Source organism: Lutra lutra, chromosome 8 (assembly GCF_902655055.1).
Source record: "Lutra lutra chromosome 8, mLutLut1.2, whole genome shotgun sequence".
NCBI lineage: Eukaryota > Metazoa > Chordata > Mammalia > Carnivora > Mustelidae > Lutra > Lutra lutra.
Genome location: NC_062285.1, coordinates 29234193 through 29522550, shown reverse-complemented (window position 1 = coordinate 29522550; position 288358 = coordinate 29234193). Strand labels below are relative to the sequence as shown.

At 37.7% G+C, this 288358-nt stretch overlaps 2 protein-coding genes, 1 non-coding gene and 2 pseudogenes across 6 annotated transcripts; 3 read left to right on the top strand and 2 right to left on the bottom strand.

The window, feature by feature from the left end:
* The first annotated feature begins 45996 nt into the window (after positions 1–45996).
* On the top strand, positions 45997–92691 carry KIF5B (kinesin family member 5B). Its single transcript, XM_047741028.1, has 26 exons — positions 45997–46130; positions 54515–54602; positions 63770–63843; positions 64748–64852; positions 65523–65571; positions 66137–66192; positions 66285–66372; positions 66534–66658; positions 67721–67825; positions 68116–68261; positions 69009–69157; positions 69598–69791; positions 71006–71074; positions 72778–72984; positions 75228–75371; positions 79538–79726; positions 80720–80837; positions 81370–81431; positions 81533–81642; positions 82529–82630; positions 83856–83916; positions 84029–84100; positions 84273–84377; positions 85288–85504; positions 86030–86179; positions 90163–92691. Exons 1-25 carry the CDS (start codon positions 46005–46007, stop codon positions 86158–86160), a joined length of 2892 nt encoding a protein of 963 aa, XP_047596984.1. The 5' UTR covers positions 45997–46004; the 3' UTR covers positions 86161–86179; positions 90163–92691.
* A 15230-nt stretch (positions 92692–107921) lies between these two features.
* Positions 107922–108030, top strand: LOC125108090 (U6 spliceosomal RNA). The gene has a single exon (XR_007129777.1). It is a non-coding gene; the product is annotated as a U6 spliceosomal RNA (small nuclear RNA).
* A 13455-nt stretch (positions 108031–121485) lies between these two features.
* LOC125106838 (60S ribosomal protein L34-like) lies at positions 121486–122892 on the bottom strand (annotated as a pseudogene).
* Positions 122893–151945: 29053 nt separating this feature from the next.
* LOC125106837 (tubulin beta chain-like) lies at positions 151946–152214 on the bottom strand (annotated as a pseudogene).
* Positions 152215–174310: 22096 nt separating this feature from the next.
* Positions 174311–283981, top strand: ARHGAP12 (Rho GTPase activating protein 12). 4 transcript variants are annotated; one of them, XM_047740867.1, is made up of 19 exons: positions 174311–174490; positions 191550–191585; positions 193345–194099; positions 222547–222810; positions 230791–230931; positions 232079–232159; positions 243756–243881; positions 247394–247468; positions 255635–255696; positions 261368–261449; positions 268052–268153; positions 271099–271197; positions 274415–274514; positions 276186–276302; positions 278696–278794; positions 280069–280146; positions 280250–280384; positions 280646–280748; positions 281598–283981. In XM_047740867.1, the coding sequence occupies exons 3-19, from the start codon at positions 193422–193424 to the stop codon at positions 281770–281772; spliced, it is 2517 nt and encodes an 838-aa protein (XP_047596823.1). In that variant the 5' UTR covers positions 174311–174490; positions 191550–191585; positions 193345–193421; the 3' UTR covers positions 281773–283981. The 4 variants fall into 4 exon arrangements, with proteins under 4 accessions (XP_047596823.1, XP_047596826.1, XP_047596824.1 ...); XM_047740870.1 differs by lacking the exon at positions 230791–230931; XM_047740868.1 differs by lacking the exon at positions 247394–247468.
* The last annotated feature ends 4377 nt before the right edge of the window (positions 283982–288358 follow it).

Below are 288358 nucleotides of genomic sequence, written 5' to 3'. Positions count from 1 at the left end.
TGTCACACATCCTGGATAAATAGTGATGGGCCTTACACCCATATCAGTGACAAATACCTGACCCTGATCCAGAATCCCGAGCTGGATTCTGGACAGAGGCCAGGGCCTGGTGTTTTCACACTGATATGAAGAGGAAGCCAGCCCCATTTTTCACTACATCATCGTGAGAAATGTGTCAATGTTCTTGCCTGTTTTTTTTTCTTTTTTAAGATTTCTTTATTTTAGAGAGCACGAGCGTGAGCGTGAGCCAGGGAAGGGGCAGAGGGAGAGAGAGAGAGAGAGAAAATCTGTGAGCAGACTCCCAGCTGAGTGCAGAGTCCCATGCAGGGCTCGACCCAACGACCCTAAGATCCTGAGCCCAGCTGAAACCAAGAGTCGGTTACTTAGCTGACTGAGCCCCCCACCCCTTGTGCCCTTTATCTGCTTTCGATATTACATGTAAGAGATCAATTGCAATCACCTCCAAATTGCCTTACTGATTTGAGCAATGACAGTTGGCATTTTTTCTGACACTTGGCATTTTTAGCGTGTGAATATTTGGAATCATAGGCAACATGTAGGTGCAAAGTAAAGAGTGGTGATGTTAGCTCTAGCTGTATATTGTATATAATTATATAATGTATATAGATATATTTATAAGAAACGCTTGTTGCAACAAATATCAAATTGAATTTAATAACAATTAAGGATGTAATGCTTACCTTTTATACAAGAGTAAAACCTCCAATATCCACATTGTACTTTTAAAAAATACGACGGGGGAAAAAAATTATGACAAGGATGAGATCTATTGAGAGACTATCTAATATATGCCTTCATACTTGGCTACCAAAATGTGTGTATTGAGAAGAACATATGCTGAATAGAACCACTCAGTTCTTGTTCAAGGGCAAAACGGAGTTGCCTGCCATAATGAATAGCGGAGGGGGGCCCTTTGTAATCAATGTTCGCATAGAAATTAAAGTGGGTTTCATTAAGTGCCTTCAACAATGGACTAGAAAACATACAAACCTTAGACATTTTGTTTAGTATGACACAGCACTTAATAGATTCAAGATTAACTCTCACATGAGAAAGGATTCCAGTGGGTCAAAGTACAAAGGAGTATTTTTCCTCTTTTCTCTTACTGTCATTGTCTACCCCCCCCCATCTTCCCTTTCTAGCTATCTCTGTTTTTTTGTTTTGTTTTGTTTTGTTTTTACAATTAGAAAGTTTTTCTGTATTCCTTTGTCTATCCCACAACTTCCTCCACTGCAAAGTCGTGTTCTCTTAATTGGTCCTCAACTGTACCCAGCCCTGTGCAAGACGTCATAGAAAGTACAAAGAACACACAGAGGTTTCCTTCGCACAGGCAATTCAGAATGTTATCTGGGGAGATGACCTTCATATATGAATCAACGAGCATAGAAGGAACATAAGTGACTGAAAACCACTCACCAAACACATAGGAAAGCTAGGGGTGGTTGACCACAAGAAGGAGAAGGAAAAAAGAAATCTCCATGGGGATTAAACATGTAAGGCTGACGACTGCAAAGCAACCACGGAAAACCAGGCCAATATCTTGAGTGTCGCAGGAGAATCGGAGGCTAAGAATCCGGTTTGCAAGGAGAGTTCATTTAGGCAAAAGCAGTCTGGACCCATGAGACCACCAAGGTGAGAGCTCCTGAAACAGCCCTCAACGAAGCTTATACTAATGTGCGCCTACTCAGTGTGGACAGGCTGGTGTGAACTTTTCGCGGGTACCTGGACCCACAGCAGAACATCTGCTTAGGAGAGAGAGACATATCTGTATGGATCATACACTCAGGAGTAATGTGGGGGTCTAGGAGCTGGTGACTGGATATGAAGCAGGCAGAGTTGGGTCACCAGGATCTCAACCAAGCACTTCTGGGTAAGGTTTGAAGCTGCATGTTCCTTTTATTTTATTAATTGCCTTTCAAAGAAAGTGCTGGATAATGTTTTGGCCATGTATAGGTAATAATCCTGCTTTGCCCATCAGCCTGGGAAAAAGATTGGGCGGAACCTCTGGTGGTTTTCTACAGCATGTTGGGAGTCGTGTCTTCCCATTGTGAGGTGCATTCTTAACAAAGCATATTTACAAAAGCATGTAATAATTAAACTGACACAAGACAGATTAGCAGGAGAAAAACAAATGTAATGTCACATGTATGGGAACCCCACAAAAATACGAGACTCAAAGAAGTGACCAAAGCAGGCAGCTCTCACCATCTAGACAAAGAAACAATGCATTTGTGAGGAATCCACAAGACAAAGGCATTTGTGCTTGGAAAAAGTAACAAGATTTGTTTACACAGCCTTCTTGGACCTGAATTCTCATTCTCTGATGACAAGGATTCCTTCTCTCCTCCTGGATCAGGGAGGTACCTTTCACATGAAAGATTTATTTCCTGCTTCTTGGGGGACAAAAGAGGGTTAGAGTGTCCTTCTTACCCCCGTTGTTTCTTAAGCAACTTTTTTTTTAAAGATTTTATTTATTTATTTGACAGACAGAGATCACAAGTAGGCAGAGAGGTAGGCAGAGAAAGAGGGGGAGGCAGGCAGAGAAAGAGGGGGAAGCAGGCTTCCCGCTGCGCAGAGGGATCAGGCTGACTGGGGCTTGATCCCAGGACCCTGAGATCATGACCTGAGCCGAAGGCAGAGGCTTAACCCACTGAGCCACCCAGGCGCCCCTCTTAAGCAACTTTAATTCAAAACAATCCGTATGCCCAAATGGCATATTTTGGTGTAGCATATTCTGCTTCTCTTCAGCAGCAAATAAAAACAAATAGTTGGGCACCTGGGTAACTCAGTGGGTTAAGTCTCTGCCTTCAGCTCAGATCGTGATCTCAGGGTCCTGGGATCAAGCCCCACATCGGGCCCTCTGTTCAGCAGGGAGCCTGCTTCCCTTCCCATCTCTGCCTTCCTTTCTGCCTACTTGTGATTTCTGTCAAATAAATAAATAAAATCTTAAAAAAAAAAAAAGCAAATAGTCAAGGCCTTGGGAGATATAAGAATTGAGGAATAAGAAACCAGAGTGTGGCCTTGATAAATAATAAAACCATAATAAAACCATAAAACCAGGGGCGCCTGGGTGGCTCAGTGGGTTAAAGCCTCTGCCTTCGGCTCAGGTCATGATCTCAGGGTCCTGGGATCGAGCCCCACATCAGGCTCTCTGCTCAGCAGGAAGCCTGCTTCCCTCTCTCTCTCTCTGCCTGCCTCTCTGCCTACTTGTGATCTCTCTCTCTCTCTCTGTCAAATAAATAAAATCTAAAAAAAAAAAAAAAACCCATAAAACCATAAAGAATAAAAGAGAAAAAACTAAGATCACTTAAAACTTTTAAAAACTCACTGCTACAGTGGGAACAGGTTGAAAATGACAGATGTTGAAATATACAATAGCTGAGAGGTGAGGATATCGAGGTGTGTTCTTAAATTCTTCAAGTTAGAGAACTAAGAGACACCACCAAGATTGTGCTACTAGCAATACAGACAGATTTGAAATGTTAAAAATTCATATAATTATTTTCTTTACTCATGCAAATGCCTCAGTAGCTGCCTTTTCCACTAAACTGATGAATAGACCTTTGTCTCAAGTGTCCTGGAGACACAGCCTTTGTGGAGAATCCCTGAGGGGTGGGGAGGAGAAGATGGAGGAGGGGAGTAACAAAGTAGTTCAGAAGATAGGATGGTTCTTTTTTTTTTTTTTTTTTTCATGCTTTATCATGTGTTTCTGTATTTCGAATGTATATGCCTTATGCAAAGTACAAACTGAATGTACACAGGTTTGATAATCATGGGGGAAAATAAAAGGTTGTAAATGCTCCTGTATACTTTTTTTTTTTAATTTTTTTTTATTTTTTCAGCATAACAGTATTCATTATTTTTGCACCACACCCAGTGCTCCATGCAATCCGTGCCCTCTACAATACCCACCACCTGGTGCCCCCAACCTCCCACCCCCCACCCCTTCAAAATTCTCAGATTGTTTTTCAGAGTCCATAGTCTCTCATGGTTCACCTCCCCTTCCAATTTCCCTCAACTCCCTTCTCCTCTCCATCTCCCCTTGTCCTCCATGCTATTTGTTATGCTCCACAAATAAGTGAAACCATATGATAATTGACTCTCTCTGCTTGACTTATTTCACTCAGCATAATCTCTTCCAGTCCCGTCCATGTTGCTACAAAACTTGGGTATTCATCCTTTCTTTCTTTCTTTTTTTTTTTTTTTTTTTTTTTTACAGCTTTATAAACATATATTTTTATCCCCAGGGGTACAGGTCTGCGAATCGCCAGGTTTACACACTTCACAACACTCACCATAGCACATACCCTCCCCAATATCCATAACCCCACCCCCTCTCCCAACCCCCTCCCCCCATCAACCCTCAGTTTGTTTTGAGATTAAGAGTCACTTATGGTTTGTCTCCCTCCCAATCCCATCTTGTTTCATTTACTCTTCTCCTACCCCCTCAACCCCCCATGTTGCATCTCCTCTCCCTCATATCAGGGAGATCATATGATAGTTGTCTTTCTCCGATTGACTTATTTCGCTAAGCATGATACCCTCTAGTTCCATCCACGTCGTCGCAATTGTTTTGTTTTTAAAGATTCATTTACTTATTTATTTATTTATTTATTTGAGAGAGAGAGGGAGCAGAGTGAACCAGAGAAAACACGAGTGGGGTGGAGAGGCAGAGGGAGATGCAGAATCCCTCCTGAGCAGGGAGCACGAAGCAGGGCTCAATCCCAGGACTCCGAGATCATGACCTGAGCCCAACACAGACGTTTAACCGACTGAGGCACCCAGGTGCCCCGAAGAGATTGTTAATGAGAAAAAACAATGGTATTGGTTTAGTCAGGATTTTTTTGGTTGGAATGGAACTATCCATAGGTCCCTGACTTAGTCTAGCTAAAGCAAAAAGAGGAGGTTATTCAAGGACACTAGAGTATCTTACAGAGCCCAAAGAGAGAAAATGATTGTGGGTCTCAGCAAGGAGCCATCCAGCCTCTGAAAGGCTGGCAGCACCGTCTTGTCCCTGCTGGGTGCAGATCTGGGTCCTTCCTTCCCTTCCCCAGGCCCTGAATCCCACCTTAATCACAACCTATTTTATTTTATTTTATTTTATTATTTTTTCAGTGTTCCAAGATTCATTGTTTATGCACCACACCCAGTGCTCCATGCAATCCGTGCCCTCCTTAATACCCAACCACCAGGCTCACCCATCCTCCCCAGGCCCCTCCCCTCTAAAACCCTCAGTTTCCAACCTGACTTTTAGATTTCTCTCCACAGCCAGCCTCATCACCTACTAGGGGTTTATTAAGTATGTACAAGCCTGAACCAAACTAGAATATCTGACCCAGAAGGTCAGTTCCTCACCAAGTGCCAAACCTTGCGGGGCACCTCATACAAATTATCGGGACATTGACAGGGCAAGGGGTTGCCACAAGAGTTTGTGCCCACATCCTTGTTTTAAATTAAAGGAAGCAGCTATGATTGTTTCGGGATCCTTGAGTGCGATGGTCAAAAAAGAGTTCTTGAATCCTGGCTGGTTCAATGGGTCGAACATGTGACTCTTGATCTTGGGATTGTAAATGGGAACCCCACATTGGGTGTAGGCATTACTCAAACAAAAATAACATAGGAAGGAAGGGAGGGAGGGAGGGAGGAAGAATTTTTGAGATGTTTCACAGGTACAACTTTTAAGTTTACTAAAGTAACACGGGACAGGACCCGTGGGCAGAAAGAGCTGCACTTTGCTGTCTGAAGCTAGTGGTCATATGCTTCGTGCCCAAGGGGAAGGGGACGTGTGGGGAATATTAGATCATAAACGTCTTCTTCAAATTTCTACTTATAAAACTACTTTCGCAAGACTTCTCTGGTGCTTATCATTCAGTTCAATAATTGGTGAGATTTACAGGCCGTCATGAGACCCTCTAAGAAGGTAGCAACCAGTTCCTCTTTGATAACGTATGAAAAGTATGTAGGCTACAGGTTAGCCTGCTGGACTAACAGGTGAACATTTTTCTACTTCTATCCCCCATTATAATGACATGTAAGTCCATATTCCTAGGTAGAAAAAGAGATGAAATAATGACTTCATGTGACACTGCATAGACGCGGTAGTGTTTTGTCTTCTTTTCAATGTTCTCCATCATGTTAACTATCTAAGCACCGAGTTGTGCCCTTCAAAGTCCTCTTCTGGCCCCCAGCTTGATGACTTCAAGGCACAGTTTGATCCCAGCTTGATCAAGAGCCACCTCCCTCTTTGTCAGACTTCAAAGAATTTTTTTTTTTCTGTCTGTGGGTTTCTAGTAAGAAAAGATAAGACAATGGAGCTCCAACCTTTGCCTTCCAAATCCCCTCATCATCTGTGCTTTTGCATCACTACAAACTTCGGTATTCTGTCCTCTTTTTATTGTGCAACTTTCCACACACTCCTACCCAGAGACCAGCCTTCCAAGAGGGGCAGACCTGTCTCCCGTAAGCTTAAAGGATTAATGAACAAGGACAGCCCTATATAGTCCATGTCTCTCGGTCCCGTGCAAGGACTCCCTGGGTGTGCTACCTTCTGCTTTGAGCTGTAGTCACCATTGTTTCCTGTACTGAAGGCAGAGACCAGTAGTTCCCCACCCAAAGCCATTGTGCTGCAAGGGCTCCCTTTGCCCCAGTGGCGCACACCATAGCCTTGGGCTCAGTACTGTTGGTTCCCAGGGGTCCAGAACACTGAATGTCTCACCTTGAAAGGGGGGTGTGGAGCTGCTGTGGTGAGAACAAAATTTACCTCTTTGCTCCTGACAACGAATGCCCGGAACATTCTGTGTTGTTCCATGTCAAACAACTCAAGTAAGTTAAACCACATTTTATCCCTAAGACAGAATTTTCAATGTTATGGCATGTTGAAGGGAGTACGTAAGCACAATATAAACAAACTGGTTGTGAAGGAAACTTTATGTTTTAATTTGGTGGAGTGTTGTGTTTTATTATTTTTTTTTTCAGTTTGGTTGACTCACAATCCTCAGCTATTTAGAAAAAGAACAAAAAGGAGCAGTTTCCTGATCCACTTGATAACAAATTCTGGGCCTCCACTCTCTTTCATGGTCCATGGGACTGAATTTAAATGCCAAAACACTAGGTTTAAAAATAAAAGAATGCTTTAAAAAAAAAAGGCAGGGCAAGATTCTATTTTTTTAAAAAATGAAAACTTGAAAACTTGACTTGAAAGAGATTCCATGTGTAAAGTTGCCTGAGGAAGTTTCTCAAATTTTTATCCTTTGTTTTATTTTTGCTTTGGGCAAGAAGTAGTCCAGAATATGAATTTGATACCATCATTAGTTGGGACTTTGTATTCTCTTTCATTAACAAGCAATTTTGTTTTCTATGGAGTTGTAAGTTATTTATAAAGAGAAGTTTTATAGAGACCTTTGCTTACCAAGCATAGCTCGAGAGTACTTCACACTGTATTTCTGGAAACCTCTTGTTTTATTATTAAGATCTGCCCAAGAAAGCTACATTGATGGATGTGAAAGACATTGAACTTCATTATGGGTCGTCACCTTAGTGGGGAAAAAGGAACAAGAAAAAGAACTTTCTGTTGGAGTGATCATTTTACATAAAAATCATCTTAACTATTGCCTTTATTTTAAAAAGATTTTATTTGTTTATTTTACAGAGAGAGATACAGCGAGAGAGGGAACATAAGCAGGGGGAGTGGAAGAGGGAGAAGCAGGCTTCCTCCCAAGCAGGAAGCCTGATGCAGGGTTTGATCCCAGGACCCCGGGATCATGACCTGAGCCGAAGGTGGACGCTTAACAACTGAGCCATCCAGGTGCCCCTTATCTTAACTATTTCTAAGGAATTATAGCGTAAAAGAGAGCAAACGTCACATGAGTTGTCTTTATTAATATGGGGTTTCCTTTGTAAACATCTTACCACGTGATCTATAAATAGTAGTGAAGTCATTTGTCCGTACCTGGCCCAGCAATATCACATAGATGACATTTGTCTTCATTGGCTTCCTAACGTATTTCATAAACATTTTTCTCTGGTTGTCCGATTCTGCCAGGGAACCCCACCTTGGCGTCTCATTGCACCTGCTCAAGGCCATCAAACCCTGTGACTTTTATGTGTATTTATTTGCTTCAGATTTGCTTAACCCTGACTTTTTATCTCCTGATAAATATATGCTCATTAAAGAAAATATTAGAAAGTACAGACAAGTGAGATAAAAGCCACCTGGAAACCCATTCTTCGGCTGGGATGATGTGGTAGGCAAGCCTTCAGCTGTGACGTGCTGAGGCTGGAAGAGTGGTTTGGCCGACAGCAGGGTGGCAAGAGGGACTGTAGAGTCTCCCATCCCTCTCTGGTGAGCATGGAAGCAGCTGTGTATGTGTGTGTGCGTGCACGCGTGCGTGCGTGCATGTGTGTGTGTGTGTGTGTGTGTGTGTGTGTGTGTATGTGTAGGGGGGGGATGCTTGGCTCCTAACAAGTTGGGGAAGCTCAACACTCAGAGGTAGAAAGAATCCCAAGGAAGGGGTGTTCGCCTGCCCAGAAGTGGAGCAATCAACTATACCCCTGTGCCAGGATTATATTTGGGCCCCAAAGGGAAGAAGCCACATTATGCCGTGTGTGATGGTGCCTGTATAGGTGTGTGTGATTTTTTTTTTTTTAAGATTTTTATTTATTTATTTATTTGAGAGAGAGAGCTTGTGAAAAGAGAGGTCAGCAGAAGAAGCTGATTCCCTGCCTAGGAGGGAGCCCAATGTGGGACTCGATCCCAGGACTCCAGGGTCATGACCTGAGCCGAAGGCAGTCACTTAGCCAACTGAGCCACCCAGGTGCCCGGTGTGTGTGATTTTTACTGAGGGCAGCCCATTAATTGGTGTCCAGGGCTGTAGTTCGGGAACTTCATGCATGAATGACAGAGCAGAGCAAAGTTTTGTTTTTGGTTTTGTTTGTTTGTTTGTTTGTGAAATGGTTTTTCGACCGATTTCTCAAGTATGGAGGCCGGTTCCATTCTGTCTCATAATTGGTTGGCAGGATAGAATGAGGAGAAAGGCCTATACACAGATACGCTGGAGAATTACTGAGAAAAGGAGCTCCTAGAGTCAGGGAAGTAATCAAGTTCCCGAAGCCACAAAGGCCCCAGGTCTTTCCAGCCCAACTCCCCGCCCTCCGCCATATGCCGCAGGCCTGGCCACCACTGCAGCCTCTCCTCGGCCACAAGCTGTTGTGTTTAGTTTTTCATTTGTGCTAAAATTTAAAAGCATTTCAAATGAAAACTTCCAAAGATAAACATAAGTAGAAAGAACAGTGTAATTAACTGCCAAGCCCTCAGGTCCAAGAGTGGTCAGCGTTTCATCTAGACCACCATCTGCTCCAAAAATTATTCTGAAGCAAATTCTAGACATCACATCACTAGATAGATGGCAGGTTGATCAATTGATTGATAGATGGATATAGATCTTAAAAACAAGTCTGCTCAAGCTGTCATACAGTGTGCTTACAGGACTGGGTGGCTTAAACGACAGAAATTATTTTCTCCTTGTCCTGGAGGCTAAAAGTCCAAGATTAGGATGCTGGCTGGCTGGTTTCCAGTGAGACCTTTTCCTGACTGGCAGACAGCTGGCTTCTCACTGTGTCCTCGCATGACTTTCTCCTGTGGTGCACTCCTGTGTCTCTTCTTCTTATAGTGACACCAGTCCTATTGGATTAGGACCCCATCCTATGGCCTCACTGAATCCTAATTACCTCCTTAGAGGCTCCACCTCCAAATGCAGTCTCACAGAAGTTAGGGTCTCAACATATGGATTTGGGGGGACATAATTCAATCCAAACACAGAGATTTTTTTAAAGACTTCTAAATTTATTTATTTGAGAGAGAGAGCATGAGTGAGAGGCAGAGAGAGAATCAGGCTTTCTGATGAGCAGGGAGCCCAATTTGGGACTCGATCCCAGGACCCTGAGATCATGACCTGAGCAGAAGGCAGACGTTTAACTGACTGAGCCATCCAGGTGCCCCCAGAGATTTCTTTTAACATAAATATAATACGGGGCCAGTCAGTTGAGACTCCCAACTCTTGGTTTCAGCTCATGCTGTAATCTCATGGTCGGGAGATCGAGCCCTGCATCTCCTTGAGATTTTCTCCCTCACCCTCTGCCTCTGCCCCTCCGCTCTTGCTCTCTCAGATAAATAAATAAATATTTATAAAAAATAATGTAAATACAATACCACTGGGTCACGTGGGTGGTTCTGTCAGTTAAGCATCTGCCTTTGGCTCAGGTCATGATCTCAGGGTCCTGGGATAGAGCCCTGAGTTGGGCTCTCTGCTCAGCAGGGAGCCTGCTTCTCTCTCTCCCTCTCTCCTCCCCCTACTCATGCTCTCTCTCTCTCAAATAAATAAAATCTTTAAAATAAATAAATAAAATAGATACTATACAGTACCATTATCACACCTAAAAATAGTAACAATAATCTCTTAAAATCAAATATTTAGTCAAAGTTAAATTTTTGCAATTATTCTTACAAGCATATTTTATAATGGCCTCAAGGTTTCATGTTAATGATGTTAGTCTGTGGGAACATCTTGTTCTTATCTTTAAAAAATCCATCAGTGAGCGTGCATTTATTAAACACTTATTATGTACTCAGCATTCGTTCTACACATCATGAGGAGCTAAATGCCCATGTCAGGAAATGGTAAGTAATTGGGTCAAATAGTTAGATGGGGCCAGACAACAAACGATATTGAAAAGCATTAAAAAAAAAAAAGCATTGCAAAATTTAAACTTGATTTGGTTAAAAATTGATAACCTCTGAAGATGTTTGAGCTTTGAGGTGACAGGAAGAACTTCATCCTGAACTTCAGTATCTCCAGTGAACGACCACATGACAGTGACAATTTCCTTTATCTCTCTGACCCCTAGGCTGGTTGAAAGATCAAGTAAAATAACAAATGTTTTATACAAACTTCAGTTGTGATGATAAATGTATAAAGGTCATCTTTAGTTTACAGAAATTTGTCATTATAGTCAACTGATTAGAAAACAGATTATCTGCAAATCAAGACTATAACTATGTATATAACTATATTTTAATATTCAATAAAAGATTTTAGTTAGCAGTTTTTAAATGGTAAATAACCATATGAATAATATAAACAAAATCATCCTCAATGGCCAGGAGAGAGAGAATGAAAGAAATTATCTTTAAGATATAGAAAATAAAATTTTTTGACATTTTCTAAATATGCATTTAAATTTTTTTCATTGTATGAGTCTTAACCAATACTGTAAGAGCTAAGTACGTATACAGGCAAATGCTACGTAAAGGAAATTTAACTCTAGTTATTTTTAGCTAAATGCATAATAAAATAAACCTGAGACCTCATTACAGGCTAAGTTTTTGCAAAGATATAAAAATGGAGCTATGGTTGGCAGGGATGCATGTGATAGAGTTTTGAAACACTTGTAATCTATGAGTTAGTACCTCTGGAATGTTGGAGAAGAAAGAATGGCAGTAATCAATCCAAGAGGACACAAAGGCATGTGCTCTGTGAGCTGTTCCAAGTCTATTTTAGCAAGTGCACTTGTCTCCAAAATGAAAGATCCTCTCCAAATGGTGAAAGGCATCTGGATCATACAAGGGGATTTTTGTTGTTGTTGTTGTTATTGTTTTGTTGTTTTTCTTTTCTGTTCTTTTCTTTTTTTTAGTCATTTCAAATCCAAAGAGATTCTCCAAATTTCAGTAAAAGGAACAATTTTCAGCCTTTATTGGGACTAGAGTTTATCATTAAAATACTGTCATTATTTGTTTTTAGTATTATTAAATGAGAATATTCCACAAAAACACATAATTCTGATTACTAAAAAAGCAGAAAATAGCACATTTGGGGCTTATGTTTGAGGTTTGTGTAAGACTATTTTGTCTGGTGATTTGCCAAAAGAACTCACAAGACTCAATGGCAGGTTATACTTAGGGCCAAAATTTATTACAGCAAAGTACCCTGAGCAAAAGCAGAAGGAAATAGATGTGCATCGGGCAAGTCCCAAGAGGTTCAGCACAGGCTTCTGATGTCTTTCTCCATTTGAGAACATACAGGAGCACATTCTCTCTGGCAGATCTATTTGGGGCATAGGTGGAATGTCTGCCTAGGGGAGTCCATCCGAGTGTCAGAATCCAAGGCCTTTACCGGGGGCAGTCACATAGGTAAAATCTACTACACAACCAGCCATGGCAACCAAAAGCAAGACTCATCATCATTCTTGAGATTTTCGAGACACAACTTGACAAACCAGCACAGCATGGTCCATGGCTCCAAATGTATACAACAAAATTATTAATCATTAACATAAAAAAGATCCCAGGGACCACATTGGCCAGTTGGCCAAGGCTCAATTACGGCTCCTTTGGAGACGTGGAAAGAATAAGCATACAGACCTGCTGGTAATTGGTACGAGCCAAAGGGAGTAAGCTTGCAAGATAGTGTTACTCCTGAGAGCGTGCCGTATATTCTCCAGAACTCTTCCTTTCCTGAAGTTTTCCCCTCAGCAAGACTGTCTTCCACATCCTCTCCTGTCTTCATTTCCAAATTCCATACGCCCTTTAAACTCCCAAGGCATTGGGACACCCGCAGACACCCTTGCAGGGCTGGTAGCCATCATCTGTGCCATCGGTAGCAGTTACAGAATTTGCAAAGCCTAGTGAAAAATGAAAATACTGGACTGGGGCACCTGGGTGGCTCAGTCTGCCTTCTGCTCAGGTCATGATTCTGGAGTCCCAGGATGAATCCCGCATCAGGCTCCTTGCTCAGCAGGAAGTCTGCTTCTCCATCACCCTACTTGTACTCTCTCTCACTCTCTCTGTCTCGCTCTTAAATAAATAAATAAATAAATAAATAAAATCTTGGAAGAAAGAGAGAAAATACTGGGCCACTTGTTCAAAAATTATTTAAAAATTTGAGACAGTGACAGGAAAGCTTTAAACCAAGAGAGAGAGCTGGCACAGAGCGCCCAGTAGAGCTCCACAGGTCGCACATCCACGAAGCTCGTCCTGAGTGCAACAATTATCTTCCGGAGATGTGCCTCTTCCCAGAGGTCAAATTACTGATCAAAAGATGACTTGATGATACCCTCTAGGTCCATCCATTTGTCACAAATGGCAAGATCTCATTCATTTTTAAGGCAGAGAAAGGTAAGTACTATATGATTTCACTTAAACGTGGAATCCAAAAAACTAAGCAAATGCAAACAGAAAAGCAGAAACAGTTCTTAAATACAGAGAACTGGTGGTTGCCAGAGGGAAGGGGGAATGGGGGATGGGCAAAATAGGTGCAGGAGATTAAGAGGTACAAACCTCCAGTTATGAAATAAGTAAGTCACAGAGTTGAAACATACAGTGGAGGGAGAACAATCGATAATATTGTAATAATGTTGTACGGTGCCGGATAAAGACTACTTTTATGATGGTGAGTACTGAGTAATGCGTAGAATTGTCAGATCAACGTGTTGTACACCTGAAACTAATATAACATTGTATGTCAATTACATTTTGTAATTAAAAGAAAAAAAGACAGATAAAGGAAAGTGACTGTTGCCGAGAAGCTCTTTGGGCCCCCTAAACTCAGCGTGGTGGGTTTTCTACTGGTATTAGACAGCTAAGGAAAGTACGCTCACTTTCAAATCAGATCACTCAGTCCTCCCTGGCAGTGGGACATGGAAGTCACTTAGCCTCCCAGAATTCTATTTCCTCTGGAATGACAATGACCCTGAGTTTATGCAGCAGCCCAGAACGTTGAAGAGCTAATGTCCAGGGAGGGACTTTGTAAACCAAAGTGCTATGCAAATGTTATTAGCCTTCTCTCAGGAGGTATCTCCTTCTAGATGATGAGTATTGGTTATTTCCTATTCCCTGGACAATACTCGAGACACACTGGGCAGTACTTTTTTTTTTTCCAATCTTTTTTTCCCAGACACTAATGTTTCTCTTGTAACAGCATTACAACATAACCTCATAAGGTGTTTCCCCAAGTCATAAAATACAGTGATAGCTGATCTGTCAGTAGGCACAGATACATTTGTATCGTCCAAGTTGAGTATCTTCTGTGGATACATAATCTTCTGTACTTTATGTTCTGTTTCAATGAACTTCAAATTCAGAGAGTGTCGTTTTCAAAACTCGTCCTAAAATGTGGGTCCGTCACACTATACAATACCTGCGGTGCCTATGAACAGAGTACATGTGGCTCTTGTAATCTCTGAGCTTCTTAATGACTGCTCTGTATGCATGAAGATCTTGACAAATATTGTGCTAAATGAAAGAATTAACAAAGGAATGAATAAAGGGAAGAGAAGCTCAAAGTGTAGAGATACCAAAGGAATTAAATGCCAAAATCTGTTCAGGATCTCCAAACATGATTTCTTTGATATCAGAAATAATTGTTTTCCTAGTTGCTACCTAAAGACTTCCAACACTCAGACATTTGTCGCGGATAGTCACAGTCCTTGATCAGGAAAGATGCAGTCCTGCTGGGAGCAGCTGCCTGGGCTGATACGGAATGGAATGAAGTGAGATGAGTCACAGATCAGTCAGTTACACACCGGCCTATCCTGGATGGGAGCAGAGCTCCTGCTTTGGGGTTCTGAGTCTGTTTCAAAGTTGTCAAAGGGATCATCCTAGAGGCAGATCTGGAAGTCTATGGTGCTATTACTCCCTGATTTTCCTCCTTCCTCCACATTTCCCCACACTTCTTCCCCCACCATAGAACAAATGCAGAATCACAGCCACTGTTGAACTCTCTTAGGCCAGATTCAAACCATGAATCATCTCTAGGGCTGTCCCCATTCCCACGGAATGCAGGAGTTGAACAGGTCGTCTTAGAAGAAATATAGCGTGGGACTGAATCCTTGGCTCTGAAAAGACTAGACTAGCTTTTGGAAGCAGCTTAAAGGAAAGAAACAAATGGTTTTCATTCCAAAGTCCTATTTTTTGTATGTCTTTGGGTGGAGTGTCTTGATAAAAACTCAATTAATGTGGGTGGTCATACTGAGTAGGACCCCCGCTCTGGTCAGCTCACAGAAATAGAGCACACAAGTCCAGAATGTGACTGGAATCTCTCAGATAAGTCGCTTTGTTTGAGGATTTGGAGACTACCCAAAAAATTCCAATAAAAATAAACTGCTTGCTCTGAAAATGGAGGTGTTCAATTTTTAATGTTATGAAAGAAATAATTGAATGACTCAGAGCATTCAGTTTTAGGATGATTCAGAAACCCAAAATTGGGGTGCCTGGGTGGCTCAGCCAGTTGGGCGTCTGTCTTCAGCTCAGGTCATGGTCTCAGGGTCCTGGGGCCAGCCCCATATTGGGGAGTCTGCTTCTTCCTCTCCCTCTGCTTGTGTGCTTCCTCTGTCTCTGTCAAATAAATGGATGGAGTCTTAAAAAAACAAAAACCAAAACCAAAAAACCCAAAACCCAATATGGTTACAACACTAGCCCCTAAATGAAGCAGAATCCTCTGTGAGCCAGTTAAAAAATCTTTGTTGCTTATGCTCCCAGGGTCCCAAGAAAACATAGTGAAAATGATCAAAACATGGTTTTTGCAACGTGGACAGCACTCATGATTTGGGAGGTGATCCTCAGCCTCAGAGAGCTCCAAAGCTTCAGCTATGTACCAGTTTCCTTAAATAGAATAATAAGTCAAAACGGGTCACTTTGGAGGAGTTAATGTTTCCTAGGGGCGGATTTAGAGAATAGAATTTTTAGCAGTTAGGATGAGATTTTCCTTCTGGCTATAAGGAGTGGGTTTTCTCAGCTAGACGATGATGAAAGTCCCTGCTATAGGAAAAGGAGGGTAGAGTAGTCACATCCTATATTAAAATGGAAGAATCAGAATGAACTCCGAGTTTAAAAAAAAGACATATTTTCTAGCTCTAGCACTCTTAAACCTTTGCTCTCACCACTACGACAAGAGCAGTAGACTTACTCATCACAACTTTTGGTCCCTGATACTATTCTCCACCGAAAGGAGAAAGGACTCATGCAGGGTATCTCATTCCACGTCTTGGGGCAAGAAAAATCAGGATGGTTTTGGAACATCACATCTTGCCAAAAAGCAAGAATGCCTCTAAGGATTCCAGAAGCAGGCGTAAAGGGCAACGAAACTTGAATAGTCTCCTGCCATGAAATAGAGCCTCAGTGAACAATAACTGTTATTGTTAATATAATTAGGACAAATTGAATCTATGACAGGTCATGAATTTATAATACCTTAAAAGAAATATTAACATGTATTATACAAAAGGTAATTGTAGTACAGAAACAAGGAAGCAGAGAGGATATGATTTATTTGTATCAATTTTAATAAATGAAAGTATGTGAGTTTTCTTTCTTTCATTAAATTTGTGCATATTTATAAAGAATGGATATACACTTGCTTCTATCTGTGTGGGTAAAAACAGTGAATACAAGCAACTGTGAAAAGTCCCAGAAACTGTGGAGGCTATACAAGGACAGGAAGGGTTACTCATTTCTAGTGGTCACACATAAAAATGGGGAAGAAAGGGGCTTAACATCAAACCACTACAGAAAAAAAGTTCAACAGTGATAAATGGGCCAAGTGTCCTAAAGGAAAGGTACCTATGCCTCTTGCTGGTCCTACTAGTTAAAATGAAATACCAGAAGGGAATGAATATAGTTTTAATAATGGTAACAGACAGGGTGCCTGGGTGGCTCAGTGGGTTAAAACCTCTGCCTTCGGCTCAGGTCATGATCCTGGGGTCCTGGGATCAAGTCCCACATCAGGCTCTCTGCTCAGCAGAGAGCCTACTTCCCGCCCCCCCAACCCGTCTCTGCCTGCCTCTCTGCCTACTTGTGATCTCTGTCTGTCAAATAAATAAATAAAATCTTTAAAAAAATAATGGTAACAGACAAGGGAGGTATATCATCATGGAAAAACATGTTATTTAACATTAGCCAAGCAGGGCTTTAAAAGTAAACCATTTTGAAGAAAGATACCAAGTTGTAAAAAAAACTAAAACATACACTAAAAATGATCTTGAAAAGTTTTACTAGTAAGTGGAGCTGATCAGTGGAGCTTGACTGGACCTCTGTCAAGAGGTCCTTGACTGGACCTTAAGCAAGGACCTCTGTCCTGTTGCCCAGGGGCTCAGAAGGAATTCCCATGCTCTGACCAAGAATGAAGTGATAAGCCCCATCTTATAAATGGTCTGGTTTGGGGAATATGCTTTTGGGTCTGCTAAGATCAGTGCAATCCTGGGAAAGTGTCCAAATGACAAAATGAAAACCCTAGAAAGATATTGAAGTAAAAATAGCTATAGCCCGGAAACAGTATAAAAACAAGTAGGGGGAAGAAATGAAGAACTAGGAGAGGGCCATTTTGTCAATGTCTCAGAAATAATTTCAGTGTGATAATACATTTTATAATCATTTGTGTATGCTTTGTCAACTGTTTGAAGGATTCAAAATGTTTTTTTAAAAATCAGCAATGCTAATACACAGGTCTGTAATTGTTTGAGAGAATTAATTAAATTGATTTTTTAAAAGATTTATTTATTTATCTTAGGGGGGAACAGAGAGGAGAGAGAGAGAACATGAGCAGGGGGAGGGGCAGAGGAGAGGAAGAGAGAACCTCAAGTCAACTCTGTGCGGAGCGGGAAGCCTGATGGAGGGATCGATCTCATTACCCTGAGATCCTGACCTGAGCCAAAACCAAGAAAAGCTAGATGCTTAACTGACTGTGCCTCCCAGGCACCCTTAAATTGATTTTTAGATGCTCAAAAAATTTAGTTTTCAGTCATAGTTAAGTAGATATAGGCATTTAACAATCTGAGCATTAAACAAAATTTAAATAGTTGTGAGTATTCCTTTTCATGTCCCAAAGCTCCTGGGCATTAAAGAATATAAGGATTGGGAGGGGTGATGTGTGGCAGGAATCACTTAGACCGACGGCAATGCTCAGTGGGGAGGGGGCACTGGGATGGGGAGGGGGACAGGAGGCCTTCCTTGTACCACATTTATTACTTCAACTGGGCTTGTGGGCAAAGAGGAGTTTACAACATTATATTCCATACATTCTTTTGTGCTGAAATATTTCATAAAAAACAAATTTATAGTTGTACTTGAAAGAAGAGAAACTCTCATAGGAAAGATGGTCTTAATCCAAAATGAATGGCTAGATTGGTTCAAATTACACTGAAAAATGTTCACACCTTGTAATCTTAACTCCGGAGGCAGAATTTTACAAGTCCAAAGCTATTTTAAGATATTGTAATAGCTGGGGTGCCTGGGTGGCTCAGTGGGTTAAGCCGCTGCCTTCGGCTCAGGTCATGATCTCGGAGTCCTGGGATCGAGCCCCGCATGGGGCTCTCTGCTCAGCAGGGAGCCTGCTTCCTCCTCTCTCTCTGCCTGCCTCTCTGCCTGCTTGTGATCTCTCTGTCAAATAAATAAATAAAATCTTAAAAAAAAAAGATATTGTAATAGCTATGGATGGTGACAGATGGTAGTTCCACTTGTGGTGAGCCCCGCAAGGTATAAACTTTTCAAATAACTATGTTGTGCACCTGAAACTAATGTAATACTATGTGTCAACTAAAGCCCCCCTCCCCCCAAAAAAGGCTGTTTTAACAACTGGTCAATTTAGATGACTGCATTGCTTGGATCATTTGATTCTAATGGCATTAACCATTATATTTTTGTTAACCCATTACATGTCTTAGATTTTCATGAGTTTGTTAATATATTTCCCAGGAATTAAGTCACAGTGCCTCTGCAGACTCTCAGCTCAAAAACTACATCTATTCTGTGGGAAAACATTTGCTGCACAATGTTTCATTTGTTGGGTTAAGCAAGCAAGTTGCCAATGAATTATTTTTAACTTCTAAAATTCCAGTATAGTTAATGTCCAGCGTTATATTAGTTTCAGGTGTACAATATAGTGATTCAACGATTCTGCATGTTACTCAGTGCTCACATCATGCTAAGTGTCCTCTTAATCCCCTCTGTCTATTTCACCCATCCCTCCCCGCCACTCCCCTCCCCTCTGGCCAATACCAGTTTGTTCTCTATAGTTAAGAGTCTGGTTTCTTGTTCCACTCTTTTTTTCCCTTGCTCATTTGTTTTGTTTCTTAAATTCCACTATGGTATTTGTCTTTCTCTGACTGACTTATTTCACTTAGCATTATACTGTCTAGATCCAACCACGTTGTTGCAAATGGCAAGATTTCATTCTTTTTTATGGCTGAGTAATATCCCATTGTATATATATAAAACATCTTCTTTCTCCCTACATCCATCAAGGGAGACCGGGTTGCTTTCATGTCTTAGCTATTGTTAATAATGCTGCAATAAACATATGGGTGCATATATCTTTTCAAATGAAACATATAGGTCTAGAGATGATCTGTACCTTTATACAGAACTTTGCAGTGGGCCAAAGCTATCATATTCACAAGCTCAAAATTGTGGTCCATCTAGCTCACAGAGTGAGCTAATGTCAGCACTGGGAGTTTTGTTACTAAAAGCTACTTAAAATGGGTTCTTCCATACTGGCCTTCAGAGGGAAACTCTGCCTAGAAGACATTGGCAGGGCTCATGCCTGAACCAAGAACTCAAAATCTCTGGGATTTTCTCATGTCTGGAATCAAGAACCCCAAATCTCTAACTTTAGGAAAGATTACGTTGTTTCCTTAGCTGCCCCTGAAGTTTAGTGGCAAGGTGGAACCTGAGAGAATTCTTCACTCTTTCCAATTGGATTGATTCCAAGTGACTATCCTTAATGCATGTGTATTGAAACTTTTGGATCATCATTTCAGTTAATCAATTCTGTGTTTGCTGATTCCACACTTTCAGAAACTTCAAGATTTGATGTTTGTTATTTGTTCCACAATGGCTCTTAAATATTTTCTTTTTTCTTGGTAGCTTGTAGTATTACCTCTCTGTTTCATCTGTAATAATCCTCCGCCCCTTTTTTATTGCTAAACTCAACTCTAAGATGATGGGGCTTGGGGACATTTCTCCTTATGGACATAGTCACTATTTGCTAAAAGTGAAAGCAAATAAAGGAAAACAGCACAGGTGTTTACAGCATCCCCCCAGGATGTCTCAGCTCTGCAAGGGTCCTGTGGTAGACAAGTGGCACCACCATGCAATCCAACACAAGCTGGGTTGGGCCTCTGGCTTCTGGCACTTGCTGGCTTTGTGACCTTCAGTTAAGTATTTGCCTCCTCTGGGTTGCAGTTTTCTCAGTGAAAATGCTTAACAATACCTTTGTTAGTAGGGGTGTTGTATTCAGGGCCAGGATTAGGGGGAGGTGAGTAAGATAGTTAATAAAGTACAGAGTCAGAGTCTTTCTTTACCTAAAAATGTTGATATTTGGGGGGTGCCTGGGTGGTTCAGTTGGTTAAGTGGCCGACTCAGTTTTGGCTCAGGTCATGGTGTCAGGGCTGTAGGATCAAGCCCGGCATCAGGTTCTGCACTCAGCAGGGAGTGGAGTCTGTTTGAGATTATCTCTCTTCCTCTCTAACTGCCCTTCCCCTACCCCTCCCACCCTGCTCACACCCTCACTCTTTCCCTCTCTTTTTAAAAATACATAAATCTGGGACGCCTGGGTGGCTCAGTTGGTTAGGCAGCTGCCTTCGGCTTAGGTCATGATCCCAGGGTTCTGGGATCGAGTCCCACATCGGGCTCCTTGCTTGGCAGGGAGCCTGCTTCTCCCTCTGCCTCTGCCTGACACTCTGTCTGCCTCTGCTCCCACGTGCTCTCTCTCTCTCTCTAACAAATAAATAAAATCTAAAAAGAAAAATAGATAAATCTTTTTTTTTAATGTTGATATTTGGTTCATCATGGACTTCTTTGCATTAATTTTGATTTTTAAAATAGTGCATTAAAATGTATTATTATTTATTTGATTACTGAGTTTTTGTGAATCCCCCTTCATTTATGCCTGAGACAAGTGCCTCACTTCCTCACTCTGGTCTCGGCACTGGTTGCATTTGCTCTCTCTATAGTTTGCACTGTCATCCAAGGCAGAATCCTGGGAATAGTCCTAGATCCCTCATTCTGAACCCCCTCACGCATCTAAAAATTTCCAAACTCCATAGATTCTACTCTTCCTCTCTCTCATTGCTCCTATGTTTTGTGTGTCATCACTTCCTTCCAAGACAATTGCAAGGGATTCTTAACGAGTCTATCCCAACTAGCCTGCCTTCCCTCCACGGCATCCCCCCAGTCACTGCCAGTAATATCTTTACAGAAGGCAAATCTGATCACAGCACTCTCCTGCTTTAAAACTTTCAAAAATTTCCTCCAGCTTTTAGAATAGCTTGAGCTCATTCCCAGGCTTTTCATAGCCTGGACCCTCCCTAGTTCCGCAGCTCCCTTCCTGCCATCGCCTACATGTGCGGCCCGTGCATTGTGCTGTCATTTGTTGCCGTGCATACTGTTTATACCTACTGTTTTCCCTCTCTAGAATGCCCTTACCGTGTCTTTATCCAGCTGACTTCAGATGTTTCAAATATCACCTCAAGAATATTTCCTCTGGAAAGACTTGGCTGCCAACATCATTGAATTTATCTACCTAGTTTCTGTGTTTCCAAAGCACTTAATGTGTCCATCTACTATCCCCTCCATCATGCTATGCTGAATTCATTGATGTACTTGCCGTAACTAGACTGTTAGGTCCTTACGAACAAGAAGAGTGGCTTTTTATCTGTTCCCCATCTCCTAGCAGAGTACTGATGGTACCCAGTAAATATCTGTTGAAAGAATGAATGGATGAATGAATGGATGAATGAATGAATGAATGAATTAGATAAAAGACATAATAATGCATGGTATACAGTAGGTACTCAAAAGTGATGTTCTCCCTTTTTTTGTTTTTGCACCCAAATACCCTGATAATAAATTTATAGTTGTCATTCTCAATAATCAGATACTTTTTAAGAACAGGTACTTTTCTTAAATAAAGAGTTCCAATGCATTTGTTGATTCCATCACCACTGGTTGGAGGCTCCGTTTGAAGTTATTCAACCTAACTGAAGAAGCTGGTAATGAGGGGTGCTGGTCCCTGCACCCTAAAGTTTGGATAAGAAATGATTCCTGATCAGAAAGTGTTCAATCTAATATAACCGAGTATGACAAATCCTCACATTATGCTACTAGAAGGCCTATTGCGGTAAAGTGTCACGGAGAGCCATGCAGATACTATAGCAGTCACTTAACTCGTATTTGTAGAATCCCCCATCCCACAGTGAAATGCTAGGAGAGGGCATTCCGCAGACATGCAGAGGTGGGAGGCCACAACACATGTGGAAACAGAAAGCAGGCCCATTGGACCACACGTAGGAGAGCTGAGGGAGCAAAACGTACAAAGGTGGTTGGAATAAATTGCAGAGGGTCTGAAATACCACGGTGAGAGATTTGTGCTTGACCTAAGGCAACAAGAAACCACAGAAGGTGGTTGAGCAGAATGTCATAACCAGAGACTTGCTTAAGGCAGATTGCTCGGGTAGTAATACTATCATGGATGTTTGCTATCTAAAAGGGATCAAGCCACTGTGACTTACTTAAAAAAAAAAAAAAAAAAAAAAACCAACTTACAGGGGCACTTGGGTGGCTCAGTGGGTTAAGCCTCTGCCTTTGGCTCAGGTCATGATCTCAGGGTCCTGGGATTGAGCCCCTCATTAGGTTCTCTGCTTGGTGGGGAGTCTGCCCCCTCTCTCTGCCTGCCTCTCTGCCTGCTTGTGATCTCTATCCGTAAAATAAATAAATAAAATCTTAAAAAAAAAAAAACACTTAAAAATACACTGAAAATAGTACCCCCAATGAAAAACTAAATTAATGTGAGAGCTCACACTTTAAAAAAAGGAACTATACAACACTATATTTGAGTAATCCAAAAGCTTTAAATTTAGGAATATTTGTTGTGCAAAATACTAGTTTTCTCAAGTTAGAAGGAAAGGTTGGTGGAAAACTGTTGCTCCTTGTTTACTGAGTTGGTGAATCTCCATTCTTTCTCCTCAGAAAGTGTGTGGTCTGGAGTCCTTATCAGTTATCCACCAAGATGGACCAGTCAACACAGAAACTGGCTAGAACTTGTCTCTTCTTTTCCACCGCTATTAAGACACTAAATGTGGCAATCTCTGTGAAAAGATAAGAAAACCGAGTCAATTTCTAGAACCCAGAGTAACTGTTTCTTTAGAACGTGATGTGTCCAAAGTACAGCACCAGTGTTGTGTATGAACTATTTGAAAATACATTCGTGTGGGTGTCACCTTAGGAAAATCTGACATTAGAAATCTGAAGACAGAGTTAAATAAAGACAGGTTACCTTTGCATTTAAGATGGTTAGATGTATCTATAGCTTTTTGAGAACAAAGGAGTCATGAAAAACCAAGTTTTTCCATACTTCAGCTGTCTTAAAAATCTCAGGTTACAGGGGTGCCTGGGTGGCTCAGTGAGTTAAGCCACTGCTTTTGGCTCAGGTCATGATCTCAGGATCCTGGGTTTGAGCCCTGCATCTGGCTCTCTGCTCAGCGGGGAGTCTGCTTCACCCCCCACCCTCAGCCTGCCTCTCTGCCTACTTGTGATCTCTCTCTCTCTGTCAAATAATAAATAAAATCTTAAAAAAAAAAAATCTCAGGTTACAAAGGATCAGGTGACACAGGGATAAGGAGGCACAACACTATGAGGAAGGGAGAAAACTGGTCACAAGCTCTTGAATGATTATTACTTCGAGGAAAAGAACTTCTGGAGCAACAACAGGGCAGTGGTGTTCAATGATTCTCAAACTTTGGGGTAAATTAGAATCATAAGGAAGTTCTGTCAGGGGTACCGGGTTGGCTCAGTCAGTGGAGGGTGCAGCTCTTGATCTCTCAAATTTATGGGTTTGAGCTCCACACTGGATATAAAGATTGCTTAAAAATAAAATCTTAAAAAAAAAAGTTCTGTAAAAAGTGCATATTCCTGGGCCCCATCTCTGGAGATTGTCAACCATAGGTCTTGGGGAGTGGAGGAGAGAAGCCAGTTACTTGAATTAAACACACACACACGTCATTTTGATACCAATATAATATGGGAACCACTAAAAATAGGACGACTCATATCCACGTTTCCCAAATCTCTAAGCACCCAGCTGTCTTTTTATATTTGTCTTTTTAAAAATATTTGTCTTTTTATATTTGTATAGTGTTTTCTAATGAGAATGCTTGCTTCAATCCTTTATGATTAGAGTAAAATTCTTCCAGATGGTTGAAATTCCAATATCTTCACATTCTTTCCATATTTTCTAATGGGCTGCCATAAGCTCATGGAAAACTAAGAGAATAGAAGTGAGAATAGAAATAGAACTGCCTTTAGGAAGATGTGTCAGTCCAGATGCACTGAGCAGCAGATACCAAGACGGGATGAAATATGTGAGGTTTTTATTAAGGAAAATGATGCTGTGCAGGAAAGTGGGGAGGGGTTCAAGGAAATCTGGGGAGCATTCACCAGACATGCAACTCTGACCCCAAGTGAAGGAGGGAGAGTAAATTTTGCACAGAGGAATCTACCCCACTGTATAGTGCAAGGAAGATTCAGCAGAGCTGTCAAGGAGTTCTCAAGGCAAAACAGATCCAAGTTTTTATTTATCATTTTTTTAAAAGATTTTATTTATTTGACACACAGAGAGAGCACAAGCAAGGGGAGTAGCAGTCAGTGGGCGAGGGAAAAACAAATGGATTCCCTGCTGAGCAGGGAGACTGATGAGAGGCTCAATCCCAGGACCCTGAGATCACGACCTAAGCTGAAAGCAGACGCTTAACTGACTGAGCCACCCAGGTGCCCCAGACCCAAGTTTTTGAAAAAGGATTTAGATTTTATTTATAGATTCTTCCTGTGTGATACTCAGAATCTTCCCCCCCAAAAAAGGACCTTGAGAAATTAGTGGCTTTTGGGGCACCTGGTTGGCTCAGTAGGTTAAAGCCTCTGCCTTTGGCTTGGGTCATGGTCCCAGGGTCCTGAGATCGAGCCCCATATCGGGCTCTCTGCTCGGCGGAGAGCCTGCTTCTCCCCTCTCTCTCTCTGCCTGCCTCTCTGCCTACTTGTGATCTCTGTCTGTCAGATAAATGGGTAAAGTCTTAAACAAAAAATTAGTGGCTTTTAACTTAATTGTATCTCCTAAAGAATATTTCCAATTAACACTGAGATCTTGCAGTATTTTTTTTTGTAATTAATAATTAAAACCTCATCGCTGGAGAAGGGAGAATTATCATCATTCCATTAGAGATGCATACTCATTAAATTAACAGAGCAAACAAGGTTCTAGAAATGGCTCCTTAAATGCAGAGTGTTTTGATGTTAAGCGCTTTCTACTCTTCTGGCTATTACTGCTCTCTTAGATATTTCTGAGTACATCATAGCCTTTGATTCTCAGGCAAATCTGAAAAGGACAGGCAATGTCAATAACAGTGACTACTGGTCACAATTCCACAGAGTTGATCCGTCTTCTTGTTTCGATTGTTTACTGAGCACCCAGCAACATACCAGGATCTGCCTAATTCCTACCGTTTTTTTACAGCTCCCTTTCCCTATATGGCATCTAATTGTCCTCCACTGACATGGTGCTTAGCATTTCAGTCCGATGTTTCCAAAGCACTCTAGAAAGTGGCTAAATATAACTTGCATGTAAGTGGAAGGCTTTCCCCTCGCCGTCTAGACAAGCAGCCCCCACTTTGTACAGTTTCTGCATGCGTGAATTTCGGTTACCATGGTTTAGGTAAGCAACACCAGTTCTCCAACAATATAATTCAAATTTCAGTCACCATACTTCACGGTGTAGAGTAACCACATACACTGATGGCTACGAGGTCTTCAGTCCACAAATCTCTGTGCACATAAGAGATGTGGATACAATCGGTGGCCACAACATCAATTCTCTCCTAATCTATCAGTTTTCAGTCCTTGCACATCTGCTGTTCAGTTTTTGCATAAACAGCAAAGTGTGGAGCTGTGTAGCCTTTTTGTATCCCAACAATTAAACTCACATGACATTCTACAAAAATGGGTAATAAAGGGGTACCTGGTGGCTCAGTCAGTTAAGCACTCGACTCTTGATTTTGGCTCAGGTCATGATCTCAGGGTCATGAGATCGAGCTCTGTGTCGGGCTCTGTCCTCGGTGGGGTGTCTGCTTGAGCTTCTCTCCCTCTTCCCCTGCCCCTCCCCTCCCCAAGCACATGCATGCTGTCCCTTTTCTCTCAATAAATTAATAAACACTTTGAAAAAGTGAGTAATAGAAGGAATCAGCCGAACAAGAGGAAAGTGCAGCGAAGAAGCAAAAAGAGATAAAGTAAAAGTGAAACTTGAATAGAGCACCTAAGTTATAGAAGAAGAGCTAATAGTGGGAACAGCGACCCTCCTCTCGGGGTCGCCTCCAGAGGTGCAGCCAGAGGAATGCAGTGAAGACAGTGTATCAACATAAATGGGGAAAGTGGTCGGGACGAAAAGAATGAAGAGGTACCAGAGGAAGTGAGGCTGGCAAAAAATTCACACTGAAGGAATTCATGGAGACACCACACCACACTGAAAGCACAAAGGATGCAGGGCTGGAAACTGATTAGAACTTAGAAATGTGGCAATTTATGCAGGCATAGAAGAGTTGCTTGCTCCATATTGCAAGTTACATGACAAGAAGAAGGCAAGCATTTCCAAATTATTATTTAAAAAAAAAAAAAGAGAGAGATTTTATTGGGCGCCTGGGTGGCTCAGTTGGTTAAGCGACTGCCTTCAGCTAAATCATGATTCCAGAGTCCTAGGATCAAGTACCAAGTCAGGTTCCCAGCTCTCCGGGGGAGTCTCCTTCTCCCTCTGACCTTCTCCCCTCTCATGCTCTCTCTCATTCTCTCGCTCTCTGTCAAATAAATAAATAAAAATATTTTATTTAAGAAGAGAGCGAGAGAGAGCACAAGCAGGGGAGTGGCAGACAAAGGGAGAGGGAGAACCTGGCTCCCCACTGAACAAGGACCCTGATGTGGAACTCAATCCCAGGACCCTGGGATCATGACCTGAGCAGAAGGCAGACACTTAACCAACTGAGCCACTCAGGTGCTCCTATCTAAATTATTCTTGATAAATTTTTTACAAAGAAATAAAACACTTTAATCTTAATGTTTCTAATGTGCTAAATTACAATGTACTAAATGTTAGTTTCACTAATTTTTTAAAATTTTTATATATTTACTTTTAAGTAGGCTCTATGCCCAGTGTGGGGCATGAACTCACAACCCTGAGATGGAGAGTCATATGTTCTACCAACTGAGCCAGCCAGGCACCCCAGTTTTATTATTTGTTTTGTTTTCCTATACCTTTATAACTGATGGAAGGTTTTTTTTTTTTTTAAGATTTTATTTATTTATTTATTTTTCAGAAAGAGAGAGAGAGCACAAGCAGGCAGAGAGGCAGGCAGAGAGAGAGGAAGGGAAGCAGGCTCCCCGCTGAGCAAGGAACCCATGTGGGACTCGATCCTAGAACCCTGGGATCATGACCTGAGCCAAAGGCAGTGGCTTAATCAACAGAGCCATCCAGGCATCCCAACTGATGGAGTTTTTAATGTTTTGATAAAGTTGCCTGGAGGTCGGGGTAGGGAGAGGGAATCACCTGCAAAGGAACAGTTGGTGGGAGGCAGAGGGACTATAGTGGTCATGGTTACAGGACTGTACACAATCACCAAAATTCATCAAACACTTTAAAACGTGTGAACATCATTGTATGTAAATAATACCTCATAAAAGAGAAAAAGGTAATGGGAAGATGTTGAAAGTCTCTTAAGTTGTTGTGTAAGTGGTTGTGGAAAATCGTTTTAGCAGCAGGATAGAGAATGGTTTGGGGATGAGATCAGCACAGAGATGATTGCAGAAGTCCAGGCAAGAACAGGCCAGAGTCTGAACAAAGAGCTAGTGGGTTGACAGGAGTGATTTCAAACTACACTGGAGAAAGACAATGACAACTTAAATAGCTGGTGCTCACACCCATCGTCTCTTTTAATTCTCCCAGTCCCTGAGAAGGAGAGGATATTGTCCTTGCTTTACAGAGAACAACTGACTTGGAGAAGTTAAGAAAACCCTAGGAGGGGCACTTGGGTAGCTCAGGTAGTTAAGCATCTGCCTTGGGTTCAGGTCACAATCCCAGGATCCTGGGATCCAGCCTGGAATCTGGTTCCTTGCTCAGAGAGGAGTCTGCTTCTCCCCCTCCCTTGCCCTGCCCCCTGCTCATGTGCTCTCTCTTAAATAAAATCTTTAAAAAACAGGGGACGCCTGGGTGGCTCAGTTGGTTAAGCAGCTGCCTTCGGCTCAGGTCATGATCCCAGTGTCCTGGGATCGAGTCCCGCATCGGGCTCCTTGCTCATCAGGGAGCCTGCTTCTCCCTCTGCCTCTGCCTGCCATTCTGTCTGCCTGTGCTTGCTCTCTTTCCCTCTCTCTCTCTGACAAATAAATAAATAAAATCTTTAAAATCTTTAAAAAACAGAAAGGAAGGAAGGAAAAAAGAAAGAAAACCCTAGAAGCCTGGAGAGATGCCACAGATGGGCTGCTGGTGGGTATCAGGACACTTCTCTTCCTGTCTTCCACTGTAAAATGTATAGACTACAAATCTCCATAGCACCGTGCACATCAACCTCCAGATCTATAACACACCTCATACCCACATCCAGGGAAAAGAAAACCAAAACAAGCCAAGTCAGATATTAATAACAGCTTATTTTTTAAAAAACACCTGATAACTGAAGATCTTAGATCTCATGCTTCTCTGTATCCCCCATAGCATGCAGCACTGTGCATTATTCTTACCTGAAGTACAATAATTATTTCTTGATCAGTTTGCCTTGACTAGAGTCTTATTTATTTGATTTGGGGGGAAATGAAGGCATTTTCCACACTGGAGCCCACTTTGATAATAACCACAGAAGTTATTTTGTTTTTAAAGATTTATTTATTTGAGAGACAGAGGGAGAGAGAGAGAACACCTGAATTGGGGGAGGGCAGAGGGAGAGAATCTTCAAGCAGACCCCCTTCCACTGCTGCTGAGCACGAAACCCAACTTGGGGGTTCGATCTCATGGCCCATGAGATCATGACCTCAACCAAAACCAAAGGGCAGAAGCCCAACTGACTGAGACACTCAGGTGCCCCAAAGTTATTTTTTTTTTTAAATAGACAGTTATTTTTTTTTCAGTAGATGCCATTGTAAGAATGAAACATCTCAAGGGAAATGGAACTTATTTATTCACGTGAGTCAACAAATAAAATGTATCTGTGCACACACATGATTGAGTGGACCGTTTATTATATGAATCCAGAATAGCTCTAATATTTATGGGATGTCTATTTATCTAAGTATTTGTTTTAAAGCCTGTATTCCTCACTGGAAGGGGAAATGTCTGTGTTATTTACCATGGTTACAGACAGGTTTAGGAATCAATAAACAGCCACTGATTACATGTGCTTGGCACTACCTAACGAGGCAGGCATTTTCTGTGTTCTCTCACTGAATCCTCTCAACAAAAGGCTAAAGAATCGTTCTCATTGGACAGATGAGTAAACTGCTGAGCTTCAGTGACTTGCTCAAGACTCTACAGCAAGTAAGCGGCTACACCCAATAGGGATTTGAAACCAGAGCTACATGGTCTTGCAAACGTGGGCTTTTTCCATTGATTAAAAGTAGGGAACCACCTAGGAACTGTATGTGTACCTGGAAAAACTATTAAACCCTTTGCTTCTTCTACCCTTTCCCTGCTTCCCTCTTAAAAAAGCCCCACATGCATACTATTTTCAGCCTCCCACTGAGTAATAATTATAATTTCACATTTAGATTTTAACTCATGAGCTATAAACCAGCAGGTTGCAGACTGAATCTGATCCTTCAACAGGCTTTGTTTGGCAAATGATTTTTTAAAAACCTGAATTTTTACACAGCCCCCACCAGACCCTGTGGCCCAGGACCAGGCCGTTTGGCTCATTTATGTTACCTGCCTAGCCCCCTGTAAGCAGCCTAGAGGGGTTAAATGAAAACTGAGCCCAGTTAAAATGCTAATAACCCTGGCAGAGGTAATCCTTCCAACTGTCTAAGATTATAGTTTGTGCCTTACCGTGTGACTAAGTTCAAAACATCTACGGAGGAGAGATTTTTGAGGTGGAAAGCTAGAGCATCTAAGTGACGAAAGCAGAGGAGATACATGGGAGGTAGAAGAGAGGGAAATCAGAGGTTTTCCATATTTTTCCCATAATCCTCTGTCCACCTCTCAAAGCTTTCCTTTGTCCATCTGTTTAGCCTCAAGTAGGGACCCCTAACCAATAATTTCCTGCTAGTTAGTGTTCATTTCTCTGGAAAATTAAATAACCACAATAATTACCAAAGCAACAATGTTCTGTGGTAATCTGTAACTCAGATATGCCTAATGTCTCAGCCTTGCAGGAGCTCACTCCCTTTTATGTCAAAATATGAATAGTCTGAGCCTCTATCCTGTTCGACTGATGGATGGCCAGTATTTTTATTAATAATAATTAACTTTTATTGAATACTTATTATATGCCAGGTACTTTGATCTTAGCTTAAGCAAGAACGCATGCACGTTGTTTACATATATCTGCATGAATAATCAATAATTTTCAAGGACAGAAGAAGCAAATCCATATTTAAGAAGGAAACATTATCCTAAAGAAATAATAATTTGCAGGGACACAACTCCTGCAGTGTAGACAAATGTTGGAAATATTTGTGAGAACAGTATTGCTTCTCATTTTCTTGGATCTTTTTTACTACAAAATAAAATCTTTACCAAAAAGTCCATCAACATATTTTCTCTAAAAACAGGGAACAAGGGAATCATCTACTCTCAGAGATGTTTAAACTTTCTCCTCACAACATGAAGCTAAATCTTTGAAGTTATAAGTATCTCACTGTTTTAAAGATCCCAGAACCCAGATAATTAGGGTGAAGTTATCCAAGCTCCCCTCCTTCACTTGGTCTAGAATTGAGAGCCCAGCCTTGAGAGGGTCATAAGCTCTTTATCCCTGGCTAAGCAAGTCTTCAAGGTTCTTTTTCATCATTTTAATAGGAAATTATTTTAAAATATCAAAATTCTTGAGATACACAGTTGAAAAATTCAGTTGTGATAACAGTGAAACTAAATATTTACTGTATAATTACGATTTTTTAAAAAAATTATTTGACAGAGAGAGAGACAGAGAGAGAGGAAACACAAGCAGGGGGAGTGGGAGAGGGAGAAGCAGGCTTCCCAGTGAGCAGGAAGCCTAATGTGGGGCTTGATCCCAGGATCCTGGGATCATGACCTGAGCCAAAGGCAGATGTTTAACGACTGAGCCACCCAGCCACCTCTAGTTAAAAATAATTTTGAAGGATAGTGTTGTACTTAGGTAAAAGTGTACTGATATCTGAATTTAATTGGAAATGCACCAAAAAGATGGATTAATGGATAGAGTAATGGATACTGAATGGATACATGATAAAGTATAGTGAAATGTTAATGGATATGGAATCTAGGTGATAGGTAAACAGAGGTTTGCTACGAAATTCTTTTGACTTTGTTGTAAGTTTAAAATTTTATTTTTATTTCTTATTTTTTCTATAAATTTAAAAACTGAAGGTGAAGGAATACACAAATAGATCAATAGAATCCTTAATCACAGAGAGCCCAGAAACATACCTGTGGAGGTATGGGATCTCTAAATGAAAGTAGTAATATAAAGTAGTGGGGGAATGATTAACCATTTAATAAATAGTGCTGGGAAAAGAAGTTGTCCGTAAAAAAACTGATTCTTACCTCAGTTAATTCTATAGCCTTTTCTAGTGAACAAATCTAGCTCTGTTTTTTCTTTCTATTGTAACTGCCAGGCCTGATGTTTACTAGGTGGTCAATAAATATTTGTCACATGAAGAATAAAGGAATGAGGGCCTCAGACCTGGAAGATAATTCTGTGGGTTGTGGGATTCCTGTAAGCTGTGCCGTGGCCAAGGGTTGGCAGTAGAAACCAGAGAGCTGAGTCTTGAGGCCTGTTTCTCACCAGCTGAGCTAAAACAACTGTCATACCAACTCCTGACTACAAAAAGCAAGCTCAAGGATGAGTTCTGAGGTTGCCCTAGACTTCATTCAGTGACTGGTAGAGCTCCCTTCAAGACCTGCAGGAACAGAATTTGTTTCTATTTATCGTTCCTAAGGCTATAACAAGTGGGACAGGGGAGTAGGATTTGGCTTGAGGGGAGTGAGGAGGAAATAATAATGTAGACATCAATGACTTAATATAAAAATAAATAAATAAATAAATGACTTAATATCAAAGTTACAGATTATATATACATAAAATACATATCACAGATAATGTGTATTATAGATGTATGTACCTATGTTGCATGTATGTGTGTGAATGCGTGTGTGTATAAAGAGATAGCAAAGAATTCTATTATGAGCTTAGCCAGATCTTCCCTTTTCCTTAAAGTCCTGAAAAAGGACAGGACAGTGAGTTATTTTACAGTGAGTCAAATTTGGCAAAAGATACTTTAAACTACTTTCCTATATTGACTTGAAGATTTTGTAGTCAGGACACACATTGTACTCTGATGCTGGTAAGTCATGTGCTTATTGTCAGCACACCAACGACAAAATGGAAAAGCTGCATGTGAATTATAGATACCCTACTTAGAGTTTCCATTTGACTTGCTAAATCAATCAAAGTGTATTTTATTCCATTTTATCAAAAACATTAGTATTTATATTTTAGTATAGTTTAACATTTTTGTAAGTTGACTAGATCTTGAAAGTCAAAGAAATAACCCAAATAAAAGTGCTCTATAGATCTGCAGCTTTTCTCAATTTTAACAACACATTTTCTTTCTAGTGGTTTCCTCACTCATCAATAGTAAAGACAACTCTTTATTTTCATGAGCATTAGAACCACCAACCGCAAATGTGCTGAGTACAAACCACTTTTAGAAACAACGAACAAACACATCCATTCTAGTGTGAATAAGAGGTTTGGTGCCTAATAGGTTCATCTAGCAGATAAGCTATTATAACAGTATTTCACTGCCAGCATGACTTAATTACTCCCCATAAATGATATATTTACAGTTCCAGGGTCTTGAAAAAAGACCACAACCCTTATTAAGATTGTGTTTACACAGCTTTGCCATAGTAAGTAATTGATTATGTTGCATATTTGTACAGCTGAAACCCAAAGGTGAGGGTGCCATGGTCCGGATTAAAGCAGAAGGCTTACCTGGAACGGACATGTTAGGACATGATTAGGATGAGGATGACAGAAAGTTCACCTTCTTGACTGGAAGAGTCTTCCACTTTCATCCTGTCTATAACTGAGGCGTATGATAAATCATCAGACTATAATTACTAACAATTATATTATCGATAATACCTCAGGTCCTCCAAAATAAGAGAACTTTTCATTACCTTTCTAAATAAGCTTTGTCCTGCCTTTAAATCTTATGGAGTGATAGTAATGAACAGAGCTCAGAGGTGGGTGGGCAGTGGTGACACACATCAAGGTTCAAGCTTTCAAAAGTTCAACATTAAGAAACACATTTAGAAGGAGTTTATTATGCCTACAAGTTAGAAAAGCTGGAAGTGCCTGAACTCTGGGAAGATGTTCACTGAAAATGAATTTTAAGTTGTTTACCTTTCAATTCAGGTCTTAAGACTTTTGATTTTTGTTTTGTTTTTGGTAAAGAAAACAGCAATGGATGAAAGGGCATAGACTGACAGTTCTTAGTCTATTAAAAATCAAGGGGTGCCTGTGTGACTCAGTCTGTTATGCGTCTGCCTTCGGCTTGGGTCATGATCTCAGAGTCCTGGGATCGAGTCCCTCATTGGGCTCTCTCCTCAGCTGGGAGTCTGCTTCTCCTTCTCCCTCTGTACTCTCTCTCTCTCAAATAAATAAATAAAATCTTTTTTTAAAAAAAATCAAGTTTGTGGCACCTGGGTGGTTCAGTCATTAAGCATCTACCTTTGGTTCAGGTCATGATCCCAGGGTCCTAGGATGGAGCCCTGCATCGGGCTCCCTGTTAGATGGGAGGTCTGCTTCTTCCTCTCCTCCTCCTCCTCCTTGTCTTCCCTCTCTTCCTGTGTCTCTCTCTGTCAAATAGAAAAATAAAATCTTTTTTTAAAAAATCAAGTCTTTGCAGAGATACACAATATAAAGACTTCTTAAGTGACCTGCAATATTGGTCTAATAGATTTTGTGACGTGCCACTCAACTCCCGAATCCCCCATTTATGATGAAGGCTGGTGGTGACCCCCAGCCTCCCTGGGAATTGTCCTCCATGGAAAAGAGCTGTCTTCCTGAAGATCATGTCCCTTCACCAGTGGTAGCCAACATCCAATGACTAGTCTTTTGTCTCAATTAGAACAACTCTAACGGGTCATCCTGTTCTGGAGCTTTCCCATAAAATCATTTGAGGTTTCTGTTGCAACTTCATCACGGTTCAACTTCTCTGCTTAATGCTGCTTTGCACATTTTCCTGCAGGCGGTGTTGCCAAGAGCACACCCCAATTAACCTTCTGCAAGCAAATTTCAGCCTTAGAGACTTTTTCCCATCAAACCCAACCCAAGACATATGGCAAAAATTTTTGGCAGACTTAGAAAGAACTATTTTTATGTCATTGTAGATTATTGCTCTATTAATTTGGTTTGAGCAAATGGACTGGCTGCGTAAAATTCTTGCTGCTCTTCTTGTGGATCACCCTACTTATTCCTAGGGATAGAGAACTGGTTGCATATATGTTTTTTGTTTGTTTGCTTTTTTAAATATTTTATTTATTTATTTGACAGACAGAGATCACAAGTAGGCAGATAGGCAGGCAGAGAGAGAGGAAGGGAAGCAGGCTCCCCACTGAGCAGAGAGTTCCATGCGGGGCTCCATCCCAGGACCCTGGGATCATGACCTGAGCCGAAGGCAGAGGCTTAACCTGCTGAGCCACCCAGGTGCCCCATGGTTGCATATATGTTTATTTAAAAGGAGTCTGGGGGCTCTCTGCTCAGAGGGGGCCTGCTTCCTCCCCTCTTTCTGCCTGCCTCTCTGCCTACTTGTGATCTCTATCTGTCAAATAAATAAATAAACTCTTTTAAAAAAATGAAAAAATAAAAGGAGTCTGAAAAAATTTAAAAATTGTAGAAAATACACGTCTGGTTTAAAAAAAAATAACTAACAACCTTGCCAAATCACAGTAAATACATGAGTAAATAAGAAACTCTTTGAGTTTCTACTTTCTCAATTTTGTGCAGTCTCCTTATAATTGTGATGGTTATATATAATATATATTATTTTATGTATTAAATATATATTATTATATATAATAGTGGATCTTAGCTGAATAAGAATGAAACCTTAGGCATTGGAGACATGACCAGGGTAGACCTGGTCAAACCACAGTACATCCAACCCAGTGTTTTGTATATGAGCGACAGATTTTGGATAAGATCTTGACTGTCATCCCTGATTTCACCTTTAAAATGTCAGGGAGTTTCTCTGAAACATCCATTTTTTGTGCTCTCATGGAACTGCTTTTATAGAATCTATCTCTGTGATTTATACTTATTTTAACTCTTCCCCTAGACTAGGACTTCCTCAATGAGAAATGACCCATATTTGTATCCCCTTACCTCTTGAGCAGAGCACCATACTTAATAGTCACTCATTGAATTCCAATTTCAAACAGTACAGAATTTATTAGCACTTATGAGATCTTGGACACTGAGCTAAACACTGTTAGAGAAAATGAGTTACACTTTACTGCTTTGGAGGAATTTATTATATTCTTGGGGTTAAACATACTTAAACAGCTAGAGTAGCCAATTAAGTTAGGCAGGTTGAATATTCACATTTACCTTTGATCCCCCTAATGCTCCATTAAAATAATAGTAAAGAAATACAAAAGTCCTAAAGCCACAACTGAAAAGAAAACTTGAAAGAAAATCCTCGGCAAACAGGATTTCAGCGAAGTGTTAAAAATGTGTAACTGCCTAGGGGTGCCTGGGTGGCTCAGCTGGTTAAGCATTTGCCTTCTGCTTAGGTCATGATCCCAGGGTTCTGGGATTGAGCCTCGCATCCCTGTATAGATCTCCTGGTTTAGCGTGGAGTCTGCTTCTCCCTCTATCCCCTTCCTCCTACCCCCTCCCCCCTCTCACGGTCTCTCTCTTTCTCAAATAAATAAATAAAATCTAAAAAAAAAAAATGTGTAACTGCTTAAATAGGCTGGAGAATGCTAAAACCTAAGCTTGCAGGGCAGAAAGCCAAAAAATAAAGACAGTTCTTCATACAGAATATAGAAAGCCTCAGGAATTGTAGACACCAGGAGGCAGGGGTAGAGCTGAAAAATAGGAAGATTTAGTTGAAAGATTATACAGGCAGTGTTAAAATGCAATTGACCCCCTACTAAAGTGCTAGAAGATTGCCTCCCTCCCCAGTACAACAGAAGGAAGAAAACTTATTCCCCGAAGAAGCTGAACGGGAGAGGCTGTGGATTCACGGACACCAGACACAGCTGATGTTTCAGGTGAGTTGCCTTACTGAAAACAGGGAAATGAAAGTGTACAAACTGAAGGCTGAGATCAGCCAATCCTATTCACTTCAAAGAAAACTGGCCACCAGACTAACGTTCATCTTGCAAGAAATTGGAGAATTCCTCTGTGGGGAAACTGACCAGTCCAAAAGAGATGTCTGTGCAAAATGACATTTATAATTTCCCTAAGGAGGTTGCTAGATCCTGCCTGATCACAGGGCAGTGAGGCCATTAACCTACAAATACAACCTACATGCACAGAGCTTCCAATAAGTGTTTTAGTTTCCTACTCAAAGATGTTAGAACACCCCGGGTCACCACACATTTGAGGAAATGCTCTAACATGAGTGAGAGAGATGAAAACAAACCACAGAGAAAACTTACAAAACAGAAAAAAACTAAAACATAAACAAAATAGTTCCTCAGAATGATGAGAAGATATTGTTCTACGAAGCAAGAACAAATTTAAAACATTCATTTAGAGAATACAAATTCAGAAAAACATACACACACGCTAACACATATACACATATGTATACACACACACATAAATTTCAGTCTGGGATCAACATACCCAAAACATTAGCATTTCCAAGAAATTTTATCATATATATGCGTACATGCACACATAAAATAACCAAGATAAGACTTAAAAATAAACATGAGAGGTGCCTGGGTGGCTCAGTGGGTTAAGCCTCTGCCTTGGCTCAGGTCATGGTCTCAGGATCCTGGGATCGAGCCCCGCATTGGGCTCTCTGCTCAGCGGCGAGCCTGCTTCCCCCTCTCTCTGCCTGCCTCTCTGCCTAATTGTGATCTCTCTGTCAAATAAATAAATAAAATCTTTAAAAAAATAAATAAAAAATACACATGAAAGAATCTTCCAAAGAGAAGAACAAATCTCAGAGATGTCAAATCAGAAAGACAAGAGAAGTATAGATAAAAGAAACTAAAAGCTGCCTGGAAGAAAAATGCAGATCACATACAGATGATCAGGACCAGAGGGAATCAGACTTTTCAACAACAGCAAGAGAAGCGAGAAGACAGTTTTAAAAAAAAAAGTTGCAAAAGAAAGGCAATGTAATTATAATGCACAATTTAGCTAAGCTGTGAATAATAATTACTTAGAATGTAAACACTGGGGGTGCCTGGCTGGCTCAGTCAAGGGAACAACCGAACAACCAACTCTTGATTTCAGCTCATGATCTCAGGGTCATGGGATGCAGCCCTGCATAGGGCTCTGTACTCAGAGGGGAGTCTGCTTGAGATTTTTCTCCCTCTCCCTGCTCCAGCTCTCCCTCAAAATAAAATTTAATAAAATTAAATTAAAAAAGAAGAATGTAATTGCATGCTAATTAACTAACACTGGTGATGGAAATATGTTGGAAAGATTAGGAGAAGAAAAAGTGTGTTTAGTCATATGAGGGGCAGTATAAAAGAGTTATAATTTCATTGAAGAATAATAATAAATCAAAAAGTAGTAGTAAAAAAATGTCATTTAGGACATGGAGATAAATATCAGGAAAAACTGCTACAAGAGTTAAAGTGATTGCTCTGAAGAATAGAAATGAGGATTAGAGTGGGAGGAGCAAGAATTCTGTTTTTCATTGTTGTAATTTTATTTTTAAACCATGGATGTGCGTTATTTTGATAAAAACATTTTACAAATATGTTCTAAAGAATTAAAATATGGTAACAAATAGAATGCAGGGGTTTTCTGTCTGATTTGTGGAAGAATTCTAGTCTGGGAAACCAACCGCACAGGTGGGATTTGGGGAAAGATAAATAGAATTTGGATGGACATAAGGTAAAGAAGTTCAGGGTGGAATCACAGGACCTTGAAATTAGCAAAATAAAAGGGGCACCGAAAGGGCCAGTTGCCAGGTGTTAAGAAAGTAAGATATTCAACAGTGTGGAAATCCTACTTAAGTAAGGGAAATTCAGATGATAAAAGGCATCAAATTCTTCTAAGCAGAAGGTTCTTCTGTAGGTTCTTGAGCAATGAAATGATGTAATAAAAGCAAGGTTTTAGGAAATTTAATGTGAAAATTATTGTACATGAAACAGTGGACATGGGTGGGAATTGTCAGGTTTCTTTCACTACTGTATCCCCAGCACATATCTCAGGTGTGTGGCTCGAAGTAGGAGCTTAACCCATACATACTGAATGATCAAATGGGAAAGAGGCTAGGCACCGTTATAGTTATCCAGGAATGTAGTAGTAAAGGCAGGGACTAGGAAGGAGTAACAGCCAGGGGCATAAAGGGTGAGAGGGAGAGAGAATCTTAAGCAGGCTCTACGGCCAGCATGAGCTCATGGTGGGGCTCGATCTCATGACCCTGAGATCATGACCTGAGCGGAAAGCAAGTTGGTCACTTAACTGCCCCTCTTGTGCACTTTTCAAAAAATGAGACTAGAATTTCCCGTTTAAATGCCCATTTAAAAAGTCATTTCACATTAAATTAAAAACAAATTTTCTTATAATAATAATGTTGTAAGCAAGGGTTATATTCTTAGGCCCCCTCCAACTATAATTAATCTAAAATATAGTCTCATCTAAGTATATATACTATGTATAAGTAACATTCTATAGAGTCATTTCCAGGAGACAAATTTTAAGCTCTAAGTTGTGGGTTATTATGCCAGTTGTCTATTGCCATGTAGCAAATGTAGCAAATGTAGCAAATTGCCATGTAGCAAAAAAAACTCTTCAAAACTGAGTTTCTTTAAACAATAACCATTTTATGACATCTCTTGATTTTATGGGTGAGGAATTTGGGCAGGCCTCAGCTGGGTGATTCTTCAGTTCCAAGGTTGTCAGTTGAGATTACTCACTGATATTCATCTGTTGGGTGTGCTGGTTTGGATAGTTCAAGGTGGCCTCCCTTACAAGTCTGGTACCTGGGTAGAGATGGTTGAAAGGCTTCGATAAGCCAGGACTATGGGTTAGAGGACCTACTTAAGTATGGCCTCTCTAGCATGGCATTCTCAGGGGAGCTGGTCTTTTTATGTTGTGGCTTAGACCTCCCTGAAAGAGTGTTTCAAGAGACCTAAGTGGAAGTTATAAGACTTCGTCTAAGATAGTATGCAGTGTGTCACACTTCTGCCACATTATATGGTTATAAGCAAGTGAAAAGGCCAGCCTTCAAGGAGAGAGGTCTGAACCCAGACATGCATGGTTTACTGGAGGACCATTTTTGGTGGCTATCTTCCACAATGGAGATTCAGTGTTTGAAATCTGTGTAGGAACTTAATTCCTATTCTTCTCAAACTATTCCAAGAAAATACAAGAGGAAGGAAAACTTCCAAATTCACTCTATGAGGCCAATATCACACTGGTACCCAAACCAGGTAAAGACACCACAAAAAAAGAACTACAGGCCAATATTTCTCATGAATATAGATGGAAAAATCCTCAACAAGATAGTAGCAAACCAAATCCAACAATACATTAAAAAAATCATGCATCATGATCAAGTGGGATTGACTCCTGGGATGCAAGGTGGTTCAATATTCCCAAAACAATCAATTTGATACATCACATCAATAAAAGGAAGGCTAAAAACCATATGATCACTTCAAAAGATGTAGAAAAAATCATTTAATAAAGTTCAACATCCATCATGATAAAAATCCTCTGCAGGGGGCACCTGGGTGGCTCAGTGGGTTAAGCCACTGCCTTCGGCTCAGGTCATGATCTCAGGGTCCAGGGATCGAGTCCCGCATCGGGCTCTCTGCTCAGCAGGGAGCCTGCTTCCCTCTCTCTCTCTCTCTCTCTGCCTGCCTCTCTGTCTACTTGTGATCTCTCTCTGTCAAAAAAAAAAAAAAAACTTAAAAAAAAATCCTCTGCAAAGTAGGTTAAGAAGGAATATACCTCAGTATAATAAAGGCCTTATATAAAAAACCCATAGCAAACATACTCAAACCTCAAACTGAGTTTTTTCCCCTAAGGTCAGGAATAAGACAAGGATAACCATGCTAACCACATTTTTTTTTTTTTAAGATTTATTTATTTTAGAGAGAGAGTGCATGTGCCAGCTCATGTGTGCGGGGGCGGGGGGAGGAGCAGAGGGAGAGGGAGAGAATCTAAAGCAGACTCTCTAATGATCCCAAAGTCAGGCTCAATACCATAACCCTGGAATCATAACCTGAGCTGAAATCAAGAGTTGGACACTCAGCCAATTGCGCCATCCAGGCGCCCTTCTTACCACTTTCATTTAACACAGCACTCGAAGTCTTAGCCATAGCAATCAGACAACAACAACAAGAAAAAAAATAATTAAAAGGCATCCTTGTCAATTGCATCCAATTGACAAGGAAGAAGTAAAACTCTATTTGCAGGTGACCTGAAAGAAAACTAGAGAAAACCTGAAAGACTACTAGAATGGAAAAACTACTAGAAAAACTACCAGAACTGATACTTGAATTCAGTAAAGTCATAAGATACAAAATCAATGTACAGAAGAAATCTGTTGCAGGACACCTGGGAGGTTCAGTCAGTTAAGCATCTGCCTTTGATTCAGGTCATGATCCCAGGGTCCTGGGATGGAGTCTTGGGTTGGGCTCCTTGCTCAGTGGGGAGCCTGCTTCTCCCTCTGCCTGCCATTCCCCCTGCTTGTGTGCACGCGCGCGCTCTCTCTTTCTCTCTCTGACAAATAAATGAAATCTTAGGAGGAGAAGGAGGGGGGGAGGGGGGAAGAGGAGGAAAAGAAAGAATCTGTTACATTCCTGGGCATCTGGTTGGCTTAGTTGGAAGAGCATATGACTCTTGGCCTCAGGGTTATGAGTTAGAGCCCCACATCGGGTACAGAGATTATTTGAAAATAAAATCTTAAGTAAAAAGAAAAGAAAAAAAGATCTGTTGTGTTCCTATACCAACAATGAAGCAGCAGAAAATGAAATTAAAAAAACAATCCCATTTACAATTGCATCAAAAACAACAAAAACAATTTGTTATTTGTTATTAACAAATAACAAGTTAATCTAGAAATAAGCTTAACCAAAGAGGATGACTTTCTTTCTTCAGTGTTTTATAGAAGAAATTCACCATGATGTAAAGAAATGAAAAGACATTCCATGCTTATGTGTTGGAAGAGCAAATATTGTTAAAATGTCTATACTGCCCACAGCAATCTAGATTTAATGCAATCCCTATCAAAATACAAATGTACATTTTCAGAACTAGAAGAAACAGTCCCAAAGTTTACATGGAACCATAAAGAACTTGACCAAAGCAATCTTAAAAAAGAAAAACAAAACTGGAGGTATCACAACTCCAGACTTTAAGTTATATTACAAAGCAGTAGTAATTAAAACTGGTACTGGCATAAAAATAAACACATAGATCAATGTAATACAACAGAGAACCCAGAAATAAACTTACCAATATATGGCCAATTAATCTTCAACAAAGGAGGAATGAATATACAATGGGAAAATGACAGTCTCTTCAACAAAAAGTGTTGGTAAGATTAGACTGGATACTTACTTTCACCATATAAAAATAAACTCAAAATGGACTAAGGACCTAAATGTGACACATGTAACCATAAAAATCAGAGAGATTGGCCATACCAAAATTTTTCTAGATATGTCTCCTGAGGCAAAGGAAATAAAAGCAAAAATAAACTATTATCACTACATCAAAATAAAGTCTCTGCACAGTGGAGGAACCAATCAACAAAACTAAAAGGCAACCTACTGAATGGGAGAAGATATTTGCAAATGACATGACAAATGCAAATGATAAAGGGTTAGTATCCAAAATATTTAGAGAACTTATACAACTCAACACCCAAAATACAAACAAGCCAATTTAAAAATGGGCCAAAGACAAGAACAGACATTTCTTCAAAGAAGACATACAGATGGCCAACAGACACATAAAAAGATGTTCAATATCACTTATCATCAGGGAAATGCAAATCAAAACTACAATGAGATATCATCTCATAACTGTCAGAATGGCTAAAATCAAATATTCAAGAAATAACAAGTATTGGTGAGGATGTGGAGAAAAAGGAACCCTTGTGCTCTGTTGGTGGAAATGCAAACTGGTACAGCCACTGTGGAAAACAGCATGGAGTTTCCTCAAAAAGCTGGGATCATACAAATGTAGTCATCCGAAGGGGCACGTGCACCAGAATGTTTATAGCAGCAATGTCCACAATAGCCAAACTCTGTAAAGAACCTAGATGTCCATCAACAGATGAATGGATAAAGAAGACGTTGTGTGTATACACACACACACACACACACACACACACACACACACAATGGAATACTATGCAGCCATCAAAAGAAATGAAATCTTGCCATTTGCAACTACATGGATGAAACTAGAGGGTATTATGCTGAGCAAAATAAGTCAATCAGAGAAAGATAATTATATAATCTCCCTGATATGAGGAATTTGAGAGGTAGAGTGTTGGGGTAGAGTGTTGGTAGGGGTTGGGAGATAGGGAAGGAAAAAATGAAATAAGATGGGATTGGGAGGGAGACAAACCATAAGAGACTCTTAATCTCACGAAACAAACTGAGGGTTGCTGGGGGAGGAGGTTGTGGAGAGGGTGGTTGGGTTATGGACATTGGGGATAGTATGGGATATGGTGAGTGCTGTGAAGTGTGTAAGCCTGACAATTCACAGACCTGTACCCCTGGGGCAAATAATACATTATATGCTGATAAAAATATTTTTTTAAAAAAGAAAAAAAAAACTGGGGTAATGGCCTGAGCTGATGGCAGCCACTTAACTGACTAAGCCACCAAGGGGACCCTATGAAAATAATTCTTAAAGCCCATTGCTTAAAACCACTATTCTTCACTAATGTGACAGGACAACTTTTAGAAATATTTTGTTTTTCACATAGTATTTCTTTCCTTCTTGGTCCTGTGCAGGGTCGGGCTCTTTATGCTTCCTTGCCCGGAAGAAGTTATGTATGTCATATCTGAAAGCAGAAGGCTCTTGCAAGACACTTCCCTTTCTGGATTTTGTTTTCATAAAGTCTGAGCTTCCATATCTGCTGTGCAGAAGGAAGGAAGAGGCAAGAGTTGCAACTGAAGTGCCTTGAACAGCAGATGTTTCCAGAGCCTAATTCCTTGGCCCTTCCATCAATCTCCTTTCCTTCCCAATATCATGAAATCTCGAGTCACTTTTTTGGAACCCCTACACCATGGAGAATTTGAAAATCACTGCTCTGGACCAATAATTCCCCAGATCTTCTGAGCTGAAGACACATGGACATGCTGGAATAGAAGCTGAAGGACTTTAGAGACAGACTACCATATTTCTATTCTTCATGTATAGAAGATGAAGTAATAGTGGAGTGATAGGTGACTGGAACTGCTTTAACCTGGAAGTGCAGAAGAATGCTGAGGGTGGTAATCAAACTGGAAAGTTGAACTGAGTATTGGCAAGAAGAAGAGGATAATTAATTTGGTCTCTGGAATGTCAAATTTGACATTAAGGTAATGCATCCTAAACAAGGTAGCCTGTAAGCAGCTAGAGAGATGGGAATGTCAGGTCTGTAAATAAGAAGATAAGAGAGTCAAGCAATTGTTGAAGAAATGGGCTCAGAGAAAAGAGCAGAGGGAAGAGGAGAGGGTGTTCAAAAGATCCTGCAGCAAAGGTAGAAAACTAGTGGCCCACGTGCCACGACCTCCTTCTTTGAGTGACTGCTATTCTCTTGTTCACTGAAAACTTTGTTCTCTAAAATTATAGACGATCAGAATCACTGTTTGAAATTTTATCAGTATAAACAAAACATCCTTGCTTGGAGGATCTAAGACCTAGAGAAGCAGCCTCGATTGACTCTCAAGCCAGGTGCAGAGCTTTGGGACAGGGGTTTCTGAAGACAACATTCCACATCTGCCTTCATTTTGTATAGTTCCCAGGGAAACAGGACCTAAGGTCCACTTGTAGTCTAGACGTGATGTCAACGCTCTGCTTTATTTAGAACCTACTGAAACACAACTTCATCAAAATTTTGCCCTAACTCCACACTTCCTCCAGAGCTGTGTAACTCCATCTTTTCCTTTGGTGAGCTGCCCCCCAGTTCCTCAGTTGTGAGCTCTCTATTGCTGTGGATCAACAAACCTCTATCTGTTGAGCTATGGGTTAACTTCTGGAGGTATGTCTTGGGCGAAGACTGAAAACCCTGGAGGTTTTTATAATGCAATCATTCTTTTTACAAACTATAATTGAGACCCAGACGAAGGGTTCCTGATTGTCTTTGCAGTTCTCCTTTCACAGTACCTCAGAGCGACTTCCAGTTGAGAGCCATTATGGTATCCACCTTTCTAAAAAACCACTTCAGCGGCTGAGTGGTTTCCCTTAGACATGTAATCCACAAATTTATCCAAGCCTTTTATCCAGGAATGACTCAGGTCAGTCATTCCTCCGGGGTTGAGTTCCATGTATTTATTACCAGAGAAGTGGGACCTCTGACTGAGGGCCTTTCCCCGCTCACCCTACTTTTCACCTTTGTTAAGTGCTCTTCTTCATTCCTTAGGATAAATTTCCTTTTTCTTTCTTGACTCGCCAGCCCACTCTCTCAGGAAATAGTAACCGCTTCAACTAGAGAGCCATGCGTCACCCTTCATTCATATCTTTTCTCTGGCAAGGCGCTCTAATAAGATGGACTAGGAACCAATTTTATCTCCAGACCAAATAGAAAGCAAACACTTCCTTATTAGGAATATAGTACTGTATTTAAATAAACTACAACGTAAGTTTTAACAAGTCCCTTGACCCCTGAAAAAAAGAAAGCTAAGCGCGTCTGCCTTCGCTCAGGGAAATTCTGCGCTCAGATCAGGCAGCGCGGTAACGGAAGGCACCTCCCGCAGCGAGCGTCGGGTAAAACTTGAATCCGCGACCCCTGGGCGAAGAGTGGCGGCAGGGCGGCGGCGCGGTCGGGCGCGGACGCGGATTGGTTGTCAGGGAGCCGGGACCCGCCGCGCTTGCGCCGTGCTCCTCGCGCGCCGCCCATCCCGACGCCCAGTCGCCGGTCTGCGGCCTCAGGAGTGATCGGGCGGCTGCCGGCGAGCCGGCGAGCGGACAGCCGGGCGGGCAAAAGGTGTGCCCGGCCTGCTGTCTCCGAAGAAGTAGGGGGCGACTTTCCCGGGGTCTGGAATCCTCTCGAGCCCCTGTAGTTTGCCCAGGCCGAGGAGAGAAGAGCTGAGGAGCCGCGGACTCTTCAACCCGTGCCGCCGCCGCCATGGCTGCCATGATGGATCGGAAGTGAGCTTCAGGGCGACGGCTACCGGCGCCGGTGCTTCGAGTCCGGGTTTCCCGGCCACTCCCGCCGGGGGAAGCGCGGCGCTGCAGACTGCTGACTCTCTCGGCCTTCGCGACCCTTACTTTCAGCTCGGGCCCGCTTCCTTCCAGACTGAGCGGCGGGGAGTGGCTCCCGGCCTCCGGCCCCGGCAGCGAGGAAGATGGCGGACCCGGCCGAGTGCAACATCAAAGTGATGTGTCGCTTCAGACCTCTCAACGAGTCTGAGGTGAACCGCGGCGATAAGTACATCGCCAAGTTTCAGGGAGAAGACACGGTCATGATTGCGGTGAGTGACCCCGGTCCCCACCCTCTGTCCCGCTTCTTTGCGCCTGGCTGGCCCGGAGTTTTGGGAAGTGGCGGGGTGCAGAATTGAGAACGAGAGTGGTGTCCCCAACCCCGCCCCCCGGTAGAGTTTGCCGGTTCAAATAACCCTGGGGAGGGAGACTGCGCAGCTCCACGGGTGTTCCTGGATCGCCCTCACCCGGTCTTAAGTGCCGAGAGAAGGGAGGCGCCTGGTACTCCGTCTGGGACACTCCCCCACCTGGGGCGCTGGAGGAACTGTCCCGGGAGAGTTTAGTGCATATTTGCGTACGTTTCTGCTTGTATGTGCGCACTTGCTGTTGGTGTTTTGGACTACCCCCGAGTTTACCATTTGTAACACGTGCAGGATTAAAGTTCAGCTAGAAATGTTGAGGTTCAAGACCAGCCCTACGGTACCTTAAGTAGTAAACATACCTAGTTGTATAGAAACAGAAGACACAGCTACGTGATGAACCATATTTCTCTCTCGGGAGGAGGAAAAATTATCGAACGACTACAAATATACCTGTATCTCTTACGTTCACCCACCCGTCCTTTGAGTGATGAATGAATGCTCATGTTAACTATTAAAAATTGCGAATCGACGACTGTAAAAAGACTGAGTTCTCTTTTGAAATAGGAGTGATCAATTTTCTTCAGTTTTCTAGCTGATCTGGCCAACCCAGACTGGGTCAAATAGGTGCCCAGAATGACCTATATACTCTTACTGGGTTTTATGGGGTAGCAGTATAGCAATGAGTGTTAACTTTGTATCAGGGTATTACAGACGCAAGCTTTAAAAAGAAAATAAAGTTGATCAGTAAATTGGATTTCTTGTTAGTACTGGATCCCTACTTCTACCTTGAAGAAAAATGGATTTTGATAAATCTCAAGGATGGAGAAATAGTGTCCTTTGTGGTATAAAACATGACCAGAGTTGGTCGATTATTGTCAGGGAAACCAGAATGTAAGGTTGTTTTGTTTTTGTTTTTTTTTTAACTTATTTTATTTTAGGTCTGATCTCTGGTATTGAAAGGTGTCTGCAAATGTTTTACAACCCCAGTTCAGGAAGGTTAAAATGGGTAGTACGACACTGCTTACAGAACAGTGAATTGTGATTAAAATAATTAAATCTATCTTTTTTGGTAATGCCATTGTGGCAGAATTTTTTCTATGTTGCTATCATGGTACAAAATCTAAATGTTAATTTTTTTTTTCTCTGATGGCATTCCATATTTAGCATATTGTTTGCACAGTTTAGTTTGGAAAAACGACAAAGGGGGTCATAGGAGATGGGACATTGATGGTGAAGAGCATTGACATACAAGACAGGATTGAAGTCCTTTTAAGAATTTTTATGTGAAAGTTTGCAAAGTTCAGCTTTAGAAATTGAATGTCATAGCTCTTTGTTGCTCTGTAGGCCTTTGGCAAAGAAGTCATTAGATTACCAACAACTGCCAGCTACTACTGTGTGAAGACTGTGGGCTGGCTTTTTTGTTAACAAGTTCATGAGAAAAACGATAAATGACATTGGTAACACTACGAAGTTAAGCACAGTAGTCATCCTTTTCCTTTAGGATATCTCTGACATGGAATCAGAGGAAGCTTGCAAGGCCTGGGTTAGTTGGCAAACTGGCTACTAGTTTCTCATAGTTTTTGTGATTATTTAGCTGCTCAACAGTGATTGATACATCAAAACGATTTTCCTTTTAGACTTGTATAAAGAATATCTTATTTTTGCAGATTTTTGTGTGTGTTTAAGCAAATCTATAAGTATTACCAAGATTCATTTGTTGGAATGATAAGATTCCCAAAATACATTGAGAAGGCAGCTTTCTGCCCAAATAAGACATAGGAGGAAAGAGTTAAAAGAAAACAGTTACCACAGTAAGCACACTTGTATTTTAGGTTGTTTCCTTTGAATAAAGTTCTTATAAGTTCTTATTTAAGTTTCCTGAACAATGTAAATAAATGTAAATGGTAATAGAAATAATGGATAAGTGATTGAGTTGTGAATCTGTAATAAACAGTTGGCCTTTAGGTAAACTGGTAAGCATTTTTAGTCTTTTTTTTTTTTTTTTAAGTTTAAGCAGAAATAAGGCAGTCACCTAGCCTTAAGAAATGTAAGGCAGCATGTTTACTTCATTATTTTCAAAAGCTAATCTTTTGCACATACTAAGTTATTGGTTACAAGACGTCTCAATTTTTTTAATGAATTTTTTCAAAGGCTGTTGAAAATTTATGAGGGATAGCTGGGAGAGTGAAATTTTAAAATTTTAAAAATCTCTAGATTTGTTTTGTTCATTTTACTGGATCCTGATTCCAAATGAACAGTTTTAAGAAAGAATTGCTGCAATGTGGCATTTAAAACTAAATTATTTTAAACGTGATCTTAAAACATTTTGTGTACAATCTTCTGATTAAATCAAAATGTAAAAGGGTAAGTAGTTTATAATGTGATCGAATTATAGATATAGTCTGTGCTCCTGTAGAAAATAATTTCTAAGGATTCTCATTTTCATCTAAGTTCACTTTTGTCCAAACTTTTTATTCCTGTTACATTAGTGGCTTTAATATAATATGATCCTGTGGCAGGCAAATCTTGTAATCCGGTAGTGTTTCTCTATGTTTTACAGTCTTTATACACCTTTTTTGGGTAATTAAGTGCTTGTTGAAGAGGTATAAATACCACATCACAAAAATGAAATAAGTGAATTATTTAAGGAAAACCTTTAATTGATAAAAATAGAATTTGCTTTAGATAAGAGAACTTGTTATCCACAAAAGAGGACAAGAGTAACACCTTATGTAGTTGAAATAAGCCTGCTGAAAACTCCAGGAAAAAAAAAAATCAATAAAAAAGTTACTCTTTTATGCATTGTAAAAGTGGAGTGTGCATATTTGTATTGTTAAGTACCTTGACCAATCATGGTTCCTTATATGGTATACCGAAGAGACTGTCAGAACCAACCACAGGCTGTTGCAGTTCATTGAAATTAAAGGAAAGTAAAACCTAATTAGATCATCTTGTCTAGTTCCTTGTCTATAGCTCAACAGGATTTCTCTTTTCAGATGAACGATGTTATGGTGTTTGATCCTCATTACCATAGAGTGAAAATTAAAAGAGAAGAAGCCAGCCTAGCTGGCTCTTGTTTTCAGCTCAGGTCATGATCTCCTGGGTCCCAAGATTGAGCTCTGCCTCAGGCTCCACAAGGTTCTCTGCCCCAGCTCCTCCCCCAGGTAGCATGAGCATTCGCACATGTGCATGCATGCACAGGCGGGCTCTCTGTCTCTCAAATAAATCTTAGAGAGAGAAGCCCTCATCGCATACCTGTACAATTGTGGTATGTTAACTACCAATCATTGTCAGACTAAGCAAAGTCTGGTAAGATACAATCCCATGTGATCCAAGGGTCACTATTCAGAATTCCAGAGAAAGGTATATTCCTGCTAGGAGGGTGACCTTTATAAACAGATTTGGTGTTCAGCCTGGTCTCTCCAGATATAGACAGGAACCACTTCACTTAAGAAATCTAAGATATAGGGGCGCCTGGGTGGCTCAGTGGGTTAAGCCTCTGCCTTCGGCTCAGGTCATGATCTCAGGGTCCTGGGATCGAGCCCCGCATCCAGCTCTCTGCTCATCGGGGAGCCTGCTTCCCCTGTCTCTCTCTGCCTATTTGTGATCTCTCTCTGTCAAATAAAAATCTCTAAAAAAAAAAAAAGAAGAAGAAGAAGAAGAAATCTAAGATATAGGGTCCCTGGCCGGCTCAGTCAGTGGATCTTGTGACTCTTAACTTCAAGGTTGTGAGTTCAAGCCCTATGTTGGGCATAGAGACTACTTTAAAATAAAATCTTAAAAAGAAAAAAAAAAAAATCTAAGTTATGGTTGCAGTTCAAATAAGCTTATTCCTATTTGGTTTTGTCCCTTTGAAGCCTGTCAGATGTGAATGTATTTTATGAGTTGAAGTATCTTTGAAGGTTCATAGAAATAAGACTACATAATATACATTTCAAGGCCGAGAACCAGGTTTTTAAGATACGGATGTCCAGATCATGAGTTTTCCTTTCTTTAATTTATTTGAAAAGTTTTGGTTAAGAGATGTCCCTTAATTGTAGACTATTAGAAGTAATTTTTATATTTCATAAGTCTTGTTTTTCATTCCAGGAAGCTATTATCAGTTAGTAATTTCATGACTAGATCTCTAATTAAACATTTACCTTACATACCAAAATTATAGTTTAGTTTTGGAATTAAAAGATTTTTGTCAACTTAATTTTTGATTCAACAGTGATATAAAAACAGTTAATCCCAGCTTAGTTATTTTTTAGTTTGCATATTTGCCATAAGGAATGCCATAGTAAACACCTGCATAAAGTACTTTTTAGGCAAGTTTTACTGTTACCTTCTTTTTTTTTTTTTTTTTTTAATTATTTGTCAGAGAATGTGCACAAGCAGGGAGTGCCTCAGGCTGAGGGAGAAGCAGGCTCCCCGCTGAGCAAGGAGCCAGATGTGGGACTCACTCGATCCCAGGATCCTGGGATCATGACCTCAACTGAAGGCAGATGCTTAATTGACTGAGCTACCTGGGTGTGTCTCTGTTACCCATTATTTTTGGTATATTTCTTTCTAAATGGTTTATGACCACTCTTTTTACTGATGTAATAATGGGATAACTTCAAGCTCAGTAGTGTTTGTTTTTTATATTTATTAAATGTTTATTTAAGTATGTTATTATTTCTTTTGGAAGGATGCAGTTGTCTTCATGCTATTGCCTAAATTGCCTATTTTCTAGTGATTAATTTGTTTCTTGCAAGCACAGTTTGAGTTAATCATTTTTTAAATTTTCATAATATATTATAGTATATTTTCATAGTATATTTTTATGCATTTTTATTAAATGTGTATTTTGGCTAGTTGCAGTCTGTTCTTGACTCTGCCAGTTCGTGAGTTCTTTAATGCTAGAGGTTGTTTCCATTTCAGTTCTGTTAACATTACTGAACCACTTGTAGTTGATTCTATATTACACAGTTTCTTAGCTTTATATTCAAGATTTTTTTCTTTTTTAAGATTTTATTTATTTATTTGAGAGAGAGAAAGCACAAGCAGGGGGAAGGGTAGAGGAAGAAGCAGACTCCCTGTCGAGCAGGGAGCCTGATGCAGGGCTTGATTCCAGGGACATAGGACTTGATCTCAGGACCCTGGGATCATGACCTGAGCCAAAGGCAGATGCTTAACTGACTGAGCCACCCAGGAGCCGTATATTCCAAGATTCTACCCAGTCTTATTTTCTGTTCTTTGAACCCTATAGTCTGTACTAATTAAATAACATTTCTAAAATTCTTTTACTCATTTACAATGTCTGATACCTTACAGGTGCTAAATAAATGTTTGCTGGATACATGAAGAGGAAAATTTATTTTCTTTTCACATAGAAAAAATTAGTGTGGTTTATCTCTGGCTGCTGATTGTTATTTTGAATGTACTTGTGTTTTAAAAATTGTTTATCACAAATACGTCTTGTATAATCACTAAAAGAATAGATTATCTCTTTTTTAGTTGCACCTATAAAATTGAAGGTTAATGTCTTTGTAGATTTTTAGAAAAAGGACACTTTTAGGGGTGCCTGAGTGGTTCAGTCATTAAGTGGCTGCCTTTGGCTCGGGTCATGTCATGATCCCAGGGTTCTGGGATCGAGTCTCACATCTGGCTCCCCGCTCAGTGGGAAGTCTGCTTCTCCTCTCTGGCTCCTCCTGCTTGTGTTCTCTGTGTGTGTCTGTCTGTCTGCCTGTCTCTCTCTCTCTGCCACATAAATCAATCAGTCTATTTTTTTTTTTAAAGGACACTTTTATGTTTGTCTTATAGGCAAAGAATAGTCAGACATTAAGATGCCAACTTTTAGTTGATGCCAAAGTGAAGTCATCATAGTATATCCTTTAACAATGCTTTCTGCTGCAGAGGGCAAACAAACAACAAATAGTGGTTTAAATAAGAGATTATTATTCTCACATGTTAAAAGTCTGGAGATAGGCCCCTAGTGCTGCTGCTTACTGACTCTGTTATCTATCGTCATCCTTAAGCTATTGATTTTTCTTCATGTTTTTAAGATGGATGCTACAGCTCCATCATTCCAGAAAGGAGAAAGGGCAGCTACAGCTGAGATGGTCCTTTTTATCAAAAAAACAAAACCCTTTCCCAGGAACCCTCAGCAGACCATCACTTTGTAGTATCCAAAAATGGGTCATGTGGCCACTGGTTGCAAGGAGACTAGGCTGTTAGGTAGTTAGCTTCCCAGCCTATGTAATGGGAAGCTGCAAAGGGAAGGAGAATTATTAATGATTTTGGATAGCCATTTAGGACTATCTGTTTCATTGTACTTTTCATTTTAACTGTTATTCCAAGTTTTGGAGAAGGAGATTGTGAAGCATAATTCCTAAAAAGTAAGGTCTTTTTTATCAGAGGCCTAGGAAGTATTCTATAAAGTTAAGGATTTTTTGGATGGTCATGATTGTTTTGTATTTAAGGTCTAGCTTCCTTCCTTTCCTTTAAGAAAGGGTAGAGAGCAAGCATATACTTTTAAATACTAGACCTCCTTGCTCTCCTCTTACATGTATATATGTTATTTTTTCTTTTAGTTTACTAGATTGTTCCCGCCAACATTTAAACTTGCTCAGATCTTGTCCTTTAAAAAAAAAAAAAAAAAAAAAAAGTCTTTAGACCCACAGCCAGATTTCTCTACTTAGTTACTTCCCATTCTTTTTTTTTTATTTATTTATTTATTTATTTATTTATTTGTCAGAGAGAGACACAGCAAGAGAGGAAACACAAGCGGGGGGGGGGGGCTGGGAGAGGGAGAAGGAGGCTTCCCTCTGAGCAGGGAGCCCAATGGGGCTTGATCCCAGGACTCTGAGATCATGACCTGAAGTGAAGGCAGATGCTTAAGAACTGAGCCACCCAGGTGCCCCTACTTCCCATTCTTTTTTAATCTCTTTCCACTCTAACCTTTTTAAATGGATATTTTTCAGTTTTCCCTTGACCTCACAGCTATATTTGACACAATCACTCCCTCAGTAATTTTTCCTTGACTTGCATGGATGCTATACTCTAATTTTTTTCATTCCATCCCTCTGGCTCGACTTCAGACTGTGTCAGTTCTTTAAATGAGTCCTCAGGATCCTTTCAGGGGACGCACAAGGTCAGAACTTTTCAAAATAATATTAAGATATTATTTGCCTTTTCGCTGTGTTGTCACATTGGAGCTTTGCTCCATAACTTCCAACTTAACTTTTGGTTTGTTGCATTTTGCATTTTGCAGCCTAATTTCTGCCTTAGGATCTTTTTTTTTTTTTTTAAAGGTTTTATTTATTTATTTGACAGAGAGCGTGCACAAGTAGGGGGAGCAGCAGGGAGAGGGAGAAGCCGGCTCCCCGCTGAGCAGGGAGCCCGATCCTGGGCTCCATCCCTGGACCCTGGGATCATGACCTGAGCAGAAGCAGCTGCTTAACCCACTGAGCCACCCAGGCGCCCTCTGCCTTAGGATTTATGCGTCCAATACCTAGGGTACTTCCTGCACTCACCCTCCCATGACTAGTATTGAAGAGGCAAGCAATGAGCTAGGTGCTACTTTTTTTTTCAGTTCTTAAATATCCCTTCTCCAGAGTGGTTCCCTGGCATTCTTCTGCCTTCTCCCAGATTCAGGTTCTTCTCTTATATGCTCTCATAGCATTCTGTTGCATGAGTCAGAATTCTAGTCACTTAATTATTTGTCTTAATGTCTGTCCCACTGTTACTTAACCTCCACTAAAGCATGTCTCTGTCTTGGTCATCATTCCAGCGAGATGTATGTCTAGTATATTGGGCATCCCATAAAAATTTTTAAATGAATGAAATGATTGAAAAGCTATTGCAGTAAAATGAAAAGCCTAATGGGAGTAGTGGAGGGAGCTCTGAATTGGTGGGAGATTTGAATTTAAATTTTAATTTTGTCATTAACACCTTTTTTACATTTCAGGATTCTAGTTTATCAGCAAAATGATAATATTATTGAAGGTATAGTCTTAGTACTTGCCAGAGTAGACAGTCATTAAATAAAATTCACTCAGCAATATATGAGTGCCTGTTATAGTAGTGGTAAGCCCTGGAAATAGAACAAAGACAAAAATAGACCTTTTTGGTTTTGTGGAGTTCATTCTAGTGGATTTGTACTTTGTGATCCTTAAGGTCCTTTCCACAAGATTCTGTGACACGAAGTAATTTATATAGTAGGTACCCTATTTAGAAGGTTAAAATATATGATGACATCTTTAAAGGAATTTAGAAGTGTCCGTTCACCTTTACTTTGTGTAGTTGAAATCTTTGTTTCTGTTTTTCAGTCCAAGCCATATGCATTTGACCGAGTGTTCCAGTCAAACACCTCTCAAGAGCAAGTGTATAATGACTGTGCAAAGAAGATTGTTAAAGGTAAATATATTTAACATGCTGTTGTCTCAACAATAAGTAAAATTTTGTGATCTTGCCCATTACCCAATTTTTTCATTTTTCCTTTTTTTAGTTAATTGTAGAAGACAGTTGTTTAAATAATGAAAAGATCAGATACAATTAGTAAACACATTATTGCTCAAATTCCATGATCTAATTTTTTTTTTTTTTTAAGATTTTATTTATTTGACAGAGAGAGCACAAAGTAGGCAGAGCTGCAGACAGAGGGAGAGGGAGAAGCAGGCTCTCCACTGGGCAGGGAGCCCGATGTGGGGCTTCATCCAGGACCCTGGGATCATGACCTGAGCTGAAGGCAGCTCATTAACTGACTGAGCCACCCAGGCACCCCTCCACGATATAATTTATATACAATACTTAGTGAAAGGAAGTATAAGAATATTAGCATTACACACTTGCTCTTGGAAGATGCAGTTCTATTAGATATTCCCAAGAGAGTTTTTAAGGTAGCAGTTCTGGAAATGCAGCAGTTTGAGAATGATTACAAAATGGTTAAATGGGTTTCTAAAAAGTAGTAGAAAATGGTAGCAATTGGTCATTCTTCCATTCCATTGTTCTTTCTTCCCCAAAGACTCCTCTTGTGTTCAACAGAAAAAACACTTGAAGAATTTAACAGAGGTTACCAAGGGTGAGAAAAGTGCGTACGTTCCAGTTAATACTATTAATTTATACTAAGCTTTTTCAAGTTAATACTTTCTTAAACCATAGAACCCTGGAGCCGAGAGGGTGTGAGTGATTATCTGGACTTCCAATTACTACATAAATCCCTTTTGTCAAAGGGATCTTAGAGTTAAATACCATTACTTTGTGATAAAATTTATTCTACTTTTTGTCGGCTCTAATTGTTAGAAGGTACTTCTTAGATTGTGGCAAAAACCTGTCTTGTAACATTCCCTAGAGTGGAGGGGATGGAATTCAGTATAAGGGTGAATAGGTTAGGGTTAAGTAGGAGCACAAACAGTTCATCCAGTAAGAGGAGAAAAGGTAGAGTTTTTGGGTAGAACTAAGTCTATAGGTGTGATGGAAGAAAATACAGATATTCTCTTCATATTCCATTTTGTCTATGATCACGGGTACAAAGTTAGCCAGAATGAAGATGGGGTAGGCAGTTCTAGGAGAAGGAGTGAAGTTGTCTAGCAGTAGGAGGGAATGGATTAAAGAAATGTGGCAGTATTGCCAAGGGCCCACTTGAGGTTAGCTGCCAGAAGAGCTGAATTTACTTAGTTGGGGTTTTGCCAGGCGATTATAAAAAAGGGGGAGAAGGGCAAGAAAATTGAAGATGAATCAAGAGAATGATAATAGTGAACCATGGAATCTAAGGTGAATGAGAGGAAGGAGAATACAGGTGGAGGGAATGGGTTTGAGGGACAGTGAGAGGAAGTGGTAAGATTACTTTGTTACAGTCTTTGTGGGCTCGAATGTTAGTTTGTTTGTTTTTTAAAGATTTTTATTTATTTATTTGACAGAGATCACAAGTAGGCAGAGAGGCAGGCAGAGAGAGAGAGGAGGAAGCAGGCTCTCTGCTGAGCAGAGAGCCCGATGTGGGGCTCGATCCCAGGACTCTGGGATCATGACCCGAGCCAAAGGCAGAGGCTTTAGCCCACTGAGCCACCCAGGCGCCCCTCGAATGTTTTTTGAAATCAGGGTACTAGAAGGAATAATAGGAGGTAGGTACTTAATTAACATTAGGAAGGCAGTGTAGGTAGTAATGAAAAGGTCTAGAGGTTAGTTGGCATCTGGAGAAAACTAGGTATTTTAGTAGAATCTGCTACATGGACACCGGAACCATCAAGAATTAGAACAAGAGGGGCGCCTGGGTGGCTCAGTGGGTTAAGCCGCTGCCTTCGGCTCAGGTCATGATCCCAGTTCCTGGGTTCGAGCCCCACATCGGGCTTTCTGCTCAGCAGGGAGCCTGCTTCCTCCTCTCTCTCTGCCTGCCTCTCTGCCTACTTGTGATTTCTCTCTGTCAAATAAATAAATAAAAAAATCTTTTAAAAAAAAATAAAATAAAAAAAAAAGAATTAGAACAAGAATGGTATTAGTGAGAGACAGTGGACTGGATGCTGAAAAACTCATAGAAGCTGTTGGAGAATTAACTTGATTCTATAAATGATTGCAACAAAAAGAACAGGCAGTGTCATCTTTTGTTTGTAGACATCAAAATGTTTTCCAAGTAGATCTGTTACAGAACATAATTATATTACATTCTTCGTATTTCGATGTACTTTTTTCATCAGTACAAGCTAAGATTTTACATTACTTTTTAAAAAATACTAAGGTAGGGCGCCTGGGTGGCTCAGTTGGTTAAGCGACTGCCTTTGGCTCAGGTCATGATCCTGGAGTCCCGGGATCGAGTCCCGCATCGGGCTCCCAGCTCCACGGGGAGTCTGCTTCTCCCTCTGACCTTCTCCTCGCTCATGCTCTCTCTCACTGTCTCTCTCTCTCTCTCTCTCTCTCTCTCAAATAAATAAATAAAAATATTTAAAAAAAAAATACTAAGGTATTGATTCATGAGCTCAGGAGCAATTTAAGTGTTTAAGGTCTTTTTTACATCTGTTGGAGCCAACATTAAACCCTGTTCTATACTTGAATATTGGAGTTTTTAAAATTTGACTGTAAGCTTTTTTTTTTTTTTTTTTTTTTAATTTTATTTATTTATTTGACAGACAGCGAGAGAGGGAAACAGGCAGGGGGAGTGGGAATGGGAGAAGCAGGCTTCCCACAGAGCAGGGAGCCCAATGTGGGGGTCAGTCCCAGGAACCGGGGATCATGACCTGAGCTGAAAGCAGGCGCTTAACAGCTGAGCCACCCAGGGGCCCTTGACTTTAAGCTTTTAAAGTGTGGATTCCCTGTTGTTCATTTTAGCTCTTGATTATATTTTGAGTTTTGTTTTTATGGTTATCTTATTAGGGATATGTGTTGGCTCTCAGCATATTTGGATTATTGAAATTAATCCAAATCCAGTAGGATTTTGAAATTCTGCTAAACTTATTTATAGACATTGTTGTTTGAAAAATATTACTCTAAATCATTTATAAGATGCTTGATGGGCTGTGGTCTTTAACCTAGTCTTCTAAAAGTTGTACTGGGTAGACAGCCAACTTCAGATTCTCTTGTACAGTTCACTGGTTTTTAGTTTTGTCAACATGTCAACAAGAATATGATGAAAAACTTGGGTCCTTTTATGAAGTCATGGTACAGGAAATGAGGTTCAACTGTAGGTTTTCCTCAGTGAAATTTTGGTGTACCAAAAATAATCTATCATTTTTCCTTTTTGAAAATGAATATAACATTTACAAGTTAGTCATCTTCTGTTGCTTTTGTTCTCCGTGGCTTTTAAAAATCAGCTATGGTAGCTGGGAAATTTTTACCTATGAAATATTCTCTTATAACTAGAAACTTGAGATCACTTAAAACCGTTCTTTTCATTATCTTACTCACCTCAGCCTTGAAGTCTCTCTTGACAGTGTTTATTCTGTTGTTTCATTTTCAGTATAATATTGAAGAAGGTGTTAATAAAATGGGAATACCCTCTGTCTTATATTGTCTGTTAACATTTTATTTTCTGGGCAGTATAGGTCTACTCAGACATTAGTCTTTTTCTGAATATTTTAAAAAGCTCATGCCCCATAGTCTCTTAATAATGGTCTCATATCGGGGCGCCTGGGTGGCTCAGTTGGTTAAGTGGCTGCCTTCGGCTCGGGTCATGATTCCAGGGTCCTGGGATCGAGCCCCGCATCGGGCTCTCTGCTCAGCAGAGAGCCTGCTTCTCTCTCTCCCCCCTCTCCCTGCCGCTCTGCTTACTTGTACTCTCTAGCTCTCTGTCAAATAAACAAATAAAATATTTAAAAAAATAATAATAATAATGGTCTCATATCTTACCTTTCTTAGAACTCTTTGAAATCTGTTGTCCTAAAGTCCTAAGGTACATGTTTCTATTACCTTCTGTTCTATTTCTTTACTGTTTACAATTTTTAAGATGACGTCATTCATTTAGTGAAATTTCCCTCCTCAAAATTCAGGTCCTTTTACTTCACAGCAAATTCCTGCTTTACTGTTTGGAACTGAATTCTGAAGAGCAGTTCCCTTTTTAAAAAAAATTTTAACTTATTTATTTGACAGACAGAGATCACAAGTAGGCAGAGAGGCAGGCTGAGAGAGAGGAGGAGGCAGGCTCCCTCCTGAGCAGAGAGCCTGATGCAGGGATCCATCCCAGGACCCTGAGATCATGACCTGAGCCGAAGGCAGAGGCTTAACCCACTGAGCCACCCAGGCGCCCCAATGAATAGCAGTTCCTTTATTTGCTGGTGGATAAGAACACAGGCTTTGAAATCAGATAAACCTAGATTGGAATTTAGGTTCTGCCACTTCTTAGCTCTGTGACTTTTGGGAAGTTACTTAACCTTTCTATGTCTGTGTTTCTTGTTTTGCAAAATAAGGGTCTGTGAAGACTTAAGAGGATTCATGAAAAAGAACTTTCCCCGGGGCCTGGTATGAAGAAGCAAGCACAACAGATACCAATTGCTGCTTGTTTCTTCTCTTCCGGGAGAAGAAATTACTTTCGTGATTTAATCAACAATAATCGTACTTGGGATAATTCATAGCCTACAGTGTTTTCACTCTACAAAATTAGAGTTCAAGTAACTATTGTAGTAGAAAGCTCTGTCACTGTCTGCAGCTTCTGTGGCAGCTTTGCAATTTATATTAGAAAAGTATCACCTGACTTCTCCTTTTGTCTCCATCCAAATGCTCTCTACCACTTTGGAGGAGACTGGATGTAGTAGGTAGTGGGACTTGTCCAGGGCAAGATTATGAATGTGGAGGAGTTACCAGTAAATAAACATAGATTTAAGGAAATAAATGAGGTAAGTGGTGGGTTCCTGGTGAGGTCTGAGGATGGGAAACCAATTAAAAACATGGCAGGGTGGAGTTGGGACAGTCATTGGCAAACAAACTTGTTGGAAGACCGAGGTTAGAAACTTCTGGTAGGCAGCGATCAGCAAAATGATGGGTGAGTAGGTATTTCTTCTGAGGATGTAGATTTGATGAGCAAGCTGCCAAGGCTGACCTAAAGCAACTGGTACTGGCAGGGCTCCTCTGTCAGTTGGCCGAAGCACTGTTTCATAAATTTCTGTAAAAGTTTGTGTGTATGTGAATATATATGTATATGTTCACACACATATAACTTTATTATGTACAAAGCTATTCCTTTTTCCTTTCTGTAGCTTCATTAGATAAGTTTTCTTTATTTTGAATGAGGCTAACCCACTGGTATTCTCTAGTGAATTCCAAATCTGAGTGATATCTTTTTACTTCCATGTATGAAGTAGTTGTCACTTATTCAATACTTGCTGTATGCTACCCATCATACCAGGCCTTCATAGATTCCTCATCATACCAGGTCTTCATAGATTTCCTACCATAGCTTCCTGACCTGAACTGGCTGCCACAGCATTTACTTTTAATTTTTACAGATGTGGCCTGCCATATATTTATTTTAGTTCCTGTGTTCCTTGATAGTACAGTGCAGTGGTTACAAGTATGTCCTTAAAACCAAGATTGTCTAGGTCTGCATCCCACCTCCATCTTGCTAGCTGTGGAAGTAGAGCAAATTAATACCTCTTTTCTCAGTTTCATCATCTATAAAATGGGACTACAAATAGTACCTTTCATAGAGTCTGGTGAGGATTTAATACATTAATATATGAAAAATTATAAGAGCCTGGCACATTGTATGCTCTCAAATGTTAGCAGTAATAATTTTATATGAGGACTTCTAATTTTCGTAGCCTTCTCCTAATTAAGCCTTCCCCTTTGCTGATGAGGACTTTTCCTCATGAGGAAGTTCAGAGAGAGAGGTGACTTTTCTAAGGTGTTATGCTTTTGTCTTGCTTACTAAATGTTTTTTCTTTTTTACAAAGTATGAGAGAAGTAATACATACCCATAGTTGTCCATCTCTGTTTCTCACAAGAACAGCAAAAGTATATTTTAAAGAGGGAGGGAGGCTTTAGAAAGATGCTCTGTGTTAGTAATGGCAATAATCATTCAGCAAGCATTTGAGTTCCTGCTAAGTGCCAGGCACTGTACTAGGAGTTAAGCACAGTCCTGGCCTCAAGGAGTTTAAAAGCTGGTGAAGAAGGCAGATAAGTAAATTGAAAGTTGCAATATGCAACTATAAGTATAATGTTTAAATGTAGATGCTGTAAGAACACATAGAATGAGATGACTGGTTTATATAGTTGGGTTGGAGGAAAAAGCCAGGTCTAAGCTAGTCTTAAAGGATGCACAGAGTAGGAAGGAAAGGAGGTTGCCTTCCAGGTAGAGATGATACATGGACCAAGGCATACCCACATGAGAAGAGTATCAAAATGTGGGTAACAGCATACATTATGGTGTACCTGAAGTTGAATGTGAAATTGTCAGATTTGATCATTTTGACCAACACAAAACAGCAGTGTAAGAGGAAGGATGGTGGAGGTGGCAAACAAGAGGCAGGACAAACAGTGTCTAATTTTACCTGATTATAGATGTATGCTCTCTAGGATTTTCAAATAGATGAATATAATTTTTTCTAAAGATCCATGGTTAAGATAGGTACATTTCATTGTATATAAATTTTACCTCAGGAATAAAACTGGAAAATGAATCCTAAAGATACTTGCATGGTGAAGTATTTAGGTGAAAGTGTACTGAAGTCTAGTTTACTTTGAAATACATTAAAACATGAGATGAATGAATAGATACATGATTAAACAGTAAAATTATAAAATGTTAATGGTAGAGTCTTGGTGGAGGTTATAGGAATGTACACTGTAAAATGTATTCCCTTTATCTGTATGTTTAGATTTGTTGGGGATAAGTCAGTGTAGAAAGTAAAGTCAGGGATGGATTTGAAGGTAGGCAAAAATTATTTTCCTAATTGATAAAAGTGTTTGTCAAACTACTTAGTGATAATGTGGCATTAGGAAATCGCCTAATATGTTGTTGTTAATATCTCTTGCACCAAGAGCGGAGTGTAGATCATGGCAGGTGCTCAGTAAGTATTTGAATGTTGAATATTCCATAATCTCTGTAATCATGTGAAATTTTTAAGGTTATGCTTGAAGTCCCCAAAACAAATGTATGCATTTGCTGTCCTTGGTGCCCTCATATAATATAGTTTCACATAACCACAGGTATACTGTAATATCCTAACTGTAATATACTGTAGTTTACTGTAATGCCCTCATATAGTTTCACATAACCACAGGTATACTGTAATATCCTATACTATAATATAGGTATATGCTACTAAATGTTGATCTTGAGAGAGTCACTTGTTAATTCACCCACCAGTATTTTATGGATATAACAAAAATTTGGATTTTTTTCCTTAGGTTTTATTTGATTGATAAAAACATCCTTAAGCAGAAGGTATGACATTGATATACTGAGAACAATTATGTGTAAAGGGAGTGAATTGGAAAGGGTCTATACTTCGTTCTCCAGATAATTTCTTGTTCAGAAATACTGCAGTGCCATCTTTTTTTTTTTTTTAAGATTTTATTTATTTATTTGGGGGAGAGAGAGAGCATGAGAGAGAGAGAGCACGAGTGGAGAAAGGTCAGTGGGAGAAGGAGACTCCCTGCCGAGCAGGGAGCCCTATGTGGGACTTGATCCCAGGACTCAAAGATTGCGACCTGAGCTGAAGGCAGTTGCCCAACCAACTGAGCCACCCAGGAGCCCTATTTTTTTTTTTTTTTTTTTTTAAGGTGGGTTGGGGGAGGGGTTAGAGGTGGAGAGAAGAGTCTTAAGCTGACGCGGGGCTCAATCTCAAAACCCTGAGATCATGATCTGAGCCCAGTCGAGTCGGATGCTTAACCTATTGAGCCACCCATGTACCCCCAATGCCTCCTATTTTAAATGTGATTTGAGTTCTCTTAAAATTTTCCCAAAGAAATAAGTACCTTCTTTTTCTCATTAATAAATGTGCCTATAGGAAATTTGTTAATATCTAGTTAGTTGTGCCCAGTGTTGAGATCCTTCTTTTTCTTTTTTAAATAATAAGTTTTAAAAAAGAATTGGCCTGCTTACTAATTTACTTAGCATGTGCTATTTCCAGCAGAGGCTTCTCTTTTTACTTTGGCTTCCTCTGGAATACAATGTAATTTCATAGTACCTTTTTGTCAACAAAACCAAAACAGAACAAACCAAATCCCTGAAAACTGAAAATCAAAAGGTCACCTTGTTATGTATTTTTTTTTTCCCCTTCAGCCTAGTAAAGGAAGATACTTAGATATTATAGACAGATCTTGGAGTACATACAGGGCTAGAACAGTTTCATTTTTAATTTCATAGGTATTTTGAAAATTTATTTTTGAGGTACACCTGGGCTTGATGCTCGTATAAGGAGGACTATTGTATGGGTTTGTGAGCTTTAACTACCAGTTAACCACTAATCAGCAATCCTATTTGTAAAGATGAATTCATATCTGTATGTAAATTTGCAGAAAATTTTTCCTTTGAGATCACATAAAGCTTTGGAATACAACGTAAAGACATTTGAGATGTGCACTTATGTAAGAGATGATCATAAACAATGGAATTTAAAATTTGTGTTTCATTGACCACAGAAAGTAATCTGGGCTCGAGAGAAAGTAATTGCTTAGGTAGATCATCACTAAGAAAATTACTATTAATATATTCTTATTTCTCTTCAGTCTTTATAAATCGTTCATGAACTAAACTTCAACTTTTATGGTGTCTTTCATATTCATGTAAAGAAAATCTGAATCTTCTTCATCATTCTTCTCACAGCTATTTTCTTTCTTTTTTTTTTTTTAAAGATTTTATTTATTTATTTGACAGAGATCACAAGTAGGCAGAGAGGCAGGCAGAGAGCCCGATGTGGGGCTCAATCCCAGGACCCTGGGATCATGACCTGAGCCAAAGGCAGAGGCTTTATTTAACCCACTGAGCCACCCAGGTGCCCCCCCCACAGATATTTTCTTGTGCAGATTTTATTATGCATGGATGATAATATCTATGTGAATTTTTTCAGTGTTTTCTAAGACTCTTAAGTAATTTCTTATGAGTCTTTTTTAGAGGACAAAAATCCCCCCGAGGTATAAAATCTCTTATTTTCTCATAGATGTACTTGAAGGATACAATGGAACAATATTTGCATATGGACAGACATCCTCTGGGAAGACACACACAATGGAGGTAACGTTTTATAATCTGTACTTGCCATGTAGTTTGCGGAATAGAGTGTGTATTTGTGAAATTATTTTATCATGCTTAAACATATTTACTCTTTATTGGATTCTCTGGTACATATAATATACAGATAACCTCATTGTTATAATCTAATCAGTCCTAGAGTTCAAATAATGACATTATATACTTGAAATCCTATCTTAACTTTGTTTTGTTAGCATAACCACAAAAGATGAGCACTTTAGAATTAATGGAAATTTCCTGTTAGTTTATAATGGAAATTTGAAATTTTAAATGTTTCATATGTTTTCATTTCTATTCAGAGCAATTAATTCTCTCCAAATATCTGCAACTCTTTAATAAGAATGTCTCCACAGTTTTTGGTGCTGTTATTAGTAAGATGTGGTCCTGCCTAAACTTTCATCTAGAAAACAGCCTATTTGTTATCTTATGCTGCTGCTACAAAGCATCTGCTTTTATCATTTATCTGAGCATTCTGTCTAAAGTGACTGCTTATTTTAGTGTAATTCATATTACTTATTACATAAAGTTACAGAGAACAAAGACATTTCTAGCATTTATGTTGATTTGACTTGAAGGAACAATAAAGACATGGGAAGAAACAGACTAAAACCTCTTTCGAAAATAAGTTTATTGCACAAGCATGGATAATCTAAATCCAAAATAAAAGGCTTAGAACCATTGGTAACCCTTATTGTTGACATGCAGTATTTAAATTACCAATGTGTAATACTTGAATTGGATTTTTTTGGGGGGGTATTTGTAGAGCTGTTTTCACCAAAAAATGGCCACAATTAAAATTACTGTCCCTTGTTTACTGCAAATTGTAGATTGAAAATTTTTACTTTTAATTCATATTTCTTTGAGTCTCATTTCATTTTCTGTTTAGGGTAAACTTCATGATCCAGAAGGCATGGGGATTATTCCAAGAATAGTGCAAGATATTTTTAATTACATTTACTCCATGGACGAAAATTTGGAATTTCATATTAAGGTATAAGACTTGGGGAAAGATTGTGTTCTTTTTTACACTTAGAATAATTTTACTCCAAGAAATAATAAATGTTCTTCCTTTTTAAAAAATATTTTAAAAGTCCTTTGGACAGTTACAGTGGAAAGATCATTAGGGTTAGTAAACTGGGGTTCTTCATACCATTAGATGACCTTAAACAGGGTCACAAAATCTCTTTTTTGTCTTCACCTCCTTCTCTATAAAAGTGAAGGAGTTTGTTACTAAACTCAAAGGTTTTTGTTGTTGTTGTTGTTCTAGTAAAGGTTTTATTTTTAAGATAGAGAGAGAGACTGCAAGCGAAGGTGGGGGCAGGGAGGCAGAGGTAGAAGCAGACACCCTGCTGAGGCCCTGGGATCATGCATGACCTGAGCCAAAGGCAGCTGCTTAACTGACTGAGCCACCCAGGTGCCCTGAACTCAAAGGTTCTTACTGTTCTCATGAGTCTAATTCATTTTAGATGAAGATACATAATGGAAATTGCTATTTAGTTACATGAGCAGTTTAGAGAGTTCCTATCTTCCCGGTAGAACATGAGCTATGGCTGAGTTGTTGATAACTCTGTCCCCTAGTCTGGACCCCATTAACTTTAATGAACAAGTGAATAAATTATTTTAAAATTTTAATCTTTTTTCCTTCATTTCTTTACCTTCAGGTTTCATATTTTGAAATTTATTTGGATAAGATAAGGGACCTGTTAGATGGTAAGTTACAATTTTGCTCTTAGCATTTTAAAATAGCATGTTACCTTTTTTTAATAGTCGATATGAAATCATTTCTAAGAGACCTATATGAAATTGACTTAAATTGTAGGAAACAGGTATATTTTAAAGTTCTTTTAAAGTTAGTTGAATGCTTTTGACTTGTTGAATAACTTACTTAAAGCACATATTTATGCATGTTTGTGTTTCTTAGGTAGTAATTAGAGAATTGAATTACAGTTAGAGGTCGTGAGTCCTTGTCTTCTGTCAGCTGTCAATTAGATTCACTGCCCTCAGACAGACTATTAAACCACTCTGGGTTATTGTTATTTTCAAATGTGTGTGGTAGAGGTTGCATTGGACCTAAAATTCTGTATTGCTCAATTAGTTTCTATTTAAATCTCCTACTGTTTCTGCACTCTTTTTTTAATAGCGATATGTTGTATTTTTAAAATTTATCTATTATTAGGTCACTTGGGAAAGGAAACAATCAATTGAATAAGCTATTTCATAGCTAGTTTTTGAGTTGAGGAGAATGTTGCTGATATTCTTCATTTTTCTTTTTCAGTTTCAAAGACCAACCTTTCAGTTCATGAAGATAAAAATCGAGTTCCCTATGTAAAGGTACTTATAAAATAATACAGAATGCTTGTTTAGAAAAGCCCTGTGATAAACAATTTTAAGGCTATTGACATACTTCAAAAAATATTTTATAGGGGTGCACAGAGCGTTTTGTATGTAGTCCAGATGAAGTTATGGATACCATTGACGAAGGAAAGTCCAACAGACATGTAGCAGTTACAAGTAAGTAGGATGTTTATTAACACTAGTTAAGGTACAAAGCTGCCTTAAAATGTCTTTATGAAGTTGATTAACTGTATTAGATTTCTATGTAAAGTAATGCTTTAGAAATTATTAGTAAGGGAAAGCCATGTTTGTTTATAGTTTGTGTTATTTCATTGCAGATATGAATGAACATAGCTCTAGGAGTCACAGTATATTTCTTATTAATGTAAAACAAGAGAACACGCAAACAGAACAAAAGCTGAGTGGAAAACTTTATCTGGTTGATTTAGCTGGTAGTGAAAAGGTAAAATCTTTATATTCTGGTAGATACGTAAGCATTTTTAAAAACTTTTGCTTGAATTTGGACATTATTCATTGTTAACATGTTAAAAACTATAAAATTGGATTTGCTAATATTTCTGAGAGTTAAAAGCTTTGATGACAATGCTTAACCAGTTCCAAATTACTGTCATTTGTGCCATAGTCCAGTTCAGTCAATAGGTGTTACCTTTGACTTAAGGTGTATGATTTTATTGAGAATTTTGTTTAGCATATATTGTTATAAATTTTATTAGGTATCCTTTTCCTTAATTTTGATACCTGTTACCATACTGGCTGTGGGCTCCCTGTGAAAACTGGTAACTCTCCATTAGTCTTCTCTGGTTTGGTTGTACCCCTTTCTTTCCCTTGGTTGATTATTTAATAATTACAGACTATACCATAAACCAATCTGATTCTAGTTTATGCAAAAATTAAAATAAGTTCAAATATTTTAATAATTGATCTCTGTAATGATTTTGGCCATTTTGCTAATTTTTCTTCTGATTAAAATAATATGCCTGTTCCCTTTTACTTAGGTCTTAAACACATCCTTCAAAGCCTGTCTTTGATTTTTATGAATTCTGAGAGGTGTTTCTTTGGCCAATATTGTTAACATACTATTCTATCTTTAACATATATATTTCACATCTTTTTAAAAGAAGTTTGCTTTTATATTTAAATTCAGTCTGTAATAGTTACAATATCAACATTATACTTTAGCAAATGTTAAAAGCGTCCCCTTTTTTAATGAAGCAGAGGGGGTTAATAAATAGTAAATGGCAAATGTACATGTAAATTTGTTATTTTCAAGAGCACAAACTTGAAATAAAATTTGTTATCTCTTTATTGACATTCTTGTCATGCACCTAGTTATTTGACCAAGTTCTCAGAAGTCTAATGCTCAAGAAATAGTGATAGCTTAGAATAAATACTTGGCAAATAAAATCATGAAGGTTTTCGTGTTGTTGTTTGTTGGCTATTGATGACCTCAACTTTTTGAAGAAGCTTAAAATTTTGTTTGATTCTTTTGAAATCGTATGTGTAGGTTAGTAAAACTGGAGCTGAAGGCGCTGTGCTGGATGAAGCAAAGAACATTAACAAGTCCCTTTCTGCTCTTGGCAATGTCATTTCTGCTCTGGCTGAGGGGAGTGTGAGTGCACATCTTCTCTTTCCTTGTTGTCTTCTGGGGATCCATATGTGTAGATGCACGGATGTTTGAGTGAAAGATTCAGTGTGTTTGAATCAGTGTGTGTGAATTAGTTGTCTTACAGGAATTTATAGTATTAGTATGTAGATCTTAGTTCACCTCTTAATATTAATCGTTAAAATAACCAAAATCCCTTTGTAACTTACTTAAAGTGTAACATATTTCTGCACAAATATTCCACAAATTTTATTTCTTAGAAACCCATTGGTCTTCTATGTTTTTTATGTTCATAGACCTATGTTCCATATCGAGATAGTAAAATGACAAGAATCCTTCAAGACTCATTAGGTGGCAACTGTAGAACCACTATTGTAATTTGCTGCTCTCCGTCATCGTACAATGAATCTGAAACAAAATCTACACTCCTGTTTGGTCAAAGGTTAGTTGTTAAAATACAAAGTGTAAATGACAGGTCTTTTGTTTATTAAGTCTAGGAAAATGCAGGTAGGTATTATTCAAATCAGTGCATTTTGTAATATGCTAGGCAACTTTTTAATTGAGAGATAATGTAACAAGCTCCATTTTTAAAGCTCCTTGGATTTGAATTAAGTTTTAGTACATATCAAAGTCAAATGTTAACTTTAGTCAAATTTATATGAGAACTTTAAGCATTAAAGAAAATAAGCATTTAAATCAGATAATAAAGAAAAGCTTGACAAATATAATCCTGTATTAGCCTGTTGACATATGTGATAGGTTCACATAATGGGAGAGCCAAATATGAATTGCTTAACCTGGGAAAGTCAGTAGTGGGGATTTATCTTTGACCTTCAACAGTAATTTTTTTTTTTTTAATTTATCCTTGCAAATGAATTGGGAAAATAGGGGCCCTTGTTTTTTTATCCTCATCAGGTTTTTTTGTTTTTGTTTGTTTTTTTTAAGCTATTCACAAATTTGAGAACTGACACAAATTTATTTAGCTTGTGAATAAGCACTATAGTAATTACGGTTCTTTGTAAATTTTAGTTATAAAGATAATTAACAAGAATAGTCAAATTGCATAACCAAAAATACATATATATATACACACACACACACCCCTTCATATATATGTAACACCTGTGGATATCAATTGAAAATATTTAATTCTAGTTACATTTTTTTTCTCTGCAATTACTTCTCTTAGGGCCAAAACAATTAAGAACACAGTTTGTGTAAATGTAGAATTAACTGCAGAACAGTGGAAAAAGAAATATGAAAGAGAAAAGGAAAAAAATAAGACCCTGCGGAATACCATTCAATGGCTTGAAAATGAACTCAACCGATGGCGTAATGGTAATAATTTATGAATATGTCATTTGGAGTTTGTTGAATATGAATGTAAAGCTATTTTATAAATTTGAGACTAATAACAAATTTAAGTAAAAATAACAAACATATCCATTTTTACTTTTTAAGAATTAGGGATCATCAATTACAAATTAATAAAATCTTTTAAATCCCAATTTTATCTGTAATGATAAATAGAGGCACAGAGGCCATCTTGGAAGCTATAGTAGTCACAGATGGCAAGATTCCTACAGTAGGGTGGAAGCAATAAAATTTGTAAGATTTGGTGACTGGATTTAGAAGATGGAGGTGAGTCAAAAGTAATTGCAACTTCTCAAATCTCAGACTGAGCTGATAAAGTTGGTGAGAGCTGTTGAAATTGAATAAAATTTAATTCATTTTAAACAGGTGGATAGTTTATTAAACTATGCTTTCTCTTATTTTAGGAGAGACAGTGCCTATTGATGAGCAGTTTGACAAAGAGAAAGCCAACTTGGAAGCTTTTGCAATAGATAAGGATATTACTATTACCAATGATAAACCAGCAGCTACAATTGGAGTTACTGGAAACTTTACTGATGCTGAAAGAAGGAAGTGTGAAGAAGAAATTGCTAAATTGTACAAACAACTTGATGACAAGGTAGGTATTGTTCATGTTCTAGTTTGTTTTAGAATGTTTGGCATAGGTATTTTTATTTTTAATTTTAATTTTAATGTATATAGGTCCCTTGGACCTATATACATCTTCTTTGGTTTCTGTTAACCTTATGAAAATCATTGTAAAGTTGACCCTCAGATAACACTGGTTTGAAATGCATGGATCCACTTAGATATGGATTTTTACAATAAATACAGTAATATAAATATATTTTTCTTATGATTTTAATAACATTTCTCTAGCTTGCTATATTAAAAATATGAATTACATTTAAATATAAAATAAAAATTTTATATAAAATATATAATTATAAATATAAAATATAAATGTAAAATTAAAAATAATTTTAAAATATAAATATATGTAATACATTAACAAAAAATATGTATTAGTTGTTCATTGGTAAGCTTTCCATTCAACAGCAGGCTAGCAAGAGTTAAGTTTTTGGTAAGTCAGAAGCTATATGTGGATCTTTAACCCTGTTGTGGTGGGGGATGGTCAGCGTCACTAACCCTCACATTGTTCAGGGGTCATCTGTATTAATAAAAATACAAAATCACAGTTTCTGTTTTAGTGCAGAAACTGAGACATAATTATTTTTTTCCCTTTAAAAGAATTTTCAAAAGGAAATTTGGCATTGGGTCATTGGAGAGCCTTAATGAAACAATTTCTTAGAATCAGGGATCTAAGGACTCAAAGGTGATGCAGGAGATTAGAGAGGGAACAAAATAAAGTGGAAATAGTGTTTTCCTGTTTTGATTATGTCCGTTAGTAGTGTGAAAAATAAATTATGAACCAGAAAAAGAAGGGGAAAGCAAGAGCAGTGGAGAGACTAGAAGTAAATAGTTCTGGTTTTGGTTTTAGGTGATATTTTATATGTATTTTAAACAGGGCAGTTTTGGAATAACTGCCTGGCCATAATTTTCAGTAATAGATTAAAATGTTTATTGTTTTTGCGTTTAAACTATTTTTTTTTTAATAAACAAGCCTTTTTAAATTGGGTGATGTTACAATTATTAATTGAAAGAAATTCCATCTATTTCATCTTTTTTCTAGGAGATTGAAATAAGCTATGCTGAATTTAGAGAAACAGTTTTGAAATATTTTGGTCGGGGGAATAGTAATCTTACTATTTGTATTAGAAAATAGAATTTGGTTGTGAGCTACTTCGTTAACTTACTACTTTAAAATTCTAGGATGAAGAAATTAATCAACAGAGCCAATTGGTAGAGAAACTGAAGACACAAATGTTGGATCAAGAAGAAGTAAGTTGAATACCTTACATACTGCTTTCAGAAAAGCTTTATAGTTTGTCACTATTATTTAAACATAAAAGAACCTACAGAGCTTAGAATATACTGGAGTACATCAACAAGTTTTTTTAATATTCCCGTGCTTCACTGTGCATATGATACATCATTGGATTAAAGCAAAGATTCACTTCCTCTTAAGGTTTTTCTGTTTTTTTCAGTTTGAGTTCTAACTGGAGGGGAGAGGAAACTTTTTTCAGAATTCTTCTCATATAGTTCTACTGGAGTTTTTAACTCAGTCTTCTACTTTCCTTGCTTGACATACAGTGCTATTTTACGTCCTTACTCTCCCCCAAAACATGTCTTATTAATTCTTGAGAAAGACTTACTACACTGGGCTGGGATAACTTTAGACTGTTCCTCCCTTTATGGAGAGTATTTCCACATGTAAATGAAGGAAGAAATATTAAAAACACAATGTTGTATTGTCGTTCCTCACTTTAAACACACATATAGGTTTAAAGGGATAATTAAAAAAAAAGAAAATAACTTATCTCTGAATTGCTTTGGACCTGTCTTTAATAATTGTATAATATAAGGTATGACTGTGGGATTGAGAATGTCATTGAATGAAACATTTTTTACTCCTCTCTCACCATGTCTTCCTTCATCAAACCTCTTCATTTTTGCCTTCTTTACTTTGATAATAGTTCTTTCAAGTTCCTCTTCTCTAGTTTGTCACCTAGTTTAGACCCTCAGTTTATCTTATCTGGCAGAGCAGGGGGATAATTAAAAAATGGTATTTCACTCAAGGTTTGTTTTGGAGATAGAGGCAAAGATTATATAGCTTCAATAAAGAAGAGATAGCCACCATCAGTCACTTAGTCCTGGTCACATCATCTTTGTACTTCAGTTATGGCATGTTTTCTCAGAAAGGTCACTAGTAAACATCTACACAATTCTTCATTATAATATTCTGTGCAGTGTGTTATAAGACATTTAACATGCATGACCCCACTTCTAAGTGCCATTAGCATTCTGCAGCATTAGAGATACTCCTACAAATTTCCAGATGCCTCTCCCACTTAAAAGCCATTGACCATAGACATTTGCAGTATTCTGCTAACTAGCCTCTTGGCTTCTCTGCAGTTCAAATTTTGTATGTTGATGCTAAGTTTTCCTGAGGCATAGCTCAGGTGCCACCCCTTTTTGACCAAAGAAAATCTAAACTTTAAAGCATGTCTTCTAAACATCTACTAATTTCTTTTTCTGTGCTCATTATTCATGAACCTAGTATGCCTTTTCCTTTACATTAAATTAATTTGCACATGACTAAAGTTGGCCAATTCTTGCCACCTTCTTCATGAATAACCTACAGAAATACTCTCTGTTTTAAATACTACTAAGCATACATAAATACATACATATGTACTGCCAAGCACTTTGTCACGTCCTCTCCCTCCTTTATGGCTCTTAGTTAACATTCCGTCATGTATTGCATCTATTTATGTACCTTTTTTTCTTCTACTAGATTCTTCAAAGACAGTCTTTTTAATTTTCTTGCTGTGTCCCACAGTGTCTCTCACAGTGCCTGAATATAGTAGTCAGTAAATCTGTTGAATGAATAAGTGCTCACACAGTTAATAGCATCCGCATTTTATTCTTTGTTAAACTCGTATACCTTTTTAAAACCTGTATACTTTTACTCTTTCATGTAGCTTTTGGCATCTACGAGAAGGGATCAAGATAACATGCAAGCTGAACTGAATCGCCTGCAAGCAGAAAATGATGCCTCTAAAGAAGAAGTAAAAGAAGTTTTGCAAGCCTTAGAGGAGCTTGCTGTCAATTATGATCAGAAATCTCAGGAAGTTGAAGATAAAACTAAGGAATATGAATTGCTTAGTGATGAACTAAATCAGAAATCGGTAGGTTATAATTCTGTTTTCTTAATATTTTAGTAAAAGTATTCTTAATTGAAATTAACTAGCTTCTTTCTAGTAAGCTTAATACTGATAGTATCTGTTCTTAAGGCATTCTAAGCATCAACTTCAGTTCCTCCTTTATATAAAACCTTAGAGGTGAAGGAAGAGAGTTATCTTTGAGTTCCTGAAGATCTGTTAAAAAGTAATTAAAATGCATTTGAAGACTTGTTGGCTATTCCCAATAGTCTAATGTTAAAGGAAAAATAAGTTTAACTTCTAATTGTTCAATAATGTTATTAGATGACTGTTAAGAAATGTGCACATAAAAATAAGAGAAGGAGATACAACTTTCTATAACCTGGGTTTTGTTTACTGTTACATTCCCAGCCCCCGACGCAGAGCCTACCTAGCACAGTGAAGGCTCTTCCTAGCGATTCTGCAATAAATTAGGATCTTTATTTGTTATTATTGCTATAAGACAGGATTTGCCACCCTCCTAGAGTGATGCCAATGGTAGTATATAACTGTGATTGTGACTACTATACTTGAAGTAGCATCATGGAAGAACTCTCTTACTAACATTTTATTACTGTCAATACCAACTTCTTATCCAGAAACCACATCTAGAGTTGAACTCAGTGTCAGTGTTCACTACTTATTTCTCTGTCCGTGTTCACCTATTTAAAGAAAAGCAGTCAATACTATTTTTAAAGGTTTCATACCCCCGATGAGAAATTCATTTTTCCCTGTTAATCTCCAAAGTTACAATTTAATAGCATGGAGGTCAAGGTGCCCTTATAACTCTTACTGAGTTTGCATTATTAGCACATCTAATTACTGTTTGGAAGAACAACAGGAATTTCTTACAACTCTAAGCTGTAAGTTGGTCTTCGGTCACCAGTTTCAGTCTTTATGACAGTTCTTTCTGTGTCTCAGTTACAAAGCTGAATCTGTCAGCACTACATTGGTAGTAGAAGTTAGAAACCTTACAGTGTTCTGTATCTTTTTATATGTGTACAGCATTGGTACTCAGTTGTTAGAGAAAATACCTGGTGATTGAGTTATTAATGCACACTGCCTTATGAGACTTGAAAGGTATGCCTGGTATTTTAGATTAAACTGGGTGGACACACTACTGGTACTCAGAAACTTAGGGAAATGTCCAGAAAAAACAACAAACTGAAATAATGGCATCTTTATTAAAAGCAACTGCATTTTTTTTTCCAAGATTTTATTTATTTTTTTCACAGATAGAGATCACAAGTAGGCAGAGAGGCAGGCGGCGGGGAAGCAGGCTCCCCACTGAGTAGAGAACCCAATGCAGGCTCCATCCCAGGACCCTGGGATCATGATCTGAGCCAAAGGCAGAGGTTTTAACCCACTGAGCCACCCAGGTGCCCCAAGCAACTGCAATTTTTAATGCAACTTACTGATTTTTAATATCTGACCTGTGGTATAATGATTAGTTTTAATATGGCCAAATTGGGTTGGACTTTTCAAAATTATGGTGACTTTGTTGCTGGTAAAGCAGCTATTATTTTAAACTTAATTAAACTCAGTAATACTACTTCATTACTATCTCCTAGATAATTGCTTATGTCATAATATCAAAGAAGCAGTAATTATCAAGTGGACTTTTCCAGTGACTGTATATATAGAAAATAGATGAAACACACAAACCATCTAGAAAGTTCAGTTCTATTCTAACATTATTTTGCTCAGACTCTGTTTCCAAAGATAAGACATATACTATGGTAATAAAAGAAAATTCAATCTAATTATTTTGGAAGTTCCTCACTTCTAGGTAGAAAACATAACCCAGTCTCAAAAATTAGTGAAATGGGGTGATGCTTGGGTGGCTCGGTTGGTTGGGCAACTGCCTTCAGCTCTGGGATGGAGCCCCATGTTGGGTTCCTCCCTCTGCTTCTGCCGCTCCCCCTGCCTGTGTTCTCTTGCTCTTTCATTCTCGACTAAATAAATCTTTTTAAAAATATATAGTGAAATGGTACAGACTCTCTGTTTTCAAAGGGCATAATCTGGCTACTTTACAGAGTCTGCTAGGTCTAAAATATTTTCTAAGTTTAAACTGGAAGCTATCCCAGAACTCAGTAGGTCAGTTAGTTCAAAAAACTGAAAGTAGAAAATAATGCTTTTGTGAGTCCTGGGTGAACTGAAATACCTGTCAATATTTGAAGTAATCTTTCACTTACTAGGTTTAACTGTGCCTTTGTTTTGGGTTCTGTTAGGCAACCTTAGCAAGTATAGATGCTGAACTTCAGAAACTTAAGGAAATGACCAACCACCAGAAGAAACGAGCTGCTGAGATGATGGCATCTTTACTAAAAGACCTTGCAGAAATCGGAATTGCTGTAGGAAATAATGACGTAAAGGTAAGTATACTAACCAAATACTAAGTATGATTATCAGTAGAGAACTCATACTTCTGTTTACTACTTAGCTTTTACAAAGTTCTTTTCATACCCATTATCTCATTCAAAACAACAATGTGTAGTAGATGTAGGTATTAATTTCATTTTAAATAGGTGAGGAAAGAGGAAGAGAATATGAGATGCTCAAAAGCAGTATCATTTATTTGGATCCCTGTTTGGTTTTTTCTCTTCCATGTAAAGATTTTTCATTTAGAGCTCATGTTAATAAATTACTGGACACGAAAGTATGTAACTGGGGCAACAGTGAAGATTAGCTCAGGGAGTTAACTCATAAATGAATTGGCCTGTGGTTGCTCTTAAATGTTTGAAAAGATAAAAAAGGTGAGCACTACTAATTTTAAAGTTCTACTATGAAAAATTTCAGACATGTAACAGTAGAGAATAATACCTTGAACTTCAGAGTTACTAGTAATCAAAATGTTGCAGTACCTATATGCCTTTTATTCTTTCTTATCTTTTTTTAGGATACTAACATTAGTTATGTTAGCACTGGGCATGTGATAAGAAGAAAAGATTAGTGACCTGGTAAATTTTAAAACTTAGACCAAAAAAAGCAAACTAAAACTCTTAACTGCAAACACATGTATATAATATGAAAGATTTGTATGTTGCAGTAGGTATTTGTTTGGGCTTTTTCTTCTTGATTAAAGCTTAATTATGTAACAAAGAACCAACTTACACTAAGGTTTATTGCGACAGCCTACTAAGAATAAGATGCCCAGTTTAACAACATTTGAAAATGAAATAAAAGTTTCCAATATGGAGTACACATTCCTTCTGTTAATTGTTATTCAAAGCTGCTGTGTTTTGATGGAGACAAGGATTCATCTCCTAATACATCATTTTTTAATGTTGGCTCATGCCATTGAGACAAAAAGAAAAATGTTAAATACTGGGTGACTTACTCTTTCTTCTCTCCAAAATGTTCCCTCTGAACATTGAGGGTGAACTAATGTATAGAGCTATGTGGGACTCTTCAGGGATGGAAAAGTAAATTTACTTCATATCATTAAACACAAGACAGGTGTTCAAAAGTTGTTCTATAGATTTGTGTCTTTATTTATTTATTTTTAAGATTTTATTTCATTTGAGGGACAGAGAGAATGAGCAGAGTTCAAGGGAGAAGCAGGCTCCCCACTGAGCCAGGAGCCTGACATGGGGTTCGGTCCCAGAACCCAGAGATATGACCTCAACCAAATGCAGATGTTTAGCTTTCTGAACCACTGATGCGCCCCACAGCTTCTTTTTAGAAAAGTATTTCCATTTTATGTTCAACTAAGTCTTAATTTAAGTGAAAAAATGGTAAATAGAAAAAGAGAAGGAATTGTTTCTTTTCGGTGGCAGCGCCATTGATAAAATACAGGTTCCTTGACTCCCTGGACTGTTTTTTTCACTATACCATTATAGCATTTTGATCCAAGTCAGCCTTGCAAATAGATTCTTTAAAAAAAAAAAAAAAAGGATTCTCAGTATTTTTGTCATTTGTATATAATTCTTTTCCTCTTAACATCATCATTAAGCATTGCTTTTGCTTTATTAACTTTGTGGTTTTTACATTATGATTCACTCTTTGTGTCATATGGTTAATGGATTTTGACAGATGCAGGATACAAAACCACCATTACAGTATAGTTATACACAGAGAACAGTTTCACCTCCTTTACAAATTCCTTGTGCTTTTTGCCCTATTAACCCCTCTCCCCTGAACAACAGCCAGTGTGATCTTTTCTGGTATAGTTTTGCCTTTTTCAAAATACCATATAGTTGGAATCATACAGTATTTTTCATTTTCAACTGGCTTTTCTTAGCAACCTGCAGTTAAGTTATTTCATGGCTTGATAGCTCATTTCTTTTATCACCAGATACTCCACTGTGTGGATATACCAGTTTATCCATTCCTCTATCAAGGGCCATCTTGGTTACTTGAGGTCTTTGGCAATTACACATAAAGCTGCTATAAACATTCGTATGCAAATTTTCCTGTGGACATAACTTTTCAATTCAGTTGGGTAAAAATACCTAGGAGCATAATTGCTAGAACATATGTTAAGAGTTGGCTTTATAAGAAACCCCCAAAGTGGCTGTAGCATTTTGTATTCCTGTCAGCAGCGAATGAGCGCTCTTGTTACTTCACATGCTGACAGGTATTTGAGGTCATCAGTTTTTTGGTTTGACATGTATATGTATAGTATTATCTTATTGTTTTAATTTGCAGTGGGATTGTTTGTTTTCTTATCTTGAGTTTTAAAGAGATCTCTGTATGTTTTGGGTAGCAGTCCTTTGCAGGTAAGTGTTTTGCACATATTCCTCCCAGTCTATGGCTTATCTTTTCATTCTCTTAACAGCATCTTTTACAGAGCAGTTTTTAATTTTAATAAAGTTTAGCGTACAAATTTTTTCTTTCAGGATTGAGTTTTTGGCATTGTATCTAAAACTCACGTCCAAACCCAAGGTCACCTAGATTTTCTCCTGTTCTGGAGATTTTTGGTTTTATATCATTTACATTTAGGTCTATGATCCATTTGGAGTTTTCTTTTTTCTGTAAGGTATAAGGTCTGTCAGGCTTTGTTATTTTACGTCTGGATTGATATTTTCTCTGTGACAGCTCATTGAAAAAACTGTCCTTTGTCCACTGAATTGCCTTTGCCCCTTTGACAGATATCAAATGACTGTATTTGTGTGTGTCTGTTCCTGGGGTCTGTTCTGTTCCAATTACTATCTGTTCTTTTGCCCGTCCCACACCATCTTGATTACTCTAGCTTTATAATAAGTCTTGAAGTTGAGTAGTATCAATCCTCTCACTTTGTTCTTTAGTAGTGTTTGGCTATTCAGGTTTTTTGCCTTTCCGTTTAAACTTTAGTGTCTGTTGATAAACTTGCAGGGATTGTTATTAAGATTATGTTAAATCCGTAGATCAAGTTGGGAAGAACTGACATCTATGGACTATTTCCCATTTTGTTTAGTTCTTTATTGATTTGTCATAATGATTTTATACTTGCTATATTACATTTATGCCTAAGTATTACTTTTTTTCATTCTAATGTCTGTGCCACTGTTTTTTTAATTTCACATTCCCTTCTTCATTGCTGGTATAAGAATGACTTTCATAAGTTAATCTTGTATTCTGCAATATTAACTATAATGGCTTACTGTTTCTAGATGTTGTTTTTTTGTTTTTTTTAAAGATTTTATTTATTTATTTGACAGAGAGAGATCACAAGTAGAGAGAGAGGCAGGCGGAGAGAGAGGAGGGAGCAGGCTCCCTGCTGAGCAGAGAGCCCGATGAGGGACTCGATCCCAGGACCCTGAGATCATGACCTGAGCCGAAGGCAGCGGCTTAACCCACTGAGCCATCCAGGCGCCCCTAGATGTTGTTTTTTAAACAATCCTATCCTCTACAAACAAAGGCAGTCTTATTTCTTCTCAAGCTCCACTTAATTTTGACATTGAATACTGTACTGGAATTTTTAATGAAACCCATGAAACTTAGGGAATATACAGTCACCACGGTTCTTTTTTTTTTTTTTTTAAAGATTTTTATTTATTTATTTGATAGACAGAGATTACAAGTAGTCAGAGAGGCAGGCAGAGAGAGCGGGGGAAGCAGGCTCCCCGCTGAGCAGAGAGCCCGATGTGGGGCTCGATCCCGGGACCCTGAGACCATGACCTGAGCCGAAGGCAGAGGCTTTAATCCACTGAGCCACCGAGGCGCCCCACCACGGTTCTTCTTTATTGAACTTAAAAGTCATCCTGTCTCTGCCCCTAAACATCATTACTAAGTTTTATACTGGGCTTACATATGATTATCAGTGAAGAGGAAATCTAAAAATTGAAAGAGGCAGTGTCTTCAGTTTGTTTTTAGGTTGCATTTGTTGTTTTCCCTTGTAAGCATGTATTAACATTAAGTTTTAGAAAACAGGGAAGGTAAAAATTAAAGCTAAGTTTACTTGCCCTTTATTAAGAACACTGTTTAATGAAAGAAAAACTCCATACTTTTTATGAATATTGGGTAATACTTATTTTGTTAAAAGATTTTAGAGTCTAATTAGGTAACCACAAACTGGACATTTTTGGTTTTAATTTTTTATTTTATTTTTTTCTTACAGCAGCCTGAAGGAACTGGCATGATAGATGAAGAGTTCACTGTTGCAAGGCTCTACATTAGCAAAATGAAGTCAGAAGTAAAAACAATGGTAAAACGCTGCAAACAGTTAGAAAGCACACAAACTGAGAGCAACAAAAAAATGGAAGAAAATGAAAAGGAATTAGCAGCATGCCAGCTTCGTATCTCTCAAGTATGTATAACAGAACAAAGTTTCTTCACTTTGAACAGCCATGTATACATTTTATTGATTATAAAAATTTTAATGGGTGTCTGGGTGGCTCAGTGGGTTAAGCCTCTGCCTTCAGCTCAGGTCATGGTCTCAGGGTTCTGGGATTAAGTCCTGCATCGGGCTCTCTGCTCGGCAGGGAGCCTGCTTCCTCCTCTCTCTCTTTCTGCCTGCCTCTTCTGCCTACTTGTGATCTCTCTCTGTCAAATAAATAAAATCTTAAAAAAAAAAAATTTTAAGGAAAATGACCTTCTGTGGGTTATTTTGGGTAACAGTATAAAGGTCAATTAGTTCTTCCTACGTTCACTGCAGTTTATGAGTGAATTTAACTAGGTTATATTTAGTGACATGTATATGGTATATATAGAAATTTGCTAGAAAATGTGACTGATTTGGCTTTTGAAAAATCTAGAATTCTGGGGTAGACAACTGTAGAACCAGTTTTCTGGCTTTGGCAACTGAATGGTTGAGGCCATTCACCAAGATAGGAGTTGTAGAAGTAGGGAAAAAGAGTAATGTTAGGGGCACCTGGGTGGCTCAGTAAGTAAAGCCTCTGCCTTCGGCTCAGGTCATGATCCCAGGTTCCTGGGATCAAGCCCCGCATCAGGCTCTCTGCTCAGCGGGGAGCCTGCTTCCTGCTCTCTCTCTCTGCCTGCCTCTCCGCCTACTGTGATCTCTGTCTGTCAAATAAATAAATAAAATCTTAAAAAAAAAAAAAAAGAGTAATGTTAGACAGAGATACTAGTAAGGATATCACGTATTTCTGCCTTCAGTACCATAGTTTGCAAGTGTTGTAAGCTATACAGGGGACCATTTCCTTAATTAAATTATCATTGTAATATTACATGTTTAGATATGCAGAGAAAACCTGCTAACTTTCAGATTGTCCCTAAGAACAAAATGTGTGCATGAGATTTTATTTTTTGGCACTTCATATCAGTATATTTTTCCCAAAAGCATGAAGCCAAAATCAAATCATTGACTGAATACCTTCAAAATGTGGAGCAAAAGAAAAGGCAGCTAGAAGAATCAGTTGATTCCCTCAGTGAAGAACTAGTCCAGCTTCGAGCACAAGGTATTAACTTTTGATTTTTTTTATGAGTTCTACATATATTAATTCTTTCTTTAGTATAATTGTAGTAAATTACATTTACACTGAAAATAGTGGGCATATGGATAACTTAGAACAGAAATAATATATTTTAAAATGGTTTTGAGACCTATTTTTAAAATTGTTTTTGAATATGCAAGTGGCCAATCTAGGAATTTCCAACAAAGTTATGTGGGGTGTGTGTGGCGGGGGGTGGGGGCAGTGTATAAATCTTAACATAGGGGGATAGAGAAAGCTTCTTAGCCCCTACCATGCCCTAACCCATCTGTTCCAGGATTAGGCAAAGAAAATAAACTATAATATCAATATAAAGGATATAACTATATTATTAGTAAATATGTTCTGAGGCTGGAGAGCAAGATTTACTATGTAGCATTTAGATAATTTAAAGTCAAGTACTGCCAAGCAACAGATCCTTCATAAAACCTTTGGCTCCTTGGTTTATAGGAAGAACTTTAAGGCTTATATCTTCCCTATTTTCTCTCTATCCAAACAGAGAAAGTACATGAGATGGAAAAGGAGCACTTAAATAAGGTTCAGACTGCAAATGAAGTTAAGGCAAGTTTGCTGTAATGTTGGATTCTAATGACTTTAATCCATTGTTCTTATTCTTAATCTTGATTAATCTGATTTAAATCCCTTTCTCCCAATAACTTCAGCAAGCAGTTGAACAGCAGATCCAAAGCCACAGAGAAACTCATCAAAAACAGATTAGTAGTTTGAGAGATGAAGTTGAGGCAAAAGAAAAACTCATCACTGATCTTCAAGAGTAAGTATACTTTTCTTCCCTCTGAGATACTAGAAGCTAACTCAGAAAGATTGACTGTTTAGCAAGAGGAAATAATATCTTTTCAGAAGTCTCCATTTTTCATTGAAAATTTTTATTTTGCCTTGCGCATAGAGAATCTTTTTAGTTAAGAGCATAACTAAGTTCCAGGTGAAATTTTTAAAAATTGGGTACCTGGGTGGCTCAGTTTGACTCAGGTCATGATCTCAGGGTTGTGGGATTGAGCCCCATGTTAAGGCTCCCTGCTCAGTGGGGAGTCTGTTTCTCCCTCTCATTCTCCCTCTCTCAAATAAATAAAATCCTTAGAAAAAAGGATTTTAAAGATTAACTTCCTTTTTAAAAATTCCCTAACAGAGAAAAACTTTTGGAAATGTGGGTTTTAGAAGGTTGGGTTTTTTTTTTTTTTAAGTTTTTACTTTATTTTAATTCAAGAACTTAAAAAGAATAATAATTGTATTCTTGGTTTTTCATTTTCTCTGTTTCCATAGCTGTATGTATACATAGCTTAGAATTTATAAAAATTGGAGGTCTGCAACTAAATCATGAGTTGAGTAGGAACCAGAAGAGAGTAAGAAAAAATGATGACAAATTTTGATATGTGGGTCTTAATGTTAATGCCTTAATGATAAATACAGAATGAGATTCATGGCTTCAGACCAAAATATGAGAAATATTTCATGACTGAAAATAGCCAGGTCCTCTTCCTTTCCCTGTGGGGAAGGTGGTCTTGAGTATAACAGGTGGTCTTGAGTATTTCAGTAGCGAAATGATGGAATTTAAGAATTTGAAAGAATTTCAATGATGCCATTCAGAAAATTGATACTGTTTTTTTGATACGATACTGTGTTACGTTTTTTTCTTTTGTCAGCCAAAACCAGAAAATGATGTTAGAGCAGGAACGTCTAAGAGTAGAGCATGAGAAGTTGAAAGCTACAGATCAGGAAAAGAGCAGAAAACTACATGAACTTACGTGAGTAAATGTTTTCATTCAAATTTAAAAACTAACAAGTGGGAGCATGTGATTGGTTCAGTTAGTTAAGTGTCTGCCTTCATCTTAGGTCGTGACTGTGCTTGAGCCCTCTGTCAGGCTCCCTCTGCTCAGCCAGGAGTCCGCTACTTGCTCTCACATGTTTTCTCTCTCTCCTCTCACTGTCTCTCTCAAATAAGTAAATAAATCTTAAAAAAAAAAAAATCAAAAGTAAAAGGCATTGCTCTTGGATGTACCCAGTGGACGCATTTTTAAGTTTTTATCGGCTAAAGGATATTTTTCTTAAACCTTCTGAGTTTTAATATATACCTTAAAATTTGCAAGGTCCTATATTCTTCACTGAAGGCAGGTTCAGACTTCTGTCAGGATTTCATTATAAAAATATACCTTAAATATCATTAAGTCATTTAGAAGATTTCAGGATCTGCCACAAAAGCCTTCTGTGAAATTTAAAAAGAAGTGTTCCTCCTTTACTTTACCTGGTGTACTGAGAGTATACTCAGTACTCAGTTTTCTAGAATCTCAGCATGTAGAAAACTCATGACTATAACTCCTCACTTCTTGAATTTATGACAGATGATTTACAAATGGAACTGTTCTTATTAGTACGGTCACATTTCAGGACCAACTTTCAGAGTTGGTGTTACACAAACTGCCGAATCGCAACCATAGTTCTGTTTAGAATAACTTTAATATGAAATACATAAAATGTTTTAGTCTTCAATAGTTTATAATTCCCAGTTTAAGCAGAATTACTTTGGATAAATAGTAGTGTGTTCTATGTGGTATATTCTAAAGATTTTTTATTTTTTATTTTTTTATTTATTCATCTGACAGACAGAGATCACAAGTAGGCAGAGAGGTAGGCAGAGAGAGAGGAGGAAGCAGGCTCCCCACCGAGCAGAGAGCCCAATGCGGGGCTCGATCCCAGGACCCCGGGATCATGACCTGAGCCGAAGGCAGCGGCCTTAACCCACTGAGCCACTCAGGCGTCCCCTATGTGGTATATTCTAAAATATAAGAACCATTCCTTCCTAATTCTTTGAATTCTGCTACATTTTATTTGATCTCTACACGCTATAGTAGTAGTTTTTTTTTCTAATAAACTATAGATTTAGAAGGAGATTGTAAGGCATGTAAAATTTATTTGAAAATAAAACTAACTTCATGGAATCAGAGTTGAAAATATGTATATTCTGCTGTTTAGAGTCATGCAAGATAGACGAGAACAAGCAAGACAAGATTTGAAGGGTTTGGAAGAGACAGTGGTAAGAAAAGCTTGAAAATAAATAAGATGGTGGGATGTTTAATGGGTTTCCCCTTGGTTATACTAAATATTTAAAGACCAAATTCCAAAAACATTGCTGTTCTTAATTCAAGGCAAAAGAACTTCAGACTTTACACAACCTGCGAAAACTCTTTGTTCAGGACCTCGCCACCAGAGTTAAAAAGGTAATAAGATAATACTGAGGTGGGTATTTATATAAATGGTGCTTACTATGTCTAATTATTTATATCTGTAAGTGAGGTAATTTTACGTTGTCATAACAATTTTTGTATAGTTAAGGTTAGAACTTTTTAACTTCTAATGTTTTCATAGTATTCATTGACCTTCTTTTCTTAGAGTGCCGAGATCGATTCTGATGACACTGGAGGCAGTGCTGCTCAAAAGCAAAAGATCTCCTTTCTTGAAAATAACCTTGAACAACTCACTAAAGTGCACAAACAGGTAACAAAGAATCTATTTTATAGGTAACTGCAAAATTATAAGAAAAAAATTGAGGAATGGCAAGTGTTTGAGTATTTCTGAGGTCTAAGGAATTTTCATGCCCTGAGCTGCTCTTGCTTTATTTAGCAATTATATAAATAAATCACTAGCAATTTTTAGGGATGTTAATGTTTTTAACAACCCTATTATCAAGAGGCCAATGAAAATGGGTATTTATTTTCTAGTATTTCAGGCATGTCAGTTTTTCGCACTTATTCATGATAATTTTTTTTTATTCATGATAATTTTTAAATCTTTAGTAGATAGGACTTTGCAGTTAAAATATAGTATTTTTTTGTCTGTCATTTAATGCCCCAGAGTGTGAACTATATGAAATAATGAGAAAGTTCATTTTTTTAAAAAGTTGTACTTATTGTGTGGGTCTTTGTTTTTGTTGTTTTGCTTTTTTGTGGCTTTATATGTGATTTAATTATTTTTAAGGTTTCTTAGCATATGGAATTGCACATCTTTGTTCATATAGGTGTGATGTTTGTACCTAGAGTAAAGGGAATTTTAGCCGTTTTGCTTTCCACACTTATTTTAACACTTAAAATGGTATTTACTAGATTAGTACCTTATTGAAGAGACCTAACACTGTTACACCTTATTGTTATTGCTTAGTGAGGAGACAGAATAATTTCCCCTTGCCCCCCCCAAAGTTGAGTGAAATTGTATCTGTGAGAAATACATATATAGATGATATGCATGGATGTATGTATTCTTTGTGTGTTGCTGCCCAAGTTAACTAAATGGAAAATGTTAATATAAAATGTAGTTTTACTTTTTTTCTAAAGATAAATTATGAAATGTTTGTATTTTTTCAAATCATCTTGTTAAAGCTAAACTGCTTATTTTCTTTATGTACTTGTAGTTGGTACGTGATAATGCAGATCTTCGCTGTGAACTTCCTAAGTTGGAAAAGCGACTTAGAGCTACAGCCGAAAGAGTGAAAGCTTTGGAGTCAGCACTGAAAGAAGCCAAAGAAAATGCATCTCGTGATCGCAAACGCTATCAGCAAGAAGTAGATCGTATAAAGGAAGCAGTCAGGTCAAAGAATATGGCCAGAAGAGGACATTCTGCACAAATTGGTTAGTAAAACACATTAAAACCTTTTAAACTTTGCGTGGTTTGAATGTTTTTATTTACTTGAAAACATAATCTGATTGATTGATTATATGTTGTCATGGAGGTATTTGTATTTCTAATTTACCAAAGAGTGGCATTGTTGGGCATGAAGAGCAGATTGAGGGATAGCTACATTCACAGGACAAGAAAATAAATAAGAATTAGATAGGCATGCAAGAGTGGTCAGAAGAAGTGAAACTATATAGAGAGCATTCCTAAAGCAAAGAGAGACTTGCAAGAAAATAAGTTGTCAGTAATAATATTACATACTTTAGAGTAATCATTCATACAAGAATAAGGTTTTTAAGAGGCTGGGGATTATATAGGTCCTGGTGTAAAGGTTATAACCAAAAAGAAAATTTTCTGAGAAACAGAATGGCAAAGAAAAACCACATTTGGGAATTGTGAATGAAAAGAAGAGACCTAAACTGTCACTACAGTCATGTGTTAAGATTTATTCTAAAGTCAGTTCTTCTTTTTCATATTAGCTAAGCCTATTCGTCCCGGGCAACATCCAGCAGCTTCTCCAACTCATCCAAGTGCAATTCGTGGAGGAGGTGCATTTGTTCAGAACAGCCAGCCAGTAGCAGTTCGAGGTGGAGGAGGCAAACAAGTGTAATCTTTACACATTACTACAGGTGTGTGGTTTAAATATGGCTTTTAAAGTATAGCTCTAAATGGAAATATTCAGCCATTCATTATTAAATACTACTTTTTTTGGATTTTCATATTAGTTGTTTTTTTTTTCTAATGTGTAAGATACTAAGATACTGGATTGTTTTTAAAAGCTCTTATATTCTGTCTAATGGATATACCATGGTTTATAACTATTCCTTTTTTTTTTTTTTTTTTTTAAAGATTTTACTTATTTATTTGACAGAGAGAGATCATAAGTAGGCAGAGAGGCAGGCAGAGAGAGAGAGGAGGAAGCAGGCTCCTTGCCAAGCAGAGAGCCCGATGTGGGGGCTCGATCCCAGGACCCTGAGATCATGACCTGAGCCGAATGCAGAGGCTTAACCCACTGAGCCACCCAGGTGCCCCTAACTATTCCCTTTTATTGGACATTTAATTAAGTTGATTTTTTCTATATTATCAAATGTCTCACATTTCAAATTTCATATATGGAAATTTCTATTTGGAAAATTTCAAGTGTGAAATACCTTTTTGTGTCCCCTCACCTTTTAAATTATTTTCAGAAGATTCCCAGAAGTGGAATTACAAGAAAGTGTGAACATTTTTTTTTTAAAGATTTTATTTATTTGACAGCAAGAGAGATCCCAAGTAGACAGACAGGCAGGCAGAGAGAGAGGGAGAAGCAGGCTCCCTGCTGAGCAGAGAGCCCAATGGAGGGCTTGATCCCAGGACCCTGAGATATCAAGACCTGAGCTGAAGGCAGAGGCTTAACCCACTGAGCCACCCAGGCATCCCAAGAAAGTGTGAACCTTTTTAGGCTCTCGATACATTTTAATACATGGCTCGCCAGAAAGATTAGGTCAAATTGCATCTTAGCCAAGGATACTGTCCATTTTGTTGCATCTTCGCCAGCGTGGAATATTAATAGTTTTTTTTAAGATTTTATTTATTTATTTAAGAGAGAAACGGGAGAGGGAGAGAGAGCGGCACACACATGAGTGGTGGGAAGGGGCAGAAGGAGAGGGAGAAGCAGACTCCCGCTGAGCAAGGAGCCCGATGTGGGGCTCAGTCCCAAACCATGGGATCATGACTGGAACCGAAGGAGGCAGATGCTTAACCAACAGAGCCACCTAGGTGCCCCAGAATATTAATAGTTTTTAAGCTTCTGTTTTAATAGTCCAAAATAAACATCTTATTGATGTATTAAGAACTTGGATTGTTTCGGGGGTGCCTGGGTGGTTCAGTGCGTTAAGCCTCTGCCTTTGGCTCAGGTCACCATCTCAGGGTCCTCTGCTCAGCAGGGAGCCTGCTTCCCCGCTCTTTCTGCCTGCCTCTCTGCCTATTTGTGATCTCTGTCTGTCAAATAAAATCTTAAAAAAAAAAAAAAGAATTTGGATTTTTTTAATATATTTATTGGTTCGTTTATATTTTCTTTTTTTTTTTTTAAAGTTACTTCTTTGTCCTTTCCATTTATCTGTTGCAAATGATTTTCCTAACAGATTTGTCTTAATCTGTTTCTGATCACATGAGTGATTGTTCCTTGTAGGAGGATAAAGACTTACCGCAAAGTAGGATATATATATATATATATATCATCCAGAGATACTGTCCAATACATTGTATCTTTCTGGTGCTTTCTTTGCATATTAGAATATTTAAATTAATTTTAAGGGACACCTGGGTGCCTTGGGTGGGGAGTCTGCTTCTCCCTCTCCCTCTGCCTGCTGCTCCCCCTGCTTGTGCTCTCTCTTTCACAAATAAATAAGATCTTTTAAAAATTAATTTTAAACTGTTGATGAATGTTTCTTTGTAGCCTGCTCTTTTAATTTTTATTTATTTTTTTAAGGATTTTATTTATTTGACAGAGAGATACACAATGAGAAAGGGAACACAAGCAGAGGGAGTGGGAGAGGGAAAAGCAGGCTCCTCACTGAGCAGGGAGCCTGATGTGGGGCTCGATCCAGGACCCTGGGATCATGACCTGAGCTGAAGGCAGACGCTTAACGACTGAGCCACCCAGACGCCCTTGTAACCTGCTTTTTTAACTTAGTAATATGTTCTGAACATTTTCTTGTACAACACAACTAGGTAGTAAGCTGCTAGGATTCCATCATATAGCAGAAACTCCAATTTTTTGTTGTTTAGAAAAGTCACAGTTTGAATCCCAACTTTCCTATTTTTATGAACTTCAGCATATTACTTTTTATAGTATTTAATTTCTTTCTTATTTTTTTTTACTCCTTTAAATTTCTTAAGCATGAAAATAAATTATGTATTTATGGTCTAAAACTAATGTACCTATAAAACAACATTTTTTCCATAACCACAATAACATTTCATGCAACAAAATATTTTTAATATTATCTAATGCCAGTCCATATTCAGATTTCTCTAATTATTTTTCCCCCCTAAGTCCTTTATAGCTGGTTTATCTAAACCATGGTATAATCCATGACCACTGTTTACATTCAGTTAGACCTCTGAAGTCTCTTTTAATCTAGAAAAATCCCCCCTTTTTAATGACATTGGTTTACTGAGGAGACTAGGCCAGTTATCTTGAGCATATGCCTCCTCTGGGTGTGTTTCTATGTGTGATAGCCTTATTTCTCTATTCCCTATATAATGAAAGCATTTACGAGGTAGGACAGAAGCATCTTTAACAAGACTACCAAATAAAGTAGTATGTGTTTAATATTATGTCACATCCGTAGACATACAGTAGATTGCTTTCCTGCCAATTAGAGACAGCCTCTGTTTTTCCGTTTGGAGTAATGACTTGCTGAGCCCCTTTGTTAGTGAAATGTAAGTCATTTTTGAGAATTATGCAAGTTAAAATGTTGTTACCTAGTACAGAGCAGCTGTTCAGTAATAGGCAGGCTGCCTTTTCTGAAGTGTAGGTGGGCAAAGGGATTTTCACAGCATAAATAGAGATACAGATAAAAGTTTATTCCTTTTGGATATTGTCCTCACATTAGAATTCACAGGTAAACTTTGAACTCCTATCTTACTTGCAGAGAGGATAGACCAGGGCCTTTGTTACATATAACTTAAGTTTTAGCTAGAAAGTAGAATGCTGATCCCAGTGTAATGACAGCAGTTTAGCACATGAGGGAGATAGCTAACCTAGCCAGACTAGGTTTTGAAGACTTGAAGTAGTAATGATAGAAGTATAGTTGATTACAGGATTGTTTCATTGCTGGTCCAAAAGGATAGTGGTTTTTATTTTTTAAAGCCTTGGATCATTCAGTCTTAAACCATGATTGTGGAGTATATGAGCTTCATAAGTGATAAATTGTTGAAAAGTTGAATAATATGTAGAGAAATTTTAAAATTATTTTTACTTATTAAGGAAAACATTTCAAAATAATGGGTTTATTTCTGGGGAAGACAACAGTGTGTTAATAATACCGATTCTGTTGGAACCCAGTTTTACATGTCTGGTTGTCTTTCTTGCATAATACTGTCAACAAGTTGAGTTTTCCTAAACACACAGGTAAATAGGTGGCTTAATAACAGAATGCCTCCAGGTGACAACAGCTGGAATTGTTTATTTCACTTGCTTCTTTTCCTACTCTATCTTGTTTTTACCTATCCCTCTCTCCGACCCACACTTCTTGTTGGTTTTTTTTTTTACAGCTACCATGAATATAACATCATGGTCTTTGGCTTAAGAATGTCACTGACACTGTCCACTGACTTCCATTTTATTAACCATCTTTTTTTTTTTTTTTTAATGTAATTCCTACATATGCTCACTCATAACTCTCTTGGGGAGATAAAAACAAAGAGCTTCTTCGAAGCAGAAGCTAAATAAAAAGAAAAGCGATCAAATCATTTAATTATTGCCATCTTTTTAATTGGGGGCAAGTGGTCTAAGCTATTGGCTAAATGTTTTTAAATATATTGGTATGTTTTATTTACTTGTTTCATTCTTTTCATGATTATTTTAAACTAATTTATATAAATAATTTTTTGCATCTATTTTCAGGTGTTGAAAATAATTGAAGAATGAAGAGGACATAATATCAAGCAGAGTCATTCAGTGACTATAACCTCTACCCCCTGGGAATTGTAGAATTATAACCCTTTTTTAATGTATAAATTATACCTGGCCTGTACAGCCATTTCCTACCCACTCTTCTTGTAAACTCTGCTGCTTCCCAACACAACTAGAGTGCAATTTTGGCGTCTTAGGAGGGGAAAAGATGACAGTTTACAACTGTGGTTCTATTTATTACACAGTTTGTCTTTTGTGTCTTAAATTTAGTCTTCACTGTGCCAAGCTAATTGTACCATATAGGATTGTGCTTTTTGTACTTGTTTATTGTTTGTTTGTTTGTTTGTTTGTGTTTGTTTTTTAATCTCAGTTTAAGTTACCTAGCTGCTACTGCTTCTTACTTTTCTTAATAAAATGTCTTCCTTACTTTAGGGAAAATGGAACATTTAGATTAAATGTCTTTAATTTCACCACCTAAAACACTACATGCCCACAAAATATATCATAAGGTCAGTACTGTACTTTAAAATCCCTTGAAATGATTTCAGAGTTAAAATTATTTGTACTGTGTCTGAAGTTTGCTTCTGAAAACTACTGTTTGAGCACTGAAACCTTAAAACTGCCTAACAAGGCATTTGAGACTGAGCACGGCTAATTGTCTTCATGAAATGCCTGTTGCTGAATTATCTTGAACAGAAATATTTTATAATATCAAAAGCAAATCTCCATTTAAGAAAGAGGATTTGGAGAAGGAATTCTATTTCTCTTCCCAGTTCTATAATCAACATGGCGTGATGGAATGAAAACACTGTTTCATTCTGGTGAGCCTGTTAATTAATATAAGAATTAGACAGATACTGATTTGTCATCTTCATATAGTGAAATTAAGTAAGATACTACAGGATTAAACAGCATTTATATTCTTAACTACTGTATTGGTTGATCTAAATTTATAGCCAATGGAAATTGAGAAAAATTGTGGAGAACTTAATGGTGAGCTTATAAATCTATAGGTGAATTTTGGTCTGAAATCCCTGAGGTATTTTTAACCTGCTACATTAAGTCATATACTATAATTTATTTCTTATTTAGTTAGTCTAGACATAGCAAAGTGCAAGTCACTAATAATCCTCAAAGAAATTTTGTTGGCTATAGCCCATAGTTTGGTAATTTGTACTAAGTGTATCCGTTTTTGCCACTTCTTCCTCAGCTTATCAAACGACGTGAAAAATTTATTTTCAGATGTTCAAAATGTAGTAGGGAGGGAGATTTAAATATTTGCCTCATCTGTGTGTGGGGTGACTATACCTATATTAGCAGAAATTTGCAGATAATGATGATTTTAAGGTGATTCAGTCAATAGAGAAAGTTGGAAAATTCTGTGTTAGGATCTGGCTGGCAGAATTAACTTTTTGAAAAAGTTTTATACACAGATATTTGTATTAAATTTGGAGCCATAGTCAGAAGACTCAGATCATAATTGGCTTATTTTTCTATTTAACTATTGTAATTTCCACTTTTATAATAGTTTTGATTTAAAAGATAAATTTATTTATTTATTTTTTTAACAGTCAAAAGTCCTTGCTGTTGTAGTCTGCAACCTTCAAAATGATGGTGTTGCTTTTCAGATTGGTCAAAAGAAACACTCCAGAAATTGAGATGAAAACTTGGTGTGCAGCAAGATTGAAGTAATACAGTTAACTTAAAAAAAAAAAAAAAAAAAAGAAGTGGTATAGCCTATTTATGGTGATAGTTTTCTAAATGGAGAACTGTTGGGCTGCATTTACATAGACATTTGTATTTTGTTTCAAAAGAAAGCTTGCTTCTTTGGCAGTATTCTTAAATGAAGCAGAATTTTTTTTCTCTTTTATCTGAACATTATGGCAGTTTCATTCTTGTAAGATGTATCACGGGTATTGGTGCTGTGTAACAAACAATTGTAATTAGCATGTGGTTCAGAATTCACAATGTTAGGGTTTTTTAAAATATTGAAATGGTTCTTTTCTATTTATAATTTCAGACTTTCACAAAGTGTACAAAGAATTTCATAAATTAGTTTTCAGTGAACTGCTCTTTTTGCTATGGTAGGTCATTAAACACAACATTTACTCTTATAAAATTTCTGATCATCTAGAACATTGACACTTGTTTCAATTTGCGGTGTCTTTTTTTTTTTTTTTTTTTTTTTTGACTGACTATTAACGTTCCTCTGAATGGTATTGATAAATGGTTCAGAAGAGAAACTCAATGAAATAAAAGTAGTATTTATTCATGGTGATCAATTAAATTATTTGTCTAATTTAAGCATGTTACTGTTCATAACTTTCAATTTGATATAAGGTGACAGAAAAGAATCTGAATATACCTGTGGAATATGTTGGTTTATTTTCAGTGCTTGAAGATACACTCAAAAGATAATTGGTTTGGGAAGACGCCATATAATCTTTAAGTTTTAAGTTAACCTGCATGCTGTAAATGTGTTTTATGTTTAAATAAAGAGGAAAAATTTTTTGAAATGTAGTAACTTTCTTAAAACTTACTTAGTGAAGTGTTAGGTTGATTTCATATGACTGAGTGGCCTTTGTCTTGCAGGTGGTGACTAAAATGTTATATTCGTTTATATTTTGTTTCCTAATGTATTGCATACTCTTTGGACACTGGGTATTAAGTATGTAGGCTAAAAAATTAAGAACCAGAAATGAATCCACAATCTCACCTGTTACTTTAGTGTAGCCTTCCTGCATGGTTCTGTTCATCTGAGCCCGATTGTTTTATTAACCTGTATAAGAAGTGTTTGTTTTTCAATACTTACTCAGTGGTCCTTAATGGTCATTCAGGCCTAGCTGGAGAAAACTAAAGAAAGACTATTCAGGAATTCTAGTGGTGATTTGGCTTTTTGTTGGGGGTGGGGGTGAGGGATAATAATCTTATTCTTTGTTATAGAAATGTTTAATCACATATAAAAGCATGTAGTAAATGATGAAGATCCAAGTACCTATCACTCCATTTCAATAGTTAATTGGCTCGTGGGTAATCTTGTTCCATCCATAACCACACTTGTGTGTCCCCTCCCCCCTATTATTTGACGCAATCCCAGATGTCATATGCATTTATTCGTAAGTATTTCAGCATATATATTAAAATACATACTCTTTATTTTTTTTTAAAGATTTTATTTATTTATTTGACAGAGAGAAATCACAAGTAAGCAGAGAGGCAGGCAGAGAGAGAGGAGGAAGCAGGCTCCCTGCTGAGCAGAAAGCCCGATGTGGGGCTCGAACCCAGGACCTGGGATCATGACCTGAGCCGAAGGCAGCGGCTTAACCCACTGAGCCACCCAGGCGCCCCTTAAAATACATACTCTTTAAAACACAAAAAAATTTCCTAAACAAAATTTCAATGTTTATAAACTCTTTGAATCAAGACCCAATTATAATCCATATACTAGTGTCCCCTCCATTTCTCTTTCTCATTTTTTCCCCCTTGTAATTAGTTTATGAGGAAAACGGGTTATTTGTCCTGTAGAAATTCCCATATTTTGCTGATTGCATTCCTTTGATACTAACGCTTCCGTCCTTTGTATTTCCTTGGAAAGTAAATTTATCCTGGATCTAGAGACTTCATATTCAGGTTGTTGTTTTTGTTGGTGTAGGGAGCAGCATTATTTCATAGGTGGTAGTATTCCATCAGGTGGCACATAATGTCTAGTCTCTTGCTGGATTATTAACTGCCATTGATGATCAATCCCTTTATCAATTTATTAGGGGTTACAGAATGGCAGTATTCTAATTTGATAATTTGTTAGCTGTCATAGAGAACTTTGCCTTCATCTACTATTTGGTTAACCAGTGGTATAGTTTGTATAGGAAAAACGAGGTAAATGATTGATTCTTTTCCTTTACTTGAAAGTTTCAGGATTATCATTTCATTATCATCTGATAGTGGTGACCAGTTGTGCCTTTTTTCCTTGTTTTTTGTATGTTCTTTGGTTATTATCTTTTAAGAGTGCTCTATGAGCCTCAAGTCATTTTTCCCTTTCATGGAGAGATTTAAATGGAAACAGATTCTTAATAAGGTTTATCTCCCACACTGGGTGCTAATGCAGTCTATCTTATCAGGGCCTCAGTGTGCTAGCCACTTCTGTCTCATCCAGTTCAATAAGCTTAACAGTGTCGATGTGATGTTCTGTGGAATGACCGATACTCATATTGCTTCAAACTTAGAATAGAGGGTAGGAGAGTTAACACGGGCCTGGAGCAAAATTGTACATGTATGTTGTCTGCTACATGTGAATGTAAACTGCTTTTGGTCCTCTTGTAATCTGAAAGGAGCACATTGTGTACTGATTTGGCTGGTAGGTGTGGGAAGGGAGGGCACAGCAGATTCAGAGGCTTCTGTTTGGTTTCTGGCATAGCCAGTGTCCTGCAGGCCAAAGTTGCATGTGGGGAATCCTGCCGCTTATGGAGTATGTCAGTTCTAGTTACACTTGCAGAAACAGGGAAATGACTGAAGGGTCAAGTCTGCAGAGCGTATGCATTTTTTTTTAAGCTATTCTATACATTACTCTTCCTCTTGGTAAGTGTACTCTTTAATTCCCATCACCCCTCATTAACCTCCCCTCTGGTAACCATCAATTTGTTCTCTGTAGTTAAGTCTGTTACTTGGTTTGTCCACTCTAATATTTCCTTGTTTCATTAGTTTTCTTAAGTTCCACATATGAGTGAAATTGTATTTGTCTTTCTCTGACTGACTGATTTTGTTTAGCATTATACTCTCTAGGTCCATCCATGTTGCAAATGGCATTTCATTCCTTTTTTATGGATTGGTAATACTCTTACATACGTACACACACAAACAGTATCTTCTTTATCCATTCATCTGTCATTGGACACAGGCTGTTTCCATTCTTTGGCCATTGTAAATAGTGCTGCAATACATAATAGGGGAGCATGTAGCCCTTTGATTTTTTTTTTTTTTTTTTTTTTTGTAATTTGGGGATAAAAACCAATAGTACAGTTACTGGATGATAGCACAGTACTATTTTTAACATTTTGAGGAACCTCCATACTGTGTTCTACCATGGCTGCACCAATCTGCATTCCTACCTACAGTGCAAGAGCATTCCCTTTTCTCCACATCCTTACCAATACCTGTTTTCTTCTGTCTTTGAATTTAGCCATTCTGATCGTTGTGAGGTGATCCCTCATTGTGCTTTTGATTTGTATTTCCCTGATGATGAGGGATTTGAGCATCTTTTCATGGGTCTGTTGGCCATTTGGATGTCGTTTTTAGAGAAATGTCTTCTGTGTGTTTTTAAGTTGGATTATTTAAGTGTTATGTAGGGTTGTTTTTTGTTTTGTTTTTTTTCAAGATTTATTTTTAGAGAGAACAAGCAAGTGGGAGGAAAGGGGCAGAGGGAAAGAATCTCAAGCAGACTCTCCACTGAGCACGGAGCCCAGTGCAGTGTGCGATCTCAAGATCCTGATCTGACATGAGCCAAAATCAAGAGTCAGACACTTAACTAACTGAGCCAGCCAGGTGCCCTGTATCGATTCTTTATATATTATGGATGCTAACCCTTTATCAGATATATAATTAGCAAATACCTTCTCCCATTCAGTGAACTTTTAGTTTTGTTGACTGTTTGTTTTCCTGTGCAGAAGCTTATTTTGATGTAGTGCTAAAAAGGTTTTTATTTCCCTTGCTTAGGAAGGGAGACTTAACTCCCTTGGGAGGCTTGACTAGAAAGATGTTGTTATGGCCAATGTCAAATTATTGACTGTGCTCTCTTCTAGGATTTTTATGGTTTCATGTCTCACATTGAGGCCCTTAATCCATTTTTTTATTAACATATAATGTATTATTTGTTTCAGGGGTACAGGTCTGTGAATCATCAGTCCTCCACAATTCACAGCACTCACCATAGCACATACCCTCTCCATTGTCCATCACCCAGCTGCCTTATCCTTCCCACCTGCCTCCTCTCCAGCAACCCTCAGTTTGTTTCCTGAGATTAAGAGTCTCTAATGGTTTGTCTCCCTCCCTGGTCCCATCTTGTTTCATTTTTCCCTCCCTTCCCCCACCCAGGTCCCCCTGCCCTGCTTTTTAAATTCCTCATATCAGAGAGAGCATATAATCGTTCTCTTTCTCTGACTGACTAAATTCACTTCACGTAATACCCTCTAGTCCTAGCCATGTCATTGCAAATAGCAAGATTTCGGGGTTTTGATGACTGCATAGTATTCCATTGTGTGCGTGTGTACACACCACATCTTTTTCCATTCATCTGTTGATGACAATCTAGGCTCTTTCCATAGTTTGGCTATTGTGGACATTGCTGCTATAAACATTGGGGTGCATGTGCCTCTTCTGATCACCACATTTGTATCTTTTTTCAAATATTTTTTTTAAAGATTTTTATTTATTTGACAGAGAGAGATCACAAGTAGACAGAGAGGCAGGCAGAGAGAGAGAGGGAAGCAGGCTCCCTGCTGAGCAGAGAGCCCGATGCGGGACTCGATCCCAGGACCCTGAGATCATGACCTGAGCCGAAGGCAGCGGCTTAACCCACTGAGCCACCCAGGCGCCCCACCACATTTGTATCTTTAGGGTAAATACCCAGTAGTACAATTGCTCAGTCATAGGGTAGGTCTATTTTCAACTTTTAGAGGAACCTCTATTCTGTTTTCCAAAGTGGCTGCACCTGCTTGCATTTCCACCGACAGTGTATGAGGGTTCCCCTTTTTCTGCACCCTTTCCAACACCTATCATTTTCTGAATGGTTAATTTTAGCCATTCTGACTAGTGTGAAGTGGTACCTCACTGTGGTCTTGATTTGTATTTCTGTGATGGCAAATGATGTTGAGCACTTTTTCATGTGTCTATTGGCTATTTGGATGTTTTTGCAGAAATACCTGTTCATGTCTTCTGCCTATTTCTTGGATAATTTGTTCTTTGGGTGTTGAGTTTGGTAAGTTATTTCTGGATTTGGATACTATCCCTTTATCTGATGTCATTTGCAAAAATCTTCTCCCATTCTGTCAGTTGTCTTGGTTTTGCTGACTGTTTCCTTTGCTGTGCAGAAGCTTTTTATTTTGATGAAGTCCCAAGAGTTCATTTTTGCCCTTGCTTCTCTTGTGTTGGCGATGTTTCTAGGAGGAAGTTGCGGTAGCTGAGGTCGAAGAGGTTGCTGCCTATGTTCTCCTCAAGGATTTTGATGGATTCCTGTCTCAAATTGAGATCTTTCATCCATTTTGAGTCTATTTTTGGGTGTGGTGTAAGGAAATGGTCTAGTTTCATTCTGCCTGTGGCTGTCCGATTTTCCCAAAACCATTTGTTGAGGATGCTTTTTTCCTTTCAACATTCTTTCCTGCTCTGTCGAAGATTAGTTGACCATAGAGTTGAGGTTCTATTTCTGGGCTCTCTATTCTGTTCCATTGATCTATGTGTCTGTTTTTGTGCCAGTACCATGCTGTCTTGATGATTACAGCTTTGCCCTAGAGCTTTAAGTCTGAAATGGTGATGCCACCAACCTTGGTTTTCTTTTTCAACATTCCTCTAGCTATTCGGGGTCTTTTCTTATTCCATATAAGTTTAAGCATTATTTGTTCCGTTTTTTAAAAGTTGATGGTATTTTGATAGGTACTGCTTTAAATGTGTAGATTGCTCTAGGTAGCATAGTTTCACAATATTTGTCCTTCTAATCCATGAGCATGGAAAGTTTTTCCATTTCTTTGTGTCTTCCTCAATTTCTTTCATGAGCACTTTATAGTTTTCTGAGTACAGATTCTTTGCCTCTTTGGTTAGATTGATTCCTAGATATCTTACGGTTTGGGGTACAATTGTAAATGGGATTGACTCCTTAATTTCTCTTTCTTCTCTCTTATTGGTGGTGTATAGAAAAGCAACTGGTTTCTGTGCATTGATTTTATATCCTGACACTTTACTGAATTTCTGTATGAGTTCCAGCAGTTTTGGAGTGGAGTCTTTTGGGTTTTCCACATAAAGTATCCTATCATCTGCAAAGACTGAGAGTTTGACTTCTTCATTGCCAATTTGGATGCCTTTTATTTCTTTTTGTTGTCTAATTGCTGAGGCTAGGACTTCTACTACTATGTTGAATAGCACTGGGGATAGTGGACAGCCCTGCCATGTTCCTGACCTTAGGGGAAAAGCTCTCAGTTTTTCCCCATTGAGCATGATATTGGCTGTTGGTTTTTCATAGATGGCTTTTATGATATTGAGGTATGTACCCTCTATCCCTACGCTGTGAAGAGTTTTGATCAAGAAGGGATGTTGTACTTTGTCAAACCCTTTTTCAGCATCTTCTGGGAGTATCATATGGTTCTTGTTCTTTTATTAATGTATTGATTCACACTAATTTGTGGGTGTTGAACCAACCTTGCAGCCCAGGAATAAATCCCACTTGGTCCTGGTGAATAATCCTTTTGCCAATAGGATACTGTTGTATCCTATTGGCTAGTATTTTGGTGAGAATTTTTGCATCCATGTTCTTCAGGGATATTGGTCTGTAATTCTCCTTTTTGATGGGGTCTGGTTTTGGGATCAAGGTGATGCTGGCCTCATAAAATGAGTTGGGAAGTGTTCCTTCCATTTCTATTTTTTGAAACAGTTTCAGGAGCATAGGTATAAATTCTTTAAATGTTTGGTAGAATTCCCCTGTGAAGCCATCTGACCCTTGGGCTCTTTTTTGCTGGGAAATTTTTAAGGACTGGTTCAATCTCCTTACTGGTTATGGGTCAGTTCAGTTTTTCTATTTCTTCCTGGTTCAGTTCTGATAGCTTATACGTCTCTAGGAATGCATCCATTTCTTCCAGATTGTCAAGTTTGCTGGTCTATTGTTGTTCATAATATGTTCTTATATTTGTATTTCTTTGGTGTTGATGTTGAGCTCTCTCTCCTCTTTAATTCATGATTTTATTAATTTGGGTCTTTTTTCTTTTTGATAATCTGGTCGTGGGTTTATCAGTCTTAGTAATTTCTTTCAAAGAACCAACTCCTAGTTTCGTTGATCTGTTCTAGTGTTCTTTTGGTTCCTATTTCATTGATTTCTGATCTTTATTTTTTTTTTCTTTTAAGAGTTTACTCATTCATTTGATAGAGCCACAGATAGAGAGGGGGGAGTGGGAGAGAGAAGCAGGCTTCCCACAGAACAGGGAGCCCGATGTGGGGCTCAATCCTAGGACCCCGAGATCATGACCCAAGCTGAAGGCATACACCTAATGACTGAGCCACCCAGGCACCCCTGCTCTGATCTTTTTATTTCTCTTCTGTTGGGTTTAGGCCTTATTTGCTGTTTGTTCTCCAGCTCCTTTAGATTGTGTGTTTGAGACCTTTCTTGTTTCTTGAGAAAGGCTTGTATTGCTATATACTTTCATCTCAGGACTGCCTTTGCTGTATCCCAACGATTTTGAACAGTTGTGTTTTCATTTTCATTTGTTTCCATGAATTGATTTTTAATTCTTTAATTTCCTGGTTGAACCACTGATTCTTTAGTAGTAGGATGGTCTTTAGTCTCCATGTATTTGAGTTCTTTCCAACCTTCCTCTTGTGGTTGAGTTCTAGTTCCAAAGCATTATAGTCTGAAAATATTCAGGGAATGATTCCAGTCTTTTGCTACTGGTTAAGACTTGATTTGTGACCCAGGATGTGATCTGTTCTGGAAAACGTTCTATGTACACTAAGAAGAATGTATATTCTGTTGTGTTAGATGGAATGTTCTGAATATATCTGTAATGTCCATCTGGTCCAGTGTGTCATTTAAAGCCTTTATTTCCTTATGGATCTTTTGCTCAGATGATCTGTCCATTTCAATGAGGAGGGTGTTAAAGTCCCCTGCTATTATTGTCGATGTGTTTCTTTGATTTTGTTATTAATTGGTTTATATAATTGGCTGCTCCCATGTTAGGGGCAGAGATATTTAAAATTGTTAGATCTTCTTACTGGACAGGACCTTTAAGTATAATATGGTGTCCTTCCTCATCTCTTATAGTCTTTGGCTTAAAATCTAATTTATCTGATACAAGGATTGCTACCCCAGCTTTCGTTCAATGTCCATTAGCATGGTAAATTGTTTTCCACCCCCTCACTTTAAATCTGAAGGTGTCTTTGGGTCTAAAATTAGTTTCTTGTAGACAGCATATTGATGGGTCTTGTTTTTTATCCATTCTGATATCCTGTGTCTTTTGATTGGGGCATTTAGCACATTTACATTCAGAGTACTATTGAAAGGTATGAATTTAGTGCCATTGTATTGCCCGCCAGGTGCCTGTTACTGTCTATTGTCTCTCTTCCTTTCTGGTCCGTTACTTTTAGTCTCTCTCTTTGCTTAGAGGACCCCTTTCAATATTTCCTGTAGGGATGGTTTGGTGTTTGCAAATTCCTTTAGTTTTTGTTTGTCCTGGAAGCTTTATATCTCTCCTTCTATTTTCAATGACAGCCTAGCTGGGTATAGTATTCTTGGCTGCATATTTTTCTCATTTAGTGCTCTGAATATTTCATACCAGTCTAATATTTCTACTGTTGTGCGTTCCAGACTCTTGTCCCGAGCTGCTTTCAGGATTTTCTGTTTGTCACTGAGACTTTTAAGTTTTACTACTAGATGATGGGGTGTGGACCTATTTTTACTGATTTTGAGGGGGGGTTCTCTGTGCCTCCTGGATTTTGATGCTTGTTTCCTTTGCCAGCTTAAGGAAATTCTCTGCTATAATTTGCTCCAATATGCCTTCTGCCCGCCCCCTCTCTTTTCTTCTTCTGGGATCCCAATTTCTAGTATTGTTTTGTCTTATGGTATCTCTTATCTCTTGAATTCTCCCCTCATGGTCCAGTAGTTGTTTGTCTCTTTTTTTTTTTTCAGCTGCTTTGTTCTCCATCATTTGGTCTTCTATATTACTAATTATCTCTTCTGCCTCATTTATCCTAGCAGTAAGAGCCTCGCATTTTTAGTTGCACCTCATTAATAGCTTTTTTTATTTCAATTTGGTTATATTGTAGTTCTTTCATTTCTTCAGAAAGGGATTTTATTCTTCCAGAAACAGATTCTCTAGTATCTTCTATGGTTTTTTCAAGCCCAGCTAGCATCTTTATAATTACTATTCTGAACTCTAGTTCTGACATCTTACTAATGTCCGTATTGATTAGGTCCCTAGTCATTGGTACTGCTCTTGTTTTTTTTTTTTTTTTTTTGAGGTGAGTTTTTCTACCTTATAATTTTAGCCAGAGAAGAACAGATGATGAGAGAACAAAATACTAAAAAGGTAGTAACAACCCCTGAAAAATATACCTTAACCAAATCAGAAGAGACCTGAAACCAGGTGAAGAAAGGGGGAAGGGAATATATATATACACACATATATACATATATGTGTGTATATTTATATACCCCACATATATATATGTGTGTGTATATATATACATATATATGTGTGTGTGTGTGTGTGTGTGTGTGTGTATATATATATATATATTAGACTGTTGAATAGAACAGAGCCACACACTTGGTTTTGGGTGTATTTTGGTCTGTTAAAAGAAACTGCCTCCTGGGGCACCTGGGTGGCTCAGTGGGTTGAGCCTCTGCCTTTGGCTCAGGTCATGATCCCAGGGTCCTGGGATCAAGCCCCGCATCGGGCTCTCTGCTCAGCAGGGACACTGCTTCCTTCTCTCTCTTTCTGCCTGCCTCTCTGCCTACTTGTGGTCTCTGTCTGTCAAATAAATAAATAAAATCTTAAAAAAAAAAAAAAAAAAAAACAGCCTCCCAAAATTTTAAAGAAAAAAAAACATATATATATATATATATATGGTTATATACACACACACACACACACACACAAGGGTAAACATGATGGAGGGATGTAATATAACTGTAAAAAGGAAAATTAAAAAGACTTTTAAAAAGGAATTGATAAGTTGTTTGGAAAAAAAAAAGATCAGGCTAGAGACTGGAACAAAGCCATACACTAGATTTAGGGTATATTTTGATCTGTTAGAAGAAACTATATCCCAAAATTTTAAAGAAAGAAAAACTTAAATGTATATAAAAAATAAGATTAAATACAATGAAGGGATAGAATATGATTACAACAATGAAAATTTTAAAAGATTTTTTTAAAAGGTATTCATAAGATAAAATAGTTTAAAAAGGTTAAAATAGGAAAGAGGAAAAATTAAAAAATAGAATAATTTTTTTTTTAATTTAACTTTGAAAAACTGAAAAATCATGGGGAAAAAAGCCATGAATTCTATGTGCTGTATTCTCCTTGCTCTGAAGTTTTGCAATTCTCATTGATCAGTGAACTTGGTCTTGGCTGGATGTTCTTGTTGACTTCTGAGCGATGGGCCTGTTACAGTGATTCTCACACGTCCTTGCCCAAGGCTGAATTGCACTGCTCTTGCCAGGGGCCAGGCTAATTAATCTGCTCAGTTTTGCTCTTGGTAGCTTTTGTTCCCTGATCACTTTCCGTATACCTTTGGAGGATGAGAATGAAGATGGTAGCCTCCCATCTCTGGCCATAGAGGACCTGAGAGCTCAGGGGCCCAACACTTCAGTGAGTCCTCAGAGAAAGCAGTCAGTCCTTCCCATCTTCCTGGTCTCTGGCTGCACTCTGCTCATCTGGCCTGTGATGGAGCATTTCTATCTCTGGTGCACAGCCTTGTTTGGAGTCTTCAAACCCATCCCATTTCTGCAGTGTGCTCCTGGGCAGCTACTCCCGGGGAAGGAAGGTGAGCTTCCCTATATCTGCCAGTTGTGGGGTCCCTGCTTGAAGAGTAGTGGCATGACAGTGCCGGGGATCACAGTTTATGGCAACCCCGAGCTAAGAGCTCACTCCTCAGCTCCATCTCTGCAGCCGGCTTCCCCTCTCTGATACCTGGGAGCTCTGTCACACTCAGGCATCCCCAGTCTTCCTGTGACCCTTAGAGTCCTGAGCCACAACTGTCCCTGTGAGGGCTTCCCTCCCCCCACCCCACTTCTGCTTAGCCTCTGGAGTGAAGTCCCTTAGTGGAGCAGATTTCTAAAAGTTCCGAATTTGTGACTCTGCTGCTCTGCCACTTGCTGGGAGCCAGCCCCTATCCCCGCAGTCTCTCTTCCTGTATATCGCCTTGGATTCACTTCTCTGCCTGTCCTACCTTCCAGAAACTGGTCGATTTTCTGTTCCTAGACTTGCTGCTCTCCTCTTTGATCTCCTGTTGAGTTTGTAGGTGTTCAGAATGGTTTGATAACTATCAAGCTGAATTCCTGGGACCCCATGAAATTTAGGTCTCCTACTCCTCTGCCATTGCTCCTCCCTTAATCCATTTTTCGGTTTATTTTTGTGTGTGGTGAAAAAAAGTGTCCAGTTTTTGTAACACTGTTAAAGAGACAGTCTTTTTCCAATTGCATATTCTTTCCTCCTTTTTGAAGATTAACTGACCACATAATTATGGATTTATTTCTGGGTTTTCTGTTCTGTTCCATTGATCTGTAGGTCTATGCTAGTGCCATACTGTTTTGATCATTACAGCTTTGTAATATAATTTGAGGTCTGGAATTGTGATATCTCCAGTTTTGTTTTTCTTTTTCAAGATTGCTTTGGCTATTCTAGGTCTTTTGTGGATCCATACAAATTATAGAATTGTTTCTAACTCTGAAAAATGCTGTTAGTATTTTGATAGGGATCACATTACATTTGTAGATTGCTTTTGGTAGCTAGACATTTTAACAATATTCTTCCAATCCATGAGCTTATGCTGTTATAATATGAGCACTTATATATACATTTATAACTTGGCCAATACTTACTATTTTTAAGTTATTATTACTGTGCCTATTATTACTTATTATTATTGAGTTATTACTGTTCCTATATATGAACCCCTCCCTCCCACCACGATGATGCTTCAGATTTCTGGGTCAATATCAACTCCTACCTGTGTCTGATAGCCCTCCCTCAAAATATGTGGGTATTCCCCTTTCTCCATTGTACAGTTCTGAATAAATGGCCTTAATTCCTTTTGGCACCAGATAGGCAAGTGTTTTAGTCTGTGCATGCTGTGTTGTTGCCAGGTCCTTCTGGCTGGGTTCTCAACCTTTTATTTGTGTGTTCTGAGTTAGAAAACTAGCTTGGCTAACTGGGGAAGGGATTGTGACTTTATGAGGGCAACTACCCTCAGCTTCCCTGTCATCTTCCATCATTAATATTCTGATGGTAAAAACTGACCATATATGTTGCCCTACACATACTGTATTCTATTAGTCATATCTATAATTCTCTGTGAGGCCATCTCTTTGGCTGCCAGGCCAGCCCCCCTGTTGCACAGTATGATAATTATATCTGTCTTATGGTAGGCACCACCACCTGGCATTTATACTGGAGAAGGTGGGGAGAATTTCATCCCCTCCATTGCTACCAGTGAATCTAGTTCTATGACAGGTATCAGTCCTACCCTATAGAAGAGAGCCACTGTTGAACTTTTTACCTTAACCAAGTGATTGCCAATGATACATGTGGGTATCTTGTACTCCTCATATGTGAGGAGGGCACTTCACCAGTGTTATTGTCCCCCAAAACTCCTAACCCCAGTCTAATTGTGAAAAGAACACCACACAAACCAGTTAGAAGATCATTCTACAAAATGCTAACCAGTACTCTTCCAAAGCGCCATGGTCATGAAAAGCAAGGAAAGACAAACTGTCACAAATTACAGGAGACTAAGGAGACTTGACAATTAAAAGCAGTGTGGTATCCTAAGACAAGATCCTGGAACAAAAAGACATCAGTGGGAAACCTGGTGAATAAGTAACATACCAGTTAATTTCTTAGTTCTGATGCACTGCTGATGTAAGATGTTAACATTAGGAGAAACTGGGTAAAGGGTATAAGGGAATCCCTTCTATTACCCTTATAACTTCATAAATCTAAAATTATTCTGATATAAAAGCCTTATTTAATAATTTATAAAGCCACAAGGTATGGAGATGACAGCAATAACATTCTAGAAGCTGGAAAGCAAAACTTAGCAGACCCCAAAAACCTGACTCCTAAGCCAACAGTGGAGAATGCCAAGAAGCAACCCAATATCCCCCCATGGAACTCCCAGATGTTCATGAATATGATACCAGGTACCAGCGGAAGGAGCCTGAATATAGCATTAGTTGAAAGTATTTAGGACTTTCAGTTTGATCCCCAGATGGGGCCTTCAGTACTACACAGTTTGGCAACTGCCTCTCCAACCTCCCTACACAAGCCTGTGTGTTCATTTAGAAGGGGTGAAATGGAGGGTCTCTATACTAGGAAACACCAGGAAGAGTTGAGGGTAAAGTGACCTGCTGAGAAGGAGTAAGGAGCATGCCAGGTATTAAATTATTGCCTCTAATCCCCATATTCACCCTTAATTCACCCAATTTCTATGTTAAAGGCCCAACCCCGTAGTACCTTAGAATGTGACCTTACTTGGATGATGGGGTCTTTTCAGAGGTAATCAAGTTAAAGGTCACCAAAGTGTCTCTAATCCGATATGTCTGGGGTCCGTGTAAAAGACTAATCTGACACAGAGGGAAGATGGTGTGAAGAGACACAGGAAGAACACAGTCATTTACAACCCAAGGAAAGGCCTGGCACAGATCCTTCCCTCGGCCCTCAGATGGAATCGACTCTGTCAACACCCTGATTTTGAACTTCCAGACTCCTCAGTTGTGAGACCATAAATTTCTATGAAGTCAGGCTGTGGGACCTTAACTATGGCAGCCGTAGCAAACTAATACAACTGGCTACACTACAATATTGAGCTGTACCCTGCCCCCGTTTCTCCTTTTCTCCATTCTTAGCTGGCATGCCTTAGCTTGCTTTTCCTTGTTAATACCACCCAGTTGTTAGTGGTGTGTTTGTTGTGGTTTTGGGTGGAGACATCCAGTGGCTCGTAGCCGCAGGGTGCACAGTCTCTAAGAGAGCTTGCAGCCCTGACCACATGACTGCCTCTGGCTGCTGGATGGGCTTCCAAAGCCCTGACACCCTCTGTGAACCTACCCTTCAGCCTCATAGAGAGGCATTTCCTACTCACCTAGCCTACTGAGTAGGATTGTTCTAGGCTCACCCCTCTTATATCCCAGTGATACATGGTTCTTCTCAATCCCAGTCATGGTTCCCTGCTTGCCAGCCCTGTCCTGACTGCAGTCCAGAGGGATGGTTCCTGCTCGCCTGGGAAGCCTAGCAAACTTCACCATCCAGTGGGCTGCAATCACACCACCAATGAGATCTGAATCCCAGACATAGGGGTGCAGGGAGGCCTTCTAAGTGTGTTTCTTTTTTGGGTACTCTCCCTTAGCCCTAGAGTGTTCTTTAAAGTTGTCTGTACCCATTTATACTTAATCCCTTTGGACCATGACTGATACAGAAAGTAATATGAAAGTTTATAATCAGAATATTTAGAACTGGGCAACTGAGTGGCTCAGTCCTTAAGCGTCTGCCACCGGCTCAGGTCATGATCCCAGGGTCCCGGGATCGAGCCCCGCATTGGGCTCCTTGCTCAGAGATGCTTCTCCCTCTCCCTCTACCTGCTGCTCCCACCCCCCTGCTGTGCTCTCTCTCCTCTCTGTCAGATAAATAAATAAAATCTTAAAAAAAAAAAAAATAGAACTTCAGCCCTTTTCCCCTCACTTGGCTACCTGAATGCCAGCTGCCAGGCTTATGGTCCCCATCCAGAAGATAAGATTCTTCTGTGAAAAATTTGACAGCTGATACTGGGGATACGCAAGGAAGCAGTTTTAGAAATGTCAGTCAACAAATCCTACTTATATGAACCAATTGCTTCCATTCAGCTTCTTTGTGTCCCCATCTTAAATATGTGCAGATGACCATGGATCATCAGCATTCGAGGAAAGCCTTTAAAGTGAAAGAATTTTAAAAAAAATTTAAAAATAATAGGGAGAAAGTGGGTCTATGAAGGGAGAAGAGAACATTTTAAAGAGCTACCACTAATATTCTCAGGTTTTGAAATAGTAAAAAAAGTTTATCTCCACTAAAAAATGAACAAAAAGGGGCACCTGAGTGGCTCAGTGGGTTAAGCCTCTGCCTTCGGTTTAGGTCATCTCAGGATCCTGGGATTGAGCCCCACATCAGGCTTTCTGCTCGGCAGGGAGCCTGCTTCCCGCCCCCCTCTGCCTGCCTCTCTGCCTACTTGTGATTCTCTCTCTCTCTCTGTCAAATAAATAAATAAAATCTTAACAAAACAAAACAAAACAAAACCAAGGGACCATAAGAAAGAAATAGAAAACAAAAAGTCTTACCTTACTGAGAGGAAGAGGGTTAGGGTGTGTGTGTGTGTGTGTGTGTGGTGATGAAGAGGGTTCATGCCTCATCTTCCATAGTAACAATTGATAATGCTTAACCATGAATTGAATTATCAAGAAGCAGGGATTTGGAGATGAAAAAAATGAAAGTGGCTGCTTCTGGAGAGTGGAAAACAAGAAAGGTGGGGCAGGGACTGCTTTTTAGTTTTATTTTGATTTGGGGGTGGGGGAACTACTGCTTTTTGAAACAAGTTTTCTAGAGCATGTTTGACTTTTCAGGGCTCAGCTTGGTATTCTGAGTGGCTTAACCACTCAGAACCAGAATTCTGACCTAAAAGAATTTAACTTGCTCATTTGTAGAACAATGAGTTGTCATTTGAAAACCTCAAAGGTGACTCTTCTATCTCTTATTGCTCTAACATTCTTTGATCCCAAGTAACTTTTTCTAGACTTATGAATATAACATCGGGTGCCTGCTTCAGCAGCACATATACTAAAAATTGGAACAATACACAGAAGATTAACATGACCCCCTGCACAGAGATTACATGCAAATTCATGAAGCATTCCATATTTTTAAGATGTTTCTCTGAGTTCAAATAAATATATTATATATACAAGTATAAATAGATATATACATATCTCACATGTGAAGGGTTTATTTCAAATTAAGCCTTCATAATCATGGACTATATCTACAAAAACAAATCCACAAGTTCTCTCAAATGGAAGTAAACATTTATTGAAAGTACTTCCTTATTAAATAAATGCTTCCAAATTTTAAAAATTTAGGAGTTTTTTTTAATTGTAAAACGTACATAAAATTTACCATTTAAATCATTTTTAGGTGTACGATTCAGTGGTGTTAGAAGAGAAGTGCTTTTTAAAGAAAATGTATGTAAAAATTAGCTCAGGATTGGAATTGTGTCGTGTTCTATACCAAAATATCTATTTAGTATTGCTCATTTTATATTAGCTTCATAAAATAAAGTTAACATTATAAACTTTCAAATGTTTCCACTGTAGGTAAGATTAGATGACAACTATTTAAAATATTCAAGAAATTAATTCATTTTTTTCACCCACTTAACAGTTGGGAGCCATTTGAAAAAAAAAAAAAGTAATGTAACTAAATCTAAGCAATCCCAAATAAATGCCCATTGTTTCTTGAGAGAGAGAGACAAGACATCACCAGTATGAGCTACAGAAAACACCCACATTAACATCTTGGATATATTATTTTCTCACTGAATAAAAAGTTAGGCACACAGCTTTTCTATACAATAACTGGAATTGTGCATAGTCCCTCTCCACACTGCTCTGAAAATGAACTTTTGTTTTATGCAGATGTAGGCGAATTAGAATGAACAAAAGGCACACATTTGAAGGCTGAGAACATTCAACTGAAAAGGAAAAACGGAATTTTCTTCCAAAAGACATAACTGGTTTACAGACTGATGTGCGGCGGGCAGGTTAGAAGGTTCCAGCTGTCCTGTCTTTGAAAGTGGCACCCCATCAGCAAGTATTTTCTAACTGCTCCTGCCAAGGTTGATGACAAGATCTATCTGAAAGAAAAAACAGGAAGAAATGGGACCTCCTTCTGGTCTCTCTGGCCCAGTATTAGTGTCAAGGACCAACATCTTCCCACGGCCACTATCGCAATAGCTCGCTCATGTTAAGGTCTGAGCCATAGAGAATGGGGCCCACAGGGAGCTAATGGGGCTGGGAAAGTGCTGCAGACCCTTTCACAGAACATTTATGGGAGAGGAAGCCTGTGTAACCCTTCTTAAGAAGACTGATGATGGAACGATACTGGGTTGTTAGGAAAGTTGAGGCCAGATCGCTGAGCCTGGACACAGAGGCAACCACGAGCCCTTCCTGCCCCATCCCCCCCCCACCCCACAGTCTCCAAAAGGCTAAGTTCACTCTGACACCCAACAATAACTCCACTGAGACTACGAAGTGAGGAAAGAAACTGCACTGTCTTACATGGTCACCGTTGTTGGTCACATTCCAGAATGATCGCACCTCTGCTCTGTCCAATTCCTGCTTGCTTCTTCATTCAACCCTTAAACACAGATGCCCCCATTGCTTTTCTGGCAAAGCATGGTTTCTGACATGTGCTCTCATGATTCTAATGCAATCATCATCCATATGCTGATAAATCCAAAATCTCCTTCTCTAACCCTGATCTTTGTCTTGAATTTTAACTCCTATATCCAACAGCATGCAGACCTTATCCAGTGGAAGACCTCCCAGGCACTAAAAAACCCTCAAATGTTATGTGTGTAAATAAACTGCCTAATCTTTTAACTTGAAATCTCTGGGGACAACTGTTTCATGGAATTTTGAGTTTTACCAAACTTAGAAAAGGTAATACATAGTACAAAAATGTCACCACCAGTGAGGTCTAGGCCTGTGCCTTAGAATCAGTTTTTTTCTTCAGCAAAATGTACCACTGTTTCAATTAAGTGGAATATATAAAAGCTAAAATAGTCTTATGTCAGCTGAGGTCACATTTTGTTATCAAGTGAGTTTGCACCAAATTGACAAGAAACTTAAGAGCTTCGTAGATGCTGGAATTGTGAATGAGTGATTATTGAATTTTATATGTCACACATATGACATTGAAGGGCAATTATCCCTAATATACAGAGAGCTCTTAGAAATTAATAAGAAAAAGAGAGATGAAACCCAGAAGGAAATTGGACCAAGGACATGAATAGATCATTTAAAGATAACATTTTTAAAAATGTTCAACCATACTAATTGCAAGTTGCAAAGATATGCAACTTGAAATTGTGAGATATTTCCTGCTTCTCAGATAAGGAGGAATAAATAATAATTTAGCAGAAGTATGGAGAAATATGCATTCGCATATACTATTAGTGAGTTAATATTTGTAAAGACCTTAGAACAGTTGCCTAGCACATAGTAAACTTCATATAAGTTCTTGTTAAATAAATATTGGTAGACATTTTTATTGGTAAAAACTCAGGGGAAGACCACTTACCAACAATCGATATTAAAATTTCAAATGTGTATATTTTAATGATATCCAGCACCTCCAATTCTAAGAATTCCACCATAATACTCAAACAAAGATATATTATGTAGAAAGATGTTTGTTGAATTACTGTAATCATGAAATTTGGAAACATCACTGCCATCTTTGGTGGTGTGTTTCTCCTCAAGCTGGTAGGAAGGTGGCCACGGCAGACCCAGGCATCACATCCAGACACATCAACATCCAGGGGAAGAAGAGAATGGCTTTCTGGGGCTCACTTCTAGGACTAGAAAAACTTTTCCTGGAAGCTTCCCAGTAGACTTCTCTGTTCTCACTGGACATTTCTGGGGTCCAGGAAACCTTCCCACACCAATCCCCAGCAAAGGGAATGACATTACTCCCCAGGTCAGTGGTTCTCAAACATTTTTTATCTTGGGACCAACTCAGGTACTTAAAAATTAAGGATTTCAAAGGGCTTTTATTATTATGGGTTGTATCTATTACTAAAATTTCTAAATAATTATTAATTTAAAAACAACAATAAACCCACTGAATGTTAACATAAGTTAACATAGCTATATTTTCCAAAGCAAAAGCATTTTTAAAATAAAAAGTGTGTGTATTTAAGGTGTACAGCATGATGATTTGATATACATGTAAGTGCTTACTACAATCACACTCATTACTAGTCCTCACATAGTTACCGTGTGTGCGATGAGAGCACCTGAAACCTGTTTTCTCAACAAATTTCCAGTATTCAATACAGTATTTTCAACTGTAGTCATGTTGTACGTTAGATCTAGACTTACTCATCCTACATAACTGCAACTTTGTACCCTTTGGCCAACATCTCCCATTTCCGCCACTCTAGCCCCTGGAAACCACCTTTCGACTCTCTGCTTCTATGTATTTGACTTTTTTTAAGAGTCAACATAGAAGTGAGATCATGCAGTTTTTTGTCTGACTTATTTCACTTGGCATAATGTGCTCCAGGTTCATCCATGTTGTCACAAATGGCAAAGTTTCCTTTTTTTTTTTTTTTTTTTTTTAAGGCTGGAGAATCTTCCATTGAATGTACATACCACAATTTCTTTATCAGTTCATTCGTTGACAAAAACTTAGGTTGATTCCATGTCTTGGCTCTTGTGAATAATGCTGCAGTGAACAGGGGATGGCACATATCTCTTCAAGATACTGATTTTGTTTTTGGGGGTGTTATATCCAGAAGAGGAATTGCTGGATCATATGGAAGTTCTGTTGTTAGCCGTAGCAAAAGCACTGAATGAGAACAGTGGCCTTGCTTTCCATTTTTGCAAATACCTTACTATTTGGCTTAGTGTTAAGACAGCTGGATTCTCATACATGCTTTTGCATTCATTCAATCTGTTGGAATCTGTTGGTAGAAGTAAGTATTTAAAAAAAAAAAATCTAGCCTCATTCAGATATGTAGCCAGAAAAGAGAGAAACTCACAGACCCCTGAAAAGGGTCTCAGAAACCCCAGGTCTCTGGCTGCATATTAGGAACCTCTCTGCCTTATCACCAAAGGAGGGGCTGGGTCATTTTCTCCTAGAGCTTCCAGCTGTTAAGAGAGGGAGTGGAAACGTACACTAAGTGGTAATCTGCTAGGAAGGAGAGAGGAGAAAGCAGATACCGTCAGGAAGAAGGAGGGGTACTGATGGGACAACCAGTCATGCCCCTCTACAAACTTTTATTGAAAACACATCTAGAATTGGGGTAAATTATACCTAACATAAAATTTTCCATTTTAACCATTTTTAAGCGTATGACCCTCTTCTCCAACCTCATCTCTGACACTCTCCCCTTGCTCACAACCCTCCAGCACATGAACCTTTCTGTTTTTCAAATATGCCAAGAGGTTTCCATATCTCAGCCTTTGCACAGCCTCTTCCCTCTGCCTGAAAACTCCTGGAAACCCCTATCCTTCCCAAGTCTGGCTCTCTCTCCTCACTCAGGTCCCTGCTTAAATGCAGGTGTTTCCTGAGTGCTGCTTCCAATCATTATCTTATCTTGTTCTGAACTTTTCACAAATACTTCTTGAGCACCTACTATATGACAGGCCCTATTCTAACTGCTGGGGATAGAATGGTGAAAAAAACACGCTAAAATCCTTACTCCTGGAGTGCCTGGGTGGCTCAGTCAGTTAAGTGTCCAACTCTTCATTTCAGCTCAGGTCATGATCTCAGGATCATGGGATCAAGCCCCATATAAGGCTCACACTCAGCTCAGGCTCTGCTTGAGACTCTCTCTCCCTCTCCTGCCCCCTACTCCTCCCCCCACCCATGCTCTCTCTCTCTCTCTCACACACACACACACACATACACACACACTCAAATAAATAAAATCTTTAAAAAAATCCTTACATATATGAGGCTTATATTCTGGTGACTGTTTACAAAGCACTAATCACTACAGCAATTATCTTGTTCATTTTTTTCAATGTTTATTTCATCAGCTGCTCATTTCAGCATCATTTATAAATCAAAAGTTGGAAACAACCAAAATGCCTGACGATGGGAACTGGTTTAAAAAGTTATATCCTTATAATATAAAGCTGTATGTCTGTTTCGAAGAATGAGTAGGCCTATATGTACTGCCATGAAAAGATGACCAAGATATACTTGTATCAGACACACCAATATATGCCTTCCCAGCTCCCCTGGCTCCAGCCGCCTGTCACACCCTCAGCTTCCTGTTCTACCCCAGTGTGTAGTTCCACCATCAGGGCCCAACATAGTCCTGCACCTAGAACAGTAAGGCTCTCTCTTGCTGCCACTACGTGAACAGGCAAACCACATGCCCAGAGTTTCCACCTGCTCCTGCTCCTTCTGGACTCAGATGAGGCCACATGGCAGAGTATTGGGTTCTGACATCCCAAATGGCCACACAAGAGGACAGGCAATGCAACTTGGAAGTGTGAAGGTTAACACCCCATGGGGAATGTTTGCCCTACTGAGTATTTCTAAAAGCTTTTCTTGACATGGTTTACAACTATCCATATTGATCATGTTCAAAATTAAAAATGAGAAAACTTCAAAGTATTTGTCAATTGTTTTTAGACATCAATAAAAACTCATTCATTATATGCAAACACAAATAGCACATTTTATACAAAAACAAATATCTTTTCCAGACAAAAAAAGTAAGCAAGAAGAGTGGTATTGCTTTACACATTGGCAGGTCTCTTTAAAACCTGGCTTAACAGAAAGCTCAATTCTCCTAACTGCTTCTGCATTCAATTTATTGCAGCATCTTGTTTTGGTTTAACTTTAGGAAGCTAATCTGGCTTCATACAGAGTGTGGTTGGAAAAGGTAGACACAGCATTTTCAGATAACTGGATGTTCTTCTTTGATACTACACCAAAACTTGACAAGTATTAGTTTCTGAAAGGTTAGCTGCAGTGTGGAATCTGAAACCATATCAATGAGCTCTTTGTCCTCTGTTATGTTAAAATCCATTGTTCAGGGGCGCCTGGGTGGCTCAGTTGTTAAGCATCTGCCTTTGGCTCAGGTCATGATCCCAGGGTCCTGGGATCAAGCCCCTCATCAGGCTCCCTGCTCGGTGGGAAACCTGCTTCTCCCTCTCCCGCTTCCTCCTGCTTGTGTTCCCTCTCTCACTGTGTCTCTCTCTGTCAAATAAATAAACAAAATCTTTAAAAAAATGCACTGTTCATTTGTACTTTGGATGGATATTTCACCCATGTGTAATATTGATCTTGCAGACGCCTGAAAAAGTCTTAGTGATTCTCAAAAGTCCATGGACCACAATTTTGGAAGTGATGACTTATTTATTTACATGTTTATAGTTTGCTCCTCCCAACCGTCCCCTCCAGAAACTAAGCTTCATAGGAGCAGGAACATTGTTCCTCTTGTATCTCTGGTACCTGGAACAGGGTCTAGCTCATTGAAGGTTCTCAATAATCACTGGCTCAATGAATGCACTTCAGTGATTCTGTAAGAGAGGCATCCCATAAAGTTATCTTCTCATTTCATGGGAGTGGTTCATGGATCTATATGACCTTGAGACTACATTGAATTATTTTCCCAGGATTTAAAAAATTGATGTCCTAAAGATAAATTAATTTAAAATTAACTAGTGTTGTTTTCAAGTTTTTACTTAAATTCTAGTTAGTTAACATATAGTGTAATATTGGCTTCAGGAATAGAATTTTGTGATTTATCACTTATATAGAACACCCAGTACTCACCACAACAAGAGCCCTCCTTAATACCCATCACCCATTCAGCCCATCACCTACCCGCCTCCTGCCATCAACCCTCAGTTTGTTCTCTATCATTAAGAATCTCTTATGGTTTACTTCTCTCTTTTTTTCTCTTCCCATATAGTCATCAGTTTGTTTGTTTGTTTGTTTTCAAAAATTTCACATATTTTACTTTAAGAAAATCATTTGGTATTTTTCTTTCTCTGACTGACTTATTTCACTTAGTGTAATACATTCTAGTTCCATCCACATCATTGCAAATGGCAAGATTTCATTCTTTTTGATGGCTGAGTAATACCCCTTTGTGTGTGTGTGTGTGTGTGTGTGTGTGTGTGTGTGTGTGTGTGTGTGTGTTTACTGCACGTTCTTTATCCATTCATCAGTCAATGGACATTTGGACTTTTCCCATAATTTGGCTATAGTTGGTAATGTTGCTATAAATATCGGGGTGCATGTGCCCCTTCAAATCAGTATTTTTGTATCCTTTGGATAAATACCTATGGTGCAATTGCTATATCATGGGGTGGTTCTACTTTTAAACTTTTTTTTTTTAAATATTTTATTTATTCATTTGTCAGACAGAGATCACAAGCAGGCAGAGAGGCAGGCAGAGAGAGAGAGGAGGAAGCAGGCTCCCCACCAGGCAGAGAGCCCAATGCGGGGCTCGATCCCAGGACTCTGGGATCATGACCTGAACTGAAGGCAGAGGCTTAACCCACTGAGCCACCCAGGTGCCCCTACTTTTAAACTTTTGAGGAACCATACTGCTTTCCACAGTGGCCTCACTAGTTTGCATTCCCACCAACATTGTAAGAGAGTTCCCCTTTCTCCTCATGCTTGCCAACATCTGTTGCTTCTTGTATAAAACTAATTAGCTTTAAAACTCACAAATTTTGCCCTTAAGAAACAGATTGTGACTTTCAATAATAAATATTTATTTCTAGGGCGCCTGGGTGGCTCAGTGGGTTGGGCCGCTGCCTTCGGCTCGGGTCATGATCTCGGAGTCCTGGGATCGAGCCCCGCGTCGGGCTCTCTGCTCGGCGGGGAGCCTGCTTCCTCCTCTCTCTCTGCCTGCCTCTCTGCCTGCTTGTGATCTCTCTGTCAAATAAAAAAAATAAAATCTTAAAAAAAAATATTTATTTCTATAAACATTAAATAAAATACACTATATTACAATGCCAACCACCCTTTATGAAATATGTGTACAAAATTCTACATGTGAGGGATAGGTCTACCTAACCAAAGCTTTATGAAGCAATTCTTCTTTCTTTAAGGGTATTATGGAGAAAGAAGAGTAAATGAGATTAGGCTAAAAGAATGTTGTAAGAAAAAAAGATGAAACCAAAATAATAATAAGGAAAAATTGTATGTCATCTCTCAAGAATATCCAAAATATTCATGTATGCTTGTATGTGTTTTCTGTCTACTTCTAAAACAACCCAAAGAATCTACATAATAAAATTTGGCTTCATGAAGTAGTCTAGACACTTGCTACTTGAAGCACAGGCTTGTATCAGCAGCTCTGATATTTCCTGGAAGTTAGAAATGAAAAGTCTCAGGCCCCACCAGACCCACCACACAGATATTTTCCAAATATAGCCTCTACAATATGTTCCATTCCACATTTTGTGAAGTTGACCCTTCTCCCATCAAATGGTGGGGACAATGTCTCTTCCCTAAAATTTGGGAAGACCTTTACAACTGCCTCTACCAGTAGATTATGGTAGAAGTGACACTATGTGACTTCTGAGGTGATGTCATAAAAATGCCATGCACTTTCACCTTGCTTTGTTGGGACACTTGGTGAAACCCAGCTACCATGCTGTAAGGAAGCCAAGCTCTATTTGGAAGGGATACATATAAGCTTTCTGGTCAAGAGACCCATCTAGGATCTCAGTCAACAGCCAGCATCAACCATCAGACTCTGATGGTTTCAGCTCCCAGCCATTAAGTTACCCTCAGAATCCAACCATCTAAGCAGGTATGGAGACAAGCTATCCTTACCAGGCCCTGCTCAAATTGCAGCTTTGTGGGCAAAATAAATGAGTAATCATCCAATGGCTGTTTTAAACCACTAAATTTGGGATGATCTGCCGTGCAACAGATAAGCAGAATACCCACTGAATCATTCTAACAACACCCCTCAATAATTCATATGCATACTGAGGTGCCTGGATGGCTCAGTCAGCTAAGCTTATGTGACTCTTATTTATTGGTTTCAGCTCAGGTCATGATCTCATGGGTCAAGATTGAGCCCTGCATCAGGCTCTGCACTCAGCATGGAATTTGCTTGAGGATGCTCTTCCTTTGCCCCTCCCCCACTTGCACATGCATACATTCTCTCTTCTAGATAAATAAATCTCAAAAAGAATAATTCATATGCATATTAAAATGTGAAAAGTATTGATTTAAAGCAAAATTGTGTAACATGTAATTTTTCCTACTGCTTTTAACAACACTGATTACAAATTATGAAAAACTGCATATTGAGCTAAAATTGTGTTTAGAGTAATTGTTCCCAGAAAGCTAGGTAATTGTTCTCTGTTAATGGGCCATATTGTCTAGGTGTTAGAACTTGTCCAAATCTTGGGTCTGACTCACAGCTGCAGGGTATTTTCTCCACAAGAGATACGGACTAAATAATTGAGGCAAGTCAAAGGATTTTGGAAACCAACACTCCCGAAATGTAAAGATGAGGACTGAGGATGTGTGACTAATACCTAGCAAACTTACTCATGCCAAGGGCAGCAATCATTTTAATAGCAGATGACATAAGGAAAACTTTTGAAAACAGATGGTGTCATGCTACCAAAATTAAATGTAGATGAACATATGTAGATGTTTGCTATTGTTAAAGTATAACAACAAAGCTGTAATTCATAGCATTCTCCTGGGGTCAGCTTTTAAAAGTGTATTAGCTAAAAGGTCTACGGTTTCATAATGCAATCAACATATAGGGTATAGGTTTTGTTTCTGTTCATCTATGTGGTTAATTATCAGTATGTCTAAGGTGTTTGTTTAGCGAAGTTAAACATTTCATTCATTCATAGTGTTCTAAATTTTAAGTCTATGCAAATCACAAAGATCAGTGAATAATAATCATCTGTTGTCACATGTTAAATAATTGGATATTTGGGAACATCTAAATTTTTAAATTAGTTTTTCCAGTTTCCAACCAGATATTTGGCATCCTGTGACCAGAGCCAGGTCATTTAGCATTTCCTCTTAACCCGGTCAAACTCATCTGTGTTTAGACTATTCCTATAAAGAACAGCCCTTTGCATTAAGTGAGGCTTGCCTGGTTCACTTTCCAGTTATGAAAAACAACGTATAGCCAAAATAAATTTTTGGGACTTCATCAAAATCAAAAGCTTCTGCACAGCAAAGTTAATAGTCAAGAAAACAAAGAGGCAACCCACGGAATGGGAGAAGATATTTGCAAATGACAGTACAGACAAAATATTGATATCCAGGATCTATAAAGAACTCCTCAAACTCAACACACACAAAACAGATAATCATATCAAAAAATGGGCAGAAGATATGAACAGACACTTCTCCAATGAAGGCATACCAATGGCTATCAGACACATGAAAAAATGTTCATCATCACTAGCCATCAGGGAGATTCAAATTAAAACCACATTGAGATATCACCTTACACCAGTTAGAATGGCCAAAATTAGCAAGACAGGAAACAACATGTGTTGGAGGGGATGTGGAGAAAGGGGAACCCTCTTACACTGTTGGTGGGAATGCAAGTTGGTGCAGCCTCTCTGGAGAACAGTGTGGAGATTCCTCAAGAAATTAAAAATAGAACTTCCCTATGACCCTGTAATTGCACTACTGGGTATTTACCCCAAAGATACAGATGTAGTGAAAAGAAGGGCCATCTGGGGGCACCTGGGTGGCTCAGTGGGTTAAGCCTCTGCCTTCGGCTCAGGTCATGATCTCAGGGTCCTGGGATCGAGTCCCGCATCGGGCTCTCCGCTCAGCGGAGAACCTGCTTCCTCCTCTATCTCTCTCTCTGCCTGCCTCTCTGCCTACTTGTGATCTCTCTCTGTGAAATAAATAAATAAAATCTTTAAAAAAAAAAAAAAAAAAAAAAAGAAGGGCCATCTGTACCCCAATGTTTATAGCAGCAATGGCCACGGTTGCCAAACTGTGGAAAGAACCAAGATGCCCTTCAACAGACGAATGGATAAGGAAGATGTGGTCCATATACACTATGGAGTATTATGCCTCCATCAGAAAGGATGAATACCCAACTTTTGTAGCAACATGGACGGGACTGGAAGAGATTATGCTGAGTGAAATAAGTCAAGCAGAAAGAGTCAATTATCATATGGTTTCACTTATTTGTGGAGCATAACAAATAGCATGGAGGACATGGGGAGTTAGGAGAAGGGAGTTGGGGGAAATTGGAAGGGGAGGTGAACAATGAGAGACTATGGACTCTGAAAAACAATCTGAAGGGTTTGAAGAGGTGGGGGGGTGGGAGGTTGGGGGAACCAGGTGGTGGGTATTAGAGAGGCCACAGATTGCATGGAGCACTGGGTGTGGTACAAAAACAATGAATACTGTTATGCTGAAAATAAATTTTAAAAAATGTTTAAAAATAAATAAAAAATTAAAAAAAAATCAACAACGTATAAGTAAGAGTTCTGGGTTGCAAGCAACAGAAACATATTCTGGCTAATGTAAGCAAAAAAGGGATTTATTGAAAGACTAATAGGGGCTCATGAACACACTAAGAGGAGGAATTCCTGGCTTGGGAAAGGGGCAGGGGTCAAAGAAGTCCCAGACCAGCCCCTTCCACACTGGCAGTGTGGACTATCCTCCAAAAGATCTCCCATTCTTGTCACACGGTATCCTAGGTCAAAGTCCTACTGGCTTCCATAAGTGCCAGGTGTGTGTGAGGTGGGTGAGCTAAAACTTGCCCTCCTGTCAGGATTCCTCATGGAGAGAAACTCTTTCCCACAAGAAAACTGGGATATTATAAGAAGTGGGATGATGCTGGGCATCCAAAATCTTATATATGTCTGCTATAAATATGTAGGGCTTGTTTAAATTATAAAATGATGCATGTTCATCATGGAAAATACATAGTATTGTCTTTCTACTTTTTTTCCGAAATTGGAATTGTTATTGAATGTACTATTTATAATCAACTTTTTTTCTCCCAACATATTGTGATCATTTTCCAATGTCATACAATTACTCATCTGTTTTTTAATTTTGGTTTTCTTTTTTTTTCTTTTTTTAATCTGCATTTTTAAAATTTAAATTCATTTAATTAACATATAATGTATTATTTGTTTCAGAGTTACAGGTCTGTGATTCATCCGTCTTATATAATACTCAGTCCTCATTACAACATATACCCTCCCTAATATCCATCACCCAGTTACCCCAACCCTCCACCCCGTCCCCTCTAGCAACCCTCAGTTTGTTTCCTAGGATTAAGAATCTTTTACAGTTTGTCTCCCTCTCAATTTTGTTTTTCAATATTTGTATAGTATGTCTTCTCTGCTTATATTTTAATCACTTAGGTAAATTTTTTTTGAGATTTTATTAACTTATTTGTCAGAGATGGTGCATAAGCAAGGGGAGCAGCAGAGGCAGAAGGAGAAGCAGGCTCCCCGCTGAACAAGGTACCCAATGCAGGCCTTGATCCCAGACCCCAGGATCATGACCTGAGTCAAAGACAGACGCTTAACCAATTGAGCCACCCAGGCGTCCCTCAGAGGTGGTTTCTATTACCTTTTACCATTGTAAATAATGCTGCACTGAGCATATACTTCTTCTTTTTCTCTCTCTCTCTTTTGCTGAAATAGATTGAAGGCTTACCATGTATCAGGGGCTATGCTAAGTGTTTCATGTGCGTTTTCTCATTGACTCCCCACAGTGCCCTGTGTGGTGTTGGGGCTGATTCCACGTTAAAACCTGTTAAACCCCTAGGGCCTGCCTGGGCCTACTTAGCCATAGTGACTCCACATTGCGTAGGTAGCCATTTTGTTGTTTAATAAATGCCTCAGCAGTTACTGATACCAGTTCCGGGTAACCGTTACTAAAACACATACCTAAAACAAGGCCATTTTGTTGTTTAATAAACACCTCAGCAGTTACTAGTATCGGTTCCAGGTAACTGTTACTAAAACATACAGGTAAGAGACATCCAATCAGCCAAAGCCACATACGTAGAGGTCTGCGGTTGTGTCCTATAAAACTAGCCTGTAAGACCAAAGGGGTGTCACTGTCTTCGGAGGCAGCCCTGGCCAGTCAGTCTGACTTCTAATGGTTGCCATAGAATAAAGCTTTACATAACTTTTACTTTGTCTGAGCCTCGTTTCCCTGGCCGGTCTAACTTCTAATGCTTGGCGTAGAATAAGGCTTTGCGTAACTTTCACTTTGTCTCAGTCTCGTTCCTTTGATAACGGACCCAACAGTGGTAAATCCTATCATTATCACCATTTTACAGAGGAGGAACATGTTGCTTGAAAGTTATAAAAAACTTGCCCAAGACGGCACAGCGACGGATAGTCACTAATTAACCTGAAGGTCACAGCTAGCAGATGACGGAATCAGCCTGTAAACCTACCACTCAGCCTCTGAACCTCTTAACTTTCCTCTTATGTAGAAATTGTTGGGTAATCCATAAATATTTCCTTACAATAATAAATCAAGAGAAGTGTAATTGAAGGAGTAAAGGCTTTTGATACTACTGTCAGCTGCTCTCCTGAGGGCACCAATTCATACAGCCCCCAGAGAGAGATTAAAGGGCCTATTTTCCCACACCCTTGGGCCACACCTCTAGGTTTACCTTTATCAGAAGACCTTTGTCAATCTACCGGGTGAAAAAAGATATCTTGGTTTTTAAATTTTGTGTGTGTTGTATTATATTATAATGTTAGCTTTGTTTTATGATTTTTTACTATGTGTCAGTCAAATGCACCCTCCAAGAGGGTAAAGACAGCTGTCGTCTTGTTTATTGCCTTATCCCTAGCACCACACAGGGTGCCTGGTACACAGCAGTCACTCAAAGATTTTTGGAGTAAAAAAATAAATGAGTGTGCCAGGCATTGAGTTCAGCCCTTTACGTGGCTTGCCTCATTTAGATCTCACGACACTCGATGTCTTAGCTAGTATTTATACTAGTAATACTTTCGCTAGTATGTCTGACCCAATAGGCACTCCTAAGGCCTTGCTTTAAACCAGTTCAGGTGCTCTAAAGTAGGACTGCCCAACTCCCTTGGTTTCTCCAAATGGATTCCTTGTATGATGCATGAGTTGTATTCTAAGTCAAATCACTCCAAATCTCTCCAAACTTGTTGAAAATATGCCCATTCATTTTCCATGATGTAGTAAAGGAAGAAACTTAATTTTTGTAGGAGTTTTCTGATTTTTTTTTTTATTATTTAGGAAAGGTCCATTTTTGGGGTGCCTGGGTGGCTCGGTTGGTTAAGCGTCTGCCTTTGGCTCAGGTCATGATCCCAGGGTCTTGGGACCAAGCCCCATATCAAGCTCCCTGCTTAGTGGGAAGTCTGCTTCTCCCTCTCCCTCTGCTTGTTCTCAAATAAATAAAATATTTTTTAAAATATATAGAAAAGATCCATTTTTAAATCTAGCTTTCTGATTCCGTACTTGTGCCTTCAACACTTTCACAATTATTTTCTGCCCCTCAATAAGAAAAGTACTCTTGATCCTGCCATGGATACGTTTTGCAACCATGGAAGCACCACAGGCTTGGATGACCTGTTTTTTGGTTTTAGACAATCTCATAAGAACTTTGGCTCTCAAGGTACAAACCCCTTGAAGTTGACCTGGGCACATGCCACAGGTGGATTTAGTACTGTCCCACTTTCTTGCTATAAAGGTAAACAATTCTTTTTTTTTTTTTTTTAAGATTTTATTTATTTGTCAGAGAGAGAGGGAGAGCGAGCACAGGCAGACAGAATGGCAGGCAGAGGCAGAGGGAGAAGCAGGCTCCCCGCCGAGCAAGGAGCCGGATGTGGGACCCGATCCCAGGACGCTGGGATCATGAACTGAGCCGAAGGCAGCTGCCTAACCAACTGAGCCACCCAGGTGTCCCAAAGGTAAACAATTCTAATGCCAGGGGTTCGGGGCAGCCTAGTTTTGTTGGACACTGTATTGTAAAATAGCTTATGGGGTATGTCAAATGCTGGACCATTTAAATGCCTCTAGATTATCTCCAAAAGGGAAAAATTTTTATTTATAGAGGTTGGAAAGAACTCTCCATGTAATAAAAACATTAGCTCTAATCCTTTGTCATATAGTTTGCAAATACCTTCCATTTTTTTTTTGCCTTTTAGTTTTATTTATGTTTTTTTTTAACTTGTAAATATGTTCCCTTTTTTGTAGCAAAATCTATCAGTTTTCCCCTTTATGTTCTTTCTTTGCTATTATATATAGAAGTCTTTTCTTCTTTGAGTAGGCTAATACTCATACATAATAACCATTTCTTGATGGAATGATGTGGATGTAGAATAAAAACCCTGGCTTTTCAACATGAAGTCAAGATGGTGGTGCACAGAATCCCTCTAGTTCCCTGTAACAGGATTAATTACTGGAATTAACTGGATTAACTTTGTGACTGCCCCAGGGCAATCTAAACAAAACACCCAAGGGCCTACAGATGTCAAAGTTCTTTACTCTGGGAGAGAAGATGGGAGCATCAGTTCTGTTTCTTCTCCAGATCCTACAGACAGGTAGTATGCTCTCTGAAAAGCATCTATCATCACAAACACTACCTGTACTCAATAACTTTGTGTGTGTTAAAAAAGAAACATTAGGGGACGCCTGGGTGGCTCAGTTGGTTAAGCGGCTGCCTTCGGCTCAGGTCATGATCCCAGCGTCCTGGGATCGAGTCCCACATCGGGCTCCTTGCTCATCAGGGAGCCTGCTTCTCCCTCTGCCTCTGCCTGCCATTCTGTCTGCCTGTGCTCGCTCTCTCTCCCTCTCTCTCTCTGACAAATGAATAAATAAAATCTTAAAAAAAAAAAAAAAAGAAACATTAGGATTCCAAAATGGAACCACTTGTGCTAAACCCCACATCAGCAAGCCAAAAAGAGTTAATACCTTACCTAAAAGCAGTTTCAGCCCCTCCCAGGATGTAGTTTCTTTGTTTGTTTTTAGATTTTTTTTTTTTGTTTATTTTAGAAAGAGAGAGCAAACCTGTTCTACTGGAAGGAAGGGCAGAGGGAGAGGGGGAGAGAGAATCTCAAGCAGACTCCCCATGGAGTGCAGAGCCCAATGTGGGGCTTGATCTCACAACCTGGAGATCATGGCGTGAGCTGAAACTAAGAGTCAGACACTTAACTGACTGAGCTACTCAGGTGCCCCCCCCACCACAAAGATGTAATCTTAACCAGTCAGTCTAGAATGTCCTGATTAGTACTAGTGAGGTAATTTACCTGGTGGATCCATTTTGTCTCCTAAAGGAAATTAACTGTGCCTGAAACAATACACTCTTTTCCCTCTTCTGACTATAAAAGCCTTCCATTTTGTATAGCTCCTTGGAGGTCCTTTCTATTTGCTAAATAGAATTCATGAATCATTGAATAAAGCAAGTTAGATCATCAAACTTACTCAGTCAAATATTGTTTTTAACAGTATAAGCAATAAGAAGGTATGTCTGTATGAACATGTGTATATTCATACAGTTTTCCTCATAAAGCTTCAAAGGACTGAAAACAACAGTAAGACTTAAATAACTTTAAAACAGTTCTCTACAGCAATGGAAAGTTATATAAGAAAGAAAAAAAACCTCAACCAAATGTAATATATGTTAAAACAGAATTTTCTACGCAGGTGATTGAGAATTGCTTAGGATGAATGAATTTGTACCATCCAATGAGTTAACTGGTAGCAAGTAGTGAATTCCAAGTATTCACTGAATTCCAATGAATTCCAAGTAAAGTGTTCTGTTTTCAGTCCCTTGGGAGAAAACCTGGAGCCTGAAGATGGCAGCCAAGGAAGACTCTGAACTCGCCTCTTTCCACAGACAGCAAATATACAGCTGTGTATGGGATAATTCCAAGAGAATGGAAACCTGGCTGGACAGCTTTCTCCACAAGGGATAAAAGGCCCACACTGAGATAGATAGAAGGGGCAGAAACAATCTCACCAAAAACCACATCCCCGTGCAGCAACCCACAATAGGGAGGGATCTCACAGGTCTGGAGCCTCTTCCTGAAGAGTGAGAGGTTCATGCCCCATATCAAGCACCCCAACCCTTGGGATCTGTACCAGAGATGAGACCCCCAAAATATCTGACTTTGGAAATCCAAGGGGTTTACAACTGGGGAAACAACTGGGGAGTCTGGGGATATCTGAGAAATTCCTTATAAGGGGCTTGCATGCAGACTCCCTCATCCCAGGAACCAGGAACCCAGGAACCAAAGACAGCATCTTGAGAGGCAACTGGATTTCATGTGAAGGACATTCATTTGCTAACTATAAAGTATCTGCCAGAGGGGCAAGGATGAGTGGGGACATTCTTTGGGGATGGAGGCACTGGCTAGTGCCATTTTTGCACTCTCCCTCTACCTTGCCAGCACTGGCAGATGTGTATGGACACAGCCTCACTAAAGCCACAGGACAAGCTCCACGCCCAGTGCTCCCACATCTCCTTAAAGCTGTGGACATGCCTGGCCCTCAGCACACTCATGCAGCCCTCTCAAAGCCAGTGTGTGAGTGTAGTCCAAATAGGGGATGCCCCTTGATCGCTTGGCCCTGGTGGCCTGAGGAACTCTTGTTTCTGGGTCCCACGAGACTATGCCAGTTAGAAAGATGGTTCTGGACAGGCAATAATACCTAGGGCACTGCACAGATAGCAAGCTGAAATGTACTCACAGTGTACCTGAGAAAAAGGCCCATCTACTTGGAGTAAAAAGGCCCATCTACCCTGGAGTTTCATTTGGAGGGACAACCTTCAAGTCTGCCCCACATTAGAGGCTACAGAGGCATGCTCAGGGAACATAGGCAGGAAAACACCATCGTTGATCCCTCCCTTGTTCCAAATGAAAGAATAAGACAAAACGGAAGAAGACCTTAATGAAATAAAAATAAAAAATATACCTGATAAAGTGTTCAAAGTAATGGTCATAGATATAGTCACTGAACTCAGGAGAAAAAAGGATGAACACAGCGAGACCTTCCCAAAGAAACAGAAAGTATAAGAAAGTAGTCACAGAGCTGAAGAATACAATAACTGAACTGAGAAATACACTAGAGCAGTTCAGGAGCAGACTAGATGAAGCAGAAGAACAAATTGGTGACCTGGAAGACAAGGTAGCCACACTCACCCGAAGAGAAGACTAAAAAGAAAAAGAATAAAAACATGAGGATAGCTTAAGGGACCTCTATGGCAACATCAGGCAGAATATGGTTTGCATTATAGGGGTACCAGAAAGAGAAGGGAGAAAGGGGCAGAATCTTATTTGAAGAAATAATGACTGAAATTTTTCCTAACCAAGGGAAGGAAACAGACATCCAGGTCTGGAAGCAAAGACAGTTCTAAGTAAGATGAACCCAAAGAGATACACACAGAGGCATGTTATAATTAAAATGTGAAAAATTAAAGAGATAAAAAGAATTTTACAAGCAGCAAGAAAATGCACCCCTGGGTGTCTCAGTTAAGCATCTCTCTTCAGCTCAAGTTGTGATCCCAGGGTTCTGGAATCATGTCCCCCATTGGGCTCCTTGCTCAGTGGGGACCCTGCCTGCCACTCCCCATGCTTATGTCACTCTCTCTCTCTCTCTGACACATACATAAATAAAAAAAAATGTTTAAAGCAGCAAGAAAGAAAAACAACTTGTTATTTACAAGGGAATCCCAAAAGACTATCAGCTGATTTTTTAGCAGAAACAGCCAGCCAGAAGAGAGTGGCATATACTCAAAGTGCTGAAAGGAGACTATTTCCAAGCAAAAATACTCTACCTGGCAATATTATCATTCAGAATTAAAGGAGAGATAGAGTTTTCCAGACAAGCAAAAGCTAAAGGTGTTCATCACCATGAAACTGTCCCTACAAAAAATGTTAAAGAGACTTTTTAAAAAGATTTATTTATTTATTTTAGAGAGACAGCGAAAGAGAGAGAGAGAGAGAGCACACATAAGTGGAGAGGGACAAAGGGAGAGGGAGAGAGAGAATCCTCAAGCATATTTCCTGCTGACTGTGGAGCCCAACACAGGGCTTAATCCCAGGACCTTTATATCTGAGTCAAAATCAAGAGTCAGCTGCTTACCTGACTGAGCCAACCAGGCACTTAAATGGATTTCTTTAAGCACTAACAGGAAAATACATGAAAATAAAAATCTCATGGGTAAAGGAGAATATACAATAAAGGTTTTGGATTAACCCCTTTTAAATCTAGTATGATGGTTAAAAGTCAAAATAGAAAATTAACTACAACAACAATTATTAGTTAAGGGATACACAAAATAAAAAGATGTAAAATATGACATAAAATATACAAAATGTGGGTTGGGGAGTAAAAATGTAGAGTTTTCAGAATGCATTCAAATTTAAGATACTATCAATTTAAAATAGAGTGTTATATGCATAGGCTGTTATTTATGAACTTCATGGTAACCATAAAGCAAAAGCCTACAGAAAGTACACAGAAGACAAAGAGAAAAGAATCTCAATATAACACTAAAGAAGATAATCAAACCACAAGAGAAGAGAGCAAGAGAAGAAGAAAGGAACAGAGAGGAACTACAAAAACAGCCAGAATGAACAAAATGACAGTAAGTACATACCTATCAATAATTATACTTTAAATGTAAATGGGCTAAAATTTTCAATCAAAAGACAAAGTGTCAAAATAGATAAAAATCAAGACCCATCTATATGTTGCATACAAGAGACTCATTTTAGATCTAAGGACAGTCAAACTGAAAATGATGATGTAGAAAGATATTTCATGCAAGAAACCTGGTGTAGACAAAATATACCTTTAAACAATACAAAGAAGGTCATTACATAATGATAAAGGAATCAATCTAGCAAGAGGATATAGCATTTGTAAATAGGTATGTACCCAATATAGGAACACCTAAATTATATAGAACAAGTATTAACATACCTAAAGGGAGAAGATGACACCAATATAGTGGATGATTTTCATACCTCACCTTCATTAATGGGATAGACTATCCAGACATAAAATCAATAAGGAAACATTAGCCTTAAAAGACACAGTAGATCAGATCCACTTAATACATGTATACAGAACATTTCATCCAAAAGCAGCAAAACACACCTTCTCAACTGTATATGAAATATTCTCCAAAATAGATCACATGTTAGGCCATAAAATCAATATGCAAAAATCTGTTGCATTTCTATACACTAATAACAAACCAGCAGATATCAAACATTTTTCCTGACCACAATAGTGTAAAACTAAGGATCGATTACAAGAAGAAAACTGAAAAAAAAAAAAAAAAAAAAAAAAAAGACAAATATGTGCAGAATAAGCAATATGCTACTGGACAATGAGTCAATGAAGAAATCGAAGAGGAAATTAAAAAATAGCTTGAGACAAATGGAAATGGAAATACAACAATCCCAAATCTGTGAGATCAGGAAAAGCGGTTCATAGAGGAAAGTTCATAGTGATACAGGACTACCTCAGGAAACAAGAAAAATCTCAAATAAACAACCTACCTTTACACTCAAAGGAACTATAAAAGAAGAACAAATAAAATCCAACATCAGGAGAAGGAAGGAAATAACAAAGATATGAGCAAAAAAAAAAAATGAAATAGAGACTAAAAAAAATAGAAAAGATCAAGGAAACTCAGAGCTGGTTCTTTGAAAAGATAAACAAAATTGACAAACTTTTAGCTAGATTCACTAAGAAAAAAGTGAGAAAGCTCAAATAAGTAAAATTAGAAATTAAGGAGAAGTAGCAACTGATACCACCGAAATACAAAGGATCACAGGACTATTATACACAATTATATGCCCACAAACTCAACAGCATAGAAGAAATGGATAAATTCCTAAAAACAGATAATATTCCAAGACAAGGTCATGATGCAGAAAATATGAATAAACTGGTTACTAGTATGGAGATTGAATCTGTAATCAAAAACCTCCCAATATCCAGAAGTCCAGGATCAGATGGTTCACTGAGTGAAATTTATCAAACATTCAAAGGAGATTTAATACCTATCCTTCTCAAACTCCACCAAAAATTGAAGAAGAAGGAAGGCTTCCAAACTCATTATAAGGCCAGCATTACTTTGATACCAAATCTAGACAAGGATACCACAATAAATAAATAAATAAATAAATAAATAAATAAATAAATAATTACAGGCCAATATCTCTGATGAGCACAGTTGAAAAATTCTTCAACAAAGTATTAGAAACTTAATTCAACAATATATTCTTAAAAGGATTATACACAATGATCAAGTGAGATTTATTCCAGGGATGCAAGGCTTGATCAATACCCACAAATTGTTCAACATGATACACCATATTAACAAAATGAAGGATAAAAATCATATGATCATGTCAATGAATAATAAAGGGGAAAAGACAAGCCCACAACTAACATCATACTCAGTGATAAAACACTGAAAGCTTTTCTCTAAAACCAAGAATAAGATAAGGATGCTCACTCTTGCCACTTTTATTTATCACAGTATTAGAAGCCCTAGCTGTAGCAATTAGGCAAGGAAAAGGAAAAAAAGCATCCAAATTGGGAAAGAAGAAGTAAAACTATCACTTTATGCATATGAAATGATACTATATATATAGAAAACCTTAAAGACTCCACCAAAAAATTGTTAGAATAAATGAATTCAATAAAGTTGCAGGATACAAGATCAGTATGCAAAAATCTGTTGCATTTCTCTACACTAATAATGAGCCAGCAGAAAGAGAAATTAAGAAAACAATCCCATCTATAATTGCATCAAAAACAATACCAAGATACCTGGCTGGCTCAGTTGGTGAAGCATGAGACTCTCTTGGTCTTGGGGTCATGAGTTTTATTTTATTTTATTTTAAAATTTTATTTATTTTTTAAATTTCTTTTCAGTGTTACAGTTCATTGTTTACACACCACACCCAGCGCTCCATGCAATACGTGCCCTCCTTAATACCCACCACCAGGCTCACCCAACCTCCCACCACCCCCCAAAACCCTCAAATACTTTTTCAGAGTCTGCAGTCTCTCATGGGTCATGAGTTTTAGCTCCTCATTGGGTGTAGAGATTACTTAATAAGAAAAAAAAGAGTTAATACCTAGGAATAAATTTAACCAAAGAAGTGAAAGACTCATATAAGTGAAAAACACTGATGAAAGAAATAGAAGAACACAGGGGCACCTGGGTGGCTCTGTGGGTTAAAGCCTCTGCCTTTGGCTCAGGTCATGATCTCAGGGTCTTGGGATCAAGACCCACATCAGGCTCTCCACTCAGCGGGGAGCCTGCTTTCTCCTCTCTCTCTCTCTCTCTTCCTGCCTCTCTGCCTACTTGTGATCTCTGTCTGTCAAATAAATAAATAAAATCTTAAAAAAAAAAAGAAATAGAAGAGCACAAATAGTGTAAAGATATTCCATGCTCATGGATTGGAAGAAATAATATTGTTAAAATGTCCATACTGCCCAAAGCAATTTACAAATTCTATGAAATCCCAACTAAAATTCCAATAGCATTCTGCACGGAACTAAAATAATTCTAAAATTTGTATGGAACCACAAGTAATCCTGATAGCTAACACAATCTTGGGAAAGAAGAACAAAGCTGGAAGTATCATGCTCCCTGATTTCAAACTATAATACAAAGTTATAGTAATCAAAACAGTATTGTATTGGTATAAAAACAGACACATGGATTAACAGACCAGAGAGCCAGAAATAAACCCACACATGTATGGTAAATTAGTTTGTCACTAAGGATCCTAGAATATACAATGGGGATAAAATAGTCAATAAATCATATTAGGGAAATTGGACAGTCCCATGCAAAAAAATGCTATGCCACATACAAAAATTAACTCAAAACGAATCAAAAACTTAAGTGCAAGACCTGAAACCATAAAACTCCTAAAAGAAAAAATAGGCAGTAAACTCTTTGACATAGTGGTATTGGCATTAACGTTTGGATCTGACTCCAAAAGCAAAGACAATGAAAGCAAAAATAAACAACAGGGTCTACACTAAACTAAAAACTTCTTCACAGCAAAGGAAACCATCAACAAAATGAGAAGGAAACCTACTGGATGGGAGAAAATATTGGCATATCATAAATCCAATAAGGGGTTAATATACAAAATATATAAAGAACTCAAACGACTCAATAGCAAAAAACCTGAACAATCCAATTAAAAAATGGGCAGAGGATTTAACTAGACATTTTTCCAAAGAAGATATAAAGATGGTCAACAAGAACATAAACAGATATTCAATATCACTAATCATCAGGGAAATGCAAACCCAAATTACAATGAAATATCACCTCGCAACTGTTAGAATGACTATTATCAAAAAGACAATAAATAAGTGTTGATAAGGATGTGGAGAAAAGGGAACACTTGTACATTCTTAGCGGGAATGTAAATTGGCACAGCCATTGTGGAAAACAGCACGGGAAAAAATTAATAATAGAACTACCACATGATCTACCTATTTCACTTCTGAGTATCTGAAGTGAATGAAAACACTAATTTGAAGAGATCTAGGCACCCCTAAGTTCATCGCGGCATTATTTGCAACAGCCAGTGGAAATAACGTAAACGTACGTCCCGCATTGGGTTCCTCACTCATCAGGGAGCCTGCTTCTCCCTCTGCCTGCAGCTCTCTCTGCTTGTGTTCTCCCTCTCTCTGGCAAATAAATAAATAAAATATTTTTAAAAAATAACTTCAATGTACATTAATGGGTGAATGGGTAAAGATTATATATATACATATATATATGATTTGTTGTATATGCAGTAAGTACTAATCCATTGTGTGTGTGTGTGTGTGTGTGTGTGTGTGTGTGTGTGTACACAATGGACTACTACCCAATCATAAAAATGAAGGAAATCTTGCCATTTGCAACAACATGGATGGACCTTGAGGGCATTATGTTAAGTGAAATAAGTAAGACAAAGAAAGACATTTCACTTATATGTGGAACCTGGTGGTTATCCGAGAAGAGAGGGGCGGGGGTGGGTGGGTGAAATGGGTATAGGGGGTCAATCGTATAGTGATGGATGGTAACTAGATTTATCGTGGCATTCATTTTTGTCATGCATACAAATATTAAATCATTATGTTGTTCACCCCAACTAACATAATGTTATATAGCAATTATACCTCAATTAAAAAGAAAAAAAGGTAGGGACACCTGCGTGGCTTAGCGGGTTAAGCATCTGCCTTCGGCTCAGGTCATGATCTCAGGGTCCTGGGATGGAGCCCCATGTTGGGCTGTCTGCTCAGCAGAGAGCCTGCTTCCCCATCTCTCTCTGCCTGCCTCTCTGCCTACTTGCGATCTGTCTCTCTCTGTCAAGTAAGTAAACAAAATCTTAAAAAAAAAAAGAAAAAAAGATAACGCAAAGCCTATAAGAAGATGGGAGGCATATTTTAGGCTCACTTTTGAGACAATGATATTGCAAAATATATAATCAAATCAACCTTGTTTTGGGTTCTACATTGAGCATCCTATTATCTGGATACAGGTGTATCTTACAGAAATAATAGCAAAGGTTGTGTTGTTACCTGCGTTATATAATTACCAGAACTTGTTGGAGCCTCTGTCTGTCATATTTGAAGAAATGAAGTTACAGCAGCAGTGTGGGGGGCTGTGTGATGACAGGGTAGCATGGTAATTAGTTACTAATTAGAATTTCTGAAACATTAGGGCAATCATCATAGGAAAATTCCACTCAACATTACATGTAAGTTAAAAATGCCCCAGGGTAGCTAGTAACATCTGAAAATAGCAGCAGGTGTAAGTACTTCAGCTGGGGGGAATCAACATTTCCATTATCCACTCAGTTTTCAGAGGTTACAACTTGATATTTTTTATTTGGCTACATCAGTCTGGTGTTCATACCCAGGTTTATAGACACATATACTTTAAAATACCTTTTATTTTATTGTAAAACTGCTGCTAATGAAAATTGGCTTTAATAAACATCTTTTTTAAATTTAAATTTTACTTAGTTAACATACAGTGTGATATTGGTTTCTGGAGTGGAATTCAGTGATTCATCACTTACATACACTTACACAATACCCAGTACTCATCACAAGTGCCATCTTTAATACCCATCACCCATCTAGCCCATCCCCCACCCATCACCTTCCATCAACCCTCAGTTTGTTTTCTATCATTAGGAGTCTCTTATGGTTTATTGCCCTCTCTTTTTTTCTTTACCCCCTTCCCTAATGTCCATCTGTTTTCTGCCATAACTTCCACATATGAGTGAGATCATATGGTATTTGACTTTCTCTGGCTGACTTATTTCACTCAGCATAATACACTCGAGCTCTGTCCACATTGTTATAAATGGCAAGATTTCTTTTTTGATGGCTGAGTAATATTCCAATCCATATGTATATTTATACCATATCTTCTTTATCTATTCATCAGTCGATGGACATTTGGGCTCTCTCCATAGTTTGGCTACTGCTGATATCCTGTTATAAACATTGGGGTGCATGTACCCCTTTGAACCTGTATTTTTTATCCTTTGGGTAAATACCTAGTAGTGCAATCACTAGATTGTACGGTCATTCTATTTTCAACTTTTTTTTTTAGATTTTATTTATTTGACAGGCAGAGATCACAAGTAGGCAGGGAGGCAGGCAGAGAAAGGTGGAAGCAGACTCCCTGGACCCTGGGATCATGACCTGAACCGAAGGCAGAGGCTTAACCCACTGCACCACTCAGGTGCCCCTATTTTCAACTTTTTGAGGAAACTTCAAACTGAATAAACATCCTTTTGATATTGGACTTAGTCTTCTTTTTCACTTGAAGGGTTTTTTTTGTTTGTTTGTTTGGTTGGTTTTTTTTTAGACTTTTCATCAGGGCGAGAGGTACTTAGGTAACCTACAAACATGAAGACATAAACAGAGCTCAAAGACAAAGTCACTTTGACCTTACATGGTTCTTAACTTCGTGATGATTTATTTCAAATCTTTTACAAACAATGAGTCAAAGGAGACTTGGCAAAATGGATTTTTTTAAATCTCAGATTGTAATTGAAAGCTTCATTTGAATGACTAAAAATTAGAAAAACAGCAAAGAACATAGACAAATAATGAAATCTAGACTTTACCTACTTACAGAATGCTATAATTGCTGTATCTCCATTTAAGACTTAAATTTAGGGGTCTCTGACTGGCCTGTGAGAGCATGCAACTCTTGATCTCAGAGTCATGAATTTGAGCCTCCCATTGGGTGTAGAAATTACTTAAAAAATAAATTTTATAAATAAGCTGTAATGCAGCTACTATGTATTCAGTCTGTTCATGGATACAAATAATCCCTGATAGTTTCTTCTAGGGGCAGAAAGTTAGTTTTCTTCACATTTAACATAGAAAATATTCAAACATGACAGAAATAACATTTGACATTTTAACAGGTTTTCTTTGACCTTGTCCTGTATGTATTTATCTATTTTTGGTCATTTGTACCTAAGACCATAAATATTACCTTCTTATACCAACCCCAGTGTATTTCTTAACTATTTCTGTTTAACAATTGCATCCAAACTTTGTGGTTTCTAAGAACAGAAATTTATGATCTCTCCATTTCCGTGGGTCAGGCATCTGGGCACCACTTAGCTGGGTGCCTCTGGCTCTAGGTCTCATGAGGTTGCAGTTGAGCTGTCAGCCAGATCTGTTGTCTCAGGTAGAGGCTAGACTGGAGAAGGATCCACTTCCAAGCTCGCACACCTGGTTATTATCAAGAAAACCCACTTCCAAGCTCACTTACATGAGTTTCTCCACGGGACTGCCTCACAACATGGTGACTGGTTTCCCCACAAGGTGAGCAATCCAAGAAAAAGCTAGAAAGAGTCAGAACATCCAAGATGAAACCTGCAGTCTTTTATAACCTAACTCAGAAGTGACATACCATCACTTCGATCATACTCTTATTTAGAAGTGAGTCACTAAATCTAGCCTACATTTGAAAGAGAGGGGATTACAAGTGTGCATGCACACCAGAAGGTGAGGATCATGGCAGAGGGAGTAGCTTTAAGGCTCCTATTATAACTGTAATCTGTCTACAATGATCTTTTAGAGAAGTGGGTAGATGTTCTCACTTGTTTTTTGTCTGCCTACCATCTTTTTGGGAAATGACTTCTTCCTTATTCTCAGTCTGTGTGGCTCTGAAAGTCTGACTACTCCCCTTCACCCTAAGTTTTGTGGGAGGCATCGTGGTGCCCTGGCCTGGCCAGTAAGAATACTTCAAATTCTTGGCCGCAGTGAGTGGTTCAAGGATGGGCCATTTGGTATGTCTTTTCAGGAACTGACATGGGGGCTGGGAGAAAAAGGGTTTCTTAACATCATAGGTGCAGAACATTGAAAACTGGAATTTCTTCCATCTCCCATACTCATACACAGGCTACATTTGCTCCAAGAGAAAATATTCTTAGAATGAAATCAGACAGGAAAAACAGAGCTGAGAGGCAAAAAATGAATGAGCTACACCAAGTTCTCCTGACATCTCCTGCCTCTCTATACCCAGCTACCCCTAAAGCCCAGTTTACCTTTTTTTTTTAAGTTAGTTTTGATTTGAATTTTGTCACTTCCAACAAAAATGGTCCCACTAATATATCCAGATGTTGCTGTTGGAGCTCCAAATATCCCAAGTTATCTTAACAATACCAACAGAGCAGTGCCTTTTATGAAATTATCTAAATATTGAGACTTTAAATTTTTCAATCTTGTCAGCTTAACTGTTAGAAACCTAAGCTCCATGTGTTTTCTGTTATGTGAACTACTTCCTTTATTCACCTTAAATTTACTTTTCTCAAGATTCAGGAAAAATCTTTTTACTGTATTTGGGTTTTCTAAAAGCAGGGAGAGGTGACTTCACTTTTTTTTTTTTAAGATTTTATTCACTTATTTGACAGGCAGAGATCACAGGTAGGCAGAGAGGCAGGCAGAGAGAGAGAGAGGAGGAAGCAGGCTCCCTGCTGAGCAGAGAGCCCGATGCGGGGCTTGATCCCAGGACCCTGGGATCATGACCTAAGCCGAAGGCAGAGGCTTCAACCCACTGTACCACCCAGGTGTCCCGAGAGGTGCCTTCTTAATTATTAATTTCCTCCCCAAATTGTGGCATAATATCCGGCCACATAATCGACCCTCAATTAACTATTTAATGAGTGAATGAGTACATGAATCTTCTCAGCACAATTTAGAGTATTTTGACCTAAGTTCAATTCTTTATTTTTGTCCATTCAATTCAACATTTTCAGCCTACTCACATAGCCTCATACTAACTTCAGGTTATCCCCACATACTTAAACTTTTCATACTGTGAAGAACTTAGTGTCATTATGCCTTCCCGCCTCCAAATAATGAATAGAAATATTAAACAAAGCAAGTTAGAGAAGAATGCAATGTTTACACTTCTTCCTCCAAGAAGCACCCTTTTATCCTAAACCTTTGTTTCTTGTCTCCAAGCAACTTCCCTGTGCATTACACCAGTCTCCATCATACCACGATGACTCAATTTTTAAAATAGCCTTTTGTGTGGAACTTTGTGAAAGGCTTTTTGAAAATCTAAATAGACGTCATTCATGAGCTTTGTCCATATGCCTTTGTGCCCTCCTCCAAGAACTTTAATAAACTGATGAGGCCTCATTTCCACTTATGAAAACCATACATTTTTCTCCAGCTCCTTCCTTGCCTCCCCCAGTTATTGCCATACAATTGTCTTTTGGAAGGAAAAGCTTTTCTGTTGGTCTGTTCTGATTGAGTTTTTAATCCTTATTAGGTGTTGTGGAATAATGTAGTGTTAAGATAGCCCAAATCAAACTATCCTAAAGAGATTCATAACTATGGTTAAGTTAGCATGTTGAGGTCAGAAACAGGGAAATATGGACTCATATGTGGTAAATATAGGCAGAAAAAAGGAAGTAAGCTTAGAAATGTAGGAAGCCAACCAAGGGTCAGGAATGTTATAGGTCCTTTGGGAAATTGACAGTGTTACTTATTTCTCCCTTCTTTAGATTCTCTCAACATCAAGGTCTTACCTTAACTTGGTAAACATTCTTTCTCAGAGTCTTTCCCTGGAAACTCTTTTTGTCTTTTTAATATGCTTGTTTTCCAGGTTCCATCATTGGTTTTGCGTTCTCCTCTATATATTCTCCATTCCTGATTTCATATAATCCCTAGGATTTAGGTAAACTCTTATAGATTTAGGTGCTCTATTTATTCTATAGAATCAAAAATGTAAATTCGAGGCACATGCTTCTTCTCGGAGCTTCAGAAAAGTCTATTCACCTGCCTTGTTGATATTTCACATCAATATTCCATAGATACTCCAAACATGCACCCACAAATCAAATAACATTTCAACATGTCCAAAATCAAATGCATCATCTCTCTATATTTTAAGAACTTTTTTCATTATATGTGACAAAAACATATCTCATGGAATCTAAGAAGCAGCTGAACAGATAGGGATACAACTAGACTCAGAAACTACTGGACCTAGGACCTGGAAAACCTGATGATTTCTCTCTCCAGGCTATACCTTTACTTTCCTTTGTAAGTCTCTTTTTACCCTTGTTACAGACTAACTTCTGCTTCTCAGTCTACCTGGTGAGAAACTTTCTATTTCAGTCCCACAGAATGAGACTGGCTTGATTCTCTTTGGGTTCTAAATCCAAAATTCCAAGGCAGGAAGTCCTTGGTTAAGGTGTCCACCCATAAATCAATCAACGTTGGCCTCAGGTACAGAGTTATAATGTATGCAGCTTGAAGTTGTCCTATAACTCACTGATGCTCTGGTTATTTTCCTTTTAACACTTTTTCTCTATTTGCTTCATTTTCGATAGTTTCTATCGCTATGTATTCAACTTAACTACTCTTTTCTTCTGTTGTCTAATCTGTCATCAATCTGATTCAGTATATTTTTCACCATAGATGTATTTTTCAAGTTCCATTTTTTTTCTGAATACTTTCCATATCTCTACTCAACATGCTCAATCTTTCCTTTAGATTCTTGTACTTACGGAATAAAGTTATAATAACAGCTTTAATGTCTTTGTCTACTAATTTTATCTTTGTATATTTTGATATCTGCCTCATTTCTGGGTTTGTTTCTATTGATTGATTTCTTTTCCTCCTTATTCATTGTATTTTCCTGCTTGTTTGCATGCCTGGTCCTTTTTCACTGGATGCCAGAATTGCGAATTTTACCTTCTTAGGTGGTTTTTTTTTTTTAATCTCTATAAATATTTCCTTGAGCTTTATTCTAGGCAGCGGTTAAATCACTTGGAAATCATTTGATGTTTTCAAGGCTTCTTTTAGGCTTTGTTAGGCAGGAGGAGCAGCCTTTATTTCAGCTAATTTTGCCACATTACTTGAGGTAATGCTCTTTTGGATACTCTCCCTAATGCCCTGTAAATTACAAGGCTTTTCATTCAAGGATTATTCCCTCCGCTCCTATCCTTAAGTAGTTTCTCCATACACACGTGCTGATCAGTACTCAGCTGAGGACTCTTGGGGACCTTCAGGAGGTCTTTGGAACTTTCTTCCTGTGCAACACTCTTCTCCCTGCTACTCCGCCTGAGAACTCAAGGTGCCAGAGCCTCCCTGGACACCCATGGCCCACATAGACTCCCACTCTCTTAACTGTACCCTGACAACTCTCTCCAGGCAGTAAGCTAGGACAATCACAGGGCTCTCCTCATTTATTTTCCCAATCTCAGGGATCACTGTCCTCTGTTGCTTGATATGCAGGGACTGAGAACAGTTCTTTTTTTATATTCTTCCTGTTTTTAAAGTTGTTTCTGATGCAAGGAAGGTATATTCACCCCCCTTTTCAATCCATCTTGGTCAGAAGCCAAAGTCCAATTCGATCTTTTAGAACTATTAGCAGCTTTTTTTTTTTAAGATTTTATTTATTTATTTGAGAGAGAGATAGTGAGAGAGAGCACGAGTGAGAAGGTCAGAGGGAGAAGCAGACTCCCCAGGGAGCTGGGAGCCCGATGCGGGACTCGATCCCGGAACTCCGGGATCATGACCTGAGCTGAAGGCAGTCGTCCAACCAACTGAGCCACCCAGGCGTCCCCTATTAGCAGTTTTTTAGAAGCCTGGGCTCTTTTGTGTCCAGCATACCTCTTCTGGGCTCCACAGCATCACCAGCACTCCATACAGGTTGGTTCCCCTCATGAAACTCTACGTCCTGTGTCCACAGATCATCACTTATTCATCTTATATCTTAGCATAGCTGAAACATAGCAGGTGCTCCACATATGCCTGGCAAAATACATAAAACATCATATACAATGACCCCAAAACAGAGAATGATCCTCACGATTTATTTCAGAGAAGTTATAAGCTGTTACCCGAAAAATGGGCTATCATTTAAACATAGCTATATTCTGAAGTTCTGATGTTACATTTCTTTGAATCAAGTATGCCATTAGCAAAATTGTGAGCCATTAGACAGATGCTTCTCAACAAAAGCGGTCTAGTGAGAAGGGTGTCTATTTGTAGCCTTTCTTTGAGGAGGGTTACGTTTGGCACATGTCTGTGCATTTGGTTTGGTTGCATATATGGAGCATGAAATCTTTTCAGTGTGTTTTGAAAAAGGGTTTGTGTATTTACAGCTCATGCTGAGCAGAATGCCACCAAAGGCTGCTCAACATACAATCTCGTTATTTGCTTCTCATGTAGCAAAACCTCTGACTCCAAACTCCAAACAGTCACATCACAATCTCTAACAGTGTGCTATATCCTTTATAAGTTCCATGGCCTGCTCCATGCAAATAGATGTAAAACTTTACATTAGATTTGTCAAGAGTTAGATCTCTGAGATTCTGTGATAGGCCCTTCCTGGGCCACACGTGCTCTCTTTTGCTAAAATGTGACACCTCTCCCCATTCCACTCTCCCCAGATCTCCAGAGCATTCTGAGCCTAAACTATGTGAGGCCTTGGTGCTTTCTTTTTTTGACCTGAAATGTTAACTTTATAAAAAAAAAACTGACAAATATAGCCAAGTAATATCTGTAAAGGAAACAAATTTATTTGTGTATGAGCAAATAATAAATATCACCTATAATCATGCCAGTCAGGATGTACTACATACCATATATTATACATACTGTATACATATATAGACATTATATGCATTATATATTTTATATTGTACCCACTGCTTCGTAAATGGTAATCTGCTTTTCATCCCCCCCATATCTTTTCAAGACAATGAATATCTTTTTTAATTCCCCAAAGCAGTAAAACTTAAAATAAAATCTTTTACAAACATTACTCTTGGGATGCCTGGATGGCTCAGTTGGTTAAGCGGCTGCCTTCAGCTCAGGTCATGATCCCGGCGTCCTGGGATCGAGTCCCACATCAGGCTCCTTGCTCGGCAGGGAGCCTGCTTCTCCCTCTGCCTCTGCCTACCACTCTGTCTACCTGTGCTTGCTTACTCCCTCTCTCTCTCTGACAAAACAAAACAAAACAAAACAAAACAAAACAAAAAAAATTACTCTTTGTTACCTTCTCTCTTCTGCCCTCTTTTTTTCTGGAGCACCTGCATTTTAATAAAAGAAAAACTGTTAAAGGCATAATGTCTAACATAAAGGTATTACTCTCAAGTGCTGGAATTTCAGGCATGATGGGAATAGATACTTTGAGTGTTTTTAAGTTCCTGTACTCAATTCATTCATGCATAAGGCTAACTCTGCCATATTATTAGTCACAATAACACTGTCACTAAATTAAAATGGCAGAGACCGTTTTTAAAATTCCAAATGTAAATGTCCCACTATGTCCTAAGAGACAGCTGCTTTTAGTAACAGCAATGATATCTGTGAAACTTTACTATCTAAAGGAAAAAACAAAAATCAATGGCTTGACATTTCCAATTTTTTCCAACAACCTACTGAAGCCAACAATGAACAGATTAAGTGATTTCATTCCATTTTACATTTGTATCTTGAGGCAGTCTACAGCCAATTTTCTTCCCCCCTTTTGGGGAAAAATATCAATCTTAGAAATAGTGTGTTCTAGGCAGATAAAAGCATCAACATTCAGATCTTGGGAAAGATATACTAAGTTCCATGATGGCAGGAATGATGTCCACCTCTAGTGTCTACCATGGTTCTTGACAAAGAACACTCTCCACCAAGTTGTGACACTCAAAAATGTCTTCAGACATTGACAAATATCCCCTGGATGGGGGGTTGCCTTCAGGTGAGAATGACTTTCTCTCTCACTCTCTCGGTCACACACACACACACACACACAAACATTGCACATGTACACACATTCCCATACCTACACGAAGTCAGGATTGTTCTGAAACAACTACAAGGACTCCTTAAAAAAGGGCAGATGATTCAAATGACATATTACTAGCAACACATCCATTCAAAGGAAAGATTATTGGGGCTTCTGACTAGCTCTGCTGGTATGGCGCGCTACTCTTGATCTCAGCGTCATAAGTTTCAGCCACATGTTGAGCGTAGGGCTTACTTTAAAATAAATACATAAACAGCTTAAAAAATAAATGAGCACATAAAATTAGAAGAAAAGGAAAGATTACTTTAAGGAGTATTTACCTCAGTTTGCAGAAAAATGTCAAGTTATCTTGACAATATTAACTGCGTCCTGAAAACTAGAAAGACCCATACCGTGTAAAAAAAAATAGCCCTTTTGAAATAAGGCATTAATTTTATGCATCCAGTTATTTATGTACTTGAACTTTAAGAAAAAATATCTATAATCATGGGACGCCTGGGTGGCTCAGTGGGTTAAGCCTCTGCCTTCAGCCCAGGTCATGATCCCAGGGTCATGGTATCGAGTCCTGCATCGGGCTCTCTGCTTGGCAGGGAGCCTGATTCCTCCTCTCTCTCTGCCTGCCTCTCTGCCTACTTCTGCCTACTTGTGATTTCTATTTGTCAAATAAATAAAAAACCTTAAAAAAAGAGAAAAATATCTATAATCAAAAAGACACCAATATCTTAGTGATTTGGCTAGATTACATTTAAATTTCTTCAAATTCAGATTTTTTTTTCCTAATTAATGACATTCTTGTTTTCTTCACCACGTAGAAGTTAATTCTCAATGATCCATACTTTGATTTTTCTGGTTCTGCCAGTGACTTGTTGTATGATCTTGGGCAGAGACCTCTTTCATCTGCAAAATAGAGATAATACTACTATATACTCCTAAATGTGTTGTCACACTGAAAGACTAACCACAAGTACCTAGAAGAATGATTGACACTCAAAGAATGCCTAGTGAATTTAACAATATTATTAACATCTACCAATTGTAACCACATTTTCATACCATATGACCCATTCTTTTCCTTCCTTGCTGCATATTATTCTTGGTGAATCCATTCCACTAACTTATACTAAGCAAAGTAAACTGATTTCAAGATTAGCTTACATAAAATAAAACTGGATAGGGCGCCTGGGTGGCTCAGTGGATTAAGCCTCTGCCTTCAGCTCAGGTCATGATCTCGGGGTCCTGGGATCAAGTCCCGCATCGGGCTCTCTGCTCAGCAGGGAGCCTGCCTCCTCTTCCTCTCTCTCTCTCTGCCTGCCTCTCTACCTACTTGTGATCTGTCTGTCAAATAAATGAAAAAAAAAAATCTTAAAAAAAAATAATACTGGATATATACAGTTGTCTCACATTTTGATTTATACTTACATTCTTTTCTTTAATGTAAATAAAAAATTAAGAATTCATGAGCAAAGGGGCACCTGGCTGGCTCAGTGCATAGAGCATGTGACTCTTGATCTTTGGGTCATGAGTTCAAGTCCCATGTTGGGTGTAGAGATTACTTTAAAATTAAAAGCACTCTTGAGAAAAGAACACAATGGATGTCACAGATTTTCAGTTTCCTTCTCCCCAAGTTAAAAAGCAATTTTTAAATTCACTTTTTCAGGTACTATTTTTTTTTCTGTGTGAATCAGAACAGTAATAAGAACAATAGAAAGTATAATTGACCCTTGAATAACATGAGTTTGAACTGCCAAAGTCCAATTATATGTGGATTTTTAAAAATATAGTACAGTACTGTAAATGTATTTCCTCTTATGCTTTTCTTAATAACATTCTTTTTTATTTTTATTATTATTATTATTTTTTAATATTTTATTTATTTATTTGACAGAGATCACAAGTAGGCAGAGAGGCAGGCAGAGAGAGAGAGGAGGAAGCAGGCTCCCTGCAGAGCAGAGAGCCTGATGCGGGGCTCGATCCCAGAACCCTGGGATCATGACCTGAGCCGAAGGCAGAGGCTTTAACCCACTGAGCCACGCAGGCGCCCCATAACATTCTTTTTTTAAAAGATTTTATTTGACAGCAAGAGATAATGAGTGAGGGAACACAAGAAGGGGTTGTGGGAGAGGGAGAATCAGGCTTCCTGCAGAGCAAGGAGCCTGATGTAGGGCTTGATCCCAGGACTCTGGTATGGTGACCCGGGTCGAAGGCAGATGCCCAATGGCTGAGCCACCCAGATGCCCCTCTTGATAACATTCTTTAGACTACTTTATTGTAAGAATATAACATATGACATATATAATATACAAAATATGTGTTAATTGATTTTCTATGTTATCAATAAGGCTTCTGGTCAATGGTAGGTAATTAGTAGTTAAGTTTTGGGGGAGTCAGGAGTTTTGACTGTGTAGGGGGTTGGCACCCCTAACCCTCACGTTGTTCAGAGGTCAACTAACTGTACTTACATGGCATTTATCCTCTGCCAGGTACTTTCCAAAGCATAAAATTTAATCCTCAACCTTATAAAACAGGTATCTTATTATTACATTTTATAGATGAGGAGGCCATAGCAAGAAAGATTACATGATCTGCTCAGGAATATTCAACTAGTAAGTGGTAGAGCTTGGGAAAGAGTCTAGAAGTCTGGCGTGCCTGGGTAGCTTAAGTGGTTAAATGTCCAACTCTTGATTTTGGCTCAGGTCATTATCTTGGGGTTGTGGGATTGAGTCCCATATCAGGCTCAGTGCTCCGTGTAGTGTCTGCTTGGGATTCTCTCTCTCCCTGTCTATCTACCCTCCTCCTGCTCATGTTTGTTCTCTTTCTCTCAAATAGATAAATAAATCCTTTTAAAAAAAAAAGAGAGAGAGAGAGAGAATCCAGATAGTCTGTGCTCACAAGTTTATATGACTGTAAAGCAACAGCAGCAACAAACATAGACATAAAATAAATACTCTGTTCTCTGGGAATTTTCTTTATGTATCTTCTCAAAATAATGATTTCTCATTGTATTTGTGAAGCTGAATGACAACACCCCAATTCGATCACTTATTTGCAACTGAAATGGTTGAGTAAATTTTTGGTTGCATCAAAGTGAACAAAATTAGTCTCAGTTCAGAAAAAAAGCATATTGTATTATATTTCAAAATAAAGCTCTAGAGGGTGGGACAAAAGTAAGATGGCAAAATAGGAAGCCCCAGGCCTTTGTTCCCACAGAGACAGCAACTTAACAACAATATACAGATCAAATTGCTTTTGTCAGATCTCCAGAAAGCTAAGTTAAGAGGCTGCAGCACCTGGGCTAATACAAAGCCCAGAGAGCCGCACTGAAGTGTGTAGGAAAGTTTGTTGCATTTTGCCTGCCCTAGCTTCCTCCCTACCCACTGCATTCATCCCACAGCATGGTGCAATTGGGAGAAAATTCCCAATGTCTAGTTTTTCCTTCAGGAAGGAAAGAGAATATTGGAACATATGTCTGAAGATTTTATAGGACTCCTTGAGGGAATATACTGTTTCACTTGACTAAGTGCTGATGCGAACTAGTGGCATATTTGCTTGACAGATTGGAAGCCACTGAGAAGAAAGGCAAGCATCAAGATGTTGCAGCACTAGGGAGACTGCACTACCTCAGGAAAATAGCAGCAAGAGAAAGAGATTATAGACTCATGAAAAGAAATAGAAATAATATTTCTTTCTTTTCTTTTTTTTAAGATTTTATTTATTTGAGAGAGAGCATTAGAGAGAGAGAGTAAAGTGAGGGGAGGAGCAGAGGCAGGGGGAGGTGCAGATCCTCTGCTGAGCAGGAAGCCCAATGTTGGGCTTGATCCCAGGACCCTGAGATCATGACCTGAGCCAAAGGCAGATAGATGACCAACCGACTGAGCCACCCAGGTGCCCTGGAACAAGACTTCTTAACTGGACAATCACATGCACAAACTCAAAGAAGACATATCTCCAGAGAAATTTTGAGAGGTCCCAGAATCTCCAGCTGGGCTGGTTGGTCATGGTCTTCCCCTACGTGAAGGCAGTCTATAAAGACTCGAAGAGGTGACTGTTTTTTTCAAATGCCAAAATCTCAACAAAAGATCACAAGGTACACAAAAAAATAGGGAAACATGGTCGAATCAAAAGACCAAAATAAATCTCCAGAAATTGATCCCAAATAATCAGAGATTAATACAATACCTGACAAAGAATTCAAAATAACCATTTTAAAGATGCTTAATAATGTAAAAGAGAACACAGATAACCAACAAAATCAGGAAAAGGATTCATAAACAAAAATGAGAATATCAATAAAGAGATAGAAAGTATAAGAAAGAACCTGAATATAAATTCTTAAACTGAAAAATACAATAACCAAATTGAAAAATTCACTAGAGAGGTTTAACAGAAGACTTCATAAAAGCAGAAGGAAGAATCTGTGAACTTGAAGATGTTGAAATCATTGAGTGAAAAGAGCAAAAAGAAAAAAAAAGGAAGAAAAGTAAAGATAGCCTAGGGGACTTATAGGGCACCAATAAGCAGACTAATATATGCATATTTGGAGACCTGGAAGGAGAAGAGAGAGAGAGAAAGGTCAGAAAAAGAATTTTTTTCTTTGAGAAAAAGATTTTTTTCTCAAGAAGAAGAAGAAGAAAAAAAGATTTTTTTCTCAAGAAAAAAATAGCCAGAAATTTCTCAAAATGAGGAAAAAATGAACTGCAAATTAAAGAAGCTCAAACAATTTCAACTAAGAAAAACCCAAGGATACCTATGAGGCACATTATAATAAAACTGTCCAAAGTCCATAGTAAGAGGACCCTAGGTTTATCTCATCCCTTGAACACAACCTGATAACTATCAGATCATTTGGAATACTCAAGAAATCAACCTGAGGACTGACAGAACAAACTGCATAACTAGAAGAAGAGAGGAGGTCACATCAAGGAGGATGGGAAGTGCAGAGATGTGATTTAGGGAAGAAACAGATTGCAGGTGTTGTGGAGGGTTGGGAGCCATAGTTGAGGAGAAAAGCAAGAGAGAGTGGAGCATATTGGGATACATACAAGGAGACTACATCCCTAAAGTTATTGACTGGGAAAACAAGGGGATGATTTTTGTGAGTTTCTGCAACTTGCAGGGCTCAAAAACTTGAGTTTTAAAAGTTAGCGGGCTTGGCTGGGATAGAGCACTGAGTTCACTGCCCTATTCCTGGAGAGAAGGTAAGCAGACAACCCAGGGGACAGACAGCACGATCTGAGGAATGCCTGTGGCACATGAGTGGGATATTGTTCTTTCTTCTTGGAACATATCTGTGAGATGTGGCATTCACAGAGATACCTCTCTGGAGACAAAAGAGCTGGTGGTGCCATTAATTTCCCTCCTGCACATCTCAGCATAGATGCAGAGCAGTAAACATAGAGACCCCTCTCCAGGGACAAAGGAGTTGGCTGGCACCATTTCCCTCCCCTGCCTCTCTCAACATAAATGTGGAAACACCTTCAGTAAACAGCACAGCACTGACACACGCTGCCTAATCTGCTTACACTGGGTCCCACTCCCTTGTGCTCTACTGGCACTGCTGGTCAAGTGTTCCTCAGTCTCAGTGCAGCAAGCCCCTTTCCCAGAAGACTAGTAGAAATCCACTGACCACACCATGTCTCCTGACTGGAAAGTTTGGCAAGGATTTGGTTCAAGTGGAAGTAGCATCAGGTCTCATTTAACAAGCAGACCAGAGGAAACCTAGTTAAAACTTACCACATTGTGGCTAAGAACCAAATACTGCTCACTGCAGGCAAAGAGCGTCTCTGCAGCTGACTGACCTGAGGGATAGAGCAGTAAAAACACAATAGCACAGTGCACACAGTACACACCAGAGAAACTCCTGGAAGTGCCAGGCCCTGGACACTATATGACCTCTTCTTCATAAAGTCATTACTTTCAGGAGGAGGAAATGTAATGGACTCTTGTAACACAAAGGTGAAGACAGAGACTTTAGACAAAATGCCAAGACAAAGAAATTCTTCCCAAAGGAAAGAACAAGAGAAGGTCATGTCCAGAGATCTAATCAAAACAGATATAAGGAATATGCCTGATGGAGAATTTAAAGCAACAATCATAAGGATACTTGCTGGGCTTGAGAAAAGAATGGAAGACTTCAGGAGGCCCTTACCACAGAGATAAAAGAGATAAAAACAATTAGTCCAAAATGAAAAATACAATAACTGAGATTCAAAAAAGACTGGATGTGTGCTCACTTTGGCAGCACATATACAAAAAAGACTGGATGCAATGAGCACCAGGATGGAAAAAGCAGAGGAACAAATACATGATATAGAAGATAGAAGAATGGAAAATAATGAAGCTCAACAAAAGAAAGAAGAATTATGGAACACAAAAATAGACTTAGGGAACTCAGTAACCCCATCAAACACAGTAATATTCATATGATAAGAGACCCAGAAGAAGAAGAAGAGAGAAAAAAGGGCAGTAAATTTATTTGAGGAAATCATAGCTGAAAACTTCCCTAATCTGGGGAAAGAAACAGGCATCTAGATCAAGGAGGCACAGAGAACTCCCACCAAAATCAACAAAAGCAGGTCAAGACATATTGTAATTAAATTTGCAAAATACAGTAATAAAGAAAAATCCTAAAAGAAGCAGGACAAAGGAAGTCCGTAACTTACAAGGGAAGACCCATAAGGCTACCTGTAGATCTCTCCACAGAAACTTGGGCAAGCCAGAAGAGAGTGTCATGATATACTCAAAGTGCTATATGGGAAAATCTATAGCCCACAATTCTCTATCCAGCAAGGCTATCATTCAGAATAGGAGAGATAAAGAGTTTCTCAGACAAACAAAAACTAAAGTAGTTCATGATCACTAAACCAGACCTGCAAGAAATATTAAAGGGGACACTTTCAGTGGAAAAGAAAGACCAAAAGTGACAAAGACGAGAAAGGAACAGAGAAAATCTCCAGGAACAACAATAAAACAGGTAAGAAAATGGCACTAAATACATATATATCAATAATTACTCTGAATGTAAATGGACTAAACACTCTAATCAAAAGATATAGGTGTCAGAATGGATAAAAAAAAACCCAAGACCCATCTTGTTTTTTAAAATGAAACTCATTTTAGACCCAGAAAGTGTGGGGATGGAGAAACATTTATCATGAAAATGGAAGTCAAAAGAAGGCCAGAGTTGTAATCCTTATATCCAACAAACTAGATTTTAAAGCAAAGACTGTAACAAGAGACAAGAAGGGCACTGTATATAACAAATGGGACTATCCAATAAGAAGCTCTAACAATTGTAAATATTTATGCCCCCAAGATGGGAGCACCCAAATATAAACAATTCATAACAAACATAAAGGAACTACTTGATAATAATACAATAATAGTAAGGGATTTTAACACGCAACTTATTTTAATGGACAGATCATCTAAGCAGAAAATCAACAAGGAAACAATGACTTTGCATGACACACTGGACCAGATGAACTTAACAGATATATTCAGAACATTCCATCCTAAAGCAGTTCATACACATTCTTTTTAAGTCCACATGGGCTATTCTCCAGAACAGATTACATACTAGGTCACAAATCAGGCCTCAACTAGTACAAAAAGACTAAGATCATACCATGGGTATTTTCTGACCACAATGCTATGGAACTTGAAGTCAACCACAAGAAAAAATTTGGAAAGACCACAAATACATAGAGATTAAATAATGTACTACTAAACAATGAATGGGTCAACCAGGAAATCAAAGAATAAATTTTTTTAAATATATGGAAACAAATGAAAATGAAATCAAAATGGTATAAAACCTTCGGGATGCAACAAAAGTGGTCCTAAAAGGGAGTATATAGCAATCCAAGCCTACTTCAAGTAGCAAGAAAAATCTCAAATAAACAACCTAACCTTATACCTAAAGGAGTTAGAAAAAGAACAACAAAGCCTAAAGCCAGCAGAAGAAGAGAAATAATAAAGATTAAAGCAGAAATAAATGCTATAGAAACAACAACAACAACAGCAGCAACAAACCCAGTAGAACAGATCAATAAAACCAGAAGCTAGTTCTTTGAAAAAAATAATGATATTGGTAAGCCCATGACCAGATTTATCAAAAAGAAAAGAGAAAAGACCCAAATAAATAAAACCACAAATGAGAGAGGAGAAAGAACAACCAACACCACAGAAATACAAATGATTGTAAGAGAATATTATGAAAAAGGATATACCCATAAATTGGACAACCTAGAAGAAATGGATAAATCCTTAGAAACATATAAACTAACAAAATTGAAACAGGAAGAAATAGAAAACTTAAACAGATTGATCATCAGCAAAGAAATTGAATTAGTAATCAAAAATCTCCCAATAAAACAAGAATTCAAGGCCAGATGGCTTCACAGGGGAATTCTGCCACACATTTCAAGAAGAGTTAATACCTATTCTTCTCAAACTATTCCAAAAAATAGAAGAGGAAGGAAAACCCCCATATTCATTTTATGAGCCAGCCTTACCTTGATACCAAAACCAGATAAAAACTCCACTAAAGGGGCGCCTGGGTGGCTCAGTGGGTTAAGCCGCTGCCTTCAGCTCAGGTCATGATCCCAGGTCCTGGGTTCAGGCCCCGCATCGGGCTTTCTGCTCAGCAGGGAGCCTGCTTCCTCCTCTCTCTCTGCCTGCCTCTCTGCCTACTTGTGATTTCTCTCTGTCAAATAAATTAAAAAAAAAAAAAAACTCCACTAAAAAAGAGAACTGCAGGCCAATATCCCTGATGAACATGGAAGCAAAAATTCTCAATAAAATACTAGAAGATTGAATTCAACAGTACATTAAAAGAATCATTCATCACAATCAAGTGGGATTCATCCTGGACTGCAAGGGTGGTTCAATATTCTCAAGTCAATCCACCTATAACACCACATTAATAAAAGAAGGACAAGAAACACATGATCCTTTCAATAGTGGCAGAAAAAGCATTTGACAAATTTGACATTATCATATTCATGATAAAATCCCTCAACAAAGTAGGGCTAGAGGGAACATACCTCAACATAATAAAGGCTATATATGAAAAACGCACACCTAACATCATCCTTAATGGGGAAAAACTGAGAGCTTTTCCTCTACAGTCAGGAACAGGACCCAAAGACTCCACCAAAAAATTATTAGAACAGACACATGAATACAGTAAAGTCACAGGATAAAAAAATTAATGTATAGATATCTGTTGCAGCCCTGTACACCAAAAATGAAGGAGCAGAGAGAAATCAAGGAATTGATCCCATTTATGAATGCACCAAAAACTGTAAGATACTTAGGAATAAACCCAACCAAAGAGGTAAAAGATCTGTACTCTGAGAACTATAAAACTTTGATGAAAGAAATTGAAGATGACACAAAGAAATGGAAAAACATTCCATGCTCATGGATTGGAATAATAAATATTTTTAACATGTCTATACTACCCAAAACAATCTACACATTTAATGCAATCCCTATCAAAAGGCCAACAGTATTTTTCACAGAGCTAGAACAAAAAATCCTAGAATTTGTATTTAACCACAAAAGACCCCAATAACAAAAGCAATCTTGAAAAAGAAAAACAAAGCTGGAGACATCACAATTCTGGGCTTCAAGTTATATTACAAAGCTGTAGTGATCATGAAAGTGTGGCACTGGCACATAAATAGACACATAAATCAATAGAACAGAATAGAAAACCCAGAAATGGAACCAAAACTTTATGGTCAACTACTCAACGAAATAGGAAAGAATATCCCATGGGAAAAAGACAGTCTCTTCAATAAGAGGTATGGATAAAACTGGATAGCAACATGCAAAAGAATGAAACTGGACCACTTTCTTACAACATACACAAAAATAAAATAAAAATGGATGAAACACCTAAATGTGAGACTTGAAACCATTGAAATCTGAGAGAAGAAAACATCAGTAACCTCTTTGTCATCAACCAGAGCAACTTCTTATTAGATATGTCTCCTGAGGCAAGGGAGACAAAAGCAAAGCAAAACAAAAAAAAATAAAAAAATAAAAAACTATTGGGACTTCATCAAAATAAAAAGCTTCTCTACAGAAAGGAAACAATCAACAAAACTAAAAGGTATCCTACAGAATGGGAGAAGATATTTGCAAATGACTTATTTGATAAAGGGTTAGTTTCCAAAATATATAAAGAACTTATGAAGCTCAACACCCAAAAATCAAATAATGCAATTAAAAAATGGGCAGAAGACATGAACAGACATACAGATGGCCAACGGACACATGAAAAGATGCTCAATATCAGTCATCCTCAGGGAAACACAAATCAAAACTACAATGAGATATCACTCACATCTGTCAGAATGGCTGAAATTAACAACTCAGGAAACAACAGATGTTGGTGAGGATGCAGAGAAAGGGAAGAACTCTTACACTGTTGGTGGGAACGCAAACAGGAGCAGCCACTGTGGGAAACAGTATGGAGGTTCTTCAAAAAGTTAAAAATAGAACTATTCTACAACTCAACAATTGCACTATTGGGTATTTACCTAAAGGATAAAGAAAAATACTGCCTTAAAGGGATACAAGCAGCCCAATGTTTATAGTAGCATAATCAATTATAACCAAATTATGTAAAGAGCCCCAAAGTCTATCAACTGATGAATTTTTTTTCACTATGAAAATGCTTTAATGGTGGCATCTGTACCTTATGTGACATTAAGACAGGAAGGAGTACAAGTGCACACAGAGAACAAGTTGCAATTGAATAAAGAGTTCACACAGCTTTCTCCTCAAACTTGCCCTCATCCTTGGTTGCGGTGTCCTGGTACTGTTGGTACTTGGACACCAGGATGTTCATGTTGCTCTCTGCCTTGGTGAACTCCATCTCATCCTTGCCCTCACCCGTGTACCATGTACAAGGAAGGCCTTGCGCTGGAACATGGCAGTGAACTGTTCCGAGATGCACTTGAACAGCTCCTGGACAGCCATGCTGTTGTCTTTGAAGATGGCAGACATTTTTAGTTGCCGGGGTGGGATGTCACATAAAGAGAATTAAGCCATTAAAAAGAATGAAATCTTGTCATTTGCAACAACATGGATGGAGCTAGAAAGTATTAAGCTAAGCCACATAAGTCAGTCAGAGAAACACAAATACCATACAATTTCATTCATATGTGGAATTTAAGAAGCAAAACAAAGGAACAAAGAAGGGGGGAAAAGAAAGGAAACCAAGAAACAGACTATTAAGTATAGAGAACAAAATGATGGTTGCAAGAGGGCAGGGAGGCAGGGGGATGAGTTAAATAGGTGATGGGGATTAAGGAGTGCACTCGTGATGAGCACCGGGTGATGTAAGGAAGTGCTGAGTCACTATATTATATAACTGACACAATATTACTCTGTGTGTTAACTAACTGGAATTTAATAAAAACTTGTAAGAAAAAAAAAGTAAGAATCACTGATTTTCTTCTGTTAGTTTCCTCCATGGTGTTAGCAGTATTATTATTAAAATAAAAAAAAGAAACTGCCAAAGATCACAAAAAGAAAATCCCAAAATTACCAAGAGAAAAATGATTTGTCACAGGTAAGGGAGCTTCTTTAAGATTACCAACGGAGTCACCTGGGGGGCTCAGTCGGTTAGGCATCTGACTCTTGACTTCAGCTCAGGTCATTATGTCAAGGTCATGAGATTCAGCCCTGCGTTGGGCTCTGCACTCAGCAGGGAGTCTGATTGAGATTCTCTCCCTCTCTCCCTCCCTATGATCCCCCCCCCCGCCCCGGCTCTCTTTCTCTGTCTTTCTCAAATAAATAAATAAATCTTAAAAAAAAAAAGGCTGAGATTGTTGAAGTGGGTCAAAAAGCAACACCCAGCTATATGTTGTCTACAAGAAACCCACTTTAAATATAAAGACACATATAGATTAAAAGGAAAGGGATAACCATATGATTGAAATCATAGGTGGAATTTAAGAAACAACACAGATGACCACAGGAGGAAAAAAAAAAAGAGAGGCAAACCATAAAACAGACTCTTAACCGAACAAACTGAGGGCTGCTGGAGAGGAGGTAGGCAGGTGGATGGGCTAAATCGGGGATGATTATTAAGGAGAGCATTTGTTGTGATGAGCACTGGGTATTATATGTAAGTGAGAATCACTAAATTCTACTCCTGAAACTAATATTACACTATATGTTAACTAACTAGGATCTAAATAAAAACTTGAAACAAAAAAAAAACAAAAGAGGAAAAGTATGGAGAAAAATATACTATGCTAACACTAATCAAAAGATAGTAGAAGTAACAACATTGATTTCAGACAGTAGACTTCAGAGCAAGGTAAGTTATCAGGCATAAAGAAGACCACTACATAATGATAAAGAGATCCGTACTTAAAGAAGACATACATAAATATCCTTAACCTGTACATGCCTACCAACAAAGTATCAAAATAAGCGAGGCAAAAACTGATAGAAGCACAAAGAGAAACAGATAAATCCACTATTATTGTTGGAGAGTCTAGCACGCCTCTATCAGAAGTGAACAGATTTATTTCTCACAGTTCTGGAAGATGTGAAGTCCAACATCAAGGTGCCAACAGATTTGATTCTTGGTAAGAGCCCTTTTCTTGGCTTGCAGATGGCAGCTTTCCCAGCTGCCTTCTGGCTATATCCTCATAGGCAAAAAAGAGAAAGGTCTGATTTTCTGTTTCTTCTTATAGGGCACCAATCTCTTCATGAGGCTCCAAACTCATGATGTCATCTAAACCTAATTACCTCCCAAAGACCCCACCTCCTAATGTCTCTACATTGGCAATTAGAACTTTAACATATGAATTTCGGTGGGATAATTCAATCCATAACAGATACCAAAAGGAGAACTAAATAAATGGGAAGATATTCCACATCCTTGGATAGGAAACCTCAACATTGTCAAGCTGTTCTTCCCAACTTGATCCAAAGATTCAGTGCAACCAAAGTCCCAGAAAATTATTCTGTGACTATTGACAAAGTAATTCTGAAGTTTATGTGGAGAAGCAAACAAACAAATAAACGAACAAACAAAAAACAAAAAAACCCCAACCAAAATAGCTAACTCAATACTGAGAGAGAAGAACAAAGGACTGACACTTCAAGACTTACTAAAAAGCTGTAGTAATCCAGATGGTATAGATTTGGGGAAAGAATAGACAAATAGATCCGTGAAACAGAATGGAGAGTCCAGGTTACATTAGACAAAATACAATTTAAGTAAAAATTCACAAGAGACAAAGCACATTATACAGTGATAAAAGGGTCAATTCACCAGGAGGATATAACAAATTTTTTAAAGATTTTATTTATTGGGGCGCCTGGGTGGCTCAGTCAGCTAAGCATCTGCCTTCAGCTCAGGTCATGATCCAGGGGTCCTGGAATTGAGCCCCACATCGGGCTTCCTGCTAGGTGGGAAGCCTGCTTCTCTCTCTCCCTCTTCCTCTGCGGGCTGCTCCCCCTGCTCATGCTCTTTCTTTCTGTAATAAATATTATTTGTTAGAGAGGAGGAGGAGCTCTTAAATATAAGAAGCAAACAGTGACAGAATTAGAAGGAGTAATAGACAGCAACATAAAAATAGTAGGATTTTTCAATACCTAATTTTTAATAATGGATGCAAAAACCAGGCATAAGAGAAATAACAAAACAGAGGACTTGAATGACACTATAAACCCAGTGTGAAGAACAGATATATACTGGATATACACAATCCATCCAACAACAACAGAATACATCTTCTCAAGTATACATGGAATATTCTCCAGAACAGACCACATGTTAGGGCACAAAAGAAGTCTTAAAAAATTTAAGAATCCTGAAGTTGCACAAAGTATGTTTTCTGCATACAAGAGAATAAAACTAGAAATCAAGAGCCCAAAGAAAATGGGAAAATTTACAAAGATTTGGGAATTTAACAATACAGTATTTTTTTTTTTCTTTAAGAGCAAGAGTGAGGGAGCATGTGAGCAGAGGGTAGAGGCAGAGGGAGAGGAAGAGAGAGAATCTTAAGCAGGCTCCACAGCCAGCATGGGGCCTGATGCGGGGCTCAGATCTCACATTACCCTGAGATCGTGACCTGAGCCGAAATCAAGAGTCTGATAATTAACCTACTCAGCTACCCAGGCTCCCAACAACACACCCTTAAACAACCAATGGGTCAAAGAAGAAATCACAAGGAATATTAGAAAATATATAACAGATCTAAAAATACGTTTACTGTTTTCTATTAGGGGCTGCAATTTACATCTTTCAGTTATCACAATCTACTGCCAAATAGAATTTCATATAAGTTAAAGACTCTTACAATTTACCTACATTTTTTCTTCGTAGTCTTTCCACTATTGCAGTTATTCATTGTATATGCAAATATGTATTACCTCAAAATTATTAGCACTATGTTTTCTTTAAAGAGTAGAAAGTAGTTATCCCCATATTTACCATAGCCTGTACTCTTCATTCCTTTGACATCCAGATGATTTCCATCTGGTTTCACTTCCCTCTGCCTGAAGGACTTTCACCTACCTTGAGGTGTTTGTCAAAGGTCTGATGAATTCTTTCAGCATTTATATGCCTCCAAATGTCTTTATTTTACCTTGATTGTGAAAGATATTTTTACCAATTAAAGTATTCTAGGTTGGCTGTTTTTTAATTTCATTACCTTAAGGATATCACTTTACTCTTTTCTGGTTTGCATTATTTTCAGTGAGATGCTTGTGTACTAAATGTCATTTCTCTGTGCTTTTAAGATTTTTTTCTCTTTATTAACAGTTTTAAGCAATTTGGTTATAAAATCTATATTATAAATTGTATCATTTTTCTTGTTCTTAGGGTTCATTGAGCTACATGGATCTTGTGGGTATATACTTTTCATCAAATATGGAAAATTTTTGGTCGTTATTGTTTAAGTAGACTTTCTACTTCCACTCACCCATTCCACATTCTCTCCCTTTGGAACTCTAATCACACATATATTAGGTTGCTTGATGTTGTCGCATAGCTCACTGAACTATGTTCATTTTCACATCCAATCTTCCTTCTCTTTGTTTTTCATTTTGGATAGGTTTTATTACTTTGTCTTCAAATTCACTGTTTCTTCTCTGGTGTCTGATCTGCTGTTAATTCTCCCCCCCCTTTTTTTTCCACATTAAGAAGTTTATGTGGGTTATATCTCTTATATAGTTTTTTTGCCATGCTTCTTTAACACATGGAGAATATTTATAATAACTGTGTTGTTAAAAATATTTTTTTAAAAAATGGGGCCTGAATTCATGACCCTGAGATCAAGACCTGAGCTGAGATCAAGACTTAACCGACTGAGATACCCAGGTGCCCCTATAATAACTGTCTTAATGACTTTGTCTCCCAATTCTATCATATGTTCCATAGGTGGGTCTGCTTCTTTTTTTTTTTTTTTTAAAGATTTTATTTATTTATTTGACAGAGAGAGATCACAAGTAGACGGAGAGGAAGGCAGAGAGAGAGAGAGAGGGAAGCAGGCTTCTTGCTGAGCAGAGAGCCCGATGCGGGACTCGATCCCAGGACCCTGAGATCATGACCTGAGCCGAAGGCAGCGGCTTAACCCACTGAGCCACCCAGGCGCCCCGGTGGGTCTGCTTCTATTGATTGATTTTTTTTCTCTCAGTATAGGTTGTATTTCCCTGTTTCTTTTTATGCTTTGATTTTGTTTAGATGCCAGACTTTGTGAATTTTACATTGTTAGGTATTGGATTTTTTTTTTTAATGCCTATAAATATCTTTTGAACTTTGCCCTTGGATGCAATCAAGTCACTTGGAAACTGATCTTGTCAAGGCTTACTTTTATACTTTAGGACGTAGAACTAAAAACTAGCTTTACTCTAAAGCTGATTTGACCCTTTACCTGAATTAATGTCTAATAATGTCTATTTAATGTCTAATAATTACAAGGTTTTCATTCTGGCTGGTGGGAACAATAACCATTCCCAATCATTCTGCCTCCTCCCTTCTGGTGGTCCTTTCTCTAGCCTCAAGTAGTTTCCTTACAGGTATATACTGATCAAAACTCAACTGGAAACCTGAGGGGAACACCCTGTAGCTCCCATAGCTCTCTTTCTATACAGCTCCTTCCTGTACAGTACTCCTCCCCTCTCCCCCCAAATTCTAGCCACCTTCACCTCAATTCTGTAATTTCCAACTATTTCCTCAATTTAGGCTCTGCTTGGGTTCCCCCATCTTTGAGCTATAGTCTGGAAACTGTAGACAGTAATCTGGGACAATGGTAGTGCTCACCTCAATTGTTTTCCTTCCCAGGGGGAAGCTTTCTGTTATCCAATGTCAGTGAACGGATGTTTCATAGGCTTTGTCCAATTTCTTATTTAAGATGGGAAGGTAAATCCAATTTCTTTTTCCATTACAGCTGGAAGAAATAACCACTTGATGGTTTTGGTTTTATTAAATGACTTTACTCATGGTCTGAGATCTAGTGATAAGAGAAATAAGCCTAATAATGAGAGTAAAACACTCAGTCAAATATCCATTGTGTATCAGTGACATTTAGTATTATGTGCTGACGAAGAAGCACTCCCCAGGTGCCTGGGTGACTCAGTGGGTTAAAGCCTCTGCCTTCCGCTCAGATCATGATTCCAGGGTCCCGGGATCGAACCCCACATCGGGTTCTCTGCTCAGTGGGGAGCCTGCTTCCCCCTCTCTCTCTGCCTAGTGATCACCGTCTGTCCAATAAATAAATAAAATCTCGAAAAAAAAAAAAAAAAAAGAAGCACCCTCCCCTTTAAGGTTTTTTTTAAAAGACTATTCTCCTCAGTTTGGGGTGTTTTCTCTCCCAATTTTTGATTTTGAAAAATGTGAAGGCTTTGGAGAATATGAAAAAATTGAACAATGAAAATCCGTAGCCTTTCATCTAGATTGACAAATTAGTATTTTACTACATATGCTTTATCTCCATATATTTTTAATTGATTGAAAGTCAATTTCAGGGGCGCCTGGGTGGCTCAGTGGGTTAAAGCCTCTGCCTTCGGCTCAGGTCATGATCTCAGGGTCCTGGGATCGAGTCCCGCGTCGGGCTCTCTGCTCAGCAGGGTGCCTGCTTCCCTCTCTCTCTCTCTCTCTGCCTGCCTCTCCATCTACTTGTGATCTCTCTCTGTCAAATAAATAAATAAAATCTTAAAAAAAAAAAAAGTCAATTTCACACTGAAATATTTATCCTTCATCTTCCAACGAAAGGATATTCTCTTACATAACCACAATAGCATTATTCTACCTAAGAAATTTAAAACTGATACAAGAATATTAGCTATTACATAGCCCACATTCAAATTTCTTTAATTATCCTTTTCTCTTTCCAGAATCACAATCCAATTGACAATTATTGCATTTGGATACTGTGTGTTATTAATCTCTTTTTCTCTGAAATAAACCCCCTGCTATTTGTTGTTATTTATAATGTTGACATTTTTGAGGAGCTTAGGCCCGCTATCTTATTCAATTTAGATCTTTAAAAATTGTGATAGCGGGGGCACCTGGGTGGCTCAGTGGGTTAAGCCGCTGCCTTCGGCTCAGGTCATGATCTCAGGGTCCTGGGATCAAGTCCCGCATCGGGCTCTCTGCTCAGCAGGGAGCCTGCTTCCCTCTCTCTCTCTCTCTGCCTGCCTCTCCGTCTACTTGTGATCTCTGTCAAGTAAATAAATAAAATCTTTAAAAAAAAAATAAAAATTGTGATAGTGTTAGTAAATTTTATGACAATTTGGGAAAGAGAAACTCCTCATTATTTTAGAATTATATTCATCCTGTCACTTTGAAGACTATGCTAAATTTTGAATATGAATAAATCTCATTTTAAGCACTAATATCCTTCAAAATTGCTCAATGACTCAAGTGTGCTATTACAGAAATTAGAAGTAGAAAACATCTAATACTGCATTCCTCCCTGGCAAAGGCAAAGGCAATTGAGACATTTTAGCTTCATCTTGTCATTTTTGTTTTATAGTACTAGGGTTAAAAATGTGGCCCAACTTTTTCACAAGCACTGTTCTTGTGTGATTGTTATAGAAAGTCAGATCCTTTGTCTACTCAGCCGCAGAACATATTGTATACTCCCCCAAAATGAAATGGAAGAGGAAAATGCTTGCTTTTTCAGAACCCCAGAATATGCATGAGAGAAACAAATGCATATTTTCCCCTGATGAAAACTTCCGGATATTTCAAAACTACCATCTGGTAGTCCACCCTGTTTTTCCACCAGATGGCAATAATCCATAATGGCTGAGCAGGCCGAATGGAATGTACACAAGGGCGTGAGCATTAGAGGCTATGAGCTTGCAATGTGGTAATGTAGGAAAAATGATGAGTCCCGGGAGAAGACGATAAATAATGGGTTGCTAAATCTGGCATCATAGCCATCACAGCCATCATAAAAGGAATCACATCGCTCATCTTTATCGGTATAAAATTTAAGAATACAACAAGCTGTACCATTGTTACTTTTTTGTTTGTTTTCAGAATCACATAGGAAGGCAAGCTAATAGAGTGGAGAAGCTGTTGATTTTCAAGTAGGGTTTGTCAAATTCAGCACCAAAAAGACACCGTATATTCCTAACCGAAGGCACAAATTTAGGGGTGCCTGGCTGGCTCAGTCAGTAGAGCGTGAGACTCTTGATCTTGGGTTGGTGAGTTTGAGCCTCACATTGGGTATAGAGTCTACTTAAAAAATAAATTAAACAGGGGCGCCTGGGTGGCTCAGTGGGTTAAAGCCTCTGCCTTCGGCTCTGCTCAAGCAGGGAGCCTGCTTCCTCCTCTCTCTCTCTGCATGCCTCTCTGCCTGCTTGTGATCTCTGTCAAATAAATAAATAAAAATCTTTAAAAAAAATTTAAAAAAATAAATTAAACATTACCTTCATTTAAAAAAAAAAGTCACAAATTCAGAGTATTTTCAGAAGAGGATAGAGGACAGGAATCTTTAGGAACTACTCTTGAAACCTGGAGGACATTTCTCTTCCCTGCCACCATGACTTGAAGAGGAATCTTGCTGACATTTCTTTTTTCTTTTCTTTTCTTTCTTTTTTTTTTTTTTTAGGATTTTATTTACTTACGTAACAGAGAGAGAGAGACACAGTGAGAGAGGGAACACAGGCAGGAGGAGCAGTAGAGGGAGAAGCAGTCTTCCCGCTGAGCGGGGAGCCCATGCGGGGCTCCATGAGGAGCTCGATCCCAGGACCGTGGGATCATGACCTGAGCCAAAGGCAGATGCTTAACAACTGAGCCACTCAGGCACCCCTCTTTTTTTTTTTTTTTTTTTTAAACATTTCAGTCTGCCTGCCTGCCTTCCTTCCTTTATTCCTTCCTTCCAAGATTTTATTTATCCATTTGGCAGAGGGAGAGAGAGAAAGCACAAGCAGGGGGAGTGGCAGAGGGAGAAGGCATAGCATGATGCGAGGCTGGATCCCAGAATCCCGAGATCACGATCTGAGCCCAAGGCAGACGCTTAGCTGACTGAGCCATCCAGGCAACCAGTTGCTGATATTTCTTCACCAGTCTTTCAAACTCTGTTTAATTGAGCATACCTACTTGTTTTTGATTTTAGGTGGAAGCATGCAAATCCAACACTTTGCTACACTATCTTATGCATATAATTCCCAGAGTGCTATAGTGTAAAATTCCTGTACAGTTCTATACCTTGGCAGGTTACATGGGAAAGGATTTTTCTCTCACTGGGTATGTGTCATTTTCTCCTCCTCTGGGTTCTTTTTTCTAAGTACTGAATATTCCTGTGATAAAAGCCAGGCTGTTCTTTCTGAAGACTAAATAGTACTATCCTTTATCATTGTTTTTACCATTTTCCTTTCTTTTGTTTTGAAAAATAACAATACAGTCACCCAAATTTTAAAAAGAAGCTCTAGCTTATGAGATAAAGGTTACAATTTTAAATAGAGTTCAAAAGAAACTGGAAAGAACCAAAAAGAAGTTGTTTATTAGAGCACAATGATACAAAACTTTCAGGAAACAGCTTGGAACATTTTTTTCTTTTGTTTTGTTAAACAGAACAATTATCTATTTAATGTAGGTAAAGTATAAAGGGGGAAAAAAAGACAACAGTGAGAAGAGATATAATCTAGGGAATTCTGTTTTTCCTTTAGACAATGTTTTTATAAAGGGAGCTGTCATAAAGCTTTTATCCTTTTTAAAATATGTTTTTGTCTTCCTTATAAGTGATCAATAGAAAAAATTGAAATCCTGAAATTCTAAAATAAATAAATAAATAAATAAAAGAAGAAGAAAGGATAGAAATCCTGAAATTCTGGTAACAGAAAAGTGTTACCAATCTGAAGACAACTGCTGTTAACATTTTAGCATATTTTCTCTCACAGTTTTTTTCTAGAAATAAGTTTCCTTTTATCTTTTGAAAACCTTTGTTTTCTTGATTATTTCATGCTTTTTACGACCTGACTTCTTACATTTCATGATAACATATGTATTTTCCTATGTGATTAGAAACAATAAAATAATTTCAATTGCTTCATAATGTTTTGGTAAGGATTGAGTTTACCAGCTTACCAGATAAAGCTGTGCTTTAATTAACCTATTGTTGGACATTGATTTTGTTTCTCCTTTTTTGTTCAACAAATGGCACAGTGATGAACACATTGGTGTATTCAAAATACTGTCCACATTTATTTAGACTTTCTTAAAATGGATTCCCAAGATTGGAATCACTAATTCAAAAAGCATAACATATTTTAATGCTTTAATTTTGAGTTCTATCACTGCCAATTTTCTTTTTAATGGAGCCAAATCGGTTGACACTGCTAATAACAATGTGCAGAATGTAGCTTTTACACTGATGCCATTGCTGGGTATTCTGATAAAAAACAAGCAACCGAACAGTTTGCTAATTGGCCTCTTACTGGTGCTTTCCTTTGCATGTCTTTGAATACTAGTGAGATGGAACCTATTCCCACTGTTTGTTAAACAGTTGAATTTCCTCTTTTATGAGTTGTTTACTTATGCCCTTTGTCTGTCCATCTCTCGGGGTCTTTGTAATCCCCATTTACAAAGAGAACTACCATAGCCATCCAGGGAAAGGCCTTCTGTATGCAATGCCGTGGAATTCTTCCCCTTTCAAGTCTTTTTTTTTTTTTTTAAAGATTTTGTTTATTTATTTGACAGTGAGAGAGGAAACACAAGCAGGAAGGGGGGGGGGAGGCAGACTCCCCACAGAGCAGGGAGCCCTATGTGGGATTTGATTCCAGGACGCTGAGATCATGACGGGAGCCAAAGGCAGACGCTTGATGACTGAGCCACCCAGGCGCCTCAAGTCTTTGTCTTTCAAGTCTTGTCAGAGGCAGCATCAGAATAGCACTGTGAGGGGGAAACCAGCAAGGGCAGGAAAGATCAGTGATATATTTTCCTCTGCTGTACAAATGAAATAAAAAAGATCACATTGCCGTGGTGAAAATGTTCTGTTCCTTTGCTGAGCCCAGCTCTCACTTGAAAACTGCGTTCTAATAAGTTTTGACCACTTTTCAAATGTCACGTTCTGTATTATATAACACCAGAAATATACGTCAGTATGAGTCACGGTGGGGCCATGGCTGTTCCGCACATGTTGCCATTCCAGGGTCATCTTTTAAAATGATCTAATTAGCTATAATTTAATTTAATTTAACTTGGAGTGTCATTCTTTATTCTCTAGCCCTTCCTGGGAGGCTGGCACTTCCATGTATCATTTTTCTCACATGGATACAACTAGAGCAAGTACAGAAAGGGGCATAAATGCGGACTCCTAGCCTAGAAGTGATGCTGAACTGTTCTCTGCACAGGTCACTATCCAGACCCGGGCTCAGAGAACATTCCTCCTATGGGCAATGACGGGGCTCAAGATAAACAGGGCTTGGATACCGATAGGCACTTGAAACTCCCTAAATTCCCAACTTGAAATATGCAGGTAATCATAGTTCCTCCTCTTATCCAACTGATATTTTGAAGATTACATTATAAGAGAAAAATCTTTGAGGTTGAAAGAACTAGCATTAAGTGTTTATTACATTGTAGTAAATGTTATTTTTATTTTTATTTTATTTACTTATTTTTATAAGATTTTATTTATTTGACAGAGAAACAGCAAGAGAGGGAACACAAGCAGGGGGAGTGGGAGAGGGAGAAGTAGGCTTCCTGCTGAGCAGGGAGCCTGATGCGGGGCTCCATCCCAGGACCTGGGATCATGACCTGAGCTGAAGGCACACACTGAATGACTGAGCCTCCCAGGTGCCCCAATAAATGTTATTTTTTTAAACCTAAGTCAAGACTCAAAAATGGTCTCTCCTCTCAAATATCCTGAGATCAATAAAGAGAATTAAGGATCATGGAATCATCAGAGTGAATTCTGTTGTCTGACAGAAGAAACTGAGGCTCTGAGAGGTTTCTTCCAAAATTACACTTGTATAAAGTGATGTTATGCCCGAGTTTTCGCATCCAAGAGACCACCAAGGAGCCAAGCACCGATGCAATCACACGAGGGTTTATTCGACAAGCTTAAGCTTGGGCCCAAGTATACCTGGCACAGGGGAATAAGGACTTGGACCCCGAACTTAGTTAAGGCAGGGGTATTTATGGGTCCCTGTTACTAAAGCAGGGTGGGAAAAAGTTCAGCCCTTGGGCACAGGGGTCTGAGATGGCTGCCTGAGCTAAGATGGCTGTACCTATGCTAAGGCTAAACCTGAGGTGGGATGGCCTTGATTTTTCTCAGCCTCCACAGTGATGCTGCTAATTCCTGTCAGAGCTAGCATGCTAGTCCTGCCTCTCTCCCCTCATCCAGTGGGTAAAAACTTAAAAGCACCACTGAGTAAAGAATTCTGTTTTATTTCCTGGTGATCTTTGACAGGAACTGTTTCCAGCTCCCTCTTTATTGTGAGAGCTTTATTTCTGTTCACAGTAAAAATAATTATTTCAGGGCCACCTGGCTGGTTTAGTCGGTATAGCATGCAACTCTGGATCCCAGGGTTGTAGGTTCGAGCCCCATGTTGGGTGGAGAGCCTACTTTAAAAAAAAAAAAAAAAAGATTATTTCAAATAGGCTAAAATATGTATGTAAAGTTTTCTGACAAAGAATGTGTGTTTATTGAAACATAAAATACTGTATGTCTGAAAGTTTAAGAAATAGGCATCAAAGAGCAGGTTTTAATCAACGGAAGCATCTTTTTAAACTTACACTTGCAATGCAATACCATTGTCTATCAGCTGGGGCAGAGCTGCAAACGCAAGAGGACAAAGGTCACAGAAATGAAGTGGAACCAGTTTGACAGAGAGCCTGCAATCTGGTTTCAACAGTTTGATTAATATCAGAAGAAACAAATTTGTTACACTAAGGAAGAGGGCTTCAGAATCTTTGTGATTCAACAGTATATGCCCCTCTTTCCAGCTAATCAGATAAGGGAATGTGCGAACTCTCTATGGAATTGATGTGGATTGTAATGAGGAAATCAAGTATCAATATATCAGAGAACCCTCTTCATCAAAGACTGGGAAAACAGGCCGCAAGTTGATTTGTGTGAGGCTAAGGGGAATCAATCATACCAGTAGATACTTTCAAATGATCAAGAATTCAAACATGTTGGGGCCTCTGGATGGCTCAGCTGTTAAGCATCTGCCTTGGGCTCTGGTCATGATCCCTGGGGTCCTGGCATCGAGCCCTGCATTGGCCTCCCTGTTTGGCGTGAAGCCAGCTTCTCCCTCTCTCACTCCCCCTGCTTGTGTTCCCTCTCTGTCAAATTAAAAAAAAAAAAAATTCAAACATGTAATCATAAGTGGTGCTTAGATGGAGAGGGGAGACACACTGTCAAATCAAGAGAGAATCTCTTTTTTTCCCCCCAATTTCTTTAACCGTTAAGGAACTTTTGTTTTCTTTTATATATTTTCTCCCAACCCAAGTAGGATTTAATATATATTTAGATATAAAAGAATCTCTTCTCTTTCATTCTGTGTGTGCACATACACACACACGTGAAATGTTAGGAGTTAATCAGACAGAAAAAAAACCCAGGAAGTTCTACATGGCAAGAACTTTTGTGATCCTTTTTTCAAAGTAGCCATATTATTTACCTACTTTTATTCTTACTGTTAAAGTAAATCTTTTACTACTTAGGGATACCTAGGTGGCTCAGTTGGTTAAGCATCTGCCTTCGGCTCAGGCCATTATCCCAGGGTCCTGGGATTGAGTCCCATATCTGGCTCATAGCTCAGCAGGGAGTTTGCCTCTCCCTCTGCCTGCTGCTTCCCCTGCTTGTGCGCTCTCTCTTTCTGACAAATAAATAAAGAAAATCTTAAAAAGAATCTCTTTTTACCACTTAGCATGCTGTGGATACTTGATGTTTAAGATTCATTAAATAACTTGCTCTGATTTCACAGATCTCACTGAATACACAAACATAGGAGCTTTACCACAATTCTGGATTTGAATTCAGTAGTCCTGACAATTTGAGATTCTGTGATGGTGTGCCAGGAAATGAAGACAAAAACTATCTCATTTTAACCATTAAATTCAATCTCTTTACTCACTTTTTTTTTTTTTTTAAGATTTATTTGTTTATTTTAGGGAGAGACTGAGAGAACGCACGTGTACAAGTGGGAGGGGCAGAGGGAGAGAGAAATCTCAAGCCTACTTAATGCTGAGCAGGGAGCCCAAAGGGGGGTTTGATTCCACAACCCTGTGTTTACAACCCTGAGATCATGACCTGAGCTGAAACCAAGAGTTGGACACTTAACATACTGTGCCACCCAGGCGCCCCTCTTTTCTCACTTTGAAACAAAAGTGGTAAGGCAGCAAAAAGAACTCTTTCACTTTCCAATGACCTTGCACCCCAAAAAAGTGAAGAATATGTTTTGAATTGCCTGAAAACAAAAGGAAGACAAATAAAGGGTGCACATTAGCCAAAGTGAAAAATCTGTCTCAAAACCCATGAATATAGAATGTGATTAAGAATATTTAAGGAAACCAGTACCTTGCGTTTATGGAAACTGTCACAGATCATGTAGTGGCTGTATCTTCTATCTCCTATGCTGAGTGAGAACATTGGTATTTTCCTGACTCACAAGGACAGGAGTGTGCTGCCTGCTGAATCACCCTCCTCACTTCCCGGGGTGCCTGAGTGTTCCAAGACACTAATGGAGGATTAAATTGTGGTTGCCATGACAATTACCTAAATGCTGTCATGATAATATCAACAGATGTAGTACAGTGTTCCCTGAAAGTTGAATTTTTCCCCTTCCAAAACTTCAGTAATTTTAATCATTGAAGTTCTTTAATAACTATGCAAAGTTGATCTAAAGAATTAGTAAAATCTTTTTTAAAAAAATATTTTATTTATGCATCAGAGTGAGAGAGAGAGAGAGAAAAAAAGAGAGACAGAGAGTGTACAAGCTGGGGGAATGGCACGCATAGGGAGCAGCAGGCTCTCCACTGAGCAAGGAGCCTGATGCGGGACTCAATCCCAGGACTCTGGGATCATGACCTGAGCCAAAGGCAGATGCCCAACTGACTGAGCCACCCAGGCATCCCAGTAAAATCCTTTACTTAACTAGATAGGTTGCTGTATTAAGATACAACTCATCTCTTTACTTAAAATTTATTTCTCCTGAGGCGCCTGGGTGACTCAATCGGTTAAACGTCAGACTCTTGGCTTCTGCTCAGGTCATGAGCTCAGGGTCATGGGATCAAGCCCTCTGTGGGGCTCTGCACTCAGTGGGGATTCTGCTTGAGATTCTCTCTCTCTGGCCCTCCCCCACACTCACGCTTGTGTGCTCTCTGTCTCTCTCAAATAAATAAATCTTAAAAAAAAAAAGTATTTCTCCTAGTGAGTGGTGATTGATAAACGATGTTGCCTATCGTATTTTTAGAAATTGAAATTAATATTAAAGTAGAAATAAAAATAAAGTTTTACCAATTTTCTTTAAGTCCAGGGACTCAAATTTACAAAAACAAATCCGAATACCTTAAGCATTAGCCAGCATCTTGTGGTAACGGACTCTTTTTTATCTGTGCCAGTGTTTTATGTAAATTATATCATGTAAGAACCTGCCTGTGGAGGGTTTGTATTTGCTAGGTAGATGTTCTGTTCCTCCTTCCCTCTGTTCCAGTGATTAAACCATTAATAAGAACAGAGAAACAGGAGCAGAGGTTCCTATTTTTATTTCAAAGATCTTACTTTTTGGGAGGTTCACAATATCTTTTAGGATTACCATGAAGCCCCAATTGCTAGGAGCACTTAGAGTCATTAAAATGAACATCAGAGTAAGTTCAATGACCTTGAGGGTTCTTTTTTTTTTTTTAAGATTTTATTTATTTATTTGACAGAGAGAAATCACAAGTAGGCAGAGAGGCAGGCAGAGAGAGAGGAGGAAGCAGGCTCCCTGCTGAGCAGAAAGCCCGATGTGGGGCTTAAACCCAGGACCTGGGATCATGACCTGAGCTGAAGGCAGCGGCTTAACCCACTGAGCCACCCAGGCGCCCCGACCTTGAGGGTTCTTGAAATGCCTTTACTAAATGCTTTCAAAATTGGGCTTGAGCATTTGCTGCTGCTTTTGATAGTGTTTTTCTCCTTTCATTTCATCTGCCTTCGGGGCGTTGATGTTGTTGTTGTTATTATTATTATTATTATTATTATTATTTTGCCGAGGTGTCTTTGGAATCCTTTTAATTTCAGTGGCAGAAAAAATCATCACAATTTATCAAAGACTAAGCTGCTCCTGATTAGGAACACAGTCAATCCAATATGTCAGGCAGGGACCAATCAGGAAAAGGTCCACTTAAATGAATTTAGTGGAAGAAAATTTAATGATGGGACCATTCACAGAGATGTGGATAGGGTTAAAGGAGCCAACAAGAGGGTGGGTGATTAGGCACTCCAGGATTAGAACAATCAAGAATCATTCCCACCATCCTGATCTCTAGGTGTGACAGGAAAGACCTGTCCGTGGTCCCGTGCCTGGAGAGAGAGCAGGAACCATGATCCCGTGCCCGGAGAGAGAGCAGGAACCATGAGAGGAGAGCTGCCTAAAGGGAACTGCATTTGTGGAGGTGAGCATCTACCTTACCATCAGAACCTTGGCAAGACAGGTAATGGGGGTAAGAAACACCAGACCTTCCTCTCTTTGCACCTTCTATCTTTGTCAGTGCTTCCCAACCCAAAACCAACAGGACAAGGAAGGCTTGGTTTGGATACAATTCCAAGGGACTGGCTTCCAGGGCATAAAGCGGGACAGAGAAGGGCACAGAATGAATCTGGGGATGGTGGTTAGTAAGAAGAATAACCAGCCCATTGAACTCAGAATTTCAAATTGGGTAAGTTTTGTGCATGAATTCTGTTCCATGTACCAGTGTCCCTGCTTTTAAAAAATTTCTTGGGTAAAAAAATAATAAATAAATAAAAAATTAAAAATAAAAAATTCCCTGGTTCTCAGCTATTTGGACAGTCTATATGGCCAAGTATCTGATTTATAGTTGATCTGATTTCGAGTTTTGTAGTCATAGCATCACACTTGGATTGATTCCGGAAAATGATAGGGTTCTAATTTATGTAACGGTAAAGAGGACAATATGCATTTTATTATTTTTTAAAAGATTTTACTTAATTTGACAGAGAGAGACACAGCAAGAGAGGGAACACAAGCAGGCAGAGTGGGAGAGGGAGAAGCAGGCTTCCAAATGAGCAGGGAGCCCGATGCGGGGCTTGATCCCAGGACCTGGGATCATGACCTGAGCCAAAGGCAGACGCTTAACGAATGAGCCCCCCAGCTGTCCCGACAATATGCATTTTAATGTTCTAGTATTTTTAACATAATTCTGGCCACACAAAAACAAATGTTTCTTCCTAACTGTGGAACAGAGAAAATTCTCCAGGACTAACTCTTCAAACCAATACTATACACAATTATAAGAGTGAATTGGCAGCACATACACTGCAAGCAATGCAAAGTTCACACACTCACCTAAAAGGAGCCAAGGCCCCTGCTATCATGGAGGAGGAGGCTTCAGCCAGCATCTTTAGGAAAATGGGATTATGGCCGCTGTTTCATCTTGTGTATATCTTAAAGAAAACTCACAAACTGAAGTTTGTGTTTGAGCTCAGGACTGCTATCAGCTTTATTTGAAAATAGAAGTTATTCTCACTCTGCTACCAGAGTTTCCCTGGTGGGGTTAACCTCCAACTGCCCACCACAGACATTCTTTACCAATTCCTCTCTTCTCTATCTCCTTCCCTCACATCCAAATCAACGTTCTGCTCTTTAATCCTTGCCTCAAGATCAACTTCTGGAGGAGCCCAGACTAAGAAAGAGATATCTTTTCTTTTTTTAAAGATTTTATTTATTCATTCATTTATTTGAGAGAAAAAGAGAGTGCCGGTGGGGGGAGAGTAGAGGGGGAGGGAGAGAGAAAGAATCCCAAGTGGACTGGTGCGGAGTGTGGAGCCTGATGTGGGGCTTGATCTCACGACGCATGAGATCAGGACCCATGAGATCATGACCTGAGCTGAAACCAAGGTCAGGCGCTAACCGACTGAGCCACCCAGGCACCCCAGAAAGAAGTCTATTTTCATCCCTTGCCTGTGTAAACCTGTAAAGGTCTGTCTTCCACTACTTTAGAACAAATGACTCTTTCGCAGAGTTGAAAAACTCCACAGAACTTCAAGTTTACGACGCCTGGGTGGTGCAGTGTGTTAAAGCCTCTGCCTTGGGCTCAGGTCATGATCTCGGGGTCCTGGGTCCGAGCCCTGCATCGGGCTCTTTGTTCAGCGGAGAGTCTGCTCCCCTTCCTCTCTCTCTGCCTGCCTCTCTGCCTACTTGTGATCTCTGTCAAATAAATAAATAAAATCTTAAAAAAAAAAAAAGAACTTCAAGTTTATCATTGCTGACCACCTACCAAATGCCAGGTTTGGGGCAGGTGCTTTTATCATATATATATATATATTTTATATTATTTAATCCCCCTTGCCCAATCACATGGATTTTAGTAATGTGATTTGTGTGTTTTATCTACTGTACGAAATTATATAAATGTACATAAAGTTTTATCTACAAATTTACTTATTGCCAGATACTTGGTCGAACCACCAGTACAATGTTGACTAGGAATGGTGAAAGCAGACATTTTTGCCTAATTCCCAAAGTTAGAGAAGTATCTTCGTTTTTAAAGCAAGAAATATTTCTATCATAGCTGTGTTTCATGTTGAAACATTGTTCTACTGCTTAGTTGTGACAAATACCAAAGGTTTTTCATGAGTTCTAGATGATGAGTTATTCATCATTGATTTTTATTAACTTTAGGGTCATTTCTTATATCTGAGTTATATATAAAGCTTAAAAGAGTTCATATTTAATTTAAAGGATATAAGCAGAAGAAATTAAAATAGGTCTTTAATTATTGATTGACTGGTTACATAGTTTAAATTGTAAAGCCCATTATGAATTTTCTGGTATCAGGCAGCCTATGGAATTTTGGAAAAATTTCCAGGTGGCAATTCGCCGTTTAGTCCTAATTATTTATGCTTGCATTTGTCTTTCACAAGAGTGTAAAAACACTGTTCATATAAGTTTATATGACGAAAACTGAGATTTCACAAGAAAATATTTACAAGCCCTTGAAATCCTTAAGTAGATGGTGTTATGTAAATTTGAATGCTACTGTAGTTTGTAATTATAATTCATTTTAAATTTCTGGGAATTAAGTCTAGAAATATGTAAAATGCTGAAACATAGGCAAAATAATTTCCAGGACATCTCGGTGAACTGTGGAAGACAGGAGACAGTTGATATTCCAAAGTGGGCGAGTTAACAGATACACACAGAAAGATATGCCTTCAGGGTTCTATCCCAAATATATTTTTCTTGACCTTAACTAGGAGATGAACAGAGGGTCCATAAAATTCTAGTTTTATTACTTAAATCAGAGGATCCAAGTCATTATAATTTGTTCAAGTCAGGCTCTACTTCAAGAAAAATAAAGTACTTTTGAAAATGTACGTATATTTGATATGTTGTATACCAAGCTTCAAACTAAGGGTAGGACCTGGATCTTAAATTATTTCAGAAGGAGTATTTATTGTTCAATCAGAAGTTAATGAAAATAACTGAATCTTTAAAAAGTTTATCTGATGTATGTACCAGTTTACTTGATATACTTATTCTGATTAGGTAAACTTTGATAAATAGATGAAGCCTGGATGTTTTAATAACAAAATAAAGATACCAGAAAAAATTTAAATAAAATATTTTATTTAACTTTTTTTTTTTAGGATTTTATTTATTTACTTGACAGAGATCACAAGTAGGCAGAGAGGCAGCCAGGGCGGGGGGGCAGGCTCCCTGCTGAGCAGAGAGCCTGATGCGGGACTCAATCCCAGGACCCCGAAACCATGACGAGCCAAAGGCAGAGGCTTTAACCCACTGAGCCACCCAGGCACCCCTTTAACTTTTTGACTAGATAAAGCACTCTCATGGTTTGAGTATCAAAAACTTTAGATACAAATACAATAAAGGCTCTTTCCCATGACTTCCATCCACAGATTTCTTATACCTCAACATTTAGTTTGTCCTAGTTTAATGCATATATAAGCCAATACATTACTCTGCACCATTTTCTCATTTAACAAAAAAAAAAATTGGAGATTATAATATTAAAACATGGAGATCTTTGCTTCTTTTGTTAGCCACATTTGAATGTATGGATTTATCCTAATTTAACCAGGGGTCCTGAGGATGGATATTAAGGTTATTCCCAATCATTTGCTATTCTCAACAATCCTATAAGAAATACCTTATCATTTCTCATGTGTGGAAATACATCTGTGGGATAAATCCCTAGAAGTAAATTCAGAATATGTATGCATTTGTAATTCTGGTAGATACTGCCAAATTCCCTTCCTCTAGAGCCTAGCCAGACAGGGATGCCAGATATAATTTCATGCCTTTTCATTTAGAAATACACAATGAAAAGCAGGTTTACCTATTAAAGAATTAGAAAGCAGGGCATATCTAGCAATTTACAGAGTACGTTTTCACTCAAAAATACATTCAACAGAAATGTATTATGTTTCAGGCACTTTGGAGACACATACACGCATACATACACACAAATCAAACGCAAACCTCTGCCTTTGTGGAGCTTACATTTGAATTCTACATTTTGGAACTCTATGCTACCTCATTAGTAGCCAGTTAAATGTCAATATCCTGAAAATGATCTGTTGCGATCCTGAACACAGGCGCCAGACATATGCTACTGGTGTTATTTAAAAACTAACTAGAGGCAGTGTTGCAAATGATTGCATAGCTCTCCATCAGGTCCTTTTCAAACAACACACATGGGTGAGAGCTCTTTTTATCCGACTCCATCTGCTGTTGGTAGTGATCAGCATACTGTGGGCATTGTGGTATCATCTGAGATTATGTTGTGAAATAGGAAGTAGAGTCACAGGCAGATCAGCAAGTATATGCAAACTGTTCAGTTCTATCTATTCCTGAAACCAAGGGTGCTCAGTTCAGGGTTGAGGAGTAGGGAAGATAAAGTTATCAGCACATTCCCATCAGGGCACAGTTTACTTTTCACAGTCTTCCTTGTTTTGGTTCTAGAAAGAGATCACGAGGGATTCTATGGCAAATAGTTTCAGAAGCATATAGGAGCACTACTCCATATGCTGAACAAGGGCATAGAAAAGAGAACGTGTAGAAACTGAGGAACACGGGGAAAAAAAAAATCAGTGCCAAGGAAAGGGTGATAAAGCGAGTGCAATGACAGAGACAGTATGGTCTTGGCTTTTTTTTTTTTTTGTATCTTTCCTTTCTAAAAGGGAAATATTTTAAACTTAAGCACTATTCCCCCATGGATTTAATTTAATTTAATAAGAAGGTGGAAAACTACAGCTCTTAAAATCTTGCCAGTAACCCAGTGGGTTCTTTGCAGTCATTAAAAAACAACAGGAAGTTCAGCTTATGAGGACACCAGACACAAATGGCATCTCTAAGTATGAGATAAGAACAGAAAAGGGCCAATTCCGGAGAGTGCCTCCCCAACCATACCTTGCCTTTTTTTTTTTTTTTTTTTTTTAAATCTGGTATCATTAAAATTTCATCCAGCACCATAACAGACACACTCAACAATTGATTACTAAATGACTGGTTTCTTAGGACCTAATACTTATGAGTTAGTTTTCCTCACAGTCATTAAATCTGGGGCTAAAAGAAGGAGGAGCCTTTTCGCTCAGTCAAAACACTCCGTTGACAGCTGAGGTCAAGAAGCGACAAAGGCAGATGCTAGGTGTCTTTTCCAAATTCCCAGTCCAGTACTACTGCTGCCATAGGCTCACCCCCACATGAAAAACCTTTAATGCCTCTGACTTCTGGATTCTGTGCTGCCAAACTGCAAACGCTGCGATCTGTGATGACTTTGGCCAACGACACTGTGGCCCTGGGGCTTACACACAGCAGGCCCCGTGGGCAGCTTAATGAGTGGTTATGCTGCTTTGGAGCAGCCTGATCATGGAGCGGCCGGCTCCTGGATCCCCAGGGCCTCGGTCATCCTTGAGTGTGCACAGCTGGTGAAGCAATCTGCCCTGGTAGCCCCAGCGCAGGACAGCTCCGCATGGCCCCACTACATGGACTCAGTGCCTCCAGAGTTCCATTTCGTCCCCTTGAAGTGGCGTGTGACACTTTTTCCGAGTCTCCCCGCGGGATTTCCGGGGCAGTGAACAAATGACTGACCTCGTCTGGCAGCAGCTCCCAGCAGGCCAGTGGGCCAAGAAAGGGTGCGGGCAATGCCCACCGCCCCTCTTTCCCTGGGCTCCATTCCTGCCATCCTACTGTTGGGTCCGTTTTCCCTATGCCTTTCACTTGTTTTCTCCTGAGCGTTTTCTCTCAACGTTTCCCACTTCATGTTTACAAAGTGCTTACGCCCACTTGGCGGGCAGCAACCTCGCCAGCCCGAGTCCCTAATCCAGTCCCTCCGCCCCGCCCCCTGCCTCCCCTCCTCCCGGATCCACCCCCGCCGATTCACCCGGCGCCAGCCCGGTTCGTCACGTGAGCCTCGCCTCGTCCCGCCCCCTACCGTCACGTGAACCGCCAGCCCCGCCCCGCCCCCGCGCCGGCGCGCTCCGACGTGCCCTGGAACTTACCCTCCCTCGGAGACCAGCCTGCGGGGACGGGCTGGCCGCAGCCGCCGCGGTGTGAGCGCCCTTCAGGCTCGCATCGGCGTCCCGCAGACCCAGTGCTAATACAAGAGGGAGCTGCCTCCTGCGAGGCCGCCGTGCTCTCGGTAAGGTGGCGGGACGCGGGTTCCCGTGGAGAGAGGGCAGGTTGGTGAGGTGCTGCACAAAGGCGTCCGCGGTCGGGGCTGTGCCCGCCGAGGGCGGTGGAGTTAGGGGGAGGTGTGTGCGGGAGGCGCGTCGCCGCCGAGGTGCGCGCGAGGTGCGGCCGGGAGCGTCTCGGGAGGGGTGGGGCGCAGGGCGCAGGGTGGGCGCGGGGGGAAGGGGAGCCGTTGCCAGCCCATTGACTGACGTGGGCGAGAGGGTTTAAATGGCTCGAAGTTGTGGCTCCTCTGCCCCCCGGGTTTCCTGACTTCCTGTGTGAGGGCAGCGCCCGCCCGCCCCGCCCCTAGGAGGGAGTGTGTGTGTGTGTGTGTGTGTGTAAAAGGCAGGCTGGTGCCGCCCTCTTTCCTCGCCTTCTGCAGCTGCGTGTGCCCGCTCTCTAACTGCTGTTGGGTGTGTAAACCTCCGCCCCCCCCAGGGAGCCTACCTGAGGCCTCCCCTCGAGGACTGCTGACCTTAAACGGGTACTTTTGTCTCTGCAGTCTTTAGAAGTGCCCTGCCCCATTGAATGGACTCTTGCTACTGTAGCTCTTCTGGGAGCAATCTCCTCAAAGTCCTTGAATTAAAAACAAAACAAAACAAAAAACTCTTTACAAGCCTGCTGCCCTCCTCCCATTTCAGCGAGGTTGATTGTCTTCCAAGAATGGCTGTCCTTTACGTGTTATATCTTTAGTTACTGCAGACCCTCTGAGAAGAAATGTCTGCAGGGTCATCATTACAGAAAAATGCAGGGCTTTCAGTCTCAGAGGCTTGTGATGTTTTCCTTCTGAGTGTAGCAGCAGTTTTCAATGCATTTGCAAAGGTTAAAGCAAAATGTTTAAAGCATACCTTTAGGAAAGTTCGGATGTCATTCCAAGTGAAGTGTTTATGATGGGTAAAGTCAGCTAACACTTGAATTGCTTTATGGTTAGTTATGACACACGAGAGCAGCTTTTATCGAATATTTATGCACATATTCCAAAAGGGAAGGAAATGTGGAGGAAAGCTCGGCTTCTGGTTGAGATTCTGTCACACTTCCGAAGCTGAGATCTCGGAAGACTCAGTGAAAGGTTGTTAAAAAGTATTTAGCCCCTAGCCATGCCTGTTTCATCCGAAAACTTGGGAAACAGTGGCCTAGAGCAGTTATTTGTCCGTGTCCAGTGTTCCTTACCTGATCAATAGGAAGGTGTGTTACAGAATGGGTCATCTTTCTGTACCTTTTCTTGTCTGAGTAGACATTCGGCTACTGGTGCTAGTAGTTTTCTCTTCTGCTCTGTTTTGAAATGCCTTGGAAACGTTTCAGAATAGGGATTGGGAGCCCAGCACAATGCCTAAAAGCAGGATCTGAAGAGTTAACTTTGAGCCATGCACCCTGAAGAACCAGACAACTTGGATGCATATATGTTACCAGCGGTTGCATGTAGCTTTCTGCTTTGGAGGTGTTTGTTCTTGGGAAAAACAATTAAGTGTAATGAAACAGATTGTATGTGTGTATGTGTATGCCTGGTATCTGTTGATAGGTTTCTGTTCGTACTTTATCAGCCATAAAAGTTGGAAAAGGTCGATAACTCATTGATTCTTAATGTGCTATTGGTAAAGATTAGTTACCCGTATATAGTCAATTATGTATCTTTAGGTGTTTATTTATTTTTTACTGTACCAGTTGTGAGGCACAAGTGAAAATATGAACTATAAATGCTGTAGAAGAACAGCTGCTTATTTGTAGTTAATCATTTGGTTTTCATTTCATTTAGAAAGTTTCTGTTTGGTGCTTTTTAAAAATAGGTGGATAGACCGTGGGCTTTACAAATTTATGTACTTGAAGTTGTGCAGTTGACATTCCTGAGAATAATAGGGTAATAAAAATTCGAAGTTGACTGAAATAAAACTGAATACAGTGATGTGTAAAATCATTATGTGGCACTACCAGTATTTTGCTTGCCTGAGAAAATTGGTACTAAGAAAAGGTAACTTAAGGTGAATCTGCCCAAAATGGACATTCCACTTCTCTAGTAGTGGGAGAGAAAAGTGAAATTAAACTTTTATTTTCTCTTGTATTTACATTTTTAGTTTTAATTGCAAATATGCACTGTTTTGTGGAATGAGTCAGACATGAAAAAGTATGATGGTATCACATATCATCATTGTATTTCAAATCATGCTTTTCATATCATCCTCTTTTGAGGAACCCATTGGGTCACTATCTTTGTGGTTTTTCTTTTCTTCAGTTGTTAACTGGTCTAATTATGCCACATCCTTAGTTGTGGATGCCTTTGCTGTGATTCAGCCATTTCCCTATTACTTTTATTGACTTAACAAATATCATGCAGTTTCAGTTTGCAGTTGATTAGCTTTTTATTTGAACCAGACTGCCAAATGCTGACGTGTCTAAGTATCCCTCCCCTGTTGATAATTATTGCTTCTCAAACTTTAATGTGCATGGGAATCACCTGAACTTCTAACAAGTCCCCAGGTGATACCCTTGGTGCTCTACTGCCCGGACCACAAACTACGCTGCAGTCCGATAGGAATATAATGCCAGTCACCTGTGTAACCTTATTTTATTTTTATTTTTATTTAAGTAATCTCTATACCCAGCATGGGTTTTGAACTCAACCCAGAGATCAAGAATTGCGTGTTCCTCCAACTGAGCCAGCCAAGTGCCCCTCACTTGGGTAATTTTCAAGCTTTTTAGTACTCACATGGTAAAAAAGTAAAAATAGGGGGAAAAAACCCAAGTGAAATAAGTTTTTTTTTATCTTCTCATCATGTAATCAATATGATTCTTTTATTCAGACTAAGTCTTCAAATCCTTGGTGTATTTTACATATATGGGGCATTTCAGTTTAGATTAGACACTCTTAATGTGCTCAGTAGCCACATTTGGCTAGTGGCTACTGTATTGAGCATCACTTCTGGAGTCTAGAATCTAGACCAGAGCTATTCTCCATGTATTTTTAGATTGGCCACATCAGCATCCTTTGGGAACTTGTTAGAAATGCAAATTTTTGGGCCCCACCTAATAGTGCTCTCATTAGGAATGTCTGGGTTTCAGTAACTTGTGTTTTAAAAACTACAGATGATGACTACAAAATGTGTATGTGCTATTCTGGATGGGATCCTAGAACAGAAGAAGTCCATTAGGGGTAAACTAAGGAAGACTGAATAGAACATGGATGTTACTGTATATGATATGTTCATATATATCACTGAATATGATAAATGTACCATACTAACATAAGATGTTAATGGTAGGAGAAATTGTATATAGGATATATGGGAACTCTCTGTACTATTTTTGCACAATTCTCTAAGTCTAGAACTAATCTAAAGTTTTTTGTTTTGTTTTTTTTTAATTTTTATTTATTTATTTATTTTAAAGATTTTATTTATTTGACAGACAGATCACAAGCAGGCAGAGGCAGGCGGAGAGAGAGAGGGGGAAGCAGGCTCCCTGCTGAGCAGAGAGCCCGATGCGGGGCTCGATGCGGGGTTCGATCCCAGGACCCTGAAATCATGACCTGAGCCGAAGGCAGAGGCTTTAACCCACTGAGCCACCCAGGCGCCCCTGTTTTGTTTTTTTAAAGAGAAGCTCTCCAGGTGATTCTGTTCACTAGAAGTTTCAGAAGCCCTGATCTAGATCACTGATACTACCTACACTATTGTACTTTGGATGGGTAGGATGGCTGCTAAGTTTAGGTTTGGTAGCATAGAAATAATAGTATTTTGTAAGAAGATCTAAAATCTGTAAAGCATTATACCAGGTGCTTTACACGTATTTACTCATTTGATTCTCTCAATATGTGGTATCTGCTGTTAATAAGCTCCGTTTCACAAATGGAAGAAAACAAGGCTCAGAGAGGTTTAGTAACTTAGATCACATAGCTAGGAAGAGGCAGAGGCATGTGCATTTGAGGAGGGACTGTTTTTTTTAAGCCATTACTTAATTTGTCACTATTTTTCTACTCACAACTTTTTTTTAAAGATTTATTTTAGAGGGGGCAAGAACGAGCACACATGCAGTGGGGAGGGGCAGAGGGAGAGAGTCTGAAGCAGACTCTACACTGAGTGTGAAGCCCATCATGGGGCTCGATCTCACAACCCTGAAATCATGACCCGAGCTGAAACCAAGAGTTGGATGCTAAATGACTTTGCCACCCAGGTGCCCCTGAAACTTACCCTTTTTTTGATTTAAGCAGTGATTAGTGTGGATACTCTGTTTCGTGCCTTATAGTTTACAGAATACTTTTTCTCTTTTCCATTTTCACAAGAATCTTTGGAGATTTATATTGTTTCTTTTTACAGGTAAGTTAAGGGGCTCAGCATCTGAGTGCCAAGAAATGGCAAATTCTAGATTTAAATTTCAGGTCCCTAACCCTGAGTTCTGTGCTATTTTGCTACAGAAGAATTTAGATTACATTTTGCAGTTCGAGTGGTATCTTTAAAATACCAATATTTTGCTACATATTACTGATCTGTTAAAAAAATCAGTTTTATTGAGTTATTTTATTGAGTTATAATATGTGTATATTAACATAGAGTAACATACAGCAACATGGATGACTCTCAAAAGTGTTGTTCTAAGTGAAATAAGCCAGATGTAGAAGGTTCATATGGTATGGTATTTGTGGGTACCTTCCTATCACCACATTACTTCCTTTAGTAAGCAGTGATTAATGTGATGCTCTGTGTCATGCTTTATAGTTTACTAAGTACTTTTTCACATTTTCTCTATCTGTTCTCACAAGGGTATCTCTTAAAAAAATTATTTTTAGTATAATTGACATGCAATGTTATGTTAGTTTCAGGTGTACAACATAGCATTTCAGCATTCTCTCTCTTAAAGATTTTATTTATTTATTTGACAGAGAGCATACAAGCAGGGGGAATGGGAGAGGGAGAAGCAGGCTCCCCGCTGAGCAGGGAGCCCAAGATGAGACTCGATCCCAGGATACCAGGATCATGACCTGAGCCGAAGGCAGACACTCAACCAACTGAGCCACCCAGGCGCCCATCAACATTCTCTGTTCCTTATGCTTTGCTCACCACAAGTGTAGCTACCATCTGTCACCATACACACTATTGCGATATCATTGATTATATTCCTTATACTGTGCCTTTTATTCCCATGACCTATTCATTCCGTAACTGGAAGCTTGTATCTCCCAGTCCCCTTAACCTTACATTTGCCCATCCCCCTCCAACCCTTTCCCAGGATCTCTTAGGGTTTGTATTCTTTCCTGTTTTACAGATGGATGTACGATTAGTTTAGGCATTCATTAGCTGATAAGCCTTTGAGTTGATTCCAGTTGAGCTGATTTCTAGCACTTATGAATAAAGCTGTTGTGAATGTTCATATAAGGCCTTTGCGTGGACTTATGCTTTCATTTTTCTTGGGTAAATACCTAGAGGTATTGAAAAGCAATGGCTACTAGATCGTAAGGTAAATGCATGCTTAATAACTTTATAAGAAACTGCCAAAATGTTTTCCAAAATGGCTTTAACATTCTGCATTCCCACAAGCAGTGAACGAGAATCCCAGTTGCTGGCGTCCTTACCACATGAAAGATCCTTTTTATGTATTTAAAGCCATTCTACTGTGTATGTGGGAGTGATAGTTGGTGCTTTGAATTTATATCATTAGGGTTTTTTGAAAACCGTATTATTGAGGTATAATTGCTGTGTAATAAGCTGCATATATTTTAAATGTATAATTTGAACGTATCTAACTCCCACCTTGCCCTCCAAATTTCCTTGAGCTTAAGGGTAATTCATCACCTTGTTTTCTGGTCAATATTGATGTGCTTTCCAGCAATACAGATTTGTTTGCATTTTGTAGAATTGTGTGTAGATGGAACCATATAGTATGCACTTTCTTGTCTGGATTTTTTTTTTTTTCCCTACTCAGGAAAATTATTGTGAGATTTTTCCAGTTTGTTGTGTGTATTAGTAGTTAATTCCTCTTTGTTGCTGAGTGATGTCCCATTGTGTGGATATACCACAATTAGTTTATCCATTCACCTCTTTTTTTTTTTTTTTAAAGATTTTATTTATTTATTTGACAGAGATCACAAGTAGACAGAGAGGCAGGCAGAGAGAGAGAGAGAGGGAAGCAGGCTCCCTGCTGAGCAGAGAGCCCAGGTGGGACTCCATCCTAGGACCCTGAGATCATGACCTGAGCCGAAGGCAGCGGCTTAACCCACTGAGCCACCCAGGCGCCCCTATCCAATCACCTCTTTTTTTTTTTTTTAATATTTTTATTTATTTATTTGACAGAGAGAGATCACAAGTAGGCAGAGAGGCAGACAGAGAGAGAGAGAGGAGAAAGCAGGCTCCCCGCCAAGCAGAGAGCCCGACGCGGGACTCGATCCCGGGACCCCGAGATCATGACCCGAGCTGAAGGCAGAGGCTTATTAACCCACTGAGCCACCCAGGCGCCCCTCCATTCACCTCTTGATGGTCATTTGGATTGTTTCCAATTTGGGGTTAGAAATAAAGCTGCTGTGAACATTCACCTACATGTCTTTGCGTGGATACGTGCTCTCATTTCTCTTAGATGAATACCTAGGGGTAGATTCCCTGGGTCCTATGGTAGATATATATTTAAAATTTTAAGAACCTTCCAAACTTTTTCCTAAGTGGTTTTACCATTTTATATGTCCACTAGCAGTGTGTGAGAGTTTTGATTGCTCCACATTCTAGAAAACACTGGTGTATTGTCAGTCTTAAATATTAGTTTTTCTAGTGGATGCGTAGTGTTATTTCTTTGTGACTTCAGTTTGAATTTCTCTAATAACTAAAGATATTGGGCATCTTCTAATGGTCTTACTTACCATCTGTAGATCTTTGGATAAGTGTTTATATCTTTTGCCCATTTTTTATTGAGTTGTGTTATTGACTTGTACAGTTCTCTGTATATTTAAATATGAGTCCTTTGTTGAAGATAAGTTTGTGTCTATATTTATGAGGGATGTAGGTCTTTAGTTTTTCTTATAATGTCTTTGTCTGGTTTTAGTATGAGGATAATGGTGTCCAGATAGAATGAATTGGGATGTTTTTCTTTTTCAATTTTCTTCAAAAGCTTTGTGTAACAGGTATTATCTTCCTTATATTTTTGGTAAAACTCTCTAGTGAAGCCATCTGGGCCAGGACTTGGTGGGAAAATTATTTGTTTATTAAGATTTTGTTTATTAGAGAACATGAGAGTGCATGCTTGAGAGCACACAGCAGGGGGAGCAACAGAGGGAGAGGGAGCAGGAGCAGGGAGCTTGACTCCCCGTCCAGCTTGATCCCAGGACCTAGGGACCATGACCTGAGCCGAAGGCCGATGCCTAACCAGGTGACCCACCCAGGTGCCCTGTGGGAAGATCACTCTCTCTCTGTCAAATAAATAAAATCTTAAAAAAAAAAAAAAAAAGAAAAAAAAAAAACAGCTTCTGATTTCATCTAACATTTTTCTCTCTTTTTTTTATTGATTTCTTCTCTGCTCTTTATCATGTCTTTTCTGCTTATTTGGGGTTTAATTTGCTCTTCATCTAGTTTCTTAGAGTGGAAGCGTACATCAATGATTTGAGACCTTTCTTCTTTTCTAATATGGGTATTTAGTGCTATGAATTTTCTCTGAGCACTACTTTAGCTGCATCCCGTGAGTTTTGAGATGTCATGTTTTCATTTACATTTCAGTTCAGATTTCCTATTTGATTTCCTCTTTTCCTTGTGAGATAATTAGAAGTATGTTGTTTAGATTCCAACAAATTCGTGGGTTTTAAGCTATGTTTTGTTAATTTATAACTTAATTCAGTTGTTAGAGAATATACCTTGGTATGATTTCAGTCCTTTTAAATTTATTGAGATTTGTCTCATGGCCCAGAAAATGTATGTTTGTAGGAGACTGTTGAACTGGCTGTCCCGTTTTTAGCACTTCCATTAGTGCTGTATGAGTGTTCCAGTTGTTGGTATCAGCACTTTGTATTGTTTTGTAAAAATAACTTTATTGTGGTAGGTATGTGATATCTTGTTTTGATTTAACTTGCATTATTGGATTTTCAGTCTTTTGTAAAGTAACTTAAATTTTAGTACAAATTAAGAATCATGGTGTGTTTTCTTTCCCAGGAGAGGACAGAAAGTTCTGAGGCATTGATAGTAGTAGTAGGTCATCATTCATGTGCTACATTAAGTGCTACTTTTCAGTTTTCTAAAAGTTTGAATGTTTGCCTTTTAAAATTTACTTTGAAAGAGGATCTGTAAAACCTATGTGAGGATTTATTGACTTTTGTGGTTTTTGAGTAGACAGGTATAAGGTGATTTAAATTGTAGTCTGTAGTGACTATTTTGGTAATATATAGACAATAGTATTGTATGTATATACCACATTTTGATTAGGCATTTATCTATGGGCATTTGGTTTGCTTCCGCCTTTTGGCTGTTGTGATTAGTACTGCTGTTAACATGGATGTACATATATCTTTTCAAGTCCCTGCTTCCTGTTCTTTTGGATGTGTACCCAAAGTGGAATTGCTGGGTGTTTTGAAAAACCACTGTACTGTTTACCCCTGTTACTGTACCATTTTACATTCCTACCAGCAATGCACAAGAATGGCAATTTCTGGGGCACCTGGGTGGTTCAGTCAGTTAAGCGTCTGCCTTCGGCTCGGTCATGATCCTGGGGTCCTGGGATTGAGCCCTGCGTTGGACTCCTTGCTCACCAGAGAGTCTGCTTCTCTCTCTCGTGTGCACGCGCGCGCTCTCTCTCTAATAATATAATTTTTTTTTTTTTAAGGGCCATTTCTCCACATCCTCATCAACACTTATTTTGGGGGTTTTTTGTTTTTTTTTGTTTTTTAAAGATTTTATTTATTTATTTGACAGATAGAAATCACAAGTAGGCAGAGAGGCAGGCAGAGAGAGAGGAAGGGAAGCAGGCTCGCTGGAGCAGAGAGCCCGACGACGAGGACGGTGACAATGATGAGGATGACGCCGGGGCTAGATCCCAGGGCACCGGGATCATGACCTGAGCTGAAGGCAGAGGCTTTAATCCACTGAGCCATCCAGGTGCCCCTTGGTTGTTGTTTTGTTTTGTTTGTTCTTTACAATAGCCATCCTGATTGGTATGAAGTGGTGTCACTGAAGTTCTGATTTGCATTTCCCTAATGATAGTGACATTGAGCATCTTTCCTTGTGTTTATTGGCCATTTGTGTATCATCTTTGGAAAAATATCTATTCAAGTCCTTTACCTATAGTGGCTCTTATCACATTGTTAATTTGGAGTAGGTTGGCATCATTTAAGCATTAAAAAGAATAGTTTTTTTTTCCTTTTTTTAAATTTTAAGTTACTGATGTCTGACTAGAACTTTGCAATGGCCAGATGTTAAATCCCTACAATTGTATTTGCCTCTGTTTTGTAGATTATATCTTTTTTTAAAGCAAAGGATTTGGTAAACATTTGAAAGTAATTGAATGTAAATAGTCATTTCAAAGATTTCTTTAAGAGGGTAATGTGTATAGTTTTGGAGGAATATCTGAATGGGTTGTGAAGAAAATGAACTTTTTCTTCTAGAGTAAGTTATTAGAGGGCTAGAAATCCTATTAAGCTTTATAAAGACCAAGGTTATGATTTTCTGATTAATGTATGACAACTTGTGTAATGGTATGGTCTGAGATCATGAGTGTGGGTGCTTCCCCAAAGGAAAATCAAGGTGTTCTTACTAAAATGGTGGGCAGGTGAGATGCCACAGAGGCAAGATCAAATTTATGTGAACTGTAAAAAAAGTTAATTTCTTTCTTTGTTTTGTTTTTTTTTTCCCCCTAAAGATTTTATTTATTTGGTAGGGAAAGAGAGAGCACACTCAGGGGGAGCCGCACAGAGAGAGCAGGGTCCCACTGAGCAGAGAGCCCCACATGGGGCTTGATCCCAGTCATGATCTGAGCTGAACGCAGATGGTTAACAGCCACGCATGTGCCCATCTTTGTTTTTTTATTTTCGATTAAAAATGATTATTTTTGAAAGTACTTAGTAAGAAATTTTAAAAATGGGACTCAGGTGTTGAGGGTATAGAAGAATCCATTGGTTGGAGTGCATTTAGAAGAGAGTAAAAACAAAACAAAACTGAAAAATATGGAAGCAGAATTGATCATCAAAGAAGGGTGGTTTTAAAGGTTAGTATGGAGCCATTATCAATATAGGTGCTTATGAAGTAGGAGAATCTGAAGGGAGAGGAAGTTAACTTACTGGCTCAAGAAAACCTTTTTGTTCCTTAGACTTTTTACAAGTTCTGTTTGTTTGTTTTTACCTTATAGGCTATCTTCCTGGTATCCTGCACCACCACATTAAAACTCTTAGTGTGTGCAAATGGATCTGAAGGGAATAAATTCCAGTTTAATCTTTAGTCCTTTTTGGTCTGAAAGCTCTTGATCAGGGTGCTATACTAAGTACTGTGTGTGTGAAATTTTTAATACAGTAGGCTCCTAACTTTCTGCTGTCGTATATCAGCTAGATCAGTATTTACTCTCCACATAGAGATTGTTTTAGAATGATTTTGAAAATATAATAACCATTGATAATAGAGAATCCTACTACCTGTTAAATAATTGTAATTCATGTTTTGATAAGAAAACCAGGCATGGATTCTCCATAAATGCAATGTGATAAAGTAACTAAAGAAGCATGAGTTTATTTAAATTATTCAAACATATGTCGGCATAATGTAATGTATTTTAATATGAGTATAAAATATGCATGGTATCACTTTTAATTTGGATTTAAATCGAATCCTTAAAATCCAGAGGGGAAGGGTCAGTGTGTCATTATAAGATGCTCTGGGCTCATCTTGTGTATTTTCTGCCACAGTACTCGGATCAGCCATTTCTCCAAGAGCCTTGGTTCCTTGGGGAATGATATTAGAAACTGTATCTGGATGCTAGGTATACTTATTGCTGCTAGGCTGTCATTTTTGCTGACAGAAAGAAATATGCATGTGTATACTAAGCAATATATAGAGGTATATCTGTAATATTCCTGTTTTTTGTTGTTGTTGTTTATTATGTTCAGTTATGCATCATCAGTTTTCGATGTAGTGTTAGGTGATTCATTAGTTATTTATAACACCCAGTGCTCATCACAACACATGACCTCCTTAATACCCATCATCCTGTTACCCCTTCCTCCCACCCCTCTGTAATATTTCTTTATGAAATCACCTTTATGTAACTTTATCTGTAGTAAGCTAAAAATGAATTCATATTGATGTCTCCACATCTAATCCATGGATCATTCTAATCTTTTCCACAGGATTATAACTTCCCACTCAATCATCGAGAAACCTGGCTCCCATCATCCGAATTCCATTTAATTAATTATTTGATTTTAGTGTATATATATGGCAGTACCAGAGTTTTTGACTTATACCCCCATGTGAAATGTTTTTATCAGCTTAGAATAGAGTACTTGTGTTCTTTTGCCCATATTCTTAATAGACCTCACTTATTTCCAAGATAATTCCAGCATCCTTCTCCAGAGGTTGTTCCATGTATTTGTTGTATTGTTAGACTATCTTGTCTCACCTGCTTTCTTGGGAAATCCTGTGATTCCCCCAACCTCCTGAATTTAAAGTTTGCGTACATGGAAGTTCGTGCTTTGTGTTATAAAGATTAATGGGTTTTCACAAGTGTACAGTGTCATATATCCACCATTATGGGATCATACAAGATAGTTTTATTGATCTAAAAAAATCTCCTGTGCTTTGCTTACGGAATGCTCCTTCCCACACTCCCATTCTGGCAATCACTCTTTCTATGGTTTTGACTTCCCCAGAATGTGATACACTTGAAGTCATTCAGTGTGTAGCATTTTCAGACTGGCCTTTTTCACTTTGCAAAATATATCTAAGATTAATTTGTATCTTTTCTTAGTTTGATACCTTATTTTTTATCACTGAATAATATTCCATTGTATGGATGTCTCACAGTTTATCTTTTCTCCTATTGAAGGACATCTTGGTTGCTTCCAGTTTTTGGTAGTTATAAATAAAACAACTGTAAACGTTTGCATGCAGGGCCTTTTGTGAACATAAATTTTCAACTTATTTGGGTAAATACCTTGGAGGGTGATTGCTAGATCAGATGGGAAGACCATGTTTAGCTTTGTAAGAAGTTGCTCAACTGTCTTCAAAGTGGCTGAACCATTTTGCATTCCTACAGGCTATGAATGGAAGTTCTGTTGTTCTACATCCTCACTTGCACTTGGTGTTGTCAGTTTTTTGGATTGTAGCCATTATAATAGGTGTGTGCTGTGTGTCTTGTTTTAATTTGTAATTCCCTAATGACATAATGTTGAGCACTTTTTCATGCGCTTATTTGCCATCTGTGTTTTCTTTCATGGTATCTTTTCATATCCTTTTTCCATTCCATTCAGAACCTATTCCATATTGAGTTCTTTTTGTTGACTTTTAAGAGTTCTTTGTTTACTTGGTATACAAATCCTTAGCCAGATAAGTGCTTTGGAAGTATTTTCTCCTTGCGTGTGGTTGATGTTTTCATTCTCTTAGCAGTGTCTTCCACAAAGCAATAGTTTTTAATTTTAATAAAGTTCTAATTTTTTAAAAAGAGTTTTTATTTATTTATTTGAGACAGAGAGAGAGAGAGAGAGAGCGCGCGAGCGAGCTTGAGCAAGGGGAGAGGGAGAAACGGACTCCCTGCTGAGCCAGGAGCCTGATTCAGGACTCAGTCCCAGGACCCTGGGATCATGACCTGAGCTGAAGGCAGATGTTTAACCATTTGAGCCACCCAGGCGTCCCTATTTTTTTTTTTTTAAATGGATTGTGTGTTTGGTGGTTTATCTTGAAACTCATTGTTAAACCCAAGGTCACATTTCTTCTCCTTTAAATAAGAATAGTTTCTCCATTCTTGTAACAACTCAAAAAAAAGTCGTCGTGTCCACCCTCATTTCTGACTAAGACTTCATGGCACAAATTGCCTTAAAATACCCCATGCAAATATCGTTTTTAGTAGACTATGCTTGCTTCCCCAAATGCTGCTTTTGTTGTTTCCTCATTTTTGTTTCAGATTTAAATCTTGGTTTTGAATTTCCTTTACTAGTTTATGTTTGTGTTCTGTCCTGCTTTCTAGTTACCCAATTATTTCCTGTATCCCTCTGCTGTCCCCATTTTTGCTATTTCCTTATGTCTAGAATAGTTGATAATATCAGTTACTGTATTTTTCTTTTCTTCTTTAGACCTAATAAATGTGTTATATTCTGTACTATTTTATTCTTAGAAAATAGGGATCATGCATTATGAAAAACTAAGTGCTCATTAGTGGCCTATGATTTCTTGTTGTACAAGTATATGGTTTACAAAATTATTTAGTGTAATTTCTTACTCTGAAACTTAATACTGGAATTGTCCTTAACTATTTGTTGTGCTCATTAAGTTTAATTGATTTCTTTAGTAGAGGCCTGTTCAGGGATTCTTCGTTTTAAACAAGTGCTTTTTTTTTTTTTTTTAAAGATTTCACTTTTTATTTATTTATTTGACAGACTGAGATCACAAGGCAGAGAGGCAGGCAGAGAGAGGGGGGAAGCTGGCTCCCCGCCGAGCATAGAGCCCGATGCAGGGCTTGATTCCAGGACCCTGGGATCATGACCTGAGCCGAAGACAGAGGCTTTAACCCACTGAGCCACTCAGGCGCCCCTTAAACAAGTACTTTTAAATCTTCTTGGAGAACTTCACGTCAAGAATAATGGCTTAAGGGGCACCTGGGTGGCTCAGTGGGTTAAAGCCTCTGCCTTCGGCTCAGGTCATGATCTCTCAGGGTCCTGGGATCCAGCCCCGCATCGGCCTCTCTGCTCAGCGGGAAGCCTGCTTCCTCCTCTCTCTGCCTGCCTCTCTGCCTACTTGTGATTTCTCTCTGTCAAATAAATAAAATCTTTAAAAAAAAAAAAAAGAATAATGGCTTAAATTGTATTTTTAAGTTGGTTAATATTTATGTGTGAGGCTATATTAATATTTTGTTGCTAATAGCACTAGAATTGTTAAATTGGTTGTACATCTGTGTATTAGGCTTAATGTGTAGATTCATTCCAAAAAAATTGTACACTTATTAATTATGGGTGCATTTACTATATGTCTCTTAAGATTGTGTTTACTTGTTTACTTTTTGGATATACCTAGTAAGGATATAATGCTGAGAGATGTACTTGATTAAAACAGATGTCCTGGGGGAGGAAGATAACATGTGCTGAGTTATGTAATTTGTGGTAGGAAAGAAAAGGAGAAAAAATGGCAGAAAAAGGAGGAGGCCATTAGATTTTAAAATAGCCTGGTAGGAAGTTCTGAATCAGATGTGGGGGAAGAGAAGTAAAAGATGTAAGCAGTTGTGTGTGTGTTTATCTCTGTGTATATCTGTTCTTGTTGAAACATGAGGAAGGAGAAGACTGGTAGGAGGCATGGAAAGCCTTCATGGCTATTTATGAAACTGCCAAGTAGATCAGTGGTTGGTACTGGGCAGTAGGTATGAGAAAATTTATATGTATTGGTGGTTGGGTAATTAGTTGTAAGTGACCTCGTGATGAAGATGGATAAAGGAGTATGGTGATGAGTATAGAACATATTTCAACTGGAGGAGAGTTGCCTTCAGAGCATTATAGTTGGATCAGTAAGGAATCTAACCAAAATACTTGAGAGGGTAAGATATCAGGATAAACAGTGTTAACCTAGTCTAAAGAGAAGACTAGCTTCCACAAGTTTGGAAAATAGAGAAATAAACAAATGAAAAGTTAAAAAAAATAAATGAAAAGTTAAAAAGGTAAAATTTTTTAAAATATAGTTTATATTTTTAAATAAAATTAGGTAACATAACTTAGATATTTGCAGATGATTTTCACTTAGATCTGAGTTTCTAGAACTACCCCACAATTTTAATTTTCTTTGAACCCATAGCTTATAATAAGGCTTTTTTTCTTGTTTTATGTAACTTTTCCCAGATCTTGGGTTGTGATACATAATTCCTGCTGTGTGACTTTTTAGAAGTTTATAATTTTAATAGTGTCTCCTAGGGACTTCCCAGTTTCATTCCCCATCTCACCACTCCAGTATTATAACTAGAAAATGATCTTGGCTCCAGTTCTCCTATTCTTATCCCATTGTGTCCACTCTTGCTCATATCGCTTGCCTTAATACCCAGCTGCCTTTTCTGTATAGAAGTTTTTGTCTACGTCTCCATTTTCCTTGGTCCTTCCAGTCTCATTTTCTTTAAAGCTTTAGATTATGTGCCTCATGTTGAACATAGTGAATTGACTTATTTTTCCCCCTAACTCCTCCTTCATACTTAGCTTTTTAGTCACTGGGCAAGGTGTAGTCATAAAGCCTTGCAGTGAAAGAGGCTGAACTCAGACTGGCTTTTAACCTATCATTGCTCCCCACTGCCTGGCTTCTCTGCTCCTAGTGTGACTTACGGTTTTCTTGTTATTCTTCATACTTTCCTTTTCTCCATTCATGTGGGTAAATATCTGACTAATTATATACATCTGAGCTCAGAGATGTTGCTTAAGTTATTTTATTACTTCCTGGAAAGAAAAAGAAAAAGAAAAAAATCACCTGAGGATAAGTACTTAAGTGTGGAATTTTAAAAAGTTGTAGCGAAAAACTTTTATTTGGGTAAAAGCACGTAGTGCACATAAGCACATTGTGATTGACATCCTGGAAACGAAAGTAAAGGCTGAACATTTGGAAGGTTAGAATCTGTATTACTCCTATGCCATGGGAGACCATGCAGACTTGGCTGGGCCCCGTGTGGGCTAAAGACAGAAAGTAGCTTTTGGATATGGTAAGTTTTAGGTACCTTGTAGAACACTAGGTGGATTTGGTTTCTGTGGTTCATTGGTCTCTTTTATTTTTTATTTTATTTATTTATTTATTTGTTAAAGGATTTTATTTATTTGACAGAGATCACAAGTAGGCAAAGAGGCAGCAGAGAGAGAAAGGGAAGCAGGCTCCCCACTGGGCAGAGAGCCCATTGCAGGGCTCTATCCCAGGACCCTGGGATCATGACCTGAGCCGAAGGCAGAGGCTTTAACCCACTGAGCCACCCAGATGCCCCCATTGGTCTCTTTTAATGTAGAAGAATCTTCCTCCCTTTTTCATTTTTTATGAAATTGAATTTTTTGGAGAGTTCAGATTTGTTATCTAATAGGATGTCTTACACTTTGGAATTGTTTTCTAATAATTAGCTTAGCTTTAAAGTGTTTTGTTTTTGTTTTTTTTTTTTTAAGATTTTATTTGTTTATTTGACAGAGATCACAAGTAGGCAGAGAGGCAGGCAGAGAGAGAGGAGGAAGCAGGCTCCCTGCTGAGCAGAGAGCCCGATGCGGGGCTCGATCCCAGGACTTTGGGATCATGACCTGAGCTGAAGGCAGAGGCTTTAACCCGCTGAGCCACCCAGGCACCCCTAAAATGTTTTTGACAAGAGTACAACTTAGGTGACACTGTGTACATCACATTAGGAAGCATATATCATCCAGGTTGTCCCACTGTTGGTGTAATTAAGTTTGTCACTTGGTTAAGCTCATGACTGCTGCATTTCTCTTATTTGGGGCATATTTCTCTATTTATAATTAGTAAATAGTCTGTGGGGAAATATATTAGGACTCCCAGTAGCTTTTAGTATTTGTTTTCAGTCTATCTGCTCAGTACCATAAACTTGAAAACGTATTCTGTCACTTTAACAATTTTACAAAAGTTGTTTCTCATATTACTAGAAAATTTAAAAGATATTTGTTAGAATAAAAAATAAAGGGCAGAAATGAAGTTGAAATTACGTGTAAGTGAAGTAGAAGGGGGTAGTGTTGACGCATACCTTTTTTTGGGGTACAGTTTGGAGGATGGCATGCAACACAATTGTGATCTGTAACATTGGAGCTATTATAAAAATGTGAGCAATCCATTACAGCTATTCTAAAGCAAGAGCAACGTTACATTATTAGCCTTTTTAAAGCAATCCTGCTTGAAATTAATGAACTTTATTTTTTTTTATAGGTCTAAGTGTAATACTGGATATTTATTTCTTTTAAGGTAAGTTTTTTCTTTTTCTTTCTTTCCTTCTTTCTTTCTTTTTTTTTTTTTTTGAAACATTACTATATTAAATTTGTTATCCAGGTAGTTTGTCTAGAAAGTAAATTTCTGTTACCGAAATTGAATCAATAATTTATTTGTCATCTGGGCTTATGGGCTTTGTCTATTACAGAGAAAAAGTTGTCTTGAGGGGAATGATTGAATATTAGTTTCCTAGGGCTGCTATAACAAAGTGCCACACACTGGGTGGCTTAAAACAATAGAAATTTATCCTCTCCCAGTTCTGGAGGCTAGATGTCCAAAATAAAGACATTGGCAGGGCTCTGCTCCCTTTATGAAGGCTTTAGGAAGTGATCTTTCTTTGCCTCTTCCTAGCTTCCTAGCTTTGCCAAGCTAGCGGTTGGCAGTCCTTAAAGCTGCTTCACTCTTGTTTCTGCCTCTGCTGTCAGGTAGCCTTTTTTCCTCTGTGTGTCTTCTCTCCCTGCTTCCAATCACCCTCTCTTTATAAAAACACCAGTCATTGGGTTTTGGCCCCACCTAATCATGTATGACCTCACTTAAATTGATTACATCTGCAAAGATCCTGTTTCCAAATAAGGTCACATTCACAGGTCCTGAGGTTAGGACTTGAACATACCTTTTTGGGAAACACAATTCAGCACAACACATTCGTGGTTGGGATTTGACTTGAGTTGTAGCAATATCGAGATGCTGTGATCACTTGGAGGCTTGAGTACTCTCTCTGAGGTACTGAACTATTTTGGAATTGATACAGAAATAAAAATGAAGGGGTGCCTGGGTGGCTCAGTGGGTTAGGCCGCTGCCTTCGGCTCGGGTCATGATCCCAGGTCCTGGGTTCGAGCCCCGCATCGGGCTTTCTGCTCAGCAGGGAGCCTGCTTCCTCCTCTCTCTCTGCCTGCCTCTCTGCTTACTTGTGATTTCTCTCTGTCAAATAAATAAATAAAATCTTAAAAAAAAAAAAAAAGAAATAAAAATGAATCCCTGGATTTCTCAAGCCAGTTTAGAGCTTATATCTATTTCAGACTTTGGCAGAGGGGGTGAGAATTTTTAACGTATCCGGATATAAAGACTCGTTATTTCTTTGCATTTGTGGGATTCAGTCTGACAAGAATTGTGGCCCTCCTGAGGTAGACATAAGAGGGAAACAAAGTAAGCTAGGAGTTTCTTTTCATAACCCAACTATAACAATACTGTCCTTTTTATCTGTTTATGTTAGGAAAGGAAACTTGTATAATTGGCTTTTATAAAGCTCATTAGTACTCTTGATCATTTTAGAAAATAAGGGGTACAGGGTTATTGAAATTCAGCTCCACTTTCAAAAAAGTTCTTAGGTAAGTGAACCTAGCTCAGCGCCTGGCCCTTGGTTAGTGCCTGAGACATATTTAGTGAGCCTTTCTAAGAAAGTGAAGGAGGTTTGAGGTAGTCATGAAAAGAAGGAAAGTTTTCACTTCTAATTTTTGAATTTTTTTCTCTCTGGCTGGTTAGGGTATTTACTATTCCAGTAATTGATTTGCTTTTGTTCATAAATGATTAGAGAATGTAGATTACAGTTAGAATTAGTGTTTTTAATATAGGACAATACATACGATACTAGACACATGTTTAGTTTCTGGGGTTTGAGATTTGAAGGTAATATTCTTTAAGGGCCTATATTATATGATGCTTATGAATAAATCTTAAAAAATCTAGGCTATGTTAACGTTTTCTTCATTCTTTTCCTCCACTTAAATAAAAATAGCTCTATTAATACAACAAGCTTTAAAGCCATAATGTGGCATACCATCCTGTTTGAGAGGTGAACATCGTTGAATAAAAATGGCTGACAGAAGTGGGAAGATTATTCCAGGACAAGTGTATATTGAAGTGGAATATGATTATGAATATGAAGCTAAGGACAGAAAAATTGTGATAAAACAAGGGGAACGATACATCTTGGTGAAGAAGACCAATGATGATTGGTGGCAAGTCAAACCCGATGAGAATTCCAAGGCGTTTTATGTGCCAGCCCAGTATGTTAAGGAGGTCACCCGCAAAGCTCTCATGCCGCCTGTTAAACAGGCAGTTGGACTGCCAAATAATTCTGTGAAAATGATACAGAGTCTCCATCTTCAGAGGTCAACAGAAAATGTGAACAAATTGCCTGAGCTTTCAAGTTTTGGAAAGCCATCATCGTCTGTTCAAGGAACAGGTCTTATTCGTGATGCAAATCAGAATTTTGGACCGAACTATAATCCAGGTCAGACTGTGACCCTAAGCTTGGACCTGACCCATAATAATGGAAAGTTTAACAGTGACTCACATTCTCCTAAAGTTTCTGGCCAGAATAGGACGCGCTTATTTGGTCACTTTCCCGGTCCAGAGTTCTTGGATGTAGAGAAAACTAGCTTCTCCCAGGAGCAGTCTTGTGATTCAGCAGGAGAAGGCTCTGAAAGAGTACATCAGGATTCTGAGTCTGGCGATGAACTTAGCAGCAGCTCCACTGAACAAATAAGGGTAAGATGAAAAGTAGAATGATGCAACACTTATACCATCATAACAAAAATACTACAGATTTTAATCAAAATCTTTGTAGGAGTTAGGAATTGTTTGTTTGCTTTGTTTTTAGACTACACGGGTTCTGTCCTGATTTAATGAGATGGAGAATAGTATAACAAATTGTCAAGTTCATAAAGGTTGACTTTGGTTTCCATACTTTTTATGCCTTTATGGGGCTTTATGTGTGGAAAAGGTTTTTTTTCTTTTCTATTGAATTTACTTAACTTATCCAGTGATGATATTTATTTTACTAGACAAAATTTGTTTTCTAACTGTACTCATTTTGACTTGTTTCCGTTAAGTTTTCAGGTAATAATGGGCATTTGAGGAACGATACCCCTGGAATGTTAGCTACTTGTTTTTTGAAACTGGTTTATTGACCTTGAATATTTATTTAAATCTCTACCTTCATTCTTGCACTTTGTGTCCTAAGTGTCTAAGTGTTCTTGCCTAGAACAGTAGCCTGAAAAAAATTTTGTGTCCATGATTTTATTTTTCTCCCTTACCTAACTTTATTTTGAGATTAGTTTTTACCAGTTTGTCAAGTCAAGTGAAGTAATTTTAAAAGCAAATGCAGGAAGTTGAACTTGAATGTATTTGGGTAAGTCTAATTTTAAGTGAAATTGAAAATTGATAAATTTCTGGCCTAAAGCTCTGTTGTAAGATTTAGTCATCCAGCTGAGTCAGTATTTGTGAGGCTGCTTGTAGGCGTGGTCTAATTGTGATAGAACCAGTTTGTTTTTCCTGTAGCTTTTAAATTTTCTTGTGACATTTTGAATGAAAGTAAGGAAAAGGAAAGATTCTTTAGAGAAACTTCTGATGTTTAAGATCAAGGCAGTTACATGAGGTAGCACTACCAGTTCACTATCATGTGTCTTTCAGGCTTCTATTTCTTTATAGTCTTTATGTGATACTTTGACATAGGATATGTAATGTTTCTTGGATTTTTTTCTTGTTTGTGCTCCTTATTGAATGAGCGGGACCTGGGAAGGACATGTTTTCCGTTGCCGATAACCATCATTGTTACTGTGCGCTTCAGGTTATGTTTTATTTTTAGGTATGCTAGCAGTCCTGGATTCTCTTCATCATGCCCATTGTAAATTCACTGCATGGAAGTTCTTGCCTCCTAGCCTCTCCTGAGCCCCTAACACTGTTTGGAAATCCTATTAGAGCTCTCTAGCCGGTCCTTTTCCTAACTCTTCACTGCAAGGGTTTTAAAACTTTTTCATTTTTTTCAGTTCTCTTTCATTCACCTGTTTTTCCCTGCTCTCTTATCTCAGATAACCTTACCTTCTACTGACAGCCTAAATAAAAGCTTTGGGATGGAAAATCTTTGGTTTTGGGGAGGAAGTATTGCACAGCAGTTGATAGTGCTGGCTTTAGATTTGGATGTGGTTCCATACCACTTACCAGCTGCACCATAACTGCGGCAAAGTACTTAACCTCCGTGTGGCTCAGAGTTTCTTGAGAGTTTCCATCTTAAGAGTTTCCTTCTCTTAAGATGGGGATCCCAGAGTTGTTGAGGGTTATGTGGGCCACTGTCGCTAATATACTTCGAGCCTTGTGCATAAATACATTACATATCTATTGCTCCTTGATACATTACTGTTAAGTCTGGTGGCTTAAAACAGTAAACATGATCTCAGTTTCTGTGCTCAGTAACTCAGAAGCAGGTTAATTGAGTGGTTTTAGAGGCTTCGGGCTCATGAGGGTATGGTCTTACGAAGGCTTGGGTGGGCCTGGAGAAGCTGCTTCTGGTTCCATCTGGTTCACAGGGAGCTAGCTGTGGCGCCTCACAGGTGCTGGAATGATGTAGACCAGCTTTCCCTCAGAGGGAGCAGTCCAAGATGGGACAAGGCATTGTCTTAAAAGCCAGAGTCTTGAAAGTCGCACACTATCGTTTCCTTTTGGTTATACGTTTTAGCCGTATTCCGTGTGGGAGGAGACAACATAGGGATACGAATGTCAGGAGAGGAGGCCACTGGGGGCCATCTTGGGGCTGGCTAGCATAGTAAGTATTCATATTCAGTACTTACTTACAAAGAGCTGTTGTCGTCGTTTCTCCTGTTATTTCCCCCATCAAATCTGTAAGTACACCTGTATCAGCAGTCCCCTTTCCCACTCGTACAGTGCAAGCATTGCCTCTCTTATCCAAGGGCAGTCTCTTCAGATCTGCTTTCCCCCACTTTTTCCACAAACCTTTTGCTAAAGATTATGCAGCATTGTGCTCACATGGCTTTAGACTGATTATTTTTGTTGGTGATTTTTTTTTTTCCTTTCAACACTTTTAAGTATTTTACCCACTCTTTTTGTTTGCATGGTTCCTCATGAAAAACAGGCTGTACTTCTTTCTTACTCTTTACTCAATAGTTCAGGTGTCTTTTCCTGTGGCTTCTTCAAGCTTTTCTCTGCATCTTTGGTTTTTTGCAGTTTGTGTATAATATGCTTTTCTGTAGGTTTTGAAAATGTTTATTTTGTTTTCATTTTGGGACCTTTTTTTGACATATCTTTGTGCTGTTGATTCTTTCCCAGCATAGTGATCAAATATCAAAAATATCAAAGACATTTTCTATTTTTGTTATAGTGTTTTAATTTCTAGAATTTCTTTTTGATTCTGTCTTAGCTTTTCCATCTGCCTGCCTACATTGTTTTTGAATGTTGTCTTTCTTTCATAGTTCTTAACACATAATTATTTAAATTCCCTGATAATTCTAACATCAGTGCTTTCTTTATCTCTTTCTTTATGTCTTACTTTACTTTCTTTATCTCTTCATAGTTTTCTTGCCTTTTGCCATATCTTCTAATTTTTTTGTCAAAGTCAGACATGTGTTATTGGGTAACGGGAACTAAAGTGAATAGACCACTAGTGTGAGGTGTTAGACTAATCTGGCAGGAAGTTGAATTGTGTTTGTTTGCTGTGATTTTAGGTACCAGAGGCTTTAAATTTCTCAAGTATCCATGTTTGGGGGCTTTTCTAAGAGTTTATCATTAATGTGTGGTTCCCCACTAGGTCTCCTTGTTCTCTCCCTGTCGGGGAGGGGTGAAGTACCTCATTACTTGGTCCACATAGCTTCCACTAACACCATTTAGAGGATGACTTCCTTGCCACTTGGCAGTAGTGAAAGTTCTGACTTTCCCAGTAGGTTGTGTGTGTGTGTGTGTGTGTGTGTTGGGGGTTGAAGGTTTCTTGTTACTGTCTGGCAATGACTGTCCTTTTCTCTTTGCCTTTTCTGACACCACTCTCATGGGGGTTTTGGGGTGCCCTGTAACAGCCTGGCAAGTGTGTAAATCTAAGTTACCTGTTTGCCATTGCTGGAGATATGTGGTAGGACTGTTTTTTTTTTTTTTTTTTTTTTTTTTTTCCCTCTGTAGCATTTGGCTGTTGTAGAGTGGTTATGTAAAAAAGTTTTCAGTCTTGCTCAGTCTTCCCCTTTTCTGGTCCTTTTGCTAGACAGAGCAGGAATTTATTGGGGCTTTTTGGTCTGTGTCTGTTAGTGTTTCTGGTTTTTGCTGACTTCCCCCTTTAAATCTGGGATATATGAAGCCAAAATTAAATATAGGAAACTCAACCGCCATGTTGTTCATTGGGTCCTGAGGTCACTAGTTGGTCTACCTTCTCTTTACCTTTCAGAGACTTCGTGTGTGTGTGTGTGTGTGTGTGTGTGTATGTTTTAATTATTTAATAATAATAATTTGTGATCACTTTCACCTATTTCACCCATCCCCCTACCCTCTCCACTCTGGAACAACCAGTTTGTTCTCTGTATTTATGAGTCTGTTTCTGGTTTATTTGTTCATTCATTTGTTTTGGTTTTCAAATTCCACATATAAGTGAAGTTATATGGTATTTGTCTTTCTGTGCTTGGTTTATTTCACCTATCGTTATAACCTCTAGGTTCATCCATATTGTCATAAATGGCAAGTCTCTTTCTTAGGGCTGAGTAATAGTCCAGTGTGTGTGTGTACCACATCTTCTTTATCCTTTCATCTACTGGTGGACAGATGTTTTCTTGTTTGCTTTGTATTATGTCCAGTGTTTTTATTTGTAGTTAGTCTGAGGAATAGAGAATGTTACATATATTCCTTTTATCCAGAATTGGAAGTGATTGATAAGTTTTCAGTGGAACTTTTTAAGTATTAATTTTCTTGACCTTTTAACAGTGTTGTTAGTCTGGTCATCTATGGGATATCCTCTCATCGTAAGCTTTCATCACATCCTGTGCTCCTCTGTTGTGCTCATCACATTTATGATTATTTTCTTCCCTCTTGCTAGTCAGTCTGTAATCTCCAAGCCATACTAGTTATCATGCCTTTGTCTGTTTCTGCATATCGAGTACTTAGTATAGTACCTGGCATATAGTAGATAGGCTAAAGGCTTCTGGAATGATGACCAGTGTTTAGCAACAAATACTTCAAGTTAAAGGGGAAAGGGAAACCTAGGTTAATGTCCTGGTAAAGACGCATATTTCTTTTTGAAAAACAGTAACCTAGAAGTGCTGTGATCCTTGCCTACAGGCATATCAAAGAATATTAGGGAGATGGAGTCGGAAGTAAAAAGTTCTAATTCAATGCAGAGATTCCAAAATTTGTGTCAAAAATTATAAAATTGAGTTTGGCCCTTCACTCCCAGTAAAATGGATACATAATTTTATTGTCTTCCTTAGAGCAACAGATTTTTAGGTCATTTCAAAGTTCATACTAATGGTTGCAAAGAATATGAAACTTTGAAAATCAGTATGTTATTTCAGAGCTCTAAACCTTTAAACAGCCTTAAAAAAGGGGCACCTGGTGGCTCAGTTAAGCCGTTGACTTCAGCTCAGGTCATGATCTCAGGATCCTGGCATGGAGCCCTATATCAGTCTGTGCACAGCCGGGAGTCTGCTTTTCTCTCTCCCTCTGCCCTCGCCCCCCCCCACCCCCGGCTCATGCACTTAATCTCTCTCTCTCAAATAAATAAATAGAAAATCTTAAAAAAAAAAAAAAAGCCTTAAATACTACACACTTTGCTCCTGATGCTCTGTTTGCTTCTCATGATCTCACTAATGCTACTTTAATATATATTTTACCAGGCTTGAGTATCGAGTTTCTCAGTTACATATAATTATTAGAAAGTATTGTCTAAAATTGGAGAGTAGAAATGGTATGGTAGATCTTTGTCTATAAGCCTGACAAAACGCCAGACAGAGAGAGGTCAGTTAGAGGACTGACAACCTGACATAAATTTAGGAAGGCCAAACAACTTTAATGCCTAGAATTATTATTTTAAAATATAATATGAATATTTATGATGGCCATAAATCTAGAAATGTATAAAATTCTAGATTTTTAGGTGGTAGATACATTAATAGAAAGAATATCTTCATTGATAGTGATAAACTGATGCATTTCTGGCATTTGGAACCTAATCTTAAATTAATCTGGAAAATTTTATATATGGAATAGTTCATCTGCATTTCAAGGTATTACTCTTCTATACTGGGTTCATGAAATCAATTTCCTAATTTGTTACAGATTTACACTTTGTTTCTAATTGAAAAGCATTTAAATATTTATTTTTAGTCTTTCCTTAATCCGAAATTGTGTCGACTGCTAGTATAGATGTTTATTGTATTTAAAAATACAAATTAAACTATTCATACATACATGTATATTTACAAAGTAAAAATCATACTGTATGTGCAATTTCACTGTAGGGAACATTTTAAAAATTATGCCTTATACCTGTTATACTAAGAAGAATGCTTGAGGGATGTAATTTTTCAGGCTAATTGGATTTTCTGGCTAATACAGATTAGGTATAAAAGGTTTCAGTGTTTGTTAGAGATTTACCTAAATCTGTTTCCACATAGATGGTGCTGAATCTAAAAACAGATATAAATTAGCTTTGCGTAGCAACAACTAATAATGTCCCCTGTCATCCAAATCCTTGCTCAGTGTATCTTTTTGTTAAGTCCTCCCCTTGCCACACCGCTGGAACGAGTGTAGTCATTATTTAGCCACATTTAGGCAAAATGTTGAAGTTTTAAAACTATTCAGTGTCCTTAACTTTCCTTTGTTCTTTCCTCCCTGAATGACATCTGGGAAGCTCCATCTTCTGTTTCTGCTTCCCAAGATTATCTTCTCATCACATCTTTATCCTTAATCAAAACAGGAAAGAATAATAGTTTTAAAATTTGGTTTTATTTGATTGACTACTTGATGAAAAATACCAACCCTTTTCTCAAGAAATGCACATTTGCACCAAATTTTGTTAAAATTTCAAGGTATCCAGAAACCTATATTCTTCCTTATCCCCCCCCCCCACCTGGTTTTAGTTTTTTAGAGCATAAATAAGAGTGGAGAGGCAGAGGGAGAGAGAGAATCTTAAGCAGGCTCCATACCCAGCCTGCAGCCCTGTGTGGGGCTCAGTCTCAAAATGTCACATTTGTGACCTGAGCCAAAACCAAGAGCTGGACACTTAACTGGCTGAGTCACCCAGGTGCCCCCAGAAACCTAGATTCTTGAAGTGAAAGTTTTTGGCAGAGTAATTAGGAGTAAAGATTGATAAATCTTCTTTAGGGAAATTTAGGCATGAATGTCTAGGTAGATGGAAATTTGGTAGAGGAGCAGGATCAGCTAGATCAGCTTGAAATTATATTTGGGTTAATTCCAAAGGCAAAATTGAGTGAGGTCTTTTAGAATAACTGGTATTACTAGGTTCTTTCTGGAACTAAGAACCTGCTTTATTTTAGTATTGACCTGTTTATCAGGCCTCTTCCTCTTCAGTTGTTTTTGGTTGTGATCTTTTTGAGGATTTAGCCATGAACTGTCTAACCAAGAAGGGACTACATTGCATCAGTGCCTACAGTTGCATTGGGCTCACTGTCCATGTAAAACTCCTTTTATGTCCACCTTCCTTTTACCTCTTACCTGACCTTTTCTCACCTTTGCATTTTCTAAGACAACTAGAGTCTCTTTTAACTTTCTTCTAAAGGTTACCTGTCCTTCCTTTATGATTCCTAATGCATTTGGCCTTATTTTATTTTACTTTCACTTACTTTTTTTCTACTTTAAGCCCGGTGATTAATCAGAACTTAGCTGTAAGTGCCAGAAACCAACTGTGCCGTGGTGAGGGAAAAGGGAATTTATTGGCTCATGTAACCAGACTACAGGAAGCTAGGAGCTAGGGTCTGGTTTACTGTCAGGATTCCTTTTATTACTTTTGACTCTTGTCTCTGATTATGTCTCCATGATTTTGTTATACTTCCCAACAGACTTCTTCCACATGGCTATAGATGAGTTGCTAGTAACTACTAGGCTCACGTCCTTCGTTTTTGTATTAGGGTATTTTATTTTCTTCCCTTAGTTCTAATTCAGAAAATCTCAGAGAAGGAATTGGTCTTAGCTTGTGACATGCTTACACTTATGGCCAGGGGCATGATTGGGCCGTACCCAAACTGCATATTTGGAATTTATTTTAGAGAAACTGTTCCCCCAGAGAAATTGTAAGTGTGCTGTTGCCAGAATAAGGGAGAAATGTCAGGGAGACAAAATAGTACTTAACCAACCATATCCTCTGTTTTTGAGATTGATTCTCGAGGTCTTCCCACATTATACCTCTCTGTACCAAGTCATTCATTGACACCAGCTGCTCTGAAGGCCAGAGAGGGAGCTGGCAAGGTTGGAACTGCCAGACTGATTCTAGTTCAGCAAAGAAAGGTTTGAAGATCCAGATTTCGAGTAGAGAGGATTCTTCGTGCTATAAAATTAGAACAGCAAAGTAATATTCCCTTTTGTGCATATCTTGGCCTTTTCAGAATGTAGTCTTGAAAGCCCAAGATTGTGTTCTACTTCTGACAGCAAATAATTTAGTAAATAATCTGTATAGTGAAGACAATACTGACTTAAAAGAAAACACCACTTAATATGATATGCCTGTAGATGACGAGAGGTGAACTTGTGATGAAGAACTGAATTTTGTATGTCAACTTGGCTGGACCATGGTGCCCAGATATTTGGTCAAATATTATTCTGAATGTTTCTGTGAAGGTGTCTTTTGGATGTGATTAACATGTAAGTCGATGGACTTTGAGTAAAGCAGATACTCTCTCCATAATGTGGATGGGTCTCATTAGAAAGACTAATAGAGTACAGAATAGACCTTCCCCTCCTCAGCGTGAAGGAATTCTGCCTGCAGACTGCCTTTGAACCTAAACTGCTACTCTTCCCTTTGTCTCCAGCCTTCTAGCCTACTCCACAGATTTTGGATTTGCCAAGCCTCCACAATTGCATGAGCCAGTTCCTTAAAATAATTTACTTTCTCTTTCTCTCTATATATACACATACATCCTGTTGGATCTATTTTACTGGAGAGCCCTGACGACTACACAGGATGTGTAACTGTCTACTCCAGTCTTTATCATCACAGTTAGATCCAAAAGGAAGACCTGAAGTTCATATGTAAAATCCTTTGCCAGGGGTTCCTGGGTGGCTCAGTTGGTTAAGTGTCTGCCTTCGGCTCAGGTCATGATGCCAGGGTCCTGGGATCAAGCCCTGCATTGAGCTCCCTGCTCAGCAGGAGCCTGCTTCTCCCTCTCCCTCTGCCTGGTGCTCCTTCTGCTTGTGCTCTCTCTCTGTCAAATAAATAAAATCTAAAAAAAAAAAAAATCCTTTGCAGGGACATCTCAACCTAGCTTGATTAAGTCTTGTGCTCATCTCTGGGCCAATTACTCTGTTAGGTAGGTTGAGTACTCTGATTTGTCAGAACTGCATTTTTTCCAGTCTCTTCACAAAGAAGGTGTGAGGTGAGTGGGGTAATGTAATTGGCAGTCCTATCAGAATCACATCATTTGGGGGAGGGCAGATAACCAAAGAAAGGAATGGGGGGTAGTGCTAGTATGTGAAAAGGAGAATGCTAGACAATAAGAAACAATGAATGTTCATATAACACAGTTATTGCTATACCTTGGGATATATCTATCCTTTGGAATATGGAGTTAATATATTTATGTTTAAGAATTTTTGGATACTCAGTAAGGTCAGTTACACACAAATTTTTTCACATCTGTAGGTAAATTCTGTTAGACTTTAAATGCATGAATATTCTAGTCTATGATGTAAAAAAGTCAGACATTATGTTTAAAGTCACTGCGTCAGTTAACTTGGAAGGCAGCTATGCTCACCACTATACTACCAACGCGTCAGTTAACTTGGGATATTGGAAATTTCTCTGTCTCTTGATACATGTGTGTATACACATACACACATATATAATGGTAGTAGGATCATAGTAGAGTAGTAATAGAAAATATGGTTGAAAAAATAACATAATAGAGTCATTAAAAAATGTGTACATTATAAATATTCTATGTTTTCACCCTGTTTTCTTCCTAGGAAAGAATTCGCTAATCTAGGTGACATATCAACAAAAACAACAGATGTGGAAACATTTTTGCATTTTTCTTCAGAAAAATCTCATCTGTATGCATAGACTATCTTTAGCAATTGCTTCAGTAAATGCCAGACAGATGGTTTAGACTCAGAGTGACTAACAAATAATTTTATCACCATAATTACTTTGAAGTGTGGTATAGTAACACATAAGCTCAGATTTCTGGAAAACCATGAATGTAACTTGGTACATTAAGGAAGGAGGTGCAGAATAGGCTTCTGAATCAGAGAAATTTTTATCTCAGGGCCTTTCTGCAAGATATGTGACTTCTGAAGCCCTCTTTCTGGAACCTGTGGTTGAATACTGCTTTATTTGCCTGCTTTTCTGACTCATAGCAGTGTAAAATTCGATAACTTGAATGTGGTTGGAAAGTGGCTAACAACTTGATTTCTGATGAGAGATACAAAAATAACTAGAAGGGACTCATGAAAATAACCACAATTGGAGAGGAAGGTGAATGGCAACTAGCTGTTGCTGAGCATTTCAATGTGTCAGGCACCAGAAGAGATGCTCACGTATGCGGTTGCTTCACCCAGGCTATGTGAGGTAGGTAGAGATGATTTTCTTATTACACTGAAGAAACAATTCTATATTCTCAGTTTGCAAAGTCGGGGGGAGTACTTGTATCTTTTCAAAAATTCTTAAATATGACAAAATAAAAAACATTCTTGAGTTAGGAGTTGAACCAGTTGCTTTCCACAGAACACCAGTTTTACCTGAGGGAGTGATTGAGAAACTAGGGCATATGTTAGATATTTTCTCAGATATGAACAAAGTAAGCAAAACATCGCTTTAAGTAAAACAGTGTTTGTTGCAATGCTAAAATTCAAGCTTTAAAGTACAAATTAGAATTTTAAAAATTTATAGCTACCACCTTGAGCTTATACTTCTTAGTCTTAAGACTTTTCTGATGAAACATTGGTAATATTGAGTATTTTGTTTTGTTCTTTGTCTTTGATATTGCCTAATGAAATGTCTTAATATATGGAAGAGAAGAAACTATCTCTTTCTGAGTTTTGGTAGGATGTCAGAACAATGTCCACAATTATCTGGAAGGGCTATTAAAATACTTCTCCCTTTTCTATCTGCATATCTTCATAAGACCGTTTTCCCTTTATGTAGTTCAAAACAACATATTACAAAAGACTTAATGTTGAAGTAGATTTGTGAGTCTGGACAAAGAGATTTGTAAATGTTCAACAATGTTATCTTTCTCATTAAGGTTTTTGGGGAGACTATTATTAGTTTTCATTAATAGATATTTATGCTAACATATAATGGGCTTATTTTTAAATGAGGCGAACAAATAATTTTAAAATTTCCTTAATTTGTAATGACTAGGTAGCAATTGATAGAACATACTTGAACAAAAGCTCTTTGGTGCTCTCAAGTAATGTTCAGATTGAGAATTGCTGTTTTGGTGAAAGTGTACATCTGGCTGTGTGACAGTGGCATTTGATTGAGGCATTGCAGGATTCTTCCCCTTGGAATGTACTCCTTTGTGTAGTAGGTAAATGGTATGTGTTAGTGGTTTGTGGTTGATGATGATAAAAAATTTTTTTTTTAAGATTTATTTATTTATTTGAGAGAGTGAGAGAAGAGATGGAGAGAGAGAGAGAGCACGAGAAGAGAGAGCTCTTCAGAGGGAGGAGCAGACTATCTGCTGAGTAGGGAGCCTGAGGGAGGACTGGATCCCTGGACTCTGGGATCATGACCTGAGCTGAAGGCAGTCACTCAACCAGCTGAGCCACCCAGGTGCCCACAATGATAAAAGTTTTTGATAAAATATTTTAAAAGTTGGCTATAGGGGGCACCTGGGTGGCTCAGTGGGTTAAGCCTCTGCCTTGCGCTCAGGTCATGATCTCAGGGTCATGGGATCGAGCCCCGCATCGGGCTCTCTGCTTGGCGGGGAGCCTGTTTCCTCCCTTCTCTTTCTGCCTGCTCTGCCTCCTTGTGACCTCTCTCTCTCTCTGTCAAATAAATTAAAAAAAAGTTGGCTATATACCTTTTGGCTAAACTCTTTCAGTTTTGTTTTTTTTTTTTAAGATTTTGTTTATTTATTTGAGAGAGAGAATGAGAGCAAGCGAGAAGAGAGCATGAGAAGTGGGAGGATCAGAGGGAGAAGCAGACTCCCTGCTGAGCAGGGAGCCTGATGTGGGACTCCATCCCGGGACTCCAGGATCATGACCTGAGCCGAAGGCAGTCGCTTAACCAGCTGAGCCACCCAGGCGGCCCTAAACTCTTTAAGTTTGACAACTGATTAGGTGAATGATTTGTTAAAATCTGTGTTGGTTCAGTCAGAAAGCATATATTCAGTGGTCTTTTAACAATACATAGAATTAAATTAATTTTTTTGTTGTAAACCCATATAAACTATAATGAATTATAGTAATACTAAAGTGTTGGAAATTTCTTGCCTTAGAAGTAGTTTATACTTGAATCAAAAATTGTTGTGCATAAAGTCACATTCCCACAAGGAAAGCACAATATGACAATACTCAGTTTCAAGATCTGAAAACCTTGAATATGCAAAAATAGGAATGACAAGAAGTGAAAGACTTATGTCTCTAGTAAGGATGGAAAAGAGGAAGGAATCAGACTGCTTTAAATATCTTTTGTGCTGAAGTTAGAAAATGGAAAACTCACCAAAAAAAAAAAAAAGTCTGCCTACTATATTGGTTCTTCCTTAAGCATAATATGCAGTTTTTTAAAATGTATTTTAATCCATGCTCCAGCCTTAGTTACAGTATTTGAAAGATTACTGTACCTTTCTCTAAAGAGACCAAGACTTTTGTAGTCTTCATAATTATTACTATTAGTTGTCTTTATAGTAGTTTGCTAGTTTGTAGTGTCTCTCCAGGACATACTCAGTGTAATTTTTTGGGGGAAAAAATTGTGCTATTAGATATCATTTGCCTAATTAACCTAAAATGAAAATGCTGAAAAATTCTAGGTAATAGTTTTGTTTACTGTAGGCTGTGATTACTATAATTTTTTCAATGTAGATATTCAACTTTCTGTCTGATTTAAAAAAAAAATCTAAACAAAAACCTTGTTTCCCTTACTCTCTAAGTTTGGAACACTTACTTCTCCTACTGCATGAATTTGTGTGTTTATTATTTCTGACATTCATTTAAAGTCCTATAGATGTAGACTGAGTCTTATTTTGGAGACTCTATCCTCACAATTCTACCTAATCATTTTTTGCCTCTTAGTTAGAGCCCAGAGTATATATACATCTGGCCTTCTTCGTTTTTGTATCTAGTAACTTTCCACAGATGAAGCCCATAGGTGACGTTAGTTAAAATCTCCTAAGTACCTGCGCACATAATCTACCTGAATGGTTCACAATGGGGAATTGTTTTGCCTCCCTTTCTCTATTGAGAAATTAATGGAATGAGAAGGTATCCAGTCCCTTACTTTGGGAGAGTAGACAGAGGTATGGTGCTGCAGTCAGAAATGTATTTGAGAGGCAACTGGGTGCTTCAGTCATTAAGTGTCTGCCTTCAGCTCAAGTCATGATTCCAGGGTCCTGGGATTGAGCCCCATATTGGGCTCCCTGCTCATCAGGAAGCCTGCTTCTCCCTCTCCCACTCCCCCTGCTTGTGTTCCCTCTCTCACTGTGTCTCTCTCCGTCAAATACATAAATAAAATCTTAAAAAAAATAGAAATGTATTTGAAACTTATTTTGATAAATTGGTGGGTGTGTCATGACCATTATTTTATACTTTCCAAAGTAATGCAGAGCCATGAAAATAAATCTTCAGAATTGTCTTTTCCTGCTTAAAATTACCTCATGCACCATACTTAAAGGCACTCAGTGAGTTGGATGACTCTGTGTATTGAATAAAGTAGTAATCTGTTTACTAGAGGGATATACTTTGCATTGTTAATTATTCTACTTTTATTGTGCATAGGAAAATTAGTTGGACAGTTGAAAAAAATTTTTGAGCTTGTATTTTTGATGGTGTCGATGTGGCAACCATACTTCAGAACCAAAGTCTGTCCTATTCTTCTTGTGACCACGTATGGGAAGTGGAGAATGTACTTCTGGGGACAGTGGGAGGCACTGAAATCTGAACTGAACTGTATGGTTGCCATGCTCATAGACAGGAGAGTATTACTTAATTATTTAAACGCTTTATTGATTACTTATGCTATGCTAGGCGTGTTTTTAAAGTCTGGAACAGTAATGAAATTCAGACCTTTCATTAAAAGATAGGCAAACTGGAATTAAAGTTGAATAACTTAGCACTTAATTTTTAATTATTTTTAAAAATTTTTTAAGCACTTAGTATTTCTTGATGTTGTTTTTCTGTTTGTAGTTTCAGGGAGAGACAGTGTTCCAGTTATTAAATTTTAAAATATTTTACACTGTGGTAGTGAAAGTGTTTATTAAACATAGCTCCAAGAAATGATTTGTTTTACTTCTTCTCGGTAGCAAGAATATAGGTACTGAGTAACAGCCCGGACTTTGAAATCAAATAGACCTAGTTTTGATCTGAGTTCAGCAACTTCCTCATGAGGAGGAATAATTAAACTCCTGGGTGTTGAGAAGATTAACAGATAAGTCAAGTCAAGTGCTGTGAATGGAATTTATGCTTAATAAATATTAATTGCTATGTATTATTTTTGTTCCTGTTTAAGGAAAATTTTATGGGGAAAAAAAGACTGTTGGAAGCTTTGTGGATTTCTGTTTGAGAAGCTCAAACAGAAAGTTCAAAAGAGCTTTTCTGAGGCAAGCAAAAATTCTTAAATTTATAGTTTAGAATTGATTTGGAGTTGGTACTTAACGTATTTTGTGTACTGTATTGGGCCTCTTGCAATGTATCAGTGGGCCCGGGGCATGCATTCTTGTTTTTCACCTACATGGACAATGTTACTACTTTAGGCATGTTTTTATTATTTTTTTTTAACATAATACTGCTTACTACACTTATATTTGATAATCTTTTGTCAATTTTAATATTCTTTTAGAAAACTGATATGATACATTTTTTTGAGGAACTTATGACATAAAGTCTGGGAAGTACACTCAACTGCTCTGAGTCTTGCTTCCTATTCCTGGGTTGGCACACTTCTCAAGGACAGCAGTTTGTCTCTTACCTTTTTCTATCCTATCAGTTAGGGATATGTTGAACGTTTGTTGAATGAGTAAGTGAATGAAAGAGAGCATAAAAGGCTACTAGTGAAATCAAAAGACCTGGACATTGTAGAATAGGACTTCTCAGTTTAATTTCCCAGTTAATATATACATTGTCAAACAGAAATGTTCTTTTATTCTCTGGCGCAAGTCCTTTTCTTGATTTTCCAATTTAGTCTTTAATGTACTTCACATAAGAAATATAAACAATATCATTTAATATAATTTTAGTAAATAAGCTAGGAAAAAACCCTGCTAACCTATACTGGCAGTCTATTAATCTGTATTGACTTTTTCTTTTTTTTTTTTAAACTAGAACCAAGTGTGAGCATGTTAGGTGATTTGTTGAAATGCAGGTAATAAGTAGGATAAGGCAATGAATAGGATGACCTGTGAGGTCAGAGGGAAAATATGTGGGGAAGAATAAGTTAAATAAGTTAAAAAAAAAATTTTTTTTTTTTTTTTAGGTTTATTAGAGAGGGCACATAAGCAGGGGGAGCGGTAGAGGGAGAAGCAGGCTCCCCACTGAACAGGGAGCCTGATGCAGGGCTCAGTCCCAGGACCCTGGGATCATGACCTGAGCCGAAGGCAGAGCTTAACGTACTAAGTAACCCTGGTGGCCCGAGTAAGTTAATTTTTAAAGCTAGAGATTCTGCATTTAATTGTATGTCTGTTTGAAGTTGGCTAGCTACTAATAAAGTTGTGTGTGTGTGTGTGTGTGTGTGTGTGTGTGTGTACACAGGGGGAGGGGCAGAGGGAGAGGGAGATGCAAACTCCCGGCTGAGCAGAGAGCCAGACATGGGGCTCAGTCCTGGGCCTCCAGGATCATGACTGGAGCTGAAGGCAGACACTTAACCAACTGAGCCACTCACGTATCCCTGAAGTTTTATTTTAAAATAAAATTCTTTTAAAGGCAGTCTCTAAAGGTCTTTGTGATACCTAAGTCTGTAGTTCAGAGAACTATTCTTGTCTTTTAAATAGGTATTAAAACTTATGTGTCAATTAAGAAAATTGTTTGAAACTCAGTGTTAACGTAAAAGCTGGATTGCATTTTCTGCTACTCCTTTCTGAAATTTATAGGAGAATGTCAATGCTGAATGGATGTAAATTTTGTAATTTATTTGAAGTATTTATTTGAGGAAGAATGCAGTGAAATACATAATACATCTAATTCTTATGTACTTGGTTTTAGTAAAATCTAGCTGAATATGGGGAGGGCATCTTCATAGGAGTTGCCAAGTTCTTCTGTAAAGAACCAGATAGTAAATATTTTAGGTTTTGTGAGCTTATGTGGTTTCTGTTAAGTATCCAACTCTCATTGTAGCATAAAAGCAGCCATCGACCATATGGAAACTGTATGGCTATGTTGCAATAAAACTTCTTTTACAAAAATGTGTTGCAAGCTGGATTTGGACTATAGATTGGTTGTCTCTATATCAAATATAGGGGAGTGCTGTACTCTTTTTTTCTGTTTTTATTTTTTTGGCTCACTAATAAGTGTGAAATACAATAAAATGCTCATAAAAATTGCAGAAACATTATCCTACAGATAATATTTGGAACAGAACTTTTGCTCTCATTTGATTGCTCAATAACTTTATCAGCTGGTTTAAGACTGTCCAGATTTTTGTATTAAAGGACACTTAGGGGTTTCATTTTGAAATTATAGAAGTACAAGATGTTTGAAGGTTAAAAATTTTATACAAATTTTTAAGATTTTATTTATTTATTTGACAGAGAGAGATCACAAGTAGACGGAGAGGCAGGCAGAGAGAGAGAGAGAGAGGGAAGCAGGCTCCCTGCTGAGCAGAGAGCCCGATGTGGGACTCGATCCCAGGACCCTAAGATTATGACCTGAGCCGAAGGCAGCGGCTTAACCCACTGAGCCACCCAGGCGCCCTGAAGGTTAAAAATTTTAAGTGACGTGTTCACAATTTCATTTAAGACATCAGCAGGGGTTCTACTGGAGTAGTAGATTGCTGAAGTTTTGTTTTGTGGTATTTTTTTCTTTTTAATCCTATTTTCTGTTTTCAGAAAAATTCCTTTTTTGTTAGAAGATAGTTTACTTTTCTTTTTGCCTTTTGTAACTATATTTCATAATTTAAAAAAGAGTCTAATACTTTGTTCAGCTTAGTGCATCCCTTTTCTAGCCAGCAAAGTATGGTAAAACTTTAAAGTTCTATTACGTAGCTTAGTAAGTAATATGTTAGTAACATATTAGTAAGTAATATGTTTAGTAAGTAAGATGTTTAGTAAAACATCTCTCTCAGGTATGCCAGATTTTCCTTCACTTGATTTGTCATGCTTATTATTGAAAAGCGTTGGGGCGCCTGGGTGGCTCAGTTGGTTAAGCGTCTGACTTGAGCTCAGGTCATGATCCCGGTCATCTCCCTCTACTGCTTCCCCTGCTAGTACTCTTTCTCAAGTAAATAAATCTTAAAAAAAAAAATTATTAAGCACCCGTGTCATGTCAGTGGTATTGTTAAACAGTCCAGTAATGTAACATGTACCTGAAGATTAGATTATTTGTTTTTACAGAAAGACCATCTATTTCATATTTCAAGTATTTTTTTTCATTGACAGTTCTGTTACTGTAATTTAAATGAGTTAAGGAAAAATAGTGTTTATCAGTTATAACAACTAAGTAACTAGCTTTTCTTTAGGTATAATCAAGTGGGAAGGAATGTGATCTTTTAAACTTTCAGCTACAGATTTAATGATTGAAGTGGGAATTAATAAATTTTAATGTTCCTCTAGTAACTAAATATAAATAGAAAAATATGGATACTTTTATAGTAGTCACTTCCTGTGCTGTATCACTGTTGTTACGCAGTAGTTTCCATGTTAATGCATTCACTGAAAGAGAGTATGAAGATTGAAAACTGTGATAACCAGACTTGTTCCTTCCGATGGTTAGCACTTTGTTCTGTTTAAAGGAGCAAAGCATCTTCATGCCGTGTTCAGTGTGTCTCATCCTGAAGAGCAACAGTATCCTAAACAGACACAGTAAACAAGAAGTTAGTAAATCTTAATTTAGGTCTCTATCACAGATTTTCTCATTTGATTTTACACACAGAGACTTCTGAACCCTGGATGAAAACCTTTTTATTTCTTCTTGAATGTTCAGATACCTAATGAAAAGCTGCAAGCATGTATAAATAAGCGATTTGGAATCAGAGGAGACCAACAGGATTAGGACAGGATAGGGTAATTCTGAGTCTTTAGATGAGGGTCAGTAGTTAATTTGACTTAGGGGAACGTATCTTTTGTATTTATTTATTTAAAAACATATTTTAAAAATATTTATTTATTTGAAAGAGAGAGCACAAGCGGGGGGCGGGGGAGCAGATGGAGAGAGAGAGGGAGAAGCAGACTCGCTGCTTAGCAGAGAGCTTGATGTGGGACTTGATGCCAGAATCCTGAGATTGTGACCTGAGCTGAAGGCACACACTTAACTGACTGAGGCACCCAGGCGCCCCGTATTTATTGTATTTAAGAGCCTTTTAAAAAAATTTCTAAACTGTAGTTGAACTAGTTTTGAAGATCCCTAAGAGGAGACTGAGGATTTGGGAAATAAACCACAGTTTTCGATAGCATTAACTCTGTAGATTTCGAGTGTACTTAATAGATGAATTTTATTTCATGTACTTTGAAATATAAGTAGAATGTTTTGTATTTTTCTCTTTGGCAGTAAGGATATATGAGGAGGTCTAGAGAAACAAAATTACTTTTAAACTTAGGTGCTGATTTTTTCCCCCTCTTTTGGATTAATAGTCTTCCATGTATATGTAAGATGTCAAGATGTGGAAAATATGTAAGGTATCAGGGTTATTTTTTTGAATGATGACTTTTAGAGTTAATGGTAAATTTTATTTGAGGTGTTTGAAGAGAAAAGGGCTCTTACTAGGTTTCTCAAGAGAAAAAGAACCAATAGGGTATCTATAGATACATTTTGTAAGAGACTTATAGGGCTTGTCTCATGCAATCATGGAGGCTGAAAAGTCCCAAATCTGCTGTCCACAGTATCCGTGGGATACTATGCAGCCTTAAAAAGGACATTCTGACACATGCCACAGCGTGGATGAAATCTTGAGAACAATACATAAAATGAAATAAACCAGTCACAAAAAGGCAAATATTGTATGATTTTGCTTACATGAAGTACCTAGCATGGTAAGGTTCATTATAGACGGAAAATGGAAATGTTGGTTGCTGGGGGCTGAGGAGTGAGGGAATGGAGAGTTACCGTGTGATGTGTACAGAGGTTCAGTTTTATGAGATGAAAAAAGTTCTGGAAATGGATGGTGCTGATGGTTGCAGAGAGATTACCCAGTGTTTAGACAGGCCTTAGTTTGTGAAACTTGAGGATGAACTGCTCATTTGGACAGGTGTTAGACTTTTGATCACTGTTGTTACAAACAGTCTCCTTCTACGTCATGCATTTTACCTTTCTTTTCTCTACCCTGTCCTGTTTTGTCCTTTGGCAACTTGGTGAACTTGCTTTAATTGGGAACCATATTCTCATTGTGGCTTATGAGGCTTTTAGTTCTAAGCACAGTGACTACATTTCTGATTTAGAGTGAACCCAGTGTATTCCTGACTGTGAACTAGCCCTTCCTCCTTGCCTGCTCTAGATTTTCTAGGTAAACTTAAAGTTTTAGATATTGACTTCCATGGGTATCATCAGTGTGTTCTTGCCTTTATAGCTTAGGCTGTAGAATTTCATTTCAGAATTGTTACATAGGTTTAAAACTAATGGCCTTTTTCTCTTCTACAATTTTTTTTTTTAATCTCACTTCAGAATAAATAAGAGAATACAAGTAAACAAACCAGCCATAATTTCATGAAACAAGTTATAAGAACTTATATATAGTCTTTTGATTTTTTTTCATGCATATATATGGGTGAATGTACACACATACTTTTATATTAGGTTCATCTATATGTGTCTAAATACCTTTTCTGAATATCTTTTAAGGAATTCAGGGCTTAAATATTTCTTCGTTAGTATAAAGTGGCCATTAAAGTGATGGAAAATCATCTATTTTTTATTTGCTTTGTATAGGTATAAGGTTTTCTGTACAGCTTTAAGGATATCATACTTTAAACTCTATAAATTATGCACTGAGTTTGGAATTTATTAGATTATTCAAGCAACTGTATTACAGTGTTGTCATGCGGGCTTGTTAACAAATTGGTACATGTGGTAAGTTAGAAATCCATTTATTTGGTTCTGTTCATTTGAGTGACAATTTATATTTTCCTTAGATAGTTTTTCAGAATATTTTACTTCAGAATCATATTTCCCAAAAAACAGAGAAGAATGGTTTTTTTTTTCAGAAAATGACAGGAAGGATGGTATATCAGCCAATTAAATGTGTACCGTGTACTTGGTTAATTTTTTTTTTGAAATTTATTCTATTTTTGGCTGTAACCAGAAACTTCAATGTCTAAGCTTAGACTTCTGCGTGTACTATGTGCTTTCAACAAGTAAACACAGATTCATTGTTTTCATTCGTGATTGTGCCATAAACTTGTTAGTCTCTAGAACTTTCAGAAGCCATAGAGTATTATTTAGTCATCCTCTGAATGCTGATCATACAGTTAGCATTCAGGTCCCTAGAGAGAGAGATTTGTGATAATGAATGGTAGGTGACCAGGCCATTGCATGTTGCTTCATCAGTATAAAATTGTAGCTAAGTCTTGCTCTTTCAGCATAATGTCCTATTGGAGAATTTTGCTTGCTTAACTGACCAAGGACAAGCATATCTTGTTGAATACTTTCAGTACACGTTTAACAATGAGGTTTCATCAGTAAATTATTAGTTCCTGTCAGCTGTGGCATTTATCTTTCTTTTTTCAAAAATTTTCTATGGATTGGGAAAGTAGTTACTGGGAAAATTTTTCAGAATCTGAGTCAGGGCTTGAGAAGAGATCTTCAGTTTATTCGTTTCTAGACTTTGAAAATACAGTGTGTTTTTAAGACATGATCTTGCTCTAAACTCTTGGGCTTTGAGTTTCTTTGGAGAGACTGAAAAGTAACAACTGAACGTAATTTAGTATGAGGGGGAATACATAAACACAAAATACTATAGATTGATGCTGTCCAGTATAGCAGCCGGTTGCCATGTGTGGTTATCGAGCACTTGAATGCATGCATGGCTGATAGACTGAAGAACTGAATTTATTTTAGTTCAATTATTTTAAGTTAAATTTAAAAACTGATATAGAATAATTTGAGTATTTGAATTTGTTTTTTCAGTTGTAAATTTTATGAAATCTAAATACAGATCAAGTACTTCAATGAAAATTTTAGGATTTGAATTGAAATACACTATAAAGTATACACTGGATTTTAAAGACTTGTAATTTTTATATTGATTATGTAGTAAAATGCTAATATTTTAGATGTATTGGGTTAAGCAAATATATTATTAGAATTCAATTCACCTCCTTCTTTTTATCTTTTTAATGTGGCTACTAGAAACTTCTTTTTTTTTTTTTTTAAGATTTTATTTATTTATTTGACAGAGAGAGATCACAAGTAGACAGAGAGGCAGGCAGAGAGAGAGAGGGAAGCAGGCTTCTTGCTGAGCAGAGAGCCCGATGCGGGACTCGATCCCAGGACCCCGAGATCATGACCCGAGCCGAAGGCAGCGGCTTAACCCACTGAGCCACCCAGGCGCCCCTAGAAACTTCTTTTTTAAGTAGGCGCCATGCCTAGCATGGAGCCCAGTGTCGTGCTTGAACTCACAACCCTGAGTTCAAGACCTGAGCTGAGATCAGGAGTCAGATGCTTAACTGACGGAGCCACCCTGGTGCCCCCACTAGAAAATTTTACATGTCATACCTGGCTCACATTATATTTGTGTCGGTGCTGCCCTAGATAGATGGGAATTCTACATTGAGGAATAGAGGAGCGTCTCAAAGAGAAGGTGACTTTCAAAGAGGTGAACCAGCTGTTTATGGTTGTTCAGGCTGAGGATATAAGGAATTTGAGGAGTGTGCGAAGGATCCACTCTAGTAGGTCTTTCAAAATACATGTCCATCATTTAAGGGAGAGAGGTGGATGTTGGAGGGCTCAAATTCATGGCCTAATAAAACAGGAGTAAGGAATTAATTTCAGTATATGAATTCCATGGTAGCGTCTTAGTTTATATGAGAGTAGTTTTCATCCAGGGATGTGTTGAGTGTTTACCATGTGCAGGTGCTATACTAGGCACTGTAGATAAAGAGATAAACGAGGCAAACATTTCTACCTTAAAGATAGTCAAGTTCTAGAAGAAAAGCCAGATGAGTAAATCTGAGATTACAGTACAGTGTAATAAGTACCATGGTAAGCTGCAGCATCGTGAGGCTATAGGAAGAGGTGCATGTAAGGGCACAACAGAAAATTACTGGAGGACGTGGGTGTGGGCTTAATCTTTAAGGGGAAGTTTGTCTTTTGTTGTTTCTTTGGCAAGTCTTTGTACCTATGATAAACTTCCTAATCGTGCACACCCTCGTGACTATGTATGTATAGGTCCCTTTTACCTGGGTCTTTTCCCTGTGGTGTCTGTCAGCTCTTACCTGTACACCCTCTAGGTACAGACGGTCTTTACCTTCCAGTAAATCTAGTTTACAGCATGGCATGATTGCAGTATTGGCAGCTGGCATCTGATTTTGCAGGTTGGTAGCACAGAAATGACTTGATCAGTATGTTTGTTTATGGCTTCCTAGAAATAAGCATTTGTTACCTCACAGCTTTCCTACTTCCTGCCTTCTTGTCTGTCAGGGGAGAGGCAGAAATGGTGGCAGATCTCTGATGGTGTAAAGGGGTTGTTCAATTGTTGGTCAAGGTGATCAAAGAGGAGGGGAAGAGGACAGAAACAAGATGAAAGATGAGGGGCTAAAAAAGTTTTAGTATATGAATATAAGGTATCAAACCCAATAGGAATGGAGCAACCTCAAGTGCAATAAATAGAAAAACTACAGAAAAGGGGTTTTTTTTTTTTTTGGTTCTTTTTTTACCGTGAAAATAATATTTATTAAAGCTTTTCACAGTGCTGACTTTCCTTAGCCACCAGTTATGTTTCATTATGGGAAGGCTGCTTTTTATTTCTTTGTGTTATGTCAGCTAAAACCAGATTTGAATGTACTTGAAGCGCCCTTCACCACTTCATTGGACTTCCTTGGCTTCCTCCTGCTTCCGTTTACAGATCCAGTTAAACCTCTGCTGTGAACCTTTCCTCCCCGTCACATCTCACTGTCTTCTTGCTTACTGCCTTTTTTGTGCCCCTGGAGAATCCTGTACATGCAGCTCTCTGCAGCACGCAGTCACGCCATTGGAATCGTTTTATTATCTGTCTCTCTCTTTTGGTTTGCTGGCCCTTAAGGACAGGAACTGTCTCACTTACGTCTCCCACACAGCTCGAAATTGGTTCTCATATGTTAGCTAAGTAAGTAAAATCAGAGAAGACGTCCTTGTGCTCTGCAGACCCTGAAATCTCAGTGCGGTCATGCTTTAAGACGCAAACATTAGAATTTATAATGTAAAATTGTCAAACAAGGTGTTTGTTTTTTAATGTGTTTTTGTCCCTAAAATTTGGTCTTAAGCGAAAAGATTTCTTTTGAAAAGTTATATTTTCCAGTTGAAATTGATACATGATTTTCAGTTGTGAAACTAAAACAAATTTTAGTGTTGTTAACTGAATATTGGCTTGTTGGTTATTATTTTGTCCTCTATTCTGTTAACTGGCCCAGTGTTAGAATTAGCAATTATGGTAAGGCAGAGTTTAAGCAGGTAAATTACCAAAGGCACATAAATGTCTTCTTTCCACATGAATTAAAATAGAGTTAAAAAATAATTTAAATTTTGTTTTGGAGTCTGATATTTGGTAATTGCTTTGTTTGTTTACCCATAAGCTAAATCAAAGATATGATTATAGGCTGCAGGGACTTAAAGTGATTATTCAGTAACATAAACATAAACATATTTATGTAAATATAATTCATCATTGTCACTGTTTTTTTAATGGTTATTATAAAGGTAGGTACCTGAGTATTAATACTGAGTAGCATATGCTATTTAAGAAACCAATAGGTATAGCTCCTTAGTTAATATGTATTCTGCTATTCTCTGAAGTTTATTTTAGGAGCAGTTTTTGAACTAATGTTAAAGAAAAAAGAGGACAAATCTCAGTGTTTTTTGGTATTAAGTAGGGATTCAGGGAGAGTCTAAGTTTAGAGTTATTTTCTTTTTTTAAAAATTATTTTTTATTATGTTAGTCACCATACAGTACATCCTTAGTTTTTAATGTTGTGTTCCAAGATTCGTTGTTTATGTATAACACCCAGTGCTCCATGCAATACATGCCCTCCTTAATTCCCATCACTAGGCCAACCCAACCCAACCCATCCCCCCATCCCCCTCCCCTCTAAAACCCTCAGTTTGTTTCTTGGAGTCCACAGTGTCGTGGTTCATCTTCCTCCTCTGATTCCCCCCCCTTGATTTTTCCCTTCCTTTTCCTGATGTCCTCCAAAAATTAAAAAAATAAAAAAAAAATAAAGTTACCTTCTTATATATATGGTTCCCCAAATTTTTCTTTCTGTGGATAGTGGGAGGACTATTTTAGTCTCTGTATAAAGTGGAACAGGCCAGGGCTTTTTTTAAATATAAAATTGGGTCATGTGGAGAGGTACTAGTCCCAATTCAGTTGTTAATTAATGACAGATATGGCCCATAAAATTAACTTTGTTTCTGTGCTCTCCTTTTAAAAATTTTTTTTGTCTGAAAAAACACTTATTCTTGTCTACAGTTCATGAACCAGGTGCTTTGTTCAGTTTAAGTGCACAATACTTAAGTCTTAAAAATTTTCCAAAATTAATTTTTATGTGATTCATATATTGAAAGTGGCTGTTATTATTTTAATTCTTTTAGTTATCTGCAGAGAAACAACTGGTGGTATGAACAGAATTGTCTGTAAGTACTTTGATTTTTATAATAGAAGTTTATTGGACCAGAGGGACTAGTTTCCCCTGAGTGCATTCAAGATGTAATTTTATCAGTGTGTTCCAAATAATAGTGTACATAAGGATCCCATAGAATACTTAAAAATACAGATTCTTGACTATCACCCTTCACCATTTTCCACCCCCAGTGACTCTGGGATATGACTCAAGAATTTTAAGTTTAAAGAAAAACATTCCTGAGTCTGATATAGATGATCCACTGACCACCTGTTAAGAAAGACTAGTCATAACAACACTACATGTTAATACTCTTATTGTCACTTTTATGAGTCTCCTGGACTGAGCAAGTGCCCTGGATTCTTAGCTTCATCAAACTCTAAAGATAGTAATTCTCACTGTAAAATTGGAAAAAATGAAGTTGGGAAATAAAGCACATAGAAAAAAAATTATACATAACCCCATTATCCAGAGAAGACTGATAATATTTTAGTTGGTTTTTCTCCATACTTTTAAATTTTTAGTTGGAGTTTATTTGGAAGTTAGAAGCAGTTTTATATTCTGTTATTCCCATTAAGCTCATAATTTTTTATAATGTTATTAAAAATCATCACCATTTTTATTGCCACTCAAATATATAAATTGCCTCATATATCATTGTTTACTTAACCATTCCTCTGTTTCTGGATGTTTAGATGGTTTCTTTTTTTACTTAATTTTAAAAAATTAACATATCATGTATTACTGGTTTCAAAGGTACAGGTCTGTGATTCATCAGCTTTATATAATACCCAGTGCTCATTACATCACATGCCCTTCTTAATGGCTGTCCCCTAGTTACCCCGCCCTTTCATCTCCCTCTTCCCTCCAGCAACCCTCAGTTTGTTTCCTATGATTAAGAATTTCTTATGGTTTGTGTCCCTAGCAGGTTTCGTCTTGTTTTTTTTCTCTTCCTCGATGATCCTCTGTTTTGTTTCTCAAATTCCACATATCACTGAGATCATATGTAACTGTCTTTCTCTGATTAACTTATTTCGCTTAGCATAATACCCTCTAGTTCCAGCTACATCACTGCAAATGGCAAGATTTCATTTTTGATGGCTGCATAATATTCGTGCGTGTGTATCACATCTTCATTCATGTGTTGGTGGACATCTCGGCTCTCTCCATAGTTTGGCTATTGTGGACATTGCTGCTATAAACATTGGGGTGCTCATGCCCTTTCAGATCACTACATTTGCATCTTTGGGGTAAATACCCAGTAGTGCAATTGCTGGGTTGTCGGGTAGCTCTATTTTCAACTTCTTGAGGAACCTCCATACTGTTTTCCAAAGTGGCTGCACCAGCTTGCATTCCACCAACAGTGTAGAAGGGTTCCCCTTTCTCTGCATCCTTGCCAACACCTGTTGTTTCCTGACGTGTTAATTTTAGCCATTCTGTCTGGGGTGAGGCAGTATCTCATTGTGGTTTTGACTTGTATTTCCGTGATGCGGTTGATGCTGATGAGCACTTTTTCATGTGTCTGTTGGCCATGGGCTCTTGGTTTTTTTGGGAGATTTTTGATGACTGCTTCAGTTTCCTTACTGGTTATGGGTCTGTTCAGGTTTTCTGTATCTTCCTGGTTCAGTTCTGGTAGTTTATATGTCTCTAGGAATGCATGTATTTCTTCCAGATTATCTAATTTGCTGGCATATAGTTGCTTATAATATGTTCTTATAATTGTTTGTATTTCTTTGGTGTTGGTTGTGATCTTTCCTCTTTCATTCATGATTTTGTTAAACTTGGGTCCTTTCTCTTTTCTTTTTGATAATCTGGTCAGGGGTTTATCAGTCTTATTAATTTCTTTCAAAGAACCAGCTCATAGTTTTGTTGATCTGTTCTACTGTTCTTTTGGTTTATATTTCATTGATTTCTGCTCTGATCTTTATTTCTCTTCCCGTGCTGTGTTTAGGCTTTATTTGCTTAGACAGACTTTCTTTATATTTCTACTTCTTTCCTGAATTACTTAATGCAGTGCTGGATTTGATTGCTAATGTTTTACTTCATATATTTTCATTTATATTTATAAGTGAGGTTTGTTTATATATTTTTTTTCATTTAATTCTTCTCCAGTTTTGTTTTAGAATTATGCTAGCCTCATAAACTGTGTTGAAGCATTTCAGTTTTTTAAATTAGAAAAACTGTTTGAACTGTTTAAATAATAGCTATTGGTTGTTTCTTAAAGACTTAATATAATTTTCCATAAACAGCTTTTAGAAAATGGCGTTTCTTGGTGTCTTTATTTCTCCAAGTCTAGTAAAGTATCAGGATCAAAGTAAGAACTTCTTTTAACACTTGTTGAATAAATATTCTCTAGTTAAGGTTCTGGGAAATGATTTGCTACATAGAATTGTTTGTTATATTAAAAGACTTCATTGTAGTAAGAGAAACATTGTTACCTTGGCTAGTTCACCAGCATATGGAAGTAGTCTGGAAGAGAAATACTACATGGAAATCTGTCTTCCCAGATAGATTTTCTTCATAGAAAGGTGCTCTTTGGTGGTAGTCTAATTTCAAAGCTAACATTTCAAAGAAAACATTCTCATTTGTATCATTGAATACAGTAGTTGGGTAATTACCATGTGTAAAAAGACAATGTAATCATTTTACATATGTATTCATGTTTGGAGTTATTTTTAATGTGTTCTCTTTTAAATCTTATTCTGTGATTTATATCCATTATAATTATTTACAGACAAAATAATATTTTAGAAGTTAAAGTACTTTAATTTTATTAAGACTGATTAGTGTATCCTTCCGCATTTCCTTTTTTAAATTCTGTATTTTTAAGCATTCATAAAACTCTTGGGTACATTATAGAAATAATTAAATTTCTGAATATAACCCTAGGATTTATATAGTAAAACAGCCCAGGGTCAGCAATGTTCCCAGAGGACGTTTGGCAACATCTGGATACTTCTTAATAGACACAATGGAAATGCAACTAACATATAGTGGGTAGAGATGCTAGTAAACATTCTAAAACACACAAAATAGCCCCCTGCAGTAAAGAATTATCTGACCCAAAATGTTATCCGTGCGAAGGTTGAGAATGCAAAGTGCATGAAGAATATTCTGCTCTTGACTGACATCTAGTGAAACATATAAAAATAATAAGTAAAGCTGTAGATTGAGATTAAGCATTTAAATCAGTTACTGCTGATTCTTATTTTTCCACTGTTAGGAAATTCACAAATAAGGAACCTAGGGAGATTATATGATTTATTGGTATTGAGAAATTCTAGCTGAGAAAGAATGGAATGTAGTAAATTCTTAGATGAAATGTTTTATCTCCTTTATCTTTCACTTTTACATTCCTGATTTAATATTTGATAGTTTTCTATCAAAATCTTTCTTTTGATAGTTTTCTGAATAAATGTTGAATTACGCATGTGTAAGACTTTGCTTGTTTAAAAAAAATTGCCTAAAATCATAGACTTTCAGAGAAAAAGAAGACCTTTGTGGTTTAATCTGATTCCCTCATTTATAGAGATGTAAAAATTCAATTTCAGGAAGAATGAGGTGATCTAATCCAATGTCCTACAACTTGTTAGTGCCAGATCTTAAACTGGAGCTCCCAGTTCCTGACTTCTAGTGGACTATTCTTTCAGGGTGAGGGAAAGTTATCAAGTATCCTTTGGATTGTGTTTGAAGCTTTTATGTTTTCTTCAACTAAATAATGAATTTTAATACTGTGAAATTGGTTTTTCTTTAGAGAGAATATATATACCTGTATATGTGTTTTAAAATAAGCTTATATGTATTTTCTATGTCTCATGTTTCATTTAATTTTTATTTGTAAATGTTATGCCAGTTTAAGCATGAATATTTCACATTTTTCGCAGGCAACAACCCCTCCAAATCAAGGACGTCCAGATTCTCCTGTCTATGCTAATCTACAAGAACTGAAAATATCCCAGTCTGCTCTCCCTCCGCTTCCTGGGAGCCCAGCAATTCAGATTAATGGGGAATGGGAGACTCATAAAGATAGTTCAGGGCGTTGTTATTACTATAACAGAGGAACCCAGGAAAGAACCTGGAAACCACCTCGTTGGACTCGGGATACAAGCATAAGCAAGGGAGAGTTCCAGAGTCCAGGAGACCAAGAGGTATGAATAATTAAGGAATCAACAGTGGCTTACCAAACTTTCTCTCTTTTCATTATTCAAGGCCAAGGAAGTGAGTAAGTTTGTTTCTTGGTATTGAAATGATAGAACACTTGAAATCTCTAAGCTATTAAATGTTCTTTCCCAGTTTCATTATATTAATGCAAATTCTAATATCTAACTAATAGACAGTAGCTAACCTTATAATGTGTTTACTAGTTCCTGAATTAAGTAATTTAAAATTGCTTAGTACCAGTGGCTTTCCTCACATTATAGAAGATACCAGTATAGTTACTGTTATTGCCAAATCAGGGATGTTTTTTAGAAAAAGGAAAGAAAATATATGATGTGACTTAGCCACATAAATAAAAACAAAGTTATGAACTAGTTAAAATAGACGCTTTTCTGTATTGGTTTGCTGTGACTACTGAGATGCTTTTCAGTGTTTCAGTCAGAGGTGCAAGATCACTTTTTATTTATATGTAAGGAAAATAAGTATAATGTAATTCCTTTGCTATAAATGGGCCATCTTGTAAAGTATGACTGTTCAGTCTAAAATCATTATTTTCTGTATCTAGTGTTCATACTACTACTCCCCCCTACCCCAACCTTTGTTTCACCTTTACCTGCACCTCTTAGAGGGTGGTGCAGTGAACTTGGCCAGCTATATTTTGAAAGACAGTCATGTCACAGGTCTGGAGAGATTCCTTGGGACCATTTGGACATGCAGGAGAGGCTTGGGTAGAACTGACAGAATGGAATTAAATCCTGCTGTTGGATAGAGGGAGGCCCCTATGCCTGCATAGGACACACTGCTCTTACAGAAAGCATGTGGAATAAAAACAATTCCAGTTAGGTAGGAGCTGGAAAAATCAGGTGGCACATCCTATATTTAGCAGAATCAAAAAGCTTTTTGTAGTTAATGACTCCTCTTGTCCTATTTTTCAGTTGGTTATTTATAGCTTTGGTTTGGTGATAACTTGTACTTTTAGTGTTCAAGAATGAGATCGAGAGTAGTGAGAGAAATTTGTTCTTGTGTTACTATAATAAGAAAAATGTTGAGAAAGTTATTTGAATTGTAGATCTAGAAAGATATCAAATTACATTGTCTTGTATGTGAATAATAAAGTAAAAATCTAGTAATTTGGAAGAACTAGAGAGAGTTCAAGTATAGAATAATTTAAGGAAATTTAAAGTACAGCAACTTTAAGCATGCTTTTTAGCTTTCCATATTAATAAATAGATGAGAGTGATTTGTATATCAGAATCTCTGCTTACTTGGCCTCTGCACAAATTGTTTAAAAATAGTTAATTACAAAGTGGCTAGAGCACATTTTCTAATAATTTCTTGAGAAAGGTTGCATATAGGAGGTGGTACTGAGACTTTGTATGTGAAAAATGTTTATATTCTGTGCTTACATTTAATTGGTAGCTTGCTGAGTATAGAGTTCTAGGTTGGAAATATCTTTTTCCTCACAGTTGGAGGGCATTTTGAACTTCCGTGTATGGTGATACGGATCAGCTGCTTGCCAGGAGTCTCCAGTGTCAAGACCATTAGGTCTTTCTTTTAGACTACTCAGTCTTCACTCTTCACAGAAGTCTTAAAATCTGCCAGGAAAGTCAGGGCTGCAGCCTGTTGGTAGTCAGTATTAGTTTTGCTTATAGTCCCTCAGTCTCCTCGTTTCTGTTTGGTACCTTGTGTCCCATTTATGCTTCTTGTCTTCCAAATCAAGAATCTTACTGTTTTTCTCTCAGAAGATTTAATGAATTCTTGTACTTCAACTGGGAAAAGGGAAGGGTGCACACCTAGCAAGCAGGCCTGAAGGAAGGGGATTCTGGCAGTTTTAGTCCTCATTGCAGTACCCCTGCCTTCACCCCTAGTTCCAGGAGGACCTAATACTGTCACTTCCTGAGCCATTTGAAGATTCTGCTCTGTAAAGTGGTTGGATTTCGCTTCCCTCTCCAACTCCACAGCCTCCCTCTGCCATTTTGGAATCTGCTTTCTTTGTAGATGAGTTAGTTTTTTGTTCATTTGCTTCTCAGCTTCCAGAGTTTTGTGATTGCTCACATCTTGCGTTCTCCCTATTCTTGGTAGTATAAGTCTTTTAAAACATATTTCAGTACTTTTAGTGGGGTTTGAGAAGGGGAATAAGTGTTAACTCTTCCATCTAATTCAGAGCTTATTGTTTTAGTGGTTATCCTAGAGCAATGGTTCTCAACTGGGTACAGTTTTACCTCCAGGGGGACATTAGACAATGGGGACATTTTTTTTGTTGTTAAACTCAAAGAGGGCCACTGGCATCTCGTGGGTATAAGCCAGAGATGCTGTTAAACATCCCGTAATACACAAGATAGCTCCCACAACAAAGACTCATCTGGCCCTAAATGTCAGTAGTGCTGCTGTTGCAAACCCTGCCGTAGAAATGTTAACATGCATGCTCACCAGAGCCTAGTCAGCGTCCTCTCGCTCTTTAGAGCCAAGTGAGAACTGTATGTGCCATTTGCTATTGTTGTCTTTTATTTCTGTTTTTAGCCCCCTTATTGTTGTACATGGTGATTCTTAAATTCATCCTATTTGGCACTCCCCCCCCCCCCCACAGTCCTTTATGCAAATCAGATTATTTTGGATAACTTTTATCTTGGATAACTACTGTCTTAAGCACATACTTTTAAATTTTTTTAGTGAGGATTTGTTAGTGATAGAATCTTAGTTTAAAATTTAGTGATGATGTTAGTGATACCATCTTAGTTTTTGTCTAGAAATTTATTTTTCCTTGTTTTTGAAGGATATCTTTACTTGATATACAGTTCTTTTTTAAAGGATTTTAAAAAACTTATTTATCTGACAGAGCACAAACAGGGAGAGGGAGAAACAGATTCCCCAATGAGCAAGGAGCCCAACCCAGGATCCTGGGATCATGACCTGAGCTGAAGGGAGTCAGTCAACCAGCTAAGCCACCTAGGCGCCTCTTAATATACAGTTATAAGTTGACTGCTTACTTGTTTTTTTCCTGGTTCACTGAAGATCTTATTCTCCTGTTTTCAGGCTTCCATTGTTGATGTTGGAAATCAGCTGTCAGTTTGATTTTTCATTCCTTGAAGAACATCTTGTCCCTTCTGGCTGGCAGCTTTTAAGATCTCGTATCTGTAATTTTTCTATAATATGATTAGGTGAAGGTATCTTATTTCCTGCCCAGGGTTTTGTTGGGCTTCTTTTCTTTCTTTCTTTTTTTTTTTTTTTTTTTTTTTTTTGATTTTATTTATTTGAGAGAGAGAGTGAGAGAGCACAGGCAGGGGGAGGGGCCAAAGGACAGGGAGAAGCAGGCTCCCCACTGAGCAAGGAGCCCAACCAAGGACCACCCTCCCACCCCCATCATGATCTGAACTGAAGGCAGACTCTTAAGCGGTTGAGCCACCAGGTGCCCCTTTTGTTGGGATTCTTGAACTTGAGGAGTCCTATCTTTGATTAGTTCTAGAAAATTCCTACTTGTCTTTATATAGCCTCTGTCCCACTTTCTGTTTCCTCTCATTCTGGAACTTTGATTAGATGAATATTTAATCTGCTTGCATTGGTCATGTCTTTTGATTTCCCTTTACTTGTGAATTTTATCTCTCTTTCTCTTTGTGCTTCATTCTCAATGATTTTTGATGTAGTTCTTGTTCATTATTTTTCATCTTTATTATTAAACCAGTCCTTAAATTTTATTTTATTTTATTTTTTTTAAGATTTTATTTATTTATTTGACACACACAGAGAGAAATCACAAGTAGTGAGAGAGGCAGGCGGAGAGAGAGGGAGAAGCAGGCTCCCCGCTGAGCAGAGAGCCCGATGCGGGACTCGATCCCAGGACCCTGAGATCATGACCTGAGCTGAAGGCAGAGACTTAACCCACTGAGCCACCCAGGCACCCCAGTCCTTAAATTTTAAAAACATCTTAGTTTTTATTTATTTGGGAGAGCTTCTCATCTTACTACTTTGGAAAGTTTTAAACCTAAAAAACAGTATAGTGAACATCCACATACTAGGTAGCCCTTCATCTAGATTTAACTGTTTTAACATTTTGCCACATTTGCTTCTTCTCTTCCTCCTTCTACCTCCTAGTAATTTCTTTTCTAAACCATTTGGATTAAGACAACATAATATTTTGTTGTCTAAGTATAAGGATGTTTTCCAGCAAAACTGTTGTCAGTTTTTGGTGAAAAATTATCATGCCCAAGAAGTTTAATATTGATATGTTATTTAATACACAGTTAATATTCAGTGTTTCTCACTTGTCAAGTAATGTCCCTTATAGTTTTTTTTCCTGCACTGAAAGACCCAGTGAAGGATAATGCATTTCATATCTTTCCTTAGTCTTATTTTGTATTTAATTTAATTTAATTTAATTTATTTTTAAATATTTTATTTATTAGCAAGAGAGCCCATGAGTTGGGGAGAGGGTGAGCTGTTTTGGGCAGAGGGAGAGAAGCAGACTCCATGCTGAGTAGGAAGCCCGATGTGGGACTCAGTCCCAGGACCCTGAGATCGTGACCTGAGCCACTTGGGCGCGCATATATATATATATAATTTTTTTTTTATAATTCTAGTACATAAGGTCTTTAAGAGTTGAATTAGTCTGCTTTTCTGGTGACTCTTAATCATGGTGTTTTGTTTCACATCATGTCCACATATGTTTTATTTATTTATTTTTAAAGGTTTTATTTATTTGTCAGAGAGAGGGAGAGAGAGAGTGGACAAGCAGGGGGAACAGCAGGCAGAGGGAAAAGCATGTTTCCCGCTGAACAGGGAGCCCAGTGTGGAACTTGATCCCAAGACCTTGGGATCATGACCTGAGCTGAAGGCAGACACTTAACTGACTGAGCCGCCCAGGTGTCCCTGTATGTGTGTTTTAATATGTGACTATATATAGTGCTTAGAAATTTTTATATATATAGGAAGTCTTTAATGCTCGGGTTGAAAGCTTGTTCTGTCAGAGAGGATTTGCTTTAGTTTCTGCCAGGAAGCTAGTATCCTGTAAACATTTGAAACTGAATTTTCAGCTTTAGTTTTTTAGGCCATCTAAGTAGTAGTAATTTAGATCGCGTGAAGCCTGGTGTGTGGTTGGGGATTCTCCCATTTCCCCCCACTTATCTGGGAAGATTCCTGTTATTTCCATTGTGTGGAATAAAAGGACAAAACTTATTTCTGTCTCGCTGGTAATCTGAGGGTATACTACTTTGGGGTGTCAGTTCTTTATCAGGGGGAATCCAGTTACACTCCATACTTTTGATAGTCTCAATTCCTGTTCCCCAATACTTGATGCCTTGAAAACTAATGTTCTAGTTTGAGGTTTGACACATGCCTTCAAAGAGAAAGCTGGTCATTACATTCTACTTAGTTTTTGACCTCTGAGTATTTCTTAGCCTTTTGCTTTTTGATGATTCTTAAAAAATTTATGTAATATTTTATTGTTTTAATCCAGGTGGTCATTTCAGTACCTACGTGTCATTGTCCTGTAAATGGAACACCTCTGTAGCCCACTCTATAAGGCTATATTTGCTGCAAAATATATACCCCAAAATTACTGAGTCAAGTACCCTGCTGAATGGAGTTATGAGTATAGCACAGCTAACATTTAGAGAATACTTACCAAAAATAATCTTAATTTTATTTAATTGCCACTAAATATCTCTTTTCTAGTAGTAAATACCAAGATTTTAGAGGTACCTCTACCTTAAAAAAAAAAAAAAAATTTATTTGTCAGAGAGAGAGAGCGTGCGTGCGTGAGCAAGCATAGGCAGGCAGAGGTAGAGGAAGAAGCAGGCATCCAAAAGAATGAGGAGCCTGATGTGGGATCCTAGGACCGTGGGATCCTAGGACCGTGGGGTCATGACCCAAGTTGAAGGCAGATGCCCAAAGATGCCCAACTGACTGAGCCATCCAAGCATTCCAGTACCTCTGGTTCTATAAAATAATAAAACATGTTGAGATACCAGAGGTTTCTCTTCATGCAAAAAAGGAACATCTTGGGGTGCCTGGGTGGCTCAGTGGGTAAAGCCACTGCGTTCAGCTTAGGTCATCATCTCAGGTTCTGGGATTGAGCCCCACGTCGGGCTCTCTGCTCAGCGGGGAGCCTGCTTCCCTTTCTCTCTCTGCTTACTTGTGAAATCTCTCTCTCTCTGCCAAATAAATAAATGGAATCTTAAAATTTAAAAAAAAAAGGAACATCTTACTGCACAAAAATTGGGAAATTATGGGAGCATTTCATTAACTAGAAAGTCATGTTTATGAAAATATTGATTTAGTGACTTTGTTTCCTAAATTAATTTTATTATTATACAGGCGTAATTGACATATAGCATTGTTAGTTTCAGGTGTACAATGTAATGATTCTATATTTGTGTATATTGTGAAATGATCTAAGTCTAGTAAAGAATTTTTTGTCATGTGAGAAGTTTTAAGATCCACTCTTTTAACAACTTTCACATATGTAATACAGTATTATTAATTGTGTTTTCCATGCAGTATTTTATATCTATATCCCCATGACTTATTTATTTTATAACTGGAAGTTTGTGCTTTTTGGCCCCTTTCCCAATGGGTGAACCTGCCTTCTCCCTCACCTCTGGCAACCACCAGTCTGTTCTCTCTATCTATTAGCTTGTTCTGTTTTGAAGATTCCACATAAGTGGGATCATATGGTATTTGTTTTTCTCTGACTTATTTGACTTAGCATAATGGCCGTAGTGTCCATCTATGTCGTTGCAAATGGTAAAATTTTGTTCTCTTTTATGGCTGAATAATATTCCATTGTATAGATTTCTTTTCTCTGTTTCTAGAAGATTTTATTGTACTGTACTTAAGTGATCTCAATTTAAAAACAAGTCTTGATTTTTAAAATAGGTTTTCCATTTTTAACATTACTCTTAAAAAATGTATATAGGTCACTTTACGCAGGGTTTCTGTAATGTTGTCTATGTCAGTTTTTGTGAACATGTTACTATTAGTATGTTTCTGTCTTTTTTCTACAACATTGAGAATCTACACAGTTAAGTGTTTTAGACCAAATTATGATGATAGAAGATATAGTTTGAGTCAGATTTAATTGCAGGAAGTATTTTACCTAGAAGTGATCCTGGAGGGGTCATTTATAAGAACTCTAATCTCATAAATATTCGTGAATGAAGTTTAAGTGCAGCAAGCAAATTGCTACTTACTCACATTATGGTGCCTATTGTTTGAAAAAGCAGAAATTAACTTTTGTCAATCTTATTTGCTTCTCTTGTATGTCTGGATTTTATCATGCTTTTTAAAAGTAAAGCATACCTAAGTTACTTCCATACTGAATTTTTCACCTCTCTATTGTTTGAATTTTTTCAATATTATTTTTCCTGTTTTGAAGTTTAGTTTCCAACTATCTTTAATAAACATGTGATTGAGGAAATAAATTAGACAAATAAAAGCAATAAATGAGAACATAAAATACAGTATTATAAGACTAGTGACCCCCCCCCAGTTCCACACATTAAAAAAATAATAATTCTATTTATTGAGCACTGTTGTTTGCCAGGCATGAGAATTTTCAAGAAACTCAGTCTGAGGAAGTACCATCATACTGTATTTTGCTTACACATGGATGTGTATATCCATACACACTCATGTCAGTTTTTAACCGGATTTCAGTGCAAAAGCAGAATTAAATAATAGAAGGTAGCATTTTATCTCTCAGTCTGAAAACATTGTTTTCAATTTTATTATGGTGAATTTTTCCAGGGTTACATCATTGTGATAAAATAACTATTATTAATTTCCCCTTACCACGTAACATTGTACCATTTGAAAGACTAACAATTTGTGAATTAAATTTTCAGATATAGTCAAGATATCTTAGTGTACTTATAGCTATTACAGTTTATTGTTTAGATTTGCAACGGCTGCATATGTGTGTGTGTATATATATCTATTCAAAGAAGAAAAATCCTTATGTTTCTGACTATTTATAGCTTCTTTCATCAGAAGAAAACTACCACAGCATTTGTTACAGCCAGTCAGATAGTCAGTGTGGTTCTCCTCCAAGGGGTTGGTCAGAAGAGTTGGATGAACGTGGGCATACCTTATATACCAGTGACTATACTAATGAAAAGGTACATTTTTTTTTCTCGTCTAGTTTTTTTGGGCAGAATCCTTGCATAAAATAGTCTTGTTCTGAAGTTTTAGTAGTATTTAAAAAACGCATGAAAATATTCTTTATTGTAATTCTGAAATCATGCCAGTTGACAACATGAAAACTCATTATGTAACTACTGATTCATGGTTTTAAATTGCTTATAATTACAGTGATTTTTGTGGTGTCAAAACCATCTAAGACAACTTTTTAAGAGTAGACCTGTTGAGTGTCATTCTGTTAAGACTTCGTCAGTAGACATATTACTTTATATTTTTCTCAAGGAATGGTTTTTAAGGAATAGTTTTCTCAGCATGTGTCACTATGATATACCACCTCACTTTCTATACTCCTTTTTCTTTTATAATCAAGTTATGTAAAACAAAAACCATGAATCTAGTACTTTATGATTAATTAGTTCGGGAATGCATATTGAAATTTTATGTATTAACATCTGATATCATCAGAGAAGATAACTGATTTGTTGTGCTTGCTTTAATTACTTCACACTCGAACATGACACATTAGTTTTTCACAATTAAGATCATATGTTAAATTAGCAGTACTTACTTATCTTTTGCTCCTCATAGTCCCTATATTATATCATATGAAGTTTTATTATTAGTGTTACTTAAATGATATTGAATGAGGAATGTGTTGGCTACAGCAGGTAATTCCTAAGGGTTTGCACGAAGTTTGGCTTACATTGTTTAGTAGTTTTATATTTGAAGATTTAAAAAATATTCTTTTGTTCTTTTCCCAACCCTGTTTTCAAGTGAGTGTGACCCTGTGTCCAGTATATATGTATATCTGTGTGTCTTTATGTTATATTTTCTTGTGTTAAGTGGTGCTTCACATTGGAACTAGCTTGATACTGGGAGAGAGAGGAAATAAATTCACATTTAATATTGAGTGTATTTACTTTTACCAAACTTAAAATACAAATCTATTAGTTTAAGTTTGTAAATTTTTTTTTGCGGTGTTCTTGAGGATGTAGAAAAAAGTTCATAAGAAAAAGATCTAATATCTCCAGTTGTATAAGCTTAAACTCACTTTTCTTAAATTAAAAAAATAAAACTTTTTTTGTTTTTTGTTGTTGTTGTTTTACACCTGTTTTGTTTTTATAGTGGCTCAAGCATGTTGATGATCAAGGTAGACAGTATTACTACAGTGCAGATGGATCTCGTTCAGAATGGGAATTGCCAAAGGTAATAAACCTTAACATTGAATTTATATTTTGAAATAGTAGATATAATAATATCTGAAAATGGCCTCAGCAGATTTACTTTAAAATTTTTATTCAACTTTTAAAAAGCAGAACTTTTTTTTCGGAATTCATTGAGAATCCTTTGGCTAAAATACTCTAAGATGTGTATGATCTTTGCTATATAATACTGATAATTCCTATTCAAAAGTTCTTTTGGTTGAAATCAGTTTTTCCATCATTCCTGGAAATAAGAATTTCCTTCAGTGCCAATAAAGCCATCTTATATCTAGTCATCTTGCATATATTGAATTTTTGAGGTTCGTCTTAACATTTAATCTTTTTTTTTTTTTTTTTTAAGAGAAAAAAGTGACTCAGTATTCCAGTTTATTCTCATGTGTGAATATGTGTTGTAATTGTGTCAGTCATTAGCAGCATGTGCTGATAAAATCTTCTAGGGTCTCACTGGGTCTGTCTTTTTTCAGATGAGTACATCAGGGCTCAGTTGATCTTAAGGCAGTGGGCTTCAGAGTGGTCATGTGCTTGTCACACTATTAGTATTGAGATAATTTTAAATGATATCTGAGCAAAAGTTTAAATTTTAATTGGTAGTTAATTTTGATGTTTTAGAAAATGACAATGTTAGCAGACATATCTGTAGTGTTAGATAGACTTTAATTTTTAAAGAAATTTGTCTTTTTGCCAAAGTAAACCAATTTAAAGAAAAGTACTGTTACTATAAAGATACATGGATATAGAAAAAAATCACTAGATGTTAATAACTTGAAGGTTGGAAAACACTGTCTAGTAAAGTGGTAATAATTGTGGTTTCTTCTTATGTGAATGTTACCTGACCTCTATTTTATGAAATTATAAGGTTTGATAGTGTAATAAGTGTATTACATAAGTGTAATAAGCTATACAGTGAGTACTTGATTATTTAGAACACCTTTGTGAACTGTCTTGAGCTAGTAGCATAAGAACTCCATTATAAATCTGACAGCTTTTAAAATGCCAAGGTATCAAGGAATGATGTAGGGCTATAATGTAGGGCTATAATACAAACTTGACTCAGGATTCGGGGGTAAGGGGTGAGGATAAAGGAAATAATAATTCTTTTAGTTAATTTAGCTATCAGGTACAGCCCCAGAATTTTCTTGTATTAAAAAAGCCTTGTCAGGGGGCACCTGGGTGGCTCAGTGGGTTAAAGCCTCTGCTTTCGGCTCAGGTCATGATCCCAGGGTCCTGGGATAGAGCCCTGCGTCGGGCTTCTCTGCTTGGAAGGGAGCCTGCTTCCCTTCTTCTCTCTCTGCTTGCCTCTCTGCCTACTTGTGATCTCTGTCAAATAAATAAATAAATAAATAGTCTTTAAAAAAAAAAAAAAAAGCCTTGTCAGATCTTCAAATAAGCATTTGCATTTACATATTTTACCCGTATTTTAGCATGTATTTTACACAAGTACTTTCTCTTTTGCCCAGCTCAGCAGAAGAAACTATTTTTAACCATTTTTTAATACTTTGAAAATGAGAAGTTGTATTAAAATTTACATATAGACAATAGGATTGTTTTTTGAAAATAATGCTGTTTGCAACATAACATTAGTGTTAATGATGATAACTTCTATATTTTAATTTCAAAACTCAACATACAAAGAATTATGAAGACATTATCACATTGTGGGCTTTCTTTTTTTAAGGCTTAATTTTTTTTAGAACAGTTACAGGTTTACAGTAAAAGTGAGAGGAAGGTATAGAGATTTTTCATATATCCCTGGTTCCTACACATGTGCAACCTCCCTCATTATCAACATCACTCCCCAGGGTGGTATATTCTTTACTAAGGATGAACCTGCATTGACAAATCATAATCACCTGAAGTCCATAGTCTACCTTAGGGTTCATTCTTGGTGTTGTATATTCTGTGGATTTGGACAAAAGTATACTGACATGTCTTTCATTATAATATCATACAAAGTATTTTCAATGCCCTGAAGATCCTCTGTTCACTACCTCCCTCAGCCCCTGGCAGCTGCTGATCTTTCTGTTGTCTTCATGGCTATGTCACATTCTGGTTTTGTTTTTTTTTAAAGATTTTATTTATTTATTTGATAGAGAGCACAGGCAGGGGGAGTGGCAGGCAGAAGGAAAGGGAGAAGCAGGCTCCCACTGAGCAGAGAGCCTGATGTGGGGCTTGATCCCAGGACCTTGGGATCATGACCTGAGCTGAAGGCAGAGGCTTTAACCCACTGAGCCATGCAGGTGCCCTGTCACATGGTTTTTATTTAAAATTAACCATAGATAATATTTATCTAAAAATATATATATATATATTTAAATATATATATCTAAAAATATATATCTAAAATAATACCGAGAATAAGTAAAGATCCAAATAAAAATATATTAAAAATGCCATAAATTGCTCCTCACATATTTCATGGATAGAAGTTTTCTATTATCACTCTTTAAAATTATGAAGTATAATTCAGTAAAACATTCATGGGTTTTTTTCCATTTTCGTCATTAATTAGTACTTTTGGAATCTGATTCTTCAGATAAAACCATATTTACCTTTTTTTTTTTTTTTTTAAAGATTTTATTTTATTTATTTGACAGAGAGAGATCACAAGCAGGCAGAGAGGCAGGCAGAGAGAGAGGAGGAAGCAGGCTCCCTGCTGAGCAGAGAGCCCGATGCGGGGCTCGATCCCAGGACCCTGAGATCATGACCTGAGCCGAAGGCAGCGGCTTAACCCACTGAGCCACCCAGGCGCCCCCCATATTTACCTTTTAAACTTTGAAGTTGTACCAACCCCTTGAAATCCTATAGTATTTTATAAACCAGAGAATAGCAGTTGAATGATACTGTAGTAACAGGGTTTTTTTTTTGTTTGTAAGGTGTTTAGCTTTGTTTCATTGTGGTTTTTTTGGGAGGGGGTTGATTGTTTTACAAAGAATTAGATATGAAATGGCCTAAATTTCCCTAATTTAATTGTCTTTTAATAAAATGTTTTAGTGGGAAATAATATTCCAAGTTTAATATGATTATTATCAACTTTTAGTTAATCTTATTAATAAGATTAACAGTATTTTTATTTTAAATGTACTGGGAAGACATAGAATACATCGGCTCTTATTTTTTCAAAACTGGTACCATTTACAAATGAAATCCTATTTAGTGATTAAATTGGAAAGAAAAATCTTATGGGTAGTGGGAGCCAAAATACGTAATACCTATGTGCTGGGAAAGGAGTATGTTTTTGGTATATAACTGTTCAATATTGAGAACTGTGTGACGTTGATGGAGCTATTGGGCTTACAAAATATGAAATCTGATTTCGACTTAAAGATACCAAAGGAGGGACTTCTGGATGGCTCAGTCGGTTAAGCCACTGCCTTCAATTTTAGTATATGTGCTGCCGAAGCGAGCACAAGCCACTGCCTTCAGCTCAGGTCATGATCCCGGGGTCCAGGGATTGAGTCCTGCATCGGGCTCCTTGCTCGGCAAAGAGCCTGCTTCTCTCTCCGCCTCTGCCTGCCCCTCTGCCTGCTTGTGTGCTCTCTCTCTCTGACAAATAATAAAATCTTTAAAAAAAAAAAAAAAAAAGATACCAAAGGATATATCTGCTGAAGGCTTAGGTCACTGAAAATGATTTAGACTATAGAAAAATATTTTATTAATACAATAATTACATAATTTAAACATACTACATTTTTCTAACAGTTGTCAAATTCCAATTGTAGCTCTTGTCAGTTCCTCACCATTTGAGTTATAGAGGAATCTTTTGTTGTATTGCATCTTCCATCATAGTAGTTTCTGATTGCCTGGAGTAATGGGATCGAACATAAGACTTTTTTTGAGCCATTTGTCCCAGGTTGGGGTCCACTGAAAGAAGAGGCTTCCCAGATGACCCAATACAAGGAGTAATTTGGAATCTATACTTAACTCATAGCTTAAAACTCTATTTGTTTTTGTATTAACTCCTATACTTTCCCTGGTCAGAAAAATTATAGGTTCAACATTAAAATACCTACTGGTGGAGATGTCCTGTGTGAAAGAAAGAAGAAAGGGAGGGGACTGAGTCATATCAAAACCTTTTAGGGTAGTTCCACAATAGTGGAAATGGGTGCTGATTATGATCATTGTTGAGCCATTTAGTAGTATTATCTCATTTTCTGCCATGATTTGCCACTTAGGATAAAGACAGAATGGGTAGTTTTTTGAATTTCTAATTAAATTGAATGTGAGGAGAAGGTTGGATTTGGGTATAGTGGGAATGAGGAAATAAGGCAAAACGTTTTAGAACCTCTACTTAGTAAGTCCAAAATAAGTCTCTCAGATGGTTTTGTAACTCCCAGTGCAGATATTAGAAACGTAGCAATTGTTTTTTGAGTACATCTTTGGTGGTCAGCATTGTATAGATATTATCATGAAATCAAATGCACAGGGCTTGGTCTTTATCCTCAAGGAGTTTGCTATAAATCTGGAAAGCAGAAGCATGTACATATGTGACAGCTAAGTGAGACAAAATATGTACACATATACATTTATGCATACCTGGCTATAGATTGGGTATAGGTGAAGGGAACCATAAAACTGGACTAGAGGAAGCACTGGGTGGGTGGGGGGGGGATAAGGATGAATGAAAAGAGAACAAAACAAAATATCTCCCACTCAAAATGAGTTTGGTATTCAAAATTCCAAGTAAAACATATGAAGAACCCAATGCTAATATAAACATGAAAAAAATCTAAGAATCAGAACATTGTACTCCAGTTGAAATTAATTTTGTTAATAACTTAATACAGATTTTAAATAATGTAGATGTCTGGAGTTAAATGAAGGCTTTCATTTAGAAAGAACAAGAAGGGCAACCCTCTCTGGTACCCTCCCTCTTTGGGAGCTTTGCTCTATGACTCAGTAAACTTTGCTGTGCACCAAAAAAAATAAATGAAAAATAAAAAGAACAAGAAATTATGAAAAATAAAAACGGGTGATATCTGAATAGGTGAATATGATAAAAAATAGAAATATTTCAGATGAAAAAGCTAGTCATTGGAATTAACAAGTATAGTCAGTAGTGTAAACTATAGACAGAAGGGCAGAAAGATAACTAATACTAAAGCATAGTTAAAAGAAATGGAAGATGGGTGGGAAGTTTCCTGTATTTATAAACTAGGATTTCCAGAAGAGAAGAATGGAGGAAAGATGGGGAAATAATATCTAAAAATATGATTTCTAGGAATTTTCTAAAATTGAAGGAAGGCATGAGCATATAACTGGAAAAGATGACTTAAATACTGACCAGGATAGGCGCCTGGGAGGCTCAGTGGGTTAAAGCCTTTGCCTTTGGCTCAGGTGATGATCCCAGGGTTCTGGGATCGAGCCCCAAGTCGGGCTCTCTGCTCAGCGGGGAGCCTGCTTCCTCCTCTCTCTCTCTCTCTCTCTCTGCCTGCCTCTCTGCCTACTTGTGATCTCTGTCTATCAAATAAATAAATAACAACAACAAAAAAATTAAATACTGACCAGGATAAATTAAATTTATATGTTGACAAATTTTCCTGGATGTGCAGAACTTCATTATAGGGAGACAATTATAATAGCTATCAAAGGGTAAAACACCAGATTTCCTGCAGTGGTAGATTGTATCATTGGGTCCATTCTTTAGCCATTCCTGTATCCGTGCTCTTTGATGTTTACCTTTGTAGAGGCCTTCCACTGTGTGTGGGGGTATATTCTGCTGTTACCTGAGTTCAGTCATAATGACTTGCTCTCCCTGATGATTTGTTAGTAACTGTATCACAAAGTATAGTATTGAAATGGGCATGTGCACCAAAAAATATAATTAAAAATTAAAAATTTAATTACAAATTTAAAAATGAACAGAGCCTCAGAGATCTTTGGGAAAATACAGAAGATCTAACATTTCATTGGAGTTCTTAGAGGAAGAGGAGTATGAGGTTGAAAAATATTTGCAGAAAACAATGTTTGAAAACATCCCAAATTTGGCAAAAGACCAACAGAAATCAAGAAGTTGAGCAACACCTAAAAAACAGGATAGACCTAAAGAAATCCACATCTTGACACATAGTAGTCAGATTTCTGAGAAGTAAAGACTTCCCCTTTCGTTCCCCTCTAAATAATCTTGAAAGCAGCTATCTTGAAAGTACCTATAGGGTGATAATGACTTGAATGTCAGTGGATGTCTTACCAGAAACCATGAAGCCAGAAGGAAGTGGTATAACATTTTTCAAATGCTGAAAGAAAAAACTCTAAACCTATAATTAATTGTACATCCAACAAAAATGTCCTTCAGGAATGAAAGTAAATAAAGACCTTCTCAAATGAAAGTAACCTAAGAGATTTATTACCAGCATCATATTTTCAGACTTGCTATAGGAAGTCCTTCACACAGAAGAGAAATGATAAGAAAACATTAGGAATGAAGAAAGTACAATGGAAAGGGTGAATATCTGAGGACACTTGTCTTGAGTTTTAAAAATTATGTTTGACATTCAAAACAAAAATTGAAACATTTCTGAAATAACTCACTGTAGGTAGAGATGATACTTACAACAGCTGTATACCATAAAGAGGGGAGAGTGATATAATTGTTGGTAAGATTTCTGCATATCACTTGAAATAGTGAAATATTGATACTAGTAAACTGATAAATTAAGCATGTGAATTTAATCCCTAGAACAAGTACTAACTAACAAGCCAACAAAAGACTCAAGAAATTATAGATAAAATATAATAGTAAAAACTTTTCAAATAGCCCACAGGAAGGCAGGAAAAGAGAAACTCAAATGAATAATAGGTTAGAAAACAAATAAAATGGCAGACGTGAATCCTAACATATAATTACATTAAATATAAATGGTCTAAACACACCTGTTAAAATTTTTTCAGAAACAATAAAAAACCATGACCCAACAATTTGCTTCCATAAGAAATCACTTCAAATGTAATCTGATATTATATCATGCTCAAGGTTATTTGTCAGATCTACAGTAAATTTCATACTTAATTGTGGGATTATAGGAGCTTTCTCATTAGAATTAGAAACTAGATTTGAACTTTTTAAAATCACTGCTTCTGTTCAACAATAAAGTAAAAAAAAGTTGAGAGGAAAGGTACAGTTGTTTTAATTATTAGAAAAATCAGGAGAATCTACAAACTCAAAGCTGTTGAGTTGCTGCATATAAAATCAACATAAAAACTACCCATTTCTTGGGGTGCGTGGGTGGCTTAGTTGTTTAAGTGTCTGCTTTCAGCTTGGATCATGATCCCGAGGTTCTGGGATCAAGCCCCATGTTGGGCTCCCTGCTCAGTGGGGAGTTTGCTTCTCTCTCTACCTCTCTGCTTGGCTTGTGCTCTCTTTCTCACTCAATCTTTCTCTCTCTCAAATAAATAAAATGTTAAAAAAAAAAAGAAAAAAGAAACTACCCATCTCTCTAGTAAAGTCAGATTTGAGCTGTGACAGAAATAAAGATCCCCTTTTCATTACCAGGAGTAGCAACAGGAAGAAGTATAACTAAGAATATGCCTATTAAAGGTTTGTAAGATCTTTTTTTTTTCCCCAAAGATTTTATTTATTAGCAAGAGAGAGTGAGCTCATGCTTGTGAGCATGAGTGGGGTGAGGGGCAGAAGGAGAGAGAGAAGCAGACTCCCCCCTGAGGAAGGAGCCCGAAATCATTACCTGAACTGAAGGCCAGTACTTAACTGACTGAGCCACCCAGGTACCCCGGTTTGTAAGATCTTAAGAAAATTTCAGAGCAGAATTGAAGGATGTAAAACCTTAATAATGGTGCAATATACCATTATGATCTTGGATTGGGAGGCTCAGTGTTATAACAGTATCCGCATTAATCTATAAATTCACTGCATTTCCATTTACTTTCTCCTTCTCCATGTTTTTGGGAACTGATGCTAAATTTTATTTACAAACAAAGGTCTATGAAGAACTAAAGTATTCCTGAAAATGGGAGGTGGGGTGTGTGTGGGGTGGGGTTCTTGCTATGGTGATTAAGATGGGGTAGTAAGAGCAGATGTACAGAGAAATAAACTAGTTGAGAAATAAACCAGAATAGAAAGCTCACATGTAGCATTACATATCAGTGGGTTACGCATGGAGTCTGGAGTTTGCAATAAATGTTGCTAAGATTATTTATTATTCACATGAAAAAAATGAAGTGTAGCTCTTGACCTCACTTCACACTTAATGATTAATTCCAGGTAGATGAGAGATATAAATGTAATAAGCAAACTTTAATGTTTACAGAAGGATATATAAAAAATATCTTTGACTTCAGAGTGGGAAGGATTTCTTAAAACTATAATCAGGGAAAACTATAAAAGGAAAGATTGACAGATGTGATTACATCAAATAAAACACTTTCTAATATAAAAAGTACCATCACAAAGGGGAAAAGCTGAGCTACAGACTAGGAAAAGGTATATTTAACTCATGTAGCTTACAAAAAGGCTTTGAAGTTAAAATACATTAAGAACTTCCTGGTCCTTTCTGTAAGACTAGAAGAAAGCCCAGTTGAAATTGTGTAAAATACGTGACTAAGCAATAACCAGAAGAGGAAATACATGAAATAAGTATATGAGAAAATGTACAAATTTATAGGTAATCAGAAAATGTAAATTAAAACAACGAGCTAACATTTCACTTCTCACATTTTTTTTTTTTAATGTGTGTGTGTACTCAAGATTTTATATACCTGAATGGATATAAATTCAGTAGTACCAACTAGGGTTGTGCAAACCAATCTGTTCTGCTGGTAGAAATGTAAATTAGTACTACCACCTTAGACATGTCCATTTATAGCAAAATTATTAAATTACATCTATTTACAATGTAATATATATAGCAGTGAAAATATGAGTTAGAACTGCATACTCATCAGCATGGAATATGTTTTTTAATTAACTTATTGAATGCAAGAAGCAAGTTGAAAAATGATGCATGTGGTAGGACTCCATTTATATAACTTTTAAAACTCCACAAATATGTGTATTTATAGATAAATAAGTATGTATCAAAGTGTGATTACAGTGATGAACACTGAGTTGTATGGTGCTGCTGGGGAAAGAGGGAGAGGAATGGAATCTGGAACATGTATTCAGAGGGGATCTAATGTGTCTTTTTTTTTTTTTTTTAAGATTTTATAATTTATTCGACAGAGAGAGATCACAAGTAGGCAGAGACACAGGCAGGGGGTGGGGGAGGGAAAGTAGGCTCCCTGCTGAGCAGAGAGCCTGATGTGGGGCTCGATCCCAGGATCCTGGGATCACGACCTGAGCTGAAGGCAGAGGCTTTAACCCACTGAGCCACCCAGGTGCCCCTCTTTTTATTTTATTTTATTTATTTATTTATTTTTATTAAAGTTACCTAAAGCTATTGTTTTATATTAGATATGTTAAACCTTGTTGGTGGTTTTTCATTATAGTCCTTATTCTTTTGTATATGTTTTCATCTAAAATTCTTTTTTTTTTTTTTTTTAAAGATTTTATTTATTTATTTGACAGAGAGAGAGATCACATGTAGGCAGAGAGGCAGGCAGAGAGAGAGGGAAGCAGGCTCCTCGCAGAGCAGAGAGCCCGATGCGGGGTTCGATCCCAGGACCCTGAGATCATGACCTGAGCTGAAGGCAGAGGCTTTAACCCACTGAGCCACCCAGGTGCCCCTCATCTAAAATTCTTAAAAAAGGTATTTTTAAAGGGATTAGAAAAGTTTGGTTTCTTTGCAGGGGGATTAGAAAAGTTTTAAACTTAGCCATCTTGTTAACTAGACTATATTTTATATCTGACATTTTATTTATGTTTTGTTTTTGTGAACATACTGTTGTCCGATAAAACTACCAGCACATTTATAGTTGTGATTATTGCCCAGTTTAGTTTCACATTATTTTTGTTGCCTCATTGAAAGGATTTCTAAACAATTGAAGTAGTTACAAAGCTCATAAGCTAAAGGTAGTTGTATCTGTTAAAGTTCATGCACATGCTTTTACACAACTATACATTTTAATTATTGCTAATGATTCTGTTGAAAGTATAGCTCTGTTTAGGTCTCTTTTCTTAGAGTTTTCTGGCAGAGAATTTTTTTTTTTGGGATAGTCTTTAAGTTTCATCTTTGTTCATCCTAGAAATGATCCCTCTGTGAACTTCTGTGACAAATTTTTAGATTGTTATTTGTTAAGCAGCAGTGATTTAAAAGCAGATGCCATATGTGATTGCCTTGCTTTGGCAAATTTTAATGTGAAGAATGAAGTAACAGATTTGAGAGATAGTTGGGGTGTGTGTGTAGGCTCATTTTGGGGAGTAAAGAAATGGCATATTGTGGAGAAAGATGTTGGAAGATTTTTTTAATATTAAAAACATTCTTATAATTTTACTGAAAGTATAATGAATCATTAATTTTTTTTTTAAGATTTTATTTATTTATTTGACAGAGATCACAAGTAGGCAGAGAGGCAGGCGGGGAGAGAGAGTGGGGGAAGCAGGCTCCCTGCTGAGCAGAGAGCCTGACGTGGGGCTTGATCCCAGGACTCTGGGATCATGACCAGAGCTGAAGGCAGAGGCTTTAACCCACTGAGCCACCCAGGCACCCCATGAACCATTAAAATTTTAAGATTTACTGGGTGTTTTAGGAGTGGGAGAGGTAGATAGGTATTAGGTATCCTTTGCTTTCAGAAGAATAGAGCCTTTAATTTTCTTTTGTCATTTAATATTATTTTATTTATAATTTATTAAAATTGTATAGAACAGCATAACTGTTAAATCTCACATTGCTGAAGTATTTGTGCTTGGTGATCTACTTGAATTTCAAATATGTATGATTTAATACCTTATTGATAATTTGTTCTTAATTTTATATGTTATTTTCAGGGGCAGTTATTATCTGTTCTTTGTACACAACTGATATATTCAGGATTGGTTTTTCAAACTAGTACTGTCTCTCCCTTCGGACATGGTTATGTTTTACAACTTCAGAGAAACAAGTGATAGTGTGTTTGGCCTATAAATGAAAGCAAAACCAAAAACAAACAACCCTTTAAATAAGTGAAGATACTGTTGTATGTGTAATCATCATTTTTAAAACCTAAATCAAAAATTGAACTCATGTAGATTTTCAAGGTAGAAGGAACCTTAAAAAATGTTTGTCCAATTTTAAGAAATTATGGTAATTAATATTCTATTGAGAACCTACTATTAGGGCAGTATTGACATTTTATACTGCTTAATTATTAATACATTATTAATACATATGTTATACGTTTTATTAATGTTATTATTAATTATTAATATGTCTGTGAATGAAAGGATTTTTCTGTTATGTCTGTTTTACAGTTGAGGAAACAGACATAGGGAGACTAAATATTTTGCCAAAGTTATGTTAACTTGGTCTCTCAAACACCAAAATCTTTGATCATCTCAGTTGGGCCACAGTGTGGTCAAAGATGAGAATACCAAGGCCAGAAAAATTCCTGTGATGAACTTGGCAGAACATCGTATGTCATGTTTAGATTCCACTTTTGTTTCTATTATTTATAAGGTGTAATTTTTTTTTTTTTTTTTTTTTTTTTTTAAGTATAATGCTTCATCCCAGCAGCAAAGAGAAATAATTAAAAGTAGGAGCCTGGACAGGCGGCTGCAAGAACCAATTGTATTAACAAAGTGGAGACATAGCACCATTGTGTTGGACACCAATGACAAGGTAGGTCTTTTTGAGAAAATCTTTTAAGAATATCGGAAGTTCTTTTTATTCTTTATGCTTTTATTTTTTCCTTAGCTGCATCCCATACTTTGGTAACTGTTGTTTTATTGTGTGTAGCATCAGTTTGTCCTGGAATGGGTTTTGGTTTTGTAGTTCATTGAGCTTTGCACAGTGGACTGACTCATCTGTGGTTTGATAATGTACATGTTTGAGCCTAGCTGGTGATAGATGTTTTTGATAACCCTGTTTTAAAGTTCTGTATCTGTTGTTGTTTGGCCTCTGGGAGGTTTTAATAATAAAGACATTTAATTAATTTCTTCATCCTGTGGGTGAATTGGAATCCCAATCCTCTGTTTCCTTAATTGTTCTCTGCACAAAGGACTTCTTTTATGAATCTGAGAAGTAATGTTCTCTGTTTCAAATAAGGGATAGATTTTGATGCAAAAATCAGAATGGAAAACCCATAAAGTTTTTACCTTCCTTATGAGTTTTTTCTTTATGTTGTAGCTTCATTTTAGGGGATGGAGTAGGAAATTTGTATGAATTTGTAGAACATTAGCCATACTAATATGTAAAAATTTGAGGGCGGTGGCAACACTCTAAAAAGTATATTTTAAAAAGATATCTGTCACTGGGGACTCTTTGTTTTACCATCAGACTTCTCTTCTGGCATAATGAGCAGGTTTCTTGCATTTTCAGGTGTTAGTGAAAACAGAATGAACTTTCTTAGGGCATATTTCTCTGTGTTTGGGTACTTTGAGTTATAAATTCCTTTGTAAATTATCTCAAATAGTCAAAACAAGTTTGTTTTGTTTTTTAGTGATTGTAATGTTGGTTTTCGGGAGATTTTTTGCGCAGCTGTAGAAACAGTCTATACATATGAGATAGACTAATAGAACAACAATGAAAGTAGTAGACCAGTTTGTAATTTATATTTTGTAAGGATATTTTGTGATTTTAACGTAGAGGGCATATCAAAGAAAAGAAATTCTGGAATCTGACATTGAAGAAAACTTGAAAATATTTTAGCATTAAGAATAACATGAGTAGCTAAGATTACTAGAGGTTTTAACAGAAAATTCATTTAACTCCAAGAACAAAATTACAATTCAGTGCATGCAGAAGGCTTGTAAATGTCCTATATAATGTTCTAATGCAAAAGCCATTCCAATTCCACTGCCTCTTCATTTTGGAACAAAAAGGATGATTATTTTGCTGATGTAGACTTAAAATTTCTTACTCTTTTAAAATCTTCTTTTGAGGGGCACCTGGGTGGCTCAGTGGGTTAAGCCTCTGCCTTTGGCTCAGGTCATGATCCCAGTGTCCTGGGATCGAGCCCCGCATCGGGCTCTCTGCTCGCTGGGGAGCCTGCTTCCTCCTCTCTCTGCCTGCCTCTCCGCCTACTTGTGCTCTCTCTCTCTGTCAGATAAATAAATAAAATCTTAAAAAAAAAAAAAAAAATCTTCTTTTGAGATTTATTTTCAGTGTGTTATTAGAATAAGTTGCCTGAAGTTCTCATGACCTTTTTTTTTTTTTTTAAATCTGAGTCTTTCAGAGTTATGAGAGCATGATTTTCTTGAGACCAAAGTTTTACTTATTTTTGGTAGAAATATCTTTTTTTCTTCCTTTTTTTTAAAACTTGCGCCTTAACCTTAATGGAATCCTAGGTGATTATTCACCAAGCAAGCTTTTCTGTTTATTATCACCACCTACTATATATGTTTTTAAGTTTTGAGGTATGAAAGAGGGACTGTACCTGAACAAACTAGCTGACTAATGTATGATAAAAGTTAAAGGGTGTGTGCCTTGAAATGTAATAAGCCTAATACTATGTAACAAATATTGTTCTGATTATCTAAGTCCTAATTCAGTTGTCAGACTACACTGGAGGAGGTAGATATGTGTATCTGTGTGTGTGTGTGTGTGTGTAGATGTGTGGGTGTATCTGTTTCTGCCTAGGTATTGTTTTTACTAAAATATGCTAGTTGTAGGCATTTAAGATATATATCCATATACATTTATAAGTATACATAAATATGTGTGTAAAATCTTTGTTTATAGTAATTATAATTATTGTACATACATTATTCTCTATTTGCTGTGGTTTTTATTTCTGTAGGACTGATGATCCCATGAAAAATAAATTGTGATTACCATTCACTTATTTTCTGCTTTGTGGGTCATCAAATCTTTCTTTCATCTTTTTTCCAAACGTTTAATATTAGGCACTTTTAGAAGTCAAGAAATTGGAAAGTGAAACATCTGATGTTGTCAGAAAAAAAATACTTAAATGAGGGTATACTAGATTTGGATATTATGTGTAATTTTTTTGGTAAAGATATAATTTGATATGATTTTAATGTTTTCTTCACTAGTAGTATAGGCCTTGGATGTTTGATTTGTAAGGTTTTACCTTCAAGGATTTCCCAGTAAACTTGCAGTACTATCTAGTTTTTGTGTTTACAAATTTTATATCGTATAAACCTGAAGACTTTTTTTTCCAAGTGAATGGATGTGTTAATGGCTTGTATATTGTGATATAGTATGAATATCCAGATTTGTTTACAGTACCATGTCCAGTTTCATAAGTATGGTAAAGTAGATTGATAAAGATGTGGAGATGAATATGCAAAGACATTATTTGGTTTTATAAGAAAATAATAGGTGTTGGCCTATGATTGTTCTAATTCTCTTTTCATGAGATTATGCAAAGCATTTAGGGGAATGGAAAAGATTTGGCTGTTGGTGCCAAAAATGTGTTTTTTCAGTCTTGTCCTTTATAAAGAATCTTACAAACATCTGAGGTAGAAATCACATAGTGTGTTTTAATATTGACAAGGTAGAATTGCTTTTAAAAAACACATTATTGATTTGTTCCTATTATATATTTTTGTAGGCTTAGGTGTTAAAAGATTTTTTTTTCTGGTGACTTACTAATCTTTAAAGTTTCTTCTTTGCATTTGAAAAAAATCATATTTTTTCTAATAATTGGAAAGTTACCTGTAAATTACTTTAAATATTAATAGCAATTTAATTAAGTGTCTTACATAGCCATTGACTTAAGTGAAGTTCTCATTCTGGTGGTTGCCTGTCATTCCCGTGACTGTTGGCTTACCTAGTCCCTGGTGTTCATACTACACCAAGAGCCCAGTTCGTATGGTGACCATTACATTTTTATCCCTGAATGTTTAGATTTTACCCGTTTAAATGTTGTCAGTTCAAGGATAAATCGTCATGGTTTTAAGGCAACATGCCTTATTTTTGTTGAGTAATTCTGTATGCAGTATTTAAATTAAACTATAATGAGTGTAAAATACGCCATATTTCATAAACCTTCAGACAACCGTAGTTTGCAAATCCGTACCATAATAGTTTCAGAGCTTAATATTGAAAGGAAATAATTAGGGAAAAAATTTTTGGAGCTTCCCTTATTAAGCTCTCCCACTGTGAATAGAGGGAGAACTATAATGATATAAAATAGAGTAACATTTTTCATTACTTATTTCTTGTAGGAATCTCCAACTGCCTCAAAACCCTGCTTTCCTGAAAATGAGTCTTCTCCCTCTTCACCAAAGCACCAAGATACAGTTAGTATGATAGCCTATAGTATAATATAGTCCAGTTATTTCAATCAGTTTCAATAAGTTAATTTTCTCTAAATGTAATGTTTAAATATTTCTCGGGCTTCTATTAACTTTCATTGGTTTTCCAGATAATAACAATTAAGATAGGTTTAAATTAAGAATTTAATCAGTTTTAGAGACTTAAAAGCCCCTTTTTATGCAAAATCAGGTATCTCTGTGATTAATTTATATACCATATTTGTAAGTGACATTCATATTTGGTTTTTAAAAATAAACATAAAATCCCTGGAAAATGCTATCAAATTATACTTTAATCTTTTTTCCTCAGGCCCGCAGTCCAAAGGTAAGCAGTTTCCCTCCTTCCTAATGACCACGGCACCACTTTTGTTCTGTACTTTAAAATACAGTACCCAGTCCATGCCAGGTGAATATTAGAGATCTGTAGCTCAGCTCTAAGTTTGCCCTAAACTGAAAATCTCCAGTTGACCTCTCTTCAGAAACCTGGTTTAACTTGGGTGAAAGTTTACTTGATTGGTGTCTTTGTGGTCCCTCGCATCTTTCCTATAGTTGGCTGATTCTGCTATACCCCCTCAGTGGCTTTCCTTTTCTTTCAGAATGAAGGCCAGAGTTTTTAAAGAGGACTGTAAGACTGAGCATGCGCTGCCTCTCGACTGCCTCTCCAGCCTCACCTCGTACTTCTTGTGTCCTCTTCTTGCCTCCCTGCTTGTTTTCCTCCAGCCACACTGTATCTCTTTCCTCAAAAGAGCCTACTTTCCAGCTCAAGGTCCTGGCACATGTCGTTCCTCTGCCCACTGAACCGTTTCTCTCCCACGTCTTTGCCTGTTAACTTCTGTTCGTTCATTAGAGTTCGGTGCAGACTTTGCTTCCCCAGAGAATTTTATTCGAATCTTCTAGATTTGGTCCATTTTCTCTGTAATCCTCTTCATAGCATATAATTATATGTTACTTGATTATATTAAATAGAATAACACTTTTCATTTTTTATTTCTTGTGGAAACCTCAAACCCTCTATTTGTGTCAGTCTTCCCTACTAGACAAAGGAAAGCTTCATTAGAGCAGGAATAATCTCCATAACCACTGTGTACCATATGTTAGCTGTTCAGTAAATATTGAATGAATAAATGAAACTTTTAAAGGTTTTTAAAAGACAAACTTCTATTGTTACTTATTTTATAAAACTGTAATAGAGTTATTTATGAGATACTTCTGATTTTTTTAGAGGCAAAGGTTTTCACAGAAGTCATTTTATTTTTCTCTCTTGTCCTTTCCCTAACAGAATCAGATCTTTTATGGTTCATATCACATGTTTTACACATTTCCTTCTGACATTGCTCAGGTGGTTCCCCCTGCCTACAATTGTCCTTGGCTTTTCTACACTTAAACTCAGAAAAAAATTTTTTTTTAAAGATTTCATTAATATTTGACACAGAGTATAAGCAGGAGGGAGCAGTAGGGAGAGGGAGACGAAGAGGGAGAAGTAGGATCCCCATTAAGCAGAGAGCCTAATGCAGGGCCCTATCCCAGGACCCCGGGATGAGGACCTGAGCTAAAGGCAGACATTTAACTGACTGAGGCACCAAGGTACCCCAAAGTTAGAAAAGTTTTTAAGACTGATTCTTTAAGAGGCCTTGCCAGACTAACCTTAGCATAATAATGATCTCTTCTTCTTTTCCTGAATTTCTTTCTTTTTTTCTTTTTTAAGATTTTATTTGTTTATTTAACAGAGAGATCACAAGTAGACAGAGAGGCAGGCAGAGGGGGAGGGGGAAGCAGGCTCCCCGCCGAGCAGAGAGCCCGATGCGGGGCTCGATCCCAGGACCCTGAGATCATGACCTGGGCTGAAGGCAGAGCCTTAACCCACTGAGCCACCCAGGTGCCCCCTTTTCCTATGTTTCTAAGTCACTTATCAGATAGTGTAAATGTTACCTCAGGGACTCCTCTTCTCCCTCCTAAGGCTTTAAACTCCTACTAAAGGATAGATAGTGACTCTTTTTCTCTTTTTTGTCTTTTGCATTATTTAACACTGTTTTGGGTACAAAGACATTAAACATAAAAGTGAACATGATTTTAGTGGTGCTGTCAACAATTGTATCAGTCTAAGGTGGTGTTACTGCAATATTCTATCAGTGCATCTAGAAAAAAGAAGAAACCCTCTCCAACGTATTTTAAATACAGGTAATATGTAATTGCTAAAAGAAAACTTTTATAAATTATTTACATTTCAGTAAAAAGGAATCTCTAGGTTAGCCTAGAAACATGAATTTGCAAATGTTCCACATGGAGTTAAAAAGACAATTTGCAAATTATTTCCCAAACCATTTACCCCTTTTCTCAAATTTGACAGTAACTAGACCATCCTGGATTCACGATACCCCCTGCTGGCCACCACAGGGAACTGCCTAACCAGTATCTTTGATTCTTTTGTCTTAGAGTGAAAAGATGAAACAGCTTTTGTTCATTCTACCTGAGTCCATTCTTTTTTTCACATAAATATACAACTCTGCTTTCCCACTTCAGAGGGCACCTCTTCCCTGCTGTCTTGCCCCTCCATGTTGAGGCTTTTTCCCTCCTTGACTTTTCCCTCTCTTGGCCCTCTGCTCCCTCTTCTTAACTTGTACCGTGTTTCCCCTGAGTCTCACCTGTTTTTCTCACTCTTACCCAGTTAATACAAGGAGATATCTTTTCCCTCTTTGTGCCTTAAGATCCTAAACCTTCATGGTAAGAAAAAGGAAGCTACAAATTTAGGAATAAAAATAGTGTAATCCGGGGGCACCTGGGTGGCTCAATGGGTTAAAACCTCTACCTTTGGCTCAGGTCATGATCTCAGGGTCCTGGGATCGAGCCCCGCATCGGGCTCTCTGCTCAGCGGGGAACCTGCTTCCTCCTGCCTCTCTGCCTGCTTGTGGTCTCTCTGTCAAATAAATAAAAAAAATCTTTAAAAAAAAAAAAAGATCCAAAAAGGCTGTCATTAAAAAACAAAAAGTGTAATCCGTGTTAGCTATCTGATGCCATCTTAAAATCTCTGCAAATTGCCCATCTGCCTCTTCAGTCTTTTCTGCTTTGTTTTTATGAAAATCTTTATTGAAATGTAATTCATATACTGTATGACTTACCCACGTAAATGGACAGTTAAATGGTTGTTGGTATATTCAGATATGTGCAGCCATCATCACGGTCAATTTCTGAATACTTTCATCGCCTCAGGAAGAAGCCACATTCTATTTGGTATCACCTAACCTCCATGTCTCACCAAGCCCTGAACAACTGGGAATCTACTTTCTGTCTCACTAGATTTGCCTGTTCTAGACATTTCATGAGAATAGAATCCTATAATATGTGGTCTTTTTTGACAGACTTTGTTCATTTAGCATGATGTTTTCATGTAATCTCTTCTAATCAAGCCAGATTTAAAATTTAGTCCCTTAACATACATTTTAAACATGTTCATTTTTTGGTTTCATTTGTAGTTTTCAGATGCATTATTGTTATTTTTCATGGCCCCTTCAAATCCTTTTTTGAAATACCCAGCATATACTTTTTAAAATTTCATTGTTCTATTTATGTACAGTATGAGCACACTGTGGGTTAAATAGGATTTTGTGGACTGATCTAAGAACCTGGTCTCCATTTGTTCCAGTGTGTCTGTGACAGATGTGCGTCTTATCTTTTTAAAGTTTTTAAGTTCCAGTTAACATACAGAGTAATACTAGTTTCAGGTGTGCAATATAGTGATTCAACACTTCCATACATCACTGGTGCTCATTACAAGTGCCCTCCTTCATCCCCATCACCTGTTTCACCCATCTCCCCACCTATCTCTCTTCTGCTAACCATCAGTTCTCTACAGTTGAGTCTGTTTCTTTGTTTGCCTTTCTCTTTTCCCCTTTGTTTTATTTTGTTAAACTTCACATATGAGTGAAATCATATGGTATTTGTCTTCCTCTGACTTATTTTGCTTATCATCATACTCTCTAGCTCCATCTGTGTCCTTGGAAATGGCAAGATTTCATTCTTTTTTTATGGCTGAGTAATACTCATGATAAATGTGCATTTTGAAGCTTCTAGTCATTGAATACCGAATAAAATTTTAGAATATATAATTTGGAAACTTGAGTTTTTGACCCTGTATTCCCCAATTATGGTATTAAAATGCATTGGAGAGAAACGCATTGGAGAAAAGAATGTTTTAACACTTTCTTTAGCAAAAGTATCATGGACATATTTGCTAATTTTTTTCATTGAATAGTACCATTCTAAAGCCTTCTTTAAAAATGTGATTTAAACATCGAATTTTTTAAAAGACTAGTTCTTTAAAGTATATTATTTTTAATTACTTTTTTTAGAGAGGAGAGAGAGAAAGAGAAAGAAGAGGTGGGTAGAGAGAGAGGGGAAAGGGAGACAGAGAATCTTAAGCAGGCTCCACGCTCAGCACAGAGCCTGACACAGGGCTGAATCTCATGACTCTGAGATCATGGTCTGAACCTAATTCAAGAGCCACATGCTTAACTGACTGAGCCACCTAGGTGCCCCTAAAATATATGTTTTTTATTGAGGTGAAATTCATATAATGGAAAATTAGCTTTAACCATTTTAAAGTATACATTCAAATGACATGTAGTATATTTACAGGGTGTGCAGCGATCACTTCTACCTGGCTTCAGGACATTTTTATTACCTGAAAGGGCAACCGATACCCATTAAGCATTCACCCCACATTTCCCTATCACCTTTTCTTTTCCCCTGGCAGCCACTAGTTTGTCTTCTCTCCCTGTCAACTTACCTGTTCTTGAAGTTTTCTGGAAGTTTCTTCACCTGGTTCTTCTTCAAATGATATCACTGTGCGAAGTTTCTTACTCTTTATTAAAAAAAAATATTGATTGCATGATTAACTGAAGATAAGAATTTCGATTGCATTGATATTGGTATATAATAATTGTTAGCCAAATTGGGAAAATTCCTGTTTTACTAAATGTATGCAACATTGATTAGAAATTCTGGAATCTGCAGGGGCACCTGGGTGGCTCAGTTGGTTAAGCAGCCGACTCTTGATCTCAGCTCAGGTCTTGATCTCTCAGGGTCATGAGTCCAAGCCTCACATTGAAAAAAAAATTCTAGAGCCTGCAAAGTTATTATGAGCCTGTAGAAGTTTTCTCAGATTACTTAATAGAACTAACATCTTACTGTTTTCTTACCCTGTTAGGATAGGGTAATCTAAGTACAGTCATTTGATTAAAATTTGACCTTATTTTGCTAGTCCTTATTAAAACGTTTCTGCTAATTTTCAGTATGAAGTTTCCTTTGGAGTAGCAAATGTATTTAGACTAAGAAATATACATGTGTAAATACGGGCATATTTGTAAGATTTAACAAGACTGGTATGGAATTTTTTTAGTAAGCAACACAAAAACATTGGTTGATTTTGAATCATATTAAGTAGTGAAAGTACACCAAATAGTATGTTCAAAATCTGTCTGAATTTTTCCCCAAATCTCTCACCTGTATAACCAAACCTCTATTATTCATCTGCCTATTCAGCACTTTTTATATCAAATTCAAAAACTTCAGTGTTTAAAAGTTAGAGCTTTATTTTCTCCATCACTGACTGGCACTCTTTTGTATTCCTTTCTTGGAATAGCACTGCTAATAGGTTGGTTAATTACTTTAACAGCTATGTATCGTGTTGAACATCAACTACGTGATGTAGATACTGGTCATACATCGATGAACACAGCAGATGTGGTCCCAGTGTATAGCCCTATGAAATAGAAAATAAAAGATACCTAATTGTACTTTGCATTAAGTACAATGAAGGAACCAAATTGGGGGCAGTGGTAAATAATGGGAGGGGTAGAGGAGCTCCCACTTAAGAGTGGTCTGGGAAAACTTCTCTTAAAAAGTCTCATTAAAACTGAGATACCACCATCTGTCTAGTTGTTCAAGCTTGGGAGTTTTCCTCAGAGCTTCCCTCTTACCCTCCTACCCAGTCCCAGTTAATTCTGTCTTCTGGATCTCTCAAATTTGGCTCCTCGTCACTTGCTTTTGGGTACTGCCCTAGCTCAGGCCTTCACCATCTCCTGTGGTAATTACTAGAATGTATTCTGGTTGGTTCCCAGTCTTTCTACCCTTTCTTAGTTCATTCTTTACACTGCCTCATTTGCTACTTCACCTCACCCGTTACTTTGAGGGAACTTAAAGACCCTCAGATATGATTGGCTCACTTTCACTTCTGTACCTTTGTACTTTGTTGTTTTCATCTCCTACTGTCATCATCTAGCTAACCCCCATTCCTTAGCTCAGGAGTCTCCAGGAAGCCACCTTCTTCACTCCCTCTGTCTCTTTGGTGAAGTTAGATACACCTTTCTCATAACATGTTGTATGCTAAGTATTTTTGTGTTTGTACATTTTGAATGTGGCAAATTGTGTCCTTATTTTATGTTCCAATTAGAGTGCTTAGTACTTAGAGCAGTAGTACTGGGGTCTTGATCCCTGTGAGAATTTCATGAGCGTTCTGGACCCTTGAACAGTGTGTATACTATCCACGCACAATTTTGTACCAGTTTCAGTCCATCCATTGACTCAGGTAAGAATCCCTGATTTAGAATGTCTCTCTCATCCTTAAGCTTATCTGTCACTACTGCTATCCCTTCCATTTTTCTTCTATATTCCCTTCGTGCCTCAGTTCTTTTGTCCTGTTCAATTCTAGCTTCGGCATTTTCTGTAGACTTGATTCCCACTCCTCTGCTCTTTTAATTCCCATGCTCCTTAGCTCACATAAGCAGTGCCATCCTCAGATTAATGTTGTACTTAGTTCCTGTATCTTTGAAAGTTTTTTTTTTTCCTTCCTGCTTCTGAGAGTAAATTAGGAATGTTTTTACTTAATATCTTGTACATACTTACGACTGTGTGATTGATGTTTTTGTTAAGGGACACAACTCTTAGAAGCATCAGACTTAGATATCTAAGGAGATCTAACCTAGGCTTCATGAAGAAATTACAATAAAACTTCATACAACTATTTCCCCAAGTTCCCAGTATACCACAGATGAATTAACATTAATACTTTATCAGCTTTGTCTATAGATGAGAATTTTTATCAGGCTAGGCAAAATTTTCAAACATTATTTTTAAACCTTATTGAGAAAATACTCCAAATTATGTTAATCTCCCATATAAGACAGATTTATTTTTTTCTAATGGAAGTACATTGAGAAAATAGCTGAGGTATGGATTAAATAAAAATAAATTCTGAATTGGGGATATTTTTTCTATGTGCTGTGTGTATGTGTGTTTGTGTGTTTCAGTTGAAGTAAAAAAATTGCTCTGTCATGTACACACAGTACTTACTAACATTGGTGATTGCTGTAGATACCGACTCATTTTGATTACATTCAGTTGCATGTCAGAAGCTAAAGCAATGAGAAAGTGTTTCCTTTCTTCTACCTGGAGGAATTTTAAGATGACCGTTAACCTCAGCAAAGTGGCTCATGCCTTCATGGGGCTTGATGATAAAGCTGTGTCACTGTGTTTGATATCAGCAAACTAGTGTATCTGGTTTATGCAGAGCCCCATTGTACATCTGATAATACATTTAATGAAGCATTATTGAATTTTAATGCCACCCTAAGGCCAGTTCTATGCATAATAACATTTACTTTTGAGTAACTTATTAATGCAGTTATTGCATTTGTTCTATCTAGTTATTTCTACATTTGACAAAGCAGGTTAGTATCGTAAAGAATTTCGAGACTGTATTGCTGTAAAATAACAGCAAAGTAGATAATTGCTTTTTATGGTACTTGTCATTATGGTATTATATTACTTTCTTTGAGCAGGAAGTCATAAATCATTTTTCTACTGCTGATTAGTGGTATTCATGTGGAAATTTGAGTTGATAGCGGAGTACCTTATGGCTGTCAGGACTTGAGAAGAGGAAAGATCTAATTGTAAAATTACTGAAAATAACTATATAGAAGTATTAGGAAATTGTATTCCTAATATTCTTTAGAACTAATCATATTACATAGTGACTAATCTTTTTTTCCAAGCTAATTTTTAGAGTACCAGATCATTTTGATTCCATCATATATAAGAATTTGGACCTCATTGTCTATATGAATGATTTATAAACGGTATTATTCTGTTCCATAGGGTCAAGAAAAATACGGATTATTAAATGTAACAAAAATTACTGAAAATGGGAAAAAGGTTCGGTAAGTATGAAAACCATTAACGTTCTGACATGTTTTATTTGATTGAAATAAATAAAAGCTATGAGTATGTTATATATCATGAGTATGTTATATTCTAGTAGAAATGATTGAAAGTTTCATAAAAAGTCAAATAATTTTCAAATTTCAAATTTTCTAAAATGTATGTAGTATTGTCATAAAATGTATGAAAGTCTTCCTTTGTCTTGACATTTTTTAAGGTAATATGAAATGCGGGGGGGGTAAAGTAGAGGATTCTGAGCAAGCATTAGCTTTATTTGAAAAAATTTTTTCAGGGGTGCTTGTGTGGCTCAGTCGGTTGGGCGTCTACCTCTGGCTCAAGTTGTGATCCCAGTGTCCTGGGGTTGAACCCCACATCAGGCTGTTTGCTCAGTGGGGTTCTTTGCTTTTCCCTCTCTCTCTGCCCCTCCCCCTGCTTATCGTCACACTCTGTCTCTCAAATAAGTGAAATATTTAAAATAATAAGTAATTTGTTTCAGTAAGCATTAAGTGTACACTTAATAAAATATACAGAATATTTAGCAAAAAATCAGTCACCCAACCATGATTTCCATTATCCAGAGGTAACTAGTTAAGTGAATGAGGTGTAGTGTTTTCCTTGAGATAGGCAATATATATATTTCTATATGCATGGTTAATTTTTAAAATATATATATTTTAAAGATTTTATTTATTTGAGAGAAAGAGTGCCAGCGTGCACATTGGAGGGAAGAGTAGATGGGGAGGGAGAGAGAATCTTGAGTGGATTCTTAGCTGAGTGCCAGTCCCAACACAGGGCTAGCTCTCACAGCCTTGAGGTCATGACCTGAGCCGAAAGCAAGGATCCAATGCTCAAATAGCTGAGCCAAGCAGGCACCCCTGCATAGATTAATTTTTTAAACACAGTCTTTGAACAGTTTTATTTTGGAGATGGTTCTGTTTTGTTGCATATGGAGCCGCCACATTGTTTCTAACTGCTCCGTGGTTATATACCGTGTAGCTGTGTCCTAGTTATTTAGCCATATGGTAGGTAAATATGCCTGTCTGTTGCTAGACATTTAGAATGTTTACATTCTTTTGCTGTTGCAAACAGTATTATACTTAGATCTTACATAGTTCATTTGCGAGTATATAAATATCCCTGTTGAATAGATTTTACAAAAGTGGAATTGCTAAGCTATATGCAGCAGTCATTTTGATAGTGTTCTAAATTATGCTCTAAGGCATTGAATCAGTTCATACTTCCAGAAGCAGTGGATTTCTCCACACCTTTGCCAGTTCAATATGTTGTCTGCTTTTGTTACCTTTGCTAATAGAGATTAGAGAATGATACTTTTAATTTGTATTACTTTGCAGTGTGGTAGAGTATCCCAGGACATTTGTGTGTCTTTTTTTGTTGGTGAATTGTCAGTTCATCCCCTTTATCGGTTTGTCTGTTGTGTTGTTGGCTTTTTTGGTTAACGTGTGGTACCTCCTGATGACTTAAGGAAATTTACTCTGGTGCGCCTGGGTGGCTCAGTGAGTTAAGCCTCTGCCTTCTGCTCAGGCTCCTGGGATCGAGCCCCATATCAGGCTCTCTCCTCAGCAGGAAGCCTGCTTCCCCCTCTCTCTCTGCCTGCTTTTCTGCCTACGTGTGATCTCTCTCTGTCAAATAAATAAAATCTTAAAAAAAAAAAAAAAAAGAAATTGTAAGCAAGTTACATTTTCCCCAGTTTTTAGGAACTGCCAAAATGCTATGATTTTATAGTCAACGGAGATCAGCCTGTTGTGTAAAGAAGAGTTTGAAATTTACATATAGTTAAGTTTTTAAGATTTTCTTTAACTGAACTGTCTTTGTCACATTTTAGTACTTGGAAATTTTTCTTTTAAGTGCTCTGGAATACCTTTACAAATACTGCAGTTATTTGTTCCTTAAATTGTTCTATGGGTGAAGTCACTTGTGAATGGAGTCTGTTTTTCCTTCTCTTTCACTTTGGGCATGTGTAGTGCAAATAGTTCTTTGGCCACTTTCTCTGTTTTCATTGTTGTCGTTTTTCCTGTGGTAATTAGTCCTTTAGATTTTCTACTTCATTTGGAAAACTTTCGGTGATTTATGTTTTCCTAAGAATATCATCCATTTCATCATCTTTAAATTTATTTATGTTGAGTTGAGCAAACCAGTTTTTTAGTTTCCTGTCTATTAGTGGTTCTTAAACATTTTGATCTGAGGACCCCATTAAAAAACTCTTAAAAATTATTGATTAATTTTTGCAAAATGTGAAGAACTTTTTTAAAAATGTTTTTTAAAAAATAATTTTATTTTTCTATAAACATATAATGTATTATTAGCCCTAGGGATACAGGTCTGTGAATCGCCAGGTTTACATACTTCACAGCACTTACCATAGCACATATCCTCCCCAGTGTCCATAACCCCATCACCCTCTCCATAACCCCGCCCCCCGCCCCAGCAACCCTCAGTTTGTTTTGTGAGATTAAGAGTCCTCTTATGGTTTGTCTCCCTCCCGATCCCATCTTGTTTCATTTGTGATTATTGCAAAGAACTTTTTTTTTTTTTAAGATTTTATTTACTTTTATTGGACAGAGAGAGAGATACCACAAGTAGGCAGAGAGGCAGGCAGAGGGGGGCGGGAAGCAGGCTCCCCACTGAGCAGAGAGCCCGATGCGGGGCTCGATCCCAGGACCCTGAGATCATGACCTGGGCCGAAGGCACAGGCTTAACCCACTGAGCCACCCAGGAGCCCCTTGCAAAGAACTTTTGTGTGTATAGTTTATAGCTGTAGATTTGAGAAGTTAAAACTGAGAAATTTCAAGTTTTTTAATTCTTAAAACTGATAACCCATTATATGTTAATGTAAGTAACATTTTTATGAAGAAAAACCCCTCTATTTCCAATACAGAAATTTTCCATGAGAGGTGTGGCATTGTTTCACATTTTTGCTAATCTTTAATATTTGGCTTAATGGAAAACAGCTGGAGCCTCATCTCTGCTGGCAGTCAATTTCTGTGACACATTATTTTGGCTGAAGTGTATATGAAGAGAATCCCCCCTTTCATATATAAAGTTGGAAAAGGGAGGAGTGTTTTAATACTCTTCTTAGATAAGTGCATATATTTTTCTGTTACACTAAAATGCCACAAGTTAAGACTGAGAAAAACCGTTATTGAACTTTTCATACTTAGTTATCTCAAAATCCATTGGTCTGGGGTGCCTGGGTGGCTGAGTCAGTTAAATATCTGCCTTTGGCACCTGGAATTCCAGGATTGAGCCCCACATTGGGCTCCCTGCTCAGCGGAGAGTCTGCTTGTCCCTCTGCACCACATCCTGCTCTTGTGCTCTTGTGCTCTCTCTCTCAAATAAATACATAAAATCTTAAAAAAAAAAAAATCCGTTGGTCTGTGGTGCATTTTACTATCTCTACCTGTACATAATTTTGTAGCATCTTGGAGATCATTTGGAAAACACTGGTTCACTAAGTTGGCTGATTTTTCAAATGTTGACATATTTTACAATATAGAAGAATCACAAATCAGTAACATCATAAGAAGAGTCATTAGATATTGGAAAATTGTCAACCTCACAGTGGCAGATATGCCAAGTTTTCCAAAATTCTGTTTTCCCTTTGAAAGCTTCAATTTTTTGTCAACAAATACTATCATTTAAATGACAGATTCACTTCATTTATTTTTGAGATAATGTCTATCTGCCAGATACACAAGTCTGAATAACCATAGTGTGGCCGTCAGTCATTTTTATTTTTTTCCAGGAAAAAATGTGACTAATTCTGCTTGCAACTCAGGTACACAAGAACTTCAGTCTTTGAGGCAGCTGTTGTTAATTCAGTATTCAAATATCCAGTATTTTTAGATACATTGACTAGTTCTACAGTTTTCTTAATTTTGAAAATTACATTCAAAAAGTTCATTTAAAGTGGAAATATACTTATTTTAGCATTTTTCAGAGGAGGGAGTTAGTAGATGTTCTCTATAGAAATAGAAGATTGAGTATAAAATAAACTTACAAATAAAAATAAATCCCTTTTAAATATCTTAAGATCCACACGAAACAAAATAATAAGAGGAAGATGTAACAAAATGATAACACAAGGCCCAAGCATTTATCAATGTTAATAAATGTAAATGGACTCTCTTCCTCTGTTGAAAGATAAAGATGTTCAGATTGAAGCACAAAAGAAAACCCACCTAAATATTATATATATATATAAAAAAAAAGACATCAGAAAAATGATTCAGTGGCACCTTGGTGCCTCAGTTGTTAATTATCTGCCTGCGTCTGAGGTCATGATCCCAGGGTCCTGGGATCCAGCCCCACATCAGGCTCCCTGCTCAGTGGGAAGCCTGCTTCTCCCTCTCCCACTCCCCCCCTTTCTCGCTGTGTCTCTGTCAAATAAATAAAATCTTTAAAAAAAAAATGATTCAGGAAAGTTAAAAAAAAAAAAACACCAGGCATGTCAAAACCACGAATAAATCTACAGTAAAGATCTATTCATTAAGAATAGCCATTCACCAAATAAGTAGCACTTAACAACCAAAAGCAAAACCAATAGGAAGTAAAAGGAAAAATACTCAATAGTAGTAAACTTTATTTTACTTTTAATGCATGAAGTTCAAGTATACATAAAAAATAACAAAGTAGGTCTAATTGATAGTTACTGAATTCTACATTCTGAAAGTGGAGAGCTCCTTTTGAGTGCCCATAGAGTTTTCACAAATCTGTCAGTATGTTTGGCAGTAAGTTATGCATATATATATTTGACATTCATTTTAGCCTCCCAACAATTGAATTCCCTTAAAAGGTAAATATTGATTGTTTCTACAATGTGAATTGAAGGAGAAGAAATGGGGCCTTCCTTTTTATACATTTTTATATTTAGAGTTTTGATTTTTTTTTTAATAATTTAGACAATTAAAAAAACCCTCAGCGTAGTAACCTCATCATCAGTGAGTATGTAATTTATTGTACCTAGTATCTCCCATTTACATAGTGGAACCTTATCAGGGGAAGGGTGATAACCAAGAAATATAAAAATAAATATAAATAAAAATCAATTTGTGTATGTCATTATAAACAAATATATAAACATATATAAATATAAAATATAAAAAATACAAAATTATAAAAGAAACGTCATCTTAGTGACCTCTGATAAATGAGTATGTAATTTATTATACCTACTATCTACTTAGGTGCCTAGTATCTCCCACCTACCTGGTATAGCCTTATTAGGGGAAGGGAGATATCCAAGAAATACAAAATAATCTGTATCTATAAAGAATTAGGTGAGGTGGACACATTTGCCTGATTTGTAATCATGAATAATTCTTGTCAAATACAGAGTTCAATTCATGTTCCTTCAAAGTAGTTTGGTACCTTTGATCACAAGTGTGCTGGATTATCACGTGAACATAATTAGGTATATAGTTATTCTGATAAGCTGTCTCTATTACCTTCATTTGTTTGGGGGCCTTTATGGTCCATTTGGGACCATAAAATGAATGTAATTTCATTAGCAGTATATCGTCAATAAAAACAATTAGAATGTCAATAATGAATGTAAATTGTAGACAACATTGATAACTAGATTGTAATATTTTAAATTTGGTTGGAAAAACTGAATAGCAAAGCTCTAGTTGGTTCTCTTTATAATTACAGAAAGAACTGGTTGTCTTCTTGGGCCGTGTTGCAAGGTTCATCTTTACTCTTTACCAAAACGCAAGGAAGCAGCACAAGTTGGGTAAGTATTTCTTCTCTCTGAAGGCTTTACACGTTTAAACTGTATGGATGGTATTGTACCTGAATTTCACAAAGTATTTCAGAGTCCTAGCTAGCTACAACTGGTATGCAAATAAAAGTAAATGAAGTTTTTTAAAAGATGCACTTCGACTTGAAACAAAAGAGGAAGGCTAGTTGGAAATTTGATTAGTTGTATTATTAAAATCAACGAAGTCTGTTTTATCCATTGAACTGAAAGATGGGGTTACTACTTGGAAATTATAGAACAAAATAGATCTCTTGAATAAGCTCCAGGGTATTACAGGTTTCCCGTGCTGTCCGAAAGCAGGGTGCTCTTCTGAAACCTTTGTGAAGCAAAGAAGCAGTTATTATTAATCTATATGGGAAAATTTTTGAGCATTCCCAGACCCCCCCCCCGAAAAAAAACCTCTTTAGGCTTTTCTGATACCTTAGGATATATCTTGCTAACCGATGCACCAAAGGAGCTTAAAACACAGATACTCACACAGTTAAAACTGTGGTGATGACATGCTGAGTGTGGTTTCCTGAAAAGGAGCTTGGTGGACCACTTTCGCTGTTCAGGGTACGTGCTGGCTCCATAATTGCTCGCAGCACAGCAAATGCTGAACACTGTTTTCACTTTTCACCTTTTTTAATGACAGTGAAAAATACTCATCAGATTTGTTTTGGTTAGCAAAAACAATAATGTCAGTGTTTTGTAGAAGCAAAGTGGTGTGATGCGAACTTTCGAAAAGCAGGGGATACCTATAAAGCTTTCTTGTGCTTGTGACTTGGCTAATTCAGCTATTTAGTTAGAAAATAAGCAAAGAAATATGTCAAGCCCCACCTTGAATTGTGATCTGATCTTTGGAGACCCGTCGGTGATTCCAGTGTCTGTATTTGTAGATAATGTCAGCCCGCTTTTAGAAGAATAAGTAAATGTCCCATTACTCATGGGATTTTGAAGGTTTTTGTGTATCTGAATGTTTACTATTATTACTCTGGTTAATTTGTAAAACAAATACTAAAAACTATAATTTGTGACATGTAACAGCTAACACTTTTTGAATGCTTCATGTATCAGGTACTGTTCTAAGGGCAGAAGATTAGGTATATATTACCCTCTTAAGTCTGATATAGCTACTGTTTATCATCCCCTGTTCCCCTTTTGTAGTTGAGAGAATGAGGTATAAAACTTAAGGAGCTTGCTGAATTTTGTATAGCTAGTACTAAGTGGCAGATCTAGGTAGTATTTTGTCTCCAGAGTCCATGCTCTGGATATTTAAAAAAAATTTTTGGTAATTGAGTTTGAAAGGTCAGTGCTTAAGTAAAATTTAAAGTGAAATCAATCTAATGTCTTTAACTTGCTTTATATCCTACCTTAACCAATATTTTCTTACATTTACTGAGTTGCTTTAAAATTAACAGGACCTATGGATCTTACATTTGATGAAAAAATCTATTTATAAAATTCAAGCAAATTCTACTCATCTGCATTTATAATGCAACCATTTAACATTCTTCTGAACCAGGAATGCCACAGAGCATGTTAGTCCACAAATACCTTGATGTGGCAGCCCCCAAATTCTCTGGGTTGGGCACTAAAATGAACATTCTGGAATGATTCTTCTATTTTACTTTACCTTTGATTTGCTTCATTGTTTAGCCAGTACAGTGGAACTGACCTGTAATATGCTTTCCATATTTAAAGATGGAAATTTTGGTTTCACTTATCTTAAAGTAAATTGATAATTATGTGTTTCTCCTTTTTTCCCCCTGAGGTAAAACATATGGTACTTTCATTTGTGTTAATGCATTCCTACAGGGTTATGTAATTATTTCTTCCTACTTATGGCTCAACTTCTGTTTGGAATTGAGTGCAGGAAATCAATGAAAGAAGAAGAATGGAGAACAGTTAGAGATTAATAAATTAAAAAAAGTACCTAAAGAAAGTTGGATAATGGGCATTGATATGATAATTTCTGATACTTAAAGATTGGAGGTTGTGGTATGTACAGATAAAGTAGAGCATTATGATAAGAGGTATCATTTAGGTAGGCAGGTTTGTATGCTTTTAAAAGAAAATGGAAACTTCTTTTTAAATGTGAAGATGTTGATTGTTAGTAGAAGCTGGTTGCATTTTGTTTAAGGTTTTCACTCTTGAGGGTTTTACATAATTGAGAACTCACAATTAAATCTGATCCTGACAAAGGGTGTGCGGTATGTCTGTTCATCAGCCAGAGTTGTGTCACTTTGTTGCCATGTGGCAGTAGGGAAGCAGAGTTTAAAATTCACTGAGTTAGCCAATTTGGAAATTGTAGAATTCTTAATGCGTTTTTAATTTTGGAGATTCATACAGTATTTGAATTTTTGCCTTTAAATGAAATTTTATTAATATATTGTGAATCATACAATATATTATCATTTCAGATTAGTATAAATAAAATATAGTCATACTGTGTTTATAGTCTCAATAAAAACTAAACAAATGTGAGAGGTGACAAAATGCTTGGTTACTGCAGTCAATTCTTAATTTTTGTTTTTTATGACATATTTAAAGATCAGACTTTCTTGCTTTTTCTTTCCATATGTAACAGTAAGATTATTCAAATAAAATGTATATGAATGTATCTAATGTATTTTGGCATTATAAAACATTCATAAATATTAAAAATTGATGAAATATGTGAGAGACTTCTTAATTAACTCTGTAATTACGATTATTAAAAAGGATTTGGAAGAAGATCATAGTTTTGTTTCTTTGCTCAGTCACCAAGTAGATTTATTGTAGGTAAAATGTATCCTGTTTGTATAGTGAAATCACACCTGAGGATGAGATTCTAAAGGCTGGTATCAAAGCCAAAAAACCCAGAAATCACCTGTGAGTGAAAATTGTCCTTGAGTATCTCTTAGGAAGGTGTTAGTTAGAAGTTGATCTGTAGCAGAGCCATTTTTTACCTTTGAGGTTAGAAGAGATTGCTTTTCCTCCAGTTGAGTTTGGTTTCTGTTGTTGTTGTTATCATCATCATTATTATTAGTTTGAGTTTGGTATATGTTAAGGGGGCATGTTGCAGAAGTTTGGTTCTTTAAAAATTATTTTTCATACGTAGTACAAAACCTACACCTTGGTCCACTTGAAAAAAGAGCGGGTTCAAATCTTTTGCTCACTCCAGAGCATATATTCATATATTCACTGAAGACTGAGCAAAAGCATCCACATTATTTGAAGTTGTTTTTGTTTTTGTTTTTAAATAATTCATGCTTTGTATTTTAGGTTTGGTTCCATGGGTAGTTAATATTGGGTAAACAAAATGTACATATGCCGCGTGCAACTCGAGCACGTAAGATACATTTTACATGGATGCTGTATCATCCCATGAGCTGGTCTTTCTCCACTGGTTACGTTCCAGTGGTTTTTCTGTGTAATGTTATGGACTAGATTGTGGTATCAATAGCATAAATTATACTTGCTTTCTTATTTCACCAGTTTGTTTAACAGACATAAAAGCCTGTTTTGGGGGCGCCTGGGTGGCTCAGTCGGTTAAGCCGCTGCCTTCAGCTCAGGTCATGATTCCAGGATCCTGGGATCGAGTCCCGCGTCGGGCTCCTTGCTCGGCGGGGAGCCTGCTTCTCTCTCCGCCTCTGCCTGCTTGTGCGCTTGCACGAGCGCGCGCGCTCTCTCTCTCTCTCTGACAAAAAAAAACAAAAAAAACCCCCCAAAAACATAAAAGCCTGTTTTGTTCTAGGCATTGTGTTAAGTTTGGAAGTTTAGAAGGAAGTAACATGGTCTCTGTCTTCGTGACTTATACACTGGAATGGGGAAGACCGACAAGTGCATGGTGACAATAGGACACGACATATATTGTGCTCCCTTTCAGATATCATTCATCATATACCTTGAGTATTACAAAAGTCACCTCACAAATATCACTAGTTATTCGTATATACGTACTTCAAAATTTCTAAAATTTGTCTCCTTTTTGGGTCAGATAATTCTTTCTTCTGGAGGCTCTCCTATAAATGGTATGGTTTTTAGCGGGAGATAGAAGCATCCCCACCTCCAGTTGTGACAACTACAAATGTCACCAGACATTGTCAGATGGCCTCTAGAGGACAAAATTGCCCGTGGTTGAGAACCACTGTCCTAGAGGAAGGGGAAGGCAAATTGGATGGTAGGGCCATTCGCCAGAGAGAACTTAGAAAGGGATACCAGAGGACATTGCCTGGCAAGTCACAAGGAGGAAGCCCAGGGTTTTCTGAGTAGTGGGCTGAGCAAGGTGGCAGTGGGCCCGATGTGATTCTCCCTATTAACCCTCATGTCTTCTGTTGTGATTATAGGCTCAGGCAAGTCTGTTTAATGTAATTTCTAAAAAACATTCACCTTAAAAATCAAATATGAATTTATGTACTAAGAGTCAGAAGATATTCTGAGATATAAATGCGAGGGCCTTTATAAAAATATATGGAAGTTAAGCTTTGTGTTGTGTCTGCTTGTAGAATTGTATTTGTGTCCCATTTGGTTCCATATGCTTTTCTCTTGTGTGTCATTTTGCCATTGTGCATTATTATGACGTCATCATTTTCTTCCCTTTTTCCATCAAGTCATTCTGCCAACAGGGCTCAGTCTCTGAGCTCTTGCTTTCGCTGCTTTCTTGGAAAAATTCTGTCAGTCGACGGCCTGCATATGTAAAATCTGCTCCTGTTTCAGCTGTCACTGTATGTGTTCTTGTTGCATGCCCCTTGCCACAATAATTCCATTTTCTTTGCCTTGAATATGTTGGAGGGTGTATGATAGAGTGGGACTAAAGTTTGAAAAAGGATGAATAACAAACACAAAATTTTGCCAACCGTATTGAATGCATTTTTTATCAGCATTCCGTGCCCTATCATTGTACTTGTATTTGGTTGCTCCATCATACTTGGTTAGTTGTTCGTATCTTGGCTTATAGCTAACCATTGACAGAGCGTGTGATGGCAAGTTCAGTTCAGTTAAATGTGCACATTTGAGGTTTATAACTTTTAAGATATGTCATTTTTACTCAAAAACTTACCTTTGCCCATTGTAGCTTTATGGTTAATTAAATGTCTTTTGAATGACAAAAGTACTTAAAAAGGCCAAGACTTTGTAGAATAGTTAAAAATTTTTGTGATTGTTATTATGATTCCACTAATGAAAATTTAATATAATATCCTAAACTTTGTTTTGATTTCACTAATAAATTCAATATAATATCCTAAATGTTGTTTTGTTATAACAAGTACATTATTTAAGACCACGTTGCTACCGAAAAGATGAAGTAAAAGGGAACAGAGGAAGTCGAACCATTTATTAAATGTGAAGCTACTGAGTCGTTATTGACATTATAAATAGTGCATAAGATTTCACTAGGTTGATGGGTAAGATCCATTTCCAATGACAAACACAATTTTACTTGAAAATACTTTAAGAAATGAAATTTCCTAAAATAAATCTTTGACCTTAAGGTTACAATTCATTAACCCTTTAAGATCTTAAAACCTCTAAACCTTTCAGTAAAAAGGAATGCTATTTTCTATTCTTAGTGACGAGACTAAACAAAAATTTAACTCAATGATGGCAAGATACAGAGTAAGTGTATCTTTAACATAATTTTCTGCTACTTGCTAATCTTTTCCTTATCTGGTTAACAAAATGTAATAGCTTGCTAAGTGCTTTTTCTTTTCAAACCGCCCATGTCAGCTCCCTTCCTATTCTTTTCACAGTTCCTTATTAAGTTGGTGAGGCTTTATTAGCATCTGGCTTTAGTTATAATTTCTAAGAAAGGCTGAATAAAAGAATATGGATCTTAGAGTTTTCTGTTTTTACAAGTTACTGTTGTTGACAACATAAATAGTCGATAAGGAAATAACTCTTGGAAGCACAGACTCAGGTTTAGAGAATGTTTATTAGGTGGAAAAGCACTTGATATCTGCAGATATCCAGATTTTTTGTTTTGTGGCATAATCCATAAATATGGCAAATCCAGATATTATTTATACATATGTAAGAATATTGCCTTGCCTTTTTGAACACATCATTTTACCTATTTTATAGGTATATGACTATTTTATATAGTCATATATAGTCTAGGATCAATTCCAAGAAATAGCATTGCTAAAACCAAACAATACCTGTGTTTGTAAATTTGCAAATACAGCATTACCCATTTTCCCTCTCTAGGCTTTATTACAGCATATGAAGGCCCCATACTGTATGAAAAAACATAGATTTTTTATTATTATTATGTTCAATTAGCCAGTATATAGTACATCATTGAAAACAGAGTTTTTCATCTAACTTCTGGAATTTTTTTTTCTATATTGATGGGTGAAAAAAGATTTGTGTGGCTTTATTTTATGTTTTTCTTATTAAGATGGAAGTTGAGCCATTTTATTTCCGTTTCTATGAACAATATATTCATGTCTTACATTTCAATTTTAAAGTAGGAATTGTTATTTTATAATAAAGACAGAAATTTGGGGTAATCACTTATTTGGTTTATTGTTAATAATTGGTCTTAAATATTTTTGATATGCACATGTACATGAACATCACAAAGGTTTTTCCTTTTTTCTAAAATGAAGTTTGGAAGTAATCAGTCCAAGCCAGAGTTCACAGTGGACCTAAAGGGGGCGACAGTAGAGATGGCTTCGAAGGATAAATCCAGCAAAAAGAATGTATTTGAGGTAATATGTTTGTTTTCTAAGTATGACTCACATTCTTAACCATACTAATTGGATGTTCTTCTTTTTGAATTCTTTTGAGTTGTATTTCAATGTGACTGATTAAGGGAAAGGTGGTCATTAAGTCAGTTTGGTATCATAATTTAAGAAGAAGCTGGCATGAAGAGCTTGGCTTCATTTGCATAAGTCATTGGATCTCAGACTATTAGATGAAGAGCCTTTGTTCCATAATCTCGCCTTTCCCTACCGACAATAACAAGGGAATGGTTTCATTTGGATCTTCTGGGTGGCTCAGTCAGTTAAGTGTCTGACCTCATCTTAGGTCATGATCCCAGAGTCCTGGGATTGAGCCCCACATCAGGCTCCTTACTCAGTGGGGAGTCTGCCTCTCGCTCTCTCTGTTCCCCCTTAGTGTGCTCTCTCTCTCTCTGACAAGTAGATAAATAAAATCTTAAAATGGTGGGGGTGGTGGTTTCCTTTACCTGCCAAATCTAATATTGGAAAATAAATTGAGACCTTTCCATTTTGTCATTAACACCCCCACCCACCACCACCACCGTAGGGGCACCTGGGTGGCTCAGTCTGTTAAGGGGCTATCTTTGGCTCAGGTAATGATTTCGGGGTCCTGTGATCAAGCCCTGTGTCTGGCTGCCTGCTCAGCAGGGAGTGGGCTCTTCCCTCTGCTCTCCCCTCTGCTTGTGCTCCCTCGTGCCCTCTCTGTTGTCTGTCTCAAATAAATAAAAATAAATAAATAATACAGTCCCCCCTCCTTCTCCCTGTAATACAGGATTCTGTATCAGTTTTTTATTGCAGCATATCAGACTATCTCAGGGTTTAGTAGCTTAGGGAAAAGAGCTGTTCTGTTTGTTCCGTTTGGCTTGTGCTGAGCTGAGTGATTCTGATCTCAACGTGGGACCATTCATGAGGCTTTAGTCATTCAGTGGCTCACCCGGATCTGGATGGTCTAGTTCACGTGTCTGATATCGGTGCCAGCAGTTTGCTAGGCCTCCTTCTTTATAAGATCTCTCCCTCAAGGATTCTGCTCCAGGCTTCTTCACAAGGCAGTGCCAGGCTTCCAAGAGGATGAGAGTGGAAGCTACGACACTTCCCGAGGCTTAGATTTAGAAAGTCACACATCATTGTATTCCGTTGGCTAAAGCAGTCAGAAGGTCAGCTGAGTATTCAGGTCTGTGGGGAAATAGAGCCCTCCTGTTGATGGGGGCGCAGTAAAGGCACGCTGTGGAAGGGTGTGTATATGGAGATGGGAGGAATTACTCAGACTGTCTTTGCAAACAGTCTTCCAGAACCCAGCCTTCCTTTATAACCTCATGTGTCCATCCTTTCCCATCTTTTTCATGAGTTGCTGGTTCCCAAGTGAAACCTAGGTTTTCCTGCTGTGTTTTTTATTCTTTATTAGTACAGACCCATGGCAGTCTCTGCTTGTCAAGTGTTACCTATCTTCCAATACCCATCAGAAATGCTACAACAACACTGGTGCTGCCTTTTTATTTATGCTTTTAAAATAGCATTTAATTTAGTGTACTTTATATTACCATCATCTGTAAATTACTTGTCCCACTAGATGATTATTTATTTTAAGCAGAGAGACTGTATTTTTCTTTATCTTTAAGGAAGAACCTCTAACCAAGATTATCTTGTGTGCAGTGAATATTTAGTATTGGTTGACTGGCTTGACTCACTCTCTTGAAAGAAGTACAAGAAAGGAAGTCAGTGTTTCCTGAATTAGCCTTGCAGTTTCAATACGTGATTTCAGAGTGAAAACAAATCCATGGTCAAATAAATGTAGGAGTGGTATAGATGTTTTTCTTTCCTTAAAAAATCAGAGCACCCTGGAATATCAAAGCCCTGAGACATTTTGAAGAAGAGAATCTTGTTTAGCTTTCTTTAATCTAGTATTTCCCAAATAAATATCATATAACTGTTCCCCCCCCCCTTTTTTTGGTGGAATACCTTTTTTAAACATTACTTTAGAAACTATGTTTGAGGCATATGTCTCAGAATGTTGTTTGGGAAACATTGCCATATGTTCCACAAGGAAGAAAAATAAACAGTTACCAGCCAGAAAATAGGAGGAATGCTTTCTCTTAATACCTCAGAATTTTTCCTCAATCCAGTGTAAGAAACTTTGAACCAAAGAAATTATACATAAATTAGTTTCTGCCCTCATATAGAATAATACATGAGTATTATGTACAACTCTACATGAGTTAGCTCATGATTTGACACAATTTAGTACTTTCTGCCCAAAAGTGATGTAACATTTATTGTCTGGGCCTTCTCTTTGTATTAGGCTGTTATATTTATTTGCCTATTAATTAGGAAAAAATGAAAGTTTTAACACTATCATATATTTTTTCTATATTTAATTTTAACTGGAGAGAGAAAAACACTCAGATTTACATAAAAATATCACAGATTTTATTTCTTTACAAATGAATTTTGTTTCAGTTCTAATGGAAAATGCACAGCTTTGTTACTTGAACCAATTTTTTAATGATACAGGATGCTAGATTTCAGCAAGTTTTATGGCATTTATGTGTTGGAATCTGGGACCCTTAAATTATTAGATTTTCATTGAGAATTTTTTGTGAGGAAAACTTCATGTTTTATAAAATAATTCCTCTGGGATTATTTTATATTAAAAGGTATTCCATTGCTGCGCATTAGTCTTTCATCACTCAATATAACATGGCATCTAGTCTTCTGCTGGTGGTTTTGTGGACTTTGGCTTGAATATATTCATTTATTTAGGGGCTCCTGGCTGGCTCAGTCAGTGGAACATAAAACTCTTGATCTCAGGATTGTGAGTTCAAACCCCACGTTGGGTGTAGAGATTACTTAAAAATAAAATCTTAAAAATGCATAAATTTCATTTATTTGGTTGAAAGCACTAACCATCCTCTTTTTTTTTCTCTTTCTCTCTAAAGCTGAAGACCCGTCAAGGAACAGAACTGCTAATTCAGTCTGATAATGACACTGTTATTAACGATTGGTTTAAAGTTCTTAGTAGTACTATCAGTACTCAGGTATGTGTTTGAGTTATGTAAATTTTTTTTCCTTCAGAGCTGTTTTTCTTTTCTGCATTCTAATTGGTTATTGCATATCTGATTTCCAGTTTATATGTGATAAACACTTATTTAATATGTATTTTGACAAGAGGTGGGAAAGGCAATGGTGGTTTAGCAATTCCTTGGGGCTGGTGAATGATTTAATATTCTCAGTTATATAATACTTGCTAGTAGTGGATTTTAAATATTTTCCCATGAGGCATTGGTCTAAAAAGAAGTAATTCAAGAAGAGGGACAAACCGTTCCTAATACATAGTATTTATTCAATGACTAATGAGTTGGGAACAGTACTATTTGGTGGAGACAGGTCCTAGGTAAAGGTAGGAAATGAATGAAGCTGTAGTTTCTTCATGAGCACATTTTCTTTCCTTGTGACAGCTCTTTAGCTACCTCTGGAGGTGTTCTAGTTCTGTCCTGTCCCCCAGCCAGGGGAGGTGTTCAGTACCCTCATGTTCCTGGTAAATTAACCTCTTACATGTGTGTGTATAATGTGTATATATATGTATATGTAGTAGATACATAATATAATATGTTATATAATATATGTAGTATATATGTATAACAACCAAAAAGAACCTCCAACTTATATTCTGCTATTCTGCTGTTAGTAAGAGCCGGAAGAAACAGATAAGGGCTGTACTTTTTGAGACTATTTTCTTGTCCCTCACTATAGGGGGACATGACTCCTGACTAAGGATCTTATGTCAGTGACAAAAAGGAAAATGAATACTTACGGGAGTGTGTTATGATTTTAAACTAAATAGATTGAAGAAAAGTTGGGAATCACAGGCTTTACTGGAGAGTGAGAGGTCTTTCAGAGATTATAGGTGAAATCTTAGGATGAGGTTTGTGATCTTACTGAAGTATTCTACCTCTGTGGGTTTCGTGTTTTCACTTACAAAATAGAAACGTTGGGTTTGATTTTTTTCCCAAGTATCCTTTTAAACTCCAAAATTCTTATGGTGTACGCAGTTCAGAACAACCAGATTTGGAATCTTGAGTATCAACTCTTCCTCCTCTTTTAACTCTTCTAGCCCATTATTTACCCATCTATGTAAATATTCTTCTTTTGCAGTTTGTAATATTGTGTATTTCTGAATCTTGTCTCTTCCTTTCCATTTATTCCTGAAACCATAATCAGGACTTTATATGTTAGACAAGAGTCACTTCCTAAATGGTTTTTCTTATTTCATCCCCCACGAGTCCATTCTTAATAGCATTGCTGTATGAAACTTCCTAATGTTGACTTTATAATCCTCTCCTGCTCAGCAAAGCTTCTGGGACTCTCATTAAAATTCAACAACCTGAGCCTGATCTATCTTTTCATATGTATCTTCTGTTCTACCTAATATGGGCTTTCCACTCTAGTCACTGTAATCTGTTCCCAATCCCTTGAAAGCAAGTATGGCTGCATTCATTTAACACATGTGGGAGTGCTTTGCCCTGGAGATAGAGCAGCATGCAACCAGGTGCTATACCTTTCTGTGTGGAGTTTACAGCCAAAGGCAGAAGATGACTGGAGACAGACAACTGAGCAGTTAATACAATGAAATGTGATGAGGTTAATGATGGTGAGGGGTATATGACTTACTACTTAGGTAGGGGCTAACCTAGTGTTAGGGGTCCAGGAAGGCTTTGCAGAGAAAGTATGTTTTGTTTTGTTTTTAATTGAAGCCCATAGGATCAGAGAATAAGCCCACGTGAAAAGAGAGTAACATATTACTATGAAATTTAAAACATTTACTGTTTACAGAGTAGCAAAAGATTCTGTAGAAATATGCACAATATATGTAGAAAGATGCATGAGACTTCCGCAGGGAAGATTGCAAAACTTTATTGAAAAACACTAAAGAAAATCTAATTAGATGAAAAGTATATCATGGATTAAATGATTCAATAGTGTAAAGATAAAATATTCTTCCAAATGATTTATAAATTTATAGACTTGAGATTCTTGAATCTCTTTCAAAATCCTAGTAGGTTTTCTGGTGGAGCTTGGTAAGCTTATTCTAAAATTCATATCAGAATATAAAGGGTAAAAATATCCAGGACACTCTTGAAGAAGAACCTGTAAGGACTTATTATTCTGTCAGATGTCAAGACTTCTATAGCTGTATTAATTAATACAACATGCTCTCCATATCAGGGGAGATCTACAGACCTGTGGAGCACAATAAAGAGCCTAGAAACCAGCATTCCTTTGGACACTTCATGCCAGATGTAGCACTGTAGAAAAGTAAGGAAGAATAAACTTTAAGTGGTGCTAGGTCAACTGGATATCCAGGAAGAAATTAGAACCTTTCTTAACACTACACACAAAAATAAGTTCTGAGTGGAGCAAAGACATCAGTGTGAAAGGCAAAGCAATAATTTTAGCTTTGAGAACTCACTTCAATTTTTTTAACCTGCAGAAGAGACTTTGGTTAGGCTGTACATGAGCTCTAGGATTTCTTTCAGTGCCTAACATCCATAAATCTGTGAGTGCGATTACTAGCTATTGATAGAAAATATAATTTGAAAAGATTGTTAGTGTGAAAAATTAATGTGCCATTGGCTAGTTAGCCTTGTACTGTTAGCACAGAATGTAGCTCCATCATGTTCTCTCACCATAGCTTGTAGGTCAGAACCTTTTAACTCTTGTTATTCTTAAGCATTTGATCTTCTTATTTTTTTTTAAAGACTTTATTTATTTATTTGACAGACGGAAATCACAAATAGGCAGAGAGGCAGGCAGAGAGAGAGAGGGAGAAGCAGGCTTCCCGCTGAGCAGAGAGCCCGATGCGGGGCTCGATCCCAGGACCCTGGGATCATGACCTGAGCCGAATGCAGAGGCTTTAACCCACTGAGCCACCCAGGCGCCCCTGATCTTCTTATTCTTAAGCATTTGATCTACATGAGGGAAGATAGCCTCATCATCAGTATATAAACCCATTATCCTGTGAAAAATCAGCATTTTTTTCTTTTTTGGAATTCAGAATTAATTCCCCCTATTTAGGGGGAAAAAGAATATTTTTAAAGATTTACCAAGTATCTAAATCATATCATATATACTATGTACTGACTGGGTCCCTAAAATCAGTTGGGAGGATCAGTTACTGATTATATTGAGAATTGTGCTATTACATCTAAAATAATCTCAAAAGTAATACATGTTTGGGAAATCTCTAATCAATAGACAGAAACTGATGAAGCAATCGAAGAGGAGATACCAGATTCCCCAGGAATAGAAAAGCATGATAAAGAGAAGGACCATAAGGATCCTAAGAAACTTCGTTGTAAGTTATTCTTTACCTGTTTTGTTAGTTGTTTGAGCATTTTCTCTTACTTTTCGAGTATTTTAAATATATAAAGGCTGAGTGGAATCTCCAGTGTTACCAGGAAATCCCAAGGTCAGGTATTTGCAATCTTAGTGTTTTAGGAGTACTCTCTTCCTTGTTAACTCCTTGTTACTTTTCAGCCTCATCGTGTGCACCCATACAGCATCTTACTAATCTTAAGATGTTGTGATTCTTTAAGAGAAAAAAAGTGTATTAGAATGCACTTCTATTGAGGTATCCAGGAAGCTGAACTATATTGATTTAAAAATATATAATTACTATTTAAGATCTAGATAGAATCTTATACTTTAAGACGTCAAAAGTCATGGGACATGTACCATACATAGTACACACAGGACACTGGGCAACCATCTCTGGGCTAGGATAGGAGTGTGTAGGAACAGCTGCCTGCATTCATATCCCCAGATCATTCATATATATGTATGTGTGTGTACGTATGTGTACATATGTGTGTGTGTGTATGCTAAAGCCAGCATATTTGAGAATAGCATTTTCTGATGCAGACCCCTTGTGAATTACATTGTTTAAATAGGAAACTAGCTGTGGCTCTGAACTTGTTAAAAATATTTTAACAAGTCCACATTTAACTGAAAATTTTTGACCTTGAATTGACTTTTGGATTAACTAATTAATGATTTCTAATTAATGATTAGAAAATCATTTCTACTTTTGTTCTTCCACATTCTAATGAAGGTTAGGCCTATTAACAGACATTGTCATTGACATATAACAGTGTAAACACATGAAGATTTGATTATTTTAATGCTTAACTAATATATTCTTTTTTTTTTTTTTTTTAAGAATTTATTTAGTTATTTGACAGACAGAGATCACAAGTAGGCAGAGAGGCAGGCAGAGAGAGAGAGGAAGGGAAGCAGGCATCCTGCTGAGCAGAGAGCCCGATGTGGGGCTCGATCCCAGGACCCTGAGACCATGACCTGAGCCGAAGGCAGAGGCTTAACCCACTGAGCCACCCAGGCGCCCCATTAACTAATATATTCTTTATGCTCTCAACTTTCCTCAAATATGGTTCTTTTCAAGAAATTTACTTTTTGGGTATTTTTTTTTTTTGGAACCAAAAAAGAAATCAGAGTTATGGCAATGTAGGAAATTTTTCAGATGGTCCCATTCTTAGTTTGGAGGTAATTATGATGAAGTGTGTTTAACTTAAAGTACAAATAATAATGATGGATATATATATATCTCTAGACTCCTAGTCCCATAAGGATACTTCAGGATAGACTTCTTTATGTTCTATGGACATTTTTTCCCCCCTCATCATTTTACCTTCTAAAACTGATGGAGAGTCAAAGGAGATAAATAGTATCATTTATGAAATTGATTATAAATTAGAATAACCAGTGTCTTACCATATAAATCAAAGAAGGTACAGTTTGTTTTCAGTGTTTGGTGATAAGGGTTTATCCCTTTGAAATTAGGTCTTTGTTAACTTGATTCCTGACATACTACTCTTAAACTATATTAAAGTTAGAATAAGTTTATAACTGATTTTTACATATGAAATTAATATTTTTGAGTGCTAGGTGGAACAATTTTCATCAGTTAAGTTTTTATTTTATGAAATGCTTAATATCCGTTTGTCTTAAGCCACGAAAGTGTCTAGCATAGATTCTTCAGAACAGAAAAAAACCAAGAAAAACTTGAAGAAGTTTCTTACACGGCGCCCCACTTTGCAAGCTGTTCGTGAAAAAGGTTACATTAAAGGTAGGTAGAAGTGATGTTTATAATAATGAACTTTGGCCAGAATAAGAAGTTAGACATTTTAAATTAAAAACTGACAAATTTCTAACAGTAAAAATGTTTTCATTCTTTGAAGTTACCAGGTTCATTTGTTTAAAATACATTTGAATGATTAAAATTGATTTTTCAGTGCACACAGAAAGTTTAACTATGAACAATTTTATCTTGATTGTTTGCCTTCAATTCTCATTCCAGATGATTCTAAAATTAGTATAAGGTGTTTTTTCCTAATTATTTTTTATATTTATTATTTCATTTATAAGCAACAATAGCAATAATGCACTAACAGGATCTTAATAGCAGAGTCTTCTTTAAAATCACATATACTTGTATATACCTTTAGTTCCTTACCCCCCCCAGCTTTTCAGAGCAGATAGTCTATTTTTTTTAATTAAATTTTATTTTTTTATAAACATATAATGTATTTTTATCCCCAGGGGTACAGGTCTGTGAATTGTCAGGTTTACACACTTCATAGCACTCACCATAGCACATACCCTCCCCAATGTCCATAACCCCACCCCCCCCTCCCGGCCCCCCTCCCCCCAGCAACCCTTAGTTTGTTTTGTGAGATAAGAGTCTCTTATGGTTTATCTCCCTCCTGATCCCATCTTGTTTCATTTATTCTTTTCCTACCCCCCAAACCCTCCATGTTGCATCTCCATTTCCTCATATCAGGGAGATCATATGATAGTTGTCTTTCTCCGATTGACTTACTTCGCTAAGCATAATACCCGCTAGTTCCATCCACGTTGTCGTAAATGGCAAGATTTCATTTCTTTTGATGGGTGCATAGTATTCCATTGTGTATATGTGCCACATCTTCTTTATCTATTCCTCTGTTGATGGACATCTAGGTTCTTTCCATAGTTTGGCTATTTTGGACATTGCTGCTATAAACATTCAGATGCACATGTCCCTTCGGATCACTACGTTTGTATCTTTAGGGTAAATACCCAGTAGTGCAATTGCTGGGTCATAGGGTAGCTCTATTTTCAACTTTTTTTCCATGCTGTTTTATAGAGTGGTTGTACCAGCTTGCATTCCCACCAACAGTGTAGGAGGGTTCCCCTTTCTCCGCATCCTCCCCAGCATCTGTCATTTCCTGTATACCTTTAGTTTTTACAAGCACTTTTAATTTCAATGATGAAATTTTCTAATAAAGGACTCAGTGACATTAATTAGTAAATGAAGACATAGATAAGGGTAATAATATATAAAATATATATAAATATATCCTCAAAGTTTCTAAAAAAGACCATCGCTGGAACATCTGTTTGCAAAGCATCTAAATTAAAATACGCGAATGGGTTTCATTAAAAAGATATTTAAAACTTCTTGGTAGAGTTTGGCTAATTAAGTGATTCAGATTAACAGCCTTAAGAGTTAGAGGTAAATAGGGACATCCAGATAACACATAAGAATTTAGGATATTATGTTTAGAACTTTAAAAAAAAAAAAAAAAAACCTGACAAATCAGTGAATAGAAATTGCTATTAAGTTTTTACCAGGCCTTTTGTTGAGAAATATGAACTGTTGCTGCTTTATTTATTTATTTTTATTTGTTCAGGACTTCAAATACTTTGTTTCCCTGAATAGTTAGCACTAATGTGGCATTTCAGAAGTGTTGGGTTAAAAGATTAATAGAACAGCCTTTGGAATGTACTTTGTGAAATCAAGGGTTAGCACATGATGGGTGTGCACCATGCTTGTTTTAATAGTTTAAAAAATATTAAAAAAATATTAGTTTAAAAAATATTTAATTAAAAAATTAAAAAATAGTTTAAAAAATAATAGTTTAAAAAAATTTAAAAATATTTAAAAAAATTTGAAAAATAAAAAATATTTACTAAGTACTGGGCGTGAGCCTGCGTGCCATGAATACCTTTTGGTTTGAGAATTATGAGGTCCCTGCCCTCATGAAACTTCCATAAGAACAAGAGACAGACCAGATAATTATGACTACTATGAGCAGTCTACCTTGGTAATGAAATAGGGAGTGACTGTAACTGGGTTACCTTAGGCTGATCATAAGGTTTTTCTAAGGAGATGACAGTTTGGCTGAGGGTGGGAGTGATAAGAGGAGCTAAGTTTGGGGGGAGAGGATGGATCTCTGCAAAAGGTGTAGAAAATTAAAAGGCTTTCAGGTGAAAATGGGGTGTTCTTGGAGTTGAGTAAAGCAGGAAAATTGTTTGAGGTGGAATTGGAATAGGTAGACAGCTCACAGAGGGCGTGAGTCACAGCAGACCACGTCAGGGTGCATTGTATGTCTTCTGTAGCACCATTAATGTGATTACCGTTTTGCAAACTCGATTTTAGCAGGGTGGTTGATTTTAAAAAATAAAATCTCTTTTCAGATCAGGTATTTGGAGCCAATCTTGCTAACCTTTGTCAGAGAGAAAATGGCACAGTGCCAAAATTTGTGAAGTTATGCATTGAACATGTTGAAGCGTATGGTAAGGAATTGAATTTTTTTTTTTTTATGTTAAGCACACTAACCCATTGTTTTGCCATCAGAATCCTTGGGATTTTTATGATTTTGAGTCGTAGATGTTAAGAAAGGCATCGTTTGCAAAACTTACATGTTTTAATGATTACGTATATCTGTTTTAAATGAAGACCTTTCCAGGCACCTGTTAAAACTCAGCACTTCCATCTGATTAAGTGTATGGTATTCTTTGAAGCCACTTGGAGTTGGCCTTTGCTTAAAATGAAGAAGGTGGTGATTATGAAACTGAGTTTATTAGAAAGTGATTTGACAGTGTAGAAAATAGGCGATTGTGTTTACTTACCGAGAGCAAATTGCTTCTCTTTATAATAAAAATGAGATGACATTTTAAAACTTGTTACATCAACGATAAAATGTCTAAAGAGACACACCTTCTTATGCCATTTCCTGTTAAGTAAGACAAATCAATTTATATTTTGGTTGATCTTAACCTAATATTTATACTAGAAAATAACTATCATGATGGGAATCACATTAACTTGTACATCATCAAAAACATCTTGTAAAATTAAAACATTTGCATAATTTGTAGTTTCTGTCAATTTCAGATCTTGTCTTTGACTTTCTTGTCAACATGACAATGGAGATACTGTGCCTTTATTTGAATTTCTGTGAATAGCAAATCAGATAATGTGCTTTCTTAAATGTGTACAGCATTATCATTTAATGAATATTTGGATTTTTTAGGCTTATTTGGGTGAATTCCACATGATTCTATTCCACATATTAAAAAAAATGAATAAACTACATCAAATTATCAGTTTTTATTTTAATTCATTATTAAGTTTATTTATTACAAGCACTTAATAGGACAACCATTTTTAAAAGAGTGCTTGAATATGTACATTTACATTATGAAATGTGCCCAAAAATGGATGGAATGGTTTTATCTTTGTTTCCTTTACTTTGTTTCCCCAGGTTTAGAAGTTTATCTTAAATTGTTAGTATTTCAAGTTTAATGGGATGATTTTTTTTGAGATGATCCACAGTCTACATGGTAAACAAAGTAGAATTGTTCCTGTTTATTAAATAGAATTCAGAGTGTATCTCCACCCCCTCTCCCTCTGCCAAGCATCTATAAAAAAGCCAGTTAGAGGAAAAGAGTATTTGTCCATTTGATTTTGGGCTTATGTTAATGAATAAGGATTCTGAAACATGCAGGCATCTTTAGAAAAGGCAAAGACTGACTTTAAATACAAAAATACTGTAATTTTCTCTTAGGTTTGGATATTGATGGGATATACAGAGTAAGTGGCAACCTTGCTGTGATCCAGAAATTGAGATTTGCAGTCAATCATGGTAAGATCTTACTCCCTGTTGTTATGTGCAAAAAAAAAGGGCACTCTTAACTTTTAGAATTGGTTTAAAGTTATTTAAAAAAATTTCCTGTTCTGTTTTTCAGATGAGAAATTGGACTTGAATGATAGTAAATGGGAAGATATTCATGTTATTACTGGAGCACTCAAAATGTTTTTTCGAGAATTACCAGAACCTCTTTTTACATTTAACCATTTTAATGATTTTGTTAATGCAATTAGTAAGTATGTCATTATACTCAGTGTTTTTTCTACATGCTGAAAGTCCTCTGTACCGATTAAGCCACTACATTGTTTGATCCTTTCTTTTAAATTATTTCAAAGGATTGTTTTACTTCAGAAGTTTTAAATGTGGCCACCAGATGTCACTGTGTATTACCAAATGTTAGGTTCTAAAATATGTCACTATTTTCAATTTCATGCATAATCTCTCATTATCTCTCTCTCTCTCTCTCTCTCTCTTTTTTTTTTTTTTTAAAAAGAACAAGAACCAAGACAGCGAGTCACTGCTGTTAAGGACCTCATCAGACAGTTGCCAAAGCCAAATCAAGATACAATGCAGATTCTTTTTAGACATCTCAAAAGGTAAGAGGTTCACCACAGAAAAGAAATAGTAATTAGGGAGAAAAAAAGAAAAAGGTAAGAGAAGTGCACAGTTATGAGGTGTGGTATAGTAGTCATGAGGCCAGGGTCCCTCAGACACTGGTTCACATTCCAGCTGTGCTACTTGCTGTCTTTGTAGCTTGAGAAAGAGAATTCCTTTGGGCCTTGTCTGGTAGAATGGTCTGGTATGAAAAATACTTAAAGTAAATATTATATGCGAGGCATCTACATAAGGCCTAGCATGTAAGGGTTTAGAAATTGTTGTTTAACTTAACCTGAAAATAAGATTTTGGTTATGAAATGAGGACTATTAAATTACCTTGGAAAAAAAGCCATCATGGCTTTCAGGTGACTACATAGCCATTTTAATAACTGATTTTTGCCTTCTGACAGAACACTAGAATAGCAAATTATGCCAGTGAAGGAGATTGAAAATCAAACAAACAAATATAGAATTAGTAAAATGAAAATTTAATCTGTATACTAATGAAATTTTCCCCCATCACCCTAGTGGAGTAATTATTGTAACCTGAATTGTAGTTCAGACTTAAGTCTGTGTCTTACTTTAAACACTAAGCTGAAATATCACACGTACAAAGTTTGTTAGAGTGGATATAATTATACCTTTCAGCAGTGTTTATCCAAAAGAAGCCTTCATATGACGTTTAGACTGAATTCTACTTGGTTTTAAGTAGCTTGAATGTATCTTAGGAAGATGAGCACTATTTCTCATTTCTAAGTGCAAACTGTTTATGTTTATAATGCAATTTGAAGAATTTTTCCTGTTGTATGTTTTATATTCTCTTTAACAATTTATTTTTCCCCCCTTAGAGTTATAGAAAATGGAGAAAAAAACCGAATGACTTATCAGAGTATAGCAATTGTTTTTGGTCCCACTCTGTTAAAGCCAGAGAAAGAGACTGGTAATATAGCAGTTCATACTGTCTACCAAAATCAGATTGTAGAATTAATTCTGCTGGAAATAAATTCCATCTTCGGGCGTTGATTCTTACAGAAGACAACCTGTGGAATAGAAGCTGGATTCCATCAGATTTCAAGCCCTTAAACATGATGTATTTTATTTTTGGACCAAGCAGTGACTCTTTGATTTTGCACTTTTTTGAGGGATCAGAAGGGAATGGGAGTCAAGATGTGTATTAGGCCCTCATATTTGCTGCTTTGTTGCAAGTTGATATAACTGTGTAATTTTGAATTAATTTTATCCTGAATGTTTGCATTTCATACTCTGATTTTCAGTAAAAATTGAAACTTGCAATTCTAACCAGTCATATACACTGGATAATTTGGTAAGAAAAACATGTTTTTTTTTTTTCTCAAACTGGATAATGTAGAATTTCTTCTCATCATTCGTTAGATTCATCACTTGATAGAATAGTACTCACTATCCGTTATTTTGAAGACGCTCTTGGGCATTCTAAACAAAATGAAGTATATCCTTTTTCAAACCTGTGTATTTCTTTTTCAGAGGTTCTGCAGTGGCAGTCTTAAGTACTACAGTTCATCATAAGCAGATGTAATTCCTTGGCGAAGGCTTGCCACCTTCACGGTGTTGCACATTGTCCCTATTGGATGGGTGTCTTAGTCGCTTGTTTGGGCAGCACACTAATATTACTTAACACACTGTGATATACTGGAGTTTAATTTAGCATAAGTCAGTTCAGGGTATTTTGGGGCTGTCTCTGCTACCCTGATTTGTAGCTAACAATCCTAATTATATCTAGTGCCATACTGAGTTCTTGGTATGACCCTGTGGAAATAGACATTATTTGATGTAAATATAAGCTAAAGACTTAATGTCCTTTAGCTTATGTATATAATTTTGTTGTATAGTCTCAGAGTACATCCTAACCTGACATTTCTAATCATGATACTGGTAATCTTTTCCGTGAATATTAGGTTCCTCCAGAAATAGGCTGTTATTTGAGAAACTTAACTGTGTGCACTTTTAGATTTTTAATTACATTTACAGGCAAATCACTGTAATGCAAATGGTACTGGAAAAATACTGAATAGACTTGCTAAATGGTAAATGCACTACAAGAGGAACCTTTTAGATAATTTAATATGTACAGAATACATTAGAAAAAATTTATTACAAAATTCTAAACTGCAGTACGAATAGTGGAAACCCATATGTAAATTAGATGGATGTCAAATGGAAAATGACTGCTAAATTTGAGAATTTCTTTTTACATTACTAATGTAGATTGATTTGTATAATAAAACAGGGTTTGGAAGGTTTTGTTACAGAGAGCATGGTCTGTTGAAGATATTTTAAGAGGTATTTTTCTAGATTAACTGATGTATATGAAATGTCTAATCTGAATAAAGAAAACTATAAGAGGTTTAGAGATTTTTCATTGGAAATGTGCATTTTGGTTTTTAATTTTTTTCTTGTTTTTGCATTTACTGGCATACTCTTATACCTCATTTTTAAAAAATCAACTGAATCCAAGATTTCTTGTGGTAAATATATTTTCTTCATTTTTTCATACTTTTTCTACTCCCTGCCATGCCAATACCTCCTCCACTCTCCCCCCTCCAGTTTTTATTTCTTCATCAATATTTGAAAGTGAATGATTTGTGACCAAGATTCCTTTTCTTAGAATTGCATTTGTAATTAACAGGTTGCCTTCCTTGGGAACAAGTAGTTTTTATACAATCTGCCTAAAAATCTCTCGTGAATTTTGTGGTAAAAATATTGTTTGTTGTTGTGGTCTTGTTGAATTGGTAACAAACCAACCTACTTGATAGCTGTGGAAAGCAGATTGTTTTGGGCAGGGAGAAAAAGCCCCAAAATGAGAACGTTTATATTTGCCTAATAATGTCCTGAACAATACAATATGCTTTAGAACTGGCCTATATAGTGATTGTATGCCAGCAAAACCATTAGATTCAAACCAGTGATGCTCTTTCTCTTGGTAGCTGTGGACATAACAAAGATTAAAATTGTCCTGTGTTTCTTGTTTCAAAGTACATATGTATGTATGTGGAGTCTTAAATGTTTTATTAGTCTGCAGCTAATTAGTTTATTGTAATATTGTATGTACAGTGAGATCAGTGTCTTGTGTTTTCATCCTTTGTGAATTAAAAATTCTCACTTGTTTTTTTTTTTTGTAATAACAAAACCAGTAATATTTTCCTGTCTTGACAACTTGATTTTTAGTAGACAATATATTAAAGGCTGAAATAAATTGGCAGTGGAGTTTCATTTACTAATAGACCTTCCTTTAGAATGTCATTTTAGAAAAGTAGTTAGAAATTAAAAGAAATAGTATATTCAAATATGTAATTACATTTAATTAGAAGAAAAATACTTATTTAAATTTTACAACTGTAGGGAATTTTACCTTTACTCTGGAAAAATGACATTACTTTTTAGTTAGAAGCAAATCTGCAGTTTTTTTTTTTCTTATGGGAAAAGCACAAATGGAATAATTCAGCTAACCTGGGCATAGGCAGATGGGTATGTACATGTACATGTGGATGTGTATGTAAATGTGTGTGTGTGAGTCACTGCTTCACGTACCGGTGAAAACTGAAGAATAGTCATGATGGCAGATACCTGGAGACCTTCAGGCTAGTTCAGCTCCATACAGGCTTCTTTGTCAGCCTGTGATACTAGATGTTAAGATAGCAGTGAGAGGGAAAAGAGTTATTCCGTAATTTTGCTAAGAGATTCTTTTCCAGCTCATGGGAGAGACCCTCTAATTAAATATTTAAAGTAAACACGTGGTTTCCCATGACACTAATTTCTCCAACATCTTTAGGCAACACAGAGGAGTCTACAACATGTCATTTTAGTAACGAGGAAAATAAAAATAGTCAAATGGCATCATGTTCTCGCTGGCCTAATAAAAGCCAAATGCTCAAAGATCGCATCTATATAGAGAATTGAAAATGGGTAGAAAATAAGATTTTATGGAGTTTGCTAGTCTCTCTGAACTCTAGCCATCAGCTCTAATGATCCTCTTTTATAGAAAGCACGTTTCCAGTACAAGACTAGAGATGGTGTTTAATAGGGACTGTAGCCTGAATGTTAGATTCCTGGATGTGGGGCACAATTCTGTTTTTTTTTTTTTTTTAAATAGTATTTGAATATAAGTAATACAGTTCTTTTAAGTGAAACTTCAATTTTAAACTAAAAAAAAAAAAAAAAAAACCCCAAAACAAAAAACCAACAACAAAAAAACCCCCCAAAACCAGAAAGCGAAGGGGGCCGCAAAACAAAATCAACAGCCTTATAATAATGGTGAATTAGAATCTACTGGAAATTCACAAGCCGCAGACCCAGGCCAAGCAGAGTTAGACTCAGTATTCTAGAGAAGGGGGAGGCACAGAATGCCTAATGAGACATTCTGTAACTACTAAAGACAAGGGACGTCTCCTGAAGAATCTCAATTAGTCTTCTCAACTGCAGTTTTGTGGGCCAGTGGTGGCTGTAAATATATTCAGCTGGATTGAGTTTTTACAAATTAGCCTTATGTGAATATGGCACTTAAATGAACTCTTTCATTTCCTTCATTGCTTCCCTTCTCCCACAGGAAAAAAAGGAAAGAAAAAAAAAAAAGCACTTTCATGGTACTCTCATAAACAGAGCACTTGTGGAACAAGGTAACTGTTTAACAAGCCACTACAAAATGTATTTAGAATCTAAAGTTTGATTTCTTTTTTTTCCCCCCTCATCAATCCACCCCTCCCCGCCCCCGGCTTTGTTTTACTTCCTCTCTATGTTTTCAGAAAAACTGTTTCTGGTAAAGATTTTAAAATTATTAATGCTGGTTCCTACATCACATAGTTCTATTGGTAGTGGCTCACGCTGCAAGTAGCATTGAAACTTGCTACGTCATGAATCTTGTAATGTTGATAAAATTCCTGGTGACATCGGAGCAACAAAAGAGGCTGTGGAAGCTCTTATCAACAGGGCCTTTGCAGAGGTAGACCTCAAACTCCGTAAGCTCACTGTGGAGTGACCAGTGAGCATTCGGCATAACATTCAAGGCCTTCTTTCTCCTCCTGGCATTTTGAGAGATTGTTTATATTTAGGGAAGAGAAATGGGACTCTTAGACACTCAAGTAAAACTGAGTCTCATTGATTAATAAAGCAGGACAGAACCAATAGGGACCCGCACATTCACAGCCTTACTTAATGGAAGCAGAAAATGTTAAGCCTAAAACTGAAGGGAAGAAATATCTTGGTTAGTTACATTATGTCTCTCTAAAGTTTGTGATCGATTTAAGTAAAGCCTATCCTGGAATGTTCAAATAATACCATTTGAGGAAGAAACTAGTAACTTCTCTGCATATTGGTAGCATCTGTTTTCAAGCTAAGTTAATTTTTATTTGTATGGCATATTGAAACTTAAAAATACAAAGTTCTTTCAAAAAATATGTGCTCTAAAACATATAATATTTCATAATTCTCCCTCATGCTTATCTCAAGTACATGACACCAGAAGAGTTTAAAATCAAAGAACATTTTTATAAAGGTCTGCCAAACTTTGAATAATTGTCCCATAATATGCTCTCATGAGGGCATCTGGAAAGGTGGTAAATGTGATTTGACTTCTATTACAGCTCCATTAAAATGCTTGCAATTTGGTAAAAATCTGTTTGAAACTGCAGTTTAAGAAAAGCCTGAGGTGACAGTGTTCTCTGGGAAGTGTAGGAATGCTATACTGAGATAATATTTCTGAGGTTATGTCACAGTATTCTTATTGAGATTTTGGGAATTTTCACCTTGGGTAAGATTTTCTGAAATCATATTTTAGGGACTGAATAACTGATGAAGGAAATGGTTCTAATTAGCGCATTCCCTTGAGATCCAAGTTCCTTCACCTCATATTTACCTTTTTTTTTTTTCTTTAACATTTATTTGAGACTGCAAAAGTGGCAGGGGGTGGGGGGATAGTGGCAGGCTGAGAGAGAAGCTGGCTCCCAGCCGAGCAAGGAGCCAGCCTGATGCGGGATTTCATCCCAGAACCCTGGGACCATGACCTGAGCCAAAGGCAGATGCTTAGCCAACTGAGCCACTCAGGTATCCCTACTTTTGATTTTTAATAGTGCCCTTTATGGGATATGGAGATCTTGAAGAGCCTGTGTACAAAATTTCTCTTTAAATAAGAGTGACATCTAGCCATGGATATAGGGAAATTTTTGATAGTCTGAGAGTAAGTCGATCAGCACATGATTTCACCAGATGCTTACTCATGCATGGACAGTGACATGGTACATAGATTCCATAGACTAGATGGTAATTAGCATTTTTCATTTTTGTCTTTATCAAAATGTTTAAGGGTCCCAGACCAGATTCTCTTAAAGATGGTACTTTTATGCATAGTTGACATATATAATGCCCTGGTTGAAGAAGATGCTACTGTTGTATTTTCAACCTGTTGTGAAGGGTTTCTGTTAATAAGTATCTTAGTATTTCTAGGTAGTGAGTTTAATAGTCGGTTACTTATTTTCATTAACCCAGCCCATTGACAGAATGCTTCCCTTCAGACTTAAGCAAATCAGAGGGTGAAGAAGCTTTGCCATTCTAGTAAAATTAACAAAACTGCCCTCCTATCTGTTCATTAAGAAGTACATTTTAATATGAAATGCTTCTTTCTGTGTTTTCTGCCTTTCTTTTCTCGTCCCTCCCCTCCTCTGTCTCAGTAGTTGCTGTTTGCTTTAGATGATCAGATGAGTGGCTACTCACAGAGGCTGTTTTGAGACTTATTTGAGGCTCTTGTGTCCAAAGTGTTCAGGTTTCCTGGAGGGGAGTTAGACTTAAAGAGGAATCAAAGGCCTCTAGGGAAGCCAACGCAGCTGTGTCAAGGAGGAAACTAAACCTTTTATAAGGAGCGATCTCAGTGTCTCTGGATGACCTAGTTCTGCGAGGTTCCCGGAATTCAACCCATTATGTTAGATGACCAGATCTGATGTAACATTCCTGACATCCGGCTGCATCTTATGACTGCCCTCTCTGATCATGTCCTTGTCTCCTGACTTGTTATATTAGCCAAATTGATTGTCTGAGCATTGCCAAAACAGTGACAACCTTCTTTACCCATCTTCTGACTCTAAAGGACTGTTGTGTATTCAGTTTGCATGAATGGTTCTACAAAGCCAGCAGCAGACAATATGCAATTGCTGTTTTAAACGGAAACAACTGAAGTTGGGAAGAAAGTTAATACAACAATCTGCTAAGAGCCCATTTATTCATTCAACAGATTCAGTGTATTTTTTTAAGATGTTTAAGCACAGTGTTAACCTCTGGGGATAAAATGGTAAACAAAACCAATGGAATCCCTGCTTTTATGTTTATAGTTTTGAGATTGGTAATCTGACAACTGGCATATATTTAATTCTGACATATACCTGTTTTGAGTAGGTGCCTTCAAAATGACCAATCTCAAGTAGTTTTATTAGTGTGCCTTCCAAATTGGCTATTTGTGTTGTGGTCATGCCAGTCTGTTGAGATTGAGCTAAGATTATTGCTACATAATTGGGTAGCATGTTAAGCGTGACATAATTCTTGAGTACTTGTTGAGGTGATTTGTAAGGTGAGTTTGTCAAATATAAGA

What these genes read in the sequence shown, in the direction of transcription:
- KIF5B (XM_047741028.1), top strand. Translation starts at nt 46,005, where the DNA reads ATGGCGGACCCGGCCGAGTGCAACATCAAAGTGATGTGTCGCTTCAGA. An exon ending in ACACTCCTGTTTGGTCAAAG is followed by an intron (nt 68,262 to 69,008) that starts GTTAGTTGTTAA and finishes TACTTCTCTTAG; the next exon opens with GGCCAAAACAATTAAGAACA. An exon ending in AAATGTTGGATCAAGAAGAA is followed by an intron (nt 71,075 to 72,777) that starts GTAAGTTGAATA and finishes TCTTTCATGTAG; the next exon opens with CTTTTGGCATCTACGAGAAG.
- ARHGAP12 (XM_047740867.1), top strand. Translation starts at nt 193,422, where the DNA reads ATGGCTGACAGAAGTGGGAAGATTATTCCAGGACAAGTGTATATTGAA. An exon ending in GAAAATGGGAAAAAGGTTCG is followed by an intron (nt 255,697 to 261,367) that starts GTAAGTATGAAA and finishes TTATAATTACAG; the next exon opens with AAAGAACTGGTTGTCTTCTT. An exon ending in GTAGTACTATCAGTACTCAG is followed by an intron (nt 271,198 to 274,414) that starts GTATGTGTTTGA and finishes TCTAATCAATAG; the next exon opens with ACAGAAACTGATGAAGCAAT.